The sequence below is a fragment of the Poecilia reticulata genome, chromosome 17 (genome assembly GCF_904066995.2).
Source record: "Poecilia reticulata chromosome 17, P_reticulata-male-v2, whole genome shotgun sequence".
NCBI lineage: Eukaryota > Metazoa > Chordata > Actinopteri > Cyprinodontiformes > Poeciliidae > Poecilia > Poecilia reticulata.
Genome location: NC_088846.1, coordinates 6,273,204 through 6,560,528, shown reverse-complemented (window position 1 = coordinate 6,560,528; position 287,325 = coordinate 6,273,204). Strand labels below are relative to the sequence as shown.

At 40.8% G+C, this 287,325-nt stretch overlaps 10 protein-coding genes and 3 long non-coding RNA genes across 38 annotated transcripts; 4 read left to right on the top strand and 9 right to left on the bottom strand.

Moving 5' to 3' along the window:
* Positions 1–29,190: 29,190 nt before the first annotated feature.
* LOC103479192 (transferrin receptor protein 1-like) lies at positions 29,191–43,913 on the bottom strand. 2 transcript variants are annotated; one of them, XM_081598354.1, is made up of 18 exons: positions 43,761–43,913; positions 38,642–38,691; positions 36,984–37,218; positions 35,824–36,007; positions 35,512–35,737; positions 35,313–35,435; positions 35,114–35,209; positions 33,534–33,673; positions 33,299–33,450; positions 33,089–33,208; positions 32,917–33,002; positions 32,738–32,801; positions 32,559–32,626; positions 32,402–32,463; positions 32,195–32,288; positions 31,874–32,095; positions 31,627–31,785; positions 29,191–31,285 (listed from the first exon to the last, which is right to left on the bottom strand). In XM_081598354.1, exons 2-18 carry the CDS (start codon positions 38,672–38,674, stop codon positions 31,043–31,045), a joined length of 2,307 nt encoding a protein of 768 aa, XP_081454480.1. In that variant the 5' UTR covers positions 38,675–38,691; positions 43,761–43,913; the 3' UTR covers positions 29,191–31,042. The 2 variants fall into 2 exon arrangements, with proteins under 2 accessions (XP_081454480.1, XP_081454481.1); XM_081598355.1 differs by lacking the exon at positions 43,761–43,913 and adding an exon at positions 38,773–38,797.
* An 8,857-nt stretch (positions 43,914–52,770) lies between these two features.
* ints15 (integrator complex subunit 15) lies at positions 52,771–67,248 on the bottom strand. Of its 5 annotated transcripts, none has more exons than XM_017310065.2 (8): positions 67,115–67,248; positions 57,015–57,215; positions 56,703–56,924; positions 56,079–56,244; positions 55,712–55,986; positions 54,679–54,916; positions 53,619–53,658; positions 52,771–53,125 (listed from the first exon to the last, which is right to left on the bottom strand). In XM_017310065.2, exons 2-8 carry the CDS (start codon positions 57,207–57,209, stop codon positions 52,909–52,911), a joined length of 1,353 nt encoding a protein of 450 aa, XP_017165554.1. In that variant the 5' UTR covers positions 57,210–57,215; positions 67,115–67,248; the 3' UTR covers positions 52,771–52,908. The 5 variants fall into 5 exon arrangements, with proteins under 5 accessions (XP_017165554.1, XP_081454127.1, XP_008431364.1 ...); XM_081598001.1 differs by lacking the exon at positions 67,115–67,248 and adding an exon at positions 62,787–62,902; XM_008433142.3 differs by lacking the exon at positions 67,115–67,248 and adding an exon at positions 58,543–58,700.
* On the top strand, positions 59,276–77,914 carry rgs11 (regulator of G protein signaling 11). Of its 5 annotated transcripts, XM_081597998.1 has the most exons (19): positions 59,276–59,451; positions 59,722–59,818; positions 59,954–60,004; positions 62,328–62,434; positions 62,671–62,722; positions 62,827–62,885; positions 63,028–63,104; positions 63,184–63,265; positions 65,030–65,098; positions 65,324–65,347; positions 65,432–65,493; positions 65,806–65,919; positions 67,161–67,276; positions 67,825–67,912; positions 68,760–68,898; positions 68,991–69,073; positions 69,664–69,752; positions 70,386–70,482; positions 77,828–77,914. In XM_081597998.1, the coding sequence occupies exons 1-18, from the start codon at positions 59,389–59,391 to the stop codon at positions 70,403–70,405; spliced, it is 1,392 nt and encodes a 463-aa protein (XP_081454124.1). In that variant the 5' UTR covers positions 59,276–59,388; the 3' UTR covers positions 70,406–70,482; positions 77,828–77,914. The 5 variants fall into 5 exon arrangements, with proteins under 5 accessions (XP_081454124.1, XP_017165551.1, XP_008431366.1 ...); XM_008433144.3 differs by lacking the exons at positions 70,386–70,482; positions 77,828–77,914 and having other exon boundaries at positions 59,279–59,451; positions 69,664–70,166; XM_017310062.2 differs by lacking the exons at positions 65,806–65,919; positions 70,386–70,482; positions 77,828–77,914 and having other exon boundaries at positions 59,278–59,451; positions 69,664–70,166.
* On the bottom strand, positions 72,123–87,592 carry pgap6 (post-glycosylphosphatidylinositol attachment to proteins 6). Of its 12 annotated transcripts, none has more exons than XR_014084182.1 (15): positions 87,274–87,589; positions 85,870–86,053; positions 85,576–85,777; positions 83,392–83,519; positions 83,044–83,309; positions 82,066–82,373; positions 81,889–81,982; positions 80,695–80,809; positions 80,452–80,594; positions 79,139–79,317; positions 78,588–78,734; positions 78,356–78,472; positions 77,845–78,117; positions 76,584–76,658; positions 72,123–73,884 (listed from the first exon to the last, which is right to left on the bottom strand). XR_014084182.1 is itself a non-coding variant. In XM_008433149.3 (15 exons), exons 1-14 carry the CDS (start codon positions 87,335–87,337, stop codon positions 73,840–73,842), a joined length of 2,265 nt encoding a protein of 754 aa, XP_008431371.2. In that variant the 5' UTR covers positions 87,338–87,589; the 3' UTR covers positions 72,123–73,680; positions 73,818–73,839. The 12 variants fall into 12 exon arrangements, 6 of the variants coding, with proteins under 6 accessions (XP_008431371.2, XP_008431372.2, XP_081454122.1 ...); XR_014084180.1 differs by having other exon boundaries at positions 72,123–73,680; positions 73,818–73,884; positions 76,584–78,117; positions 87,274–87,587; XR_014084181.1 differs by having other exon boundaries at positions 72,123–73,680; positions 73,822–73,884; positions 76,584–78,117; positions 87,274–87,587.
* On the top strand, positions 78,398–83,217 carry LOC108167099 (uncharacterized). Its single transcript, XR_001777496.2, has 4 exons — positions 78,398–78,513; positions 78,609–78,756; positions 80,706–80,857; positions 83,114–83,217. It is a non-coding gene; the product is annotated as an uncharacterized LOC108167099 (long non-coding RNA).
* A 433-nt stretch (positions 87,593–88,025) lies between the features above and the next one.
* LOC103478975 (uncharacterized) lies at positions 88,026–94,726 on the bottom strand. 3 transcript variants are annotated; one of them, XM_081598003.1, is made up of 5 exons: positions 94,316–94,431; positions 92,720–92,771; positions 92,412–92,640; positions 89,374–89,558; positions 88,026–88,965 (listed from the first exon to the last, which is right to left on the bottom strand). In XM_081598003.1, exons 3-5 carry the CDS (start codon positions 92,613–92,615, stop codon positions 88,491–88,493), a joined length of 864 nt encoding a protein of 287 aa, XP_081454129.1. In that variant the 5' UTR covers positions 92,616–92,640; positions 92,720–92,771; positions 94,316–94,431; the 3' UTR covers positions 88,026–88,490. The 3 variants fall into 3 exon arrangements, with proteins under 3 accessions (XP_081454129.1, XP_081454128.1, XP_081454130.1); XM_081598002.1 differs by lacking the exon at positions 94,316–94,431 and having other exon boundaries at positions 92,720–93,258; XM_081598004.1 differs by lacking the exons at positions 92,412–92,640; positions 92,720–92,771 and having other exon boundaries at positions 94,316–94,726.
* Positions 94,727–114,154: 19,428 nt separating this feature from the next.
* Positions 114,155–130,951, bottom strand: LOC103478976 (phospholipid phosphatase 3-like). The gene is made up of 6 exons (XM_081598299.1): positions 130,690–130,951; positions 124,405–124,559; positions 118,619–118,899; positions 118,460–118,517; positions 118,195–118,371; positions 114,155–116,816 (listed from the first exon to the last, which is right to left on the bottom strand). Exons 1-6 carry the CDS (start codon positions 130,808–130,810, stop codon positions 116,688–116,690), a joined length of 921 nt encoding a protein of 306 aa, XP_081454425.1. The 5' UTR covers positions 130,811–130,951; the 3' UTR covers positions 114,155–116,687.
* Positions 130,952–133,872: 2,921 nt separating this feature from the next.
* Positions 133,873–142,800, bottom strand: LOC145548047 (uncharacterized). Its single transcript, XR_014084334.1, has 3 exons — positions 142,433–142,800; positions 136,150–136,304; positions 133,873–133,888 (listed from the first exon to the last, which is right to left on the bottom strand). It is a non-coding gene; the product is annotated as an uncharacterized LOC145548047 (long non-coding RNA).
* A 433-nt stretch (positions 142,801–143,233) lies between these two features.
* Positions 143,234–152,551, bottom strand: LOC103478977 (uncharacterized). Its single transcript, XM_081598223.1, has 18 exons — positions 152,184–152,551; positions 150,396–151,332; positions 150,107–150,298; positions 149,501–150,020; positions 149,303–149,415; positions 149,195–149,220; positions 148,501–148,541; positions 148,229–148,358; positions 147,979–148,138; positions 147,711–147,851; positions 147,542–147,616; positions 147,299–147,362; positions 147,153–147,187; positions 145,317–145,380; positions 144,098–144,178; positions 143,986–143,999; positions 143,651–143,684; positions 143,234–143,496 (listed from the first exon to the last, which is right to left on the bottom strand). The coding sequence occupies exons 1-18, from the start codon at positions 152,190–152,192 to the stop codon at positions 143,427–143,429; spliced, it is 2,706 nt and encodes a 901-aa protein (XP_081454349.1). The 5' UTR covers positions 152,193–152,551; the 3' UTR covers positions 143,234–143,426.
* A 394-nt stretch (positions 152,552–152,945) lies between these two features.
* On the top strand, positions 152,946–161,590 carry c8a (complement component 8, alpha polypeptide). The gene is made up of 11 exons (XM_008433156.3): positions 152,946–153,553; positions 153,633–153,726; positions 155,934–156,081; positions 156,171–156,318; positions 156,402–156,591; positions 156,677–156,859; positions 157,970–158,210; positions 158,295–158,426; positions 158,763–158,920; positions 158,998–159,223; positions 161,339–161,590. Exons 1-11 carry the CDS (start codon positions 153,450–153,452, stop codon positions 161,488–161,490), a joined length of 1,776 nt encoding a protein of 591 aa, XP_008431378.1. The 5' UTR covers positions 152,946–153,449; the 3' UTR covers positions 161,491–161,590.
* Positions 161,591–161,837: 247 nt separating this feature from the next.
* Positions 161,838–169,942, bottom strand: c8b (complement component 8, beta polypeptide). The gene is made up of 12 exons (XM_008433157.3): positions 168,362–169,942; positions 167,432–167,579; positions 166,305–166,452; positions 165,272–165,413; positions 165,026–165,158; positions 164,462–164,659; positions 164,110–164,350; positions 163,871–163,999; positions 163,628–163,791; positions 163,062–163,215; positions 162,146–162,217; positions 161,838–162,044 (listed from the first exon to the last, which is right to left on the bottom strand). Exons 1-12 carry the CDS (start codon positions 168,442–168,444, stop codon positions 161,890–161,892), a joined length of 1,767 nt encoding a protein of 588 aa, XP_008431379.2. The 5' UTR covers positions 168,445–169,942; the 3' UTR covers positions 161,838–161,889.
* Positions 169,943–170,046: 104 nt separating this feature from the next.
* dab1b (DAB adaptor protein 1b) lies at positions 170,047–234,487 on the bottom strand. Of its 4 annotated transcripts, none has more exons than XM_008433161.3 (15): positions 233,976–234,487; positions 210,153–210,781; positions 196,476–196,615; positions 190,757–190,855; positions 186,628–186,759; positions 186,061–186,180; positions 185,722–185,760; positions 183,559–183,624; positions 181,093–181,152; positions 177,170–177,217; positions 176,856–176,964; positions 175,109–175,735; positions 173,521–173,648; positions 173,120–173,224; positions 170,047–172,764 (listed from the first exon to the last, which is right to left on the bottom strand). In XM_008433161.3, the coding sequence occupies exons 2-14, from the start codon at positions 210,220–210,222 to the stop codon at positions 173,144–173,146; spliced, it is 1,719 nt and encodes a 572-aa protein (XP_008431383.1). In that variant the 5' UTR covers positions 210,223–210,781; positions 233,976–234,487; the 3' UTR covers positions 170,047–172,764; positions 173,120–173,143. The 4 variants fall into 4 exon arrangements, with proteins under 4 accessions (XP_008431383.1, XP_008431380.2, XP_017165582.1 ...); XM_008433158.3 differs by lacking the exon at positions 233,976–234,487 and adding an exon at positions 233,129–233,922; XM_081597971.1 differs by lacking the exon at positions 170,047–172,764 and having other exon boundaries at positions 172,808–173,224.
* On the top strand, positions 186,768–190,532 carry LOC145547906 (uncharacterized). Its single transcript, XR_014084176.1, has 2 exons — positions 186,768–189,257; positions 189,716–190,532. It is a non-coding gene; the product is annotated as an uncharacterized LOC145547906 (long non-coding RNA).
* Positions 234,488–287,325: the final 52,838 nt, after the last annotated feature.

The following is a 287,325-nucleotide window of genomic DNA, read 5'->3' as shown; positions in this document are numbered from 1 at the left end:
CAGGAGTCCCTCAGTTGTACAAATTGAACACAATAGAGTTGCTTATGGCTAAATTAGGGTTAGAGTGCCGGTTTTGATGTCTTCCATCTTTTTAATGTTTTTAATTTCTTCTTCTTTCTTTTCGACGTTTTAATGATATGTTTTTTGTTTTTTTGTTTTTATTTATTTATTTTTTTATTTTATTTGATTTTTTAATCTCTCTCTTTCTCACTGATTATTTCTGTTTTTATTTTAATTATGTAAAGCACTTTGAAATGCCTTGCTGCTGAAATGTGCTATACAAATAAAATTTGATTGATTGATTGAATAAAAGTGAATTAATGTTATAAATCTCAAACTATAACTCTGTAGATCATAAAAGTAGAAGCTTCTCCCCTAAAAGATTCTACCAAAGTAAAAGAGCTGTACGGAGTCTACCTTTTTTGCAACACGCAATCCCATTGAGCTCGTCTCCGTAACGTGATGCTCATTGTAGTTGGTTTGAGGCATGAAAAGGCATGCACTTCCAGGGAGCCACCGTGACGTACGGTGTTGGGAGCTAAGCCACCTTGGAGTTTATCTTGGAATCTTTTGGCAGCAAAATGAGTTTTGTGGTTTAGTTCGCAGGTGCCAAAAAGCTGCCAGAGCTGAGTGATGGCAGTAATAATCCCTCTTACAACCGTGCAAGCAAAACAACTACACACCCTCACACACAGGATTTCACTGCATGCACAGACAGACTGATATGCGTCACTGCTGACCTCACAGATAGTACGCACATCTGACAAGGCCTGGCTTTCCCTTCGCCATCCCCCGACGGTTCGTCGTCCGTAGCGCGAAAACACGAGGAGGCATGATGTTTGGGTAGTTCTGGGAAGGATAGGAGCTCTGCATATGAACAGGCCCCTATGGAATATATGTCTACCCAAAGATTGTTTTGATGGCCACACGTAATAACCATAAATCCCAACCACAATAACAACCCTCCCAATGATGTCCCCCTAATCCTGCAAATGCACCCCAATCCTCAACTATTCTTTGTTTGATCCCAGTAAAGCTGGTTTAGAGGGTGGAGGAGGGCGCTGGTGCAAAACGCCATAGAAGAGTCACGACTGAGGTGCAAACTGTGCAGCACGAAGCAAAAACTCAAAAATACGTCTTCCTTCCTGTACCTAAAAACACATCAGAGACTTAAAATCTCCCTGGCTTAAACACGGTTGCGATCTGGGGGAATCGCCTGTTTGTTTTGCTTTAAGCCGTTCTTGACAAAAACATCAAAGACTCACTGAGAAAATGGCTGCTGACCTGAATCGGACAATGCTTCGTCTTCAGCCCTGAGCTCCGATTTACAATAGGCAAATCCAGCATGCACAATTTCCACCAGGTTAAACTGACAACACAACGTAAATGAGAAGGTGGATATCAATATGGACTTGATCATTTGTGAAAATAACGATAAAAAGTAATTAATAATTTTTAGATAACTGCATGTCTGTGACTGTGTGGGACAGCATTTGTCTTAAAAAAACAGTACACAATAACTGCATTTAATCATATTTTTGAATTTACTAATATTTATTGATGTTCTTGTGGAACAAATAGGAGAAAATGGGAAAAAATATAATTTCTGATCATTCTGTCATGTCTGTTTTTTTATTTACCATACCATCACTAACTGAAATTTAACATGACAATGATAAATCAAAGTTCTTATAAGAAACAACAAATGTTAAATGATATGATAAATGCCCACCACTAGGAGAAAGAATTTTAAACAAAATATGTTGAGATATTTCTGCAGGTTACTTTAGAGTATGAGACTTCAGCAGTTTATAAAAAGGCTGAAGAGCAAATGTGCAGGATGCTTTTTTTGTTATTTTTGAATCTTTCATTAAATTTGCGTACTGGCATACACAGCATGTTTTGCTGTATGCGTGAACTCTCCAATTTCCTCAGTCCACAAACATTAACTTTAGCTTTCCAGTTTCTCAACATTTTCCCATACTTGTGAGTTTGTTAAAGTAGTTTTTACTCTTTGCATTACTTAAAATAAAATAAGGTAGCAAAATTATTAAGGTTAATGTTTAGAAATGACCAAGCAATGTGCAGTGCATATTAAATAGCAAATAGCTGGACTCATTAACTGATATATTGTTGTACTTTGATTTGTAAGATGGCAAAGACACATTTTATTAAACATTATACGTCTTGAAAACAACAAAATCTAGCTTGTGTTTAATTTTGCTTAAATCTCCATGTAAAAATTCAAAATGATATTAAATAAACATACTAAACATATCTCAGGACCAGTCAGAATAATTGCTGCCTTCCCATTTTAAATTAAAGCATTTCCACCATGTTGGGCTTGTTAAAACCGTTTTTGTATAAATACTGAGACCACATGAAAGCGTTCCTATCTTATACCGGTCCACGCCTGCATGCAAGTCCCTTTTATTCAGCATGTAGCTGCTGCAGCTGCAGAAGGCGATCCGATTGAGCCCACAGCGACGAGGACAGCTGCAGCGTAGAGCGGCTCAAGTCCACTGAAGTGGAGCACAGATCCTCGGCACACAGGGAACATTCAGCTCATTTACACTCATCCAGAAAACGACATGTTCAGCTCCGTTTCTGTGCTCCTTTGTTCGGAGCGGGGATTGAGTTAAAGGCAGAGGAGTAGTCAAAAAGGGGCAGTGTGTGCTTGGAAACTAATAGAAAACCAATAGGATCAATATCATTCTATTCAATGAGAAAAAAAATTAAACGACACTGTAGCTCAAATTATAGTAGTTGCTGATGCCATTTATTCATCCACACACAAATGTGTCGTTTATCATTCATCGTGATCAATTTCTTATGAGAATTTTTGATTTATCGTTGTCATAATAAGCTCCAATTTCTTTAAAAAAAAAACAAAAAAAAAACTAAATCTATTTGTATTGCTGGGATTGTTAGTTTTACCGTTTTCTCCAGTGTTTGTTCAATGAGATCACCAATAAGTTTGTTTTTCAAGAGCAGCATTTGTGTTTTGTTAAGCTGTGAGTGCAGTCACAGCCAGCTACCTAAAAAGTAGTAATACTTCTTATTACTTTGTCATCATTAAAAGTTTCATCAAAATACTTTGATGAAACTTTTAAAGTCTGTATCGCCCACCCTTAAAACACGCACTCACAAATTCCCCAGAGTTCTTGGGTCATTTTGGTCCATTTTATAAATATAACAGTGAGCAACAAATGTATAAAATACATCTATGGTCTAGTCAGAGTTTAAGAAAGGAAGGAAGGAATTATGGTTTTACAGATGAATGAACAAAAACATGGACCTGAAAGAATGAAAAACCGATGTAGTCGATGGGCTGACTGATGGATGGTCGGTCAAACAGAAGAACTATTCTGCCCAGGGTCTCCAACTCCAGTCCTCAAGAGCCAACATCCTCCAGCTTTTAAAAGCTTCAACACACTTGAATGACTTGTTAAAATGTCTCTGCATGACCGAAGTACTGAGGCCATTTGATTCAGGTGTGAATGCATCTGCAGGACATGAGTCGGAGACTCCTGTACTAAACAATGTGAAAGAAAATACACCTTGAAAAAAAAAAGCTTCATATTCCATGAAGCGCAAGAAACGCACAAACTTCAAAAGCATATTTACAGAATATGTGGGAAGGTATAAAACGTCACTATTTCACCTTTTCACTAAGTTCATTCTGCAGAACATCATCAATGAGCTCATGCTCCCACTTTCAACAGCTCAGCGGTCAGTACTCACTGGGCCCAGCCCTGGGTGGGGTTGTGGAGTGCACACCAGTGGACTAAAGATGACAATGACAACCAGTGTAATGAAAACATCAATTTGTTACTCATGAATCTACAAGTTGTAATCAATTATTGCAGCGTGAAAAAGATCCAGGAGTTTACACTAACAACGGCTGCCCTAGTCAGCTGTGACGAAGGGAGGGGTGATGCTACTGGATTACTAAAAAAAGAAACACCTCATTTACAAAAGGAACCAAGTGTAGACGCTAGAATCACATGAAACTCCCTCATCATGAACTAACACCAAAATAGCACAAATGCCTGTTCTCACTGCTGCCGAGGTGGATTTCCAAAAACAACAAAGTCAACTCTATATAACTTCAGGTCAAATTTCACCAAAAACATGTTTAAAACTTATTGGAATTTTTATTTGTCACCGTCACAGATGAGGCAGACGTTTAAAGGTTTACCTCTTCATCATCACTGGGCAAGCTCTGGTAGTCTGACTCTGCCGTCTCCTGCAGCCTCTGGTACTCTGCCGTCTCTCCCATCGCTGGGACCGCGAGTCCTCAAAGACCTCAAATAGCAACTGCTCCAGTCAGCAAGCAACCCACGCATTCGGCCCAGTCAGTCGGCTTGCATCGAGATCCATGCTGTCACTGCTGTCATTGGGAAGGACAAGCAGAGCACAGCGTACACAGCATTATTCCAGATCGTTTGGCACAATCGCAGTATGACTTCTATCTGAACTACGCTCGCTGCTAAATCCCGGCCGCTTGCGATGCCAACGTGATTCCCTCTGACATTTGGGCTGACTCAGAGCTTGTCGTGGAAAAAAAAAAAAAAAAAAAGGGCTGGACAATGAAAACCTCAGTTTCAGACGTTTGCAACAGGGTGTCCTTCGCTGACCGACCCAGCAGAGTGGAGAGTGCAGGTGCAGATTGCTGAAGGAATGTGTTCCTCTGGGAAATGGTGGCAATGTTCCACGCAAGATGACTAAAGTGTCAGTTTCTTGCAGAATTCAAGAAGGCACTCAAGAACGAATCCTTTTTGCATTCTGTAGCTTTTAAGAATTCACAGGAAATTCCTCTTCAGGAATTGAAAAAGTCCTTTTTTGTTGCAGCTTTTCCCGATGCAGTCAAGGTGTGGCATAGAGTCCAGCGGATTTCTACTCTCATCCGACCAGTCAGACCTTCAAAACGTCTTTACGGTGCCCAGCTCTTCTGACACCGTCTCTCTCCACATCTAATGCATTCTGCCGTCATGCTGACGCATGCTCTTTAGATCCAGCGGTACTCCCACTGTCTCTCTCTCTCTCTCTCTCTCTGCCACGCTATTATTCCCTGCCACAGGCAATCGCCACGGTCAGCTTCCCGCCTTTCTCTCATCGACTGCACAAATCTCACGTCGACGATCCGGGACCATCTCCCTCCAAAAGCTGCTTTTAGAATCTCACACCTGTGTTTTCTTTGTACATCTCTGAGCATGACAGGATTCTGATCTGGCAGCTGAGCTCTGAAGATGACAACCGGAGGTCTGGTGGGGATTTCTGACACAGCTTTGCCCTAAATGGACCAACTAATTGCACAATCGATGGCTAATCCCTCACCATTGTTGTTGTTGTTGTTATTTTCCCCTCCTTTCCTCTGTTCATTCCCCCAGCTTCTAACCTGCTTTCTGCACCAGTCCACTTTTTTTTTTTCCATTTCAGCTTTAGCTCAATGATTTGGTGAGTGGCCGCCTCCTCTATTACTGTGGCAACATCAACCAATCCCTGCCACCTCCCCGCTCTGGTGTCCTGCGGTCACAGTGGTTCAGTCGGCGGTGGTCCTCACAGAGGGAGCCAATGAGGGTGAGGCATGGTAGAGGACAGGAGGGGAGGAGAGAGAGATGCAAGTGTGTGTGTACGTGTGTGGGAAAGGGGGTCCTAATGAGGAGAGTTAATCTTCCCTCAGAGGGAGAAAAACATGGCCATGCGGCTTTGTGTGTGTACTTGAGTGCACACAAGTACACACACAGAGAGGGTATCCAGGCCATCTGGATCCTCACTAAGCGGACATCTGGATGGCGGAGAAAACAGCATGAAAGAACAATGTGCACGTGTAACCCCGTCTGCTGGTCTTCACAGAGATGTGTCATTGAGTTGCACTGCTGCAGTAAGGAAAACCCTTAGCGTATACAGGTAAATTTATTGAGAGAGAAGATCTACAGAGTTGGTGCAAAGGAAATAAGCAAACACTCCTCTGTGTGCTCCAACCTTATGCAATGCTTTAGTGAAATAATAAAAATAGAAGACAATCTCCTTTATTCCTTCATAAATTGACTTAAATTAAAAAGTAAGAATTCTCTTAAAATGTTTATTGGAACCTATTATTGGGATCTACATAAAAGGTGAAAATTTCAAGTCATGGATATTTCCCCTCTCAGCCCAAGTTTTCCTTTATCCTTTCTCAATTCCTGTTCCAAACAATGTTTGTTTGTTTCCCTTCTTCCTCAATTTTTCTCTCCTCCAAGACTAAACAATACTCAAGTTTTCCCCTTCTTCCTCATATACTAAGTGTTACAGCAGAATCTGCTCTTCTGAGGCTAGACGTCAGAAAAATAAATTTACTGTCAGACATAGATATTCACACCTATAAACAGGATTACTTTTTTTTTACTTTTAAACGGTGCAGTCATAAATGCACACTTAAAGTGTGTATTTAATCAGACACACTTGATTAATCATCAGTGTAAATACTTCTATGAAAAGCGGAAGTATTTGTAGTTTGTTGCTCTGGAGAATGCAATGTCAACCATATAAGAGGAATTGCTGCTTCCCATCATTTTCAGAAAGGTTATAAAAATATTTCCAAGTAACTTAAAAGTCATCATTCTGCAGTCAAGAAAAAATTTCGTCAGGAAAAAAAAGGGTAACATTTTATTTGAAGGGGTGTGCATAAGACTGACAGGACACTGTCATAAACATGACATAAAACTTTCATGAACCTAAAGAAGTCTTTATGAATGTTTATGACAGTTGTCATGAAGTGTCATTCGGTAAATAATGACACTTTTAATGCAAAGTTGCTCTGAAAGTTGCATTGAAAGTCCATTAAAAGTGCCAACTACATTAAATTATAATTTACAAAATCATGCAAAGTTGCCACTTTTAATGGACTTAATGCAACTTTTAGCAACTTTGAATTAAAAGTGTCATTATTTACCAAATGACACTTCATGACAACCGTCATAAACATTCATAAAGACTTCTTTAGGTTCATGACAGGTTTTATGTCATGTTTTTGACAGTGTCATGTCAGTCTGATGCACACCCCTTCAAATAAAGTGTTATCAAAAAGAGTGTAGGTGGAGTGGACTTCTGAGTAAATTTTCCCAATTAAGACAGTGAGACGTTTAGACATTCGAGACCTCGATCACAAACTCTCAGCACATTAAGTATATATATTTTTTTTCCATTAAAAGCTTTTCTAATCTAAATTTGTCTCCATCAAATGAATGTAATCATTTCTAAAATCACGTTTTTCAAATTCTGCTTCAGAAACCTGGAAAACCACTTGGAAAAAAAAAACACTAAATCTGGGACCTCCTCTAGCTCTCAACCTTTGACCCTACCAGATCAAACTTTTGCCAGGGGAGGCTGAAAGCAAGACTGTTAAAACATGTAAACGCCTTCTCTCGCTCCATGATGAAGCACTGCGAGAAGCCCACCAGACAGGCTGTGGGTGTAATAACACACCGTTACCAGCCCAAATATCACAAGATGTCCAAATCCCCACCAATAAATGGCCGCTCAGAGTCCCAGAAGCACCGAGTCCTGGGTCCTTCCTGCCTCTTTATGGATGTAAGTGGGTAGACCTCAAGCTCCGGGGGCAGCAGTAAGCTGTTATCCAGAAGCTGGGGGGAGGCAGAGGGCTGTCTGCTGATGTGAACTTTGTAAGGTGGAAATTCAATCAGGGTTATAAATTAAGTTGAGTAAGATAACATTTTGCATCAAATAGAAATACACAAAAGACTATTTAGCTTTCATGAGAAAATATATGTACATAATGCCCCTTTAAAAAGGTTTTCAAAATCCTCGTTATGAAGAGATGGTCCTTCTGAGATCCCTCAACTACAAAATGTAGATCGGCTTTTGATAAAACTAACAATGACAGGAAAACTGAAATTTAAACCTGTCAAATAATTATTGTTTTGCTGTAAAAAAAAAAAAAAGAAAAGGTTTGCCACAAACTATAACTCATATAACTCATAGCTACCTTGGCAATTAAAGACCCTTAAAGACTCATGGAGAAATTGACTGGTGACTAATCATGAATGTACGATCGTTTAGGAAAAACAAAATTTTTTTCTGATTAGTGAATGCCCCAACAACTAAGCTCCAAGAAGTTAATTTGGCAAGACTCAGTGTGGACGCCAACTTGCATCCACTTTAGCTACTTTTAGTATCAATGAGCTGTTCAAAAAAAGTCCCAAAAGGTAAGATTCTAAAATAAAATAACCCCTTCTACTTCACAGGCATGGCACTCATGGTCCTTTAAGGCAGTGTTTCCCAACCCTGATGCTCAAGGCACACTGCCCTGCATGTTTTAGAAATTTCCATGCTTTAATGCACCTCATTCAGATGATTGCAGTTCAGTAAAGACCTCCTAATTGAAATCACCTGTGCTGAAGCAAGGAAACGCCTAAAACATGCAGGGCAGTGTGCCTTGAAGACCAGGGTTGGGAAACACTACTTTCAGACCTTTAAGTGGTGAGATTTCAGTGAAAAACAGGAAGTTGAATAAGAATTTCTCAACGGTAGAAGAGTTGATGGCACCATTGCCTTGCAAAAATAAGATATTGGTTTTGAATCCCGGCCTTGGTTTTTTTCTGTATGAGCCATCCGAGTGTGTCGGGGTTTTAGGGAGGGCTTCTCAGTGGGTAGTACAGCTTCCTCCCACAGTCTAAAAACATGAGTTAATGGCTTAATGGGAGTGTGTGTACATTGTAATTTCTCTGTGTGTTTCCCTGAGATGAAACAGCAACCTGTACAGGGTGTACTGCGTCTCTAGACTGACAACCGCTGCAGATGGGCACCAATTTTTCACCAGGATCTTGTCCTGATGATGGTAGAATCCAACCACTGTGCAAAGTCTAGACTTGAGACGACTCTCAGATCATAGGACTGGCCACCTTGGCTTGTACAGCAGACACTAGGCATGATGGGTTCATCACTTCATCTGCAACACTTTTTACCCCGATGTGCTCTTCATACCGGAAGAAGGTAAATCTGGATTCAGACCACCTGACTTTCTATAATTGCTCCAGCGTCAAATCTTTATGTTGCCTTGCAATTTCTAGCCTTTTTCTCCAGTTACCCTCACTGATTAGAGGTTTTCTTGTGTCTACACAGCTGTTCAGTCCCAAGCCCTCCAGTTTCCTGTGCATTGTGTGCATGGAAATGCTCTTATTTTTACTATTGAACACAGCCAGGAGTTCAACTGTTGTTTTTCTTCAACTTGATGTCAAACGTTTAAGTGTTTGCAGATTGTTACGGACTTTCCTTCCGGTTTTCAATAATCAGCTGGACAATCAAATGTTTTCTCCGTCTGAGGTTTAAGAAGCGTCAAATGACCAACATCTCTAACATATTTCCGCAAACGTGGGACTTTGTTGTTTAAAAAATAAGAAGTTAATCATTGCACTCGTTAGGGTTAAACAACTTGTTGCCCGCTGAACAGTAATCAATCGCCTAACAGTAATTATCCAATAGGATGCTTGCAGATATCAGTTTAATAAATGTAGTACTATGCCAAAATATGTTGCCATACAGATTAAGCTAAATATCACTTAAGATGGAAATGCTTACATACCTGTTTCTGCACAGAGATCAGACAAAGCTTCGGCATGATCTGCTCTGGCTTCAGGCTCTAAAGCATTGCACCAACACAGAGGCAAGGCTTCTTATAGACATGGTAGTAACACCCTCCCACAGTTCCACAACTATTCCCAGATGTTACATGGCAACATGTTCCTACGAAGCAGTCGATGTGAACCATAGGCGCGCTACAGTTGTACTGAGGTCAGTGTTTCTGGGAAACTACTGACATAGCAGTGACGTTATATCCCACTAAGGAAGCTGCGTCAGGCAAGATTTGGGTCATTGTGGATTGTCGAGTGGTAGCGCTTCATCCCCAGATTTCATTCCCAGCTGTACTGGATCGGTCCATATGGATCAATTAAATCCATATTTTCTAAATCATCTGTATAAAGGCAATCATTAAAGAGTTTCATATGAAGTTGCTGCCACATCCGCAAAAGTTATGCATAGATATTTCTGGAGTATTTGGGAATTATTACAGGAAGATTCTGTTAAACTGTGAGGACAGATGAGAACAGGTGTTCACATCTGGTTGAGACTCAGAACCAGAACTGTGGGATCAACATACCAGTTATGGGAGTAATGTAAAGCAGACTGTCACAATGAAGTGTATACCAACTCCAACAAACTAACTGTGTTACACATTTGAAACAAGGAAAAATATGATGGAAAATAAAAGAGACCTGCCTAAGTCAAGGTCTCCTCTTGGCTACGAGGTGCAATAAACGTCTCCTCAGACCGCACCACATTAAATTGTTATCCTCATTAAAGCTGAGGTCACCAGACAGACAAACAAAAAAGGATCTATTCTAATCCTGAATTAAGCCCTGGAAAAAAATGTGAACCTGAGGTGTTCACTACAAAGGTACTGCAATTTCTGTGTAGACATAGTATGACTGTCACGGCAACAGTTCCAGTTTCAACATTTTCACAGCCTCTTATGATTAATGTTAACTGTCTTCGTGTTTCTGCTATTTATAGGGTACCACAAGTCTAACATGCTGATATCGACTTTATTTGGTCGGGCCATCTGCTGTGGTAGCCAGTCAGCAGCCAGTTGGTTTCCACGCCAGGACTGGTCATATTTTTCCTGACCAGAAATATTTCTCTATTTTTTTGCAAGAGAGGGAAAAGAGTAATCATTTGATAATGTCAAGTATGCCAACAGTGCTACTCAGTAACATGTGGTGCTTCAGGCTGTTTACAATGTCTGATCATTGTTTTTTTTTTAAGTAGTGGTAAAACTAATTCAACTTTTAATAAAATATATATATATATATATTGAATCACTGGCCACATGAATTGTTAAACAGAGTATGCAGACTCAAAAAGGAGTAAATTGCAGAAAGAACATACCTATTAATTAAGCTAAAGTCGTGCAAAACTATAATTGCATTGAAGTAAAAAAAATAAAAAATTCTAACAGTTTTGTCGATTATTAATCAGTTAATCAAAAAACAAACAGGTTAGCACTACAGCGTTTTGATGTTAAGTTAAGCAGAATAGAAGAATAGCTTGATGTGTGCTTTGCTACAAATGAAAAAGCAAAGCAGTGTTATTGCGATTTAGGCTATGTTTACATTCTTTTTTTCCAAAGTAATGGAATTATTTGTTTATTTGTCAGCTTTCACTGTATTTCTAATATTGTATAAAACAGGCTTAAATGAAATTTCTGCAGAATGTGCCAGTTTTATTTGTTTTTAGATCAGATTAATTGATTGTCAGAAATGATCACCTAAAAACCTCAGATCGGTGCATCTCTATTCTCTACATTTCTCATATGGAGCAGCATTCTGTGTCTTTAATAAAGCCTGAATTAAGTTGAATCCAACATCAAGGGGGGTTAAGGTTTAGTGAAAAGTTTGAAACCATAAAAAAAGAAATATGGCATCAGCAAGCTCGGACACATTTTTTTCTAAAAATAATTCCATCATAACCACTAGGCTGACCTTCAGAGATGATTTTAACTTAATGCCAGCCAGGGGTCAGGGTTGGGGTCAGACAGTGGTAGGCACAGAGTCAGACCTGCTAATAACTCCCCATATACTCTGTGTATCAAACCAACTTAGAAACTATTATCCACCACAAATCCTCTCTCATTTCCTTTCACAGAAAGATTTCCACATAAGCCAAATGAGGGAGGTGCAGGCACGCTTTGCAAATCCTCTGTGGACAGAGGTGAGGGCCAGAAACTAAAGGACAACACGTCAGAGAATGTGTGTGTTTGTGTGTATGTAAAAGGGTGAAGGAGACAAGTACACATTCACACCATCTAATCCTAGTCTCATGTTGACTTTCTAGGAAACATGGAAGGGGCACATGATCGCACATGGCGCTTGCACACTCCGAACCCCGCAGGCTAAACAGGTGGGGTTTAAGAAAAACCCATACAGGGTGTAGGAACATTCACAGGATTAAAGGGGAAATTAAACTGGACAAGGACCCCTCTCTGCCCCCCTGTCACAGCCCTGTTTCTTAATCTGTGTTTTTGTGACCAGCACACACAAAGACTGTGAGGATGCATGCAAGTGATCCAAAGTTAAAGTCGGCGGTTTTGGATGAGTGCGTGCAGTGACATTGGAGGGACGACAACCATAAACTACTCCACATTTTACACCTTCAGCCATAGGCGTAGGCAGCGAGAGAACCACATTCGTCCCCCCCAATAATTTCACCGCAGTTGCGAAGAATTTTAAAATCTTCCACTCGCATGCTTTTATTCTGAAGGCGCACAACAGCGCATACAGCAGAGCGCTTCCTCCCCCTCCCCATCCCCCCTCTGAACGGCTCAGAGTAAAGGCAGCAGCAGACGGAGTCAGAGAAGCTCCATTTGAATGAGGTAAACTGTCTGTCAGGAATGTTGCCATGAATATCGCTCGTTTATAACATCTCGTCAGTTTACTTTCATATATAGAACTAAATATTTTTGGTTAAGCCATTTTAATTCTGGAATAGTCACATGTCCAAAATTTTACTGCTAACTTTGTTTAAAAGTTAGCTAGTCTAGTCACAATGAGTATTATTATCCTCTCTTGGTTTATTGCTATGTCCACTTTAGTTCCTTTCTTGTTGCTAGATTTATCATTTATCCATTATAAGACGAATAATATAAGACGAATAATTTTCACTCATCACCTACTGCGCCGACTAATCGTCATGTGTTTCACATCATATGTTGATTTTTTTCCACTGTTCAGTGTCGGATTCTCTGTTTTTATGCCATAATTCACATCTAGTTCGTCGCTCCGTTTTATGTCCCGCTTCTCCTGTTTCAAAGTTTTGCGCAATGTGCGCGACTTTTTTTTTTTTTTTAACCCCTAAGGTGCAGGGCGATCGGGAAGCGTATCGATGGGGAAAAGGCAGACTGACATAAACCTTTTAAAACAACGGAAACAATTTCTGCATTCTGATTATTGAAATTTAAAAGTGCTGTGTTGTTCTATCACCCCCGTTTCATACCGGACCACTTACAGCACCGTGTTAACGCTATAAAATGAACGCTCTCTATCGTGGTATCACCCATGGAGGGATTTCTTTATTTAAATTGGTTCATTTTTCAGAGGGATACACAGTGAGGGTATTGTCATTTTAGCTACCAGTTGCAGGAGAACGGAGCTGCGCCAAGAAGCTAACAGAAGCTAACAAACACTGAATAGAAGAAGAGCTGCCATCGATACAGTTGCAGCCAAGCATGGTTTAATGTTACACAATACACACAACACAAGTTTTACCAAGTTGCTCAAAGTCTAAACTGGCATTGTTGTGCATTTAAGGTGTAAAGTTTACCTTCGACTAAACGCCCCCCAAAGGCATCCCAGCGCCCCCCTTTAGTAAAAATGTCCGCCAGCGCCCCCTGGGGGGCGGTACCGCCCACGTTGAGAACCGCTAATTTAGAATGAGACTGTAACAGCAGCAAAATTAGCCTTTTGATTATTTAAACTGAACACCTGATCATGCTCGACCACTTAACATGTATTTATATTATATTATTATTTAGATATTTAGGAGAACAGCAGTGCTAGAATGATCTTGAAGAAAGGTGATGAAGCTCTGGTGAGGTCTTCATTGAGTTTATTGAAATGTGTCTTAACTTTTTAATTTTTAAATAAACTAAACTATTTTATTATGAGAGGAGCAGGTCAGGGAAGACATAGGAGAGCCAGGTGGAGTGTGAAGATATAAAAATTATATTAATGTCAATAAAATCAGAAAGGAGAACAGGTGCAGACTGATGTCAGGTTGATTTCTTTCAACGTTTCAATATTTCTTTCATTATTTCCACACTATAAGGGTAATGGTCAGGAGACAATAAGAAAAGTGCTTGAGAAGAAGTTTAAAAATAAATTAGTGACAATTTTTGCTACACAGTAAATAGAGTTGAGATGTATAATAATGTATACATCTGAAAATTAAGTTGTTTAAATTCTCATTCTGTGTGATAAAAACATACTTTTTATATTTAGTTCACACTGTACATTACTGTAGTGTCTGTTGTAAATACATGAATCCGTGCAGGAACATCAGGCTGCAGAGAGTCAGAGGGAGGCAGAGACAGACACACATATCCGTAGATATTTTAGTTAAATGTTTGCGGCTGAAAATGACAGTAGAAAAAAAACATTTAGGCTTTTTGCTTCAGTGTTTTTTATGGCCCATGTTTGGTAAGTTACTGAATGCAGAACTGGAAAGTGAGACTGAGTTAACAGTGAGGAGCCAAGGTGTCTGTTAGACGTGAAAAGTATCATTTTTATTTATTTTGTAGATAAACTGTTGGACTGATGTAGAGAGTTGTTCAAGAAGAACAAAACGTGTTTTTTAGATTTTATTTTTGTTGGTCAAACTGCTGTATCAAGTTTAAAACTGCCAAGTCCCATTTTATGAGACGTTTTCTACTTTGGTTTTAGAAAGAGGGAGAACCAGTCAATTTATATCAATGCATTTTGACCAATAAAATATATCAGAATCTGTTAGCCTGTCTGTGCTACCAGAGTATTTATCTTGCTAGTTGTGAGGCAAATGCTAAAGTGAGTGTTCATCCTGGAATGACGGTCATTATACTATGCACAACTTTAATCTGATTATTGGATTGTAAATAGTAACATGTTAGAATACTTGTTACTGAAACAAGGGTCAGATTAGAGTAACGCATTAATGTGTTGATGGCATAATTGTTTGATATTTCTGCTCAAGCTATTTACTGATCTGTCAGGTTTCCGATATGCGTCCCCCCCAATGACAGACTCGTTTCTACGCCCTTTCCTTCAGCACACACCAGACACCTGACCCTGCTGTCTGGAAACCAGGTCATGACACAAGTCCGGCCTTCAGTTTGTGCACCATGTAATGTAATAAACATGTTATATGAAAATAAAAATATATGCTTTGTTATTAGTACAGGGATACTAGTTTAAAAAAATGAGATAAGGCAAACAGTCAGAAAATTGGTCCAGAACATTTTGTTTAAGAAACGCAAAGTCAGAGTCTGACCATAGCGGGGAAGATGATTGAAAAACTCTTCCTGGGAAGTAGCTGCGCTTACATTACAAATGTGAGCAAAACTTTGTCGATATTCCGCTAATGTTGGAAAAAAAAAAACTTTCACAATTGCCGTGTTTCCATTAAATAAGAAACGCAATAAAAATCACATGTGAATAATTTGCTAAAAAAAAATATGAGGAGTCAAGATCCTCCTACCAATTTCTGTCGTCGTCTTTGACGTTTCCGCCAGGAGTAACATGCGGCTATCAATCAAGTGACTTGTGATTCGAAAAAAAGCACTTCCGTTGCAGTTTTGCAAAAATAATTTTGAGACAACCTAAAATCTCCCTCATCATAACGCAAAAACCTTTTATCAAAAAACATCCCTTATTATTATAATTTTTTTAATTAATGCATTCCCATTAGGAGAATGAAAACACAGCACTCTTGAATTCAAATTTGCGCAATTTTATGGTGAATGGAAATGCAGCTATTGACCCAATATGAAAGTTTCAGCCTCTATAAAAATGCTTTGTGGAGAAGCAACATGCGAGCTGACCAGAGCGCTTGCAAAAATGAATGGAAATAAATACAGGGCAACACAGGAAGATCACCTGGTGAAAGGTAGATGACCAAAAACATACAGCTGGAGCTTCAATGGATTAGTTTGGTTTAAAAAAATTTCAAAGAAAAAAAACAGAATTTTCTATTGTAAATGTGCAAAAATTGTGAAGACATTCTTAAAAAAATAAATAAATAAACATACACCTGTAATGGTAACTTTGTACTGCATCAACTTAATTGGATGGAATTAAAATGCATCCCTGCCAGCATGCCTAGGTGGGCCCCATATGGGGGAAAGGAGGGCAGACCAGATGGGTCCCATATGGGTTTGTCCGCGGGTTCCATGGTGGTGGGCCCACATGGGTTTGCCCATGTAGGGCCCATGTAGGCTGTGGCCCTACATGGGCAAACCCATGTGGGGCCACCGTGGAACCTGCGGACAAACCCATATGAGACCCATATGTCTGCTCTCCTTTCCCCCATATGGGGCCCACCTAGGCATGCTGGCAGGGCATGCCACCCATTTCAGAAATGTTTGTGCAACAAACTTTGAAAGCCATTTTTATTTCACTTCACAATAATGCACAACTTGTTTTTTGGTGTCTGAAAAGCCTTTGTTTGAAGAGTATGATGACTTTAGCTGCAGCTTAGGCCAAAGCAGTCCATCTGGCAGCTGGGATGGAAAACGAGAGCTTGTTGGAAGATAAAATAAGCTCATGATATAAAGTAGCACCATCTTGATGAACATGCAAACTTCATACAAATGAATTTAACTGAAATAATGCTTCCTTTCCTGGTTTAATTACTTTTTCCAGCCACACGGGGGCAGTCTAAGAGCACGAAGGAGAAGGACAATTTGAAGCCTTCAAAAGCAGGTGTAAATAAAATCATTTACATTTGCATCTGAAATGCATGATTGCATTCCAGACGCAATCATGCATCTGAAATGTGTTATTTATGAAACAAACTGAAAAAAACTATAAGAAAAACAGGAAGAAGAGAACAAAAATAGTTCATTTCAAAGGACACTATTGAAGACAAATTAGAAACTCATAAAACTATTTTTTGTAGAACTTAAGAAATTTAGCTGAGAGGGAAAGAACTGCAGATAATTTCCCAAAAGAAAAACAAGTTAGGTGTTAATAATCATCTTATCTTGCACTGATGTCAAGTCTATTTTCAGAAAAGGCCCTTTGAGGACCAACGGCAGTGTGCCATTTCAAACAATTTTCCAATAATTATTTTTTTTTAATCCAGTAGCTAGAATCTCTAAGCATATGTGCAATTTTAACCTCTTAACACTTTCTTATCCCAAAAATTATTAGAGTTTCTGTTTTACTGGAGCTGCATGAAGTGAACACAAGGCAGTCAGCTTGCTGTCAGTGTGTGCCGACCCGCCAAAATAATTGCGTCATCACTCTCTTCTCTGTGTGTGTGAGTGTGTGTCTGTGTAGTCAATGTGTAAACTGCTCTTCCGGTCCAAGAGAGTGAAGATGAGATAAAAGCAATAATACAGGTTACGTCCTGAGGCGCCAACTGCATGTAGTAGAGATGCTGAACACAGTGTTGGAAACAAAATGGCGGTATTAAATTGTGCAATACTGCAAACGCAAAGGGCTGCATTTGGAAATGTTGCATTATAATCTTACAGTATATTATTATTACTACTGTTGGTTTTGTTCATCTTATTTTTCATACATTTTTGGAACATTTTTGCATAAACCTACATATCAGGAAAATAAAGGTCATTTCTGTTCTATTTCTATTTAGTCATTTTTGTCTTTACGGGAGTAAAATCTTGTTCCTTCTGCCTTTATTCTGAAGGGCTGTGGTACATCCTGGAATATCCTATAAAAGGATAACTAAAATATAAAAAACTGTTTCTTTACAGAATGTTTTCTCTTAAAGCTGCAGCATGCAACTTTTATTCAAAAAAATGTTTTCTTGCTGTTGCTGTCTGAAGAAATGCACCGCTCATGGTCAAAAACAGCCTATCAGAGCCAGGAGGAGGGTCTTACGGCTGTCAATCAACCTCGTGAAAGCGCCATGCCATCATGACAGTTTCAATAAGTATGTAAAAAAATAAATAAATACATTTTTATAAAAGTTACACACAGCAGCTTTAAAGCACAGACACTTCCCCAAACACTCTGCTTACAACAGTCAGGAAACGCCAACTTTCTCAATACCCGGTTGCTATGGAGACTCACTTGAAGTTCCCCTTTCATGCGGTTTTACAATCTCCTGTTCGTTTTTACTCAGGATTTACATACATAACATATAAATATCTACTCATTAACAGCACTGAAATATAATCTTACCGTTAGTTCTTTCAATTACGGGGGAGATTTATCGAATCTCAGTTATTTCGACAACATATACTCAGTGTGCGTCCCAGACATTACCTTATTTTGTGGCTTATTTTTACACAGAGACACAGTGTTGAAATGAAATCCATGGAATCGTTCCCTCCTTCAGCCAGGGGGCTCTAGAATGCCGATGTCACAAGGTGATCTATTACAGGGAGACTCAATGAGGAAATTCGATGCATTTAACGGCGCAGCTAGCACACAATGCACCGGAAGCCAACACACAGCTCACTGCACCGCAGGGGGCGACTCAAACACAATGCCTGTCTATCTGCTGGGAGAACCAGAAAAATGACGGGATAACGACAAAAACAAAAAGAAAAAAAAAAACAGAAAATCCATCAGCGAAAATGAAAGGAGAAGGACAGACGGCAGGTTTGTTGGAAACCCTGGCAGTGGGTTGGCAGAGGGAGGAAAGCGGGGTTATGGTGTGAAGCTCATGGTTAAAATAACACTATGTTCTCTCTCTCCCACTCTCTCTCGCCCGCTGAGAGGCCGGCTCTCCCCGGCGTTCTCCTCTGTCTGGGCGCCTGAGGCCACAAAAAGCACGCTCACTGATCACCGCTGCTATTCTGGGAGATCCGCCTGAGCTCCGGCTTCCGTTCACTCAACAATCCTGCAACTTTCAATCTGCTGTCCGAATCATTTCACTTCACCAGGGCTGCAACTAGCAGTTGTTCTAGTCATCGATTGTTTGACAATTTATCAATTAATTGGATAAGCGTGCTGCAGATTTTTCATTTGAGCCTGTTTTATACAACATTAGAAATGCATTAAAAGATGCAACTAAACAATACAATTTATTTTAAAATAAGAAAATAAATATCTTGTTGCCTAAAATGAAATAACATGGCATTCCTTTAGTGTACGCTTGATCATTTGTTGCAAAGGCTGAATCTGCAGCCGAAAAACAAACTTCTACCAACACGTGGAAAGTTTTTCTGCTTGGACTTATCAACAGGTGTTTAATCTGAGATTTTTTTTTCTTCTTCTTACAGAGTTTTGAATGAAGCTAAACCTCAAGTTCTGAGTAAAACATTTACAGAGAATGTTTTCTTTTAATCTTTTTTCTATCTAAAATGTATATACTTTTGTACAGGTTTGGCTTAACCCTTCTGGGTGTGGATTTTTTTTTTCCCTTTCAGAAAATTGCTGTTTTTTGAGTCTATATCCAGTTAACGAATAAATTAGTTGACATTTACTACAATAATTGATTCATTACGATGTATTAATCTTTTTTTAATGATTAATCTTTTCAGCCGTATTTACAACTATGTGCTACTTTGTGCTGGTCTGTCTATGAGCACCTTTACAAGCCACTGCACACATAACCGAGGCAGATTTATAGCCGCCAATTAAACCTGTTTGGACTGTGGGTGTCAGCAGTGCTAACTGCTAGCAACATGCAGTCCTGTTTCGAGCCCAGCAGTAATAATGAGATAAGTCATGCGCTCATACAGCAGTGTCATACTTTAGTAGAAGTTAGACAGCTTCCCCAGTGTGTTGCAGCTGGGATTAACCATCATTTTTTATTTTTTTTGTAGCGCTGCATACAGAATAAATGTCACTTTGGCACAATACTTAGAAGGCCAATAAAATTCAAGCGCCATGGATTAATGCTGTCCATCCCAGTAATACATTGTTCAATTGGATGGACTCCAATTGCCTTAAACTCCACCATAAAATGGATTAAATTAAAAGTAATAAACATCAATTATTTTTAAGGCTGAAACAATTAAGCAGATTAATCATCATTAATTGATTATTGGTCTGATGTCTATGCTTTTCTTTGTATGCCCTAAAAAAATATCTTTAAAAAAAAGGGATTCCTAGATTCTTGAAATAATTGCCAACTAACTGATTAATCAATCAATCGTTAACTGGAGTGTTCACTGAAAATGGGTCATTTTGCTGAGAAAATAAAAATCCCTCAGAGCAGCAATTCAGCCAAAACCGCACAAAAATGCACATACATTTTGCATTCAAGATAAAAGCACCTTTGTCTGGAAATATGGTTTACCCAAAACTCTCCAGTTGGCACAGTTTTAACTTCCCCCGGTTATTGCATTCTAGGCAAAATATTTTGATTTTCTTATTAAAAAAGAAAGAAAGAAAAGAAAACCAAAATGAATTACGTGGTTTGGAGGGGGAGTGAAAAAAAGGATAAAGTGATGAAATGAAAAATCTGTGGAATGTGTTTTCTAAATTTGATTGTCAGAAAGTCGACAGATTAATTAATTACTAAAACAATCGTAAGATTCAGCCCCAATTATTTTCCACTGATTCCAAGATAAAAAATTCTAACAGTAAGATTCATGCAGTTCTCAATTCATATTGAGTGTTTCGGTCACTATAGTTTCTACAGTCACATTATGCCCTTCTCGCCTTCCCTGATTATACATTAGCTTTCTTTTTTCGCACGCACACACACACACACACACACACAGTGGACAGCAAACAGAAGGCAAGACATCACGTTTCACATACACAAAGACAAGAGCCTGTCTCCGTACCGTGTGACATAAACGCAGCATGCAGTCACACCTGACTCCACTGAACAATCACAGCTGCAGATAGCCGTCTGGTTGGTTGAATACATGATCATATTTTAATGTGTACACATGCACTTGAGCTTCATACCTGGAATATTTGAGCCTCAGAAATCTTGTGTTCTTTCAGCATCTGCTCTGACTGGCAGCAGGTCGGCCGTATCGAGACGAAGCTCCCAGTCCGCCGAGGCGACCTGAACTGGTGTTCATGGTGCCTGAAGGTCGGTGGGCAGCCGCGTCGTTTCTTCTGAATCCATCGACGAACAGAAATCCAGGAGTTTTTAATTGTTAGAATTGCCTTGGGGGGGAAAAAAAACAAAAACAAAAAAAAACAAAAGAACAGAAAATGAGTTTCTCCTGCTGGTTTCTGACTCGGCGTGGAGCTAAAGGGTCACTTGAACTTCACTATTATTTTGGGGCATTTGGACAAACCTTACACCATTTTAGAATCAGCTTGTGTTTTTTTGTTGTTCAAAAAATGTCCATTCAAATTTTTATATTATTTAGATAATGTAATAATACTTAAACATAAACAACATCCCTTTTCTTTCTTTCCTTCTTTATGTTTAATGACTGTTCTCAATTGCCTAAAGTTTTGTAGTTGATTGTTCTTAAATATCTCATCAATGACCCAGTTATTCATTGGTCACCATTTTTTAAATCATAAAATGTGATCTATTTTTCAATCATTATTCTAAACTATATTAAAATTATTTCTTGAAATGTTATATATATATATATATAGCAGGGATAATTAAAGTCAACAGACATGAGGAAGCACTTATGCTAAACAAATGTAATAATTATTGAGAAGAGAGAATAAAAGCAAGAAAAATCATTCTAATAGTTGAAGTTTCTTTACATATGTTTGTAGCGTTGTCTGTTGGTTTGCAAAGTGAATAACCGACCAGAAGCTATCATGGCATGGAAAAGTTTTGGAAGCTCTGATTTAATCCCAAAACTACTACAACTATATTTATTATAAAAATGATGCAAATAGCAAACAACTGTATTTTTATATTCTGTGTGGAAAAATACAAGTGTAAGAGTGAGACCAATACACCACCCTGAATAACCTCACATCTTGAGAGAGTCATTACGAACACCAAATCCTGAAAACACGACCGAGAACATCAAGTTCCGCCCGGCTGAATGACAGGCTGCGGCAGCGGCGGGACCGGAAGCAACTCCCAGCCCTGTGAAGTGACTTTGACATTATTCCGACTTAGGTCTGGGGGCTGGGTCCGGAATGCATGAGGGGCCCTGCGCAGGAAAGCACAGAGTGAATGAAACAAATCGGTCTCGCTCAGACACACGAGGACGCGGCCCACCCACCAGCACCGAGCAATGTAGCTGACTGGAACCCTCAGTATCAGAGGAGAAGCCCACAACAAGGAGAAACACCAGGCTATTCTTCCCCTCCACCCCCCACAGGCTAGACAATTGAACCCTTTGTCTCCTTTGTTTGGGACAAAATGGACCAGCGAGGACCGCAAGAGGACAGCGGGACGCACCAATCACACAAATACAAAACTTTACAGCAGGGGAGCTTTTAAGTGATGACCAGCTGCTTTGCTGTCAATTACTTATCGACGAACCCATAAAACGTATTGTTCTACCGAAAACGATTGATGCCAGCGGGTCTCGGATTTTAGTTATGCAACTGTCAGAGGGAGGTTGACGCTTCATCCCTTCCCTGGCACAGGAAACCCTGTCCACTTAGAGAGTGAGACAGGCTAAAAATAACACGCACACACACATGCACACGCACACACACACAATGGGCCTCTTTAAAAGACTCCATATGTTTCATAGTGAGTAAATATGTGCCGCTTTCTTAGGTTTATTGGCAACAGTTATTTTATAGCCGAGCGATATGGACTTACAATTTTATCACGATATTTTGTGGCATTATTTTGTGTTTTCTTTTTAACATGACATGTAATTTATTGCAACAACAATAAATCAAAATTCTTATAAGAAACTGATCGCAATAAATGATAAACAATAAAACAGTGGGAAAAAGTTTGAAATGAACAATTCCGACAATGGGATTTTTTTCAGCATTACTTACTTGGAATTAACCGTGACAATAATTTATCATAGCTTATAAATTTTGAAATGTGTCATGGTAAATGATAAAATAAGTGTTTTAAAAAGCTGTATACTAAAGTTTGTGACTTACGTAAGGAATGCCACTCAAGTTTAAAGCTACACGAAGGCAGAGTAGTAAGTACTTCTGACAAATATTGCTATAAATTATTATAAAAACGCTTCATATATCAAACGTAAAGTAAAAGAAATTTGACTTGGCAATTTCACACTTTCAAATTGGACCTCCGTCTCTTTAAGATGCTCCTACTTTTTCCAACACTCTACCTTTAGCACTTTCTAACAACGCTCCATTATCTCGTTTGCAACATTAGAAGAGTTGAACAGAGAGGTTTGTATGATGAGCTCAGCAGATTCACAGTTCCACCAGGTGTTTGCCAACTGCTGCTGCTAGTCTGGAGGGGCTCAGGTGTCATTGTTTAATCCCCATCATTTGACTTAGATGTGTTGTGCTGTTTTGCAGCTTTGCTTTTGTTACATAATACAATCTGCCTTTAGTTTATTGATGCTCACAGCCATCACCATCTACAATAACTCTTTTGAATTAATGAGTTACAACAACATTAGATTTCTCTTTGGGATTTTGAATTTGAATTAAAGCCCTCTAGTTCAGCTCTGATCTGAGAGAAGCTGCTGAATAATCAAACTGCCCCGTTCTCCTTCACCGCCTTCTGGAAAAACCTCCGGCTCCAGTATCAGACCTGGAGTTGCCTCATAGACCGTTTGTGTTGCTCCGAGTCATCAAGTGTTTGTGCAGGAAGGTGGCCCAACACCCCTCCAGATTCGCTTCCTGTTGGGAAATTGCCCACTGAACAAATCTGGCACGGCTCCAGCTCCGCTAACCGCATGTTGGACGCTGAGCCACTACCAGCAGAGCGTCTCCTCTCAAACGCATTCAACGTCTTCCAAATCAGCCGTAATCACGGCATGTTTTGGAACATGTTGAGGAGACGTTGCCGGCTCTTTCACTTCCCCCTCGGGGGGAGGGAGCCATCATAATAATTACACCACTGGAGTCATTAGTGCTCTGTTTACAGCTTACCAAGTGATAGTAATATGAAGTAATCAGTGATAATTCTTGTTCTCCTCATCTTCCTGGGGAGAAAGTTGCTCGAACCCCAACAATCAGCGAGCCTCAGGGTGCGCAACCAGAATTGCAGCTTGACGAAATGCAACCCTGTCTATTTGCCAACATCCTGCACGAGCAAGTTTAAGTAAAACTGTTTCACTATCAAGACATCAGCACATGTAGGTATACTAATCCACCAAACAAAACTCATCTAATCAGTCTTTGTGTGAAAAAAGCCAGCAGTATTTGCTCTCTAAAACTCTCAACACTCGCCTTAAGGATATTTTATTATAGCCATAAAAATGATCCACTGCCCGTCTGCCCTGAGGGGGAGCAGCATGACTGACTTTTTGTCTCCAAATGTGTTCTATTGCATTTACGTCTCATGACTGTCAGCCTCGTCCCACAAGTTCAGTAATTAAAGAAACATCCGGCTCATAATGAAATTAGAGTCATCTTCTGACTTCAGACGGCGAATCGACTCGGATTCTGCCCGGCCCGGCTCGGCTACAGTCCAGCACTGCGAATGTACTTTATATTGAAAGAATTTTTCCACCCGCCCCCTCTTTTTGACCTAGACGTGCGAGCTGTAATACCTGAATGGTATGACTCACATCTACCTCCACGCAGCCCAATTATCTTAGGCTCTCCTTGAGATAAAGTAAAATAGCTGTGACCCCCACCTCCAGGCTAGCTGGTTGGGATGAATTATTCGCTCCACGGTTAGAGCAAAAAAAAATTATTTTAAATTTTATATTCCTACAATATGTGCAGTGATCGATGGCAGAGCAATGAGGTGCTAAAGACTTAATCCAGTGTTGGCAACACTTAACTTTCCATCCAGTCTGACACTGAATTGAGTTACTTTTAAACACAAAATGGCAAAAAAAAAAAAATAATAATAATAATGTTAAGATGTACAAAGCTAGTAGAGACCCTGCAAATTTCATCAAAGGATGATTTTGCAAAAACCATCTTTCAAGAAACCAGGGTTTCTGCAGGTTTCAATAACTCAAATTTAAGACCTTTCAAGACCATTATGAACGTAATTTAAGGAATGGTAAGACCAGTAGTGCTTGACCTCCATGTTTAAAATCCGCTAAACCTCCGACTTCAGAGTTTGTGTCGCACCAAATACTGCTTTGAGACCAGTAGCAGCGGCGGCGATCGTTTACTGAGGAGCTTTAGCTGCGCCACATCAAAACGAACGTCTTTGCTACTAGGCAGCCAACTGCTGATAAATTTCCTCTCACCCACGACAGATGCAAAAACCTGGCTATTTAGCTAGCAAGGGTATATTAGCAGCTAGTTAGCAGTAGCTTCTACCGCCTCGAGTCACAGAACGCCATGAAGATGCACTGCAAGACTTTCGCACAACGGAGAAGTCCAGTGAGAAAAATCCCCAACATATAATAAATTAGATTAAGTAGTTCTGCGATGACAAAATTTAGGATTTGTAATTAATATATTTAGGGCCAACTTACATTTTTCTATATATTTAAGATGTTTTTAAGACCTTAATTTTAGATGCATGAATTTATAACATTTCAAGGATGTACACTCTGAAAACTCTTCTGTAGAATTAAGGCACCTTTTAGCTGCCTCCATGTATTTTGTGGATCAGGTCTAAGCTGGCTTTGCCGTGTCAATTGAATAATGATGTATGGTTTGTGCGAGCACCCCCATTTAAAAGCAAGCAGATCAGAACGGGATGTCACGCAACTAAACTTCACAAGACGAGATAAAAATATTGAGTTCATGAGAACAAGATTTTACCATTATGTTCAAGAAAACTTTAAATCTATGCTGGAAAAAGTAATTTCTTCTGGATTTTGCCACAAATTCAATGTTAATCTCGTTGGACCTTAAGGCAGTGCTTCAATGATCCATGGTCCGCAGTACAGCATTTCTCATTTGCTATTGATATGGTGCGCTGGGATTGTGGTGTGGCTCAACGTACCCCTAGACGTCCAGCCATCAGTTGTTATGGCAATAGTTTCTATTTCTTTTAGTGTCTGAACAACTAGCACTGCCTACATATTGTTCATATTTCAATTTTTCACTCTCTTGTCACTTATACCTACTGGGAACCCAGCATGTTGCCAAAAAGATGGTTTAAGAGTAGCTGGGGCAACTTCTGTTACAACTTCATCAGGCGACGTCTGGCAAGACAGTATTCACTTCAATGAGAAGTATTGTGACGTTTCAATGTCACAAAAGTTGAAATACTTTTGCAAAGCACTGTACATGTTGGCTGCCTTTCCTTTGACTTAAACGTTTTTCACACCATTTACTCCAGGTTTACTTCCGACCACATCACAAAGGCGAACCACTGCAGCAGGCCAGACGGTAGAAGCAGCGCTGCCTCTTTAACCACATCACAGTCACTACGTGAGATGAACACAGCCTAACTTCAGCTATCATCATGCGACACAACTTTGAACCAACAAGAAGAAAACGAGTTCTTTTTTCAACACCAATGACCACATTAACGTCACGGAGAAAACAAATCCCAAAGCGACTTCATTAACCACCTGGAGCAGAGAGACCTGGCCTGAAAGATAGTGGGTCAGCTTGGTCTCGTTTAAAAACAAACTGCACCAATAAAAAGATTGTTATGCTCAAATGGCTTTCATAGTACTGAAAATAAAGCTATAAAAGACTGCTTACAGATCTGGAGATAAGGGGAGCGGTGAAGTGGACATGTATTTGTGGTAAGAGCAGAGAGACGTGGATAAGGAGCAACATGTCTGGCAGGCATGATGTTAGAAATTGAATTTGCTGAATTAAAACCCTAAGAGTCCGCTCGACTGTGGTGACAATCTTTCTAGACTCGTCTTGAATTATATCTGTGACATACGCATGCCGAAGTGGCAGGATTTAGTGACCCAACCTTGAAGAAGAAGAAAAAAATGTGGCCATTTTTGAAACCTATTGAAAAAAAATTTTTTAAATCACATAGCAAAATCTTTTCTATTAGTTACAGTGGCCAAAGATCCCCTACTCTAGCATCTCTCTGCCCAGCTTGTATTTAGAGCCAGATGGGTTTAAAAAGAAGCAGCAAAACACAAATTAAGTGGATTTATTTATGTTTTTTTTAAATAATCTGTTTATTTCATTCATTTACAGTTTAAAATTAACATTTCACATGTTTACAAAAACAAAAGTTTTGAATGAATGTGTTTTTCCTTTTAACAAAAGCATTAATGAAAAAGCAATGTCACTTTTACAATGCAACTTCAATTAAATAAACAAAACAATTAACACCTTTAATAAAAATTTAGGCCTCTAATCATTTTAGGTTAAATGATGCGTTTAAGATAAAATGCATCTAATAAAACTGGATCTACAACTTTGTCACTCTATACTGCTGTATAATAGACACTACAGCTTTTATTTATTTTATTTTTTTAAGCAAGTAACCTCAATTAAACTCCCTCCAACCTGAGGGCTATTTTTGATGACGTTTTATAGCTAAGAATTGCTTAATTTTGCTTAATTTCACCTTTAGGCGCCTCAGTTTGCGGGTCAACTCGTGTTGTCATGGATACTTGGGCACCTGTGCACCTTTACAATTAGGTGAAACCATAATAAGTTCATTAGGTTAAAGTTGGCTTTAGTTGTGTAACAGTGGGGGTTCACCTGACCCACAGGTGACAGCAGCTTTCACCTGCTGCCTCCAACAGTCGCTATCATGTTATCAAAACTCGCACTGATGTCATTTGTCCGTGTTAGCTTTCAACAGAAAAGCATTAGTTTCATATGTTAAAAAAGAAGAGGGTTTTCTGAGTTTTAGACTTGTTCTTGAATGATTCCTACCTGTCAATTTCGGCTGCAGACGCTTGCTGTCACTTTCCGGTTCTCCACTCTGCTTTACCACTCCAAACAAACCACTCGCTACGGACTGACAAGTCCTGACAGCCCGCTAAAAGCTTTAGCTTCCCGGTCAGAGGCGCTAATGAAGCTCGGTAAAGGTTTGTGCTGCGTTTAATGCTGCCCTCGCTCACCAGCGCGAGTTTGAATACTCTGCCTGCTGGCGTTGCTTCTATTAAGGCTTTGTACGGCACAGAGATCGTCTATTAACAAGAAGATGCGTGACTCCATCCATCCATCCATTTTCTTGCACCCTTGTCCCTTAGTGGGGTCGGGAGGGTTGCTGGTGCCTATCTCCAGCTAACGTTCCGGGCGAGAGGCGGGGTCACCCTGGACAGGTCGCCAGTCTGTCGCAGAAGATGCGTGACTCCAAAAATCAAAACTGAACCTGCTCTTGTATTTATTTCTTTAAATTTAGGGTTGGCCTGAGGTTGAATAAAACCATAAGAAGAAATTAATCTGGAAATCCAATCCATTTTAATAATTTAAATTTTAATTCAACAGTTGTTAGAGTTGGGAGTTATTTGCAAACTGATTTGACAAGCTTTTCTTGGGTGGAGTTCAACTCAAACTTTCACTTAAAAATGTGGCACCACCTAAGGAGGCATAAACAGGTGGTTAAACAATATGATAAATTGCCATGAAGAATTGTTTTGAAAGAAAAATATATGCAACACAAATGTCCTTGCTTTTTGTGACAGGCTCCTGCTGGCCTTAAGCTACAGCTTTGTTTGCTTATGCTGGCACAGTTCGTTATTAGCAGTTTCATGTAATTGCTTTCCTGATACAATTTTTTTTAATCACATTGTTGTGTATAAATACTGTGCAAACATTTTTTTAGGAATCCTCACCAACATTAAAAGTAAAGTGAGAGCTCTGTATTATATATATATATATATATATATATATATATATATATATATATATATATATATCTTGGCCAGTCATAAAGGAGCATGTCAAAGATTAAATAAATTACAAATATGACAAAAAATAAAAAGCTCGATTCAGTTTCTGTAAACAATTTTCAGGTTTCACTGTTTTCAAATACATAAACTCACACCATTTTTACAGAGAGCAATTGGATTAGACTATTTTTTAGGAACAAAACACTAAAAGAAAACCCCCTTAAAACGTTTGCAGTCTATGGGAGCAAAGCTCCTTCTGATCCAGTTGAGGGAATCCGTCAAACTCAAAAAGGTTTACTTTGTCTCCAACAAATCTTGCCACTACAATTTGTTAGTAGATTCTCCGTCAGAATGGGAGATGAAGTCAAAAATAACATAAGTTAATGATTTTAGGTATGAAATGATCAGGTAACCCACCAACATTAACAACAAAATTATGTTTTAGTGATTAATCTAGGGCTGAAATGATTAGTCGGATTAATTGTGATTGTTGAAATAATCAACTAATTCAGTAGTTGATAGTTAAGAAGCATATGGACTCAAAACATGGCCGTTTGCTGAAAGAACAGTAAATAATACAAAACTGTACAAAGAATCTTCATATTTTACATTGTGGATAAAAAACAAATTATTTGCTTGTAAAAAAAGAAAAAAAACAAAAACAAAGCGAAGACGACATGTAAAGTGAGTTTTATTGCAATAAAAATGCCCAGCAAAGCCTGCTTACACACAGTCAGAAGAAAGAAAACAAGGTTAAGCAATTTCCAGACAAATTCATTGATTGAAGAAATTTTCTAGAATTTGTGAAGGTTTTGTTTCCAGGCTTGGATTTGCAGCCTCAATCAGGGCCATTATCAACTTTTAAAAATCAATTTATGTCAGTTTTGGTTTAGTGGAGAGGCATCTTTGCTTTCTTATTATAAAACAATGTGTTGTTTTTTCCCCCACAACAATCATCTTAAATGTAAGATTTAATTCCAGGATGTTGTAACAGCTGCTTACAACAGTAACTTTAGATTCTGGCAAGAAGAAATTAAAAAAAAGAAGAAACCTAAACAAGAAAAGCCTTTTACCTTCTAAAATTACATTCAATTTTTATAGTGAAGTTATAAAACTTAAAAAGGCACAAAAAGAAAACGGCAAAGAATTTTCAAATTGAATGAATCAGCAATAAAAATCATAATAAACCACAGGAAGACCAGACCAGTGATGTAACCACGCGGGTCCCAAGTGTTTGTGACAGACTTCTGCATAAATCACAATATTTCCTGTATCAGCTCGAAAATATATATAAAAAAAGACGAGTCGGCCAAGAAATTGATTTGATTAACACAACACACACACAGAGAGAGAGGATACAGGAGAGTAAGCGACATGTATGCATAGCTATCAACTGTACTTACACATTATGGGAAACACTGTTCCCGATAATTACAAAAAGAAAAAAAAAAATCATCCACCCCTACAGTGAAATATGGAGGGCACTGCCTCCGATACGGACACACGCGCTGGTAGACAAAAACTACCTTCTTCTTCTGTTTTTTTTCCCACATTATGGAAAACGCTGCTCCCGATAATGCTGTGAGGACGAGAAGAGCGCATGAACCCGAGGGAGCGGCGGAGAGAACGGATCGTTTTTGGTTTTTGGTCCGGTTCCGCCCCGTCGGTCCACGCTTACGCTTCTCTGTTTTAGCAGATGCTGCTTTTGTCATTTCGACAGTATAACTGTCATAATTATGGGAGGCACTGCTCCCGATAATTATACAAAATAATTAAAAAGAAAAGGCAATAAAAACCTATTTATAGTGAACCCTGCCACTGATAAATAAATAACAATAAATAAAAACATACGGTTTGTGGTTCAGTGCCATGTGTTTTTAGGAACCTTCCACCTTCCTTTTTTTTTTTGGGAAGGTTCGCATGTTTTAGCTCTGAGATGCCTGAAGGGTTCAGGACCTGATTTATTTTTTTGTTTTTTAGTCACATGAGCTTTGAGGCAGATGACGGCTGCACTCTGTGCACCATGGAAACTGTTGTTCCAATTTTTTTAATTTTCATTTTATGCAATTGATTTCAGCACCTTCTGAAACTGATGAGTTTCACTGATGTTTTTAGAAAACTGTAGCTGCCAACGTAAACCAGCTCAGGTTTGAACATTTGGCTTCAGCAGCATTGTAATCATTTTTAGTAAACAGATAAAAAGTTATTAGTTTATCATACTGACCTTTGGTGATGTAATTCTCTGAGTCATAGGAGTGATTATGACCTATTAGGATGTTGGGAAATGCTCTACGTTCAGCTCATTCGCAGGAAAACACAATTAGCTACTACTGCCATGTAAAACTGGGATGTTCTAGTAGTCATTAGTAGCACCAAAGCATCAAAAATTTGGTTTTTCAAGTGTTACATGTGGATAAAAAGTAAGCTCTAATTAATATAAAAGGGGGGATCATGTTATTTTCTCCAAATGTTAAAACTTATTTATTTTTTTTATTTTTTTTAGAGGTTGTGCAACTGTTGGTCGGTTTAGATTTCATTATCCAGAGACCAGATGTCCCCTGCTAAGGAGTTGGCGCAGCCCTGGATGGTCCAGGTTGCCAGAGCGAACTCATTGAGGAAAAGCTCGGCGTTTGCCTCAGGGTTGTTCGTCTTCAGGGCGTCCAGGTGTTTGGTGAGAGCTTTGAGAGTGTGGGGGCCCGAGCCGACCAGGATGTGGCGGAATGGGCTCTGCCTGGGGGAGACGTACTGGGACAGGAAGTTTCTTTCCACCTGCAGAGAGGGCGCAGGAGGGAAAGCTCAGACTCAAATTTGCCAATAACCTGTGAAAGTTCAAGGGTTGTTCTAAAAGTGGCTGTGCTGATTAGGAAAACTAAGATAAGGGATGTTCTGAAGTGGTTTGTAAAAACAGATTGGGTGCACATCTGGGTCGTTTTGAAATTACTGAACTGAGGCTGGAACGATTAATTGTGATTAATCGATTGTTGAAATAATCGTCAACTAATTTAGTCGTTGATTAATCGTTATCTGGATTGCACAGACTCAAAAAAGGCAGTTTGGTCAAACAACTGATGGGCCTACAGACATGCGGAACAGAGCTGTGAAGGCCTTACCGCCATGATGCGGTCGTTGATGAAGCGGCACATCTCGATGTCCTCAAGGTCGCTGTTCTGGATGTCGTTCTGTAGGCTCTGGGCGGCCCGGCTGTACGAACCCATGGCGGAGATCAACCACTGCACCGTCAGGGATTTGGGCAACAGCTGGGGTTGCATCTGGTACAACGAACGGATGCAGCATAATTAAAAGAATAAAACAAAAAGTAATGAAATGAGAACAAAAGTTAAACGTAACCCAACTCACCCGCAGAACATCCTTGACTCTTCCATTGATCTTGTACACGTAAGAACGAACGACCTTGTAGTATTTCATCACGTCCATCTGCAGCAGATGGTCGTGGACCAGCCTCAGAGCTATGAGGCCGGCGAAGCGGCCCGCTGTCTCCGCTAGCAGGGGAACCTGGCTGGACGTGGCAGCGTTCAGGTTTGTGATGGTGTCCTCCATTGTGCCAAAGTGCTTGTAGTTCTGAGAGGGGAAAAACGAGAGGAGAAACGAGGCATGAGGCTACGCCATCAGCAGCTGTCGAGTTTTACGAAGGATCTACGGCGAACGAGAACGACTCACCAAGTTGTCAGGGGAGAATCTGAATGACATGGAGGGGATTCCGGAGAAGGCGAGGAAAGGATACGCAGAGCTATCCATCCGCATCGGCTCCAGACTGTACAACAAAAATGGCAAGAATGATTAGAGCAAATTAAAAATACCACTAATGTTAAACAAACATTCAGGAAGTTGAGTTTGATGTCATCGGTTGACATTTATGACACTTACATATTTGATTCAAAGTTGTCCTTTGCAAATTGCTTATAAAGAGAGCTATCTCGGATTTTTACCTATTAGGGTAAAAAAACAAAAATATGTGCATATAAAAACCAATACATAAAAAAAAAACAATTTATCATAAAAGCAAAATCTGATGGATGTTTACCTCTTTTAGGGTGTTTTCAATCAAGGTGTGCATTAGAGGACTGGCTGCTACTTTAAATCCATTCAGACCTAAAAATAAGAAATGAAACTTATTTAAATATAAAACTTTATACAGCACCACAATGTGCTTGTAAAATATATTGGGCACTAAATATATTGAATATGAAACCGAGTCAGTACCTGTTACAATGCCATCCAGGTTGATGTAAGAGAAGGCTTTCATGCTCAGAGACGACAAATACCCCTACAGGTGAGATTAAACAACTGTTAGGGTAGATATAACACTCGAATATTTTATTAAAAGTTATACGAGTAAAAAAAAAAAAGTTCAGGGAAAAAAAATGTCTTGCAGTCCTCACTTCCAACCACTCGGTGGCGCCAATGCTTCCGTATTCTCCAGCACTCCAGCTAGCAAACACAATGCTCCTCCTCGGCTTGAATCCGCCTGTAAAAACAGGTTTGTATTTGTTCGTTTGTGAAGTTTTCCAGCCACACATCTTAGAAAACAGCCGAGTGTGTTCCGATGCTCACCCTTCTTCACCATGTCAGAGATGGCGCGGGCCAGCTCCACCAGGACGCTGGTGCCGACGGTTGACGCTGCATAGCCCGGGCCCCACGCGTCCCTCTGGGCGCCGATAACCACATAGCGGTCTGGACAAAGTCAGAGGAGTTCCTGACGATCACTTCCTCCAAACACACACACACAGACTCTTCTCTCCTTGAATTCCAGTTTCATTTTACCTGGGTCGACAAAACCTTTGATGACCCCAAACACGTTATGGATCTTCTTCTCTGTGAGAACGTTGTTGACCTCCATAGCGATGATGTCAGTCTCGTCTCCTAATTTGCTGTAACCTTCCCACCTTTCGGGCCTCTTTGGACCACCTAGCTGGCTGTGGGAGCCGCAGAGGAACATGTTACAGAGCTCAGTGGTATCGATGTGAAAAACTAAACGAATCAAAGATATGAGCTTTACTTAAGGATTTTCTTTGCCACGCTCAACGTGATGGTCTGTGCCAGGATCTTGGGCAGGCCTGAAGACTCCGCAGGAGGGAACTGGGTGTGGTTGAAGGAGGGGAAGCCGGGGGTGTAAGGATCACCTGAGCCCATGTGGACCTGCAGGAGAAGATTACGAGAGTTACGATTATGTTTGATTGACATCCACCGTTTGATCTTCTGTTTTCACCCAATTAAGCCACAGGACAAGAGGCGTATACAACACTGATATTTCCTATGAGCGTAGAGCTAAAGTCCTGTGCTGAATTCAGACCAAATGTGATCTGAGCGTCTGAAAGTGATCCTCATCAGCGCGAACGTGAAAAAGCTTACAACACCTCTGAATTATCTGGTGAAATCCAGACGACGACATTGTCTTCTTCTCAGTAAATACAGCCAAGACACCTTCGATATTTCATCCACCATTGTACAAAAAAAAGAAAAAAAAAACAGAAGAGAAAAAAAAAAAAAGAACAAGAAGTTCCTCCCAAAGCACAGCTGTAGTGACTTCAATCATCTGGCTTCAAAGTGCACAAGCATCCAACTAAAAGCACTGGACACGTTTCTGACCCGCAAAGTGTGTTTGATTTGAACGCAGCGCTAAACTACAAGAAGAACAGATGGAAGCACATATCCACCAGAGGGCGCTCTAGTATCAACCAAACCGCTGCGGCCCCTTGATGGCTTCATAAACTTCCTCCATGGAGAAAAAAAATCAAGCTATCTTGATTAAATTTTTTTTATATACATTTAATATAAATAAATGAAATAAAATAATTGCCCAATGTAGAAATTATTTAAGCCATTCAAGACAAAACACCAAAAAAGGACTCAACTAAATAAACAGCATCAGAAACGCAAAGTAAAACTCAAAATGGATTAAATGGGCATAATTGCATACTCTATTCTAATTCTGCTAATTTTGATTATGTCGTCTCACAACTAAAAGAATCTCAAATTCTGTTACTTATAAACAATTTATTATTGGTTTTATGTACATGAATGTTAGGTGTTTGGCCTATGAAGTAATAGGATGCCTTTACAGAACGCTCTGCACAAGGGGGCTGAGCCAAAAACAGCTGGCTGCTCACAAACGTCTGTATTCAAGTGCATTCATGGAAAGTTGAGTGGAAGGAAAAGTTGTGGCTGCAAGTGAGGCTTGTGAAGCAAAGTTTCTTCAAGATTTTCAAAGAGATTCACAAAGTGTGACCTGTGCTCGAATTGGTCTTTCTAGGGGTTTTTTTCTCTTCTGGGCTAAAGAAAAATAACTTATTTAGTGATGAAAAGAAATCGAGGTTCCAGATTCAGGATGAAGATTATTTGTGGAGTCAACGAAGCCGTCTACCAGAAAGCTTTAGAGCCTTCATGCTGCCTTCTGCTGATAAGCCTTAAAGAGATGCTGATGTCATTTCCCAGCAGGACGTGGCTGCTGGGAAAATATCAACTTAGTGATCTCTGTGCATGACTGAGCAGCAGGTTTAAAGAGACCCATATGATGGTTTTGCATTGTTCTGAGATTTCATCTAAATGGACTGATTTAGCATCAGGTGCGTCACTCACATGTCCGTAGAGCTCGGTGTCCTCTTTGATGTTGTAATCACTCGGGTCTGCGTAGATCAGAACAGCAGAGGCGTTCATTCTGGCGGCGTTGGCCACCTGGAATCACAAAGAAACCAGGATCTAAAATGTGTTTGACTCAAAAACAACCAAAATAATTACGTAACAGATGAGGAAGTAGCTGTCGTTTTAAACCGGTCACCTTCTCGGCGAAGCTGATCTTTCCGGCTCTGATCAGCATAACTCTGCCGTTCATGTTGACGCTTTTGTCCTGCAGCGCCCGGAAATCGTCGTTGTCGCCGTAATGAGCGTACAGCACCGCGCCCTAGAAGCGCAGCAGCGTTCTGGTTACCCGCAAGTGTTGGGCATTTTCAGGGTTTTCTCTCCGTTTTGTTGCCTACCTGTACTGATCCGACAGAGCTGTAGGACAGGAATCCCCTGGGACGGTCCTCTGACCCGTTCTTGAAGACGATCTTGTTGAAGCCGGCTGCCGGCGGGTCTTGGACCTTGATGAAGTGCTCGTCCGTCCAGGTCTTCATGCTGTTGTCCTTGAACCTCTGGAGAACTCGGTTTGCCAGGGATTCGTCCTGAGGAGTGCCGGCCCGGTGGCTGCTTTGGGCAAACTCACTACAAGAGGACAGAAACACAGTTACACACCTGGGATGCAATGAAAACAACAGTTCAAGTTTTTTTGTTTTTTTTTTTCTGATCACCTCAAAACTTTTTCTAGTTTGGTGCCAGAGAATTTTTCAGTCAGGAGTTTTTTGACATCGTCCCAGTCCATGAGGGGCGCGGCGCCCGTCTCGTGGGGAATGTCGTTATCGTCGATGCTGATGGAGGACGAGCAGACGGGAGCCTGTTCCTTCTTCTTATTAGTCATGTAGCCGATCAAGAACCCTGGAAGAAGCCAGTGGATTCGGGTTTAAAGAAAATGCATAAAGAAAACTAAAATGGCATAAGAAATGTAACAATGATTCCACGTTTTCCACTTTCAATACCAATATCTGAGGTTTAGTATCGATACAGGAAGAAATTGATGAACTGACTAAAAACTAGGGCCGGACGACGAGGCTGAAAACTGTATCACAATACCAGACTTTCAAATAAGTCAATATTATACTGATCAGTTTTTCGTTTTTTTTTTATATCTGAAATACTAAAACAGATGGCGTGACGATTCCCGTTTCAGCCATTTTTCACAACATGCCGTTTCTATTTTTAAGCAGGTTTGAGGCACGGTGGCAAAACCTTGAACTGCTGCTGCGCCAGTTGTTTAACAGGTTGTTGCTAGGTTACCAGAGCGAATTAGCTGATGCCACCTACCTTTCCCATCTAGCTGATTTATAGCCAGAATGAGGTTCTAAATCTGACTTCAGTGAAATCATTAAAATGTCTACTAATATTTTCTATCACGATTGCATATTGTTATTGATTTATTATCCATCCCTACTGGAAATGTTTCGTTTCTTTTCCTAAACAGACATAAATGTGCTGAATTAAATACACCAATAGCTTCACAATCTTGATCAAACATGTAAAAACAACAAAACTTTAATTTGTTCAATCAGTGGAATTAGAAGCCAAACAGCAAATTAAAAATAATAAACTGGCAATAACAGGTTGACAAATGTAAATATTGAACTACAACAAACGGTTTAGCAAATACAATTAGAAATTCTAAATATAACGTAAAATAAATAAAGTACATCACTCAGAGCACATACCATAGAATTAGACTGAATAGATTTGCTCTTATAGACCGAGCACATTGTCGCGATACCTGATCTAGAATTTTCATCAATATCAGGACCAATACAGATACTAAAACCGGATCGGTGCGTCTAACATTCCTGCTTTAGTGCCTCAAGTTTACCGATGATGAAGATGAGGAGGATGCCACACGCCATGTAGCACAAGTTCTTGGGCGTGCGCTGCATCTTTTGAACCGTGTAGGGTCTGCCGTTGGTGCCGTGATGATGACGATGGTCTCCCACGCCGTTCTCCACAGCCTCCTCGTCCGTCGACAGCTTCATCTCCACCTGGCTGGTGTCGCCCTCCATGTTCTGGGTCAGGTTGAAGCGGGTATAGGTGTGAGGCTCACCGTTAAACTGGTTAACGACAAGAAAAGGCGGGAACAAAAGGGATTAGGGTTAGCTTGTGTTACACCAGCTGGAAAACCCTCAGAGGAAGCCTGGAGCCCTGCCGACCCTCGTTCGTCTTAAACTCAGACATCGTCTGTTTTTTTGTCCGACAAACGTACAATCTGGGTAGAATTGAAGTACAGCACACTTCAGCTGCACAAATCAGCTTGTTTCAACTTCATCATCATCATCATAATAATAAAGCATTGTATGGGTTAGAAAAGGTCAGTGTCATGTTCTTTTTTTTTCAGGGTGTCCACAGGTTTCACCAACTCAAATTAAAGACTTTTTAAAAACAATTATAAATAAAATTTAAGACCTGTAATGCAACAGAAATGTACAAAATCCGATACATGGGTGACGTTTTCAGTTACTCATGATGGATGTGGAAAAAATAGCTAGCAAGGGTATATTAGCAGCTAGGTAGCAGTAGTCTGCTTTGCCTCGATGTAGATATCTGCAGGTGACTCAAACTTTACACAGACAGAAACGTCCCGTTTGGAAAACCCCCCAAAAAACTACATTTATGAGATTAAGTAGTCCTGCCACATCAACAGACCTGTAATTAACCAAGTTAACTTTATTTAATAATTCAAATACATTTTTAAGGCCTTAATTTTAGAGGCATGAATTTAAGACTTTTAAAGACCACCATGACTGAAATTTAAGACCCGTATCACAACAAAAATTCTACATCTGCACTTACCCACGATGGGGTAAGTGCAGATAAGTAGCTAGCAACGTTAGCTGTGGCCTCAAGTGCCTCGAGTCACAGAATGAAGGTGTCAGAGTGTGAATCGGTCTTTCACATGACGGAAAAAGTCCCATGTGAAAAAATGTATTAAACTGCATTCAATGTCAAAATTTAAGATCAGTTATTAATGTATTTAAGGTCAACTTAAAATTTTTATTTAATAAACTTTAGACATTTTAAGGTCTTATTTTCTGACACATGAATGTAAAACTTTTTAAAGGTGTGAGGATGCCCTGTTCTTAGTGTTTTTCCCAAACCTTGTGGATTAGGGTTTTGCCTTGGCTGACGGAATGTTTTAGTTTCTATTCTGGTCTGACAAACTATTGTGAATGCGCAGCAGGATCCCGAGAGATGTTGAATAACCTGCAATTCCCCAGAAAAGGAAACTTGGAAAATCTGCACAGTAAAATTAATTTGTGATTCATTTCTATCTGGCTTTCCGTCTGGTTTTTCTATTAATACATTCATGTATGAAAAAAATATCAAACCAAACTAGAGTTGAGAAAAACAGCTAATTTCTCCAGATTCATCACTTTCCCAGCTTAGGCGTGTTGCAGTTTTCTCAGAGGTAGCAACAATATGAATATGAAATCTGATCAAATGTCGACAAGTTAGTAGTTCAGATACAATACTTACAATTTTGGATATTGTTGACCTTGCTTGTTCCATTGCTGCTTCTCAGGACTCTAAACCAAAAAACACAGAGTAAGACTTTTAGATTCCCAGACTCTGAAAACAATAGAGTTACGTTGTATCACTGTCAAAACCTGCTTAATTCTGCAGAACAGTCGACGAGCCGCTTCTGCTGCGTCTAGATTTTCACTTATCTTTTAGCACTTTCAGTTCACTTTCCTGTTAAAACTCAGGGAACAGTTCTGTTTCCAAAGAAGGTGTCCCCACCTCTTGTTAAAACATCCCTGGGGTTTTCCTGTGAGGCCAGCTTGGAAGAAAGCCCCCGCTTTTGAACACAAAAGAGCAGTGTGCTGCTCAGGTTAGCGCGGACCCGGCGCTACGATGTGAACTCAGTCACCGGCAGAGTCCAGAAACGGACCGGAGAAATCATCAGCCGGTTCAAGCAGAGGATCAGTTTTATTTATGAAATATCAATACGAGGAGGAATAAGAGCCCGGCAGATCATTCTCCTCTGAGCCGATCGAAAAACTGAAAAATAAGTAAATAAATAAATAAATATGGGTGTGATATAGAGTTTCTGAGCACTCAGGGATTCGCTGCAATCAGACACCGCTCGGCTTCTTCATGACCTTCCACCGCCATTTTTTTTTCCTTTTCCTATGAGGACAGGGGAGGTCAGAAAGACAAAACACGACCAGATTATCACATTTAAAAACATCCTTGTTTTGGGAACATGAAGCGCTGCAATCAAACCAGGAACACAGATGTGTCCGTCGTATTTAGCTAAAAAAAAATGTTTTTAAAAAAAATCTGCATTCTGTCGGAGCAGACATTAAAATTCTTTTGCAATATTTACACAAAAAAAAAATTATTTTATTTACTTTGAGAGTTGGTGGTTTTATGCTAAGCTGTTTAGAAAACAAACAGACAAAATGCTTCCCTATGTCATCTTCCCTAATTGAGCATTTATCATCATCCTACTACATCTACTCAACAACAAGCAGCCACATTTATGTCTCATTCTAAACAAACAGGTGATCAAATCCTTCAGGGGAGAAAAAAGGGCTGTTGGAATCAAAAGCAAACAAAACTGGCTTAAACAACAATCTTTGTTCAAAGGCCGTGACCTCTGACCCTCTGGCTCACCCTGAAGAGCAAACAAACAGTAAAATCTCTAGAACGCCACGTGTTTTTCAAAGTCTCGGTAAGGTCACTGAAGCGGTTTCAACCCTTCGCCGTACGTGTGAAAACATAACTGAAGGTTACGCGTCTGCAGCGATGAGTAAACAATAGGATTCAGCAGCAGCAGCACACTTCCAACGTTGATTAAAACCAATCAGTTTGGCTTTTTAAAGGGGGATAATTAGTCAAATACAATTACTGAGTTACTGCCATGTAGGGTAAACGGAATAAAAGTTATTTAAAATGGTTTAATGGCCACAAAATGTTCTTTGTCTGCAGTAAAAGATGCAAGTTTTCTTTTTTACAGAGAACATAAGAATCCAGATGTTGCTCCACACTGCCAGTCAGCTGGCTGAAAGACGTCCCCTTGCTTACATATGGCCGTTTGTGTGGAAACTAAATAAGTGTTGATGTCTTTCTTTAATTGAACGGTTTTACAGCCGCAGTTTAAGGTCAAGCAGCAGAGTTTCTGCAGGTTACACCAACTCAGATTTAAGGCTGGACTTAAGATGGAGCTAGCAGGAGCCTCAACCACTTCAAGTCACAGAACAGGATGATGTTTGTGTGCATTTCAAATGTTTATGCGACAGAGAAGTCCAGCACAAATACATATACTGCCCAGAATATGCAAGATTAAATAGTTCTGCCACTACAAAATTTAAGACCTGTGATTAACATTCTTAAGGCCAATTTACTCTTTTAAAAATGGAGTCAAGACATTTTAAGGCCTTAATTTTTGACATACGAGTTTAAGACCAACTGTAAAGTTATTCTAGAAGGTGAATCGCAGCAATAAGTTATCAAACTCCATGCAAAACACACTGAAAACAAAATGTAGCATAATTTCATGGTTCACAAAGTGAACATAAATACTTGTGGAAGCATTATTAAACCAGATTAAGCTATACTAAGGATTATTATAGATATTATGGCAGCAGTAGGTATAACTAAAGCTTTCCTGTTTTAAATAAGAGAATTTGAGTCATGTTTTACATTTTCTATTAAAGTATTTTCACTCATGTTTATCACACTGCGCCAATAGGTTGCTCCATATTCAAACTTTGTATGAGGAACTTTGAGGTTGAATCAATGGCTAGCAGAAGCAGACGGCGATACTACGGCAGAACCATAACACCCAACGTTTCCTCTTCCAAAAGAAGAACGGATAAAAATACTCAACGTCCACCGACGAGTCCGTTGCATGGCTGGATCAAAAAGGGAAGCGCCTCACTCTGGAAACACTTTGTTATTGTAGGTATTGTGAAGCACAGCTAACTTTAGAGTCTGGCTCGGCAGGGAGGGCAACCTTGACCTTCTTTCTGACCTGCATGGTTGCCATGGAGATGACCTCTCCTCTCTCATAAGCAACTAGAAATTAGTTGTATAGATCACCAAGGAAAAGACTGGATTCTTCGTCAAGACGGTGGCTGAAAAAGTGGTAGCAGGTATGGATGAGACGAACCGGAAATCTGGATTTACCCTCCAAGGTGGGCAAAGCCCCTCTCTAATCTCACATACCAAACATACCGGACTTTTCGGGGCTAATTCGTTAATCAGATTGGCAAATTAAACTGCTCTTTTTCAGACGCTGAAACCTATGGATAACAAAAACTGGAAAAAAAGATCTCATTGTGCATTCAAACGTATGCAAACATGAAGCGTCTGTTTGTGCTTCACCAGAAAGCTTAAACCCTTGCAGCTTGTTTTTTTTTTTTTTTTTTAATTGGTAGCCGATTTCAAGAGCTTTCGGACACGTGTGTGTGCGTGCCAGATAGCGGGATAAAAATCGAGTCCCACCCTTGGCGGAGCGCAGCGCTCCTCCGAGCTTTGGCAGGAAATTAGCATGTAGTCAAGGTTTTTAAAATGGAAACACAAAAAGGCAAACAGCTGTTCATTTCTTCTACTGAGACTTTACAGGTTACGTTTTAGAATTTTTTTTCTTTCCTCTCTTGAAGTGAACAGATACGGGGAGCGCCGCGCTGAGCGGGATCAGATGGGATTAAAAAGTAGCTAAACTGCTTTGGTTTTAGTAAGCGACCAAAAAAACGGTTGCAACAGAGTTTGGTCATAATATTATGAAAGGATAAGAATTAAAAGTGAAATTAAAGATTATTTGTCACAACTAAACCCATTACATGTTCAACTATTAATAGAAAAGCACCAGTCAGAAAAGAGATGTGGATTTTTTCTCATGGTGCTCATCAGCTTTGTTACTAAAAACTATCATTTTCACTCATTAATGCATCGATATGTACTTAAATGAGTGCCTTTTATAAACACTGCTCGTCCTAATACTTCTCCGTTAAAGTGCATTTTTCTCATTTTTCTTGTATTTGTTTTTAGCAACAAAAATCTGAGTTGATCAAAATTAGCAGGTCAAAAAAATTAAAAAGATGCACCTTCAATTAATGATTTCTGCAGCAATAAATCAAGTCTATTAAATACATAAATGTTTATTTATCTTTCCTTTCGTGAAATTTTGCGACACACAGCACTTCTTCCCATCAGGAACAGGCTTCAAGTACTTGCTTACTGGAAGAAATATAAAAAATAAAAAAAAAATCATTGTCTTACTAGTTGTGTAAAGGCATGAGGAAACGCTACACCCATGAATTCCCTGAAGATGTAACAGAGGCAGCTGAATATTTGTCTCGACACAATGTCCTGTGTTCTCCTTTAAAAAAAAGTTTGACATGTATGAAGCAATACATGAAGGTAAAAAAAAACAACAATAAATGTAATGATCCACTTATTTGTTCCACATAAATCATAATAAATCACACATGCAGATTCAATATCTTTGCTGGGAAAACATAAAATCTTAATTACTGCGTGTTAATGTTCCAGAGATGAGATTGAACAAATGCTAATCAAATGTTGAACAAACGAGGTGCTCAATTTTTGCTCAGTAGAAGACGAAAGAGGAAATATCAGGAAAGGTGGTGAAGAGGGGGGGAGATGACTGTGTTCGATATAAAAAAGAAACGGAGGGTGAGGGGTGCATAGCAGTCATTGTGTGGTGGTAAATCATGTGAGAGTCACACTGGAGGAAAGCTCCAAGTAAACCCTGAGGAAAAAAAAAAAGTCAGAACCAGGAGACTGGGGCGATCAAATCCCAAACTGCAGGGCTGCATAAAATGTAGCAACAAATTGATAGTTTTGTTGCAAGTTTTTTTTATATCTGATGATTGAGCAATTTTACTTCATTCCAGCTGAATGCAATGTTACATTGTTAGAATAATGTTAAAGGTCGTTTTAGACTGAAATTACACATTTTACAGCTTTTTTTCCCACAATGAACGAAAAAAACAAACAAAAAAACCCAGAAAACTCCTACTACACTGGCTTCATTACATTTACCTGGCTGCCTTAAGATACAAGTAGATGCATTACTGCTCTACATTTAAAAAAAGTTAAATTTGAAAAAGAGAGCGTGGTCGTGAGGTTCCAGCAGTGGACACTAGGCACTTCCGGGACAGCGCTGCCCATCTGTGTCAAGTCTGTGAAGGAAGCTGAAGCCGACTTTAGTTGCGCTATATCAGTACAATATCAAGTTGGCATGGGAGAGGATGGGGGCTGTTGAACGTGACTATCTGCTTCCTCAGTTATGGCGTCCCACACGCTGGCACCACGACAACCTGAAGGCTGATAGTGCGCACTCGGAAGCAGGAAGGCAGCGAGTATGTTAGAGCGAGCAGCCACCTTCATATTCACTGTACAATGAATGAATGCTATGCATGGCATTATGAACTTCCTCATTTAACATGCTATTTTAAAACAGCTAGGCAATTATTATTATTATTGTTATAATTTACTACTTTAACTGATTCATAAAAAAGTGGGGGTTTGACTTTTCCAAGCGCCAACATTTGAACCTGTGTCGACTCCAGCACAAGGCTTTAACAGCTGGTGTTTATTAACTGGTAATAAAGACACCCACCTTCACTTCGGCGCAGAACTACAGTGACAGTCCCGGACACGAGGAAACCTGTGCGGTCCGTTATCGAATTGCTTCTGTCTCTCGCGCGCCGGTCCGGATGCCCTTGAGTGCGCACCACGCGGCTTCGAGTTTTATCTCATAGACGTCACACGTCACGTATCGCGAGATTGTATGGCCGGCCGTTGCGACATAAAATCGGTTTACCTACACATCCGTTCCAGAAATCTTGAGACTGTTTTTTTTTTTTACTATACCCGTATTAGTAAATTAAAAATAGATTACCTATTTGAGATATCTTTAATTACATTATGACTAGTAGAAATTATGTCAGATTTACCATTAATCTGTATGGAAGCCTTAAATTAACACATATCTGCAATTAATCACTGACAGTCTGTAACACTTATTTCAGATATCAACAATTGTGACTTGTCAAACTAATTTTAAGATATGGCACTATTTGTTCTGACTAGTCATAATTCCAATTAAAGACATCGTGAGTGACATTATAACTAACAATATATTAACTGCATTTTTAGATATATAAATTAAACTAGCACAAATGAAATTGCAGAAAACCTGAAAGCAAAAAATATCACGAAACTAACAGAGATTAACTGTTATTATGACACAAGTCAAAATTCCAGAATGGAAAATGGCATATTCCTTACTGCCGAGCTCTTTCCACATTATGGCAATTTTGTGCAGGAAACCCAAAACTTTTCAGGCAACTGTTTGGACAGCTATGTGGCAGTTTAGCTGTGTCTAGTCAAAAACCCATTTTTATTTGTCTGGAATGTAAATACAGATGCTCAGACGAAACCAATTTTATGTCCAAATAGCCTGCCATACCAGCACCTGTTTGCTTGAGGACATGTGCTTTTCCCACAGTGTGGCAAACTTAAAAGCCGGTGGGTTACGGGAAAATAAATCAGCTTGAGCAGATTTATCTTAATGAAGTAATCTAGTTTTAGTTCATTGCAGAATAGAAAAGTTAAACGCCTTCTTTGTCCAACCTATGGGCCAAAGCAAAGAGCATTAGAGGTGAAACGAGGTCACCTTCACAGGTCCGAAAAAAAAAGTGTTCTACTTTTATTAAATAATAAACAGTTTCGACTCAGCACTTTCAACAAGACAAACGGATCCAATTCACACCCAGAAATAAGATTTCTCTCGCTTTCATCTCGGTGTTAATGCTCTGCTCATTGGGTAGATGTTTTGTACTTCCATTTTATTAATAAAATGTAACCTGGTGAATATAATGTACATGTAAAATGGATACAATTCATCTAGTTGAGTAATCATTAGCAATTGGCTACAATGTAGACATGCTTAATTTGTACTCTGGGTTATCAATTAAAAGAAAAATAAATGTCCAACTTTGTTGTCAAAGTTCAAATCTAGCACTTTGTTTAATCAGAAAACAGATTCAACTCACTTTTTTTTCTTTTTTTTTTTACCCAAGCATAACAAAGCAGTTCCAGTTACTGAAATGGCTGTTGAGTCTTTAATGCATGTCAGAGCCAGTGGTAACCTAGCATTGACAGAGACTCTAACGCATCATAATTAGTACTTTCCCTCGCTTTAAATGCATTAAAACCTGTTTGTTGACAAGACTCACTTTAAATAGATGTAAACCTAAAATTAAGGACTTTGTGACCTGTTGTTTTTTTTCTTTTTCTTTGCTTTAATTATGTTTTCTCCCCTTAAAAAACAAAATAATACTTCCACATTGGGCTTCAGAGGTCGGTCAATCTGAACTCAGTTGGAAAAAAAAAAGTTTGCCAGCAGGTCGCAGACAGATTGGCGTCTTCCACTGTCTGCTCACCTTGAGGTGAAGGCAAACACATTACTATCTGCCAGGGACCTTATTTTGCTTCGTCAGACCCAATGTTCCAGTAATAATCTTGTTTTTTTTTCTTACAGCAGCTGTGAAAATGTTAGCAAGTGGTAAGGGGGGGAGAAAAAAAAAAGTCTTGTCACCTGGTAGCTGACTCAGCCACACTGATTTTTTTTTTCTTTTTTGTATTTTTTCCAGTTACGTTGTCCGAGACCTTCTCTTTTAACGCACAGGGTTAATATAGAACGGCTCTAGCTAAAGCTTAAAGTTCAAACTCTAACCCTGCACCTGCTAACCATTTGCCCTCTATTGCTGAATCTGAACCTTGTAAATAAAAGGAGGGTATTTTGTTCAGACTTTATGAAGCAAAAAATAATGTAAATAAAGCACACAAATCATGACTCAGCAGCAAGAACAAATTGATCATTTGATGTCCGCGCAGACATGTGTTGACAAATCAACAGCCTGTGTGATTGGGCATCGTTGGTGAATCAGTCACCACTGGTGGTGAATTATTAGTAAAACCTTAAACAGAAATTAGAGTGTTTTTTTTTAAACAGTTTGTACTTATGTTTATTTGCCCTTATGTTTTAATCATTGATGATGACTGAGCGAAAACAGCCTCGGAGGAGATTACGTGACTGCACCTCTAATCTCTCCTTTTGTGTGACTTCAATAATGACATGTTTATGCTTGGCTCCTCTTCCTAACGTGCAATTTGTGAGAATTAGAGAGAACAGTTAGTACCATCTCTGGTTGGCTTCAGATTCCCATGTGGCGGTTCTGCATTACCCAACTTTGTGAATATAAAAAAAAAAAAGAATGAAAATCTGAATATTTTTGAAATGTTAATTTTCAGACAAAGTCAAACGGTGCACCAATAACGGGAAGAACTGTAGAATGGGAATGGAGGTTCTCCTTTCTGGGAGAGAACGGCCATGAACAGAGAGCTGCAGAGGAACGGTCACATGTGTCAAACTCAAGGCCCGGGGGCCAAATCTGGCCCATAGTGGCTTTTTTTATTGTGGCCCTCTAGACTCCAAATTACATCAATAAATTCACACAAAATCAACAAATCTACACTTTTTTTTTCTCAAAATTGGTCTAAAACGTTGAGTTTAAGTGAATGCTGCCTCAGCCTCACTTGATGTCAAGTGACAGTCCGTAGATGGATACGGCGAGTAATTAAAAAGACACATTTAGCATCATACATTAGCACAACTATCGTAAAGATTTCTTACAAATATTTGTAAATTTTTGTGACAAAATCTGCAAATTAAAAAAAAAAAACACTAAAACAATCACAAAATCCTGGAGGAGCAGCTATTTATTGATACCTTAACAGTTTAATTGGCTTTATCAATATATTCTGGCACAACCAGCCCTTTAAATAAACAGTCAGATTTTGGATACGCCCCAAAATGAAAATTGAGTTCGACACTCCTGGTTTAGATCACAGCGTTTGTCATGAGATCGAACGGCCCAGTCAAAGTCTAGCTTATATCCAAAACGTAAAAGTTTTTCATCCAGTGTGACTGAATTCAAGCCATTTTGTAAAGAAGTACAGTCAAAGGTTTTAGTGTCAAGATGGTTGATGCATTTTCTAAAAGGTAAGGTGTTCTAAAAAGTATGGCCTAAGATGGGATGAGAATAATTATCCGACACACTTTTAAGATTTTTTGTTGTTGTTGTTTTGCTTAACAAATAAAATGAATGATTTATTATGTGTAACATGACAGGCACACAACCCTAAAAAGTAGCTAAGTGAATAAGTGAAGTGTGGATCTTCTTCTAGAACACAATCCAGTGGATGTTTGAATGAATGTGTGTTGTCTTTATCAGACTAAGACATCTGGAAAACCACATTTTCTGTAACTTCACAATTATGTGTTGCTGTGTTTTGGTTTGTCTCCTGTAAATATTAAAGTTTGTGGTTGTGATTGGACAAAATGCGAGGAAATTTTAGGAAACTTCCTCACATTTTAGGAGTACAAATACAGTGAAGGTGTGAAGAATCTAATCATTTCTTTTTAGAAGATGTACAGTTGCACTCAACTGCCTAAAATCCCCTACTGTGCAGACTTTGTTCCCCCCACAGTCAAGCATTTAGAGCCCTTAAAAGTTCAGCACATATTTTATTCTAAGTGGTTGATATGGTTGCGCGCATGTTTAAGGTCAAGAATGTGACGTTGCCGCGGAGGAGAGACGAGCGTCCGAGTGAAATGTAACCGTCTCGTTTTTTTTTTCCCTCCGCCCCTCGGTTTGATCACGGTAATGTGGTCTCACTATCGTCAGGTCACAGGTAACGTCGTTCAGACCGATCCAAACGTTTCCACTGTTTTTGCAGCCGACACTCACACCGCTGCAACAAAGTTCCGACTGTGCGAAAGGAGTGAGGCAACTGCTTTCTCAGAAAAGCGAAACCGCAAGCTGCTTGGCTCTAACTGGACCTTTTGAAAATGTTCTGTATTTTCAGGGTGAAAAAAAGTGGGGCAAGAAATTCTGAAATTGTTACAAAACACAACATCTTTTTTTTTCGTTTTGGCCCCACTTTAGAAAAACATCCTCCTTTGAGAAAATGTTTTACTTGATGGAACCATTTAGTTCTGCTATTTTGTATAAAGCAGTATGAATTATTTTATTGTGCAAATTTCTTTTCCAGAAAGATGTGACTTCATACAGTGACTTTTTAAATGGTTAATATTACATTTAACAGTTAAAAAAAACTTTTCTTAGATGATTTTAGCCTTGCCATTGCCTTTCTATGCGTAATTCTGGTTGATTCTCATCTCCCTCCAGTGCTCCATCTGGGCTTCCTCCCATTGACCTGAATTACTCCGGTAGAATTTTAGAAGTTGTTTACAGAGCAGGCAATTAAATCTTACTCTCAATTAATAGACCATTCCTCCAGTAGTACATTGAAAGTTGAAAATTGAGTTTTAACTGTAGAGCAAGTTAAATCTGCACCGCAGGCGTCAATCAAGATCACAGGCCTTTGAAAACAAAAACGGCTTCTTTAAAGAGAAACTGTTAAAAAAAAAAGCTACTAGTCCTCAGACTCATGAAAGCTCAGTTAGAACAAAACAGGTTTAAACATAGAGTTCAGCATGCTTTATTTGTACAAGGGTGAGCTTGTTAGATACATTTGCTGCTAATCTACTGCTAGCACGGCTAAAGAGATAAGCTACAACAGCATACAGATTATTCCAAATTATATCAGAACAGTGAGCATACCTAAACACAAGAAGCTCATCACAGATGGCCTCACTCGGCTCGAAGAAACAGATTTCAAGAGGAGTTATGAGAAAGGAAGAACTTGTGTTTCCCACAATGCCACAAATCCCTCTGAAAACCATGTTGTGTCAACACTCAGGAGCCGCCTTTGAGGTAAAGACAGTTAAGCTCAGGATTCTCAGGCTGCAACCTTGGCAGGGATCTCGTCCTTAAAGGAAACTAATGAGGGTGGTCTCGCAGAAACCGCAGTGCTTGTGCTCTTTAATTCCAAAATGTCTCGGGTAAATAGGAAATAACTGGACAGGCCTTCATTATGGTGCCTGACAGTAAATTTGCTCCCAGTTTCCTGTTCATTGCAGGTCAGATAAGCCTGCTGAAAGAGCAGAATTCTTTCAGGTGGTTTTCAGGTTGCTATTGTAGTCAAGATGGAGGAACTGTCTGTAACACCTGCATCATTTTCAGCAAAAACATTGCTAGGGGAAAAGAAGCTGAAACCTGTTTTGAGAGCTTTATTGCGTTCTACTACAAAAGTTTTTCTTTTCTTTTCTTTTTTTACATCCTCCTACTTGGAGAGCTACCATTACAATGAAATCAATTCCACAAAGCGTGATTTGAAAAAATAGGAATGTACATTTTGAAGTGTCACAAGAACAAACTTCAAATACATTTCGTTGGAATTTTATGTTTCTGCAGATTTCACCAACTGAAATGTAAGAATGAATGGGATTTAAAGCCAACCAGAAATGTATGAACTTCGTCCAGCCAACTTGCGATAAATATGAACTTACTTAAATCTGATAAACGGAGGAATGTTAGCAAGCTAGCAAAGGTATTAGCAGTAAACTAGCAGTAGCCTGGACCACAGCGGAGTCCCATGAGATGTCTGGGTGTGAGTCAAACTTTTACCTGACAGATAAGTCCTGCAAAATTAAAATATTACATACATAATGTATTCTTGTTAAGACATGCGATTAATGTATTAAAGGTCGACTTACTTTATAAAATTAATTTAAGGCATTTAAAGATCTTAATTTTGGCTACATGAATTTAAGACTTTTTAAAGACTTCTGGGTCCCTTTGTGTTGTTTCATCAGATTACATAGTAGCACACTCCCATATTTGTGGTTGTAACGTAACAAAAATGTAAATAAACTTAAGGAGTGTGTTTTTAGACGGTACATGTCAGATTCAGTGTAGTACAATTGCAACTGCACCTACGACATGCCCTCATCTGATCCCAATAATGGGTGTGGATTAACAGGTTAAACAGCTTTAAAAAAAAAAAAAAAAAAGCATTTTCATTGCAGCTTGAGCTTTCAGTGGAAATGCACTTTAGTTAATGACTGACATGGTTCAGTTGTGTCTTACTCAGAGTGAGGTTCTCACATCTGCTGCAAAGTTAGCTTGGAAGGACCCAGTGAATCTGATTTCAGGTTTGGCCTTGGGGTTGTGGGTCACGTATTTTCTGCAGCTGCAGCGTTTTCAGGCAGACACACACCTGCAAGACTAAGTCGGGCCAACACCAAACCACAATTTCCCCCGAAACCATGGAAACTCTGCCTCATGTAACTACTCTATGTGCAGAGAACAGGTGAGGTTTGTTTTGGTTTCCTGCTGTGAAAATAGAGAAAGTCCACATTCAGTGAAAAACTGCAGATACTGCAATAAAGAAATATTTGGCTAACTTTTTTTTTTTTTTAATTTAAAAAACGGTTTATAAATAAATTTTGCCACCTAAGTGGTCTGTACACTGAGAGTTAAGAAGTGTTTGCCCCTATACAGAGTTGCATTGGAATTTTTTTTTGTCACAAGTAAACGTTTCACTCAACCACATTTTAATATCAAAGATAACCTGAGTATATAGAAAAAAACAATTTCATTTCTCAAGAAAGAGAGAAAAAAAGCTTTCCAAGCCAACTTGGTCCTACAGTATGTGAACAATTCATCTAGGAAGTAAGAAAGGAACCCAGAAAAACATCTACAGAACAGACGGCATCACATAAGATCAAGATTAGTGTTTCAAAAGTACAACTTTGGTAAAAGTAACATTTTCAAAGGGTCAGTATAATGTGTTTTCTAGCCACGAGGTGCCATTTTGTAGCACAATCAAGTGTTAACTTCAATTGCTATAAAAATGCAAGATATTTTAAATTTTACTTCCTAATTTAACGCCTTGAAATTGGGCCTGTCTCTTTAAAAACTCCTGCTCTTAATGAAACTCTGCCTTTAGGAAATCATCACAGCATTGCTCCTCTATTAACCCTTTAACAACCACTTTACCAGTACTGAGAAGTAGCTAGCATAATGAGTTTAGCAGATGTGCAGCTCCAGCAGGTGTTTGCTAATTGCTGCTGGCTAGTCTGAAGGGGCTGAGTGGGGGAGTCGCTGCTCTGTGAGCCGGAAGCTCAGAAACTGTATCTCTGAGGTGGAGCTTCACAATTGAAGGCACAGCTAGGTCCACCCAGGCGTTTTGCACAGCTTAATGGTTGCCATGGAAATTAAAGAATTTCTCAAACATGCATGAATGAATCAAGGCAACATTCCAAGTACGTTTGTGATGAGGGAGTAATACTATAACATGATGTAAAGCTCAAAAACATGTTGATTTGCATAATATTGTCCCTCTCAGTAATAGCAAAATGAAGGGTTTTGAGAGGCCTAGTCAATGTACAGACTGTTTAAGGTTAAACAGTCTGGAAAATCCTTCAGTGATGCTGAATCAAAACAAAGCTATGAAAAAGACTTAATTTATTGATAACATTGCAAAGTAATTACTGCAGGCTTTGGAGGTTTCACTTTTTCACATGGGGCTACTTTTAATAGCTTTTTCCAAACGACGACAGAAACACAATCCAAAGAAATCTGTAAGTAAGCAAACAGTTTCTTCTCTTCATCGCGACCACAGAAGTCACTCTGGCACCCCCTCGCCACGATCCCGCCTTTTCACTCGAATTGCGTCTTTATCAGGCACCTCAACCGCCCCGACAGCTGCGCATCTCTTTCCAAGAAAAGGATATTCTTATCACCGCCCCACCCACTCTGCAGGGAGGAAACCCAGCAGGTGGCCCAATCTCCCCAACATCGCAGCAAAACCGCAGCTGGATTTGCTTTGAGGTGGGACCTCGTCGAGGTGAAACGCAGAGGATCGGTGTTTGCATAGACGATCCGGGATGCGCTTAAGTAATTATTACTGGACGGTTGCCCAGGCAGTCCATCTGTGAAAAGGAAGAGCAAACGTCCTAATCATGGCTAAAGTATTTCATGTTTATAGTTCCTCTTTTTCCACTTAAAGGAAGTGAAGACAAAGGAAAATTGTGAGAGTTAGTCCACATCAACAGGTCGAAATTCCCCTAAATCTTTGAATTGTATTGAAATGAGAAAGTGGAAAGCAGCTGCGATGGGGAGATGATGCAATTTTCATCTTAAATGAGAGCAGTGAGGGTGAAGGTGGGGGGCTAAGGGGGGAGGGGGGGGTGCTAAGGCTGTTGGATGATATCCTATCTGTATGAAAACAGGGCTCAACTCCTGCATGCTAGAAGATAGTGACACCTCATAGTTACGCAATGAAACCCCGCTGAGTGTGGGAAAGAGCTGAACAGTCCACCTTCAGATGTTTCTTAACGTTCTGTGTGTAGTAAATATTCTAAACCATACAAGTCACATCATGACAGAATTTCCTCATTATTGCCCCACTTGCTTTTCCTGAGTAAATTTCTCAAGAATACTGTTGTCAGTTGAGTTTACACAACACTTTTTTTTGGCAAATGTTTTAATGCCATACAGCTTTAGAAATCCCGAACAGAAAGAGTAATTAAAAGCCATGTCGGTTTAACTAACTTGTAAAGATTAGAAATTTAAGCCTCATTTCTTTGACCACGTGCGTTTGTAGCTGCAACAGCGACCACAAGTGGTAGAAGTCAAGAACTACTCCACATGTAAAGTAAAAAAAAATTTATTCAATGCGGATACACTGTAAAACATTCACAAGCGCTCATAAATTCAAACAGTCCTTCAAACACTCGTCATATCCCTCACGTCTGCAGTCACGGAGCGGCAGTCTGTGTTTTCTTTTGCTTAGTGGCCGGGTCGGAAGGGGAACGGCATCCCCGTCATGAAGGGCTGAGCGGGGTACTGGGCGTGAGGGGCCGGGTGGGCGGCCAGAGGCGTGTGGGGTGCGTGAGGCGGCAGCGTGGGGATGGGAGAGTGAGCGGCATGGGGGCTGTAGGTCAGCGGAGGGGTGTGGATGTTGTTGTAGTACATCACCGGGCCGGACAGAACCAACTGGAGCAGACTGGAGAGGGGAAAGACAGAGGGGGGAAAAAAAACGGACACGTCTTGGTTCAAGCAGGTTTTAAGATTAGAGATAACCAAGTCATATTTAACACCATTATGAAGCAACACCTGCATCTCCGCAGAAATGTAGAAACTTCGTTCAGCCAACTGGCGATAAGATTTTCTCTTACCCATGATAGACCCAAAAAAAGCTAACTCACTAGCTAGCTAGCAAGGGTATAAAATAGGGGTGCATTGAAAGCAGTTTTCTGGCCAACAGCTAATCTTCAAAAAATCTTACCAGCTGATTCTGATTTTGACCAATGTCAATTTACTTTGGTAAACATAAACAAAAAAAACAACAACTAAAAACTTTAAACTGGGGCGGAGATTCAGGACAATGTAACAGAGTCAGAGTTGCCATGAAAACATATGAAAGCGTTAAAATGGCCTAGTTCAAATCAAGATCTAAATCTAATTTTGCATTAAAAAACAGAGAGAAAATGCCTTACTTGTTGTGAGGGAGCCGTGAACAGATGGCTCTCAGGTCCTCTGTGAAGACAAAAACGCATCTCTTAAAAACTTACCATCATTTGATGTAAACACCAAAGTCTCAGATGAACAAAAAGATTTAATTCAATGACTCCAAACTTGAATTCTGTATACCAAAAAACAGAAATTCTTAGAAAATGTATTGCATTGGTTCTGACTGCTGTCTGGATCACCTCACTATAATCTCCACTTTAACATTTTTGTCAGGTTATGGACTTCATTTTACGGCGAGAAAGTTTTCTTTCATTGTTGGACATTGTGTTTAGACCCCGTACTACTAAAGATGTAGTTCTACTTCAGTAATACTTCTTTGGGCTGGTTTGAACCCTAGTTAGAAAAGTACAACAAAGTAGGCCATGTTGCGAAAAATTAAATTATGAAAATAAACTTGAACATGAATAAAGTCACAATATTACAACAATAAAGTCAAAGAATTAAATAAAGTCGTAATATTATGAAAACAAAGCCATAAAATTACAAGAATAAATTAGAAATAATATGAGAATTATCTGGTAGTATTACCAGAATACAATTATAATATAAAAATAATGTCATAGTAGTACAAGAAAAAAGTCATAATAAGATGAGAATAAAGTCAATATTACAAGAATAAAGTCGTGATATTGAGAATAAAATGGAAAAATTATGATAATAAAGTCAATAACATGAGAACAAAGTCATATTTCGAGAATAGTCAATATTACGACAATAAAGTCGCATTAAGAATTTATTCTCATTAATCTTGTGCGACTTTATTCTCTTAAAATTATGACTTTTTTCTAGTATAAGTTTATTTTCGTAATTTTACCTTTTTTATTTTTTTAGTGTTTCCCCAAAAGAAAAGTTACTAGTTCGGTCGTACCTAAGGTAGCAACTTCAGGTACAGCTGAATGTTATTGGCTATTTCACCTGAATGGTGAATCAAAGACAGTTTTTGAATGTATTTTATAGACAAAACATTAAGATTATCCATTGATTTGACCTAAAGCAGTAGTGGCTTCCCCAGACTCCATCTCGTACCTCTGGAGCAGAGCAGCGCTCCGCTGGCCATCGCCACCTGCAGAGCCTGGGCCAGCCGGTCCAGGGCCAGCTGGGACGCAGCGTGTGTGTCGCTGGTGGCTGCGTGTGTGTGTTTGTCGGCCTGGTCCAGGAGGCGAGAGAGATCGGAAGCCAGGGCGGCCACCGACTCCATCTGAAGCAGCGCTAGGCGACCGAAGAGCCCCTTCTCGTTGAGTATGTTGGGTAAAAGCATGAACACCTACATTAGGGAGAAAATGGAGAGAAAAAAAACTGTTTGGTGGTCGTCACTGTTTGGACTGAATGTATAGATGCAGAAATTTCGCACATGTGCACAACTCTGAAGGGCAAAGGGAAAAATAATACAAAAAAATCATTGAAGAACAACTCAAAACCACTCGTATCGGCTACACTATACAACGATTCATTGCCGTAGCAACCAACTGACAACAGCTCCATGAGCATATCAGGATCTAACACCATAAAACACGCAAACATTTCTTACACAAAGAACAGAACATTTGGTCCGTTACAGTTTTATGTCTTCAAGTTTGATGTTTATTTTACAATAATTAATAAACAATCGTCTGAGCTCTGAACACAGTGGTGGTTGATTATCTAATTTAAACACCTGCTCCGCTGACAACCTGTCAGAGTTGATGTGTGGGTCGCCTTTTTATTTTAACTCAACCGAAACACCCCAAATTCTGCAGCACACCGACATGTTAAGGTTGTCAAAGTCAAGCTAGTATAGGTGACTTACTTCCTTCTCCTTTGTTTTTTTTATTAAAACTTTTCACTGACCTGTGAGATGTGATACCCTTGGATCTTGTTATCTGGCTGTCATAGTGTTGACTTTTAAGATTCAGCACATTGTGTTGACGACTTGACAGCTAAGACCAGTGGAAGTTATCGTCAGCTAGTGGTTTTGTTGCCCTACTGCAGGCAGCCGGCAGGAGGGATCTTGTGCGTGTGACGTCATGTTGCAACATATATTTAATGTTTAACTAGCACATGCACACACACGCACACACACCTGAAGAACACTTAGATGTAGAGCAGAGAAGAGGCGCGCCGCGTCCGGCTCGCCGTCAGAGCTCCCGTTGTTCGTCTGCTTCTTGTCCCGCCTGTATGCCAGCGGCGCTTTGATGCACCAGCGTATCAACCCCCCAAGCGGCGTCACGTCCAGAGAGCTGATTGGCTGGCTGCCGGACAGGGGCGAGTTCAGGAAGGTGATCAGGACCAGCCGGGGGTCGTCTTGGATCCACGACACGATCATCTGGAGGAGCTCCATCGGAGGCGTGAGCTCGTCTGGAAAAATGAAAAAACAAGACGTGTTGCCGAGGTTGCTAGGTGTTCCGCTGGAACGCGGAGGATTTGATTTCTGCGTGATCCTGACGTACCTGAGGTAAGGTCGTACAGAGTGGTGACGGCTGTGATGAACTGGCAGCAGAAGCGAGGGCTGGCGCTGTGGATGTTGTGAAGGGTGGGTCCAGATCCCGGTACCATGCTGCAGTAGTCATCCACCAGCACCTGCGCCAGGCGGACGCAGTACACACGATGGGTCCTCTGTGGGCACAACCACAGGCAGGCAGAACATGAACAGTTTCACACTCCACGTGACAGAGTCTTAAGAGTTTTATTCAGGGGCAACAGATTAGAGGGGGCCAGAAATAAAAGCATACCACTCTATTCTGATTTTTATTTGTAAAAATAAGCAACAATGTAAATTACTTTGCTTCTTTGTCACAATACTGCTGAAACGATTAATCGGATTAATCGATTATTGAAGTAGTCGTCAACTATTTTACTAATCAATTAATCATTAGCATTTAAGGGCTCAACAAAGGCAATTAGATGAAAGAACAACTTATTGAGAGCAGTAATTAAGGCAATGCTGTACGAAAAATATATACGTTTTGTATTTAAGATAATAAGTAAGTAAGTAAATCTGTTCTACCTAAATCTCCTCGAGACTCATCACGATCGATCCGATTAATCACTCCAGTCCGACGTGGACTCCTCACCTGTAGCCAGGTGGCAGCACATTCCAGAATGGGAACCCTGCCCACAGCGACTGCCATGGAGACCAGTTTGCTCAGCAGCGCCATCCGACTCTCGTCCGCCTGGTTTCCTTGGAGATTGAAGAGGGCGGAGAACATGAGCTGGCGCACCGTGTCCCGACTCTGTTCCTGGAAACAGCTGCACATGATCTCCAGGAGCTGCAGCTCCTGCAGAGCACTCATCCTCTGTTGGAAAAAGAAAAAAAAAAATTGGTGTTTACAATTTGATGCTGTTGAGTATTTACTCTACAGGACCTTTTGGGGGGAAGGGCTTACCCTGACAGGTGCGTTTCTGTCCTTGGGCGTGTGCAGGATGAACTCCTCGATCAGATCCAGGGTTTTGGAGTCGACCTGAGGGGGCTGCCTGCCCGACTGCACCATGTTGCAGATGTAGATGTCCAGGTGGTAGAGCAGCTCCTTGGCGGCGCTCAGCACGTCCCGAGGCAGCAATGACTGACGGATGTCACCCATCGCAACCTGACAGTGGAACACACACACACGTTTAATGTCTGAATATTTCTTTAGTCTTTACTGTGCAGATGTGGAGAATAAACAGTTAGCCCCCTAGGGAATGACGCGCCAACAGCTTTAAAGTAAATTTCTTCTGGAGAAATGGATCTACAGTCACTTTAGGTAAATTATTTGTGTTCCAATGAGGCTCGTTTGTTAGATTAAAGTGCCTATTATACCCATTTTTATTTCTTTATATTAAAAAAATTAATGCAAAATAAATGCAATAATGTATAATATGCTTAAGGCAGTATTAAACATATTTGTTATTAAACTCAATTTTCTGGATCTTTTTTTTTTTACTGGTTTTATGTAAAATTATGAGTTTTAAAACAACATAAGTCTTATTAATCCCACAGTGGGGAGATTCACTTGGTACAGCAGTACAGTAACAAAATTTACACCACTGAATATAAAATTCATTTTACTCCACATTTACTCCATATAATATGGAGTAAAAGCAATTTTAAACAACTGTACATTCATAAAGTATCTACAGATAAAATAAAATGTAAATTAAATACAAACCTGAAAACCAGTTCTTTTGTTCAAGGTCATATATGAAAAGCATGATCAGACTTACTGTTTATATAAATATCCCACTGAATGGACATATGATTGCACTGATTTTTGGCAACTAAAGTAATTAGTAACCAATGACTTCCTGGTCCCTGGGGGTATAAATATGATGCAAGTCAAATATGATGTAAATCAAAGGCTAATTTATTTTGGCTATTTAGAACCAGGCTGGATGATAGTTAACGTCCCACAGTGGAAGTGAGCAGAATGATAAGGGAGGTAGAAACACTGCAGCTAAAAATGGCATCTTGGGGTCAACAAGTCTCCATAACAACCATTAGATGCTGTCCACGTGCGGACTGTGTTCCTTGTTAAATATACCTGGTTAGTTTGAAATTCTGCACGAGACGCAATGATAATGCAAAGTTCACTTTGCTAAGTCAGTCAAAAGTAAAAGCAACATAGATTAGTAATACAACAATGCGATAAGCTTTTTTTTGTAAAGAAATGGACAAATTACGACGCAAACAACAGAAACTAAATAGATGAAAACAAAGTACTCATTTTAATGTCGGGTTTTAGAGTGACCAATGCCCACTGAAAGTCCACAGAGTCAGGATTTTACGTATATCTGCAACTCATCCCGGTCCCTGTCCATTCTGCTATGCTAACTGTTAGCAAGGCAACCACTAGCGGCTATTTTTCAGCTTCGCGACCGAAACTCACACACGCTAGCTTTTCCTAGAAGACAAATAGACACGTTGCAAGCTTTTACCTCTTCGAAGACTCTAAATTCAGCAGAAAAATGCTAAGTGGAGTAAAAATAAATAAAAGAATAAATTAAAAATAGACCTCACTAATGGAGAGAATGAACCACTTCCTCCTCCTACGGAAGCCTGCTTGGTATAAAAATTACCAGTATTGTCAGAGCAAATATGATATAATATTAAAATATATTGATGAATATAATACAATATAATGAAAAATAACATTAGTTAATTAAGAATTATAAATAAACAACTTAAAATAAATTTTAATATTGTTAGTGTTAAAATATAAAATGAAAAACTACACAAAACATAAACAAAGAAATAAAATCTTTATTTTCCACAATAACTTTAAGTTGAATTTTTAAGAGTCTTTCAATTGTTTTTAACGCAAAGTTTCACCAATTTGACTTTTAAATTATCCTGCACAATATGCATTTTATTTATGTTTAGCTTTAAACATTTCATCAAAATAAAATCAAAATAATAAAAAATCGAAAAATAAATCAGATGTGACTAGTTTATTCGTTTAGATAGGAAAAACACGGAGTAATTACTGCATTTTTTTTAAAACCCAAAATAAACTTTTAACATGGTAATTTGCTTTATTGTGTGCTACACAAAAAATACAACATAAAAAAAACGTTTTTATTGCACTAAGTAACAGAATATATACACGAATTCAACGACAAATCTTTGGTTTTTCATTATATATACACGAGCGCGCCCACGGTATTCACGGAAACGCGCCTGCAGGAGAAAAAAGGGTGCACAGTCGCTGCCGCGCGCTCCCGACAGCACTTTGGTGTTTTGTACTTCACCGTCCCGCCGGGTGATCTCTAGCATCCCGCAAGATGACAATTAACACCTTGGCTAAAGGAGGGCTGCAGCCGGAGCAAATGTCATGCTTTCGGAAGGTAACGCTTTTCAAATCCGCTAGCTGTTGTTTTTATATATGTATATATATATTTATAGATAAAATATTCTACTGTACAACAGGAGCGAACCGAGATAACCCAACATGCCTTCTATTGTGAGGTATTTTCTATTGCCTCACAATAGAAAATGAATATATCAAAACATGACTGAGCGTGGTTGTGTTTTGTTTCTGAACTTCTAACTTATTGATGAGCGCGTTTAATGCGAGTCTTTTCTGCGTTTCGTGCGCGCGTGCCCCCATTCGATAGATGGAGAAAGTGCTCGTGGCCATGCAGGACCCTGACATGGGCATGAAGATGAGAAATCAGAGACTCCTCATCACTGTCATCCCACACGCCATGACAGGTGTGTTGTGAAAACACACTTTTATTGTCTGCCAACAACCAAAATATGACAACAAAAAAAAAAGGGATTTCAGACCTTCTAGGATATCAGAAATTACACTCTTTAAATTACATTTTCATGTTTTTAATTTTACAGGCCACGATATAATTACCTGGCTGATTCAGAAATACCACATCTGTGAGGAGGGTGAGTGCTCTGGGTAATAAAAGGTGTGTGACTATAGCTTGTTGTGTGTCATAGGAGAGTTGCCAGGATATGGTGTTTGCTCTCAAGATGAGACGAGGTAGATGTGATTCGTGTGCGTGTGTGATCCAGAATCCAGGGGTGGCAGTTTCCAGTAAACAAGAATAGAGTGAGCCCGGCTGGGCCGGAGTTTGATTAAGTCGCTTGATGATGTGCGTTTGATTAGTGTTCTCTCGTGGTGGAGGTCCTCAGGGGATATTACCATGCCTGAACTAATTTGAAGGTTGGAAAAAAAAGGTGTACACTGTTCCTTTTTCACCCTGTATGGACTTAAGAGTGTGAATGAAGGTAATAAAGTGTCACTCAAAAAAATAGGTCCCTAAAACTTGAATTTGGCTCAATTTAGTTTATTAATATAGTGCCAATTCATAACTACTATCTTCTAAACACCAAACCGATCCAATTTTTACACAGAACCAGTGACTGTTTCTGATATGGGTGACATGGGCAATCACCCAGGGTGGCATCTTATATAGGGGGCAGAATGAAAGTACTCAAAGATTTTTGTTTTTCAATGCAAAATTCCTCTTTCAGATCAATTAAATCACATAGTCTGATTTAAATGGATTTAATCGAATTCTCATTTGATATTATTTGTATAATTCAGTGCAGTCGAATTCAGTACATGATTTGAATTCAATTCAAAATTCACAAATAGATTATTGATCCCAAAGGGAAATTTAAATGTTGTTGTGGCTCGTTCAATTAAACAATTAAATTAAATATAACACCAGTTTTAAAGTCCCTACACTGGCTCCCTGTAGCTCAGAGAATAGACTTTAAAATACTGTTGCTAGTGTATAAATCACTGAACGGTTTAGCACCACAATACCTTAAAGATCTGTTATTGTTGTACCAACCGTCTAGACCCCTCAGATCTTCTGGTTCTGGTCTGCTCTGCATCCCCAGAACCAAACGAGGAGAAGCAGCATTCAGTTTCTATGCATCACAGATTTGGAACAAACTTCCAGAAAACTGTAAAACAGCTGAAACACTGGGTGCCTTTAAATCTCAACTTAAAACCCACTTGTTTAGAGTTGCTTTTGGCTAAATTAGGGTTAGAGTGCAGGTTTTGATGTCTTCCATGTTTTTATGTCTTTAATGTTTTTAATTTCTTTTTATTTCTTTTCTACGTTTTAATGATGTAAAGCCCCCCGGAAAACGTCCCAGTTAAACGACGTTTAACTAAAGTTCTACTGGGTTTAGAGTCCCAGTTGACGGCGTTTCAACTAAAAACCTAGAGGTTGGAGTCCTTGTCAAACGGTGTTTTTGACTAAAGGCCCTGAGGGTTAGAATCCCAGTTAAAAGACGTTTAACTGAAGTCCTAAAGGGGTGCGGGTTTTAATGTTTTTTTTATTTTTTTAAATCTCTTTCTCACTGTTTATTTAATGTCACATGCCGTTTTTATTTTAATTATGTAAAGCACTTTGAAATGCCTTGCTGCTGAAATGTGCTATACAAATAAAATTTGATTGATTGATTAAACAGTAGTTATAGATGGCGATGTCTGTGGGAAGGATACATCTCCTGTAGCAGTCTATGTTACAACAAATTTGAGGAAGCCTCTGACTGAAGACAATCTGTTTTTCAGTCAGAGGTTCATAAAGAGGACGGCCATTACTTTCCACCAACCTATTATAGCCTTCTTCTGAACAAGCAAGTGGTGATAGTGGAAATTAAGTACTCCAGTTTAATCTGGTAGAAAACTAACAGCATATTACCTGATATACACCAACCTTGTGGTGAAACATGGTGGTGGCAGCATCATGCTATAAGGATGTTGAAAAAGAGGCATACAACGTTTGCTAACAATGTGTTCCGGTCAGATGAGACTACAGAAAACTGTGGTCTCAGAAAACTGATATCATCCTTAACACACCATCGCCATGGTGATTTCTTTTTCAGCAGAGACAGGAAGCTGCTAATAACAGGGCAATTCTGAAAATAAGACCTGAGAGCAGGGCGGAGGTTTGCTTCCAGGAGGACAGTGAGCCTAAATATACTGCTGGGATGGCAACTGAATGATTTAGATCACAGCAATATGGTCTAGTCAAAGTCCAGATCTAAACTTTTTACCAGCCCGGTCTGGAAACTCCTATGAAAAATTTTCTGGGGAGGCGCCATTGTCAGTGGGACTAAATACAAGTGAATGAAATGCTATTCAGATTGTCTTTGTAGAAAAACTGCCAAAAATCATGAATATGTTTTCTTAATATTACACTTCCTAATGCATATTCTCGTCTTCTTCTTTTTCTTTGTTAATCAGAGGCCCTGCATCTTGGCGAGATGCTGGTCAAATACGGATACATCTACCCTCTCAAAGAGCCCCGCTGCCTGGTGTTACGACCCGACGAGTCGCCCTACCGCTTCCAGGTCAGACCATCAGCTGCATGTTTGTATCCACAGCAAGAAAAGAAAAATGTCTTCCTTACGCCTAACTTTAGCTACACTGCCACTTTAACTCTGATAGTATCTTATCTCCGATTTTCACTCTCTCTCCATCAGTCAAGTTCCTAAAGTAATCCCTCATCCATCCGTTTCTCTTTCTTTATTGTCAGTGTGAAGAACGATATCAGTTTAAAAAAAAAAATTGCTGTGTGTTTTCCCAGACTCCTTATTTCTGGACAAGTACCCGCTGGCCCGCCTCAGAGCTGGACTACGGTAGGAAAATCTGTAAAATGTTTTTAAACGTCTGAAGGAAGAAAAAGACAGAATTGGCACTAACCTTCTCTCTTTTATATTTCTCTTTGCTTTTACGTCCACAGCAATCTACTTGGCTAAAAAGAACATCAGAAAACAAGGAGAACTGGTGGAATATGAAAAGGTAGGCAGGTCTGGCCGTGTGCGTGTGTATCCTAGAGAAGCAGAGAATGAGTGTGTGTGATGAATTATGTAGGAATGACTTTGCTTGTGTCATCACTCCTTTTCCGTCCGTTTCCCCCCACCCAACCCTCATGCCTTTTTAGGAGAGGTACAGTCTGTTGCACAAGCGGATCAACCACACCTGGGACTTTGTGGTGATGCAAGCCAGAGAGCAACTGAGGTACACTTACACGCAGCCGCGCCGCTCCCACGCGCCATTAAACATGCATACCAACTTCTGCTGTGATTTCTGTTTATAGGGCCTCCAAACAGAGGAGGAAGGCCGACCGAATTGTCCTGGAATGTCAGGAGCAGGCGTACTGGCTCATCAACAGGCCGCCGGTAGTCTCACCATTACACCAATAATTCCCTTCTATTCTATACTAATAAAATATGTTTAAAGCAGTAAAATTTATAGTTCCCTTTAGAAATAGACATCATGATTAACCCATGAAGCTTCATACAAACCTGCTCTGGGAAGCTTGACCGATTTATGATGACAGAGACAAGAGTTGATTTCTGTATTTAGGTTTTTGGAACAAAGAAAAAAATATTGTACTTTTCAGAAAGAGACAGAGAGGTTTCTGGAATGGAGCATTCCGTACTTGTGGGAAGAAAATGGGCAAGTGCGTGATTTGTAGCCTAATGGATTCTTTGTGCTATTTTTTTTGCTGTAGAAATATCCGTGTAGATCTTTAAAGAAAAAACATTGAAAACATGCTGAAATTAGCTCCGTTCCAGGCTGCAGAGCCCTTTAATTTCTGTGCTATGTCACACTGTGCTATATTACACTGTGCTATGCTATGTCTTGATATGCTATATTATATTACATCATGCTATGCTACATTATCCCATGCCATGTTATGCCATGATATGCTATGCTATATTACAGCAAGCTATGCTCTATAATAACCATTCTATGCTATGTCATGAAATGCTATGCTATATTATACCATGCAAAGCTATATTATTATGATTTGTGTTTTTAAAATCCAATTATTCTGCAGTAACTATCTGATTCACTAATGTTTTTTTGTTTTTTTTTAAGCTACAACAGTAGCTATTGAAAAACTGCTAACGACCGCACAATCAGAGGTCGCACTAATGCTCATCCACAGTTCCCAGCGTGCGTCTCACCGCATGCAATATTCAGACTGCCTGTTAAAAGCCAGAGCTGACAAAAGCACAGACACAGTGTTGCGGGGTGGAAGGAAATAAGAAAATCTCGAGCCCACTTCTTCAGCACATAAACCTTCCTTTATCCTCACACAAACACATGCAGAAGAAGGGGAAAAAAAAAAAAAACAGTGGAGGAAAGACACGAAGGAGACAGCTGTGAGGTGCAGCAGGGTTTGCATGGGGACTCCATGTTGGTAGACCTTATGAATTAAGGAAGAGGGCTCAGGGAAGAGAAAAAAAACTTTGGAATTGAAGAAAGAGTTGGTGGCGTGGAAAACAACAGAAAGGTTCAAACTTGTCCTATCAGCGCAACACATATCTGTACAAACACACAGCCGACCCAAAATGCTTTATTATATGTCTAATTGTACACATTTAAAGCAGCATTATGTAACTTTTATAAAAAAATTTTTTTTACATATTTGTTGAAACTGCTGCTATGTTGCGACAGTATGGCATCATACTGAGGGGGGCATACTATGCTGCTGCTAGCATGGCCTGTTGTGAATGCTACGGCTAGTTAGCATGGCAGCAGATAAGCATTTTTTTTCCTGTACTGGCAATATGCTTCTCCACCATTCGCACACTGAGCGGAGTACACGAGCATGACTGACAGTGCCAAGACCCGCCTCCTGGCTCTGATTGGTTGTCTTTGGTGGGTGCATTTCTTCAGACTGCAGTAGTGGCTGAAGAAAGAGGAAAGCAGAGGAGATCAATCTTTTCACAGATTATCTCATACCATACTGTCACGACGGTTTCAGCAAATACGTAAAAATATATACACTGCTCAAAAAAATAAAGGGAACACTTAAACACTTAAGTGAACACTTAAGTGTTCCCTTTATTTTTTTGAGCAGTATATATACATTTATTCGTTATAAAGGTTTAATCCTTAGTTATAATGTTTTTTGTTATTATTTTTCTTAGCCCGGGGTGCAGAACATGTTGGACTGGGGTCTGGAGCGACCAAACAACTTCAGCACACGAGTCCCTCTGGTCGGAAACCTCATCTTCTCCCCCATTTCAATCAGTTTATTGCATTAGCATTGCCCTCTCTCTCTAACTCTGTCGCTGCTTTCCTTTTTTGTTGTTGTTTTTCTTGCTGCTCGGGTTACGTCAAAGTAAGTGCTTGAATCATTGACAGCTGTTACATCTACCTGCAAATCAAGTCAGTGCACAGCCATAAGTTGACGATGCCGTCTCACTGTCTTCCAGAATTAGAACAGCGACTACTACAAAAGCGAGGTAAATAACGTGTCGCTGCAGCTCAGACGTGTCTGTCTGTTTGTCTGTGTTTGCGTTTATCACGTCTCTCTTCATCCTCAACAGATTGAAACGTCCAGACGAGCTCTCGGAAGAAACCGAGTAAAGTCCTCCATCTGCCTCGAAGGGTACGTGTCGGTTCGATGAAGGTCTCCACGCACGTTCTCATGTGTCCATTAGATCTTATGTGCATAAGGCGCACACGTTCACATGTGTGCCTTATGCACATAAGATCTAATGGACACGCTATTGCTTGAACCAAATTCCTCCACCCACTAAGCTTACTGCTCCCTCTGTAAGAGCAGTTAATGGAGCCTTCCTGGGGCAAGTTGGAATTAGTGGCCATTAACTGCTGCGTTCTGCTGCACTAATACAATAAATCTGTGTGTGTGTGTACGTGTGCTTTTGTGTGTGTGTGGCATGCCTTTGCATCTGTGCAGCTTTGTCAAGTACAGCGAGCAGTACCAGAACCACGATCCCATAATGCAGGGCTGCCTTCCCAGTAACCCCTGGATCTCTGATGACATTGCATATTGGACGATGAACTCAGAAATGTAAGACGAGACGCGATCATACCGGTGGAGTTCACCGCTTTTACGAGAAAGACGCAGCCAAGCTAGCTTTTGTTGAACTTTGGTGACGGTTAAGCTAATTGCAGAACAAAAGAATCTAAAATGTTTCGGTTCTTCATGTCACCACAACTGTCCGGTTGGTCCTATAATTAATAAGCTTTTCTGCACCTCTCCTGTGGGATAGTCACAACTCCTCCTGCTGTTCCCCCTCCTCTTCCTCCCCCTCCCCCTCCTCCTGAAAGGGTTGGAAGGTTTCCATGCAGTCACTCCAATCTTTAGTTTCCATCACAGATTTCTCAGCTGGCTGAATTTCTCCAAAACATTGTCAGAGAAACTCTTATATATGTAGACATATACCTACTAACCCCTGAAATAAATTCAACTTTGATTAATTGCACAAGCTTTTTTTTTTAATTTTGTGAATTTTGAGGTTTCTAACCAACTGGTATTGATACATCTACAGCGATGACAAAGAATGACCAGAGCGTAGAAATTATTCAGTGTACTAACCAACTGATGGACTAAATAACCAATATTGATGCAGGCAACTACAGAGAGTGATTATAGAAAGTGATACATCTACAATCAGGGGTGTCAAACTCCAGTCCTGAAGGGCCGCTGTCCTGCAGTTTTTAGATGTGCCACAGGTACAAAACACCTGAATCAAATGGCTTAATTACCTCCTCAGTTCTCCAGAGCCTTGCTAATGACTTAATTATTCTATTCAGGTGTGGTGCAGCAGAGGCACTTCTAAAAGTTGCAGGACACCGGCCCTCGAGGACTGGAGTTTGACACCCCTGATCTACATTCTAACATTCTTGCCAATTCTTATTTATAAAATTGCTCAAGTTTTAATGGAGAGGCTTCGCAGGAGTCGGACTGAGGCCTGGAGGTCGACCGAGTCATTCAGACACGTTGAATATGCTGCGATCCAAAAACCACTCAACTAATTAGTTTATGTGTTATAGTGGAATGTTCCACAGTTACACGAATATTTAAAACAAATATCGAAGGGTAGGAAGCTTTTGAGTGACAAAAGTCACTTTTACAAACAGTTTGATCGTCTCATGATCTTACTTCTCCGACCTGCAGTCGGACCGTCTTTTGCTGTGTGTTTGCCTGATGTTCTGTCAGAAGGCGACAACAATGGGGGGAGAAAAAAAACTGTTGTACTGACCAAACAGGAACCGTCTGATGACGTGACCCGTGTGTGTTTGCTGCAGAGTGCCCGTTCCCACTCGTCTTCGCGTGGAGCGCTGGAGCTTCAGCTTCATGGAGCTGCTGTCCGACGCCATGGGGAGGCGGGAGTTCATGACGTACCTGGAGAAAGAGTTCAGCGGTGAGAATCGGTAGCTGAAACGCTGGTGAAGCTCTGCAAACCCGGGACAGTCTGATGAAAATTTCATTTAAGTACTACTTATACTGATTCTTATAGAAGTTAATGTGTCAAATCCTCTACATGTTACTTTAAGTTTGATCTATATTCATAATAGCAGTCAGTTTCCTCCTGAAAGATATTGCTATCAGAGGAAGAAAATAGGTATAACTTCAACACCCAGTTAACTGAAAGGATGACAAATTTAAAAAAAAAATCAATAGGTAAAAAAAAAGAATTGTGATGAAAAACATCCGTAGAAGAAAAATCCTGAATAGAAAGAATACGAATGGAAACTGGAGGGGAAAACTACTTAAAGGATTTGCTCATCCATGCAGACACGGCGTATAAAATATTGCCAGAGGCTAGCATTTTCCTCAGAGACCTTCTTATGCTATAAATATATGTTCTTTCCTTCATCATTGTTTCTGCTCCTCAATGTGTATGTGTGTGTGTGTGTGTGTGTGTGTGTGTGTGTGTGTGTGTGCGTGCGCTTGTGTGGTTACTCTCAGCGGAGAACCTGCACTTCTGGCAGGAGTGTGAGGAAATTAGACACGGAGAAAGTTCCAAGATCATAGAGAAAGTGGAGGATGTTTACAAGTGAGTGTGCGCGCACGCACACACACACACACACACACACACACACACACACACACACACACACACACACACACACACACACACACACACACACAAACCTGTTGAATGTTTACAGTGTCTTAAATACAAATGTATTTAGTAGTAAAGTAAAAATATTTCAGTTTGTGGAAACAAGCAGAAAAACTTGCATGCTCACTCCTCAGGTTGTATTCTTTTCAAATTCCCCAGTAGCCACGTGAATTTCAGAACATCAGACTTTTTTCTTTGTTTTTTTTAAGATGGCCGCCGACTCTATAACTTTGAAGTGATGAGACAAAATCAGGCACCAAAACTGAAACTAAGGACTTTGCTTTTTGTGAGGGTTACATCAGTCATCGACTGGGAGGAGATGAAGATGATGCGACACAGACTGAGATAGTCGTCTTAGCTTCTGCTAATTTTTTTAATGTGTTTAGCGCTTCGGTGTTAGCGGACCTGAGATTTTTGTTTAGCGAATTAATCGGACTTGTTGGTTCGCAGTGTCCACCACTGGCAATGACTACTACAGATTTTGGTACAAACATATATTCTCCATCACAACCATGACGGCCGTTTTGAAAAATGTCCACAAGAAAAAGGGCACAGGGTTAAAAAATATTGGTATTTCTAATCATATACACATATATATTAATTATAATGCTCCAAACACTTTCATCTAATTGATTATAATGGTGCAAAGATTCACTTTTCATGACGGTGGCCATTTTGAACAATCAAAACAAAATGTTGATCAGTACACATGATTCTTAACTCTATCCAGGAGCATGACTTTTATTTATTTGACTTTTTTTTTTTTGTTGTCATCTAGAAACTTCCTGGCCCCTGGAGCGGCCCGTTGGGTCAACATCGACAGCAAGACGATGGACAAAACCTTAGAGGGGATCAAACGGCCGCATCGCTTCGTCATGGACGACGCACAGATGCACATCTACTTCCTCATGAAGAAGGTTTTTAGCAGTTTTCACCTATCAAATCATTTGGAAAAGATGATTATTGATTAAGTATTTTGTGTTCCCATTCTTTAACAACGTGTGTCTAGGACTCTTACCCCAGGTATCTGAAATCCGACCTGTACAAAAACATGCTGGCTAAAGCCGTCGTCCCCCAGGAGACCAAGAAAAGGTAACGTCTCATTTCTGCAACGGCATATTAGGGGCCATGTAGACAGAAAAAAAAAGAGGGGGCACATTTTCCACCAGAAAAATCAGAAATTTTGAAATTAAGCTCAGGAAGTGTATACAAAAAAAGGTACATTTCTCAGTTTGAAAAGTCAAAAAATTCTGGAATAAAAAACGATGTCTTTTTGAGATTAATCTAAGATATTTTCTAGAAAATACTTTAAAAAATTTGAGTTTTAAAAGATTAAATTTGCCTAAAAAATGAAATTTTGAAGTTAACTTCAGAAAATTAGCAAGAAAAGAACTCAGAAACGTTTAGATTAATCTCAGATATTTTCTAGAAAATACTGGGAGATTTGCTAGAGAAAACAGAAAATTTGACATTAATATCTAAAAAAAAGACAGAAATTTTGCAATTTGAAAAGATGAAAAATTTCTAGAAAAACTACATTTTTTATTGTTTGGCGGAAATGTAACCCTATTTTTTCCCCATCTACAATGGCTCTAACATGCCGTCGTACATTTCTTCTCGGTTTCTGAGTGAGTGCGCGCGCCTGTCTGTGAGTCAAACCGTCCTCCTCTCGCCTCCCGTAGCGTGTTCCCCTTCATGAGGCGCCAGCGGCACTCCAGCCCCTCCCCGGCTCAGGCCGGCGCCCCGGCGGCGGAGGAAGACGGCCGAGCAGGTACCAACTCCGCAGCGGGCTCCCACTTCTGATCCGGGGTTTCCCCCCAGAACATTACTCCAGCCTCCATCGTCTCCATCGTTCACCACGGCAACCAACCATGGATTAAATTCTCTTCATGCAAGAGGCAGAGCTACTGCAACAGAAACATCTGCGCATGCGCAGTTCACAGCAACTTTTGTGCATCCTTTCTAAACTCAAACAGCGCTGTGCCCATTTGCTTTAGATATTGTCCTTCATTCCAGCTGTTCCGTTTCTCCCTCCGACATATGTAGACATATCTTTGTTAGCCTTTTCGGTGATATTTTCCTTCCGTCTGTCTGTCCAGTCCATCCCATGCTGGAGCCGCTCCATTGTGATTGCTGTAACTCTTGCTCGAGCACGTTTTCATCCCAATAAAAAGTCACGAGAGCAGTCGGCGTTGTGTTTGCCATCAGTTCTGCATGCGGTTAGAATGTCCATTCGTGAGTTATTCGTCTTTTCTCTTGCTTTGTTATATTTTCTGTTATCTCCGTGTAATGGCGGTACGTTGAATATGCGTACACTCTCACGTGCTCAGTCACCTGGGAACCCAAACCGACCTTTGAAGGTCCACAGTTCCTTTCCGATTTCTGATTTGCTACGACGTCACAGAAAGAAGCAACGCGTCATGAAGACGTGCGCCTCCATTCAATTCACCTGGTTTACCCTATCAGAAGCCTGCAAAACGATGACATCGCCATCTGTTTACGTAAGCTTTTGAATTTGAAACGAGTCTATCTGATTATTTTGGAATTAAACAGACATAAATAATGCTGGTAATCATAGTTAACCTACGGCTTAATGAATGCTAGGCTAGTTAGCACAGTTAGCGATGACGGTGGATAAACTGTTTTCCTGTTTCTCAGTCTTTAGCACATTTAGCAGCCTCACAAGGATGATTGACAGCACCAACACCCGCCTCCTGGCTCTGATTGGTTGTTTTGAGTCAGGAGCGGTGGGTTTGTTTGGTAGCTCTGGCAGGAGGTGTAGGAAACAGATTTTTTCAGCTTATCTGTCCAATGGCAAACCCTCGCGACATGGTGACAGTTTGAACAAATATGTGAAAAAAAAACCAAAAAGCATTCTTTAGAAAATGGGCCGTCTTTTAAACGGTGCATTTGAGCATCTGATTTTAACTGTAAACGACAAATAATCAAATTAAAATGAAACCTGTTTTCTGTCAAGTCTCGAGTTGATGATACATCAGTTTAGTGTTATGAGACTTTACCGCCTGGGTTGAGCCATAGGTCAGAGGTCAGAGGCCTAAACAATGTAAGGTCAGGTACTAGACTGAAAACGAGCAGAAAAGAAGTTTAGAAAACTGTTAAGCTGGAGAACTATTTATGAAAACACACGCCAGAGAGCTTGGGAAAAATTATGAATTTTTAAAATTTAGTTTTGAATTGTGTTGTAGATTACAAAACTACATTATCAAAAAACCACAAGCTTCTTGGTGTTAAACTCATACAATGCGCCTGTGATCCGTAGTTTATTCTGTCTGCCTGGCTCCCTCTACTGGCTGCGTCTGGCAGCTCAGCTATTCAAAATGATAAATCTTTCATTAAGATTTACCATTTATCATTTATTACAGCCTGATTACAGCGACCTGTGTACATGGAGAAAAAGTGTGTCAATTTACACCTGACAATCTCATACGTTTCCTAGAAATTACAAGGAAATTAGTTTGAAAAGTTGCAAATTTGCTAGAAAAAAAATGGAATAAAAACATGAAAATTTCAGATTTTCAAAAGTCAAACATGTTGAACTTTTGAAGTTTATTTTCTTCATATTTCTGAGATTCATCTCAAAATTTCAGGTTTTTCTTCTGATATTTTGACCTATTTTGACAGCAGATATTTCCAAGTTGTTTTCTAGAAAATTTCTGAAATTTTTGGTGGAAATTTACTTTTTGTTCCCCCTCATCTACAATGGGCCTAATACGCCATCATAGGAACTAACATGAAAAAAGACAAAATAAAAAGCATGCAACCATTACCCCCCACCTTCCAAAACTCCTAATTCACTCACTCAACACATACAAGCTTCCAACTAGTTAACACACGTGTTAGCCTTCTCATATCCAGCTACAGAAAAGCTGCCAGTTTGATCTGTAAAACCTTTCAAGGCCATTGCAATTTCCTAATGGAGGTAAGCTGTATATAGGAACACAACACACAGCTATGAGCATTTCAACAGAACTGCTTTCTACATTTCTGAGGATTATGATAATCGGCTTCCCTCTTTTCACCGGCCTCTCACTGCTGAAAATCTGGATTTTCCTCCATGTGTGTATGTATGTGTGTGTGGCAGAAAAAAAATGACTAAAATCACAATTGTAAAAACACAAAGTTAATCTTTTCTTCTTGCACAGTAAATTTATTTCTCCAATGCTCGATTCCATTTTGACAAGAAACAGAATCACATTTTCTATCCTTTGATGAGAAAAACAAAAAAACGCGGTAAATCACAGTGGTCAGTTATTTTTTTTCCCCTCATATTCCAACGTCTTAGTGACAAACTTACATTTTATGAACAAACAACCTAAGCAATAAAAGGAAGGCTGTGCAGGTCTTGAACAATCAGGGAAATGTGTGCAAAGTCACAACAGAGAAATGGAAGCCTTTAAGAGAAAACTAGATCAAAGTAACACATGAGACGATTAGAGTTTTGGATTAAATATAGCAGGATATCAGTAGCTTTACTGGTACAAGAGACTAAGCCCCGCCCCCTCTGCCCACAGAGCTCCTATGACCTATACCGTACATAAAGTGCAATAAAATTAAATAAAAAAGACAAAAGGAAGAGGCACTGGCCAGTAATTTTAGCATACATTCACTTGAGAGCTGATTTATACATATGAGTGATTTACGTCACACCAAAACTGTGGAAAAGAAACATCTCATTAACTTAAAGAATTGTAATTTCTTGGGCTGCAGATGAACAGAAAACATTTTCTTCAATTTACCTCCACAAACAGGCTTCATTCAAAGCAGAATATTCCAACCAGGTCATGTTCCACTAAGACACACATGACAACAAAAACAAAGCTGGGTGATAAAAAACAGAATTCCATATGATGTAGCTCGCTGGTCTGATTTAGCAAGCTAGAAGACTTTGCTCGTAAAAAAACAAATCTTTTTACCAGCTAAAAAGATTGTTAGTAAAAAGTAGCAATCTGTTTTTACTAGCTAAGGAGATTTAGCTAAGCTAAATCTTTTTACTAGCTAGAAAGATTTAGTTAGTAAAAGCTAGCTAAATCTAGTTAGCTAGCGAGCAAGCTTTGCATCTAGCTAGCTATGTAGCTTGATGCATAGCTACAGGCACACAGCTGAGTTGGACTCCAACTGGATTAAAAACGAGTGAATTTTTTTTAAAGGAAAAAACTGATTGGATGTCTTTTGTGATGTCACCAGAGACATGTGCTTCTACAAGGGCAGGCATTTTCTTCTTCACAAAAAAACAGTTTACAGTAAAAAGGCATAACAAACATAACATTTGACCTCGATGGGTTTTGTTACCTACTACAATTAAAATGTGAATGGTCATCGAATGGAAGTTGTTGAAAAGTCTGGCTTACAGCTTTAAAAGAAATCTGGGGCACATACAATGTTGTAACAACGTGTCATGGCTGCCTCCAGAATCTTTTTCAAAATTCATGAGTTATTTTACTGAAGATACACGAGTTCAGATAAGAGCCCTCTGTTACCTTAAGTCTACAATAACAAAAAAAGACGCCACATTTACCGCATAAACTGCCTTTTCCGGAAGGTTCACAAAGACTCCACCTTACCCAAATAACAGATTCAGTAAATCTGATTTCTTCGTACATTTTCTTCAGTGTTTTCCTCATCCAGGTTGTTCTGATCTGCAGCCATGAGACCGAGATGTGATTGTCAGAATTCTGACGCTGTGTGGAGACAATAAGTGATTGTGATGAGCAGCAGCAGTTTCCTGAAGCTAGGTGGATTTGTGAGGTGTGATTGGATACATCATTTTTCAAGGAATGCGATAGAATACAGTACAAATTCGACAGTATTATAGTACCTGCCTGGCAGTAAATTATTGTTCAAATTTCATCTGGGGTTTTAAACTCTTCCAATTGAACCCAGACCTACAGGGGGAAAACAAAAACGCATCATTCATAAATACAACATCTTTGTGGAGATTTAAGATTAAGATTAAGCAATATCATTTATAAATATATTTTGACAAGCATGTCTAGCAAATTGCATAAATACAACAAAACAATAATCTCTACAATCAGAGATGCACCAGATGATTTTTAGTTTGATTGGTCCCGGTGGGTAACTTACTGAGCCTTAAATTAATAATTCTAATCAGTGACTGCACTAAGACTAAACTACCAGTATTCCTATTAATAAGCTGTTTAAAACGAATTAAGAGAATGCTGCGCAAATCTTAAAAAGAAAATTGTTTTCTATGAGTTGAGACATGTCTCTGGTTTGTTCAGGGTGCGAGAGAGAGAGAGAGCGCAAGACTTTAAACAGACAATATGAAGGATGAATGGAGTACAGCATTAATCTTTACAACATGCTGAATTTGGAAACGTTAGCCTTTTGGAAACTGAAGCTGACTGCTTCAAGTTAAAAATGCTAAATTTTGAATAATTGAGGGTGCTTTTTTCACTTTTTACTAAATCAAGGAAAATATTTTGAATATTGTTCCTGAAGTATCTTTTTTAAAATTGGAACCGGTATGTCAAATATTTCTATTAAACTAACCAAATACATCTGATCAGTGCTGCTAAACAACAAGAGTGACATTCTTTGTGGTAACTAGCTTGATGGAAGCAAAAAAAAACATAAATCAAAGTCCATCTAGCTAGCTACAGCTAGACTGCGATTGCTTCTAGCTAGCTACAGCTAGACTGCGATTGCTTCTAGCTAGCTACAGCTAGACTGCGATTGCTTCTAGCTATAGCCAGACTTACTGTTTCCAGCTAGCTACAATGTTTCTACCTAGCTATTGGCAGACTGTTTCTAGCTAGCTTTAGCTAGACCAGTGTTTCTCAACCTTTTTCGGGCCAGCGCCCCCCTAGCCCTAATCCAGGTCCCTCACCGCCCCCCACCAAAGAATTTGTAGGCTACTTTGCACCGACAATTATTTTATTATTAATGTTACTATCATTATTGTAGATGTTTTGAATCGGCGCACCGATCATGTTTTCCCGTACGCTCCTTCACCTCGCGCACATAACGGGGTAAATGTAGCGAGTTTTGCCCTAAATGTATCGGCGTCTGGAGGAGGGGTTTTGGGGAGGGGTTGGGGGGAGGCGAGCGTATGTTTCTACGCTCCTTCGTGGGGGGGGACGATTTATGTTTTCGCATCCGCCTGAATAATGTGTAGTTGCGCCCCTGCCCATGACACTTCAACAATATTATTTTACCTTTTATCTGGAAATAGTGTCTGTTTATTCTTAGCATACAGTCTCTGTATTAATTATTGCTCTAAAGGTCTTGCCATACCAGTTTATTCCTCCGTATTTACTTTAGTTTCTTAGTTTATTCTTGCATTTTGTTCTTCATTCATTTCCATTTAGTTTCCTTTGATTAGTATTATCCTCTCTTGGTTTATTGCTATGTCCACTTTAGTTTCTTTCCTGTTGCTAAATTTATTTGATCGTTTATTGACCATCAGTAATTTTCACTCATTACGTGCTGCGCCTCCTAATCATCATGTGTTTCACATCATGTGTTCATCCTTTTTCACTATTCAGCGTCGGATTCTCTGTTTTTATGCCATAATTCACATCTAGTTCGTCACTCCGTTTTATGTCCCGCTTCTCCTGTTTCAGAGTTTAGCGCAATGTGCGCGGCGGGTTTTTTTGTTTGTTTTTTTAACTCCCTAAGCTGCAGGGCGGTCGGGAAGCGTATCGATGGGGAAAAAGGCAGACTGACATAAACCTTTTAAAACAACGGAAACAATTTCTGCATTCTGATTATTGAAATTTAAAAGTGCTGTGTTGTTCTATCACCCCCGTTTCATACCGGACCACTTACAGCACCGTGTTAACGCTATAAAATGAACGCTCTCTATCGTGGTATCACCCATGGAAGGATTTCTTTATTTAAATGGGTTCATTTTTCAGAGGGATACACAGTGAGGGTATCGTGATTTTAGTAATTACATGTTTATAAGAGCGATTTTCTGTTGTCCTTCATGAAAGCGGGCAGCTTTCAAACGGAAATAAAACACTTTTTAATATAAGTTGCTGCTTTGACATGATCACAGAACTGCCAAAACATATGTACAGAAATACCAGACAAAGTGAATCACAGCAGCGTCATCAGCCGGTGTAACGCTGAACTGATGCGGAGCGGAGCCATGAAGCTACAGACACTGAATAGAAGAAGAGCATGATTTACTGTTACACAATACAGTTTTACCAAGTTGCTCAAAATCTAAACTGGTATTGTTGTGGATTTAAGGTGTAAAGTTTACCTTCGACAAAACGCCCCTCAAAGGCATCCCAGCGCCCCCCTTTTGGAAAAATGTCTGCCAGCGCCCCCTGCCGTCCTCTGAACCCCCCCTGGGGGGCGGTACCGCCCACGTTGAGAACCACTAAGCTAGAAACAGTTTGATTTAGCTAGCTTGTCTGATTTAAATTACCTGGGTGGCCAGAAGATTTAGCTAGTGAAAAGCACCTAGCTGGCTGGCTAGCTAGATGCTTTTGATTGGTATTTTGATCAGAAACTGTCTATATGAAACTTGTCTGATGCCAGCTACAGCTTATCTAATGTTACTATGGTGACCAGCTAATATCCACCTCTTCAAATGTGAAACTCTTACTTCAAATTCAACAACCCTGTTTAGGCATTAATCCAGCTGTACTGGTCTGCTACCTCAGGGTACCGGCGGTCACATCTAAGAAGAAACAACAGAGACATTGGATTTTTTAAATAAGCTGCTGACTGAAATTGAATCATTTCCTTTTAGTTCAGCTCTGACCAACGACAAGCAATAATACATGGGCAGAAACTAAAAAGTTTTTTTTTTTTTGTTGCCAGTGAATACACCTAAATGCTAACAGGCTGTGCTGAATCAGCACTTTTTAGTGAGAAGTTGTTAATATGGGAGATGAGTCAAAGTTTGCCATTACATGAAGCATCAGTACGGAAGCACAAAAACCGCATTTTCTACTGAGGCATGCTGACTGTTAATTCAGCCTGCCATAACAGAGCTATTCATTCATTGGTTTGTTTGTCAGGAACGATGTAATCTGGACATCTTAGCAGGTTAGTCGAACATACAACTGATGCGCTGGAGACATGATTTCTATCCAGTGGCCCGTTACGGCCAGCGGGAGCTGATCATTTCACTTATTTGCATTTTTGTACATTTTGTAACCCGACTTTATCAAAAAAAGAAAAGTAGCGGTCTCTTACAGAATATCAATTCGTGACCACGTCCTTTTTTTTAATTTTTTTTTTTAGAATTAGCAAGGTACACTCTGCCATGACCAGACTGACTGTGCTGGTGGAAGATATTAAATACGGTTTAACATTTCAACTCAAATCATTTCGTCTTTGTTCTTAACTAATAAGAAACCCTGTTTTATATCAACTCCTGTATTACACAAACACACACAGTGTGACATCTCATCTGCTCCCTATATAAACTTGATACCGCCTACGAGTGGAAATCTGTAAAATAAAATAAAAATAATATATATATATATGATTGACATTTTGTAAGTAAAGTCCTTCAAGAAGAATTGCAATCACATTAAATCTGTATAACAGGCCAGAAATCGGCTATAAAAATCTAATTGGTGCATCTCTATAGAGATTCCAGCAGACTGGATGTGGGTTAAAAAGGGCATATATGTTCCTATTTCTCAATCTAAATCTAAGACCCCTCTTCCACTTGTAGCACATGAATATGAAATATATGTGGACTTATGTGAATATACAGCTTTACACAGAAAAACGCCTCGTCCAGGTAAAGAGTCAGACTGTGAATAAACGCCGGCCCCGCTTTGTCTCGCTCTCTGCTATGTGACCGTGTACAGTTCGTCTTTGCTGCTCTCGCAGAGCGTGTATCCACAAACCCGCGGCCTCCAGCTCCACCTCCAGCTCCAGCTGAAGCCCCGGCTCCAGCCCAGCGCCTTCCGGTCCTTCTCCTCGGGCGGCAGCAGGAACACCACGCAGCCGGCCACCAGGATGTGCCACAGTGAGTGCGTGTAGTAGTAGTTGCTCTCCGTCTCGGCGAAGACGTACAGACACACTCCGATGAGGGCGCACAGCGCTCCGGGCAGGAGGAAGAAGACCCAGCGGCGCCAGGAGGGCGGGTAGCAGTGTCGCCGGCGGACGCACCTGTACACCTGTTGGTCGTTGGGGACGAAGAACAAGAGAAGCCATCACGTAAAAAGTGGGTGTTATTTTTCCCCTCCTTCTGCTTATACAGCTATCGGTTTTAGTTCAAAGTAGAATCTGATTCATGCAATTTTTTTATTACAAAAATTTCAACCCCTTCCACTCTCCAGGTGGCATAAATAAAACTAAACAAATACACAAATTAACCTAAAAAAAAAAAAAAAAAAAAGCAGACGTGGCTCTTACCCAGGAAGTGACCATGAGAAGTATGGCACAGAGGATGGGGCCCAGCAGGTTCCACAGGCCCTTGCGGTCCAGCTGCATTGACATGGCTATCAGCAAGGCCCCGAGCAGAAACAGAGTCTGCACACCAACAAGGAAGGAAGGAAGGAAAGAGGGAGCAGGTGAGGACGCTGAAGTTGTCGTTACCCTGTAAAGTGAGCTGATTATAGAAGGAAAAAGGCCAGAGGCCTCTTACGTATTTGGCTGCGTCTCCCAGGCGAGCCATGCAGAGGATGGTGACCCAGATGGAGCAGATGGAGCCGAGGAAGTCGCAGTACTGCAGGGCGTCGTAGTCCATGATGCACAGGACGGCCGCGCCGGGCTGGTCGCAGGCGTGGTAGAACTACAGGGAGGGGAGGAGAAAGGTGAGGATGTACTGAAGACTTCCTGTGCTCCACATGGACCCACATTCTGGATGCATTCAGCCTCTAAATACTGATACAAACACTGAACATCACCCTGGACACGGATCAGTGAAACATGGACTCTGTCCTACATTCAGCACCTCTAAAACAAATGAGGCTTCTTAATCATCAGAGTAATCGATTACTGAAATAGTCGATAGCCGCAGCAATTCTTAAAAACTGGCGTCAACAGGTCCAAAGTCGGTTCAGTACCTGAGGACCAGATGACTTCGTAGTGGTTAGTGTAATGTCTCCATGTGTCTTAAGAGAAGATTCCCAGAAGCTCTGGAATTTCAGCCTGAAGAGGTTTGTTCTCACACATTTGATCGGCAGCAGTGCTCACCGTAGAGAAGAACATGGTGAAGAGGTAGACGAAGGCCTCTGTGATGTAGGAGCGTCTGGTGGCGACCACGATGGCGGGCAGGAAGAACAGGTTGCTGAGCGTCAGCAACATGGTTGCCGTCAGCTGGCGGGCGTACGACTGGGCGGTGGAGCCGTCGGTGCAGCCCCAACCTTTCCACCCTGCAGATGTGGAAAAAGATGATGGACGCATCCTGTGTTGGTGTTTCACATTTCTGCTTCCACCAACACATTCACAGCGAAAGGGCAGCAACTAACGATTACTTTAGTAATAGAGAACTCTATTAATCAAAAAATAATAATAAAATAGCAAAGCCTGCAGATTTTATTTAACCATTCAAGGGTATTCTTTGAATACCCAAAGAATACCCTTTGAAATACTCAAATATTTCAAATATTTGAGTATTTCAAATATTTGAGTATTTCAAATATTCATAGAATATTTGAATATATATATATATATATATATATATATATATATATATATACACAAATATTCATAGAATATTTGAATATAAAAAAATGCAAACAAATGATTCAACTCATTTTTAAAATAAGAAAATAAACATCTTATTGCCTAAAATGCATTAACATCATTCCTTTAGTGTTCACTTGATTTGTAGCACAGGATGAATCTGCAACATGTGAAAAGCTCAGTACCTTCTGTTGGACTTATTAATACAGCATAGCGCATTTTTAAAAAACTTTTTTATGAAATATTTAATAAGTGGGTATCAAAAGATGCTTAATAGTAAAGTTTTTTGCTTTTACAGAATTTGATCTGGGTAAAGTTAAAACTCTGCCACTTGAGTTCTAGATAGAACATATTTGTAGGCAAAGTTGTTTTTTTTTCCTTAAATGCAAAATGTACAGATTTATTTCTGTAGTTTTGGATTAGTTAATCTTCTGAAAGTGTCGTTCATTCAGCAAATGTCTTTTTTAGGAGTCTTTATACCAGACTCCAAAATGTAACGATTAATCGATTACTAGATTAGTTGACAATTATTTCAATAATCGATTAATCGTTTCAACTCTACTTCAGAGTCTCAATTGAATTTAGGTCTGGACATTAACTAGGCCATTCAAAAACAGAGATCTCAACCATTCTGCTTCTGATTATTTCAATTATCGATTAATCACAATTAATCTGATTAATCGTTTCTGCCCTAAACGACATGCGAGTAGAAAACACACACACTGACTCCATGTAACATTATGACCTCTCAACTTCACATGAAGATGCCAACACAGGTGAAAGTGTGTGTGTGTGTGTGTGTGTGCGTGTGTGTGTGTTACCTGCAGAGCAGACACAGGCAGAGTACAGGTATGTGTAGGATCTCAGCAGCCTACATTCACCGTACGGCCCGCAGTCGTCCACGCAGGCGCTGACAGACACTTCTGGGACCACAGACACCACCGAGGCGTTACTGCAATCACTGCTGCAGAAAACACACAGGAACAGCTTAAGCATGAATACTTTCTCAGACTGTCACACTGAAGTAAGTCATGATGCTGCAGCGGCCTGCGTGTGTGTTCTACCTGTTACATAGGAGCTGCAGGGTGAGGTACCACGTTGTGGACTGAGGGAAAGGCAGCCTGACCACGGCTTTAGGGACGCTGACGTTGATCCCGATGGCGTATCCCATAAACAAACCTGGAGAGAATCAACAAGATGACGTCCGTTATCCCCATATGTCTGAAGGTACCGATAATTACAGCATGCAACAAAAAACAAGACATTTTTTGACACTTTGTGTCCGTATTTGATGCAGACAAATAAAACATTAAGTTAACAACAACTTCATAATGGTCCAGAATTTAAACCCTGTCACACATTTACTGTCATATAAAGTGGTTATGATTATCGTTTGCATTCAACTTGTGTTCTTTGCGTGTGAAATGTTTAATAAAAGTCAAAGAAAGAATAAAAGTAAGTTATCATAAAGCCTTACAGGTAAATTTAAAAAGGTAAACATGAATGCTTACTTCTATACTGAATTGAAAATTTGTTCCCTGATTTTTGTCATACAGAAAACACAAACAGGTGGAACTTTTTTTATTGAAAAAAAAGTAACCATATATTGATGAGATTAGATTGAACATGGTTTTTGTATTTTAAAGTATAAAGTTGTAGTTTGTGTTGAATTTCGATAATAAAGTGCAGAAGGTCCATCAGATGCACAAACATCATACTTAATACTAAATTGTTTTAATGTTCTTCTGAATCACTAATTGTAGGTTTTGATAGAAATGTTGACCTCAGAATAGAAGGCTAGAATGATTTTTTGCAGGTTACTCATATTGAACCTAAGCCTGTCACAATAAGGAATAAATCAAATAATCGCATGATAAATTAACAAACTCAATAATGTCCATTTCCATAATATATTGTTTTTCTCTTTTCTGTCTTTATACCATAAACCGAATGATAAAAGTATTAATTTTGGTGCTTTTGTCTCAACTAGAACCTTTTTTTAAGTTCAATGTTGTTTTCAGAATTCATTGTATTTGTTATTTCTGTTGTTTCGTTTATTTATTTTGCTTATTTAAAATGTCTCCCAGTTCCAGTGTTTAAAAATTTATAAGAATTTAAAGTTTGTTCATCTTTGAGAATGTGTTCCTGCATTATTATGTCATTACCATTATATTACTTGAAAATGGTCTCGAAGGAACAATATTATCGTTTATCGCAAAAACTTCTGGTATAGTTTATTGTGCCAGGTCTACCTGTACCTGTTCTGCAGGGTTCAGAGTGGTTGAGTTGGAGGACTGGAGCCCAGGCAGAGAAACAGGCCACGATGCTGTTATTCCCCAAAGTCGCATTAGTCTATATTAAAAAAAACAAACAAATAAAGAAATCTCACCTGTGTGTCTTACACACGCGTCAGTGGTTCAGTCAGCGCTACTCACAGAATTAAGCGTGAGCTGCAGGTTGAGCGTTCCCCCGGTGGCCTGCGGGGGCAGCGGGTAGGTGAGCAGCGTGGGGTGCGTTTCCGTGACGCTGACGTTGGAGCCGTTGACGGGGGTGTACCGCAGCGACAGAAGGTCCAGCTCCTCGTAGAGCACGGGGACGCTCCATACGCACGCAGACGCCGGCAGTGGCGGGGGAGCCGACGCCGAGCCTGTCCCCGTCGCCGTGGCGTTGGAGACGCTCTTGTCAAGTAGCTTTGTGATGTCATCGTCCGCTGTGAGGCCTACGCTCTTTGGCTTACATCCCACTGAGCGAGACAGAAACAGAAAATAACCCTAGACCCAGAAAAAGTTGCATCAATCATAGAATTCACATTTTTTACTTCGCAAAATCTGTCGATTAAGAATTGACTCTAAATATAGGAATTACAAAAATCAAGTTTGCAACTGATTCACTACGAAAGTGTTATATTACTGATATATCAGTAATATTTTTGATCCTTTTGTCTTATTAGGTTGACTCAGAGGAATAAGCATCTATAAATTGGTGGTTCTTTAAGAAATGTTTTAGGTCTTGTTTAGAGTATTATGTATTACCGGCAGTCAGTTATTATTGGTTATCGGTATGAAAACAAAAAAAGCTATTTTGCATCCCTAATATTAATTTTTATTTATTTTAGATTGACTGGTCTACTGTTGGTGTATTTAAGTGTGCTGAGGTGCAGAGTTATTAAAAAATTATAATTCAGTATATATATATATATATATATATATATATATCTGTGTTTACAAAAGAAAAGATATGTTTCAAATCAATTCAGCTCCATCTTTCTGGATCAGATCGGTATTGGTCGATACTAAACCTCAGATATCGGTATCAGAAGTTTAAAAAAAGTGAATCAGCACATCCCTAGTTGTAACATGCTAAAATGTGCAAAAAAAAGTGAAGAATAAATTGCAAAAGAGCTCAGTGCTCACCTGTGTAGTTGGATCCAATCCTGAAGGTTACAGTTTGGTTGACTTGGCTGCTCTCCACAACAACCCGCAGCCACGAGTCCCACGGAGGGTTAGAGAGGGACACGGAGCAGTTGACCCCAGAGCAGTTCAGCTCCGTCTGGCTGTGCTGCAGCGACGCCGAGCCCAGCCTGAGGAGCAGCGAGCAGTCGGCGCTCTCCGACGCCTCGCCAGACGAGCACCCGGCCACGGAGACCGAGAGAGACGAGGTAAACTCCGGCACAAACAACCTGCCATGATTTAGCACATCTGAATTAATGAGACACGTTTTTTTTTTTAAAAAAAACGTGGACACCGTGTCGCGGTAGTTACTTGAGTCGTGCGGGTCTGTCGGGGGCTGCGGTCTGAGTCAGGACGGTTCCCGGCTGCAGGACGGGCGTGTCCGCCGCTCTCCTGACCGACAGCTGGGGCTGGAAGTAATAGGAGCAGGACGGGAAACCCTGAAACGTGAAAAAATTAATAAATCATGTCAGTTCACTTATATAGAAGAACATAAACAGCAACAAAATCAACCTCAGACTGAAAGGGGGAAAAAATTGTTGCTTCCAATCAAGACATTGTTTATCAAACCAACCTGCTGACTAATGGAAGGAATGTTGCTCAGCTGCACAGCAAACAGCCACCGCTCCAGTTCAGCAGGTTGGAGGTAGAAACGAGGAATTTTTACAGAAACATAACCATGGCAACGTACACAACGTCACCGTGATGGCTTTACAGACTTACAGGCTTTCACAGGAGGCAAACTGGACTTTACATTCATATCCTGCTGCACATATTACAGTTCAGATTAAAGAAAGCAGCCAGGCTCACGTTACACTGCGATGATTACATCCAATTAAAGGCTCCGTCACACCCAGATCGCTTACACTGGAAGACGACGGCTTGGTTCCACTTTTGTCCGAAAAGTAAGTCACAGATAAGTGCTGGGAGCCGGTGGCGCCAGAAATGTGAAGGAAATTGTCCAACAGAACCTTTAACCTTTGTTCATTTTAATAAAAACATATAGAATTTTAGAGTTACACAAAAACAAAAAGCTCCAACTTAGAATAAAATGAAATTAAATGATTTGCTTGACATGTATACAGTTCTACTTTTCCAGTGTCAGTAGAAAACATTGGCTGAAGTTTGTGAATGACCTTAGCAAATAAATTAATAACTGTGGTCTATAAACCTGCATGAAAATCCAAGTTAATAAGCTGTAGCTGTGAATTTTTTCTCCATGTCTGAGCCAAAGGAATGATTGCAGCTGCAATATGGTTGCATATTTTGACTTCCCTTTCAATCACTACGTTGGTTAACATTAGCTTTAAGTGATTAGCATTAGCTTGAAGTGATTTGTTTTACTGTGCAAAGTTAGAAAACTAACTGTACATTAACCAAAATTGCTTAGGTGGTGTGAAAGTTTGCTGCATTAATGTAGAGCAGTAAACCCACGAGAAGAAAAGTTAGATTTTCTCCTGCTTCCATTCACTACTGAGATGTTTCATACAATTACTGCATGGTTCACCAACATACAGCAAGAGGGTGACAACAATGATCTTCAAAAATAGATTAGAAATTACAACATCTACAGGAAAGCTGCCAGAGTTCAAGTAAAAAAAAAAAAGTTTTTGCCACTAAGTGTGATTATCAACTCTGGTGGTTTACAGGTGGAGTGATCGCGTGCTGACCTACACCAACCAGTCAGGCTAATGTTACGCTGCGATTGTGATGTTTGCATCACAATCACAAACATCTCTTTCATTTGATGACCGTGGTTAACAGAGAGGCGTTAACTTAAATTTCTACTTCTTACTGAAAAAATGAAACTTTGTTTTCGCTTTTTTTTTTTTCTTTTTCCTCACTTCTTGGGAGGCTATTGTTGTGGACTGATTCTCCGAAACCATTGTTCCACAACTAACATCATCCCTCATGGGATGAAATATAATCCATTATCTATTATTAGCCCTAAACAAGACAAAGAGTTTCTAATATGCTAGTACATAAAACCCGAATGGAATTGAAATTCATGGAGCAATTCTGCCAAAAATGTAATTATCTAGAGGATCAGAAAATGCTTTTTAGATGGCAAAGACTTATTAAAATCTTAGTGACGTTATTATCAGAGTTCTGTGGTGCACAAAGACATGGACAGGGATTGATTTGACCGCTTTTTCATAGGAATAAAAACACAATCATACCACCAGCAACATCGATACCAGTAGGGTAGAGTTTCCCCCAGTGCATTACAAGCCTGGCGGCCCGCCATGCTTTACTAGACCCCCGCCAGGCTAAGCGTTGCTTGATTTTATTTTTTAGAAAAATTAACAATTGAGGTGGGAGGGGAAAAAAAACCCAAAAAAAACTTGCAAGCGTCTCTGGTCTTCTGAGAGTTTCACTTGCAGAGCAGATTTATTTCTAAAAGATTTATAGGTTTATAGTTTATGCATAAACAGTAACAGTAACAGTAAAGTCAAATTTTATTTCATTTTTAGAAAACAAAATCCCAGAACAAACCTTCTGCTCTATGCGCCCGTCGTCCTCCGGTAAGTGCGCAGCGACGAACCAATCTCCCGGAGCCGGATCAGAGAGGTTAAAGGTCGTGTAGCTCTGGGAGGTTACCGGTAGAATCAGGGACAAGGAGGGGTCCCACAGGGTCGCATTTGGAAACACAGTTTCTGTTGGGTTTATGACGGGAGGGGCGCCCCATCGGAGGTGGCTGGGGAAAAAAAAGAAAGTTGAATTTGGTTCAAATAAAAATCAGCCAGTAACGACAGATTTATTGTTCCGTAGCAGCGTCTGGTGGCTTACATGCTGACGTTGTGCTGCCCACAGTTGAAGCTGTGGCCCTTTTTGACTGAGAAGAGCCAGTGAGCGATGGCGGTCTGCTCCGGTATGTGGAACCTCTGCAGCCTGACGCTGGCGTACCAGCCATACTTTGACAACTTCTGAGCGGGTTTGGACGACAGCTCGGACTCAAAAGTCACTTGTCCGTCTGCAGGGAAGAAGGGGTTTGTTTAAAAGGCCAAAACATTCGCCACACAGTCGAAAAGAAGCGTTAGTTACTCATTAGTATAGAAAGTATGTTGGAAAAAACCCCAAACCAAACCAAAAAAAGATCAGTAGTTTAACATTCTTGACTTTGGAAACAAGGTTGAAAAGCTTTCAAAAGAGGAAATTTGCCACTTGATATTAATCCAGTCTCAGATAAATGATTTAAATAAGTGTTTCTGACTCAGAATTGTCTTTTATTGCCGTTGCACAGAAGCACAAATAAAATGTGTTTCAGTACAGCTCATCTAAAGAACAAAGAAAGAACAACGAACAACATAAGACATGGGTAGACGAGTGCCTGAGGCTGCAGGTATCATGGGAGGTGCTGCCTTTTGGTTAGATGAGATGAAGAAAAAAAAAGCAACACCCTCTTATTTACCAGTTTATTTTTTATCTTTCCTAAAGTAATCATAGAGTTACTTGTTCCCCCCCCCTTTTCTGGACTTCATGTTTGGAGTTTTTCAACTGATATTCATGGTAAAGAGTTACACTTTTCAGTGATATGACTGCCATCTACTATTCTGTAAATGTAGAACTTTAAAAAAGTGGCCAACAAAGCGTCATATTTCACAAATAGCACGTCAAAAACAACAATGCTTGTTTTTTTCCTATTGATTAGATATACAGCAAAAACTGTAGATCTAATCTACAGTTTTAGATCTACAGTTCTAAACTGTTTTAATCTAGAACTACAGTTCTAGATTAAAACATGGGAGTTTTAATCTATTTTAAAACTAGATTAAGGGAAAAACTGAAAATGAAGGGAAATGTACGTTAATTCTTCCATTTATTGTTAAATTATAAACTACTAACTATCAAACATCCTGAAGAACATCGGTTTGCTCTTTTCTGTGTTACAGAATAAAGAAAACAAGTTGGACCTTAAAAAAAACAAAAAAAACAAGAAATCTGCATCGGACAGGAACAGTCTGACCAGTGCATTTCTGTTATATAGAAAACAGCTGTAGCTCATTAAAGTAAAAACTGACATTCATTCATAATAGCGATAAAAGGAAAAACCACATGCACATGGAGACTATTTTCTAAATTCGTAGGTTTTACGACATGTTTCTTCGTCGTTCCCGTCGTAACTTAAAACCAAAAATCAACATTCGTTAGCAGCCATGCTAATATTTGCCCTTCTCTTGATAAAACTCTTACCGTCTCCTAACGTCCAGGATGTCAGCGCGACGAAAAGCAACCAACGCAGAAAGCAGGCCTCCATCTTTTCTCTCCGACAAACCAACTCGTCACATCTTCCCGATTCCACCTGTGTTACCACACATACCTTCAACTAAAAAACAGACAACAAAAAAACATACCTAGTTAGCACTTCCGGGTTTCTGTGCAACTACGTGGTGCGTCACGAGCGTGTCTGCAGGGGGCGTTTGAGTGCTGTAGGAAAAATTAGCTTGAAGCGTCCAAACCCCGCTTGGTTGTATTTGTTGGACATGAGTTACTGATGGCAAGTTACGATTTTTATGACAAAACAAATGGAAACGGAAAAAAGCGTAAAAATTGTTAATTAATTTTGAGTGCCTTAAAACAACTAAGCTATCAAAAAATAAGTTTAAAAGTAACATAAAAATAGTAACTTTGTATTAATGTCATTTTTGTGGCACTTTTAACTACAGTAAAACAAAATATGACTTCCAAAATTTTAAGTTATATAACTTTTAAAAAATCTATTTCTGGACTAGTTTCTGGTAGTTATAAATGAATAACAACGGTACTATTCTCCAATCATAAAAACTGTTAATTGGACGATTCATTAATTAAATGGCCATTTCATTTACTGGCAGATGAAAGCATATTTGATAGAATTATGTCTAGATACAGCTGCACACCACTAAGATATTTGGGAGAGATTTAAGGGCAATGTATAACTGTGAAGAGGAAGAAAAAGGAGTGCATGGTTTTGAATTGTTTTATTTATTTTGTACAAATAACCTGAAAAGTGTGAGGTGTATTTATATTCAGGCCCAAAGTCAATATTTTCTGGAAACACCTTTAGTCATCATTATATTGCATTGTTAACTTTCTATCCCACAAACTGTTTTGCATGAAGTTCAAAAAGTTAATTTTGGTCTCATCTGATAATATCACCTTCTCCCACTTGTCTATGTATGTTAGGTTATTTCATTTTCCTTTGGGATCAATAAAGTATTTTTGAACTGAGTTTGAACTGAACATTTGCCGTGTCATCCTGGCTTGTGGAGAACTCCAAACAGGACTTCCTGAGTTGGTCCGAAGCATAAATCAATATTAAATACGTTCAAGTTTCACTTGGTGTCAAAGTTCATTTTAAGTTCCACTTTTTCTCCAGAAGCTTACAGTTTAAAAGGCAAAGCTTCAACTTAAAATGTCCGCATGGAAGATCATAAAAATGTGACATCATCCTTGGACTCCACCCAGGACCACTGAGCATCATAACCCAGTAAGTCTTTCTCCCCACCAGCTGAGGTCTCCTCCTCATCCTTCTTCACCTCCTGTCTCTTGAAGACAGATAAACTCTGCTGAGTTGGATGTTCAGTGTTTTTCTCTCCTGCGCCCTGACTGGCAGCTTTCAGTTGCTTTCTTCTGCTGGACCTGAGCAGAGCTCTCTTGATGGTCTCGGCGCCGTTTCTGATGTGAAACCGCGTCGAACCCGAATCCGGGGCTTCCGATTTGGGCGCGTCAGCGCTGACCAAAGTGTTGGCGCCGGGAAGCGGAGCCTGAGCGCAACTTTCAACTTGGATTGATTCGGAGGGAGACGGGAGTTCAGACGTCTCGGCGCGTTGTGGGTTTTGATCTGCTGGTTTTGTATTGGCTGTTAGCCTTATATCCTGAGGGAAGGCAGGAGTTGGGTCTTCTCTGTGGAAAAAACGGAGGCAACAGAAAGTTACACTTTGAATAATCTGAAAGGAAAGACCTAACATGGCGTGCTCACTTTGCTAATCTGTAAAAGATGTTCAGGGAAGGTTTTCTAGGTTTGCGCGAATCTAGAAATCTTTGTTAGATGTGAACAAAATTCAGGAAATTCACTCAAAATCAAAAATTTTAGGATTAATGGACTGATGTCTCAACCAGATCTAGAGACGCTCATCCTTAGTCGCAGTGATTGCAACAGTGTCTCATCCCTGCTGCTGGCGTTCTCACTAAAACCAAGACGATAGCGCTCATCTAAAGTCCTTCCACTGGCTCCATGTATAGCTCAGAGAATAGACTTTAAAATACTTCTGTTAGTCTCTGAAGCTGATTCTTCGCGGTCTCTCAACACACCTGCAGGGAGACGTTGAGGGAACATGCTCCTCGATGGTCACCAAGCTGCTCAGGCTGCCCGATAAGCTGCTGCACCGGCTGGCCTGCAGGCCCCTCTCCTCCATCAGCCAGCGCATGGCCTCGATGCCTTCGTGCACGGCCACCAGCTGCCGGAGGATCCTCACGTCGGCACAGCGGAGCCACCGCTGCAGGGACAGAGCAGATGCTTTTACATGTGTGAAATGTTACTGAACCGTTGCCTTTTTCATTCAGGGTTGTCGCCAACATATGTGTTGAAGGTTTACACAATGAATCACTTCCTAAAACCAGCAGGTTTTAAAATGTATCTACTATATTACACCTAATTCAGCTAAATATAGTTAGCATTATGTTATCTATTGGTGCTAATAAAAAGAAAAAAATGATCCATTCATTTAAGTCAAGTGAGCGGCAGTGGTTAAATACCTAAACCATGCCAGGCAATTATTAAACCAGTTGTTGATACTTTTTGAAATCATCATACTTCTTTTGTTTTCATTTACCGTGGAAACGTTTTGCAAATTCCAAAAGACAAAGAATTGTTGGGATTGTTGTGTATGAAAATATGTTTTCCCTGGAATTCCTAGAAGAGCAGTAAAAAATAAAATATAAATTAAAAAATTCTTAATATTATAATTAAATGTAGTTTGGAAAAACAAGTAATTAAATAACTACAATTTTTTAAAGATTTAGACTTATTTATGTTCTGAAAGCTTTAGAAAAATGCTACTTAACATGTTTTATTGTCGTCGTAATAAATCAATTAAATATCGCTATATCGTGCATTCCTATCCTGAGGAGCAGAGATCAGGATCAGTAGACTGAAGAGTCACTTTGTATGCTGACACCTACTGGCCTATAGGTGAAACTGCACTAAATAATAATAATAATAATAATAATAATAATAATACTCAGCCAGCAATCAACCAGAAACGTCAAACTTGGAAACATCTTGCCTGTGCTTCGATAATATGAGACGAGTAATATTAATTAAGAACTAAGCATGATGCATAGTAAATAGTAATTACAAATCAAACATTTATTTTTCATTAGGAAAATATTAAAATTAATCACCTGTCAAAGTGAAAGTAATAATTGGCTATGTGTTTTCACTAATATTGGAATTCATTGTTCCTAAAAAAAAAAAAAGTTTGTTTCTCTTCCTGCAAACTTATTTTATCATACTGAACTTAGCTTTTCTTCTTCTTTTTTTGTTGCTGTTGCAAAGACAGTATTTTACCAAATCAAAATTCTGAAATTAAACTTTTAAAATACAAAAATAAATAATTTTTTTTTCATTTTTTAAACTGAAAACTGAGAAGTGGTTAAATGTGTCACGCAGCCTGGGGAGCGTTAGATGTTTATTTTAAATGGCATGAAATCTTAACGCTGAAAATGAGGAATGAGGAGAGACCAGCGGGAGGAATGTGCAGGTGAGGAGACAGATGTGGGGTGTGGTGAGGGGACAGGTGAGGAGACAGATCGGGGGTGTGGTGAGGGGACAGGTGAGGGGACAGGTGAGGAGACAGATGGGGGATGTGGTGAGGGGACAGGTGAGGGAACAGGTGAGGAGACAGATGGGGGGTGTGGTGAGGGGACAGGTAAGGGGACAGATGGGGGGTGTGGTGAGGGGACAGGTGAGGAGACAGATCGGGGGTGTGGTGAGGGGACAGGTGAGGGGACAGGTGAGGAGACAGATGGGGGATGTGGTGAGGGGACAGGTGAGGGAACAGGTGAGGAGACAGATGGGGGGTGTGGTGAGGGGACAGGTGAGGAGACAGATGGGGGGTGTGGTGAGGAGACAGATGGGGGGTGTGGTGAGGGGACAGGTGAGGAGACAGATGGGGGGTGTGGTGAGGGGAGAGGTGAGGAGACAGATGGGGGGTGTGGTGAGGGACAGGTGAGGAGAGATGGGTGTGGTGAGGAGACAGATGGGGGTGTGGTGAGGGGACAGGTGAGGAGACAGATGGGGGGTGTGGAGAGGGGATAGGTGAGGAGACAGAGGGGGGGTGTGGTGAGGGGATAGGTGAGGAGACAGATGGGGGTGTGGTGAGGGGACAGGTGAGGAGACAGATGGGTGTGGTGAGGAGACAGATGGGGGGTGTGGTGAGGGGGCAGGTGAGGAGACAGATGGGGGGTGTGGAGAGGGGATAGGTGAGGAGACAGATGGGGGGTGTGGTGAGGAGACAGATGGGGGGTGTGGTGAGGGGACAGGTGAGGAGACAGATGGGGGGTGTGGTGAGGAGACAGATGGGGGGTGTGGTGAGGAGACAGATGGGGGGTGTGGTGAGGGGACAGGTGAGGAGACAGATGGGGGGTGTGGTGAGGGGATAGGTGAGGAGACAGATGGGGGGTGTGGTGAGGGGACAGGTGAGGAGACAGATGGGGGGTGTGGTGAGGGGATAGGTGAGGAGACAGATGGGGGGTGTGGTGAGGGGACAGGTGAGGAGACAGATGGGGGGAGTGGTGAGGGGACAGGTGAGGAGACAGATGGGGGGTGTGGTGAGGGACGGTGAGGAGACAGATGGGGGTGTGGTGAGGGGATAGGTGAGGAGACATATGGGGGGTGTGGTGAGGGGACAGGTGAGGAGACAGATGGGGGTGTGGTGAGGGATAGGTGAGGAGACATATGGGGGTGTGGTGAGGGGACAGGTGAGGAGACAGATGGGGGGTGTGGTGAGGGGACAGGTGAGGAGACATATGGGGGGTGTGGTGAGGGGACAGGTGAGGAGACAGATGGGGGGTGTGGTGAGGGGACAGGTGAGGAGACAGATGGGGGGTGTGGTGAGGGGACAGGTGAGGAGACAGATGGGGGGTGTGTTGAGGGGACAGGTGAGGGGACAGGTGAGGAGACAGATGGGGGGTGTGGTGAGGGGACAGGTGAGGGGACAGGTGACAGCCGCAACAGTCACGAAAACAAACGAGCAGGTAAAGTGAAAGAGAGCGAAACTCTTCCGAGGAACCGATCAAAGGCCGCGCCAACGAGTTAGACGAGTTTTCACGCATCGGCAGAAGTTTACCATCTCTTGTTTCAAGGTGTTGATCTTATCAGATAAACCATCCGAGGTGTGATCCGAGCGGCACGACGGGTCAGCCGTCCATCCCTCGCAGTCCGCAGCAGCGTCCTTCATCCAAACCAGGAGACTTTCCGGCGTTTTCCTCCCGACCTTACTCTCCAGCTCGTTAAAATCCGGGTAGAAATCGTTGAGGATTTCCTCCGCCATCTCTCCCGCAGGTTAATCTCTGAAGCTGGAAGATCTTGCGCGTGAACTCTCTCTGACCTCCTTCCTTAAAGTCCCAGAAAATCATCACACCCACGTTTAATTACCATCGACTCGCAGCAGCTCTGGCCCGGCCGGTGTGCGCTTCCGAATACTCCACTGTAAGGATGATAATGAGCGAGAAAACTTCGTGACACACACACAACACACACACAACACACACACAACACACACACACCACCAGAACGTCCAGTGAAAGCGCTGGAAGTGTGGAAGAAGCAGCTCGTGCGTATAACCCGCCGTCCTGTCCCCATTCACCGAGCGCGTGGGTCTCTGGTACCAACCCGAAGCGTGATGCTGAAGCTGAAGCTGAAGCGCTCTTTGTGAAGACTTCAAACAATGAGGGACTGAGGGGGCGGGGGGGAAGTCACGTGGGAAACTTTTCGGAAGCACCTGTGAGCATCTAGCAGCCGGTGATGATGCAAAGGACGTGACTCATGCTAAATATATGATATCACGTGACCACCATTGTAGTCTTTCAACTTTTTTTTTTTTTTTTCATTCCGGACAACGTGAAGGATTTTGTTTTAGTTTCCCGTCTGATTTCAAAGCTCACATTTAGCCAGAGTTGGATAGTAACTACAGCTCCATTTACTCAAGTAAAGGGGGGGAGAGGGTGTTGCTGGGGGTGGGGGGTACTTTTAGGAGTATTTTACTACTCCTAAAAAAGTTGCCGTGTTTAACTTTTTCTTATTATTTTAATCAATCAAATTGTATCTGTGTAGCACATTTCGGCAGCAAGGCATTTCAAAGAGCTTTACATCATAACAAACACAAAGTCATGCAACAGAATCAACAATCAAAACATGACATTAAGTCAAGTGCCACATTGTTAAATTCGTAATTGATTTCGGTTCAAATACATCTCTAAACAGGTGGGTTTTCAATTGAGATTTAAAGGAAGTCAGTGTTTCAGCTGTTTTACAGTTTTCTGGATTTGTGTTCCAGATTTGTGGTGCATAGAAGCTGAATGCTGCTTCTCCCCGTTTGATTCTGATGCAGAGCAGAACCAGAACCAGAAGAGCAGAGGTCTGGAAGGTTGATACGACAGCCTTATTATGAAGAACCGCTACTCTTACTTTCCGGGTTCTCGACCCCTCGAGTAAAAAAACAAACATGTTTTAACCACAAAATTCATCAGACACAGACACACAAACACCCGCAGTTTTTGTTAAAATTTAATAAGTTATTTTTTTTATTGGAAGAAACTGATTCAGAAAAATATTATTTTGTCTGATTTTGCTGTATGAATTAGTGTCATTTTTGTCTTTAAAATACCAACATTTTCACATAACTTAATATTTTGGTTCGTCTAATTATGTCATTTTTAAATGTGAAATGATTGTTTCGATAAGTTGCTCAGTACTTGAGTAAACCTTGTACCAAATACTTTACTCTTACTTGAGTAATTTCTTGGACGGCTACTTTTTACTTTTACTTAAGTAAAAATATGTAGAAGTAGAGCTACCCTTACTTGAGTACAGTTCATGGGTACTCTGCTCACTTCTGCATTTAGCAGTGAATGAATTAGTACACATACGTACTGGAAACACAGCTTCTGATGGAATCATTTCAGCTGGACTTCATACAGTTTTAACAGACCTATAACTCCACAACTTAAAAAAACTTGAATGTACTCGCACCTTTTCTTGGTGGTAAAAATCTGAATTAAGTTGCGCTAGGATTTCCCCAAAAAGCAGAGCACATTGTGAAGCAGGCCCGCAGTGACGCTCGCGGCCCACTTTCACAGCGTCGGAGCGGAAAAGCATGTGAGGACTCCAGCATCTGCCGCCGACTAAAATAGATGACATGTTTTTCATGGTGGCCCATATTAATGGAGGTCAGAATTAGAGCAACAGTCGGGAAATTCCCGCTCCTGCCCAGCTGAGGTCACGACTTCACCGTTATGCGGTGAGGGGGTTATTTATATCAGAGTATTAAGCAGTGGACACAACAAGTCTGCAGACTCCTATTAGGACAAGATTAATAAACTTTTGTGAATCCTGTTGAATTTAAATAATGTAATTTAAGGAGAAACAGAAGATATTTCTTTGCAGCGGGTCTCCTCAGGTGTTCCAATTTAACTTTTGTATGATGTAATTCTGGATTTTGGTTTGGCTGTTATAAAATTGTCCTCTGGTGAAAACATTTTGTTAGTTGCTTTGGTTTGATCTTTGAATTCAGTGATGCTGAAAAATATCTTCAGTTTTTGAGTAGACACCTTAAGATTATGAGTCAAAACTGAATTGTTTATGATTTCATCCGGATCAATTCAAATATATTGGTAATATCGATACCGAGCCAGCATCAGTTCCGGACCGATAAGAACCGATGCTTTGGTTTGAGATTCCCTCTTTAAATTCTTATTGTATTTCTGTATCGTGGTTTTGTTTTGATTTTCTCTCAAATTATAATTTTCTTTTTTACTCCGCTTCAGAAAAATGCACACAATAACAAAAACATGCATGCATTTTGCATAAACTTTGTCCAAACTCACAAGTTTGAACAAAAATAAAAGGAGGGGAAAAAAACATCCAAAGGTCAGACGTTTGATGATACACTTGAGATTAAATAATAATTTTAAAAAACACTTTAAAAATGCAGATATCTTACTGCATTAGTTTGGATTTTTCAGTTGAGTAATACAGAAAGTATGTCACAGAAAAGGTGACATCGCAAAATACTAGCATTTTAACCAGAGTGTGTCGATTTTCTAACTTTATCCAGAAGTGGAACAATTTGTGTGTGAAAGGAATCATTTTCAGAAAGGATTATTGAAAGACTGTCTGATGCCTCATAAAGCCCTGCAGGCAGAGAAAAATGCCCCAAAGTAGAAAACAAAATTAGTACCAGAATGAATTATGCAATAATGTGTCTTCTCAGCCACGAGGAAGGGGGAGGAGATTGTATCATGCTGTCAAACTGAGTTGAAAATATCACTTTCAAGCCAAAAAGAGTTGTTGCCATCTGCTCCGAGAGTTCTAAAACAGACATCCCTCCCAGATAACCTCCAGTTTCAAGACGCGTCTTCTCCGCCCAAACCTCAAGCGCTGCTACCGAGCCAGGGCGTTTCATCACTTCGACAGAACAGATGAAGCACTCGAGCCGCAGCGTCACTGCTGGAGAGCTGACAGAGTACACAGCTGGACGTTTTAGACGGAGCCGTCTACTCATTTCGAAGCAGTTTTTTTTTCTCTTGCTTTTTAGGGGTCTGATCACAGCTTCTTTACCTTTTCTTTCTAGCTGGTTTAAAATATCTGTTACGGTCCACACACTTTGTCCACGAATATAAGTGTCTGGTATCAAAAGTGAATCTAAAGATAAAAAAATGTTTCACAGTAACATCTTTATTGACATTTTTCCTTTCAATTTCAGAAAGGTAATGATTTCAGTTGGCTTTATTTTCACCACAATAAACGTGTGATTCTTTTTCAGCAATGAAAATGATTTATGATGTTCATTTCAAAAGATTTGGTCAGTGAATTTTGCTTGGCAGACAGACTACGTTGTAAAAACTGCTGGGTTAAAAATCAAGGGACAGGATGGATAGTGGAGGTTCTTGCTTGAATGATACGGTGGGCTAACATCTTCTCACAATCTAAAGCGATCCTGTTTTCACAAATGGTGTTTCGAAGACTGAATGCACTGCAGAAAATTCTGGTTCAGGTTTGACTGATCAAAGGATTTGAACTAGAGTTCAAAGGTAGTCCACATTGGTAGTCCAAAGGTAGTCCACATGCTATTTTTATATTTTACACTTTTACAGGACTGTAAGTGGATCATCCACTTCTAGATCATAAAGAAGAAGAAAGAACACTTGCCAAGTGCTATCAAAAACCGTGACTCACTTCATCACATAAAGGAACACGAAGTACCCAAAGGCAAGGAAGCAATATGCTAATAACATAAAATTAAAATAAAATTATTATGCTAAATAAAATTATTTAGCATAACTTTATCTCATAACATTTCTTATTTCATTCTGCAAAAGAGGTTCAGCAAAGTCTGATGAGGTTTTTCTATAGTTCAAAATGGCGGACAGACCGCTAATGACACTCCTTACCTCCCATCTTCTTGACTGGGTCACAGTATCTGACCCCATTGTTGGTTCAAACCACTCATTTTAACCCTTGTGCCTGCGAGGACTGAGGCAAAGGTAGAGGAGTATGGCAAATGATACAAGTTTTACGTGTGTGGGGTCGGTTGTACCCCATTTCTACATACAAGGGTCAAAAAAAGAAAAATAAATATTCAGAAAAGCCAGCAGATGGCGCCATTTACCAACCATTTCATAGCGATCTTGTCTGTTCAGATTTCTCGTCATCCCCCCAGTCAAAGTGATCTTCTCTGCTCGTTGGACATATTTTGATTTATGTGCTCAGTTTGGCTCATGTTTCGCCTGGAGGCAGGCTCACCTCCCCAGTGCAGGAACCTGAGTCGAAGTCAACACACCGAGGCTGAGTCACGTAGTCAAGAGTCGTGGGGAAAGATGTTGTTTTGGTCATTTCATTGCTAGGTCTGGGCTATTAAAGAGATCAAGTCACTGGACAAACATGCTGGACGGCTGTTAACGGTTTCTGTAGTTTCATCACCCAATTGGTAATAAATGACACAGCATTCTTGCAATATCTTGGAATGTGGGAAAACAATGGGTCAGAGCAGGACTGTATAAAATGGGCTTAGATGGGGGCAAGGAGTGAAATATCACCCTGTGTTTTAGGAAATGGGAGCATGATCCTGGAATCTGCATCACACGGAGCGGGGGACGGCCATAAAAATGTTACACAATGAAAGAATTATGGCTTTAATGAGTGAGGGGCCACCGGCTTCCAGATTTTTGGGAAAATCATAAACTTAGACAAACATAAAAAAGTGATAAAAATGTTGATGCCTCTGAAAGGCCACCATTATGAGCTGATAAGATTTTACTGCTGCCATCAGTGCAATTAAATGGGATTTACAGTGGATCATAAAGAGGATGTGGAGTTTATTAGCAGAGTTACTTCCTATAGCTGGCCTGCCTGGTTTTACTTTACGTGAGTTCACGTGAGTCATGTGAAATATTTCTAAAGGACCAAAAATCACGAACACGTCATGCAGTCCTGGCAAAACTATTTAGGCCATTCATCTTTTCCCAGATTTGATCAAATCTCTGTGTGTTTCACTTGGATTTTATAGACCTTGCTACCAATATTTTGAGGTATGTTTCCACCAGCTTTATTTTTTTTTTAATGATTTGTCTTCACAAAATAGCTCAAACTCAATCAGATCTGATGGAGTACTTGAATGTACTGAACTCCAGACTTTGATTGGGCCATTTTAATGCTTAAAATGTCAAGATGTCACGGAGTGAAGGTTTGTTGATGAGGATGAATGTGGTCTGACCCAGAGTAAAGCGGAAAAAGGATTTTAATGTTGACAGACAACACAGCAGAACAGCAGGTGAGTCGAACAGGTAACAAGGTAACAAGACAGCACAGATGAGACTAAAGACATTGGATAACAAGAGATGGCTGGAAATAATCAAGGAGCATGACATGACAACACAGGGACTAAATTAACCAAAATACAAAAACACAGAAACCCACATCCTCACATAAATATGCTTTCATCAAAAACCAGGGGTCTGCTACTCTAGTCAGCTTCTGGCAGGACCCGAAACAAAAGACATGCTAAGAAAAAGAGAACGTCAGAGGAACTGGAGGTTGAGGAAACAGGAAAGACACTAAGAGACAACGAAGAATTGACAGACATGGCCTACAAAGAAAAGTCAAACCATCGCTGGCTGTACTTGTTACATTGAGTTCATATTCATAATAAAAGCATTTTCTGGATTTTTTTTTTGTGGACAGTTATAAAAAGGGTGTTTTGCTGGGAACCACCCGGTGTATTCCATTATGTTAAGCTTTTTAAATGAGTGCATGATACGCAGAGGCAAGTTTTTTATGAACTTGTGATATTTTTTTGGGAATGTCAAAGTAATTGTTCTTTTTTGCATATTACATATATTCTGAATACAGGGTACAACTCTCTGTTTATGAGTTGCTGCTGCACTGTAAATAAATTAACTAACTGAAAAACACTGAAATATATATGTTGAGAGTAATGCATGATATTTGTACACTTATCAAATTAATAATTACAAACAACAGCATATCGTTAGGAAAGCTGTCACAAATGGCTATCTGTTAGGAATTAAAACATTGCTTGTACTTGTAACAAGCAATGTTACATATAATCAACAGTTTTCCTGAGCAAGTACGGAAAAGAAAATGGAGAACCTGAAAACGTTGACACTATTAAGTGCTGTTTTGAACAAGAAGCTACTATTTTTGCAATTATAATGCAATTATAAATTACCAGAGGAATCCAAGTCAATGAGAGGAAACCCAGCCAACTCACTGAAGGGAGATTAGAATCACGCAGAATGGTGCAGGACGACAATGGCCAGGCTAACTTTGTGTTGGTCCAGCACATAAAATCCAGAAGGAACACAGTGAAATTTGTTGGTGAATTGTAACAAAATGTGATAAAAGTTCAGGAGGCGCTGTACTCTACTCAATGAAAAAAGACAAGATGTTCTAACCGCCCCGTTTTACAATCTCAGTCCAGCGGGAAGGAGTCTGAGGATCAAGTGCGTGTGTGCGTGTGTCGCGGGGGGGGGGGGGTACGGAGTCCTGGGTCAGAAAAACAGCATTAAAAATGAGGCCACTTGGCCAGGAAATCCTCTAAGTTCATATGGCCTGTGAAAATCAGTGCCATGCAAACCAAGTCAATCATGCGGGGTGGAGACCTCTGGGGTTTTTACGACGCTGTTATGGCAGAAATCAGTCAGTCATTCGCTTCCCACGTTTCCCACAAAAAATAAACTCCCAGGTGTGGAAACGATCTAATGTGAATCGGAGCAAAGGTATGAAATGTGAGTAGACAAAATGAAGGGAAAACAGGTGTTTTTTTTTCCTCTTTGTGCTTTAGATATATAGTCTCATTTCTTTGTTATAAAAAAAAATCACATTTTGACCCAATTGTGCACCATGACACTGCTTGGTCTCCAGGAGTTTTATTACCCTTATTATACTGTCCCACATTTTGAATTTTTAATTTATTTCTGAACCTCAAAATAATAATTCACTTTTTGCGTTTTGGTGTCTGTATTTTGTTTGAACAGCTTTTACAGTTCTGGAATATGCTTGCAGAGTCAAAAAATTGCAGCATTACCCTTTTGCCATTATTTTCTCAGGTGCATATGCAGTTTTCTTTGCAATTATTTTGACTGTTGCTAAAAATGTAGATGCAGCAGTCTGTTTTACAGACATGTTTTCACCATTCATCATAGTCCAATTTGCAATTTGCATGAAGAAAGTAAGAACATTTTGAGGAACTTAAAGCCACGTTGTGTCCATGGGAATGTTACTTGTGCTGTAATGTCACAGTCATATTGTATTGTATTTATTAGAGTTTTGAGTCCCGTATAGTGAGGTTATCCTTCAGCATTAGAAAATTGTCAATCAACTGTCAATCAAACGAGGTTATGTAGTCGTCAGTTTGACAGGTGAGCACACAGAGGTTAGTCAATCTTCACTGGTGCAGACAGAGTTTGCGCATAGCGTAGCATGAGATTAATTTCACATTATTATTGTTGGAACACTGCTGCATAACCTGATGAGCACATATTTTACATTCATATGTGCTGGTCAGTAAAATATGGTTTCAGGAGTGTTGAGCATTAAAATCAGAACCAGCTCCTGAGTGGAGCTCACCTTTTTGAGAACTTTGAACTGAAAGAAAAGCCCTGATGAAGTAACAGCTTTTAATCTTCACAAGTTTCCATTGCTGTCATGTGATGTTGACATTAAAAATTACTAGTAAAAGTGGATTTTTTAGGCTGCAATACCATTATATTTTGAAAATGTAGAGTACAAAAGTATGTTTTTCTCCTTAGAGATTCAAGCCATGACCCATACATAACAGAAGGATGAGTTTTACCAAACTTGCCAGAATAAAATTCATCCATCCATTTTCTTTACACCCTTGACCCTTAGTGGGGTCAGGAGGGTTGCTGGTGCCCATCTCCAGCTAACGTTCCAGGCGAGAGGCGGGGTACACCCTGGATAGGTCGCCAGTCTGTTGCAGGGCAACACAGAGACACACAGGACAAACAACCATCCACACACACACTCACAGCTAGGGGTAATTTGGAGAGGCAAATTAACCTGACAGTCAAGTTTTTGGACTGTGGGAGGAAACCGGAGTACCTGGAGAAAACCCACGCACTCACAGGGAGAACATGCAAACTCCATGCAGAAAGACCGGGGCCAGGAATTGAACCCAGAACCTTCTTGCTGCAAGGCAACAGCTCTACCAACTGCGCCACTGTGCAGCCGAGAATTAAATCATACTTTTAAAACACAAAAAAATCAGTTGACATTTTTTTCTGAAAGGTGAACATGGTACTCTTTTCATATGTTTGCATTTGGGCACCAACTGGGAGACCCCCCCCCCTGAATCTAGGCAAGGTAATTGGGCTCATGCATACGGCGAGGGCCCATTAAACATCCCACATGTGTATGTTTATCCAAACCATGACATAAAGCACCAAACTGAGATGAAAGACGAAACATAAAATACTGTTTACAGTGCGAGAGTCGCACCCACTGGCAAACAAATTCAAAGCGAAGGACCTCTAAACATTGGAAACGCAACATTCTCTGAAGTGCGTATTCCAAGCCGAAGAGGCCCAACCCGGGGGGAGACGTGCGAATGTTTCGCTGCTGGTCGTTGCGCCACGCTGTCCGACTGCGAGCACCGCCGGTGGACTCCTGCAGCATCAATCTGTGTTGTTTAAACAGATGGTGGCGGCACCGCGGAGCCTGATCGAATGTGTGATGGGGAAACCCGGAGGAGCCCGTGTCAGAGGCCATGGGGCCGCTGGGTTCTAAGCACATTAACATTCCTGAATAAATAACCCCAGGGAATGTTATTGTGGAGACGTTAAACAGGATTTTCCTTGGAGAGCCCAGGAGAAAGGCCAGGCATCACTCCTGCATCTCTGTTGCCTCGGGTTGGAGGAGCCAATTGAAGAGATTTAGAAAGCTCTTACTTCCTATTTCTACTTAGAAAGAAGAAGAAGAAAAAAACCCGCTTGAATCTGTGGAAAAACCGCTGGTGGCAACACATGAAAGACTTGTGTTTATTTAGGCTCTGCTAAAGATGTGGTGTTCATCTGTTTATAGAAAATACATCAAATTGTGATGTTTTTTAATGCATTATATGAGCACAACAACATCCTCTAAATGTAAAAAGAAACAGCTAACCGTGTCTTAAAACTACATTTTTGCATATTGCAAATCAAATCGTTAAGACATATTTTTCATGACTTTAATTTCACAAACAGAACCACAAATGAGCAGACCGACTGCCGTCCTAAATCTTTTCCACTTGTTGAGAATCCATCTCACAGTAAAATGATTGTTTGCATCGCGGCCTTGAAACATTTCTCACATTGACAGGCAACAATTGCTTCTCCAAGAAGGAGGTCTGTGGATCCTGTGGTTTATTAAACAGAACCTGGTGGCAAAATTCAGTCCCACGACCTTCAAAGGCAGGAAGAGCGAACTCCATGTTTGTCTAAATTTAATTAAAAATAGATACGAATCGGACTAGCATGTTGTAAGTGTACACATTGGCACATTTCAAAGTATTTATCTACTCAATAGTTGGTCTGTTTCAGCTCTGCAGTTATCAATGACTGCCCACTCCACCAAAATGATCCAAAGCAGATGTTACGCAATGAGAATGTCTGCAACGCAGTTGCTTCATTCGTGTTTCTTTTGTCTGTTTTTGCCAAATTCCGATCAATATCGTCTCCGCTCACGATCCCCGTGCGCATAATCTGGTTGTCACAGATGACTTGCGAGGAGGCGTGGATTTGGAGCTCACTTGATAGGAGCAGTCCATCCTTTCCTCCCCCAGGTGATTCAGAAATTCCTGATGGCGGAGGTCAACAATTTAGAAGTCTCCAAAAATGAAAAAGATGCACTTTGTGCAGAAATTGCTCAAAAATGCACGACAGCGCACGAAAATTATTTTTCAAACAGAACCATCATGGTGTAAACCTTTCACATATGTGACATTTAGAGAAAGCTGTGTACAATTAAGACGATTTCCACCTTGTAAAGCCCGCGGCGACGCTCTGCAAGTGATACTCCTCCAGAGACACGCATTCGCCGCCTGATGAGGTCGCCGCTCGCAGAGTGACAAGGAATGAAAAAGCACAAAGCCAAACGCCTCAGGCCGGCTGCCAGTGGAAACCTGCGCTGCAGAGGGAGTATGAGTTGGGACACCTGAGATTCAAACTCCATCACATGGAAAATGTTACCCACGCTTCCTCGCTCCTGGTTTTCTTTTCCCGACTTTCTGCTGCTACGTCAATTACTGGAAACACAAGACGCCTTTGGAGGGTCTTTGGGATCTTTACGTCCATCATATCCTTACATGTACAAACATTACCCTTCCACCAGGGAAGTTGGTAACTTATATCTTTCAAAGGCCTGTTTGTTGCCTCCTCACCTTGTTGCATAAGGGAAATTAAGTGAGGATCTCCTTATGCAACATGGCGACGCAAACAGCTGCCAGGGCCAGGTGAGCATCTGGCGGCCATCGGAGCACGCTTGTGATGCTTGATGAAGTCAGTGTTTGGGCTCCGTCAGCACAGCATTCGGCTTGGCCTCTTTCCCATGGGGTTCCTCGAGATGCATGTGGAGGCAATTTGTTGAAATTCTTCTGCAAAGAGGAAAAAAACAAAACGACGGGCGACAATGGCCTTGGGATTGTAGAGTTGGAAATCAATTTGAAAGGTTGAGACTGGTTGGGGGTATCGGCTTTTGGAAGTGTTTGAAACTTTGCTTAACATGAGGAATGACTTCACTTTGTCTGACGTGAACTCTTTAAACGGACGTGTATGCGTTATTGCTGTTGCTCCCGAATTGTTTAATCTGCTCATTGGACCGTCCGCAATGGCTCTCAGTAAAGTGAAAAAGAACCAGTTAATGCTTTTAAATTCTGATACAGTAGCAAATGCAGGGTTTTTCACCATTTTTTCCAAATTTTTTTCCAGCATTACTTGCAATAAACTTTCACAAAGAATGACACAAAAAAGTACCAGAAAATTTTTTTTTCAGATTTGTTTTCCTTGCCATTTAGGTTGTAATTTATGTGTTTAAAAACAAAAACATATCAATCCACTTTTATGTTTGAATTCTAAATACAGAAATAAAATGCTGGTTCTTTAAAAATGACAAGAAATTTCCTACATTTCTTGGAAATTTAGAAACACGCACGCACGCACGCACGCACACTATTTGTAATCCATAGGGGGGACCCAGAAAATGTTTGGAAACCGCTGGGAGAAGAAGTTTAGGAACCACTGTCCTAAAGTACTTAAAAAAAAAAAACCTGTTTGATTTGGTTGTCCTGAGAGCAAAATGACGATTTAGGTTGTGAAGATTGTAAATCCCTGGTTTAATGTTTCGTTTTTTGTTTTGGTCAAAGTCATTATTTCCTGTGTCTTAAAACAATATCATATTCTTTGACCTTTAAGACATTTTGTCATTTAATAACAATTTCAATGTATTTCACTGGAATATATATAAAGGATCCGGACACTGCTCTTCTAGACTAAATTTAATTCCGGTACCCCTAAATAAAATCAAGAGCAACAAATTGTGTTCAGGAAGTCAACTTATTAATAAACTGACGGTAATTTGACTTCAGTATCAATCCAGTTGGTCTGTGAAGGCCTCTGAGGTTTGCTACAGAAAATTAGTGAACAAATAAGAGTTTTCACATCTGATGATCCAGTAGATGGTTCAGTTGATGTGGTTCACTTTCACACTAGTGAACCAAACCTTTTGAAAAGCCTGTTTACCCCTTTGCCTATGGTGGCACTGCACCAAATACTACTGAAGGAAAGGACTCAAAATCCTCTGAAGAAGACACTGAGCTCAACTTCCTTCTGGAGTGGCATCATACGTTAGCAGTTGAAGGGTTTCTCTTTTGTCTTTGGTAAAAGACAACAAGTCATTTCTCTCACTAGGGCTAGACTCGCACATTAGCTTTGGTTCGTTTACCCAGAATGCACTGCACTGTAGTCCGCTTCCTTGCTTATCTTAGCTTATTTAATCAGAAACTGTAGAGAACTCACTATTTAGAAATGGAATTAGATACTTAGCAACCCTAAACAGGAGCATTTAGTTTACATACTTTAGAACAATATTAGATTAGTTTTCTGTCCTCTTTTTTCTTTCCTTTGGTTTGTTATTTTGTTTGTATTTCCTTTTAACTCATATGAAGCACTTTGAATTGCCTTGTTGCTGAAAATGTGCCATATAAATAAAATGACCTTACCTTTTGGAGCGGTTGTCCACAGACGAATTCAAACCAAACTTTGCTTTAAAGTTCATGTAAGAGTCAGGAAAACAAACCGACATCTAAGTTCACATCAACAACTTTACAACGCAGCCAGAGCGACATGAATGTGTTGTTCGGTACTGGAGCCGTTTTATCTTTCTTTCCCTTTCAGGCTCTCTTCTGTTGGCGGACGTGTAACTGAGAGACATGCTGAAGTGATTCCTGCTTTATGTGAACTTGGAGAGTTTATTATTATCACTTGGATTGTCTTGAGGGGAAGTTTGGAAGAAATAAACCAATGATGCCTCAGGATTCAGGGTCACATTAGTCACAAAGATGTTTAGAAGGAAATATGTAATCAGAATGTAAGTGGGTGGGGCTTTGGAGGTACCCCCCACAAGAAACATTATTAATTAAACATTGTTCTCTTTCTAATGGACCACTCTTAGCTGGAATATTTTTTGCTGACTTGTCAACAGGCTAACTTTCCAAGCCCATTTCTCGCACTAGAATCCAGTTTATCTCGCAGTGTTTATTAGACTCCATATCTGCTGAAAGAGAAGTCTGGCTCGCCTCCTTAGTGTTTACGTTGTCCAGACAGACAGGAGGACAGACAGAGACAGCAGGAAACATAGATGCAGACTCAGAAAGACTTACAGCTGGAACACACACACACACCAAAATCACTCCCAGGAGTCAGGGCCTCTGGATAGGGAGGCTGGATAGGGTTAACCTCAGGGCCTAGAGTAGTTTTAAGGGCGGACATTAGCATTCATAGAATGAGGATGACCTAGAGACTGATAAGAGCGAGTTACGCAACATGCAAAAGGCCTTCTGTGGTCAACGAAAGGCGTTCCTGTTTTGGGTCAGCTCAAAAAACAAACATTTAATGACCATAAATTAAACATGTAGTGCATGGCTGTATCATCGGCCCCTTTGCTGGAAGTTCTGGAAACCAACTGTACGCCATGAGCCAAGAATCCCCCTCCTCCCCTAAACTTGCCAGAGCTCAGAGACCAAAGTCCCCCATGGGAGCCAGCCGTCAACATGCCGTTGCCTGAATAAGAAGAGCATGCCCAGCAGAGCTGTAATGAGGTCACTTATCAGCCAGGGCATTTCAGAGGGTGTGCCCCGCTTCCTCTCAGGGTCCCTCCATCTGTCAACGTGGGGACCCATGACCTCTGCCACTAATGCCAGTCGAGTTATGTGGCGTCATGAGGCTCTGCGACCGGCTCCAATCTGACTCAAGGAGGAGGCAAAGTGCTTCTTGTGTCTAAAGAGGAACTCAACAAAGCCCGACTCTTATTTGTCTTTAGACAGGTTTTTGTGCTGGTTAACAATCTGAAACAGAAACTAATCCAAAGAAAACTGTAAATTCAAGTTAGAATTAATGTATGGTCAGTTCATTGTGTAATAAACAGCACAAAGATAAAGTAGACATTTGTTTGAGATCACTAACACTCAAAACAACTCTTAGTTGTTGAAGCAGTCAGTCTCCTGGATCCATAAAAATGTGTTTGTGGTATCTGGCATCAAGATGTTAGCAGCTTGATTTTTGTTTAGTACACAAAACAGATGCTCAGCTGGCTTGAGATCTGGGGAGTCTGAAGATCTAATCAACACACTCAACTTGTTGCTAAGCTCCTCAAACCATTTATGAACCGTTTTTGTTACCTTGCAGGCAGTGATGTGCGGTGAGGTTCATAGCTGGTGAGGCACCGACTTAATTACAATCGGATTTACAAATCTAGACCCCCTGCATGTTATTGTTTACATAAAGAAATTTTGCGCATGCATACAATGCTGGAGGGTAAAACGACTATTCTTTAACATGTGATGCTGCTGCCGCTGCAGAATAATTCCGTTATCTCAATCAAACTTAGACATGTAGATATTAATTTCATGCTGTGTTTAACAGCAAAGGGAGAAACCGTTAAAGTACAACTCAAAACCACGTCTTTCTCGCTCTCTGTATCAGCGCAGCTACTGTATGGCTAGATCGCTGTAACCGTCTCTTATTCTGCAGTTGTGGAGTCACAATGTCTGGGTTCATGAGCGCCCCCTGCCAGGAGGCACGAGAACTGCCTGCCTCACCTCGAATCTGTTCTCTGCCATTTATGATCACTCCTTAGCACACAAAACACATTACACACACAGTTGGTGACAATAAAAACACAGTACATTAAATACATAAGCTAAATTATGGAAAATCAGTTCATTCATTAAATGTTTTTAACCATTTTATTGGCGACGTACAGACAGGAGGAGCATGCTCTCATAGAATGGCAACGGGTGCAGTTAGCGAGAGGTTGCGCAATCCCAGGTGAGGCTCAGCTCGCTGCTGCCTCTCTGGCTTTGCTTCTAAGCATTATAATGGGAAAATGAGAAAATTCAGCGATTTTGAAGAGAAAAAAAATCACCAGATTTGGTTAAATTAAATGAAAAAATAGGTACTTTATAGTACAAACCACAGGGTGAAAATATCTTTATAAATGATTATATTATTTTTCCATGATGGCAGGTGAGGCTCGGCCTTACCTGCCTCCCCTGACCGCACGTCACTGCTTGTAGGGTCCGTAATCCTGCTGAAAGTGGACATGGCCATCAGAGAATATTGTTTCCACCCTGACTAGTCTGCAGCTATCTGCCTTTCTATGAAACCCAAAATTTCTCAATTTGAGCTACAGTTGCTCGTACGTTGGGCCAGACCACATGAGTTAGTCTACGTTATCTATACGCGTCAGTCAGCTTGTTCATCACTGTACTTTGGATCTGTGATGGACAGTGATCACCAGGGGTGAAAGTAAGGGGGTACGGCAGGGTACTGCGTACCCCTAAAAGATTTAGCGGGGGTACGCAGCACCTGCAAGAGAGGGGAGCGGCTGCTGTACGAACATCAATGGGTTCACTGTGCACCCACTAATCAGCCGTGACTGATTAGTTTTTCAAGAACAATCTAAAACACGACTTAATCAGTTAATAAATAGCTTTTTTCTCATTTCATATTGTTTCTGAACGGTTCGTGCTTTGCTAGAGCAGCGGTGCTATATGTCGATCGCGGAAGGTTTTGAGTCGATCTCAGCATGAGGTGACAAACTGAACGTCGCCAGGACGCTGAGAGCAGCACGACGTCCTCTGACTGGCTTATCAAAACGTTAATAACTTTATTAAAGAACAACAACAACAAAAATCAACAAAACGTGTTCAAATTAATGACCCAACGACAATAATAATCTCAGTGATTATTGTTTCAACAAGGTGTTGCGCAATTCTGTGCGTTTCGGTTCCATTACCAAAATAACCAACAGAGCAGGAGTTTAAAATTAACTAATCAACCAGGGGAGGCTTATTAATGATCGCAAAGTAACGGACTGAATGTTATGTTTTTCACGTAATCTCTGGTCGGCTTGTGGAGCGCAGGAGGTTGCCATGGCAACGGGTGTGCTTAAATGACAGAGAGAGACGGAGAGTAAAAAGATGCGACTGGTTTAGAGTTGATCACCTGTTCAGGTTGTTTTACCTTTCTTTACGTTTGCCTTGGCGCATCACAGCCGCTGTAGTTTCTGAACGTTCAATAAAAGACAAACTTTTACTAATTTCCTCGTTCTTTGTGAGTATAAGTCATTTACAACAAACATCAAACACGGTAAATACATTTCATTAAGTATTTAACAAACAAATGGCTTATACCGCGATAATTATGTGAAATTAAATTAATTATCTAATATAAAAAATAGTTTGGTGCTGTTGGGCTCAGAGTCTGAGAGGCTTTTCCTCTAACATTTTTTTGCCTCTTATTTAGTAGAAATTTTGATGTTGATGAGATTTTCTCCAAAATAATAACCTTTTCCAACCTTTATAGCGCCACTGTTGAAAATGAGGCTCTAACATTCACAAATGACATTGAAATAAAATCCAGTCCAACATCTGGTTTGAGGTGATTCTCTGGAACCTGTTGGAGGGAAAATATCCCAACTTCAGAAGATGAGCTTTAACCTAACAGAGCTCTGTGGTTCCTCCTGTCAGTATGAGAGTCAGGGTGAGGAGGCACCATGTTAGGAAGAGAAGTGGAAGCTGCAGGATCTTCAGAACAAACAGGTCATGATGCTGGGCTACTGATTATCCCTCTGTCTGGACACAGGATCAATAGAACCAGTTTAAAAGCTAAAATGAATGGTTATATGGTAGACATGGAAAAATGGGATGCATCCATGCCATGATGTTCAGGATTTAGGTCTCATGGCATCTCAAGGTGTCAACATTGCAGCCAGTGGGCTGAGAGAAATACAGCTTTATTTTGTAGCAATTCAAGAGCTACCAGCTTTTATCGCTTCACAAAAAAATTCATCAGCACAAAAACTCAAAAGCACACAAAGAAGCTATATATATATATATATATATATATATATATATATATATATATATATATATATATATATATATATATATATATATATATATATATATATATATATATATATATATATAAATACTTTTTTTTTGTCATAGTACCCCCAAGAATTTAAAACTACTTTCAGCCCTGGTGATCACTAACTATCACCCGAACCATTACCGTCTTCCATTTTTCCTTCCCTAGTGGCAGAAAGCTGTGGATCTGTTCGGTGGTTTTGTTTCTGATCAAATTGCCAAAATGGCATCGTAGAACAAAAATTAGTGAAGGCTTTGAGCAGTCTCCAACACTTTCAGTTCTTAGGACCCGTGATGGTCCTCAGACTTAGATACTCTTTGGAAGGAGGCCTAGCAGACTGTACCTACTGCGGCAACTCAAGAAGTACAACCTTCAGTAGTTGCTGGTCACGCTACATTGCTTTATTTAATTTCTCTTATGCATTTGCACAAACAGCCTATGTACTCTCTTCAAGCTAAGATCACCTGCACTACCGTAACCAGCCTCTTTTCTAAAAACATGTCTGTATGTAGACATGCATGTGCATACTGTTCCTTTTATCCTGTTTCCTCTAAAGCTTCCATATTTATACTTAAGATCTGTTCTGCTATCACTGCTTGAGCCAAAGACAGATTACCTTGTTTGTACACCCGATCTTTGCTTGTACTTATATGTGTCATCTAGTCCCGAGGATCCAAAAGCTCTTCACCTGAGATTTAGTCATTCACTCAATCACATGCTGATTGTAGTAAGCTACTGGATAGTAGCCACAGCTGCCCCTGGGCAATCTGTCAGAAGCGAGTCTGCCATGTACCAGCGCCACCAGGGCCCTCCGACCACCACCAGCAGCCCCACCACCCAACGACACAACACAGCGGGGATCGAATCAGCAACCCACTAATTACCAGATTAACTCTTACCACAATCACCACCATCGTCCCCATTTTGACCAATAAAACAAACTCTGACGACTCCTGCAGATGGCAGCGAAACTATAGGAACCTTCTGCTTATTGTCCGCTACACGTCTTTCTTGTCGGCCAAGTCGTAGCAGCAGTACTGCACTGACTTCCAGCATGTTGTGAGGAGGCTTGTTTCAGTTTGCTGGGTTTTACTTTGACCAGGTGAAGTAGTCAGATATCTGCACTTTCAGGAACTTCGTAACATCCCCACTCACTACGCTAGTCCAAAGTGACTGCATTAGGAGAAGACTTACCAGTAAAGTTATTTAACGGCTAACAGATGTGACAAACTGCGATCTCAGTGGGAGTCCTGATGATGCTTTAAGTGTATTTGTGAGTAAAGAGGGGCAAACAAGAAAGAGAGATTACTTCAGAGCAACCACAGCAGCATATCTAGAGTCCCTGTGAAGGAACTGTAAACGGCACTGGGTAATTGCTTCACAAATAACAGCACTTAAACTGTGGCAGGAAAACACAACAACACTTTTTTGTCTTCTTTTTTTCCCCAGCAAGACCACATGAAAAGGATTCCAGCATGTGAATGTTGAAAGCTGCTGATCAAGAAAAGCCTCTTTGAGTCTCATTCAGAAAAATGTCTCCAGATGAATTTAAGAGGGGGAAAAAACAGATTGTTGGGCCGCAGTGTGCCAGTGTGTTGTTTTCAATTAGAAGAAATGAAGACGTCTTTGAGTGAAAATGCTCCACGGATGTTGTTGTGGAGGAAGAAGGGTGTGATGGACTTGGTTTGCAGGCCGAGATTTGCCAAGTGTTTGACAGGGAACAGAACGATTCCAGTCAGCGCAGTGTTTAGCAGAAGAGAGTGTTTACACCTTTTATGGCGACTCTGATGAAGACATGTTCTACAATTTGTTACCAAGAAAGGACGGGAAAGCTAACCGTTATATTTTTTTTTATATGAAAGTAAATATACTTTGATTTTACACAGCCATCGATCATAAGTGGCACATGTTTCTTATTTCTCATCCAGATTCCTTTTCTCTGACCACGGCTACACACAGCGTTACTTAAGACGTTGAAGTATACACATTGGTTGAAGTATAGACTAACATAAAAAAAAAAAAAGAAGAGAACTCAAAACCCCCCAGATATTTACATAATAAACCAGTGGTCCTCAAACTTTTTCCTGTGAGGGCCACATAACTTTTCCCTTCTCTGGTGGGGACCGGAGTCAGTTTGTAACAGAAAAAGGGTAACATGTTTATCACCTGCGCCGCCGGAAATTGTTAAGGGATGTGCGCGCGCGTGTTTCTCAATTGATTTACAATTTACAATTGGCGTTCATGATTCGACAATAAGAAGCAGCCTGAAAAAAAAGAGAGAAAAAAAGTTCATCTCCAACATCTTTAGGAAACAGCTTGAAAAAACTGAAGGAGACTAGCCACTAGAACTGCGCAAATTAAAATTCCGAAAAGAAATTCGCATACAAAGTTTAAAAAAAATTAAAACAACTAAAATTTTTCGATTAAAAAAAACGTTGCGCTGGGATGAGGTGGTTTTTCAGCCGTAAAGATATAGACGTATAGTATTTCGCACGAGTCACGAACATGAACAGCCGGATGTTACTACTGGCGAAAACCACAAAGAATAATAATAATTATAATAAGAATAAGAAGGAGGAGGCGGCGGCAAGTAGTCTTCTTCGTGGTTTGTAGTTTGTTGCTCTCACGACGTCAAAGTTGTGTGTCGTTCAAATGTGCTGACTACAATTTCCCCAAAACGCCTCATACGTAGCCGCTCACAAGTACAAGAGGCTTAGTACAGCTCCAAAGTCTGAACATGGTCAGTTCAGAATAACCTGGAACAATCGATCAAACAACTCAATACTAACTTTGAAAAGCCATGATGTCAATGAAACAAAAGTATCCAGGCAGTCAGAGGGAAACTGTCACGTCACCGCATGAGCCTGGATGTAACTTCTGAAGATTTTAATACTCACCACAGCCACCAGAAATGTAAGCTGAAAGACGAGGCAGTATATCTGTTTCACAATAAATGCTGCCAAGTTTTTGTTAGTGGCTCATATGAAGAGAGTTCATACACGTGTTCTCTGGTTAGACTGGAAAAAAACACACAAAAAAACAATATTGGGTTCTGGGGTTAAATCATCATTCAGACTTTTGTCTGATGGATAGATCAAAGAATGCCACTGTCTTTTTTTCAGAACACCGGCCAAGCCTTTTTTGGGCTCTACATATTTTAAAGTTAAACCATTAGATAAATATGAATGTTTCATTTGTTCCAATTTACATTTCTGGTAACTTACTTGCTTGTTTCTTTTGTTCTCACCACTGTTTGGCCCCAGCAGGTGATTGGCCGGCCCAGCACTTCCTGTTAAATATGTATATGACGTCACTGGCTACATCACTTGGTACAACCAAATGGAGGTTTTCTTTTTTCTATTGTATTGTTTGTTTTTCTTGAAGTAACCTTTTGCCGTTTCCCTGTATTAAATGTTTTATTTCGCAGACCATTTAGTTCTGTAGATGAGTTTGTGAGTTACAATCTCGTTCCTGCTTCTCTGTTTAGATTTTGTTGTGCAGTTTGACCTGTTTTCTCCTGGTATTGTCTAATGAAGTGCAGGTGTGTTGTGACAAGTACAGAAAAGCCTTAATAAATTCAACCTTATGCACCTTTATTTTATCCTATTAAAATACAGTGGATCCCCGGGTAATTTGCAAGGGTTAGGGACCACAGCTACCTGTGAATAGCTAAAATCCTCAAATACTTGACACCCCTTTTAAAATCGCTTTAATGATTTTATTTTAATAGTTGACACACCAAATATACTTTAATGTTCATTAATATGCCCAGTGGAAACCGTTTTAGCACTACAGCAGAAGATAATGTCTACGGTTTTCCTTATCCTCACTCTTCAGGATGTGACCAATGAAACGCCAAAGACAATGAATGGCGCTCCTGGATTGGCTGCCTTGTAAACACCAGCCAATAGCATGTCAAGTAGCACCGTACCTACATATGTCAGCTTCCTAAATTGTATTTTTTCTGTTGTATATTTTAGATATGTTGTACAAACAAAATACGCAAATGTTCACAAAAAAATCTGCGAATACTTCACCGTCATTAGGCAGGAGTCAACTCTGTTACTCAGGTGGCGTGTTTGTAGTTCAACTCTCTTGTTAAAAGATTATGTCTGTCATGTCAGAGATGGATGTATTAAAGGCTCTGGACAGATCTGTAGGCAAAACACACTCCAGCTAAAACAAAAGTTTTCCACCTAAAACACACTTTCACATTTTATTAAGCTAATCAGCTCTATTGTTAGCTATTTGCCTGAGTTTCTAACAACAGTTAGCTTAAGATAGTGTACGTGTGTGTGCGTGTACACTCTGAGCAGTATGATTCAACCTATGGATATTCTGTTCTACGTTTTATGGACACAAGGAGGTCTAAATGGATAATCCAGGGCCTTAAACACAATTGTACAGCTTCTAAGCATGTCCACATGTTAGCATAGCCTGGCACAGTGGAATAGGTTCTGTGTGGACTTTATATTATTCCAGAGGGGCGATGCAGAGCAGGGTTAAAACCTGGAATGTTCACTATTTCCCCACAGGAAGAGGCTCGTGGAAGTCTACCGCTGCCCCACGCCCAAAATCTCCTCATCACACGCAAAGTTGGCTGCCTGCTTAAATATAACACAAAAACCACAAAGAAACCTTCAACTTCATTTTCCTTTTGTATTTTTATTAAAGACATCCTTTCTTTAATACAGTTTTATGGTATAAAATTTCACATTACAAAAATATTAAAAGGCTTTTTTTTTTTTTCGTTTTTTTTTTATGACAAAACAGAAAAAAAAAAAAAAAACAACCGAAGGAGCCTGGTTTTGACCCACTTCGTTCTCATTTTTAATACAAGTTAATATTCACTTCACTGGACGCTGTTTGCCTCACACAGAAGCACGTTCTACATTTACACAGGTCTCAACACAGAGTCATAGTGGGCGTTTCTGCAGGACACAAACAGGACACACTTTGCAGCAATTTACAACACGTAGTGGTACAGTGAACTTTCTGAGGCAGTCTTAGTTATTTATAAGCGAGTCTGGATATTTTAAGGCACTGGCTTCCTATATATGTTTCACAATGGAGTCATGCAAGCAAACTGCAGGTATTACATCAGGTTTATGTCATCTAGAGATTCGCAGATCAGAGTTCTGTTGTCAATCTAACATTTTGTAGATTGTATCTATGGTTCTAAAATATATTAGTTAAAAACGGCTAAAATGTGCAGTTCCTATGGTTAAAAGTTATAATAGCAGCCTATATCTAGTAATATCAGTTTAAGTTGATTCTGATTTGTCACTTAAACTGTTTTTAATAAAGAATTCCTGCTGTCAGGTTCATTTAATTATTTTTAAATGAACCATTTTACTTGGATTGGAGGCGACGTCACTCTGTGTGAGAAAGGGGTCACAGTAAAACAGGAAGAAAATAATAGAGTTAATACTGAGTTGTTCTTGGCATCATAGATATTACACTGGTTAGTATGATTAGAGTAGTTGGTATACTTGAAAAAGTCCAGAAGTATTAATGCCAAAAGGAGTCCAGAGCAGCTAGCATCCCTCCACAGTAAATACAGCTAACCTTTAAATAGCTTCTTAAGCTTTGGTTCTTCTTCTGACTCGAGGTTAAAACATGTCACTGATACCAAACACCGCTAGATCCATATAACAATGTCCATGTTGAAGCTTGTCCCAGGCTAACTGTATAACCTGTTAGCCTTCATTACAGTGCGATGCCTGACTTTTTGAGTCTCCAGCTGGTCAGTCACAGGTCAGCCCATCTCTACTGACATCTCAATTATGTGATTTTACAACATAAGCTACTATAAGTATTATGCTTTTTATAACCGTATTGCAGAGATTACCATAAAATTACAATGGTTAGCATGATTAGAGTAGTTAGCATACTTGGAAAAACTCGCATATGTTCAGAAGTGTTGGGAGTCCAGCCTGAATGAGCAGCTAGCATCCCTCCATTGCAAATACAGCTAACCTTAGCTTCTTGAACTTTTGGTTCTTCTCTCGGCTTGTTTTAAAACATTTCACTGATACTGAACAGGGCTAGCTTTGAATAACGTCGATATCAAAGATTCACATGCTAAACATGGTATTAGCCTCTGTTATGGTGCATTCACTGGTTGGAAAGGACTAGATTTCTGAGTTTCCAACTGGCCAGTCACTGGTCAGTGCATCTGTACTGGCAACACATTCATACATAGCTACGTAGCCATAAGTGTTTTAGGAAACCAATGATAAGTATCGGGTAAATGTAATCAAATTGTATCATTCATTCAGGTGCCTCTTCTCTGCCACACTTTTAGGCGATGAATACTGAAATATATGACCCAACATTAAAACACTAAGCCATCTTAAGACACACACACATACGCGCGCACACACACACTCTGACCCAACACGTGAACACTCGTCTGGCACATATATGTCATTTCATTAAACGGCTCAGTGGGGGCCCATCCATGCCAGCAGAATGAGGCCCACATCTAAAGCCCACCCACATCGTCACTGTATTTTCCACATAACTGTAACGTCTGAGGGAACACTGAACTACACACAGAGTGAAGCTTTCCAAAAGCTTCTCAAAAACGTCGTTCAAAGAGGTGACGAACAATACCAAAGGAAAATAGTGCTTTAAAAGTCACGCATGCAATGTCTTGTAATAAACTAAAACAATATCCTTCCTGAAATAGAGGAATTTGTTGTTGTTTTTTTTTTATTCTGTCCAAATATGAGTCACACAGTGAGGAGCAGGGCTATGAGTGGAGCTCCCATGCCAGAGAAACAAAACGCAGAAAAGCCGCACACAGCTTTGTTAGCAGCTGCCATTCGTAGGTTTTTGCTTGGTTTCCGGACTTTTGATCAGAAAAAACCCCAAAAAGTTCTTCATAACAGAAAAGAAGGTCAAATACTCCTTGTGTAACATAAAAAAAACAAAAAGCTCATCTCACCTCCCTACACATTCACATGTCTTGTGAGATTTTGGGAAAAACTTAAAAAAAAAAAAAAAAAGTTATTCAGAAAGCAAAACTTTCTTTAACCGTTTTTTGTGGTTCACTTCTGCACTTTCCAGAGTGTCCATTTTATTCAGTAAGAACAAGTGGCTGAAGAAATATAATAATAAAAAAGGCAAAGTTCTGCTAATTTCTTGCTTGCAGTCGGTTTTAAGCCTCGTTTCTACACCATGGTGAGAGGGTTGCCCTGCTCCCGGATGTCTGCTGGAGGAAGGCAATCTTTCTTCACCGGCATTTGGGTCACAGAGCACAATCTTCTTTTGTCCCGAAGCAAATTGGACGCATAGAAAACCTGCCAGGCAGAAAGAGAGGGAATTCTTTTAAAGGTTTGCAGTTGGTCAGAAAAAAAATAAAGACTTTCTACTCTTTGTCTTGGCCTAAAAATATAAATATAACTTCCTGCCTAGCCACATTTATTTATGTGGCTAAGCACATAAATAAATGTGCCTTTTAAATAAATATTTTTTTAAAAATATTTATTTAAAAAAATAAATATTTTTATTTATTTAAGTAAATAAAAATAAAATTTTTATTTACTTAAAAATTTTATAATGGCACTTTTAATGATTGTGACTAGTTATTCACTCCTAATACCTTATCTGTAATCCTGTTTGGTTTACAATTTGATGTGGATGTCTTGGACAATTTAGAACACACACACACACACACGCACACGCACACACACACACACACACACACACACACACACACACACAAATGTTGTTCATGATTTTCGATATTCAGTTTTGATCTTGTTAAAACCTTTGCTAACTTTTGTACATCTACCAATAGACATACGACAAAAAAAACCTAACAAATATCCTCAGCATTGGTGATGTTTAAACTAGCGCTTCAAACACGCAATACTTGCTGCAGTCCTCCTCCTAAACAGTAGGTGTCTCTACTGAGAAAACAGTGCTACTACTCAGCACATGTGGTCTCAGAAAAAGTACTACAGGAAGTCAATTCTGAATTTCCAAATTTAGCTACGTACTTTTAACGTCTTCATCCTTTTGAGCTGGTTTTTGAAGTCAAAAACAAAAGATGCGAGGCTTAAAGGATCGTTTTGTAACAGCACTCAAAGTCTTTAGCTAACTGTAGCTACGTCTTGATACGACTTTACTGTTTGTTGCTACCCTCTAAAAGTCCTAGAAAATAATTATAATAACTATTTTTGGTTATTTACATATACAGGTAACAAAAATGACACAGTGCTGAAAAAAACCCACACCTTGTGCAGAAGTAAACAATATTTAAATTCCTGTCAATGGCACAAACGCAAAGTGTAAACCGAAAAGTGTAGGCAGAAGCACAAACTTATTATACCTTCACTTTTGTATACATAAAACATCAGCAAAATCATAGCAGCAAAATCTTTCCTGTATATTTTTCTAAAACACAACTCCAGGGAATTTCAGATAAGTCTGTAGACCTATAAAAGAAAACATAATCAAACCTTATTTTATTTAAACTGTTTTTATACGTTTTTTTTTTTTTTAGGTCAATTTGTTTCTTTAATTTCTAACCACTTCTTTATGCTGTTCTGAACTGTACAGAAATAAAAAAAATCTTAAGGTTTGCAATGTAAGAAATATTTCATTAGATAAAAATGAAATATTTTATCTGCTGTTATAATTTGGATATCTTTATAGAAAAGTGTGACGACTTACAATGAAGATGGCCACCAGGGCGCCCTGAAAGAACCCGGCCAGGATGTCGGTGGGGTGGTGCTTGTGGTCGGACACCCGGGTCAGGCCAGTGTAGAAGGACATCATGACGAGGGTAAACTGGATCAATGGGCGCAGCAGGCGGGCTCCTTTCCAAGTTAAGCGAGACTGCAGGTAAAACTGTAGACCAAAGGAAGTTTTTTTAAATTTTTTAATTTAAGTTATTAAAGAACAGAACGAGTAAAAGGACAAACATCTAGAAACTCACCACTAGGTAGAGCATGGTGTACATGGAGAACGAAGCGTGTCCAGAGAAGAATGACTTCCTGAGGAGAACGTTCATCAGTTAGCATCGTAGCGCTTAACAAATGTCCAAACCAATGGCATTTGCTTGTGGGTGACTGAGCCATGGGTTAGCACACCATACCTAGCCTCTCGGACGTCGCTCTCTGGCCCTTGACACTTATACTCCGTGATGTAGCCCAGGGAGCAGTTGATGGTGGAGAAGTCAGGCTTGCACACGTCAATAAAGTTTGGCCGCAGGCGGCCTATCGACACCTTGGCGATGTCGGTGAAGAACAGGTTGATGCCACACCCAAAGCCGAACATCCCGATCTGTTTGTAGAAAGCAGCCAAGTAGGGGTTCCTGACAAACGACTTGGTTCCCTCGCTCAGAAAGAAGATCCTGAAGCTTTCACCTATTATCATCTGAGAGGAGAGAGAGGAAGCGGATGTCGGTGAAACGGCCTTTTTGAAGTTATCGCGAGCTACTGAAGAACGAAGGACATTCCACTCTTTGCTTTTTTGCCTCTTTGTTGTTTCATAGCTTTGTTGGTTTCCTACTAGACTTTTTTGGGGTTCAAAATGGAGAACATTTTAAACCAACTCTGCATTAACTCAGACCTGGCAGGTGTATGTTTCATACCTGCTTTGTTAACAATTTAAAGTCATTTTGTATAATCTGCTCAAAGGGTATTGTAAAGAAATCTGGACATATTGGTACTAATTTGTCATATATCATCAGATTGAACCAGCCTAAACATTAATTAGAACCTAAACTAATTACTGACTGGTAATTGAGACAAGCCTTGGGGTTTGCTTGAGTATCAATTATCTATTTTAATTTGTCAGCACTTTATGTAGGTCTTTGATAGACTGCAACGAAGTACTGAGCTTTCTATACATTAGGGCTGCCAATTTGCTGATTGTCTTTACTCCGTTATACTCTTCCTCTGAGCGAAAACAATGAAAGAACCCCCATTGAACATTGACCATTGCAGGGAACAATCAAGAGGAGATGAATATTCATGACTCTAAGCAGCTGTCCGAGCTCAAAAGTGCCTTTCCTGCCCCCTAACCTCATCTTCCTCTGTTGTCTTCAAGCTGTTTACAATTGAAGCTGTGGAGGAGTGAGAGACAGATGGGGGTGGTGGGAGGTCAGAAGGTACAGAATGACAAGAAGGGAGGATGGAATGGCAAAGAAGATATGCTAATACGATTGAAGGAACAATAAGTGTTGCAAGTAAGGGAGGAGAGGCAGAAAAGTGAGAAAAGGAATGAGGAGGAGAGTAGGGTTGGGGGGAGTCACTGCTGGTTCTAATCAAGGAAATGCTGAGCTAGGCGACGTGTCTGATTGGCGGCGGCCAGATTCCACCAGGCGCATGTTTGTTTTTCCCCCCGCACAGGCGGTCTTTCTGAAAAAGCGGACGTCTAGCTGTTTTCACGTTAGCATCTCGAATTTATCGCGCATTCTTCCGAGGAGGGGCTGGGGGGGAGGGGGGTCAGTGAGCCTCGCTCTGGAAAACACTGGAGATTTAACAAGCAGATAAAAAAGAAAAAGTGTTGTTTCCACCACACAGGCCTTTAGAGCCAGATGCAGCTACCCCAGCTGGAGGAAAGACAACACATCTGGTTCCTCTTGTGCAGAAGGTTTTCACTGAGCGAACAGATGAATCGAGTTGCTTGGTAATGAACACGCAGCGCCTCGAGAAAGCCGTCACGCACCTTGAACTTCTTTCCACATTTGGTCACACGAAATTTGTTGGGTTTTATTGGGAGTTTAAGTCTACTTGGGAGGAAATGGGAGTCTAATTGTGTCTAATTTAAATCAGTATAAATCCGGTCGTTCTGCAAAGGTCTAAAGAACACCGGCGGACAGGGATATGGCTGTGATGTTTAAAACAGAGATAGGTTATAAAAGACAATATTTTAGTGGGTAACTCTGGAGGAGCGGCAAAGATCCACAGAATATTCAGGAGACTGTTGACTGGACAACTGTTATTTGCCCACTTCCTGTACGGATGAGTGGCTTTCCTTCCAAAAGGAAACAGAAGCTGGTCAGAGTTGACGGAGAGATGGTTTGAGAGAGAAGGCCATTTGGCGTCTGCAACATGGCGACGATGTGAAAATCTTACCGTAACAGAGAGGAAAAAAAAAAAGAAGCTGATTTGCTCTTTGGATAAAGTTTCAAAAGTGACAGCATATTGTTTCTACTTTCACCCTGACAGAGGCCAGCATAAATTACATGAACTACAAAAAGGTCACGACCTCTCGGTTTCCCCCCAGCTCTCCGTCTCTGAGCAATGAAGCACTAAATAAGTTTGTTTTTTCTTCTGCTTCATAAAACACAAATGTTGGCCAGAGCTCTCTAGGGGGGGGGCGGGGGGGGTGTTGGAGATGGATCCAAAAGTCATGTATTGCTGGGGGAAAATGAAATATATAGCCATTTTTGTTTTTCCTCACCACAATTCCACCCCAGCAATTATGGTATTTAACCAAACAACCATTGCGTCAACCGTAATTACACAGCCTGCCGGCTCCTTCTCACCCATGTGGCTTTAGGTCTGTGCAGTTCTCTGCTCCTGGGGGGGCAGTAGGAGGTGAAGGGCAGGGTACACAACACGTGCACCTTCACAGTGTCGCTCGGCCGAGGTGAAAACTGGACATATTATGTGAGGTATAACATTTAAGTTTTTAAACGGGCCTTATGTTTTGGGGCTGGGAGCTGCGGGAATCTGTTTGCACACAAACCACCCATCTGTGGTTGTGAATGTATTACTCTGTGGCTACCGAGGTGTTGGGGGAGGAGGGGGGAGTAGTGTTTTGTAAGCACTAACTACACGCTTGGGGAGGCTCCGTCTACTCGGCGCGGTCGCTGCTGAGTTCTTACAAAAGCTGGAGTTTAATTTCGGTTTCCATGGAGCGGCTGAGTCCTGAAGTACGAGTTGTTGTCTTTAGACGGAAAAAAAAAACTTGTCTTGTAATTTTCTTCTTTATTGCTGTATCTGTCAAAAGCAGCCTGGTGAGAGACGCTTGAACAAAACTGCACGAGTTCCAACAGTAATGAGTTTAATTACCAGACTCTGGGTTGAAGATGCTCAGCTTTCTCTCAGTAGAGTCCTCCAAACTACTCCAAACTTCACTTTACTGTGAAAGTCCTAATCACTTTAGTCATCTTGCTTCCTCTAGGGAAAACTCGGGTGAGAGTGTTGTCGGTTCGTTCTCATCTGGAATGCTCTGGAGGCAGCGGCTCTGGCTGATGGCCCAGGTGTGGAGAAGAGTCGCATCATTCAGGATAATCTGAGTTTGTTCCCTCGAAGCCCCGAAACGGGAGATAAAAGTTCCAAAACGTTGTTTGAAGCAAGCATGTTTATGCCTGTGTTATTAGCAGCCCTTCATCTAGAAGTGTTCAAAAACTTGCATAAATGGTACTTTTCTTTTGTTTTAAAAAGTATTTGTTTGTAATAATCCCCAAATCATTGGATAGTTTTAGCAAGTGCTTCTATCCATTCGCTGATTTTATGAAGATCAACAAAAGTGTCTTACCAACAGCTTGTTCTCTTGTCCTTCTCATTTTCAAGGATAGCCAAGGGAAGCCTATTCCCATCATCTTTATGTATTGGAGTATCAATACATCATTGATTACTCATTAAAATATCTTTGACACTTTAAAACCTAAAGAGAAGGACACAAATTGAAATGTTTTACAGTTTAATTGGTGCCAATAATTGTGGAACCGGTAATATCTGGTAAAATAAAAATAAATTTGATGCTTTTACATTTGTTGGAATATTTTATTTTCATTGTGATAAAAAAATTGCTTTTACTACGTTCCTGAAAAAACTATGGATTGAGCTGCAGGTACGCTTTGAGGCAAACATGAGCAGCTGTAGCTGATTGGACAGATTGCATATATGTTTAAATCATTGTTGTAGACAGAAAACATGAAATAGCATAAACCGCAAACAGGAATAATAATAAAAAGATTAGCATGAGAATTCACACGGCTACCACAGGTGCTGCTAGTACTTGTGAGCGGCGCTGAAACCCGAGGAGTGAAGATGACATTAGTGATGAGAGTGAGGTGACTTACAGAGAGGATGCTGATTAGAATGCCTGTCGCGCTAAGCAGAGTGTCGCTAACGATCTCTCTGCTTTTGGCCGGGTACCTGATGGATTCATCGTCGCAGTAAAACCCTCTACGGTACGGCTGAACAGCCGTACCCTTTCTTGGTACGGAAAGGCCTGCCTTTCCGTACCAAGAAAGGCAGGCCGGCTAGCGTGTAGAGGGCCAGTGAGTGGCACAGAGATGACGGAGAGGAGGTAGGGACGGGATGGGAATGGAGTGGAAGAGAAGGGAAGGGAAGCAAATGGGGAAGACGGAAGAGGTGGATGGGTGGGTGGTGGGTGAGAGAGAGCGAGATGGAGGTGCTAGGTTAATGACACGCAAATCACAGAGGCAGTGGTGGCAAGCAGGGATGACAAGAGAACAGCCGGAGCTGGCTCAGTTCGTTCTGTGGCTGTTATCTGTGACTAATAAAGTAATGACTGCTAATTGGCCAGTTGTTTACCGAAGGATCCGACTCGGGGTCATGATTCAGCCTGTCAACTGAAGATCGAGGATGCTTTACCTTACAGCTGTTTTTGTTTTCTGCAAGGAATCGTTCTGTTGAGCCGAATGTTTCTGAGAAGCTCTCATTTTATAAGGGACATTTGACAAATAAGCTGCAAATTTGAGCGTGTGGTTTTGCCTCGGGACTGAATTTGAACGTCTGTTACTCTAATTATAATAAGCAGCAAGTTGTCCAAGTTGGGCTCAGAAATTGCCTCATAAAAGTAAAAAAATAACCCCTAATGGTATGGATGAGTTTGAATCAGTGGGAATCCATCTGCTTAGTAAAAACATTTAGTGAAATTGCTTTAAGATGCACATATCCTTATTTAATTGTAGAAAATTAAATTGCATGGAGAAAATTCCATTATCGTAGGATCCAAAGTTGTGCAATTTAAGCTTGACAGCTTGTTTTAGCTGTTTTAGACCCTTATAGCAAGAAGGGAAGTGGCTCTAGAGTTAAAAACTTAAGGAGTCACATCATGAACACTTTACTGACTCAGCATTTTGAGTAGGCAGAAAAAAAAGAATGGGAAGTGCTATTAAACATTTGTTAGCAAGGCCGGAATACCCAAGTGGCTAACGGTTAGCTGCTAACAACACTAGTTGGTGTTGGCTTCTCTGGTTCAAAACCTTAGTCCTACACAAAATTCTTTAAAACACAATTTGAGATTTATAAAAATGTTTTTTTGGAATTAGCCACATTCTAAAGAATTAGCTAAAATTTCTGTAGTAAATTAGCCAAATTCTAAAAAAGGAATTGGCTAACCATAACGGACTCAAATACAACGGTACAGTAGATTATTCTGCACTGATTAGACTCTTTGAAACACATTTTGTTGGCCGTCAAACCTTCACTCTGTTGGTAAAAATAAAAATACTTTGTCTCATTTCATGACCCTAATATGAGGATTTATCATTTCTCTCATTTTTTAACAAATTCTCTTCATGTAGGACTGTAATTTGAATGTCTTAGATATAAAAAATATTGGTAGGGAAAGCAAAAAAAAAATTATTTCAATTTGGGACAATTCATATTTTTAGATATTTTTCTTCATGAATAAACAGCCGATTTTGTATGCGTTTGGTAAAATGAATGTACACTGAAGACCAGGATTTGAATCAAACAGTGGAAACTGGTGGACAAGTAATGTGCTGCATACATGATTTGCAGTCAATGGGACATAACCACCGCGTGTGACTCAGAGCCTGTGGAAGCCATCAAATGAGTGCGTGATGTGAAAAATCCAGCCACTGGCGAACTGAGCGCGCTCCGACAGGCTTCCCCCTCACCCTCCTGCTTTTACCACACCAGGACTTACAGAGAACAGGGGCAGACAGATGCTCGTAGCTATCAGAATAGAAGTGGGCACCGTGCTGTTCTTATAGGGAAATCTGATGCTCTCGTCGTCACAGAAGAACCCCCTCCGGTAAGGCGGCCAGAAAGACTTTTCCAAAAGTATGCCCACAAGAATCACTGCATAGTTGGACAGATACATGAGTGCAAGGTGAGGCAGGTTTTTTCAGAACATATTTATAATATATATATTTATATAAACGCTTAACTTGGGAGAGAAAATACAAACCGCTTTCAGGAGCTCCGAGGACAGCATCTTCATAAGTTTAACTGAACACCATTGCAATTAAAATAAGAAAATTCCACAGAATATTAAGATCAAAACTATTTATTTTGTCCTATTCCATTCATTTCAATGAGAGCGCAGTGAAAATGCTGAAGTACCAGTTTTTCCAAAACTCTGTGGAGGAAAGCAGTAGAAAAGATTTTCCTTCAAGCATAGTATTGGACAAATTGAAATTATGAAAAGTTTGTGATTAATGGAAACGAATCAAAAAAAAAAAAAATTAATCCTGAGCTAGGATGAGGTGGATCAAAATCTATTCAACCCGAGTCGTTGAATAGATTCAACGACTCGGGTTGAATCTACATCAGCCAGACTACAACTGGCTGATGTAGTAACATCAGCCAGATGTTACTACTGGCAAAAACGAAGAGGACAGGAAGTAGTAGGAGGATGATACTGTTTTGGGGGTCAATTTGCAATGCTCCTTTGTAAAGCCACCAAATGCAATTTCCCCAAAATGTCACTTACATAGCCATTCCTAAATATAAGATACTAATGTTTGCTCTGACGGTTGATCAATGTAACCATTTACATTCGTCGCTGCCATGGTTTTTAAATGACTTACTGCATTAAAAACCTTTTAAATTTCTTATTTTATGGAAACACCACATTTGTAAATTAGTTTTTTTATATTAGCAGAATACAGAAACATTTAAAATAATTACTAAAGGTAACCTGTTAATTCCACATTTTTGCTTAAATACACGCATGGTTATGAATTAGTGAAACTGTGCAATTTTAACCCATGGCAGTTATCATTCCAGTTTCTAACACCGAACTATGTCAAGTGTTTGCTAAACCGGAAAAGAAAAAAAAACAATCAAAACACCTTGAGTGGCGCTATATTTCCGGTCGCGGCTTTGAGGTAGACCTTAAAAGGGTCTTTTGAAGACGCCTTGTGGGTGTTTGTGTCTGATCGATTTAGTGTCTTTCACCACTTGAAGTAGCGAAAAGATCTGTTCTTATCTGCTGACAACAAACAGACTGGATGTAACTTAGCCAAGAGCCAATATGGACAGCTTATTTCCTCGATCTCAAGAGGCAGCGATGGAGGACTTTGATATCCCGGGGTAACTGAGGTACCCAGGAGAGGCCCTCAAATCTCAAGACAGAACAGGGAAAATATGCTTCCACTGCACTTCAAAGTGACGCTGGGCTTTCAAGTCGACTGCGATCTGCAGATATAAAGAAAAACAAGCAGACTGGCGGTGTTGGGGAGGGTGGCGGGGGCCATTTCTTAGACTGAATGTCAACACATGCTTGACTTGCTGAGCCCCTCAACCTGATATACCCAACCAATTACACACACACACACACACAGCCATACATACACAGAACTGCTAAGTTGTGGTTTTCAAGGTCCAGCTGGGCCGAGTTCAGGTTACAGAGTTCTGGCGCTCTGGGAAATCCAGAATGCCGCTCGGCCTTCCACGTTCAGCAGGGTTCACGTTATTAACTTTCAGCCACTCTTCAAACAAATACCTACACCGGAGCGACATTCCGCTCTGAAGCTGTACCGGAGGAAAAAAAAAAGAAATCGGGCGGGACGTCTTAATGGGCCTGTAGCTGTCAAAACATACCGCGTTTTACAGTGCGCTTACTCCTGAATGTCAAATCCCCCAACGGTTTGGTTTATCCGTCTCTGAAGAGAACAACACAGGAGGCTCTCCAGACTGCTGATATGACGGAGAAAAGACCTCTGCAACCCCTTTAAACCCATTCACTCAGACTCAGACTAACCACAAGCCCAGAGGCGTTCGGAGGGCAGAGATTCAAAGAGAAGAAAGGTCTGGCAAACGCATTGATGAATTCACGAGTCCGTGGCTTTTAAATGAACCTTAAAATGACCAAGCACAGTAGACGACTTCTTGGAAACAGGGTGAAGGGAGGAAGAATGACAAGAAACAGAAGGTCGCAGTCAGATCCTGGGTTACAGGCATTCGGCTGTTTTTGCTTCTCCCTCCTGACTCGGGTGCCATGACCCCTGGCATCCGCCTGACACTGCAGCATCAGCAATGAGCACGGCGTCCTGGGATTTTCCCCTCCTGCCCGCTTCAGTCGAGCCCGCATGAAACATCAGAGGGCGGTGGTGAGAGCCGGTCGCGCCAACGTCAACACCTGTCAGCAGGTGTGGGCAGGTTTTCCGGCATTAGCTCGACGTCTAAGACAACACTAGCAAGACAAAATGCTGAGAAGGTGGATTTAAAACGGCAAAGAAAAAGTTGAGTCCTTCATATCAGCATGGGTTGTTCTCTGACAAGTTTGGTTCGTTCAACCAGGAGCCCGACTTAGTCATGGTTCAACAACCAGATCAACGTACAAATAATTACAAATTCAGCTGTGTAGAAAAAAATTTTATTTCAGAAAACGGAGCATTTTCAAGGATGTGCCTATCTGACTTTTTGTGGCTTACACAGATTTCCAATTTGTCTTGAGCTCAGACTCGCCAATTCTGATTTTGACCAATTTAGACTACTACTTTGTAATGTTAGTGGTAGTTTTGAAACCGAGTAAAAATAAATGAATTCATGAATCCAAACAATGGAAAATTTGGAGAGCGTTTTATTTGTTTAGATGCATTTAATGAGTAGAGAATTAAAAGATGGCAACTCACTGTGATTTTTAAAGGTAACCATTTAAAATTACAATTGGAAAGTTAGCATGTCTGCTGAGCCCCACTAATTAACAAGTAAATACAAGCTTGTCTGAGTTGGGTTCCTCTATAACCCCCATTCAGATTATCCTTTTGTTCAGAGATCTACATGTTTTTGGCATCAACTAAAATGTCCAGATAAAACGTGACGGTTTGAAGAAGACCAACCAATAATTTATACGCCACAGTATAGTCATTAACCCGGAGCCACTGTGACCTGAAAGCAATTTGTTTTTGTTTAAAGGACTGGATGCATTTAGGTAGCTGGGGGTGAGTATTGTGATGCAAAGTTCAGAGCTGTCTTATGCTGATGAATGCTACGATTAGTAAGCCACGCCCCTTTTGTTCTGCAACCGCAGCTTCATGCTATGAAAGTCCTCAAAGCCTGACATCTCAGAAATTCTTTATCATACCCAGCTATAATTAATATTCTACATTTTAAGCATCAGCAGGTGTAACTGTTGGTTTTCTGCAAGTTAAATAAAAAAAAGCAAGTTAATCATGTTAAACATTTCTATTTTGTCTTCAGGTATGTTTCTCTTGGCCCAAACCTAGTCTCAACATAAAACAATCAAATGATGAGGGGTGTTGATGGGTTCTTCAGTGCCTCACAAGGTTCTTATGTCGTCTGTGGAAAATGCTCAACATGTGCTGGAGGCATTCAGCGAAACACCAAGATGTGACTGTAAAAACAAACATTTTCCACTTGATTGCTTGCAGTCTGCGGTGGAGTGCGTGAACATGTCTGAGCCCTACGTGCGCGCACACACACGCACACAAACGTATACATACACACAATGATGTGGCTGTTTTGAAACTTTCAGCTGTGCCTTCAAATAACCAGTTGTACCACAGCTGAGTCTGAGGTAAAACTTCGCTCATGTTTCCACAGCGTTACGGGGAAACAAGACGAGCCAAACGAGCTTGATGGATAGAAATCACATAGATAGAAAGGTCACCTGCTGGTGACATTTTTCCAACGTACAAGTTGAACAAATTTTGTTTGTTCAGGTGTACAATGAGAGACGTTTTAGTCAGCTACATGGTGTGTTCCTCAAGTGACGGTTCTGAGTTGTCTGGTTAGAACCAGACTGTGTAAAAAAAAAATTGAATTTGCAAACTAACCTTTCAAGATCTTTCTCAAATGACAAACTTCATAAATGTTTAATGGTATGAGTATCTTTGCTTGCATGTTTGGCTTATGGGCCATCCACTTGAACGCCATTAGAAGATTAATTGGGAAACACTATATCCACCTTCCGCAGTCTAATGTAAACAGAAATGTTTTCACGTCAGATCCGAGTCAGGATGACATTTTCCCATCAGAAAACTTTCATCTTTACTGATCTACACAGAGGCGGGGAGCTGGAACGCCATAAAACAACCAAATAACGTCCTTGGAGGCAGGAGTAACTGCGCCGTGAGCGGACCAAGGAGATTGCTAGTTGTGGCCCACAGTTTCCTACTTGCGGTCAGACTCTTTAACCCGACATCTTTAGACAGAAACACACTGCTGGTTTGTTGACAAGTTTCTCTCTGTGATGTTTATGGAACAAATGATGGAGATTTACCCTCCACAGAGATAAAAACTAGCCTGACTCTAAACATAGCACATGACAAAAAATTAAAAAATGTATTTAAAATTTTTCTACAGGATTGTAAAACAGTCAGTGGATTTGCCAGGAAGATGGAACAGCGTTATTTTTAACATCTGGCTTGCAACTGTGGCTTCACTCTGACATTTCAACACATTATGGACATATGGTTACATCAAGCATCAATTAGTATGAAGGACGAGGTAAATCATTTTAGTTTCTAAAATATTTCAGCATCAAAAACTAAATCTACCAGCAGCTGTTGTGAGATTTTTAACACCCACATTGGTCTGGTAAATAACCACTTAAGCCAGACGCACAGCGTAAAGTTCAGCAGATGTTCACATCTGAAGCATTCCTGTTGCTGTGAGGAATTTGAGCCATTCTGGGAAAAAAAAAATTTAAGTAAAAAATAAAAAACAGAGGTTCGTATGGTTACAGGTGTGGGTGGAGAGGGACGAAATGCTGGAACAGTTCATTAGTGGGTTTCCTCTAAGCCAACCCATTTTCTGGGACCAAGGAGAAACAGAACACAAGGAATTCATGTAATATTTGGAAAAGATAAAAACATTATTTTGTGGGTTAAAATGGAGCTTCCGAGTCTGACTGGAGTTTGGTTTTAATTTGTAGCTGCTTCAAGACCCACAATTATGCACCAATCATAACTCTTATTGGAGTTTACAATTGGAACTTAAAATCAGCCATTACAATATATTAAAGTAAAATACTTAAAAGTCAAACATGTGATGGCTGAATCACATGTATTTCCCATTATTTATATACTATCGCTTGTAAACGTGTTCTTTTAAAATAAAATTATCCAGGATGGTCAATTAAATCCCTGTTGTTGGAAAAGATTTAAGAAGTTTCTCTTTACTTCTGAGGTTGAGAAAGGCAGAGAAATAAAAACTCAGCTGAACAATTCAACAATATTGGACTCCATTACCCAGTCTGTTGTATGACTTGTCAAATAATGTGCGCTTAATTAAGCGGGTTTGACTGGGGGACATTAAGCCGTCATATTTCATTAGGGTCGACTGACCAAAATGGGAACCAGAAGTGAAGTAAATTGAAATGAAGCCTGTAATCTTCATAAAATTTGATTGAACCGAATGAGATTCTAGCTCTGTAAACACTAAGTTTGAAAACTGTAAACAGCTGCCAAGTAGGGCGAGGCAATAAATCAAATATATGTGATGGTAGACATGTGATAAATATCAACATAATATGCGTTACATATATTCAGTAATTTCACTGAACTCTGAATTAGAACTGAACAGCATTCTGGGAATCTATACAGCAGCTAAACAAGGTTGGCGAGGTCAACTAACTGTGTCTTTGGTTACCTAGCAACAACCTGTTGAATAGCAGCAACGGTTTCAGGTAACTCCTTAAAAATAGAAATTAAAAAAATACAGAGTGAAAGAAGAAAATGAGTACAACAGCTGGAAATTAAATCGGAAACGTCATCTCACCAATTTGGCAGCATTAAAATAAAACGTTAATTACCGATATCGACTGATAAGAAGCACTTGTTCTCGTGAGACATTTTTCAGCCATAATCAGCCAATAAGTTTGCTTGAATCGACATTCAATAGTTGATGTTAAAATCATAACACGTAGTGCTTTTAAACTTTCATTATATTACACGGTCACATGACACTTCGTAATATCACACGTTGTATATAAACAGTAGTATATGCGAGCTGTGGTTACCTATGGAGAAGCAGAAGAGATCCACAGCGACCAGCAGCTTTCTCCGGCCGCGGTTGGTGCAGATATTGCTGCCCAGTGAACTCTTCGTGTCGGCTGCCATGATCTTCACACAGCGTTGCATTTAAAACCCTTTATCTATGCGATTCTATTCGAAAGGAGGAATCCGGTTGTTGCTTTTCAAAGATCGTCTCTAGCCGTTCGGCATGAGTCAGTTGGGCTCGCGCGCTGGGTTCTCCTCTCACTTTTCAGTACTTTTCCCCCCCGCCCGACTTTCTACGACTACAGTTCGGCGCTTTCTTCTGTTCTCACCATCCTTTCTTCTCTTCCTTTTGGCTGTTTCAAGTCTGACAGACTCCCACTTAAACCACGCCCCTATTCAACTCTTCCCCCACGCCCCGTTTTCACCAATTAATACCATATGGATATTTTCCTCCGCGCGGACTTTCCCCCCCTCCCCCCACACACCCGACTTGCTTAAGGATGCAGGAGTCAACACAGCAGCATCCAGAGGGGATTTCACAGAGCGCAGTCAGTCAAAAGATGGATTTCGCTTTCGTTTGTCCAGATTTCAATAAAGTGGAGGGCTTGGTATTTGTTTAGGCCAGTGATGTTGCAGTTTTCCCCCACACTTTTGAATAAGTCTTGAATGGGATTCCCCCCCCTTCTAAAATCCCGGTCAGTTAAGTTGTTTCAAAATGAGTCAGCTAAACGGGAAATGTAAGGAGTGCAATTGAGAAGAATCAATGGGATTTATTTTATGCAACATGGAAAAAAATTGAGAACAATCTCATAACCACTGTCAGAACGTTAAGCAATCACAAATAACCTTTTATTTCTGCCCAAATCCAGTGCAATCATCAACCGTGTGCGTCAGCATCAACTTTTTAGAGTGCATTTAAAGAAAATAAGTGTTCAAACCATTGTGAAATTATAATCCTAGTAAAGATAAATCAAACAAATTGTTTTTCCCAATTAGTACACACTACGGCCTCCATCTTGATCAGAGGGTATCGGCATATAGAGGAGGAGGGGGAAGCAGCTCCATCTCTGTGAAGTCAATCTCCTGTTCCCTGTCACAATAAATTAAAAACAAAGAAAGATGCTTTAAGTACAGTTTAGGGAAGATTCTTTATGGGGAATGAAAAATCCTGAGTGCTTCACTACTATAAACAATGTTCAAAGAGATTCCAGTTTCTCCCTCTGACTAGACGGAACCAACACTTACGGATACGGAGGCTCCTCAACCACGCACAAGAAACCTAGATAAAAACAAGAATGATACGCAAGTCACATCAACTTTGAACTGCCGGTCTGTAAAACATGCAACACCCTCTCGTCTACAAGTCACGGGAGATAAAACGCTCCCCGCCGAACTGTTTTCCATCACACGTTAAAAAAAAAAAAAAAAAAAAAGTCTCCAAGTTGTGTTTAGACTGCAGAGGACCCTAGGTGATGTGTGTGTGAGTGCCCTCGTTTTAGCTTCACCGTTATCAGTGTAAGGGAGAGAGTACCGGTGACGTCAACGGAGAAACGATATTAAACTGTCGACTCACTTGACGTGTCAGCACTGTGAACGAGACAAACAGGATAAGCAAGAAGTTATTAGCAGAACGAGGCGGGGACAGTGGGAAGTGTTGGCAGAGATGCGTCAGCAGAAAACTGTACTTGGTAGGAGTCGCTCCTCCGTCGCCGTCTTTGCTGTGTTGGACCAAGAGGGCTAGCTTCTGCAGAGCCTCGTGTATGGTTCTGTAAAGCAGGGACATTTCTGAGTCACATTTTACTGACCGACAGGGCAGTGGTGGTTCTTGCCGGAATGGGGTCCTGGGCAGGTTCCTTCTTCTGCCTCCCCACCAACCAATTAAAACTCAAGTAATTATGAGAGTTTTTTTTCCAGCAGAAAGCAGGCCAACTAATCCCTCACTACTCACCAATAAAAACAGGAAACTCACTTCACTGTTAACTTGTTCAAGGCACACCAGACAAATAAGATACAGATATTTTCTTTTACTTCTTGGGTGTCCTGCCTCCCATTCTAATGCTGCCCTGGGCAACTGCCCATACAGCTAATTTCAAGAACTGCCACTGCTACAGGAGTAGGAGAGATATTTGAACTCGATACAGCTACGATTGAAACGACTAATTGGCTTAATCAGGATGAATCAATTATTTAAAATAATTGTCAACTAATTTAGTGATCGATTAATCATTAACTCAAGACTCAAAACAGGCCATTTGCTGAAATAAAATACTCAGAGCAGTAAATAAGCCAAAACTATAGCGGTGTGGAAGGCATTTTCATAGATGCAGATGCATCCTCTGCTACAAATGATCAAGCATTCACTAAAGGCCAATACTGTGTTCATTTATCTTATTTGAAAGAGGAACTGAATTACTTGTTTGTTTGCATCTCTTAATGTATTTCTAATATTGTATAAAAATAACTAAGGGGTTAAATGAAAAATCTGCAGAATGTGCCAATTTTTTTGTCTTGTAACTTGTCTTGTAATTTTCTTCTTTATTGCTGTATCTGTCAAAAGCAGCCTGGTGAGAGACGCTTGAACAAAACTGCACGAGTTCCAACAGTATTGAGTTTAATTACCAGACTCTGGGTTGAAGATGCTCAGCTTTCTCTCAGTAGAGTCCTCCAAACTACTCCAAACTTCACTTTACTGTGAAAGTCCTAATCACTTTAGTCATCTTGCTTCCTCTAGGGAAAACTCGGGTGAGAGTGTTGTCGGTTCGTTCTCATCTGGAATGCTCTGGAGGCAGCGGCTCTGGCTGATGGCCCAGGTGTGGAGAAGAGTCGCATCATTCAGGATAATCTGAGTTTGTTCCCTCGAAGCCCCGAAACGGGAGATAAAAGTTCCAAAACGTTGTTTGAAGCAAGCATGTTTATGCCTGTGTTATTAGCAGCCCTTCATCTAGAAGTGTTCAAAAACTTGCATAAATGGTACTTTTCTTTTGTTTTAAAAAGTATTTGTTTGTAATAATCCCCAAATCATTGGATAGTTTTAGCAAGTGCTTCTATCCATTCGCTGATTTTATGAAGATCAACAAAAGTGTCTTACTTTAACAGCTTGTTCTCTTGTCCTTCTCATTTTCAAGGATAGCCAAGGGAAGCCTATTCCCATCATCTTTATGTATTGGAGTATCAATACATCATTGATTACTCATTAAAATATCTTTGACACTTTAAAACCTAAAGAGAAGGACACAAATTGAAATGTTTTACAGTTTAATTGGTGCCAATAATTGTGGAACCGGTAATATCTGGTAAAATAAAAATAAATTTGATGCTTTTACATTTGTTGGAATATTTTATTTTCATTGTGATAAAAAAATTGCTTTTACTACGTTCCTGAAAAAACTATGGATTGAGCTGCAGGTACGCTTTGAGGCAAACATGAGCAGCTGTAGCTGATTGGACAGATTGCATATATGTTTAAATCATTGTTGTAGACAGAAAACATGAAATAGCATAAACCGCAAACAGGAATAATAATAAAAAGATTAGCATGAGAATTCACACGGCTACCACAGGTGCTGCTAGTACTTGTGAGCGGCGCTGAAACCCGAGGAGTGAAGATGACATTAGTGATGAGAGTGAGGTGACTTACAGAGAGGATGCTGATTAGAATGCCTGTCGCGCTAAGCAGAGTGTCGCTAACGATCTCTCTGCTTTTGGCCGGGTACCTGATGGATTCATCGTCGCAGTAAAACCCTCTACGGTACGGCTGAACAGCCGTACCCTTTCTTGGTACGGAAAGGCCTGCCTTTCCGTACCAAGAAAGGCAGGCCGGCTAGCGTGTAGAGGGCCAGTGAGTGGCACAGAGATGACGGAGAGGAGGTAGGGACGGGATGGGAATGGAGTGGAAGAGAAGGGAAGGGAAGCAAATGGGGAAGACGGAAGAGGTGGATGGGTGGGTGGGTGGGTGAGAGAGAGCGAGATGGAGGTGCTAGGTTAATGACACGCAAATCACAGAGGCAGTGGTGGCAAGCAGGGGATGACAAGAGAACAGCCGGAGCTGGCTCAGTTCGTTCTGTGGCTGTTATCTGTGACTAATAAAGTAATGACTGCTAATTGGCCAGTTGTTTACCGAAGGATCCGACTCGGGGTCATGATTCAGCCTGTCAACTGAAGATCGAGGATGCTTTACCTTACAGCTGTTTTTGTTTTCTGCAAGGAATCGTTCTGTTGAGCCGAATGTTTCTGAGAAGCTCTCATTTTATAAGGGGTATTTGACAAATAAGCTGCAAATTTGAGCGTGTGGTTTTGCCTCGGGACTGAATTTGAACGTCTGTTACTCTAATTATAATAAGCAGCAAGTTGCCCAAGTTGGGCTCAGAAATTGCCTCATAAAAGTAAAAAAATAACCCCTAATGGTATGGATGAGTTTGAATCAGTGGGAATCCATCTGCTTAGTAAAAACATTTAGTGAAATTGCTTTAAGATGCACATATCCTTATTTAATTGTAGAAAATTAAATTGCATGGAGAAAATTCCATTATCGTAGGATCCAAAGTTGTGCAATTTAAGCTTGACAGCTTGTTTTAGCTGTTTTAGACCCTTATAGCAAGAAGGGAAGTGGCTCTAGAGTTAAAAACTTAAGGAGTCACATCATGAACACTTTACTGACTCAGCATTTTGAGTAGGCAGAAAAAAAAGAATGGGAAGTGCTATTAAACATTTGTTAGCAAGGCCGGAATACCCAAGTGGCTAACGGTTAGCTGCTAACAACACTAGTTGGTGTTGGCTTCTCTGGTTCAAAACCTTAGTCCTACACAAAATTCTTTAAAACACAATTTGAGATTTATAAAAATGTTTTTTTGGAATTAGCCACATTCTAAAGAATTAGCTAAAATTTCTGTAGTAAATTAGCCAAATTCTAAAAAAGGAATTGGCTAACCATAACGGACTCAAATACAACGGTACAGTAGATTATTCTGCACTGATTAGACTCTTTGAAACACATTTTGTTGGCCGTCAAACCTTCACTCTGTTGGTAAAAATAAAAATACTTTGTCTCATTTCATGACCCTAATATGAGGATTTATCATTTCTCTCATTTTTTAACAAATTCTCTTCATGTAGGACTGTAATTTGAATGTCTTAGATATAAAAAATATTGGTAGGGAAAGCAAAAAAAAAATTATTTCAATTTGGGACAATTCATATTTTTAGATATTTTTCTTCATGAATAAACAGCCGATTTTGTATGCGTTTGGTAAAATGAATGTACACTGAAGACCAGGATTTGAATCAAACAGTGGAAACTGGTGGACAAGTAATGTGCTGCATACATGATTTGCAGTCAATGGGACATAACCACCGCGTGTGACTCAGAGCCTGTGGAAGCCATCAAATGAGTGCGTGATGTGAAAAATCCAGCCACTGGCGAACTGAGCGCGCTCCGACAGGCTTCCCCCTCACCCTCCTGCTTTTACCACACCAGGACTTACAGAGAACAGGGGCAGACAGATGCTCGTAGCTATCAGAATAGAAGTGGGCACCGTGCTGTTCTTATAGGGAAATCTGATGCTCTCGTCGTCACAGAAGAACCCCCTCCGGTAAGGCGGCCAGAAAGACTTTTCCAAAAGTATGCCCACAAGAATCACTGCATAGTTGGACAGATACATGAGTGCAAGGTGAGGCAGGTTTTTTCAGAACATATTTATAATATATATATTTATATAAACGCTTAACTTGGGAGAGAAATACAAACCGCTTTCAGGAGCTCTGAGGACAGCATCTTCATAAGTTTAACTGAACACCATTGCAATTAAAATAAGAAAATTCCACAGAATATTAAGATCAAAACTATTTATTTTGTCCTATTCCATTCATTTCAATGAGAGCGCAGTGAAAATGCTGAAGTACCAGTTTTTCCAAAACTCTGTGGAGGAAAGCAGTAGAAAAGATTTTCCTTCAAGCATAGTATTGGACAAATTGAAATTATGAAAAGTTTGTGATTAATGGAAACGAATCAAAAAAAAAAATTAATCCTGAGCTAGGATGAGGTGGATCAAAATCTATTCAACCCGAGTCGTTGAATAGATTCAACGACTCGGGTTGAATCTACATCAGCCAGACTACAACTGGCTGATGTAGTAACATCAGCCAGATGTTACTACTGGCAAAAACGAAGAGGACAGGAAGTAGTAGGAGGATGATACTGTTTTGGGGGTCAATTTGCAATGCTCCTTTGTAAAGCCACCAAATGCAATTTCCCCAAAATGTCACTTACATAGCCATTCCTAAATATAAGATACTAATGTTTGCTCTGACGGTTGATCAATGTAACCATTTACATTCATCGCTGCCATGGTTTTTAAATGACTTACTGCATTAAAAACCTTTTAAATTTCTTATTTTATGGAAACACCACATTTGTAAATTAGTTTTTTTATATTAGCAGAATACAGAAACATTTAAAATAATTACTAAAGGTAACCTGTTAATTCCACATTTTTGCTTAAATACACGCATGGTTATGAATTAGTGAAACTGTGCAATTTTAACCCATGGCAGTTATCATTCCAGTTTCTAACACCGAACTATGTCAAGTGTTTGCTAAACCGGAAAAGAAAAAAAAACAATCAAAACACCTTGAGTGGCGCTATATTTCCGGTCGCGGCTTTGAGGTAGACCTTAAAAGGGTCTTTTGAAGACGCCTTGTGGGTGTTTGTGTCTGATCGATTTAGTGTCTTTCACCACTTGAAGTAGCGAAAAGATCTGTTCTTATCTGCTGACAACAAACAGACCGGATGTAACTTAGCCAAGAGCCAATATGGACAGCTTATTTCCTCGATCTCAAGAGGCAGCGATGGAGGACTTTGATATCCCGGGGTAACTGAGGTACCCAGGAGAGGCCCTCAAATCTCAAGACAGAACAGGGAAAATATGCTTCCACTGCACTTCAAAGTGACGCTGGGCTTTCAAGTCGACTGCGATCTGCAGATATAAAGAAAAACAAGCAGACTGGCGGTGTTGGGGAGGGTGGCGGGGGCCATTTCTTAGACTGAATGTCAACACATGCTTGACTTGCTGAGCCCCTCAACCTGATATACCCAACCAATTACACACACACACACACACAGCCATACATACACAGAACTGCTAAGTTGTGGTTTTCAAGGTCCAGCTGGGCCGAGTTCAGGTTACAGAGTTCTGGCGCTCTGGGAAATCCAGAATGCCGCTCGGCCTTCCACGTTCAGCAGGGTTCACGTTATTAACTTTCAGCCACTCTTCAAACAAATACCTACACCGGAGCGACATTCCGCTCTGAAGCTGTACCGGAGGAAAAAAAAAAGAAATCGGGCGGGACGTCTTAATGGGCCTGTAGCTGTCAAAACATACCGCGTTTTACAGTGCGCTTACTCCTGAATGTCAAATCCCCCTACAGTTTGGTTTATCCGTCTCTGAAGAGAACAACACAGGAGGCTCTCCAGACTGCTGATATGACGGAGAAAAGACCTCTGCAACCCCTTTAAACCCATTCACTCAGACTCAGACTAACCACAAGCCCAGAGGCGTTCGGAGGGCAGAGATTCAAAGAGAAGAAAGGTCTGGCAAACGCATTGATGAATTCACGAGTCCGTGGCTTTTAAATGAACCTTAAAATGACCAAGCACAGTAGACGACTTCTTGGAAACAGGGTGAAGGGAGGAAGAATGACAAGAAACAGAAGGTCGCAGTCAGATCCTGGGTTACAGGCATTCGGCTGTTTTTGCTTCTCCCTCCTGACTCGGGTGCCATGACCCCTGGCATCCGCCTGACACTGCAGCATCAGCAATGAGCACGGCGTCCTGGGATTTTCCCCTCCTGCCCGCTTCAGTCGAGCCCGCATGAAACATCAGAGGGCGGTGGTGAGAGCCGGTCGCGCCAACGTCAACACCTGTCAGCAGGTGTGGGCAGGTTTTCCGGCATTAGCTCGACGTCTAAGACAACACTAGCAAGACAAAATGCTGAGAAGGTGGATTTAAAACGGCAAAGAAAAAGTTGAGTCCTTCATATCAGCATGGGTTGTTCTCTGACAAGTTTGGTTCGTTCAACCAGGAGCCCGACTTAGTCATGGTTCAACAACCAGATCAACGTACAAATAATTACAAATTCAGCTGTGTAGAAAAAAATTTTATTTCAGAAAACGGAGCATTTTCAAGGATGTGCCTATCTGACTTTTTGTGGCTTACACAGATTTCCAATTTGTCTTGAGCTCAGACTCGCCAATTCTGATTTTGACCAATTTAGACTACTACTTTGTAATGTTAGTGGTAGTTTTGAAACCGAGTAAAAATAAATGAATTCATGAATCCAAACAATGGAAAATTTGGAGAGCGTTTTATTTGTTTAGATGCATTTAATGAGTAGAGAATTAAAAGATGGCAACTCACTGTGATTTTTAAAGGTAACCATTTAAAATTACAATTGGAAAGTTAGCATGTCTGCTGAGCCCCACTAATTAACAAGTAAATACAAGCTTGTCTGAGTTGGGTTCCTCTATAACCCCCATTCAGATTATCCTTTTGTTCAGAGATCTACATGTTTTTGGCATCAACTAAAATGTCCAGATAAAACGTGACGGTTTGAAGAAGACCAACCAATAATTTATACGCCACAGTATAGTCATTAACCCGGAGCCACTGTGACCTGAAAGCAATTTGTTTTTGTTTAAAGGACTGGATGCATTTAGGTAGCTGGGGGTGAGTATTGTGATGCAAAGTTCAGAGCTGTCTTATGCTGATGAATGCTACGATTAGTAAGCCACGCCCCTTTTGTTCTGCAACCGCAGCTTCATGCTATGAAAGTCCTCAAAGCCTGACATCTCAGAAATACTTTATCATACCCAGCTATAATTAATATTCTACATCTTAAGCATCAGCAGGTGTAACTGTTGGTTTTCTGCAAGTTAAATTAAAAAAAGCAAGTTAATCATGTTAAACATTTCTATTTTTGTCTTCAGGTATGTTTTCTCTTGGCCCAAACCTAGTCTCAACATAAAACAATCAAATGATGAGGGGTGTTGATGGGTTCTTCAGTGCCTCACAAGGTTCTTATGTCGTCTGTGGAAAATGCTCAACATGTGCTGGAGGCATTCAGCGAAACACCAAGATGTGACTGTAAAAACAAACATTTTCCACTTGATTGCTTGCAGTCTGCGGTGGAGTGCGTGAACATGTCTGAGCCCTACGTGCGCGCGCACACACGCACACGCAAACAAACGTATACATACACACAATGATGTGGCTGTTTTGAAACTTTCAGCTGTGCCTTCAAATAACCAGTTGTACCACAGCTGAGTCCGAGGTAAAACTTCGCTCATGTTTCCACAGCGTTACGGGGAAACAAGACGAGCCAAACGAGCTTGATGGATAGAAATCACATAGATAGAAAGGTCACCTGCTGGTGACATTTTTCCAACGTACAAGTTGAACAATTTTGTTTGTTCAGGTGTACAATGAGAGACGTTTTAGTCAGCTACATGGTGTGTTCCTCAAGTGACGGTTCTGAGTTGTCTGGTTAGAACCAGACTGTGTAAAAAAAATTTGAATTTGCAAACTAACCTTTCAAGATCTTTCTCAAATGACAAACTTCATAAATGTTTAATGGTATGAGTATCTTTGCTTGCATGTTTGGCTTATGGGCCATCCACTTGAACGCCATTAGAAGATTAATTGGGAAACACTATATCCACCTTCCGCAGTCTAATGTAAACAGAAATGTTTTCCCGTCAGATCCGAGTCAGGATGACATTTTCCCATCAGAAAACTTTCATCTTTACTGATCTACACAGAGGCGGGGAGCTGGAACGCCATAAAACAACCAAATAACGTCCTTGGAGGCAGGAGTAACTGCGCCGTGAGCGGACCAAGGAGATTGCTAGTTGTGGCCCACAGTTTCCTACTTGCGGTCAGACTCTTTAACCCGACATCTTTAGACAGAAACACACTGCTGGTTTGTTGACAAGTTTCTCTCTGTGATGTTTATGGAACAAATGATGGAGATTTACCCTCCACAGAGATAAAAACTAGCCTGACTCTAAACATAGCACATGACAAAAAATTAAAAAATGTATTTAAAATTTTTCTACAGGATTGTAAAACAGTCAGTGGATTTGCCAGGAAGATGGAACAGCGTTATTTTTAACATCTGGCTTGCAACTGTGGCTTCACTCTGACATTTCAACACATTATGGACATATGGTTACATCAAGCATCAATTAGTATGAAGGACGAGGTAAATCATTTTAGTTTCTAAAATATTTCAGCATCAAAAACTAAATCTACCAGCAGCTGTTGTGAGATTTTTAACACCCACATTGGTCTGGTAAATAACCACTTAAGCCAGACGCACAGCGTAAAGTTCAGGAGATGTTCACATCTGAAGCATTCCTGTTGCTGTGAGGAATTTTAGCCATTCTGGGAAAAAAGAAAAAAAAATAAAAGTAAAAAAAACAGAGGTTCGTATGGTTACAGGTGTGGGTGGAGAGGGACGAAATCCTGGAACAGTTCATTAGTGGGTTTCCTCTAAGCCAACCCATTTTCTGGGACCAAGGAGAAACAGAACACAAGGAATTCATGTAATATTTGGAAAAGATAAAAACATTATTTTGTGGGTTAAAATGGAGCTTCCGAGTCTGACTGGAGTTTGGTTTTAATTTGTAGCTGCTTCAAGACCCACAATTATGCACCAATCATAACTCTTATTGGAGTTTACAATTGGAACTTAAAATCAGCAATTACATTAAAGTAAAATACTTTAAAGTCAAACATGTGATGGCTGAATCACATGTATTTCCCATTATTTATATACTATCGCTTGTAAACGTGTTCTTTTAAAATAAAATTATCCAGGATGGTCAATTAAATCCCTGTTGTTGGAAAAGATTTAAGAAGTTTCTCTTTACTTCTGAGGTTGAGAAAGGCAGAGAAATAAAAACTCAGCTGAACAATTCAACAATATTGGACTCCATTACCCAGTCTGTTGTATGACTTGTCAAATAATGTGCGCTTAATTAAGCGGGTTTGACTGGGGGACATTAAGCCGTCATATTTCATTAGGGTCGACTGACCAAAATGGGAACCAGAAGTGAAGTAAATTGAAATGAAGCCTGCCATCTTCATAAAATTTGATTGAACCGAATGAGATTCTAGCTCTGTAAACACTAAGTTTGAAAACTGTAAACAGCTGCCAAGTAGGGCGAGGCAATAAATCAAATATATGTGATGGTAGACATGTGATAAATATCAACATAATATGCGTTACATATATTCAGTAATTTCACTGAACTCTGAATTAGAACTGAACAGCATTCTGGGAATCTATACAGCAGCTAAACAAGGTTGGCGAGGTCAACTAACTGTGTCTTTGGTTACCTAGCAACAACCTGTTGAATAGCAGCAACGGTTTCAGGTAACTCCTTAAAAATAGAAATTAAAAAAATACAGAGTGAAAGAAGAAAATGAGTACAACAGCTGGAAATTAAATCGGAAACGTCATCTCACCAATTTGGCAGCATTAAAATAAAACGTTAATTACCGATATCGACTGATAAGAAGCACTTGTTCTCGTGAGACATTTTTCAGCCATAATCAGCCAATAAGTTTGCTTGAATCGACATTCAATAGTTGATGTTAAAATCATAACACGTAGTGCTTTTAAACTTTCATTATATTACACGGTCACATGACACTTCGTAATATCACACGTTGTATATAAACAGTAGTATATGCGAGCTGTGGTTACCTATGGAGAAGCAGAAGAGATCCACAGCGACCAGCAGCTTTCTCCGGCCGCGGTTGGTGCAGATATTGCTGCCCAGTGAACTCTTCGTGTCGGCTGCCATGATCTTCACACAGCGTTGCATTTAAAACCCTTTATCTATGCGATTCTATTCGAAAGGAGGAATCCGGTTGTTGCTTTTCAAAGATCGTCTCTAGCCGTTCGGCATGAGTCAGTTGGGCTCGCGCGCTGGGTTCTCCTCTCACTTTTCAGTACTTTTTACCCCCCGCCCGACTTTCTACGACTACAGTTCGGCGCTTTCTTCTGTTCTCACCATCCTTTCTTCTCTTCCTTTTGGCTGTTTCAAGTCTGACAGACTCCCACTTAAACCACGCCCCTATTCAACTCTTCCCCCACGCCCCGTTTTCACCAATTAATACCATATGGATATTTTCCTCCGCGCGGACTTTCCCCCCCTCCCCCCACACACCGACTTGCTTAAGGATGCAGGAGTCAACACAGCAGCATCCAGAGGGGATTTCACAGAGCGCAGTCAGTCAAAAGATGGATTTCGCTTTCGTTTGTCCAGATTTCAATAAAGTGGAGGGCTTGGTATTTGTTTAGGCCAGTGATGTTGCAGTTTTCCCCCACACTTTGAATAAGTCTTGAATGGGATTCCCCTTCTAAAATCCCGGTCAGTTAAGTTGTTTCAAAATGAGTCAGCTAAACGGGAAATGTAAGGAGTGCAATTGAGAAGAATCAATGGGATTTATTTTATGCAACATGGAAAAAATTGAGAACAATCTCATAACCACTGTCAGAACGTTAAGCAATCACAAATAACCTTTTATTTCTGCCCAAATCCAGTGCAATCATCAACCGTGTGCGTCAGCATCAACTTTTTAGAGTGCATTTAAAGAAAATAAGTGTTCAAACCATTGTGAAATTATAATCCTAGTAAAGATAAATCAAACAAATTGTTTTTCCCAATTAGTACACACTACGGCCTCCATCTTGATCAGAGGGTATCGGCATATAGAGGAGGAGGGGGAAGCAGCTCCATCTCTGTGAAGTCAATCTCCTGTTCCCTGTCACAATAAATTAAAACAAAGAAAGATGCTTTAAGTACAGTTTAGAGAAGATTCTTTATGGGGAATGAAAAATCCTGAGTGCTTCACTACTATAAACAATGTACAAAGAGATTCCAGTTTCTCCCTCTGATTAGACGGAACCAACACTTACGGATACGGAGGCTCCTCAACCACGCACAAGAAACCTAGATAAAAACAAGAATGATACGCAAGTCACATCAACTTTGAACTGCCGGTCTGTAAAACATGCAACACCCTCTCGTCTACAAGTCACGGGAGATAAAACGCTCCCCGCCGAACTGTTTTCCATCACATGTTAAAAAAAAAAAAAAAAAAAAAAAAAAAAGTCTCCAAGTTGTGTTTAGACTGCAGAGGACCCTAGGTGATGTGTGTGTGAGTGCCCTCGTTTTAGCTTCACCGTTATCAGTGTAAGGGAGAGAGTACCGGTGACGTCAACGGAGAAACGATATTAAACTGTCGACTCACTTGACGTGTCGGCACTGTGAACGAGACAAACAGGATAAGCAAGAAGTTATTAGCAGAACGAGGCGGGGACAGTGGGAAGTGTTGGCAGAGATGCGTCAGCAGAAAACTGTACTTGGTAGGAGTCGCTCCTCCGTCGCCGTCTTTGCTGTGTTGGACCAAGAGGGCTAGCTTCTGCAGAGCCTCGTGTATGGTTCTGTAAAGCAGGGACATTTCTGAGTCACATTTTACTGACCGACAGGGCAGTGGTGGTTCTTGCCGGAATGGGGTCCTGGGCAGGTTCCTTCTTCTGCCTCCCCACCAACCAATTAAAACTCAAGTAATTATGAGAGTTTTTTTTCCAGCAGAAAGCAGGCCAACTAATCCCTCACTACTCACCAATAAAAACAGGAAACTCACTTCACTGTTAACTTGTTCAAGGCACACCAGACAAATAAGATACAGATATTTTCTTTTACTTCTTGGGTGTCCTGCCTCCCATTCTAATGCTGCCCTGGGCAACTGCCCATACAGCTAATTTCAAGAACTGCCACTGCTACAGGAGTAGGAGAGATATTTGAACTCGATACAGCTACGATTGAAACGACTAATTGGCTTAATCAGGATGAATCAATTATTTAAAATAATTGTCAACTAATTTAGTGATCGATTAATCATTAACTCAAGACTCAAAACAGGCCATTTGCTGAAATAAAATACTCAGAGCAGTAAATAAGCCAAAACTATAGCGGTGTGGAAGGCATTTTCATAGATGCAGATGCATCCTCTGCTACAAATGATCAAGCATTCACTAAAGGCCAATACTGTGTTCATTTATCTTATTTGAAAAAGGAACTGAATTACTTGTTTGTTTGCATCTCTTAATGTATTTCTAATATTGTATAAAAATAACTAAGGGGTTAAATGAAAAATCTGCAGAATGTGCCAATTTTTTTAAATCTGATTAATTGATCACTAAAATAATCGATAGTTGCAGCCATAGATACAATCAAATGTAATGATCCTTAGGACTAATTTTATCCAGCAGGTGCAAATTTCTTTGTTCAAGCTTTTCAAATTACAGAGTCGAAACATTGAGTTAATCTTTCTATTAGAAGACTTCTGTAACCCACCTCGACATACTGAACCAAATTCATGTGTTTTTTGCAAATAGTTTTTCTTGATCTTACTTCACAATTACTTCTTAGTCTATGACATTAAAACACACTCAAGTGTTGCCTATGAACACTTTTAAAGGCATTGCATTAGCTCCTCACCACTAACCCACAACTGTTAACTCTCAAGTTGACGTAAAACTGTCTTCTCTGCTGTGACTGTGTGTGTTTGGGACTTACTGTGTGTGTTGGTCTTCCAGGTTTCCATCACCGAGTGCACACTGGGCATCCACATCAACGCCAGCTGACAAAGTGAGCACATGAAGGACAGAGGTATGAAGAGGAGCTGAGAGGAGTTAGCTTAGCAGTACAAAAACACCAGCAGTGGCAGACACACAGTGTGGTGAAACGGCACATGTCTAGCTGTGTTTCCACGGACAATAAAAATGTAAGATTGGAATTAAGAAGAGAAATTTGCTTAATGAAAACACGGCAATTTTGAACAAACTCCCCTTTTTGGATAAAAACATTTTTGCACTAGGATGAGGTGGTTTTCCGGCCGTATCAAAGTTAGCATATTTCACAAAACAACAATAGAAACACTTGTCTGCATGATATGAGTCACATGATCAACAACCAGATGTTGCTACTGGAAGAAAAGAAAGAAAGCAGGAAGTGGTAGGAGGATGAGGGAGCGGCATGTTTTTTTTAAGGACTTATGTGAACAAATGTATTCAAGTGTGATTTTTAATTGTGTTCCTTATTTAAATTGCAAAAATTTGGTTTTTTGACATTAGCGGAATATCAACAAAGTTTTGCGCATTGTCATGGAAAAGTAGCTAGTGCGGTAAAACAGCGCAGTAAAAGGCATGTCACAGTCTGCTATACGTCCACACGCAACACCAACCATCTTTCACATTTCTGAATGTGAAAGAAACACATATGTATTTTCTATTACACGTTTGGATCATTTCTCTTTTATTCTTGGCTTTAGCCTGTGAACCAGGACGTCTCAGAAGTCATTGGAATTCTCCCAGTGTGACCAGCAGACTGAAGCCTGTGACCAGTGTTCCCAGTATAACGAATAAATGTTTTATTCTTTCACTTTTTGTGTCTTTTTAAATATCTCAATCTGAAGTATTAGTGTAATGTAGATTTTGTAATGAAAAACATAATTTACTCCGTTAGAATTATTTTCACTCGTTGCTGTCAATAGCAGAGTTGACTTACTGTAATAAATATTGATTCTCTGGAAAAAAGTAAGAAAAATATGTAGTTTTATTTTTGACAATGATTGATTTATAAATCAAGTCATTTCTCAATAACGTATAAAAAATACAGGAAAATTATTTGTTTCTTGTCTTGAAATGTTAAATGTACATAAAATTATGAAATTGTGTAAATATATTCTTTAACACTGTAAATGTATGTATGGTCATCAATTTCAATATAAAAATTATCAGAATCATTTCTATCAAATAAAACATTGTGCTCTTTATTCAGAAATGCCCCAAAACAATTAAATAATCACATCAAAAGTTTGAAACGCTGTCTTTAGTGATTTCTTTGATTGCCAAATATATTAATGTGTGTGAGACAATGTGTCAATGGCAGGTATCAACTTAAAATACTTTGTAGAACGGCACTTTATAAAGTTCGGTCCGTTCACTTGCATTAGCTTACTGGCACATATTCCTCATTCAATATGGCGGACGCTGTTACGTATCGCGGCAATGGGCCGGCCCGCTCCATGAGGCGTCTACGTATTAATGTCTATGGTTTTTACCAAATTCTATAGTCTAAATCAGCTCCTTAGTCGCATCTTTTCGGGTTTGCTATTGCCTCTAGTGGTGTGGGGGTGGTAACACAACTAATATAATTACATTACTAAATCAGAATACCGCAAAGTATTCTGTGTCGGGGGTGAGGGGGCTGGGGGTGAGAAGGGTTCGGTGAATGCGCATATGAAACTGGGTGGTTCGGTACCTCATAAAAGGTTAAGAACCACTGCTTTAAAGTGACACGCTGGAGTTTTGGTTGGGTTTTTCCCAGCACTTACATACTTCATATACTTACACATTTCTGGTTCTGAAACAGTCTGCTGACCAAAGCTGCGGCACAAAAACAGAGAGAGAGGAATGAACAATAAAATACTTTCAAACTGCTAGAATATTGCATCATCAGGGCACTTTGAGCCCTGATGAGGACAATGATCATCATACTGGCTTTCATAGGATGGTGAAAGAGTTTCATCCTCCCAGGCCCATTCGTCGCTGTCATCTGTGACTGTGGAAAAACAAACTGCTGTGATTAAGGCCAGCATGCATGCTGATGAGAGACGTTCAGCAGCCTCACCCCCAGTTAAAATAAATAAAAAATAAAATAACACAGCTTTGAAGCAGATGGCGAACACGGCGACCTGACGTGGTGCTTCGTCAATCAACGAGCGCAAACATTTTCTGTACCGTTCAGCGCGTCCTGACACAATGAGTGATTGAAATGTAAGCAACAGGCCGGAGGGCTGTGGATACTTACAGGATCTGGAAAAAGACAGGAGGGAGAGAGGGGAGAAATGTGTCAGGATTTATCATTGCAGGCGTGGAGTTTTGATCTTATCAAACTAAAGAAATCCACTTGTCTTTTTCAAGTACCGGCTCCCAATGCTGATGGTGTCCGGCTCGACGCAGGCTCCACGTCCACCTGCTTGAGCCTTTTTGCCAAGTTCCAGCATGTCCTTGATGTTTAACTCGACATTCATCACTGAGATGTAACCGTCTACGACAGAGAGGGGGACAACAGAGACAGAGAACAATGGAAGTCACACTAAGAGAAAGAAAAAAAAACGACCAAAAAATAAAATAAATAAAATAAAATCTTAGTTATTTGTTCCAATTGAACCTACATTTGTGGTTGGTGTCCCTGGCCAGCCATTTGCCTTTGGGGCAGTTGGTGGTTCGGATGATGCTGACCGTGTCGCCGTTCCTCACAGGCAGGTCGTTCTTGCGGACCTTGCTGGCCACCGTGACCTTGGCGTGGTACATCGGCTCTTCCTCCCCGGTCACCTGCAGAGTCAGCACAGGAGGTCAATCGCTGATTTTCAAACAAATTTTCAAACAAGCAAAACAAAGTTCAGCGTTGTCTGAATTGCTTACTTTGAACTTTTTTTTCATTTCATTTTCCTTCTTCTCCCTCTCCTTCTGCTCTTTTCTCTCCTTTTCAAGTCGCTGCTTCTCTCTCTTCTTCTGTTCTTTGTGGTCAGCGGTGTAGGGGCTTGTGCACTGCCTAAAGATAGATTAGACTGTTCAACTTACTACAAACAAAATGGAGGGCACTTAAAACAAGACATCTTTCCAAAGTTAAATGTGAAATGTCAAAGATACAAAAAGGAAGCAAATGGACTATGTTTATGTTTGGGAACACATACCATGGATGCCGTGGTCGCTTGTGAAGACCCGCCTCCCCCTTCTAGAAATGAGCACATGGTTTAGCACACATGCAACCTTTTCACGTGTTCAATGAATTTCATCGAGTTTCATACAACAGAACATCACAAGTAAAAAGAATGAAAAATGACCCAAATAAAAATCTGACAAGTTGTGCCTGCACATGCATTTATACTCTTTTAATCAGACACTAATGTTTGCCTATTTTCTTCTTTTCTCTCCTTTGACAAGGTCATTTGTGTCTGATGTGACCATCTGCTGTCAAGAGACCGTTCAACCGGCTAAACATCACATAAGCATGAAAAATGCAAGTTCATTACAATTGGAATATATCAATAAACAATTATTGGACCCTCAATACTCCTTTGGGATTTGAATATTGTATATTTTTGCAATATATTTACAGCTCAGGGTAATTTTGGGATAAAACCCAGTAGAGTCTACAAAAGCATTCAAACAGAGATGGGGCTTGTTACCTTTAAGTATGACAATAATCCTGAACAACCCCATGAACACCACCACAGATTAGTATTGTTGAAAAGATTTTTTTGGGGAAAAAATATTTTTTCCATCAATTTTTCACAAGACATTTAATATATAAATGATATTTATTCAATTGCATTTGTACATAGAAATATTTTATCCTGCACATAATAAAATATTAAATGCACTTACCCTTAACTTACTGTCTGCATATGGATCTGGAGGAAATACGAATGTTAAATTAAGATTAACATTTGCAAAGATTCTCATTTAAACGAGAAAGCAAATATCAAATTGTACTTTTTAATCTGTTTTTTTGCTTGGTTATCATCTGGCTTGACAGGTGTTTGCTGATCTCAACATCTTCATAAACATTTTCGCAGGTTTCGTAGTAGCAGCTCTGATGATGTTCTCTAGAAAACAGAAATAATCCAGATTCAGGAGTAGAAATCTAACAGCTGAATAGACACATTAGCCAACTGTTGCCACCAAACCCACCCTGGTTGCGTTTGAGTCTTGTGGTTTGGCGTTGGCTGGCCCAAAAACACGGTTTCCTCTGGGGCAGACAGTTTCTCAGTAGCCCCCACATCGGTATCATCAGAGCGAGAATTGAGAAAAGCATCTACAGCTGTGTCTTCATAGCAGGACCGCTGCTCTGGTAGCAGCAGCTCTGGGAACTCAAACAGGTTTATTGGTTCAGGAAAGCTTGCTGGATCGAGGGGTATTATGTGTGAGGTGCCAAGGTTTAGATCTTGGACTACATGGATCCTATTTGACTCTGCAGGTTCACAAACTGCCAAGGCAGAATCCGTACCCCTGTAATCGTTGGCCTCCAATACGGCTGGTGTTGCAGGATCACCAACAACTATGTCTAAAGCTTCCATTTCTAATGTGGCAATGTCAACAGGTTCAGCCTCTGCTGCTTCCAACTCTGAAGTCTCAAAGTCTGGAAAATCTGGAGCATCAAGGACAGAAACCGCCTCCTTTTTGGGTGTTTTGCACGAACCAGGTAATGTTTCTACAAAAAGGAAAAGAAAAGGAACATTAGTGGAAAGACAACTCCTGTAATCTCTACTGAATATTTAGTCAAAGCTGCTGTTTTACCTTTAGCTAGGACTGCATGGTAAGAGCTAAGATCAACTGTTGAAGGTCTAGGGGGCTTTACTGGAGCTGGTCCAAGAGCCCACAGCTCAGGCAGCAGCTTCTTTAAGGGACTCCGGGGTGAATAAGGTTCACTGGTCCTCACTGGTAGTTGGCTGGCTTTTTCCAACATAAGGTGCTTATCAAAACCTGGCTCTTTGGTAAAAAATAAAAAAAGGAAACAATTGTTATCCAAATGACTAAATCTATTAAAAATTACTAGAAAAGGTTATATTTGATGTAGGTAACCTACTGCGTGCAGAGTTGTTGGCTTTGCAGAAAGGCCGAGCAGAAATACAGGCCAAGTGTGGAAGGCTTGAGAGTAGAGGTACGAGGAGATCTGAACCAATGCGGTCAGGGTTCTTTGGAGACAAAGTGAAGGTCTTCTCTGTGTAGCTGCAGTCAGGTGAACGCAATCCTTTGGATTTAGGTGAAATTACAATCTGTCGACGTGAGAGTTTCTTCTTGGCCTTCTCCAAGGTGCTCAGAATCCTGTTGTCAGAGTCTGGACACGTTTCTGGTGAAGGAGGGGAGACTACGAATTCAGGACTGGAGACGGCGTACTCCGAGGTCGACTGGTCACTCTGAAGGGAAGGTCGTTCCTCTGTGCCTCGTTTGTCCATTGAAGAGAAATCACTGGGAGCGTTACCAGGCCTATTGGGTAAATCACTGTATGCGAGCTCCTCGCCATTATCAGCAAAGCTTTTTGATGCTTTGACTGATTTGAAAGGAAGCAACAATCCCTTCTTCTTTATCTTGGTGTGTGAGAAGACTTCTTTTCTGGTTTCTGCCTCCAGTTTTTGCTCCTTTCCAGTTGGTGCATCTACCTTAAGGTCTTTCACAGGGGGCACAGGGAGCACCAAAGGCATGTGCCAGTCTTTGAGGGGATGTTTTGCTGAGCCATCTCCATTTGCAAGCTGAGAGTCACTCTGCTTGGAGTGAGGGGGAAAGGAAATCGGGCGCTTGCTTTCAGACGACCGAAGCCCATCTCTGAAGAAGACACGGGGAATTTCAGGGGTGTGGTTTTCCACAGCCGTGGCAATACCACTGACCACCGAGCTGCAGTGTCCTAGAAAAGGTTGAAGGAGTTTGGGTTTTTCAGCAACAGCTGGTCGACTGTTTTTTGAATGAGTCAGGAGACCCTCCTCCTGAAATTTAGCTCTCAGAGCTTTGAAGTTAATTGAGCCTTCCTAAAAACAAACAATAATAAAATAATTTAACAAAAATATTTGAGAAAGAATACAATTATTTTGAATTTACTTCAGTTTGTTTCATTCTTTAATGAATAAAATATTAGCTTTCCGGGTTGTTGGCTTACTATCAAAAGGTCTTAAAATGTGAATGATTTGTCTCTGCCAAAAGTCAGCTTCCCCAATAGCTGATTTAAAATTACAACAGTTGTATTTTCCGCAAAAATAGTATTCTGTTAAAAGTGTTTCAGCTGAAAATATTCATATAAAATAATAATCATGCTTTAGCAGTTTAACCCTGTGAAATCAAGTATTTTTCAATTTTTTTGTATTGGAAAAAAAATACATAGATGTCAATGTCTGACAGAAACGTTGATTGACATTCATTATAATTACTTTCTGCCATATTAAGATAAAATAAAAATAAAAATGAATTAAATCAGACTGAGATTCAATTAGTTTCTTAAAATCAGCTGTAAAGATTTTTAATACTCCAAGTCAATATTTTTATTAAGCCTTAAGATGCATTCCTGCTTTTTTAAATGTCCTCTTATTAAAAGAAAAATCTTACATTTAAAGCAAAAAAGTCAGCATCTTAAAAAGCGGTTTAAAACGGGGCCTTCAGCAACGGTGCCGTAAATACCGTATATAATTACACATTGATTATTTGAATCTTTTGAAGAGCCGAATTTTTACAAAGCTACATTATTTTATAATGTTGAAAAAAAATCTATAAAAGACGTCACACATACATCAATAAAAAGACAAGTGTACGCATCTACAGGACGCTGTACTTTCCATTTTACAGAGCGGAAACAGATTAACATTTTTCTGACAGCTTTCGGTTTTACCTCCTCCATTGTCGCAAGTTTTATTCATCACCGTCCTGCTTTGGAAAGCCTTTGAAAACTCCTCGTAACATCAACGCAGCAAACAGCTTCAAGGCGTTGAAACAAACCACTTCAAACAACCGCCGCCGACACACCTGCGTAGAGCGCGTGCTTTCCGTGCGTCACCGAATGAGCCAATCAGAAGCGTCATAACCAAAAGCATCTTCTTCTTTTGTTTTGTTGGCGGTTAGCAAAAACGCTAACCAAAAGCATCTGTTTGTTAGTATCTTTTTAATCGGCGTTCATTTAAATGGCATTGAATATAAGTTTTCAGACGACATAAAGTGAATAGAAAACGTAAAAAGATATTTACTCTGCGTACACCTTGAGAGGTAAAAAAAAACAACTAAAGACGACGTCATAAAACATTACCTTTATAAACAGGACAAAGAAAACGTAACATATTGTGTAAATGCTAATAAGAATTAAACAAATTCTAATTAAATTTAGACAGAGAACTAAACATGGAGAAAAAAATTATTTTTGGTTGATCCTTTGCACATTGTATTTAAATATTATTGAAACATTACTTTAACATATCTTGAATTGCAGCATTGTACTAAATGTATATAGAAACCTATGTATGTCAAACAGTATTTGCAATTGAGCATTCATTATAGCAAATTGTGTACTTAAGTTTAAGTAAGTTAAACTTACTTAAACTGTGTACTTAAGTAAGTTTTCATGTTGATCAGAGCAATAGTACTGGAAAAATATCACAGAAGAAAACACAGTCGCTGTCTTTACAGAAACATTGTAAAAGTCCCTGCCACAAATTGAGGGGAAACTATTATATTTTACATTTTAATATTAGTTAATAAAAACTCCTCAAATTTAAATCTATTAAATGCACACAAAAAAAACTGAATGAAGACTCCCATAACAGTCAAACTTAATCTATAAACGTAAAATGAGTTAGCAGTAATGTACATGTCAATGAGCTCGTTAAACTAAACTGAAGAAGCTAAATGAGAAAAGACATAAATAGGTGCTTGCCCTTTGTTTGAGGGCAGAGCATTTGTGATGTATCTTTTGCAGTGACCAGAACAAGATATAGGGGTCATGGGTCATTAAAAAATACTTTCCCCGTTTTTGTAAGAGCTACTGTTTACTCTTGATCAATCATTCACTTTTTGTTGGTGCAGACAGCGACGGTAGAAGTCCTCCTAGGACCACAACCTCCACTTTGTGATGTGATTTGTTTAAGCTTCCCTGATCATTTTCAAAATGGGGACGTTTAATCATGTGGTTGTGGCTTTATGTGCTTTGTATCTGTTTATTAACCCAACTGTGAACGCGACCAGGAAGCCATGGACAACTTGTCAGACCAGGTGCAGTATTTTTCACTTCATCAGTTCAAACAATCAGTTGAGTAAATGTGATAAAAAATGTTTATGTTATGATGCTTAGGAGGATTAGAGCTGCAAACAGTCCAGCGCCCATCGACTGTAGAGTGGAGAGGTGGTCTTCTTGGACACGGTGTGACTCCTGCACAGATAAAACGGTGAAGATGTTTTTCTCTGTAAAACAAACTCAAACCTCCATTTATTTTTTCTCAAAACGTCAATGCACTATTGCTCTGATAAAATTATCAGATCATCTAGTTAAGTACTAGAGGGGTCACTGAAGGAAGGATTGGGTCAACTATGCACCTTTTAACTCACCACTTAAGGTAGTTGGGTTCTGTATTGAGTATATCTGCTTATGAAAAAGGCTAATTTTGAGTGGTTTTTACCAGGTTTATAATACAGACGAGTTCAGATATGCCGGTGAAGATTTAATATCATCTTTTATAGCCTCTCACCTTCATTTTCAGGTTACTTCTTTTGTGGGAAATTACATTATTTGTAAAAACCTATTGTTTTAAGTCACTGATATTGTAATAATTTCCCTGAAATCAATGTAACCAAAGCATTATTTCCTTGGTTGATCATTTAACTTTCTTAAATGTTCTAATTAGTAACCCACGACATTCTGTGTCTTTGAGGTATAATAGGATAAAACACAGAAGCCCATTTTTTGAGTCCCTGACCACTCTGCTAAATGAAGCCTGATATTTTTGCCAGGGAAGATAACCCTCTAAACTTCACTATTGGAGAACTACAGCATCTTGGGGTGGCCAAGTCTCTATAGCAACCATTAGTTACCATCCACATCCCAACTGATTGGGTAAGATGTGAGGAAAAAAACTTTTTGTTCTGTAATTGTAAATGTGTAGTTTGCTATATTAGTACAGTGAGACTAAGTAACAACAGAAATCCTAAGTTGGTGTGAAATGAGTATGGTGGGGGAGCTGTGATGCTGTGGGACTGTCTCTCTTTCACTGTCTCTCTTTCAAAGTTTCTGGGGAGGTCCTAAAAGACTAAAGACTCTTCCATAAAACTGAAAACTGGTCTCTAGGGGTCCAAAAATATGGCTAAATTGACACAGAAATAGTTTAGATAAAAGCTGCACAGTTAGCAGCTCTGCTGAAGGCAACAGAGCTGAGTGCTTCCAAGGGCATTCCTCGATAAACAACACTTCTATCGGACTTTGCCAGGAGCCTCAGCAACCTAGTTTCATGGCCCTTTGACGTCATCGCCTTCACTCATGTCTTTGTTTTGCCCACTGTTTTGTCTGAATGTTGCCATTTGCCCTAATGTGTCCTTTCCTCTTTTTTGTTTTAGTTTGTTAGAAACGGCGGAGTACTCCCTATTTAACCCAGAAAAGGATTATTTTAGTTTATTAGTAATATTAGAAATTGTGGCGTACGCACTATTTAGATCAATATTATACAGCCCAGAAAAAGAATCAGAATTAGAATTAGAATAACTACAAACTTGAATCCAGAAATACTTAACAGGAACATCACTGCTTAGTTTATATTACTTTTAACCCAGAAAAGGATTTAGCTCTTTCTTCTTTTCGTCTTTCCTATGGTTTGTTATTTTGTTTGTATATCCTTTTAATTAATGTAAAGCACTTTGAATTGCCTTGTTGCTGAAAATGTGCTATATAAATAAAATTACCTTACCTTACCTGAAAGAAGGTCAAGGGTTTGATTAATGCCCTGGGATTTTTCTGCATGAAGTTTGCCTATCTTCCCTGTGTATGCGTGAATTCCTTCTTGGTATGGCAGCTTTCTCCAACAGACCAGGAACATGAGAACTGGGTCAATTGGTCTCTCTAAGATTTCCTTAGGTGTGACCCTGGAAGGGCAGTTGGATAGTTTGGATGACACAAAATCTCACTTCCACCTTGGTCATTTAAGTTCTCCAAGGAAAACTGTGTGGAGAGCTGAAGAGGAGAGAGGCTAATGGAGGAATTATGGTTAAGGGATTTACAGGGAATAAGGAATAGGCAATTGGAAAAATTGTCTCTGCTAGAAATATTGGGCAAAGGGATTGTACAAAGTATTGCCAGCAGCGGTTCTAATTCAATCGTAAAACTTTTGACTTCTATAACTCCCGGCTGTAATGTAACGGAATATATTTGTGCTATATGGATATATATAACATTTAGTCTTAAAGTCGACCTTACTAGCCTTTATTTGATAGTTCTCAGACAGGAAAGTGGGTTATGATAGAGGGGAAAGACATGCGTCAAAGGTCATTAGGCTTGGACTCAAACCTCTGATGGCCACGTCGAGGACTAAGGCCTTCATCTTTGGGTCACTCACTTTACCTCTGTGTCATTGCCACACCCTTAACAAGCTTCTTAACTTCGTCTTAGTTACGTTTTCGACACTTGGAGAAACCTGCACAGTTTGGTGGGACAGACTGTGTTGGGACGTTGTGGGACCGGCTGGCGTGTCCAACAGCGACCACCCAGTGCATGGTCAAGGATTACTGTGGGGAGAGTTTCACCTGCAAAGAAACAGGCAAGTCCTGCCAAAAGGTCTTTTAGGGTGACATGCCTTTTTAAAGTCAAGGGAGGTTTGTGTGTTTCTGAACTCTTTCATCTTTCCAGGACGCTGCATAAGCCAATCCCTTCGCTGTAATGGGGAACCAGACTGCGACGATTTCTCTGACGAAGACGAATGCGATCGCATCAACCAGAGAGAAGACAAGTGTTCAACCTTGATCCCAATTCCTGGTGCTGAACGTGGCACGCAGGGGTAAGTACTGGATGCTTTTCACAGTTGATATGAACTTACGTTACTCTTCTGAAAACAAAATACTTCTGCTTTCTTTTTTAAAGCTACAACCTCCTAACTGGAGACTTTATGGATCAAGTGCTTGACCCTAAGTACTTTGGAGGAAAGTGTGAATATGTCTACAATGGAGAATGGAGTAAATTAATGTATGATGCATTTTGTGAGAGCCTACAGTACAATGAAGACGAAAAGAACTACCGGAAGCCTTACAATTACCATACCTACAGTTTTGTGGTAGGTGCGGTGGCTCTTTATGTAAAGTAGAGATCGGTGATTTCCAGAAAGACCATCGATTTAACTGAAGGCGAACCCGTTACAGGCAGAAGCCACCTCAAAGGGTTCCGATGAATATTTTGAAGATATGCAAAGGCTGCTGGAAGCGAGGCAGTCCATGTCGTCCTCCAATTTTGGTGTCTCTGTTGGGATCGCTTTTGTGAACATTGGAGTGAATGGAAATGCAGAATCAGAGTTTCTCAACAACATCACAAAATATCAAAGCCAGGTACGTTCTAGAAAACAATCAGCAAAAAGACTATGCTGACTGCTTCAATCAGCATAATTTTTTTTAAAAAAAGCACTCCTGTGTGAAACCAAATATTGTGTTGTATTTTTAAATCAAATGGAAGAAAAGGAATATATCTGTAAATTACGCCTTGCTTTTTAAACCTATGCAGTTAGCAACATTTAAGCACCCAAATAATTTAACTAGTGTAAACCATGATTAGCTGTAACAAAGTAGTTTGTAGAGGATACAGCGCTTTCCAAAAGTATTTACAATCCCTTGGATTTTTCCACATTTTGTCACATCACAACCACATAATCTCCTGTATCTTCTTCTTGGTATTAATGTGGCAGGAAGGAAAATTAGAGTGGATCCCGGCTATTAGAAGGAGACTGTAGTTCCTACCCATGAATAAAGATGACTAAGGACTACAACCCCCAGCGAATAGCTAAAGTACTTGAGACCCACCCTAAAACTCCCTATTTTAATAATACAAACACCTAACGTGCCTTAATATGCCTTAAAATGCACAGTGGAAAACAAATTAGCACTGCTGTATAAGCTAACATCTCCAATAATGTGTTCAAGTAGCGTTGTGCAAAGATTTTTCAGCATACCAAACTACATTTTTTTTTGAATATTTTAGAGAAAAACCTGTGAATAATTTGGAGTATCGTTCCACACACACGCACGCACGCACGCACACACACACACACACACACACACACACACACACACACACACACACACACACACACACACACACACACACACACACACACACACACACACACACACACACACAGGGACGCGCCGCCATGTGAGTTATGGGATGGGACAGCCTGAACTATTAACACCTGTAACTGATTTTAAGCCTGACTTGGTCCCAGAATGACCACATACACATAAAGACACACACACACACACACACACACACACACACACACACACACACACACACACACACACACACACGCACACACACACACACACACACAAATCTGCAAACTGCTTGTAGTGTTCAGTACTTGCTTTGTTTGGCTCAGAAAACAATATACCACTTTACGCCTCATGAAGAGTTGAGGTCAGGCTTTTCTGCTTTGTGTTCAGGACTTTGGCTTCATTAGGGTTTGGTCCAAAGTGCAAACCGCCCACTTCAAAATGCGAAGCAACCAGCTGATGCTTCACGAAGATTTCTACATCGCCCTCATGGAGCTTCCCGAACAGTACGACTTTGGCGTGTACTCCCGCTTCCTGAACACCTTCGGTACCCACTATGTCACAGAGGGAACCATGGGGGGATCTCTGGAATACGTCGCCGTCCTAAACAAAACGGCTATGGCCAAGTCAAGTAATCAAACTTTGGTTGGTTTAAATTAGGAGCTCTTATGGAAATTCAAGTAAAATGTTTCATCTTCTTTCCTGACTCTTCCAGACATTGACGCAAAAAGATTCCAGTCATGCTTCGGGGCCTCTCTCGGCATAAGTTATTCATTCAGTGAAACCGCAGCTTTAGGTATTGATGTTAAAACAAGTAGCTGTGAAAAAAACAAGGAGGATTTTAAAGGTGAGAAATCGTATTTCAGGTATTTATGCTCTTTTCTATCTTCAATTCACGTATCAGACCCAACTTTAACTGTTAATTCACTTTTAACATTTAACTTGGCAAAAACTAGTACCCTTATAAAAAATACTAAGGAATAATTGTCTTAAAACAAATTCCTATATCGTGCCGAAAATGAACTTTTCAGTTAGTTTTGTCTTAATTCAAGTGTTCTAAGATATTTGCACCAGAAACCAGACCAAAAATACTTGGTAAGACGTGTTGCTGCAGTGTAACTGTTTTATATAAAGGGCTGCTTGTTTGTCATAGTCTCAAATCACTGTGCTCTGTTCTTTGCAGCAAGCTCCTCTGAGTCCGCTGTGGTTGAGGACATCATCAAACTGGTAAAAGGCGGAATCACAGAGACCGGCTCAGGACTGCTGGTCATCAGGGACCAGGACACATACAGGAAGTGGGGGGCTTCTCTCAAATATAACCCAGCTCTGACTGATTTTGAGGTAACATGACATGCAGAAGAGGGTGACGTTACATTCCCCGCCAAAAATTTCACACCGACTTCTATTACTGACTGCAGATTTTGCCGATCTTTGAGGCTGTGCGCCTCAGCACGGCAGCTGACCACGCAGGGGCCAGAATAGACAACCTGGAGAGGGCCATAGAGGAGTATCTGCGGGAGTTTGACACTTGTCGGTGCGCCCCCTGCAGGCACAATGGGATTCCTTTCCTGTCAGGCACCTCATGTAGCTGTATCTGTAGGCCCGGCTTCCGGGGCGTGGCCTGCGAGGAGACTCTCAGGAGAGGTGAGTCTGCGATGTGAAACCGAAACGTACAAACATTTTCAACTATTCACTGAACAGTAAATATTCTTCATATTTGGTTTGAAGGTTTAATTGATTTATATTTCTTGAAAGTGTTTACCTATGGCAAACCAAGTTTCCACTAAATTAATCCCCTTAAAAATAAAAAGTTCACGCTTTAGGTAAAATGTGCTTCATTGTTATTAGCTGCATTCCAATCACAAAAATGTAGTGAAAAAATTTTGAATTATGATTTTTAAAAAAAAAATCACAATTGTAACATTTCCATTAAATACAAAATGCGATTAAAATGGGACGTGAATACATTTAACGTCACAATCCTCCGTCTTTTCTGTCAGTAGTAACAACCAATCACAAAAAAGGGGGCTTTTCGATTGTAGTTTTGGAGTATTTCGCACAACTACAATTTTTATGGTCAATAAAAAAGCAGCTGCAGCGAGTAGATGCGTTTTTATTGACCATAAAATTGCAAATATTGGAATTACAAATTACAAAAATACATTTGCTTAATGGAATTACCCAAGTTACAAAAACACTCAGGGTTTTCAATAAAAAGGATTTTTTTAGTGGCAGAATTTGGGACCAAACTTACCCGACGTTTCAAATTTTCGATGACACTTGTAGCTGTCAGTTTAAGAAAAAACCAACAAAAAAAAAACATTGAGAGCAACCTGTTGTGCTTTTGCAACTTGTATCTGAAATAATTTCTTCAAAGAAAGATAGGGAGTTATGCCTCATTCTGCTTTGGGATGCAAAGGAAACAGCAAGGGGCCCATCATGTGTTCCTGAGGGACACCAAACAAGCTCAGGGACTTGGTTCTCGATTGGTTCTTGATGTCTTTGTTGGAATAAAGTCAGTTATAGCTGACAGGAATAACAGGATGTTAAGACACAGAATGGGTTTCACTAGAATTTGGATTCCAACCTTTAGTCAGAGAAATAACAGAAATATTTCTCAGATATTCAGAGGCTTTCTGTACTTTAATCCTACTCAGTCTTCCTTAGCATTCCTGCTTGCTGATGTAGATTACAGTTAATTACAAAGGGTCTCAGTTTGATCAGCAAAGCTTACTGGTCACTTATTAAAAGTCAAGTTATTCCTTCTTCTCACCATTTTTACTATTTGTTCATTTGAGCCTTTTAACTTCCTGTTTTGCTAAATGAACAAGTAAACCTTTAGCTTTGTTGTTGTTGGCAGCACACTGGCCTGTTACAGGAAACCTTGACAAACATTGCTGACGGTTGTAAAGGCCCTAATTTCATCCCAAATAAACAATCGGTCAATTACCAGAGAACTTCACAGATCATTTTATTCCACGGAGTTTCCTAGAATTCTGCTGAAAAAGTTTCTCAAAGAAAAAAAAAATCTAATTTCCAGAGAAGATTAAAAATCATTTTCTGTTTACTTTGAACCAAGTCATCCCTGGCTTTGGTTGCTTTAAGTGGTCTTGAGCAAATATTCTTTCTGAATATATTTTAAATTTGAAATTATTTTAAAGATTTCTTTAAACTTTGGCTGCTTTTTATACATTTCCAGTCCAGTGATGGACACAGAAGATTTTACTTGACCCACTTTGGAACATGACCATTTCCAGAATCATTCCTTTTGTTTGAATCAATAACTTACATTTATTTGTTAGACTTTTTTCCCCATATTATTAGCCTCTTAGTAGTGAAAAAAACACACTCTTTTTACAAACTACACCCTTATTTCATTTGAATCAGGAAGAAAAAGAAACAAAAATTGCAACGTTCCGATAAAAACGTAAAATTACTTTAAAAAACATGGAAAATGACAATTATTCAAAAGCTGAAGACTTTTGAATAATTCAAATTAAGTGCCGCAGATATTTCCTTTGGTAATTTATGAGTTTTAAATAGAAACCTCATCAAAATGCCAGAATATTTTTCTTTTCCAAGCGTTATGAGCACGGTTCCTCCTGTTTGTGTTGAGATCTTTCAGTCTTGACCAAAGAGGTGCACAGACTTTGCTGAGCATTCTTTGCTCATTAACAACGATTCGTCTTACTGATATTATAAAATACACCACAGTTGTTTAAGTAAAGCTAAATGAAATAATTTCCTTTTATCTGACAGATGCCAGGACAGACGGCTCGTGGTCCTGCTGGGGCTCATGGTCTCCCTGCTCATCAGGGACGAAAAGCAGGACAAGAGTCTGCAACAATCCTTCACCCGAAGGGGGCGGGGCACCCTGCCTGGGCTCAGCCAATCAGAATCGTCGATGCTAAAACGAACATTTTTCCACCCCCTCCACATAGAAACAGACAGCGAGCGATAATGAGTCGTCATTATTGTGTTCTAAAAAATAAATGAGCTTTGGAGACTTTGCCTACCTTTGAGCCTCTGTTCATTTCAAGAATGCCGGTTTTATTGCGTGCAACAGTAAGGAAGTTGTTTTTTGCTTATATGAAGGATAAATCTGGGTAACAGCAGCTGAATGTAGGTCAGTGCCTGAGGCAGGCCTAGTTAAGTACCGCAATGAAAGAAAAACAGAAGCTATCGCTCTCATGGTTTAACATCCTCAATTAAATACTTTCTCACAGGACGAATCATTCGAATGAAACACCAGGTTGCATACGTGTTTGGTAGATACTTTATTCACTTTCTCTTCTTTAACATCTGCAACTTTAAAAGCAGCCTGTGGACTCCTGCCGCAGCCCTCTGCATGGGAGGCCGCCGCTGCTTGGTGCCGGGTTGCTACACTGTCGACTCCGGGTCATTTGACCGCCGCTGCAGGGTGACCACGTTCCCCAACAGCTCCAGCCACCATCGATGCCCAACTCTACAATGAAACAAGCACGCCTTTTGTCACGTCTCTGTGCGTTGATGGATGAAACGTGTGGTGCATCAGAAAAAATACTTCTAGCGTTCGGCTTCATCGACCTTTTAGCCTGGAGGTGATTTCGCAGCTCCGTCCGGTGTAGCCGGTGGGACACACGCACTCGCATCTCGTGCCTGTCGAGCAAGCAGACGATGTTACTTTTGCCGCGGTTGAAATAAAATTCTGAAGTCATGTTAAACAAGTTCTAATTGTGTAACCACAAGTTTTAACATTTATATTTGTGGTTGGCAGAAGGTACACCATCAATGTAGATTTTGACAAGTCAGGACACGATCTGAAATTCTGTACAGTTGCAAACAGAAGTGCCGTTCCCAAGAGTGGACTGTGATCACCTCTGGACCCAGAGGTCCAAAGGTGATCCCGAGAGAAGCCTCCACCTCCTGGGATTCTGGTCTTACAAACCACACAGATAAGTTCTTCAATCAAGGTGTGTCTTGATTGAACTTGACTGGCCAGTCTATACTTTCTTGGGTTTTAACTTCTTGATTAATGTCTATTGAAATATCTGAGTCTTTGCATCCCACCACAAGATGACAATCAGACTTTCTTCCGTTGTTTTTGGAGCCATTATTCCAAAAACAACGGAGCCATTACTCCGTGGTCTTTCTGCCAATGTCAGTACAGAACTTGATTAAGTAAATGACCATTAACTACCAGCTTCCTCACATGCTGATGACCTTGTTTAGCAGCAGGACCTGAGCCCCTTGCAGTCACTGAGATAACTCTTTAGGCCACAATGTTCAGCAGTGAAATATGAGTTCATGTGTCTTGATGGTTAAAATCTGGTCAGAATAGGGTCATCGAAAGAGCAGAGCCATATTATATGAAAAAGAGTGAACCAAAAGTCCTTAGAAAGACTGAAAAAGCAACAATTTCACCTGAAGAAAACAGCTTCTTCAAGTTAAGGTTCGCGTCACAATGAGAAAGGACTTAATGAAACAATCCAAAGTCTCGTACCTTTTAGAACAGCCACTCCATTGTTGTGACAGGGAGCACAGCGACAGGCGCTGGTCTCAGCCAGGTACTCGGACAGAGCTCTCTTCAAGTTCCTCTTCAGACTGTCGGCCTGGACGAAGTCCCTGGAAGTCACCAGCTCGTACAGCGGCTTGGTCTGATGATACACATAGTGATGTTCTATCATATCACACGCTTCTCGTTTTACAGCTCAAATAATCTGAAAATCAGACATTTTTTCACTGAGCCAGCAGAAACCTGCCTCGAACAGCAAAAAATAAATAAAAATAAATCAGCCAATTTCTCTCTGGCACACTAACTGGCTTAGTGTTTGCTCCCTAAATTGCCATTGATCAGTTCTGTTGTACTGTAACTCTTTGTAACCGTGCCAACGCTGGCCGTGCATCAAGCTGTCTGATCTGATTCATTGTCCTCAGCTTAATTAGCACCTCAGATAATGGAGGAGCGAAACACACCGAAACATCTATTGACCTGGTTGATGTCGGAGGCGAGCATCACACATAAAAAAATAAGTAAGCATAAATCTTTTATGTGCAGTTTGAGCTCACCGTCATGCGGATGAAGTCCGGGTTGTAACGGACGCCTTCACCCCAGAGCCTCATCAGCTGCTCACTGGGAAGCTTCTGAGACAACAACGCAGTGATGGATTCACTGTTTCCACCCCGAACAACAGCAACAAAGTCCTCCACCATCGCCCCGTTCTTTGTGTCCTCTGAATGCAAGCAGAGAAACGTCTTGCAGGGTACAACTCGTGCATAAGGTGTAAGAAATTCACAGAGATGTTTTCCCACCTCCCATTTCATTCAGAAGTCCAGCACAGGATCCACCGCCAGCGCCCAAGGATACAGGAACTCCATAAATGGTCACCCCAATCTTGAGGCCTACCTGCAGGCAAGATTTGTACTGGTCCAAATTATAATCTAGGACGACAAACCAGAGTGCGATTACTTCTCAACTGCTTGGATAACAGATCCAAACCATTCTTGCCAGGCTACGCATTTTGAATCCCGGTGCCATAATCACTCCAGACCTGACTTCTCCAGCTTCTCTTTGTTCAGGATGGTCGTGTGCTCGAAGTCTCCTCCGAGGGTGGCCTCGGTGATGTAGTGGGTGCCGTAGTCCTTGTAGATCTGCCTGTACTCTCCGTAAACGTATGCCTGCGGCAGAGAGCGAAGGCGCTGCAGGAACTCCGGGTGAAGCACCAAGCCGTCGGACTTCAGGATGTACTGGGCCAGCTCCAGCTCCGCTTTGGCTCGAATGAAGCTGTTCGTCTAGAGATCAGAGAGCAAGTCGCCAAGACCATGAGGGAATGTGACGTTTCTCAGAACACGACGCTGCAGGTTAGTTGGTCATTTAGAGATTTGCCAGAGGGACAAACGTACGACTCCGGAGGCACGTCGAATCTTGCTGACAGATTTCCTGTATTTGGAGGAGTCGTAATTGAACCCAAAGCTGAAGACCCCCGGAATGCCGAAGCCAATGGAGAAAGAGGTTTGTGTCATCCGCTCCCTGAGAGTGTAATCCATGTAGTCAGAGTACGACTCGAACGACTGCAGGGTGAAATCGTACGAGCCTCTCGTCTGTAGGAAGAAGAATATTATGGGATGACGGACAGATGTTGCTGTCATTTTAAGCAGTTCAAACGGTATTGAGGATTAATGGCTCGTGTAGTTTTCAAAATCTGTGTAAATCACTCTAGAGGTGAGTGTTGAGTTTCCTTTTAAAAGAAAAAAAAGCAAGGAAAACAAAAATAATATGGCTATTAAAAGACAAAAAAAAACTTTGTGTTGTACCCAACAACATTTTCCATTTTAAGAAAATGTAAAAATTTAAGTAAAACCGGAGGGACAAATTTGCTGATCTTTGCTCTCCAATTGCATAAAACACATTCATGTGTCTCATGTTCCATTTTTGACACGACTTTGACCGAAGTCGGCCGTTTTGACCTGCAACGTGTACTGCTGCAAGTTGAAGGGCTTCCTGAACGGGACATCCTGGATGTAGTGAGGCAGGCAGCCGCCTCCATAGTATCTGTTATCGAGCACCACGCCTTCCAGGTGGCTGTTCAGGACGTTTATTCTGAAAGAAAAAGTATTATTGTTGATACGGAGAACGGTGGGAGAGTTTGAAACAGCAGCAAGAGGAAAAAGAAACCCGGCATGTTTTGGAAATTGACTCTTCAAGTGACACACCCTTTGGCCAGATTTTCTATCCCCCAGTACTCTTCTGCCTCCACCCTGCAGGGCTTGGACGTCTTGGTGCAGCCGACCTCGTCGGACATGTCCCCACAGTCGTCCTCTCCGTTACACTGCAGGGTTCTGTGGACACAGCGACCTGAGGGACGTAAAGGAAATGCTCTCATACAGTTTCCCTGCTTCTGGCTCATATTTTATATTCTTTTCTTAGTGTACATGGTTGACAACTTTTTTTGACAAATTAAACAGTGGTGAATCTTTAGAAGTGCTGGTCCATTTTTAAAGTCAGTCAGTGCTGGGCCTTCTTTCAGTAATCTGCTAATACACCAATTTTCTGCTTAGCGAAGTAGCATTTCTGCTAACTATAAAAACATCAAGCTTCCGCAAAATTTATTTTTCTGAATAAATTATCATTTAGTTAAACTCTCTCTGTTGAAAAAGTTTGACATCTGTATTGAAGATTCTTTAAGTAGTTTGATATTTATAATTTCAGCTTTAGGCTCTATTGGCCATGATAAAACTAAGATTTCACTTTGGGTTCCTGTCAGAGGTTAAAATTAGGCCAACTGAAGCTCAGATAATAATGAAAATAAGTGTTTCATATGTTATTAATGTAAAACATGAAGAAAGAATGATCATTAGCATGCTAGCAAATGGAAATATCAAATTAGCCTTCCAGAAGAAACTGTTAAACTTTCTTGTAAAAGTCTAATTTTGTCATGTTCTAGACATCAATTTTAATATATTTTATGGGTGTTTTGCCAGTCAAAGTGCATAATAACAGAACTGGAAGAAAAATAACACAAAAAATATGTTTTTATTCATTCCCTTTCATGAATAATTAAAAAACAAAAAAACACTGCAGTTCCTTTACTTTACAGAATACAGGTAGAGTCCATTTAATTAGAAATAATTTAATAAAAAATTATTGTAAAAAAATTGCTGAACTGTAAAGGCATTTATTAATTCCACTGGATTTTAGGTAGCGGTACTAGAGTGAACCAGAAATGGAGACAGAGGTGCAGCGTACCCGTTTGTGTGCAGAGGAATCCCTCACACAGAGGTACGTTATCGCAGGTGTAGCGAGCTGGAACCTCGCAGCGTTCCTCCTGGGTGCCATGAAGGTAGCATGGCTCTCCTCCAAACTGAGATGGTTGCTCCAGTTTAGCATAGCGGTACTGGTTGTAGTTGTAGGGAGACAAACACGCCGCGTGTCAGCACACACCATGACAGAGTCTTGCCAACATCCTCTAACATCCTGTGGCTCCGGAGCTCCTCCTGAGAGCCATAATGGCTGAAATCACATTAGCGGGCTGTTCTCACTTTGTCATGTCAGCTTTATTAATCCCCTCTCTTGTAAAGTGGGTGAGATGGAGGACTGGAGTGGATCAGCTCTGACCTTTGTCAGCGGCGGAGCTCTTTACAGTCCACACAGAGCTCCACTCTGATCAAACGCAGCTTGACTGGCTCTTAAATATTTAAATGTCAAAAGCCCCAAAAAATTGTCTGTCGACCGTTTCTGTGCCACGAAGTTACCCATCTCTAATCTGACTCCAGGTGGACGGCGCGTCTTTATGAAAACTAATTAGCTGCTCTTAGCAGAATCAGTTCAGCTTTTATTATCTGGACTTACCTGAACATATATTTACTTTACTTTTGCTAGTTTTTGGCTGATTTCATGCTGAACATGAACTGGTTTTAGTTTGCTAAAAAAAAAAGAAAAACAGAAACAAAAACAGCCATAATGGGCAACAACTGACAAACTCTCACCCTTGACATTAGTGCTAAAAATATTTTCATGACCATTTCAAGCTGCTTATTTTCCAGATTATCAGAGGTCTAAAATGCCTGGCAGCCATATTGGATTTTGGGATCAGGGTTGAAACAGATGAGAAACTCCCAACTTTCCCCTGTGGAGTTCCAGCTTCAGGAAACCTTTACGTCAGTAACTTCAACTAGGACTTTGTGCATTTTAACTTTGATGATTTCTGAAAATATTAAATGACAGCAGCACAAATTAAAATTTTTGCAACACAAACACCAATTTTGTTCAATCTGAAGAAGGCAGGGGGATGAAACTTTGCTCAGATCCTATTTACTGTCCGACATTCGTTCCAACACAATTGTGTGCATTTGCCTCCTCATCATCGTACTTACTTTCTTCTTTGTGCAGGTGTCACAGCGGGACCAACGGCTCCACTCCGATAAAACACAGTCCACCGGCTGAACTACCACCCGGTTACCCACTGAACGGGTCTCACGAACACTGGAGTTCTCATCGCTTGCTGTTGTTCGGGGAAACTCACTGTGATGTGTTCATAGGACGAGAAATCAAAACTAACAAAAATGCAGCCTGGTAGCAAATGTGTTTATCTAAAAGGGCAGCATTACGTATTTCACAGGCACATAGAGCCATTTTACAGCACAGCCAAGTAACTGTTACCTTCAGCTGAATAGATAAAACATGACTTAAAAGAAATGCCACTTTGTAATTTAACGCCTTGAAATTAGGCCACTGTCTCTTTAAGAAGTTCCTGCTCTTTCTAAAACTCCGCCTTCAGGAAGTCATCACAACATGGCTCCTTTATTCACCATTTAACAGCGTTTTACCAGCGTTGCTATTGATGAGCTCAGTTCCACCAGGTGTTTGCCAATTGCTGCTGGCTAGTCTGAAGGAGCTGTGTGTGTGTGTGTGTGGGGGGGGGGGGGGGGGGGGTGCGTGTGTGTGTGGGAGAGGATGGGGGTTGCACTCTGTGAGGCAGAAGCTTGAAAACTCCCGCCCTGAGAAGAAGCTTCATCATTAAGGTGGTGCTCGGTCCCCACCAAGCTGTTTGCACAGCTGAATGGTTGCCATGGAGATTAAAGGATTTCTCAAACATTCATGAAAGAATCAAAGCAACCATTTGACGTGTGTTTTTTGACGAGGGAATAACATTATAACGCGATACAAAGCTCACAAAAGTCGATCTTACATAACGCTGCCCCTTTAAATCGATTTGTGCTCAGATGACAAATCTGAAATTTTTTTTTTATAACAGCAAATCGTCAGGGGAAGCTATAGTTGAGCAGAAATAATAAATCTCCTACCTTAGCAGCACCAAGCTGAGCGTCAGAGCGAGCAGGCAGCTGTAGGAACCGAGTCTGCTCGACTGTATCATCACAGAAAACATGACTGTGTGTTATGAGCTGCTGTGACTGAGGGGAAAGCTCTGCTCAGCTCGCTGTGTAAACACGCGCTGATCAATACTGGCCTCAAGATGAACCCACTGCCACCATTAGAGTCAGCCACCAAGCTGGATGCACAACCCCACAGGCCACTAGAGCCGCACTGCCAGGTGTGTGTGTGTAAGTGTGTGTTTCCCGCAGGTTCGACACAGTCTGATTAAAACGCCGTTGGATTCGCTGGCGAGTTCAGCGGACGGGCCCGCGATGTCTTTGTCATTTGCATAAACTTCATTACGTGTGACAAGTAATATCTGCTCCTGACACGCGCAGGAAATGTGTTTATGACGATACGACGGCGGTGAAAAATGAGCGCCGCGCAATTAAGTACGGGAAGGGTGCCACCATCATTTGCAGTCGAGCTGCAGCGCTGCAACCTTTAACCTTTGTTCAGCTTCGCCACACTGTGGGCTTTACAAAGTGGCGCAATCACAGGAATTTGCCAAAGTTTGTTTATTCCAGGGTGGCGCAATACGGTAGTTATGGGATTTTGACTGCTTTTTTTTTTTTAATATATATAGAAATACATTTTTAAGAAGGTTTGAAGAAATGACAACTAACAGCGGCTGAGTCCAAACGTTTTGACACGTGGGACAAAATCGTAAAGTCAAAATTACGCGCAGGCCAAGAGAATAACAACAATAAACTAAAGTCAAAGAAATTGTATTGATATTTTCTGACAGCAGCTCGTCTCAAGATTTATCCATCACCCAAGTGGGAAGGCAGAGAGTCTGAACCGACTCTGATGGGATCCGATGGAGAAGCAGCCAGATGTCGGACCATGTAAGGTATAATTCTTTATCCTGCCGAAGTGGTGGTCTGCTGCTGGAACTTCACAGAATCCAATGTGAGATGGAGAGCCGAACGTTCCCAACTTTCCCTTCCAGTTTAAAGTCAAAATGATAAAATATTTCCTTTGGGATTCTAAGAAGCCTGAGTGATTTATTAAAAACTTCCCCTCTATCAGTAATCAGAGATTAAGTTTAGTGTCGTTATTTAGTTTTTTCGGTTTCATTTCTTAAGTGGGTCATTGGCAAATGCATTAGTTCTGATCCAAAAGAAAAATTTGGATGTTTGTTTTAGTAAGGAGCTATCAATAATCCTTTATTTTTTTAATGAAAATATTAATCAGCCTAACCTAAAGACTTAACTCCAAAGAAAACAGCAGAATTTCACTGGAGCACTTAAGCAAAAATAAAAACATCCTTTAGTGAAAAGAAAACCAAATAAACCATAAATCCTGAGAAACATATAGAAATGTTCCTCCACTCATCTTCCATTATGTAGCATAGAGCGCCCCCTGGAAAGGAACTGATCATTTTCTTCATCCATCCAGATTTTTCTTTATCTAACTAATTGGAAAAACGTCATTAATAAAACTTAAAAGCAAATATTCATTAGAAAAAAAAAAAGAAAAAAAAGAGCTAACATTTTCCCCAAAACTAAGATCTATACAAGAAGCCACATTAAGATCATTTGTTGACGCATTGCAGCCCCTGTTGGCTGTTCCCATCACTGTCACCTACCGCAGTAAGACAGAGGAGCAGCAGTAACCTTGGGAATCACGTGGTCATTTATTTGTGACAGAACAGTGTCATGGATACAGCATATGGAGGGGGCAGGGGGGGAGTCATAGACGTACAAAAATCCCTTTTTGTGTTTTCAGCACAGTTCTTAATTCCATAAATAAACTTTACAAAATATTCTGGGACACTTTTTTGTCTTGTTTGTCGGTTAACCGTTCGTGACCGGTATCGTCTAGCAGGAAGTGTTTGGACTGGTCAGGTGGAGACGACGTACGCTAAGTGCTTCGTTACAACAACGCGATGGACTGACGGGAGCAGCGACTGGACAACGGAAACCAAACCCAGAGGAGACGCGATGTCCTGTCGCCGTTGAGCTTTCTGTTACTAAACCATCCACAGTGTATTGAGTGTTTGCCGTTTTGCCACATTTCAACCACAAACTAGGATTTATTTTATAGTGATTATATCTGATAGACCAACACAAGGTAGTTCACCATTGTAATGCAAATGTTTGTTTTTTAATCACAGAAGTGTTTGATGTGAACTTTACACATCTGAAGTTTGAGTAAAAAATGCTAAATCTTACCAAGAGTTTTTTTTTGTCTAATTTCTAGTGCAAATATCTTAAAATGAGACAAAACTAACTCAAAAGTAACTCTTCATCAAGATGTAAGAGCTTATTTTAGGTCAATAATTCTTGAATATTTATCAAAAAAAAGAAGTACTAGTTCCACTGGCTGATTTTCTTCACTTATGGGAAAAATGACTTGTAATAAAAGGAAAAACATCCGCCAATGGAAGTAGTACGTTTTGATCAATATTAAAGAATTACTGATTTAAGAGGAGCTCCGAAAAGTTACTTGTCTTATTTCAAGTGTTAAAAATCAGGGCTTCTGCTGGTTTTACCAACTCAAATTTAACACTTTTTAAAACCTTTTTTAAAGACCATAAAAAACAAGATTTAGGACCTGGAACATGAGTTGGTACTTCTTGTGAGATCTTGTCACATTCTTACATTAGTTGAAGACATGAAATACTGTTTGTTTTACTCTCTTTCCTATTTGTCAGCAGAGCTGCGTCTGTGGCTCCATTCTCGTTTGGTTCCATGCTCGACTTATTTTCCCTCCATAGCAACAACTTTGTTGAAGTAAAATACTTCATTAGGTCAGACTAGTGCTTGTCCGTCACCAATCTTCAGACTTTAGAGATTGCTGCTCTTAGATCAGTGCTAGTAGCAGCAGCAGCAAACATTACCAGGCAAAGCTTTAGCTATCCTAGCTAGCAAGGATGTTTTATTAGCTTGTTAGCGGTAGCCTCAACCTCCCTGAGTAACAGAACTTTGAGACTTTCAATCGCCATTCAATCAGATTGAATCTATGGTATTTTGCAGAGAAGAACAGCTAAACTAAATCAGAGCAAAGCTGGTAAATACACCCCGAAAGACCTGATTTTGATATTTTTTGCTGAAAAAAAGTGCAACAATTAAGCTCTACTTTGTGTTGGTCTACCTAAAAAAAGAAAAAAAAAAAGAAAACAGAAAGTCTAAAAATGCACATAAGTTTGTGGTTCTAATGTGACTTAAAGGTAAAAAATTTGCCAGTAATAGGAAAACGTCTTTCATCCCAATGTATTACTAAGTTTTTTCCCCCCTATTGTTTCTTCAAGAAACCAGACAGACAGAGGCAAATTGTAAACAACGTGACCTTGGTTGAAAATGACGTGTATCTAAAAAGCTAAGAAAATCTGCCACTAGACGTCGGTAAAAAGGTAACACCTCTAGCTCCGCCCACTTCGCTCTTTTTGTCGAGTTTGTAATCAGAGAATCATCAGACTTTATTCTGCCTGAACAGGCAACACATATTCACAGTTCATTCCCTCCCCTCCCCGAAACCTTAAAAATAAAAAAGACAATACATCTTTAGAAATTAGAAGTAAAAAAAAAAAAAAAAACATGGCTCCAAGAAAGAAACAAAAAAATTAAATTAATTTCCAGATGGTTAGACTGGAGATGCTGGTGGAGCGTTGCTTCAGACAAACACACGTAGTTGGCATCCGAGAGGCAGAGTGCTATCTTATGGCACGGAGGCTCGGGGTTTTAGGAGGGCATGGGGGAAAGATTCTTATTTACAAAATAGACGTTTGGCAATTTTTCATTTCTACACCGTCACGTAGACGTCTGCATTGACTCCGGCGTCAGCGGCTGGGAATTCACAGCTTATAAAAGATGAAGAATCAGAGTTGTTGACTTCATTTCTCAGGCCCTCGGCCAAGTTCGTCCAACTCTCACCAGCCGTGTCTGTTCATGCAAACCGGTGAAACGGTGGAGTGAGATGACGGGAAACTTGCTGCATACTGCGGCCAACGCACGGAGGGATGCTGCTCCTCTTTGACGTTTGTCAAGAAAAAAAAAAGTAGTTTGCATCATCAACGTCGTTTTTTTTTTAAAAACTCTTTCAGTTCGAAACGGAAGGATGCGCGCACCTCCCGCTCAAGGAGTCCGATATCAAAGGTCACTTCCTGGTTGAAGAGTTATTTGATTGGACATGCTGAGGAAAGCAATACAGTGTGTGGCCTCTCGAGAAAAAATAAAGCAGTTCCTCTGATAGCCAGAAATATCCTTTAAATGTTATTTAAAAAACAACAACAAAAAAACCCAAAACAGCTAGCCTGTGTAATCACAGTCACTTGTATGTCTTGTTTTTCCCAGAAGCTCCAGTTTCAGGATGGAAAGCTTCCATATCCCTAAAGGGAAGACGAAGAAAAAAAAAACAAAAAAAACTCTTTTAGTGTAGTTATAAATCTCACCACCAGATGTCACTGTGGTGCCTTCCCAGCTTCAGACTGATTTACATGAAGGCTGCGGTTGGCAGCAAAGCTTCCATTCACAGTAAAAACTGGGAGGCAAGCTGACAGATGGAAATATGAAGCCAATAAAGGACAGAAAGATGGGTTTATGGGGGGAAAGGATGAGACGAGAGAAATCGCTTGGCATTGAGAAGAAAAAGAGATGGGGAGTGGAGACACAAATGTCACGCGGTGAAGAGGGCTGATTAATAACTGTGGGAAATGAGGGAGAACAGGCTGATGAAACGCTTACCGCCTTCCCACCGCCTGCGTCCCTCTAGCTGTCTTTCTGCGGACCCGTCTGATCCGTCGGCTCGGCAGCTTCGCTTGGCACCGGAGAGTCCGACCTCGCCGAACCCTGGGTCGGAGAGATATCAGTTCTTCTTCACTCTGATTTCCCACCAAAATTGGGAAGTGCAATCATTCTAAAAGATTTCACCTCATTGCGCCATTTAATCAACGCACTTAATTGATGTTCGACCTTTCATGTGTAATTGATGACTTTTTTTTTTCTTTTTTTTGCTAGACGTAAATAACTTCAGTCCGGTGATAATCACACGAGACATTATATATCATCCCCGCTGCAATAAGAGTCTGTTGGTAAGTGGCATCCATGAATGCCACTTACCATGCTGTGGAGAGACAAGCACTTACTGATTGATCCTCCCTGGCGTTGCTGGGGGGTCCCTCCGGGTCAACTGGGGAGTGATCCGTCAGAGGGTCACTGCCCTGGGAGGGGGGGCAGTCTGAAGACGAGCTCTGCTGAGGGGCGGGTGTGGATGCTGCCAACAGAAAGTTGAGGGAATGCGATGAGATGAAAGATGGGAATCTAGATCATGACCTTTAAGCACGTCTGCCTTCGACGACGTTAGCTTTCAGATGAGGCTCGTTCTGACAGGCGGTTTAGCCGCCTCCCTTCTTTTCAAGAGGGACAAAACAAGACCAAGAAGGTGTGAGAGAAGGCAGACGGGCTAATTGTTTTGCAAGAAAGCCGACGCAAACACAAATGTCTAACAATTAGCGGTAAGTGAAAGGCAAAGGCTGTAACGTCAGTTTCCCCGCAAAACTGGAGACAGCGGAAAAGTAAAGATGACAGTTCAAAGCGGCTAGCAAGACATTTGTAAAGGCAGTAATGAATGTGAGAAGAGAAGCACCGTTATGCAGAGGGTGTTTGGGTATTTCCTTTGAGTGAAGGTTACCAGGGAAACAAAGATCACTATCTCAAAAGTCCTTCCAGTCAATGGTTTCTAGAGATTGATTGAAATCAGATTGTTTTCAGCTCACTTCGCCCAAACGATGACCAATCGGCTGGATCGACTTGACCGTTTTCCAATCAGTGAACACATCGTAGCTCGGTCATGGTGATGAAACCCTCTGGAGGAAGCCGTTTTACAATGTTTTCACACCTGATAGACTCAATTTGACTTGGCACTAAAATTGCAACATTTGTTACATTTTCAGCTGCTGCAGTTCACTTTCACCTTGCACTGTCAAATGATCCAAAACCTGTTCCCCCTCCTCGCCTGTGGTAGTACTGCACCAAGAACCACTGAAGGAAACGGCACAAAAATCTTAGAAGACGCTGAACAAAACATCCTTCTTCACAAAACGTATACAAAATGGAGTCATATTTTAGCAGTTGTAGGATTTCTCTTTCGTCTCTGGTAAAAGAGCACAAGCCATTTCTCCCACTACTATTTGACTTGTGTGTTTGTTTTGGTTATATTTACCCAGAATGCCCTGCACTGTAGTTTGCTTAATGCTTTACTGATGGAAGCAAATCAAGCCGAGCCTACCGGACTATCAGGTTTGAAAACACCCCATCCTGTTTACCAAAGTGCCAGTGAACATGGCGGCTCAGTCTATGTTAAATACAGATATCTTGAGGTACCTTAAGATATTCAAACATGTACAAAAATCAAGCTATTCAGATAAACTGTACCAGAACCAAACAGCATTCAGTTTCTATGCAAACTTCCAGAAAAGTACAAAGCAGCTGAAACAATCAATTCCTTTAAAACAAGGTTGAAGATCAACTTGTTTAGAGCTTCATGACGTGCATTGATAAAAAGTAGTGTATGTCACTGGTTTCTCAATTGGTGATTTTATGCCGGTTTATTTTTTATGTTTTTATGATGCAAAGCACTCTGAACTGCCTTGTTGCTGAAATATTCTGTACAAATAAACATGTTTGATTGATTGATAGAAATTGCTTGAATAAAGTGCACTCAAACACACTTACGTGATTCAGTTGAAGGCGAGGTGGATGTTCCTGGGCTCAAAGTCATCCTGGACAGATCAAGGTCGCTACAGCTACCTTCTTCCTCCTGATTGGCTGCTGCCTGTGGAGGCAGCAGCTGACTGCAGACCAGCGTGTCAGGCACACTCATGAGGCCAGGGGTTCCGCACCTGCTTGCCCCTCCGGACACCACGCCGGGTCCCGCTGTGGACGGGCCCTCTCCCGCGTCCAAGTCCACGCCCAGTCCTTCCTTCCCCAGGCTGAGCTGCCTCTGGAGCAGGGCGGGGTCGGCCATGTGCTGGGGGCTGGTGATGGCCGAGGAGGGCGCCGACAGGTCGCACGCTTGGGGGCACATGGTGGTAATGGGGACCAGGCCTTGGAGCATGGCAGCTGGTATGGCGTGGCCCCCAACTCCCACCGTCTGGGCCGGCATATACGCTGCCATGGCCGCCCACTGCTGCTGGGTGGTGGGGAAAATGTTGGCCTGGCTCAGGATGATGGGCTGACCGCCGGGGAGGACCTGAGCCACCTGGAGGGGTCCCTGAACGGGGAAGGCCAAAGTCTGAGCCTGGCCGGGAAACGGCTGCTGGGCCCACTGAGCCGCTTGGACCGGCCCCATGGTCATATAACCTGGAGGAGGCAAACGTCGTCGAGCTTTTAGCATCTGAAGGAGGAGTTCAACCAATCAACAGCTCAATGGCGAGAGAAGGACACTGAGAAACAGTCAAGAGGACCAGCCTAAGACTAGAGGAGCTGAGAGAATCTCATCATGGAACAACTATTAGTCAAGGATTCTAAAATTCTAAAATAGACATTTTGAAAAGCTGTAAGAAGTCAAGCAGAGGAAACGGCAAACATGGAAGTAAACCAAAAGGTAAATTTTAAAGCAGTGGACAGTATTTACAAGGAGCTTGTGCTCAACAAGGAAAACAAAATTATGACTGAATTTCACCTGGACGACTGTCTGCCTCTTACTAAAAACAGATAAAAGTTCCTATTGGTTTCACAAGTTTTTAAGCTACTACAGATACACTTCATATATATCTGATATGTATCTGAAGGAATGCCTAGTTGGCCTGTATGTTATTTTGTGTCTGAGATACGCCTGTATTGATATTCTACCACAAATCAATTTTGAAATAAGGACAAGTTATCTATCCAACCAACTATCTATACATAAAATGGGCCACACAATCCTCACTCTGGTGCCAGCATCATGGTGGTTACACAAACACCAAGAAGCGAAACAAAATTGCAAAACTGTACAGAAAATACAGAATTTGCATTTAAGATGCCCTGTAAGTATGTTCAGACTCCTCAAAAGGCAAAGCTTCAGCTTCACTCGGTTCAAACTATACAACACAAAATCTCTTATTAAACACCTTTTGCTGTCTAGTTATTAATCAGTGCATAATTGTTAGAATTAATCAGCGAATCTATAAATTATCAAGCATGCACCAGAGGAATGCTCTGTTGTTTCATTTTAGTCAATAACATATTTATTTTCCCTACCTAGTTCATAAAAACTCAATAAAACACATTTGTGGTTTAGCCATTTCAAAGTGATGTGGAAGAGTTGAATATCATGCATGCTTTTGTTAATATCAAATGTGCCTACAGGTAATTTTCTTTGACTTTTTGATTAAATTTGTCAAATGCTCCTTCCACTCAAAGGAGAGTGATAGAAATGATAGAGCTCATCGTGTTCCCAACTTGAATCGGAAGTGAGACAGGAAGCGTGGTCGTCTACCTGACGGCACGGAGGTCGGGCTGAAGGGGGCGTACAGCTCGGCGGGGGTGTGCTGCTGCTGGCGGCTGCTCCGGTTCGGGTCCAGCGTGTTGGCAGGTGACGGGGGCATCTGGAAGGACACGCATGTCACCTCTATCAAAGTCACCTAAAAGTCACACCGAGCTCCATCTGTGAGCGTTTCTGCCGTCAGATCAGAGCGATTCCGATCGCCACCAGCGCCCTGACAGAACTCGTATCGGCTCCACTGACATGAAAGCGTGATTTTTTTAACCTTTTTTTTAACTTTTTTTTTTTTTTTTGCTGGAGGTACTCACCGAGGGAGGGGTGGACATGTCGCCGAAAAGATCAAAGTGGTTGATGTTCTACGAGTCGGGCCGTACGACGAGGCAGGGAGGGGGGAGGAAAAAAGAAAAAAGAGGGAAAAGTCTGGTGATACATCAGCACCTGAAAAACTCCAGAGTCATGACCGTTTTATTTCTCACATGGGCCGCCGGTGGTTGCATGGTTGGGTAGGAGTGGGCAGTAAAAATCTATTCATAAAGACGCTTTGTGCTGCGGATGGCAAGAAACAACTATCCCCCTCATTTCATTATCAGTTAATGGATCTAAAATGAATCTTTCATGCTTCGCTATAATTGAGTTGATAAAAGGCTATTGGGTTCCATAAAACAGACTCTGATTAGATATTCTTATGTCTGCCAATCATGAGAGGCCCCGGTGAGAGCCCGGGCTGCTTTATCATGCTGATTTTTGCTCCAGGAGGAGATACACACACACACACACACACACACACACGAGAGGGGGCGGGTTTTAATTCAACCAATAATGGGAGACGCTCCTGAAACCACCAGACCGAGACCATGGAACCACCTTGCCCTGTACGCAGACTGAAGCCCCCTGCTCTACTCCCCCTCTGAGGTCTACTCACACTACTGCCAGCGCTGTGGAAAAGTCTTCACCCCCTGCACAGATTTCTTCCGTTTTGTCTTTTTGTCACACTTAAAAAGTTTTTTTTATCTCATCAGAGATTACCTGAGTAAACATAAAACAATATTTTCAAATGTTGATATCATTTGTCTTGGAAAAATGCCTCTCCAAACCAGGTCTGAAAACCACCAGATCAATAAATCCCTCCAATAGAATCAATCTGACGACACGAAGGAGGTGAAAAATGTACAGATTTAACAACATGAGAAATAAAACCAGTGCAATCCATCAGTTTAGAAACCATTACAAGAGTTCCCCTCTCCTATTTTCACAAAAAGACCAGTGGTGGTAATGTTTAAGTCTGAGCTGTTTTACCATTTCAGGACTTAATTCATAAAACCACAAACTCTGCTTCACCAGGAAATCTTCAAGGCCCAATTGTCCAGCCAACGTTTAAACTCAAGCAGACTTGGTTTATGTAGCACAACAGCGAGACCATCTCTAAATAACAAAAAAAAAATTAGAGTATAACAAAAGATCAGTCTAGACTTAAATTTGTTCAAGACGCTGTCAGAATCGTCATTTCTTGCAGCGACGTAAAAGCGATGACGATACTTGTCAACGAACCAGGGTTAACAGGTTTGCGTAGCTTTTCCCTTTACTATCAACATTTGACAACTTTGGTATTTACTCAGGTCATCTTTCTTAGATACAGTGAACTCCCGCCTGTTTGTGGTCCAGTGTTCACTCAATTTTTGTTGGTAGAATGCAATCCCAATTCCATAGAGTAAATCTAACAATCGAAAGAAAATGCAGCTTTGGAAGGTACAATACTTGGGTGCAATGGTACTTGCTATGTAATTGGCTAGCATCTGTAAAGCCGCCAACCCAGGAGCACCGTTTATTTTCCTTAGTGCTGATTGGTTGAACTCCCAAGAGCAGAAATATGGAAGACTAGATTAGCTTCTGTGACAATGATTAGGTGGTTTCTACTGTGCATATGAACACATATTAAGTTATATTTGTTTGAACTATTAAATAGTAAGTCATAAGTGTTCTTAAAGGGGGTCAATGGCTGTGGTCCTTAAAATCGAACAAGTCTCGGGCGTCCACCGTCTTACTATTTTACGATCTGAAAGATTTAAATGTGACAAAAGTAAAAACAGAAGAATTCATAGGGGAGCAAAATCATTTTCACAACCCTTTAGGTGAAACATTGTAAACATGGAGTGGAAAAAGTTGCATGGAATGGTTGCAGCCATGCCCAAGCAGACAGTGATTGAAAGCGTGGAAATCCACACAAAACGCACAGACTTGCATGCTGCAGCTAAACTCACAGGGTCAAACCAAAAGGAACGAACAAACGAAAACGGGGGCGGCGGCGGCCGGTGAGCCCGCTGCCAACGTGGCGTTTATGTCCTCCTCCCACAGGCTGCGGACATAAAGGGGTGACAGTTTGCATGGCACGCCGATAACCATCAAGGGGCACAGAATGAGTCAGAATTTGGAAGAGGAAGGAGAAAAAAAAAGAAAAAAGAAAGAAGCAAACATTGTACACAGAGGTCTTTCCCCCCCGAGGGAGCTGACACACATCGGAGGAGCTCGAGGCTCTCAAAAAGCTCCAACTGAATGAACAGACAAGCAGTAACACTTAGAGATATGGAAGCGCTGCTGCCTAAACCGGCATGGGCTGTTTAGGTGAGATAGCAACTGGGCTGAGACAGTTTATCTGTCCGATACGCTGGGCTACAAAACACACAAATGACAGGAGGTTTTTTTTTTTTTGGTGAATGTTGGGTAAAAGTGGGAGTTGAATAAATGTTTCTTTTTAGAGATGAAACAGGATTATCATTGCATGGCAGAGACTTGAGCTGAACCCGGCTTCGGTTTGATTAAAAGCAGGGGGAGAAATCTCAAGTTTTCTATCGTCACACAAATTCTCTGAATAAGGAGCAGTTTTTTTTTTGTTTAGTTTTGTTCTTTACAGGTGCCTTGATTGTAAATGTAAATGTAACAACACAACATGCAACTCAACTCAATACTCCCCCCAACCCCCGCTCTCCACCGCCTACAAACCTCTCATTTCCACCCTCTGAGGAAGACAAACGCAGCCATTCCACGGCGCGGAACCGGCCCGGCGTTCCAGTCCAACGGGACCGGCAAACTGATCTGTTTTTTTTTTTATATCTCTAGCATCTGGTTATGACACGCATCTAATTCTGCACAAGATTGGATTTTGTACACAAAGCTGGCCGGTCTAATGTTCTGTGTAATTACAGATGACTTCGGTCGACCAATTTGCTGCTTTCGAGTCTTCAAGATTCTGCGGTACCACCAGTCTCATTATCATGACAAAAAGAAAAGAGAACATTGTTTTTCTGTTGTCTTTTTGAGCCAATTCCCTGCTTTACCACACTGCAGCAGTACCACACTCCAAGAACCTTTTCAGGTGTCACATTGCAGACATAAACCTCCCTGTATTTATATGCCTTTTACATGATGGGCCAATAAAAAGTAGTGCCAAATGACAAGTTTGTGTGGCGTTCTACACAGATGACGTCACGATTATTCAAACCGGGTGAAGTCAGTTTTCAAGTCACAGAAGTTTGGACTATGACTAGGACATTAAAACATGTAAATATGGTTTGATCTAAAGCAGAGTTCGGCAACCTTTAAAGAACATTTTTGACCAACTTTTACCAATAAAATATAGTTACTATTCAAATAAATGATTACAGCCTATTGAACTTCTGAAACAAAATGGGTTCAAAACAGAAAACTATTAAAACCAGTCATTCTTTTGCATCTATATTTTAAAAACAACTGGTTTCTTCATCGGTTGTGCTAATAGTTTATAGCCACCACTGTGAAAGGACCTTTGAGCAAGACCACTGCATTGTAACTTTGGCTGGACGTTTAGGGACGATGTTCTGCTAAAAGGAGAATCTCTCAAGTTTTTAGCAATTTCTAAAAAATTTTCATTCTGGATTGTGTGATGTTTAGCTCCAATTGTCTTCAGCTCTGACCAGCTTCCTGCTACTTTCCCTCCCATTCACCATTATGCACTACTTCATGTCAGCCCAGCGTATTAATTCCCAGTAAAATGCATTGAGGTTTTTAGCCGTTATGTGACAAAATGTGACATAGTTCGAGGGGTGTGAATACTTTTGCAACCTTTGATGAAGTTGAGCAAAATGGGCCAGTTGTGGCTTAAGAAACTCCTTTCGCGGGGTCTTAAAGAGAGGTTTGTAAGCAGTAAAGTAAGAAAAAAAAACCAAAAAAAGTAAATAATAAGAATGAAAACACCTACAGTCATGAAATGGCGTTTGGGAACGTCATAGATCCCTTCCTTCTGCTGACTGGTTGGGACCTGCGTTAGATCGGATGTCGATTGATATGGTTGTCAACAGATCAACAACTTTTACTTTTTCTTCGCTAGCCAAGTATTTCAACACAGGAGTGTGCAAAAAAAAAAAAAAGAAAAAAGAAAAGAAAAAAAGAAAACATGTCTATTAAAGTAGAAAAAAGTTAACTCAATCAATTTCCATCCAGGTTAATAATTTAGATGCACTTATCTTTTAGCAGCGCAGGATTATGCAAATTGTACAGTTGCGCCGCCGGATCAATTCTGCTTAAATCGATATTGATTGCAAACAAAGCTTGAAGGAGGTTCAGTGTGTATTAAGAAAGCCTATTGTTATTCGACAGCCGTCTGCGCTGTCTCATTTGATGATATGAAAATACCTTGGCTCTGGCGTTTCTCTTTTTTTTTTCCTCACAGCTATCCAAGATATCTGCTGGTTCTTAACCCCGCTGCTCGCCTCTTCATCTGCTACCTCAACTGGTTAGCTTTCAGTTATGTTCCCCCGAAGTCTATTGATCTTGTTTCACTCTGAGATCAAATGGCATGGCAAGTGATTAATCTCTCTCTTTCTCCATCTGCAACTTTCATCTTTGGAGAGGCAGAAACAGGAGGAGGAAAATGGAGACCGGGGTACAGGGTGGGTGGAGGCTGGTGTTAAGCCGCTCCACGCGTCCCTGGAGTTCTATCTGGTCCTTCAAGTGGTCCAAAATCAAAAGGTCATGGTGTTGGCTGTTGAAGAAGACCTTGGTGTACGTAGGCAGTGGGTGAATTCAAGTTGAACAGCTCACCTCCACATTTTGTAAACTGCTTTAGGTGCAATTTGGCATAGAGCGCGCATTTGCCCCAAAGCAAGTTTCTTTCATTTTTGCCTTTTTTTGTTTTTTTGTCACAGTTAAAAATGTTTTGATTAGCACATTTAAGTATCAGACAACATTAACATAAATACAAAAATGTGGAGTTTTCATTGAATATGGGAAAAAGTTTTCCAAACCAGCATGGCCATTTGGGAAAAGTGTTTGCACCCTTAACGTAATTACTTGACATTTTATTAACCAGGAAGGAGTCTTTAAGGCCACTGTGGAGGAGCTGGACCCACGTATCTTTGGAGATTTTCTTTTAATTCAGCCACATTTGTGGGTTTTTGTACAATGGAGTATTAGGGCTGCATTAATCAAATTACAAGAATTAACTCATATGAGAATAAAGTCATAATATTACGTCTTAATGCTACAAATTTATTCTCGCATTATTTCTACTTTATTTACGCACAGCTTTATTCTCTTGTTATGACTTTATTCTTGTCATTTGTTACTTGTTTTAGTTTTATTTTCTTAGCATGGCCCAAATAGTAACATGTGTTATTTGTGAACCTGAACAGCGTTTTCAAAGTCACGTCAAAACATTTCAATAGAACTCGAATTCAAATTTGACTGGACTTTTTTTTTTGTCATTCAGTAGTGGACTCGGTGGTGTGATGTGGATCACTGTCCTTCTGCAGGAGGTCGTAGTTCAGGTCTTTAACAACCATAATAGCTTCAGACCATCACACTGCCACCAGCTTGTTGATAAGTAAGGTGAGTTTTTTTCTGAAAAGCGTCAGATGTAGCGGAACGGGCATTTTTCAGAAAGTCTTGTTGTTAAGGTAAAAGTCATCTGAGAGCTCAGAGGAAGTTTCTCTACTGCTTCATGTTTTCTCAGCATGTGGTTGTTGGCGCTTTCTATGATTCAGTGGAGATTCAAAAGCCATACAAATGGCTTTATAAGCCTCTCCAGTAATTTCAATGAAATTTGAAATGACAGATGTCAACAAATGTGCTTCTTATCTCTGTTGCTTTTTGAGGTCTACTCAAACTTCCTACTTCATGTTGTCAATCTGGTTCAATTAAAGTCATTTCTTTATCCTACAGGTCTGGCACTGATGAGTATCCAGGGTGGTTTGGATAACGTTTTTCCCCCTTAATAAATTTATTCAGCATTTGAAAACTGCCTTTTGTGTTTAGGTTATCTGTGTCTGATTTACATTTTTTCTGGATGATTTGAAATGACAAAAAAAAAGCAAAAACAGACGAGATCTCCAAAGAGGAAGCTGAGCTGCCTTTTTTATGGGACTAAAAGCTTTTAAGTATTTCATCTTACTTAAACTTTCTGTCTTACTCAATCTTGTGAAATCATGAGATCTAAGGGGGTCCCCTTTCTAAGTGTCACTGGAGTCTACTGCTCAATTTTTATCTTTAAAAAAAAAAAAAAATTCATATAAAACAAAAACAAACCAAAAAAAAAACCTTTCTCCAAAAACAGTCAACACATTGGAGCTTCCTTCAGGTCAGAGCCATACCATAAATACTGCTATCTTTTTATTTATAAGGAATGAAGAAGGAGGAAAAAAAAGTGGGGCAAAACTTGTCTTTGTACCTGATAAACGCTCTCCTCTGACTGGGGGCCACGGAGGGGTTCGTGTCCAGCCTCAAACACTATGTACTACAGAACAGAATCAGTGGGCAAGGCATAGAGATGCAGAAAATAATGAAAGGGAAGGACAGAGACAGAGAGAGAGAGAGAGAGAAAAGGAGGAGAAGATGGCATATAAAACAGAGAGATAGAGGTGTGGAGACATGAGCAGAATAAGTGAAAGCACAAGGGAGCGGGGATGGAGTTGAGTGGAGGAGGGTGGGGGAACGAGATCAGGGGAAGGAAGAGTGTGAAAAATGGGGCATGGGAAAGAAGAAGGGAGAAAAGAAAAGAAAAAAAAGAGTGAGGTGGGAAGAGGAAAGAGCACAAGTATAACAGGTCAGGCAGTAGTTCAAGGCAATGTGGAGGTCTTAGCTGAAGGTTAGCCTTCCACCTCAGCAGTGTCAAACTCCACTTTCAGTGTAGAAATTGCTTCAGATATTTTTGTCTAAAAATATGTCACAGCTGTAAATCCACTGAAATTGATGCAAAAATGAAATGAAAAGAAGAAATTTGTTTGACATTTTGGGAGATATTGGTGACAGATGGATGAAACCACCGTAAGCTATGTGTGTAGAAGCGATTTGGGAAAGATGGGATGAACTACTTTTTTTTCTAATTATTGATTATTTTTTCTTAGAACTACCATCTTAAATTTATTCCTCAAAAAAGAAGAATGTATTCCTTTTCAAATACTGTAGCTGAAACATGTAGGGATAGCTTTACCTCACGAAAGAGCTAGCATCTTTGCACTAAAAGGTTGCTAATCTGTTTGCCTCAGAAGATTGAATTTGGGTAGCGCTTTAGCCAAGATATGAGAAGCCACATTTTTTATAAATATTGATTTTTATGCAATTACTATGTCCAATTTATTTCTCTAAAAAAGTTGAAATTATTTTTTCAAGTACTGTAGATGAAACGAGCTGCAAGGACATGTTTACCTCAAAAAACGAGATAGCATCTTTGCGCTAACATGTGGCTAACCTACTGTAATGTTCTGTTTGTTGGGAATTTCTAATTTTGTTTTTTTAAATGGTCCAACCAAAGACTGGGTTTGCAAATTAGCATGTGGCTAGTAAAAACCTTCGTACAAAACAACGGTTGATAGTTTTTGTCATGTAACATTGTTTACTGTGCTGTCCTTGATTAAATAAACAAAAATGTAATTTAATTAAATGAAGAAAACGTAAAATTGCATTTTTATGATTCAAACATTACAATCGCACATTCAGAAGCTGATGGTGTACAATAATATGTCCTAAAATAATTTACCAAAATGCAAAAATGTAATATTGTCAGTAGTTATTGCTATATTTTACGCACACGGCAGCCATATTTAATTTTGGGATAGCGATTTGGGAGAGGCCATCAAATCTTTCCAAAATACAATCAGAAAATTCCAGCTTCTGAGTAATAATTTAATGCAGCATTCATCCAGCTCCAGATTTCCTACTGGAATGGACTTAATCCACTTAAGAAAATCTTTAACAAAACATATATCCCAAAATGCCAAAGGTTCTGTCCACAGTCAGGCGTTTTGTCAACCAGCATCAACAAAAATCGAAAGCTACAAATGGGAATGACATCATGTAAAAACACACATCAAGAGCAAAGACCAGAGGTGCTCTGGGGGGGAGGTGGGGCGTTTGGACGAACCACTGAACATAGCATTCAGAGTAAGAGTTAGTGTTGTCTGTATTCAGTGTGAGCAAACACAGAGAAAAAAAAATAGAAACAAAAAAAAAGAAAGAAGTTATGTTGAGCCAAATAAATACAGGGCAAAAATAGTGGGGGGCGGGATAACATCCAGTCGGGGGAAGTGAAGAGGGGGCATGTCTTGGAGGAAAATCCGAACACTGACACAGATTCACTCGGAAAATATGGTTGTACAACACTGCACTGGCAAAATGGGAGTTGGATGGTTGAAGATAACTGTTCACTAGGATGGTCTACTGTGTATTACTGAATGGTGCAATATTATGAAATATTAATCCAAGCAGATAAGTGGCTGGAGAAAGAAGCAATATATTAAAGTTTTTTTGTTTTTTTTCCCCCCGTTCAGTGTGTTTTATTCCAGTGAAGCTAGAAAAGCAGTCCAGTGCTCTGGGTCTGCTCCCGCTCACCTACCTGGTACACCGGGTCATCCACTTCGTCCTCGAGGATGGTCTGCAGTTGAGGAAGAGGGCAGATGACACATTTTGTTTTTCAGTTTCATAAAAAAAAAAAATTAAAAAAAAAAGGGCTAAAAAAAAACCCAGAAACAATCCAAGTCTATCAGTAAGCAAACATAGTTACACAATGACACAGGGTTGCTGTGATTTACTTAAATCACAGGCATCAACACTCGTATGATTAAAGTGAGAATAAATTTAATCAGTTCAGTTGATTATATGTAGATTTTTTGTGTATTATATGGATAATGCGTAGAAACATGATGTGGAGGAAAAGTGGAAATTGGAGCCTTACCTGGTAGACGGCCTGCTCACAGTGTTTGTCCTTCTGAGCCTTCTTCTCCATCTCCTCCCGCTGTTTGATGTCATAAATAAGCGTGAAGAGGTCGCGCAGGTCAAAAATCAGAGGTTCCGCCTGAAAGCATGGAATTTTTAAGATGGGTTTGTGAAAACATCCTAAAAGCTGAGAAACTCGTCTTGAAAGAATACAGTAAGTAAAACCTAAAACCTAAATAAAATACAAACGTTTCCCTTTTGCCTTGTTAAATGCACCAATGTTACGAATTACTCAAGTTTTCTTGTTTTATTCAGGACCATTCAAAAAGCGTATTTCTACTGATGATCCAATGATCCTCCAACTGAAGGTCTTTATTTGTAAAAAAAAAACAAAACAAAAAAACATTGAAAACCACGTCTTCCTCCGCTTTACAATCACGCACCACCGTGAGTTGGTTTGCGAGATCCTGATATAACACGTACACGTTTGTGGCGTAATCCGTAAAAAGCTGCATATTTTCACCCACGCTTTATTTTATACAAACTACACAAACTTTCACTTTTCGGTTTTGGCACCAGAACTTACAGACTGCGCCGTCTTGATGGCCACAAACCGGTGGTGGCCCTCCTTCCCGCAGACGTACCCAAAGGCCCGGTGGTCCCTGGTGTCCTTGGCGATGTAGCTGATCTCATGGACTGAGTGGTGATGCAGAAGCACCTGAACGACAGGAAGGCGGGGCGATCAACGCGGGTGACATCTTCTCCTGTTAAGAGGTTTGTATTCTGTCTTTTTAAAGCGTGACACAGAGCTGCGCTCTTTGTTGCCATCCAAAGTAGGTTAGACCCACTTTAAAACGTCTTTGCATGCTGTTGTACAGCCGAACAATTTGGCAGGGAAGAAACTTCCAAGTCTGTACTGCTACGGTGTTTGTGATATTGTAGCTTCCGCGGCATGGAACAGAGTTGCATAACCTGGTTGCGTAATGTTTGTGCTGCCGTGAAACATCAAATGCAAAATAGGTAAATGAGGGAGCAGAGGATATACTGAAAAGATAAAAAAAGAAAGAGAGAACACCTTCATACACAAAGGATAGTAATTCAGCTGCCACTAAGGCACACCCATCTGCTGCTGCTGCTGTTAGACGGGATGAGCTTAAGCACCGGGAGGAGCTTTCATTTCAACGTTTACCCGGGTTTTTCTTTTTTTGTGGGGGCCTGCTGCCAGTAATGCTCCAGATTAATGTTAAATACAAAACTAATACGACAAGTGCGCTTCCATACGCCACAGAATCATGTCGGCTTTACTGAAAGCATTTCCCTCTAAATGCTCGCTGACTGTACACCGTAGTGATCCCCCTCTCCCCGTTTCCACCTAAATAACCCACAGAGGCGTATTAAGCGCAGGGTTACTTAGCGCCGTGTAATCGGTAAATACAACGCGGCGCATTAGGGGGGGCCACGGCTTCTGAAACAACAGATGAGGCTGTCGGAACAGGGTGAGCTCTTGGGTCATGGCGGGAAGCTAAACACTCTTTTTTCATTTCGGGAGAAACAAAAAGTCAGACTGGAAAGAAGGAACAATTCGAGGCGAGGGCTTTTTTTCTTGGGGTGGTCGGGTGGGAGCCGGCAGCCGCAAGACAATCACTGTTGCTCAATTATCATTTTAGCACTAAAGACAGCTGAGGTGGAGCTATGTTGTAATTAGCATTAACAGCAATGATCATTAAGGGGTGGAACTGAGAGCTAATTAGCGGTTAGCGCTGATGAGCCAAGTGGGCCCATCTAGCCGGCACTGCGCCGCGGGACGGAGGGGAAAAACCTGAGTCCCTGGATCATCCTGTAATGAAACGGCGATCCTCCAAATCCACCTGGAGATGAGTGGACGTATTGTGAGGGATCTGCAAGGGGGTCCTGCAGCAGAAGCTAACCACACGAAGATGCAATACGAGGCTTACATGGTCCAAAATTTCATATTATTTTGGCCTTTCGGTGACGTATTTGAACCATGTCTTTTCCAAAGGGCAGTCCATAACACAACATAGCAGTTTAATGGTTTATAAAAGCAAAAATAAGGTGCAATAGGTTGAATTTGTTGGGTGGAAATAATGACAGGGTGTCTACCCAACCTTAAAAAGTCTGAAATTCATGTATTTAAAGCAATGTAGTTTCCCTTTGGGATCATAATAGTGTTCATGAATTTTAACTTGAAGGTCTTAAAATGTCTTAAATTAATTTAAATGCATGCAAGTTGGCCTAAAATACATTAATCACAGGTCTTACATCTTGTCATGGCAGAAATATATATATACCCTACTTTAATATTATGTAATATATACTAGTATAATATTTTCTGACAGGCTTAAGTTTGAGTCGCCCCCACATATGTTCTGTGTATTGAGATGAGTGAGGCCATCAGTAAGTAGCTGGTAAGCAAGCTAGCTTTTTAAAGTCCGTCATAGGTGCAAATTTATCGCCAATTTATCGTCTTTTGTACATAAAGGTCTCAAGACTGCTATGTCATCGCGATCTTAAAAAGTCTTAAATTTGAGTTGGTGAAGCCTGCAGAAACCCTGTGTGTTCAAATATACACTCTCACCAATACTAAGATAAATATTTTAGCAGAAATGAAAAACATCCTTGTACAATTATGGCTGAACGACTCCACTTCTGGGCAGGGATAGCAGAGCTCATCTAAATGTGTTGCTTCTGGCATGAACCTGCCTTTTAAACATCTTCAAAAAGGGTTTAAGTCTGGAGAAGGTCAATTAAAGTTTGTCTGGGCCATCCATTCAATAACCAACTTAAATGTGCATTTGGTGTCCAAGTCCTGTGAAAACACCCAACTGCATCAAAGTCTCACCTACGTTGTCAAGCTGAGAGAAACTGGTCACCATGTGTAATAAAAACCACTAACAACCAGAACAACCTGTACAATTCCAGTAGTCTGCCATCTACTGGAATACCAATCTAAATATCACATCTACATAGACGAGCCAACTCTCTTACGGAAAAATTTAATGGCTAAGCAAGTGTAACCCAAGTGAAATGTTGAGTTCCATTTTCTGGTTCGCTACTATTGCCCTCCAAAATCTCGCGATAGTTTGATTATATAACTGCAATTCTCGCGAGATTTACTAAGCAGCTAATTTGCTGGGTATATTAGCTGGAGTGAAAAGCATGGAGGATTAGAACGGGTTTGGGAGAGCAGAGCTGCAGGTCGGTTGAGTGTAACATTCTGTTTTTGTTTAATCTTGTATGATGCTGATAAAATTGTACCAACTTTAGGAATCTCCGGTTGTGAGCTGAGGGATAAGGGAAACAAAACCGATTGTATGCCTTATGAACTGCGGAATTGGTGAGTCATTTTATGAAGACTTAGCGTTCTCAATCCAGATGCTATATTGTGACTCTGAACAAACAAATTGGAGAACAATGAGATGCCATAAATATTAAAGTATTTGCCTAGCTTGATGTTTTTTTATATTGTTTGTTTTTTGTATGGAGCATAATTATTGACTTTTTATGAATAAGATGTATTTGGAAATGCATTGATTAGTAAACGATCATTAGGATTATTCATATTGCAATGAGTGCCGATCGTATTTTTTATTTGTGTGCACACTGGAATGTTTTGATTATATTTGAGACTGGTCCTGCTTTATTGTACAGGCCAGGTTCGATGGCGAGCTGAAGAATCAGGTTCAAGAGCCTAAAAGGATTTCACCTGTGGTGTGTTGAGATTTGGTTTCCCCACCAGGCTGGTGGGAGACATCCTGCAGCCCATGAACAAAACTGTTCCCACTCTGATCTGACTTTTGTCAGTATATGAACTACAGCAAGCCGTCTAAACAACTCACCTGATCCTGTTGAACCGCCCCAGTTCAGGGGGGGGGGGTTGTATGAACTGAATAGTGTGGCTTGTTGCTAGAACTGTGGAGCTGATTTGTTTTCTTTTGATTTGTTAATTTAATATTTCATTCTTTGTGTATTTCCTTTTTTTTAATATGGCCATTTGAATGTTTCTTTTCCTTTATTGTAATGTAAATAATTAATCACTGTGAATACAAGGCACTCACATCTGCAACTTCTAGTCTGTCTACTCCTTCCCGAGTCGTATCTAGACTTCTGAGAACTAGTCCATTGACCTTGTTGATCATAATCCATTTTTTTATTTAGAAATATAGTATACTGTTTGCACAGATGCTACACAAGATAAAGGTTGAGTTGTTTGGCCAAAGTGAGGCTTTCAAGCCTAAGAAGTTTGTGCCAGATGTTGACGGTCGTGTCATGCTGAGAGTCTAAATCAGTGACGCACCGACGCACCGTACTACGGGGATGGAATAAAAAGAGGAGGATTGGCTAAATGGACTTTCCGACTGCAAGACGATGTCTTTTTCCATTGAGCCACAGTCATCCTCAACTTCCTCTCCACGATAAACACCAACTTGTCATCAAGATCCTTAATGTTTAATAAACCAAATGTCAAACTGCCTTCTGAGTAACTTGAGAGTGCTTGATTTGAACTGTTATTGGGAGAATATTTAACGTTTTGGTCAATGCGCAGACCGAGACGTAACGGCGTTTCGGCCCGTCAGTCATCTAAGATGGCAGCCCAGGGAGGCAGCTGTTGTGAAGTGAGCCGTGCCCTCTGGACATCCTCACGCTGGCGGCAGCTGGCCGCATGCTCGCAGCCTCCGCGTTGATGCGCTACTCACCCCTGATCTTTCGCAGTAAATCTTGATCCCGCCGAATGAGACGGTCAAGAAGACCCTCTGCTTGTGCTCCCCCTTGGAACGCGCTGACGAAGCCATTCCCTGCAAGGAGCAGAAGGAAAAGCAGTGAAGGGAGAGGCAGCTAGCCTTGTTCAAAAGTGAGAGTGGGGCGACTTGTGACTGTGGGAGGTTCTCAAAAGATGGGATTCATGTGATGTGAAGGATTGGGGTTGGGTTGGCAGGAGATACGAAAGGGTGCGATAGGACAGGATGTTCTTTTATCTGCCTTTTTTATGAAGGTTCTCTCTCAGAGGGAATCTGACTTCAACTTGAGTGACGAATCACATTACCCCAACCTCTTGAAGTCGGTCTTCTGCGCTTTGACGTGATAAAAACACACAAGCACCATCTACTGACAATGAGGTTAGATTTGCTGACTGAATGGATAGCGCTGCTGCCCGAGCGGCTTGCCCCAGCAACTTCACACATTGTGCTGACTGAACAACCACTGCAGCCTTTGAAGTATGATTTTCCCATGGATCTGCAGCCGCACTCTCTATACCCCCTCCCCCCCCCTTTCTCCTACACTCTCGCGCCCCGATAAAGAAAACAATTAAAATTTCCACCGTGTTCCGTTTGATGCAACCTGTGAGCTTGACATGCCTTTCATTGAACAACGCCTGAGAGAAAAACGGTCGGGAGAAGAAAGGAAAAGCGGGGAGATGATAAGAGAAGAAAGACTTTGCCTTATGTGCAGAGGCTATGGCTGACAAAGCAGCAGGTTCGGTTTAGGGGTGAAAAATAAAAAAAGCTTGACCTTCTCTGTGCAGCAGAGCATTTCTACTTCCAAATTCCTCTTTGAAAGCTTTTCGAGTATTGTGGAAAATAAAAAATTGGAGGTTTTGACATTTGGATGAGTTGTGCTCCCAAATTTAACCAAATCCATAACAATTTTATTTATAAAGTACGTTTAAGAAGAACCTGTTGCTTAACATGCGGCTACAGATCACCAAGGTTTGGAGGAGTGTTCGCCTCCGTTTTCTTTTCAATAAAGCTCGGAAAATGCATGGCCACCCAAGCTTTGATGAGTCGAGGCACTTTAGGGAGAGATAAATGGCAAATGGGTTTTATATGGAGATACATCAAACAGTAATTTGTATAACAGTGGAAATAATGCAAGGATTTTTCTAGAATGAAGAAGATACAATGAAAAAAGGAGAGGAATGAGAACTGAGCCTTGAGGAACTCCACAGGATCGAGGCGCTCAGATGGCCTCAACGTTTTGTGACTGACTGACACAATGTGTGTGAACTGGAAGGACAATGATTAATAATTGTCAACACTTTTTACAAATAAAACCTAAAATACGTGATGTGCATTTGTATCCTTTTGTCTTTTGAGCTGATATCCCTAAATAAAACCCCGAAAAATAATTGAGTCTGAGCAGATAAAACTCAACACGCTCATTTCACAGAAGATTTAAATCAAAGCTGATGTATGTGTACCTGTTAGAACCTTAACCCAATGAAAGCCTGGACTAAAAATAATTTAGTCTCTAGATGTCCAGACTTGGTAGAGACAAACCGCAAAATTAAAAGAGGGCATTTATCGCATTGTTTATCATTTATCTTGATAAGTTTCTTATAAGAACTTTGATTTATCGTTGGCACAATAAATTCCAATTAATGATGTTTGAGACCCTCCAAAACCGTCCGTAATGTCAGCATTGTTATTTTGTTATTATTTTCCTCTACTTTGTTCAATGAGAGTATCACTAAACTTTTTTTTGTGTCTGGTCTCCTGAAGAAGTGTGTTATAAATGGGAATGTTTTTGAGAGCAATATTTGTGTTTTCGGGGCTGGAATTGCTCCAATCACAGCTCTACAGTTCCCAAAGAAATAATCAATAGTCACTTTTTGCTGTTATCACAATAGTACCACAAAATATTGTGATAAAACTTGGAGTCCGTGTCGCCCAACCCAACTCAAAAGGCAGCAAAAAGTGGTTCTGCAAACTACTGAATCCGGGTTGCTCAACATAAAAGCGCACCACACTTTTTAGATGTTTAATAGTAAAACCTTATAAACTCTATTTAAATTTTTTTAAATTCATTTCAGAAGGAATGAACGCTCTTGAACGCTCTTCTTTTGGGAAACTGGCGAGCTGGGGCGATATGATGCAGCAAGACAAACATAAAAACAAAAAAAAGAAGGAAGGATGGATGAATGGAGAGAGAAAGAGGTAGGTGGGCACAAGAGCTGAGGGGTGTTGTCAGTCAGCCATCGGCTTTTCCATTCTGTGTTTTAGTCCCAGTGGCACCGAGAGGCAGCTCAATACAGACCTGTTCCCTCCTCTATCCCCTGTCCAGATAATAGCAGGTCTGTATCGACCGCTCCATTGACTGTAACTGGCTTCTGGCTTGTGACTGCCGGAGTTATATGGAGGGCACTGCTGAAATGTCAGATCAAGGCAGCAAAAAGTTGTTTAATTGGACATATCCCCCGGGATGGGGTGTGGGTGAAGGTTTGTCTTCTGGCTGTGCTGCCTCTCCTTTGGGGCTTCCCACACATTTAAGCTCTAGAAAAGCCAATGGAGGGGGTACATAAAGAAGCCACGCATAAGAGCAAGAGCAATTTATCCAACCAGTCTCCTACAAAGAGGCTCATGTGCGGCTTTCCATAAATCCCTCCCCGCCTTCCTCCTTTAAGTAGTTTCAGTTTTTTTCCAATGAGAAATCATATTTTATTAATCAAGTCTCCTGCACGAATTAATTTAAGACCAAACTCAGAGCGGAGCTCAAATAAACAGACATTAAGAGATTAGTCTTTAGAGTCCAGCTCCAGCCCAAAGTTCTTTGAAATAATGCAGGTTTTATTGGAGGAGCTCAGCAGGATTCAATCAGGAGGTGAAAACAGGTGGTATTTAACATGTTTATTAGGTTTTTATGGTCAGTCAGCGTGAGGCCAGGACAACAGCACACCTATGGTGAACTTGACCACAGACTGTAAATCTCTGAGATGTTGGTGTCATTACTGCACTCAGTTACTTACATTGTCTAAGCTTATTTAAAATGAAGAAATGCATCCATCCCATAAATATCTGTTTCAAAAGTAAAACACTAGCTGCGTTTCCGTTAGCCATGAAATTGTACAAATTGAAATTACAAAAATAAATTTACTTAACAAGCCAATTTAAAAAAAATAAATAAATAAAACAACCTTGTGTTTTTTGATGAGTCTTTTTGCTAGGACGAGGTTGTTTTTCAATCATATCAAATTAGATTTATTTCGCAAAACTGCATTAGAAATTTTTATTTTATTTTTTTTTATATTAGCAGAACATAAATATTTTCGCAAATTTGTAATAGAAACGCAGCCAGCGAAACATTCCAGCAATATAAGCGAAGGCCAAAGTAATCCTTTTTCAAATTTTGCATTTTTTCCCCTCCTGTCAGAAAAGATTCTACAAAATTACATATCAAAGTTAAGATACTGACAGCTCATAACTGCACTCTTATTTATTTATTTTATGAACTATAGTTTTAACATTTTTTTATACAGGAGATGCTTTGTGTGTAATCTCAGTACTGTATTGTATTTTCTCGCCGGCCCTGGAGGCCGGTACCACCCGGTCCGTTCTGTATTGATTATTCCCAGATGAATGATGATATGATCACAGATGGCATCACCTCTGCAGGAGTGATCGACTCTACTTTAATATGCCATTCAACATATTTTAATCTGAGATTTTTATTTTTCGTTTTCATAAGCTTGTCAGTTATTACAGTATTTATATGCGTTCACAATCTGACTTTGACATCAGATCAGAGATTCTCCTTGCTTGTTTTATACCCAGTAATTAAATTTTTCTCAAACCAAAAGAAAATTGTTCGTCGGTTAATGGAGCCACCCTGCTGCCACGCAGAAAATATAAACATTCATGAGTGTAATTTTCAGACGCACAAAGAAATTGGTCGCTGACTGGAACTGGATGATTTTACACATGATCAGAGATCGGCCGGATGAAAGCTAAAAGCGCCGTCTTTTTCTAATCAGTAGACGCAAAACACACCTAGAGTCTAACAGACTGTGCTCTAACTGAGTCACTCTGTGTGGAAGTTGCTACCGAGGGAAGAGGGCTCGGTATGAACAAAGTGTTTAAGACGAATGCAGAAACACCACAAATGGTGTAAGAAACTTCTCGAAAGAAAACTGTATTCTGTATGGACATTCATTCTCCATTTGGTGACTCCAGTTTTATCCATCAACCAATGCTAACTTCATAAACTGTGATAATCCTGCTAATTATGCTCAACTCCAATATAAGGCACTAAAGAGAGTTTCACTGTCCTCTCATTTTGTCTACATTTTTGAAAATTGTGTTTCACAGCGGAGCTGTGTTCCACCACCTACTCTGTCTAGAAAAACGTGGCGTCGCCTTCTTGCGATATTTCTACAATGAGGCGTGAATAAATAATTCAGTAATTATGTCTTTCATTAGAGTGGTGCAATGACATTTTGCTCAATTTGTACATTTTTAAGTGCAGTTGAATGACAATATACTCAAAGTCTAAGTTAAAGTCAAACAACAATTTAACCCAACAGTAAATTTGAACTTTGTCCTGCTATCGTTCATTTTTTACATCTTAAAGTGTGCACAAAAGAGAGAACAGACAAGAAACTGGCCATAAAATCAACAATAAGTGCATATATAATTATTTCTATATCAATATTTATGTAACAAACAAGATACAAAATGCTATAGAACCATCTGGAACATGTCTTTGGTACTTTGTAGTGTATTTTCTTGAACCTGTTATTAGTTAGGTCAAGATGCTCCAAGTGAGTCACATGGTTAAAATCTGGCACAATCTCCTATAATAACTTTGAATTCATTTTCGGTGTGGCTTAGAAAAAGAAAAAAAAATGAATTATTTACACTGATAAACATGCGCTTCTTATATGTTTAAAGCAAATGCACAACCACTTGCACTGCTTCTTACCGTGGGGCTGGATTTGACCTGATTCACTTTGCAACAATCTGCAAAGAACACTAGCCTGCTATAACGTTATCTGGGTCATGTTATCGCAGTTCGCACATGTGCCACAAGTGGAGCAGCACGGACTTTGTTGTAAAAATAGCAGTCAGTGAGTGACACGAGAAAACACGGAGGAGACAGACTAATTGGGGGTAAGTTGGGGGGAGCTGGGGCTTCGGGGGTTACAGGGGGGGTGTGGGGGATTTTTCTACTTAAGTCATACACAGCTCAAAGCGTCTCAGGATGCAGAGCCAGTTTGCCTCGGAGGTCACAAAAAAATATTTGCGCGAATTAATGCGAAGGGCTTTGAGCTACGCTAAACTTAAAACAGCTAACTAGATGAGGACTGAAGTGGAGGAACGACACAGTTCGGTGCCAAGAGAACCTCAGTAGCTGTTTGTTTTTTGTTTTTTTATACTTCAAAGAAAACGAAGAATTGATATAGTTGGACCTTCCTGTGTTCCAGCAGGTCAGTCATACAGATTCAATGAGTCACACAGGAGAGGACAGCTCCCATGACTCACTCAAAAGACAATACAGTCATGCTCGAGCAAACCTTTTCCAAATCAGACCGAGATGATGAGAACCTCAATGACACACACGCACACACATAGATGAAAAGAGAGAGAGAGAGAGAGAGAGAGAGAGAGAGAGAGAGAGATAAACCCATGGAGAAGTTTTCACCTTCAGCTTCATCATGGAGTCCTGGCACAGCTTGTCCCCGCGCGCGGCTGTCACCTCATCAATCCCAATCAGCTTGGCCTTGTAGCGTACGCCATCTCCACGGAAACGCTTAATAAGCCCCGCCTCCGTGCGGTCCTGACCTGCAGTGAGAAGAAAAAAGAGGAAGAAAATCCCCAAGACAAAGATAAGAAAATGAAACTGAGGGGTGAATACTGGAAATTAGGATGTGTGAACTCACTTCAATTTTGACGACGTTTAGCATCACGCCACGTTGGCACAAGCATACGGTGTATATGGATGTGTGTGTGTGTGTGTGTGTGTGTGTGTGTATGTGTGCGTGTTCATTTGTATAAATATTTATGGAATAGGAAATGCAGAGTGAATAGCAAATTAAACGCGACGAGAGAAAAGACGAAGAGAAGATTGAAGCTGAAATTGGAATGAAGTTGGGCAAAGTGGGTGGACGAAATGGGAAAATGCCGGGAAACGCTGACAACACTATCGCGAGCTTTTATATCATTCAGTTAGGCATTCAAAAACAAACAAATAAAAAAAAAAACGCAGGCCGAGGGGGATTATGCTGGGGGTGTACTCACTCCTTTCTTGCACCCATGTCCCGTGGTTCCCATGGGTGCTATTGCTGGTGACAAACCAACCTGACTGGTTCCTATTGAGAGGAATTATCTCGGTCCAGCGCTCACCCACAATCCGCCGTAGCCCTCCCCACGAGACGGATGCCGGGTGGCGGCGGTAGGAAGGGGAGGGCTGTCACGAGTGTGTGGCTGGATGGCCTCAGGCTTTCCACTAACATCCTCTCCACCTCAGCGCTGAATATTCCGTCTCCGCAGCCGTCCTGACATCTCCTTGACACCGACACCTTTTTTCTCATTTTGTCACCGCGCAGTCTGCCGACGCGCCGTTTTGATTACATGTGGAGGCGAGCCTTGGGCGCTATCTCGCACGTCAAAAATGTATACCAACCCCTCATAGCCTTGTTCGGGAGAAGTGGGGTAAAAAAAAACAGGGAGACGGCAGAATTTCAAATCAAGGATACCAGCAGCACCTCAGAGAATTTTAACAGTTTAGGGCCTCTTCCTCTCTCAAAATCTAGGTCACGAGATCATCCTGTACATCAGTTAGCAGCACCCTTAAAGAGGTTTGCTAATCCATGCACATGAAGTTGACAAGGTAGAACATCCTCAGCAGCAACTCTCGGGCTCCGCTCCAAGACTGCGATACAGCAAAATGAGCTTATTCCACCCAAAACTGACTTTATTATCAATTATGTCGCATCAAACCGTTGGGAATTTCTTCTTCCAAGCCACACATTTTAAAAAAGGAAAATCAGAAAATAGCACGGAACAAATTAAAGGACTCTCGTGTAAAATGGAGGAAGAAAAAAAAAAAAGTTCAAATGCAAGTGCACGTCGTGGATATGCAATCCTCTCACTTATTCATGAGACCACAATCCTCAACAGATGGGGGAGGGTTTGATGATGGCTCAGTCATTACGGTCTCTTAAGTGAACGTCGAATCTGGGTCTGATTCAGAGTCACTCCTCTGTTCCGTACTCATCCAGCGGATCAATGCTGACTGCTGCTGTTTGTCCTTTCTTCCACCTCATAAAAAATAAAAAAACCTCTCTGTCTTATCTGAGCGAAAGTTCTCAGCTCAGAGCTGTTTCTGTGCCAAAATTATCTTCTGGAATTCTGACCCAAAGGTTTTAGCTTGGCTATTTTGAAACAGGAACACGAATAAGGTCTTGGTAAGGAAGGCCTGTATGTTTTCTTTGGGAGAAGATGCATCTGTCTTGGACTTCTAGTGTAGACGTGCTGGGAATACAGAGAGTCGAGATCACATCTGGAACACAATTAGTACTTTTTTCAAATTACCTTCACTCTTACTGTCAAGAGTCTTGGAAGATTTCCATATGGTGGTTTCATCAATTTTGTAAAGTAACATCCATCTTTTGCCTGTTTGGTACAGAAATCAGTGCATTATAAGCCTGGCGGGCCACCAGGCTTTACTTGCCCACCACCAGGCTAAGCATAGTTTACTTTAAATATACCAGTTTAAAAAAACAACTTTTTATACTCCAGTAGCAGTGACAGCATTGATGGAGGTCTACAGTTGATGTGATGGACTGGGCGTAAGGTGGTGTGCACCAATTGCGTCATCCTTCCTACCCGTTGACCTCACACGCTATTATTTCCAAATTCGGATCCTTGCTCATACACCTACAAATTTTGGTAACTTTTAACTTTTCTTTTTTTTAACACAAACACAGAGGGCTCCCACAGAGGAGTGGCTTAGCATCCCTAGCACTGGACCTAGCAACTTTTCTATGGGATATCGTGAGGAATATTTTGTTCGCATCTCCTGACTGATACCTTTTAATGGTTACATTATCGTTATCTTTTGTAACCGCTCTGGAAACTATGGCATTAGGTAGTAGAGGATGCAAATTTCAAGCAATACTGAACCAAATGTCCAAAGTTTATCTCTGGTTCAACAAATTCACCAGAAATGGTGACAGGTGTAAACTTAATAAACCCGAATGCTGGAGTTCAATCTAAAGGCCTTTCAAGAAAGTATTATTTACAGAGTGTCCACACTTGCAGCGTCGCTACAGCAGCTTTTTTTTTATTATTCTTTGACTTTTTCTCCCTGTACAGATTTTTTTCCCCCCAGTTGAATTGTACTGGTCATGTGTTGCATCAATCATGGGAGAGGTTTGGAAATTATTTATCAAGATCTCAAATCCTGGAATTTTAACAATTTTGAGACTGGCGGTACGTCGAGCCTCCATCGTACACGGAGCAGCCCTAGTCAGACGCCAACGTTCAGGATCCATCGACAGACTGATTAAGAAGAAGAGCAGGAGGTGCCCGGGAGACGTTTCTTCTGAAAGGATCGCTGTTGTTCAAACCAACCCTCCTGCTGTATCTACAGTCTATTCACATGGCGTTGTGCGCTCTCTCGCCTGATCTTCCTGACTCACTCGCTCTGTAATGTAATGCAAAATGCATGCTGCTCCACTTGCATTTTAAACACAATCGGCCCAATTCAGCGCCACTCTCTCAAGATGAGCTCCAACCAGATGCTCCGTGCCATTTTGTTTCTTTACATGCAAGCGTGCCTTTTATTCATTCCACCCTCCATCCGCCAAATGATACTTCTGGAGAGATTTTGAGGTTAACGCACAGATAGATGCTCATAAAAAAAAAAAAAAAAAAAAAGCATGGATTGCACAGGGAACGAGCGTCTCAAGTCGGCGCATGGCGTAACTCGTGTGCTACGTGCTCCGGGTTCAGATCGAGAGGAGCGAGCGTGCTGTATTTTGAAAACTAAAGAGCTGAGGGGCATGCTGTTTCATGTTGTTGCACTCTGTCAGATCGAAGAGGTGAGGAGAAGGTGTGTGTTTGTGTGTGAGCGCTCGTGAAGGGAGGTGACACACACACACACACACATATATATATATATATATTCTTCGGGCTTTCTGGAAGGCCAGAGCTGAATGGCCCTCACAATGATTTTGCTCGTGACGAAAGAGACTGGAGATTTGTCTGACAAAGAGTGGCCTGCTGCATGCAACGCCGCACACCGGCGGTCAGAGTCCTGCTGTTCTGATGTGCATGCACAGGGCAAAAGTATTCATACCCCATCTTTTCTCGGTTTCTTTTTTTTTTTTTACATCCATACCAATGCAAACCGAAACGTCAGTGCATTTTATTGGGATTCTGTGTGACACACCACAAAAGAGGATTTTTAAAAGTGTGAGGTGAATTTTTTTGTCACTTTATTTGTTTTTCTATGTTGAGGAACGTCTCTCCCGGTTTGGGATTTCTAGGCACCGACATCTTCGCCCGTTGTTTTTACAATATGTTATAAACTCAGTGAAACTGGAAGGAAAACATCTCTGAACAGCAAATTTTTAAGTCATATCTCAGATTTTCAATTCAGTCCAAGATCTGAACTTTGACTGGGCCATTCTAACACATGAATAAGATTTAATTAAAGCTCTGGCTGTATGATCAGGGTCCTGCTCTGCCTTAGTGACAGGAAGTCCGGCTCTTTTCAGAGAAGAACAAGAAATAGTTATCCTTAGTATTTCATGGCTAATTTGTGATTTCACATCTATTTTATATTGTCACGTCAATGCATTTGGTTCAGTAATACAATATTGAAGGCAAAAGTATATTTTGTATTCTACGTTCTCTACATTGTGTCCTATGTCATACTTCAGATAAACAAATATCCAGACCCCCAGATTCAAAGATTGAGGTCAAAACTAATTAGTCTTTACATAAAATCTATGTGTAATATGTATAGACTTTGCACTTATGTTTTCATGACATTGTAGGCCGTAGCATTCATTGCAATAGACATTATAAAAAATATAAAAACACGAGTTTGGAAAAAAAATAACTTTTTCCCTTCAAAGAAGAGTAAAAATTAGTTTAGTCAATAATTTATTTTTTTTGGCTCACTAAAAATCAGGTTTGAAGTAAAATGACAGATGTGCAGCAACATTTAGTTAGTTAGCTCAGATGTGCCATGTACTCATGGACATTAATTATTGAGGTTGTCCTGTTGCAAAACAGTTGGTGGCAATGTTGCCTTTCAGCAAGGTCCTGGGTTCAAATTCCAGCCTGCATGTAGTTTGAATGTTCTCCTGGTGGATGTGTGGGCTCGCTCTGGCTTCCTCAGTTTAAAAATATGACTGTCAGGTCAGCTAATCTCTCCAACTTGCATATGCCCTGCTTTTGGCCAGTGACCATTGGACAAAAGGCACCAGCCAACCAGCAATCCTTTAAGGATAAGACTGTACAGACGATGGATGGATGGTTAGTTCTGACATCCAATTCTCCCACCTGAAGTCTGTAGAGTTACCATGGTATTCTTTGGTCTTTGTGATGCTTTTTGTTTCACTAAAGTTCTCTAACAAGCCTCTGATATCTTAGATATAGTTGGATTTACACAGGAGGACGATATTCTGAATAGTTGAGTCCTGAAGGTTTGTTTAGATTTCATCTGTTGGTATCAGAACGCCAAAAGCTAAGTACGAACTATTTTAGATTGGTATTCATGAAAAAGATTTGAAAGACGACACATCATAATCCATTTGTTACATAATCGCACGCTATATTTTGTTGGATTCCAACAAACAAATCCCAATGAAAAACATTGACGTTTGTAGTTGTCAGGTGGGGGAAAAAAGCCCCAATCCCAACTCTTGCTTAGCTGAAGTTCCTCTTGCCCTCATGTCTTAAGACGATGACAGAAACTGGAACATGATGAACTAAAGTTTTCAAAAATGCAGCTCAAGACAACAGGATGTCAGAGGGTTTCAAATGAAACATTGTCATCCCCTACCTGACACCGAAGCTGCGCTCCAGGACCACAGAGGGAACATTTACTGTTCGCCATGCTCCGTACCGTTTCAGAGCCAGTCTCTGAATGGGTTTCCTTGTCACAGTAGAACGGGGACAGCGAAGGCACAGATGGTAACAGATGGAGAGTCAGAAGTGCCCCTCCAGATATAAGGACTTGGCAACAGGGACGTTTTTGTTGGGGATGCAAGCATCGAGGCAGGTTAACCTCGGAACCTTTCTGAGAGCGTCTCATGGTGTACGCGCCGCCCCCTCCCTCCCCTCCCATCTGGCAGGACGCACCGCACACCATCCTGTTTTAATTCATCACCACGAAAGCTGCGACGGTTACAATTATTTCCCGTATCTCAGCACAGAAGATTTCATGTTTTATGAAAGAAGAAGGAAAAAAAAACAGAGAAAAGCAACACAAGGTAAGCCCTATCGGAGCAGATGCCTATAAGACGCGGTAAAGAAAACGAATATCCGAGAATAGAAAATCTGTCCCCACCATCTGCCTCCTCCATGTGCACAGCATAACTCTCGTAGGCCTCAGCAAACACACGCAAACGCATTTGCTGACACTAACAGCAGCTGATGTTCCCTCATTCAACCGCGCCGACGACGTTAAAAATGAAGCACAGTATCGAAGTTCTTGTGTACCCAGAGGTGGTGGAAGAAGTTCTGGGTTTCTAAAGGTGAGAACAACAAGTAAATTCTCTTCGGAGTCGATAGGTCACCGACTGCCAGCTGAGTACCGTGCTCTGTGCTGACGGGTGTTGGTCGAGAGCGGGCTTTGGATAAGAGCGCCACAAGGCTGTTATTTTACCTGAATAAATGGCACGTAGTGAAGGAAATAGCTGTTATGGATGTTTTGTTCATGTGTGGGGAAACTGGTGCTCCGTGTCTGTTACAGCCGTGACCTTTCCACTTGAAACGCCTACAGGAAGGAACATCTTACCTACATTCAGGCAAGCTCTGATAGAAAAGTAAAGCTGCTCAGAAATCAATAACAAAGCGTTCACATCAGCTTCTGTGACTTTTGGAGCAGGTCAGGCGTTTCACTTTGCTCCAGGTGTTACAGTTGAAAAGGTTTCAAGGTTAAAATTTAAATAAATATCAATACATATTTAAATACTAAAGGCACAGTGAAGTAAAGATAAAGAAAAAAACATTTTCATTCTTGAAGAGAACATGCAAAGTTTTTATGGAAAGGCACTAAACTCAGTTAAATCCAGCCATATTTTTTGTTTCAGTTTTCAATTTCCCTGCCGTTATAGAACACCAGGTTTGGTCTCATTTTTACAGTATTTGTCTGTTTTTATACAGTCTTGTTGTGAATAGGGCACATGTACTGGGATCAAGGACGTGGAATTACCAATGTCCTGCTGCATTTGACGTCACCGTCTCATTTTATTTATTTAATTATTCCAGTTTAGATGTCAGTTTTGTTCACGATTTATCCCCAGGTGAATGATTCTGTTGCTGTGGAGCTCATGGAGGAAAATATTTCAACAGCCACAAAAATAATCCATCACCACCTGGCTTATCTGGTGACCAAATTATGGATGCAAGAGTTGACGAGGCGTTTCATTTTCTTGTTTCACAAGAAAATGTAACAGAAAGTCATGAGAGAGGTGAAAAACTCAGAGGCTGCAGTGCTATCATATCAAACCCTATCTAACATGCAGGACGCCGTAAGACGAGAAGCTGCAGCATCCTCCAGCAGTTAGTTGTCTGAAAAACAACATGCCCTGAGCATCTCCTTCTGCCAAAGTTTGCACTTTTCAAAAGCAACACATATAAAGTTACTAATTCCAACTTGGACAGATTGCCATCGTAAATCTTTGAGCAAAAGTACCGCGTTGGTAATTTAGACATTACACTGACACATTCGTTGTCACTGGACTGACAGAGGAGAGCAAAGCAGGTGTGAACGGCGCTTTTATTGCACGATAAATGACTAGTGAATTAATCTGCCCTCTCCTTTTTGCGGTCTCAGCAATCAGAAATGCACCTACAAAGTCCAGGAGAAGTCGACGGGGCGTGATCAAAGCGTGGATGGCACAAGCCCGTCCTTACACAGCAGATCGGCTTGAAAATGACCATCATTCCTGAGGTCCATCTGGATTTTCATCGCATTCTACCTCTGTACCAAAAAGAGATGGTTCATGATGCGGTGCTGCTGAAAGTTTGGAAGCAGTTCACATCTGAGCAAAGTAAATAGGAGTCTGAGGCAAATGGCTATTGCTTCAGAGAGGACAAATCAGCTCCATCATGTTGACACCGGCTTGTCTACCGCATGTAACCCATGACCTGCTAACAACCTTTTAAAAGAATCCCACTTTATAAGTTCTGAACGCTTGCTTTAAGAGCAGAGCAGCAGAACACGAAGAAGGCGGACAATCCCAACTTCAGCAGACAACGTTAAAAAAAAAACACAGGCTTTCATCTGACATGCTGCCTCAGTGTCTGGTCAGCTTGTTATCTCCGTCTTCCTCTGGTTTGTTCTTTTTTTTTTTTTTTGAAACATTTCTTGTGCACAGATTACAGTCGGAGAGCAACAGTTGCTATGGTGATAGTAAAGTCACACATGAAAGGAAGTTCTACGGACGTGCGGACCGACGCTTTAGCTTTTACAGAGCAGACGTGGCCGCCGTGCGTCCCCGCTGCGAGAGAGCGTGTCCAGCATCGCGTTAATGTTCCGCGCTCATCTCAGGCCCATTAGAATTGCATGAGAAGTAAAGAGAGGGAGGCGGAGGTGGGGGGGGGGGGGGGGGTAAAGCAGCACATGATGCATTAGAGGATCCGGCTGGAATCTATATTTAGCCATTAGCTGGAAACGCTATGAACAACAAAGCTAACGTTAAATCCATCAGCTATCAGGACTGGGTAATTACTCACTGCTGAGAAGTATGCTACTCTGTCCTAGCCTCTTTAAGGACGCTTTGTCATGGACGGCTAAGCAAGGATTTTCTATTTCTTGGTGGGATGCCACTGTTATTATTTGTGTTGGATGGAAACTGAATAACATTTACACCCCACAGCTGGGTTATTTTTCCTTCCCCTAATCTCTACATCATGTCTGTCACTGATGATTTCAGTAGAGATGCACCAATCCAATATTAATGTCTGTGTCGGACCGATGTTGGAAAAAAAAAATTTGGATTTCTGACCTACGTATTGAAAGTATTGATAACTGGTTTCGAGCATAAAGAAAATCCAGTTGTCAACTGGATTTGATAACTGAATTTGCAGTTATCAAATCCAGTTATCAAATCTGGATCTGATTTGATAACTGGATCAGTATTGATACTGAATACTGATTTCAATATCAATCAGTATTCGGATTGATACTGAAACATGGTGTCCATGTTTCAGTATCAATCTGCAGGTTTGTTGCTGTCCCTGGTCAAGATGTGTTAATAGTCATTGGTTTTACTACAATAGCAACACACACTAAAAACAGAGCGCATTGTTTCGTGGTAAAAAAATAAATCACATGTTCTCAAAATTATTGCTATGCTTAAAAGTACCTTTAAAACAAATTTGACAACAAGTTTTTTTTTAGTTAAATTTGACATTTTAATTAGTAGGGTTAGGGTTTCACTAGATTGGCTAGAAATGTGACATAAACTTTTACCAAGACGTTTACCTGCTTGCTTCTTGTCCATAATCCATATCTCATATGATAAGAAGCTTAAAAAGTAAAGTTTACTGCTGCAGAAAAAAAGACAAACCTTGGGGTTACCACAGCAACCATTTAAAGCCAATAAAACTCTACGTCGCAGTAAACTTTGCTAAACCATCCTGGGAGGATTCAATCAGATACGATTAGTATTGATGTTTTAAACAGCTAACCCTTCAGATTATGTGGAAACCTCCTCATGCCCAAGCACGGTGGAGGATCTGTGATGCTTTGGGATTGTTTCACATTTCAACACCCTGTGATTCTTGTTAAAGTCTATGGCATCAGCGGTATCATGTCACAGCAACTAATTTTTGCTGGACGATAAATCGTCCCAGTAATTATCGCGATAAATGATAATATTGATGTTTTGAGACCATTTTCAAGTAATAGATTGGTGTAGAGTGATTTAAAACCTTTGGCCAAATCAATAATAGCATATGTTACCATAATTGACACTCTTCTATATCCATCACAGCCTCCAGACCTAAACAGTGTATAAAAGCTGTGGCTCTAGCTGAAGACCATGGATCAAAAGAGTTATCGGGTCTCCAGTCCAGAGAGAAGGTACAAAAAGGTCAAGGGTGAAACTCTCTATATGTTCCAACCTGTTCACATGAAACGGTAGAAAAATGCTGCCTTAAAAGGCTGGAGGAGCTCTACAAGACATCTCCATAAAGGGAACCAATTATTGTGCAACCATCTGAATTTGTTAAAATAGTAATTTTTTTTTTTTACATATCTTCATTGCGAAATTGTTCACATTTTTGTAAGTTTACAGAATTTTACGTCTTTCGCCTGCTGCATTTGGGGCCAAATTTCGTCACAACATGACAAATATATTACTTGAAAATGGTCTCAAAACATCAACATTATCGTTTATTGCGATAATTCCATGGGACAATTTATCATCCAGCAAAATTTGTTATTGTGACGGGATTATTGCTGTTAATGGTAAAAAAAAAAGATAACACTTTTCTGTGGCTTTTACACATTTAGACAATAGATGAGTCTAAATGTCACAATCTTTACTTTCTGTCTTTTGAACAGAAGAACAACAGGGCCCAACAACACTGAAGCTTCTATAATTCCTATAATATTTTACATGAAGAAAACAAAAGCTTGCTTCCCAATGACTCAGCATGTACAGAAAGAGAACAAGTCACACACTCTGAGACAAACCTGCAGACAAAGCCACACAGCAAACTGGGACATGAGTTGTTAAAGACATTACTACCTTTCTATGGCTTTCCAACAACTCTCAACCACTTAGCAATTTTCTTCTGTCAGCAGTTCAACGTTTTGAAGTTTTGGGAGTATACTCTCACAATTTTATTTTATTTTTTTAGATTGCTGCCTTTATTTGAAGAGACTAGCCTTGAGAGTTGTCATGAGGACGGGGAAGTCAGAAAGCATTAAGATGCACATTTACCTCAGGTTGGTTTTGGCTTCGTTCTCGACACATTTAGACAAGAGCAGAAACGAAACTTAGTACATCACAGCAGTCTGCAGTTTTCAGTGATGACTTCATATTAAAGGGGAAAAGCTATCCAAACCAATCTGACCGTAACTGAACAAGTAATTGCCCCCTAAGCCCGATAGCTGATTGTTTCATCCCTGACAGCTGCCACCAACCGTTTGTGATTAACTAGCCACGGATTTTGTCCACTTGTTTTCACAGATGTGTTTTAATTCAGCCACACTGGTGGGTTTTAAAGCATTTTAAAGCGTTTAAGGTCACGCCGCAGCATCTCCGTCCGATTCAATCAGAGGTAAGGTTACTGGAGTCCTTTGCGCCGCTGCATGACCTCATTTGCACTCAAGGTCAAGGTCAAAAACTAACATCCAGACATTTTTCATCTGGCTTTTCTGGTACAGCACAAAACCCACGAGCACAGCGAGCGGTCCGAACCAGGAAAAGCTGCAGTCTGGTTCTGTTTAAGTGTCTCCTTGATTCTGCACATGGCAGTAATCAGGCCTGGGTGTTATAAATGAAACTGATTAATTACGGTTTATTCATTACTAAACAAGAAGGGTGGTGTATTTTTAAACAGATAGATTTCCCGCCACTTGGTTTAAACATACGTTCGATGTAGTAGAGGGACTCGATTAAATTTTTTTTAATAGAGCTAATAATTGCAGGGTCTGTAATTAATCACATTTTAATCAAAAACTACGTATCAACATAATAAGAAACATTTTCAATTCAAACACCCATTTTACTGCTAAATTATCTAATAATAATAAAGAAATAATAAATAATAAATTATCTAATAAATATAGGAGTTTCTTGTTTTTAATCCATTATTTAGGTTATTCAACTATCAGATTGATGCAAAGTGCTATTCTACAGATTTCAAGTGATTATTCATGGAACCTCTTTTAAAAAATCCTTTAGAAATGTGAACTTAGGACGCTAACGTTAGCGTCGGGGGCATCCGCAACAAGTTTAGCATTGAAATCCTTTTCTGGGCCTGAACTTGTTGTTTTAGCACAGATTGAAAACAACAATAGTTTGTTCCAGGGTCCCATCAGGTTGTTTTTAGCTGACCAAGAGAAATGTCGTCCATCGCTCGTGCGTCAGATTTACAGAAACGAGAGTATACAAATTGTCTGGCTGGAATCTTTTTATGTAAAAAAAAAATCAATCAATTTTTCAAATTCTAATGAGTTAAAATCTATGCAAGCAACCAAAACTGACATGTTAACATCCTGGCTGTAGAAAAGTGAAAAAAAGACAAAACGATATAAGAGGCAAACACTTTTTCACACCACTGTACGTTCCATATGCCAGATTTCATAGCGTCCTTCACCTAAAAGACATCTGGAATCACCAAGCGGCTGAACCCACATATCCATCTGCATACATATATTCTGCATGCAGACTCAATTCTACTTCATATAGATCTAAATCACCTCTTCAGTGCTTGTGACAGTTCCTGGAGCGCGCGATTAACATGTTAAAGCCAGAGGCTGATACTCTGTGCAGAAAGTCTCCGTTTCCTGAGCCGTCTGGCGGACGCTCCCCCTCGCCCCCCTTCACCCCTCCCCACCTCTCCACTTAACTCAAATCGATGGGCCCTCCTCCAGCCGAGCCATTTATCAGAGCGATCCGACAGAACTTGTGAAACAGCCACCGAGGACTTGGCCCCCGCGACCTTGTTACTGCAAACTCACAGTAGCCGAAACCCACTGAACTACTAGCTGCAGCGGCTTTGTTTCGTGGATGGAGAGGCGAGGGGGAAAGACTGCAGGATGAAGAAGTGGAAGGCAAACGCTGAAGCTCCTGCTGGTTCAGTCGACCTCAAAGACGATCCCGCTCTCTGTAGCGCTCTGCATCTTCCTACTCAAAGCCAATCCAATCCCGGTTCAAGCTTTCAGCGCACGGAGGATGCCTCTTCCAATCAGATCACTTATGCCGTTCGCCGCGGCGACATGGTGTGAATTACCCTGTCCGTGACACCTGAATCACTGTGCCGCCGAACCCTGGGGCTACGTGGGGATGGCTGTTACTACATCTGGATCCCCGAGATGAGACACGAAGGCTCTCAGTGGACCTGGCTGAGTGGCGGCTTCTTTTCCTCCATGTCTGATGTTATTTAGCTCCATCCGTAACAAGGTGCAGGGTTATCTTCACTGTCTGCCAGGCTAGCAAAAACAGCCAGTTTATTGCCGACCTGTTTCTATTCCTAATCGTTTTACACCCGTCCGAAAAGAACTGCCAAGCTGAATATTTTTTATGCATTTACAGTCCAGACATTGTTAATTGATGAGATGGGACAGGTGGAGGAAAAACAAAAAGAGAAAAACTACATATCTCTTCAAAGACTGGGTGTATGTTTTAAACCACATTTTCACAACATATACAGAAAGTATTAGATATGTTTCCATCCAATTGTCATACAAGTTAGTCGCAACGTTTCAAATATTGTATAACAATCGAATGGAAACATAAGTTGCTCTTCCATTGACTGTAAAATGGTGCAATTTTACATTTAAAAAATAAACTTGCTTAAAGGAAACACATCCATTTTGAAAAAGCTTGTTTTTTTGATAAAAAGTTTTGGTGCTAGGAAAAATTTATGTACTCAACAACTGGGTGTTGCCACTGGTGCAAACCACAAAGAATAAGACAACAGGAAGTGGTAGGAGGATGATGGAGGAGGATGGAGGATGATGGCGGATGATAGCGCATAGCATTTTTAAATGACTTCAACATGCGTTTTTAATTTTGTTTCTTATTTAACGGAAACACTTCAATTGCGAATTGTTGTTTTCCTGACATTGGTGAAATACTAAAACTTTTGTAATGGAAATGTAGCTGTAGTTACTGATTGGAAAAACATCAGAATCTTGAGTTTCAGTCACAGGTCAGGAACAGTCATTGAAAAAAAGTTGCTTGTTTCCGGTCATAAGTCAATTTCTTGGTTCACCTCCTGTCATAACCGTGTGTGGGAGGTAAAAACGTAGCCAAGACCTTTCCTTAATGCCTCACCCATTCAGGGCCTCTAATAATGCCTCGGTCCGTTTATCCATCTCATGCTTCATCATGTACTACTAAACAGACACCAGCCTGTCAACGAAACTTAAAAATTGTTCTGTTAGAACTGAACGTACCTCTGATCCTCCTGGACTCCTTTCGCTGGCTGGTTTTGACACCCGACTGGACCTCGGCCTCTGCTGACATCCTCCACCGCTGAGTCCCTTGTCCTGCTCACAGCAGATCCACCATGAGTTTAGCAGAGCACTCGCTGACCCCCCTCGAGCTCCCGGTGTTCGATTCGCCCTCCGTCGGCTCTCCGTGTTTCTCACAGCCGCTCTTTGGTATGGATAATCTCAGTCAAATCCATGGCGACGTGTCTGCTACTCCTCAACAAATGAAGATCCGGCGTCAACAGATGCGCCCCGTCACTGCTGGTCCGCGGCGTTTGAGCGACGCCGGGCAAAACATCGAAGAGCCGATTGAATTATGAGCCGAACGATCCTCTGGAGGGACGGCTTCAGATCAGATCTGACATCCTCCGGAGAGCACCCGAGTTCTCTCAGTGAAGGTCAAGTATCACATGGTCTCCAGTGTTTCTTCACGAAGGTTCACCTATTGCTCAGGAGCGATCCCCCTGGGGGAGACTTGCAACGCTGATTGAATCAAATATTGTTCTTCAGAGCAGGTCAGAAGTGGATATTATTCTTTGTTGGAGCACTTCAGATGCGGGTTGGCAGCCCATCACAGTCCGTAGCTCTCAGCACTGCAAGGCAAGGAGACGGAGATGACAAATGTTAAGCTAGAGGTGGTTAAAAATTAAAATGACACATGCCCCCTTGTTCACTCATTACAGTGCTAACGCATGAAATGGCGGGCAGCAATTTAACAAATCAACAAAGATGTTATTATCTCTTCTGGATCATCAATCCTTAATGAGTGTGCAGCTAATGCTCGCTGCTGTAGCGGCCACCCATGAAGAAGACCTCTGGTGAAATATTTAACACTCTCACTTTATGTACTGCTCATGAGTAAATACAGAACAGCAAACCATGACCGGCGCTGCTGTTGCACGCAAAGCAAATTTTCGGAGGATGGACTGCTAATGGGTCCAACAGCAGGAGAGGATGGGAGAGGCTGTTTCAAAGCAAACAGTGGCGGTGCCACTCCTGGCACCGTGAACTGGAAACCCCCGCATTGTGTTTTAATGCCCTTGAATCATCTGCCGCTAACACGGGCCAAGCCGTGCCAAGCTGGCACCGCGGCTTCGGTTGGCGAGTTGAGGTGCTATTGTCGGGGAAAGAGAGGACAGAAAAGAAGCTGGGCACTGGGAGTAGCAGGGAGTTCATTGTCATGTCTGACATTGTGTGACATTGTGTGACATTGTGATGGCGACAATGTTGGAAGTTTGTTTCCAAGACCCTCGTCAGTTTCTCCCCCGGAAAGACTTCTGGAAATGGCCACGACAGGAAGGACAGATACCGGGAAAACTGGAGGCACCAAAGAGCGGTGTATCGGAAGACCTTTCATTCAGTCATGGACAAAAGATTATAAAAGTCATCACTTCTAATGTCAAACTAGTCTGAAAGTAAAATTCAAGTGAAAAACAAGAACTTACTGCAAAAAACACAAAGTTTTTTTGGTCCAGTTTCTAGTGCAAATATAAGTATATACATTTACATTAGCAGCTTATTTCACTTATAACATGGGAAAAAGATTTGTTATAAGTGAAATAATCTGTCAATGGAACAAGTACTTCTATCAATAACTAGGAATTATTGACTTAAAACAAGCTGCTATATCTTGCTGAAACGTTACCCGAGTTAGTGTTGTGTTATTTCAAGGGTACTGTTCTTTTTTAAATCAGAACTGATAAAAAAAGGACAGTGAGGGAAGTGAAACAAATTTTCAATGAGAGCTGGATGTGTTTTACATGCAACAACAATTTCCTGTATTCCTTTTATGTCTGAACAATGAACTCAGGCAAAATGACATATCTATAAACATCCTGGCCTAGCTAAAATCTCCAATAATCATCCTGTTATCTAATGAACTCTGAACTGGCGATGAACTTTTGGGCTGCAATTCTAATTCTAGCATCATATTTACAAATGATGACACTACCACAACCACAACCCTTTAAAATATCAACAAAGTTTTTGCGCACATTTGTAATGGCCGACTCAGGTCAACAAGGGTTGGAGACAAAGTTTGAGAAACGAGGTTGACATAATTTGCACATGTGAAGAGGAAGGATAGTGAACATATTGCACAAAATGAAGAGAGCTCTAAGATGATGTGAAAAAGAACATGTGGTGGTGAGACAAAGAGGGACGCTCGATGAAACCCGTCGAGTCGACCTACAAAGCGAACGGCTGAACAACGAAGAAAAGAAGTGAACTGTTTTGCTCAGACATGTTCCATTTCCTCCACCAACAGCTGGTAACCGAGGACGACTCATCACCGCGAGTTCTGGTTCGCATTCGTCCGACTATGGTGTCACAGTCCGTGTCCGCTCAGAAGTCTGATAATGTCACCCAGGTCCAGCGGCGAAGGAGCAGTCTACCCCGAGAGTCCGTCCCAACAGACGAGGCATCGGCGTGTCGGCGGACGGAGAGGTATTTATTCTCCGTGTCACAAAGAACCTTATCAGAATGTCATTTTCATTACCAATGAGAGAGATATGCCTGATTGTATTAGAGCGAAGAGCGACTTAATGTGATGTATGGCTGCTTTTCAGAGCCAATGCTATCTAGGTCACCCAGACTCCCGAGTCTGCTCCGTGTTTTAACAGCTCCCACTGTCGAGCAGGATTTGGGTCAGAGTTAACGAGCATCACTCATTTTTCCAGCTTACTCTCAACTGTTAGGGGATGTCAAAAGAACCCCCCCTATCCCCCAACCCTGCTGCAAAAGTGGCCATTTATTTATTTATTAATTTCCTCTCACTTTGGCACCTCCCCTGTGAAGTGCAAAGGAAGCCCTCCTCGAGCAAAGTCGGCTTCGCTTCGCCTGGATATCCTCCGCTTCCTGCCGTCAGCCTGTTTCTGTTTTCATCTCCGTCTGCCAGAGTGTCTGAGACGATACTCGGGAGTTGTTTGCTTTCTGCTTCACTTAGAGCTCCTTCCCCTGCACACAGTTTACCGAACAAAAACAGGCATTTTGTATCTTGAACCTGACGCACGTCTTCCCAACCGTTGAGCGCATCAATCACTCTTGAGCACAAAGAGAGGGAACTTTTTTTTTTTTTTTTTTTCCACCAGCCCCGATTGTTCGGCGAGGGAGTGATTATGTCATTAACGTACACGCCGTTCAATCAGGAATTTGCTTGACACGATGATTTCTGTTTGCGATTAAATAAAAAGTAAGATATTTTTCCCCCCCTCCCCGCTTTGATTTACGTTGCCCGAGAAACAAAAGCGGATAATTAATGTCAATTATCTCCCTCCGGATGTCTCTGTGGATAGAGATAACTCATTAAGTGTGATCAGTTTTTCAATCATGTTTTTACTGCCTTCGCGATATAATGGGCAATCAACTGAGCGCAAGTTGATTCTTTTTTCTTTTCTTTTTTTTTTTTCCTTTTCTTTCTTCAAATCAGATCACTCCGGAGTTTCTCCTTTCAAGCTGTGGCGTCGCGGCACAGTGACATCTCCTCCAGAGGCTGATTTTTAATAGACCCCACAATCAGCCTCATATTGTGAAACAAGCAAGCCTCGGTGCATCCTGCCACTGATGAGTAACAAAAGGTTGAACAGCCATCCATCACTGGATATGGCCAATTAAACCTCCGTTCGCCGTGGTCCCGGCGGACACTTCAGGCCCGCGGATCACACGCGCGCGCGCGCTCTCGTGTAGGAGAATAAAGGAGGCCCGCGCTCTCCCAAGGATCTTTTCTTTTCTGCCTTCTGCTCCAAGGCCGGCGTGGAGCCCCGGAAGCCGCTGGAGCGTTTTTGCTCGACCGACAGACCGGCTCTGGCACCTCGCGCTGATCATCTTCGTTACAAAATGCCTCCCAGCTCATGGACTGGGACAATCCTGTCACAACCTGGCCCGGCAGAGCCCCGTCTAGCCGGCCGTGTTCCCTAGACTCACCCGGCGGTGGCAGTCAGCTGCATCCGTCAATGGAAGCAGCTTTTAATCTACGCTGTTGTGAAATAATTAATTTGGACCCTTATATTCTACCCTGCATCAGCTTTTATCAGCCTCATAATCAAGAATAAGTTCAAGTCACTTGTAAGCGGCCTTACATGCGTCTAATTGCCATTAAATCCATGATAAGGTTAATGTGCCTTTGTTGAGCTAATTAGATTCCTGACTAGAGAGCGGTTGACTGGCATGAAGCTCTTTGTGCTAATACGTCATTCGGTTATAATGAGAATCTACACTGCTTTCGGCATTCGGCCCTCATTTTACTGATACCCTTAAATAAAATCAAGTGCAACCAATTGCCCTAGAAGTCAAGACGCCAAGACATGAAAAAGGTTTATAATCTGGAGAAGCTACTGGTAGAATATACTGATTATGTTGTTTGCTGCTGTGGTTTCTTGGTTTTGTTTCTTTCTCTTTCTGCAGGTTTAGAGGCAGACTTGGTTTGTGCTCCCTCTATGCTTCTCTCGCCATCTTCTTCTTCTTTCTCCCCACCTTTCTTCCTTTCATTTCTGTTGCTCAGATTTTCTGAACGTAAATCTAGGACTTTGCCGCTACCACGTTTTACCGTCGTAAAACACAATAAAGTAGCATAATAGTGTGGGGGCATTTTTCACCAGCTGGCACAGAGAAGCTGGTGGAGACTTAAAACTCAGGGGACTGTTCACAATCCAGCAGGACAACCTCCTCAAACATACCAACAACATATAAAGGATTGTATTTGTGTGCTAGGATGGTCCAGTCAAAGTCCAGGCCTAAATCATATGGAATATATGGAGGCAGAGTTTAAAAAGATGTTGACAGATGTTCTCTGTACCTTAGCCTCAGTCAGATTGGACAGCTACATGCCACACTTTTAAGCCGTTACACGTAGAAAGGTTTGAAAATCAAGCATTATTTTTTCCTTCCACATCCTGATTATGTGCTATTTTGTGTAAAGTTTGTGGCTGCATCCGAACAAAAAGTGGAATAAGTTTACGGGGTATATCTTGCAATTCTTTCTAAATTTTACATCAAACCTTTGATTTCTGGATCAATGCTGATGCTGAAATGTTGTAGTAGCAACCTCTCCTTCTCCTGGTATTCCTATGAGAACTGCTGAGGTCGTTCATGCGCGCCCCGTTAGGTCCGCCTCAATCTGACAAGATGGAGGACCTTTGACGGTGGAACAGTCAAGTGTACAATCATGAAAGGTGGAGAGAAAGGGAAACAAAAAAAAACCATACAGTAAAACTGAACTGTATGCGCTGGAAGCACTCATTTGAGTCGAAAACAGCGCCTCTCGTTGCTTCAGGTTCACTGGGTGCAGCTGGGAAACTAAATAAGCAACGCCACGCAGTTGCTTTGCTGCGCTGATTTATGTCAGCACAGGCCTGGGAGCTGTGCAACCGGTTAGGATCGTCTTTAACATGGCAGCCCCTCACTGCCCTCTGAAGTGCTGCTGCGGCAGCGCTTACCCAGATCAGCTGCAGGATAATCAGCACCTATTCACGCTGAAGCAAAAATCGGGGATAAATAAGGGTTTTTTCCTCGGCTATATGACAGATATGAAGAGCTACGTTCCCTTTAGAGGCCTGGAGACACAAATAATGCAACTTGTGTTGGAAGTTTGCATTAGACAGACTATAACAGACGTATTCAGGCTAATCTAGTGTCACCAGCTCCCTGTGGTAGGAGCGCACAGCAGCGTGACAACAGGACCGGGCTTACAGCAGCGTTTCTAAGGGCTTCGACTCAAATTTAAAACGGTTAAAGATCATCATGAACAAAATTTAAGACCTGCTAAGACTAGTGATTGACCTCTGTGTTTAAAATCCACTCGACCCCTGACTTCAGAGTGTGTATCGCACCAAATGCTGCTTTGAGACCAGCGCTAGTGGAAACGGCAGCGACCGTTGTCTGGTGAGCTTTGGCGTCACCACATGAAAACTTTGACATCTCAGTTGTTTGTTTGTGTCTCGTCAGCAGCTTTGTGCTTCCCAGATTTTTCGAGTAAAAAGCACTGTTAGCAACAGGAGTGAGCCAGTGAGGAAGACGAACGTTTTCCAGCCAACTGGTGATAAATTTTAAGTTTCCTTAGCCATTAAAAATTTACTAAAAAAGTTTGCTAGCTAAAAAAAAAGAAAAAATTTACAATGATTTCACATTTTAGCTATCTAGTTGTTTACATCTGACACCAACTAACTAGTTGCTAATAAAACCTTGCTAGCTACTGCTACCCTAGCTAGATATATTGCTATCTAGGGTAAGCAGTCTACTCTTGCTACTCTAGATAGTAGTTTATCTGCAGCTAGTTACTTGTAGCCTCAACTGACTCAAATCACAGACGGCATCTGAACATGACTCAGACTTCTGCGTGACAGAATAGTCCCACGAGTAGACAAGTAAGCTTTTGTCCATAAAATGCACGTGAGCCAGTGGCAATAAATTTTACAAATAAATTTTTTTATCCCATGACGAATATAAACAACCTAGCTAGCTAAACAAATGAAATGTCTTGAGATAAAAACAGATAAAAATAGACGTTGACTCAATATGTAAGATATAAGTAAGACTGAATAGCCAAGCCATGACAAAATGTATTTTTTTTTATGAATTTGACATGTTGATGCCTTAATTTTAGAAGAATTTTACCAGAATTTAAGACGTTTTTAATGACACCCTGTACAATCTGTCGTTTTATTCATCTAATAACAACCATCGTGTGCTGGAGGTCCGGAGAACCGGCTCCTGGACCCGTCTTACAACACTTAATTGGCGTGGCCTGGCTTTCCAGAACACCTCTGGCGATACGCTGCTGCTTCCCCCCGAGGAGTCTTTAATTTGCTTCTGATTTGGTTTGTTGTTGTGCCGCGTCTCGGTGTCTGAACAGTGTGTTAAACAGCCTATTCACCGCGCTGGGATGGTGGGAGAGAGAGAACTGGGTGGGCTCCAGCAGGCCTGGCAAACACTTCACGGCCAAATCTTTTTCCGTCTCTGCTGCTCTCTTTTTGATTCGCACTAAACGAATCGGTCCTAATGCTGCATTTTTTTTCTTTTGTTTTTACCATTTTTTTCTCTCTCACTCCTCCTGCCTTTTGTTCTTATCTGCCCTGTTTTTCCTTTTTTTCTCTCCCTCTCTTCTAGCATAATGCTGTGATTAAAAAAAAGGTTGAAGCATGTTTTCTTTTGCTGCCATTCCACCTCTGCCTTCATTATTGAGCAACAAAGAACTGCGATCACAAGGGCTCGGTCATTATTTCATGCGAAGAGTAATTAATGAGACAATTAGGGCTTTTTTCTCCCTTCTCTCTCTGTTCTCGCACAACTAAATAAATAGCCAAAAGGTGTCCTCTTTAATCGCACGCGAGTCATGGACAAAATAAAGACACACAAGCAGCTTCCTTCATCAAACTCGACAGCAAACAGCTGTTTTTAATGTTGCTTTGACTTTTTATGCCACCCAAAAAAAAAGAAAAAAACCCTCACAAATTTGATTCAGGAACGCTGCAGACAGGGAACGTGACTACAAAGACTTTGTGTGTTGTCGAGATAAAAGTCAGCGTGATCAAAACTGGTGAGCACAAAAACATTACCTGAAGTCTGCAAAGCTGCAGTAACGAAGCAGAGGGGTAGCACCGCCACGGAAACTTTTTGTTTATCTACCTTTTCCGTCACACTGCGACGCCGAAACGCATCAAACGCGCATAGCTGAAGGACAGTTTCACTTAATGAGCGTGCTTACAATAGAGTGCTGTGCTCTGGGTTTTGAAGCTTCTTCGTTTGGCACAAAAAATAAAAACACATCTTTGTCTAAAATGAGATGCGTCCTTGCTGGGTTTCCGTTTTATCAGCTGCCTAGTATGTGGGAATGGAGGAGAGACTCAAAAGATTTGGTATAAGCTACGGAAGCTTCTAAAGCATCAGTGATAATTTTGTCGAAGAAGAACTTGGCCGATACAGCAATATTATTATCAAATATCGATATCGCTCAAAATGATCATATTGGCACATCCCAATTTAGAAACCGCAAAATTTAAATGCAAAAGTGGATAAACTAAGGAAAAAAATGCCAATGAATTCCTGCATATGTCATGCTACCACAGGTCACTTTGAAGAAAGCAAATCTCAAAGCAAGAAAAGTTCATGCATCGGATTTTTTTTTTTTAAAGAAGTGCTTTGACACGTGACTCATTAACAGAATAATCATTTTTAAATTGTACCAATGAAACTGTCATCTTTTTTGTATGAATTTAATCAAACTTTGAAAACGTTTGGCCTGCAGTACGAACATCCAGACGGTCGGTCAACGGGAGCCGTTTACTCAAATCGGTTTCTGTGACGGCCACATCCTTCTTCTTCTGATTGCGAGAGGCTAAAGTCTCTCCATAAAGCATAAACACCAAAACCTTCTGCAGCTGCCCAAAAGGTTTTGCCCAGTCGGCTTGTTTTAATGAAAACACCATAATCTGCTCTAACCAACCCCGATTAGTTTAGCACTTTTCATTACTGTAGAATCACAACGCAGGTTTGTATTCCTGCTGCAGCCTTTGTCTGGAACAAGAGATGTTTGGAGAGATCTATCTGTGGCAACAGCTGCGTCTCGTTCGCATTTTGCATTGACGACGGTGGTGTTTACCGTCCAATCAGGAGCCAAACGCATTTCAACACACCTGAACTAAAGGATGAAGCTTAATGAAAGACTCTGTTCAACACAAAGAGCATATGCTAGACATTTAGCTGAACAGGTAGACGAATACATGCCTATTATTCCATAAATTTTCTTACACTTTGTGATGTTTCAACTAAGTAGTGCATTATTGAGAAGTAGAAGGAAAGTTAGTTTTGCTATTCATGTGAAAACATTTTTAAAAATCAGTGTTGAAAGACGGCCTTTTAAAAGTTTGCTCCGTTGACTCGCAACTGGGCCGGAAATTCACCTGATATCTTCCAAATGACCTGAAACATACAGCCAGAGTTAAAATGAAATGGTTTAGATTGGGAAAAAAATTAGAATGGCCTAGTCTAAGTTCAGAACTACGTGAAGTTGGTGAATTTATGGCAACAAATTGTGTTTACAGACCAAGCACTTTATCAAGACGCTGTAGCTTTAACAAACAACTTGACATTAGAGGTGGTGGATCGGTCAGAAAGATCGATAATATCGATACCAAGTCGATATCGGATCAATACTAGTGTGGTAAGATCAATACTTTAATTTCATATCGACTCTCTTAACATTTTTGTTGTGTTACTCTTGTTACTGAATCAGCTGCTACTTTGGATGTGTTTCCTGCATGCGCAATTACACGCGCGCAAGCTCGTAAAATGGGGGAAATCATAGATTTGTCTGGGTCATTTATGGCTACACTTGATGAAAATGGTTTTGATGCGAATGCCTCTGTAAAAGTGTCAAAATGTGACGTTTCTGAACTTATTCCTGCAGACATAACTCTGAGTTTAAATATTACTAAGGAGATATTGATCAAAGCGCAGCAGAATGATCCGTCATTGATTTCTTGCTTTTCTGTTGTAGATAAGAGTGGATCTAAATCCCGGACAAGCCCCCAATTTATGTTACGACCAGTTTAGGGGTGGCCAGGTCACAACATGAAGGATCCATCCTCCTCTGATCTCAACAACTGACACACAAAGTTGAACAGTTGATAATTATTATTTATTTTAAAAAGATGTATTTTTGATAAAGATGTTACAAATGGAGTATTTGGCTTCAGAGTGAGCTATCGCCGAAAACAAAAAACAAAAGGAAACTACCTAATTAGTAACAGAAACTTACCTAATCAAAAGTAAATAAACCAAAGGACAAACACTTACCTTCCTAACTAAGAAAAACATGAGAAAACTGAGGAAACATAAACGGCAGCTCACTCCTACATTCCAGAACTCTAACACAGGTGAACAAAGAAAAGGGGTGTGGCGGCGGAGATGAGTCGAGGATAGAACACAGGAAGTCTGCTTCAACAGCTTTTATGTCTGTCACCTCCGGAAAGCAGCCGGGCACCTGCACACTCATTATTTATAATTAACTTTACGCCGTCAGTCGTAACAGTTGGTTTTTGTTGTTGTTTTTTTTGCGTCGTAGTTTGTCGACTTCCTTAAGAAAACATTTTTTGATTTGCACTCAAATAATATTTTGCACTTTATTTTGAAAAAATGCACACAAATTATGTTAATATGTCTTAAGTATTTTGTGCAAACCTAGAAACTTTGAGGTTTGAACAGAAGAAAAAGCACAAATTACCTTAAGGTCAGAAGTCTGAATGTCTCAAACTTCAATAAAAAGCATCGTATCAGCGATATAGGCCGGATATTTACTTGGCATCGGGTCGAAAGCAGTTTTTCCATAATTGGGGTCTGAAGGCAATAAAACAACTTTATATTTTTCTACTAAAAGAATAAGTTGCTAGGATTTGGATTTGGAAAACCTTCCCTTGTTTATTTTCTTTTCTGCGATAGAAATCCTGATTTATTTAAGGTGTCCAAACAGAACGCCTGACAAAAAAAAAAAAGTGAGCAACATTGCTCAAAGAAAAACTTGTCGAACACATTTTTCTGCGGAGCTGCTTATGTGTTTTCATGACTGCATTGTTTTCTTTTTTGTTCTTTTCGCAGGCGGCTCAGCGCACAGGAAGAAATGAAATAATTTACACCGGCGCTTTTGTTACCTTTCCGTTCAGCGGCATTTTGAGTTGATTTGATTTTGTTTTCGCCGCGCCATTATTCCCACAAAGTGCCTTTTTTTTCTTCCTCGCACATTTTCTCCTGAGAGAAGCTTTGATGTTGCTCATTTTCTTCTGCTGGAAACCATCAGGTTTTTTTTTTTTGTTGTTGTTGTTTTGTTTTTTTAAAACAAAAACTGACTTTAAAACACGCTTAGAGGTACACACACACACACACAAAGCACACGCTAACCGTCTGCTCCCCTGGTGACAATCCAGTGTGTGAGCTTGTAATTAGTGAGCGTCCCACCACACCTCAACTTCTCTCATTAATCTCACATGAGTGATTAGGCTGCTGCGACGTATGGAACCGCGGGAGGTGTGAATCTGGGTGTGAAACTGTTGTCATCTCATATGTTATCGCACTCCTGGGATTGTCGCGGAGCGGAGGGTTCAAACCGCGGCAGGCACAGCCCATTGGCACCTAATCATGCCGCTAATGATAAGTGATACACTCGCCTCCTTCTCATTACAATGGCGTCGCAAGGTCAGGGTCTGGCGCAGCTCGCGCCGCCTCGCCGTGACGCCGCTCCCTCTGTTTTCACTTGTTTTTGTATAAACCCAGAATGGAGGCTGGATGAAAGCCCCCACCCCCTGAGTGAGGCCCTCTGAATATGACACTTGACGGCTGATTAAAGCAAAGCATCGGGGGCAGCCTCCGACTGCGACGCTCTGATGAAAAGTGATCTGAAGGGTCTCGTCAGAAGACGTCATGCTGACCGCTTGCCGCCGCTGTGCCAGATGCTTGTTGTTCGTCGCGGCTCCGCATCAAAAATACAGCGGCTCTTCCCTGCTGGTGCCGCGCGGCGAAGACACAAACCGGGGTAATTAGAAAGCGAGCAAAGGCCCGAACCGGAACAGATACAAGAGCTTTAGGCCTGTTAAGCCACATTGGGAGCAACCGCAAACTTCAGGATATGTTATTGAAACTTTATGTAACAGACATAACCCCTACAAAAAGAGACAAAAGGTGAAATTTTAGACTCCGGAGCTCTTTGTTTCACATGTTTGCTGTGTTGCAAACTGCGCATAGAAGTTTTTATGGCTTTGTTTTAGCAATAGCTTTAATTCATCCTAGTCTTACATGAAGATGTGATGTATGACTAACAGTTGGTTGTCCTGCTGACTCATTCGCCTACCTAAATGGTCAATGTCTTGTACTTGTCCAGCCTTTTATCTAATCCAGAAGACCCCAAGGCGCTTCACACTGCATTCAGCCATTCACCCATTCACACACCAATGGTGTGTGAATGCTACTGGACTGTAGCCACAGCTGCCCTGGGGCAATCTGACAAAAGTGAGTCTGCCACGCACCACTACTCGTCAAGGCAGTGACTTGTCTTGCCCAAAGACACAACGACAGAGATGGACAGAGTGGGGTTCAAACCTCAACCCACCGGTTACAACACAAACTCCTACCACCACTGCCACCAAAGTAGGATCTCTGCAGTTCCTCCAGAGTTACCATGTTGGCCGGTGCTTTGATTTATCATCTCCTAGCTTGACTTGATGAACTGAACTGAGGAGATGGTGGTGGGAATTCATCCCCTAATCGGTGGGTTGCTGGTTTGAATCCCGCTCCGTCTGTCTCCACTGTTGTGTCCTTGGTCAAGACACTTCACCTGCTTTGCCTGACCTATGACCTGTCGTCACCGGGTCATGGGTCGCAGTAGCTTGCCGCCATCAGTGCGTGAATGTGTTCATGACGAAGTGTAGTGTGAAGTGCTTTGGAGTCCTCTGGACTTAAAGTGCTATACAGGTACGAGTCATTTACCATAACTGTGTCCCATGAGACGTTCACAGCTTCACGTTATTCCAGTACTTTTGCCTTCTTTGAACTTCTTCATACCTGACCCCGGTGTGCTGGGGGTCAACGTGAAGCTGTTTGTTTTCCATCAAACTTCCAAGCTCTTTGCAGAATACACTTTATATGCTCTGTTTCCAATCACATGAAATCCCGATAGAATGAATCACATCTAGTTGAATTTGAAAAAAATCAAAAACTAGTTTAGCTAGTTTTTTAAAAATAAAAATTAGATAAATTCAAAACATAAATCCGAACCAAATCATTTCCTTCATGGTTAAATCTTAAGATGGGCTCCCTTTGGAACGGCGTGTTATTGATGAACAAAGCTGGCTTGTGAAAGAAGGCCCCAGGGCCCCATCCTTTGGCAGAGCGAGAGGGAGAAATCTTTGCCCCCGGGGTATCAGAGCAAGATAATCCACCCTTTGCCCAGTGACTACTTTTCCTTCCATTCGATTTATGATCTGCGCATGTGCCGTGTCTCAACTTGATGCGCTGCTTCCAAGCAAACATTCTGGTGCCGTTCCTGCAAACGGATCAGTAAATAAATGGACCAGGACATCAGGAAGCCCGGTTCTGTGGATGTGATTAAAGCCAAGTTAAAGTTTGCTATAAATTTTTTTTTAATAAAAATGAGGTACATTCAAAACATAAATCCAAACCAAATCATTTCCTTCATGGTTAAATCTTAAGATGGGTTCCCTTTGGAACGGCATGTTATTGATGAATAATAACAAGCCGTTCAATGGATGTTTGATATAATTTAATAATCTTGATTATAAAAATGCATAAAAGTGAGTGGAAACATATTGCTTCTGTTAAAAAAGGGGAAGGAAAAAAAAAACACTTTCTGTTTTATTGCCTTCTTGGTGTTTTAACCTTTTCTGATCTTCACCGTTTAATTTTGTCTTTTATCTTTTTGTAACTGTTCGGCGCTTTTTCTGTAAGCGCTTTATAAATAAAGTCACTACTATTGTTTTGAATAACTCTTTTACCAATGGATGTTTGTTATAATCTAATAATCATGATTATAAAAATGCATAAAAGAGAGTGGAAACATATTGCTTCTGTTAAAAAAGGACGGCGATAGCTCCACAAGCTGAACTGAACATCTCAATTACCTCGAGGGTACTGAAGAAGCTCTGCAGCAGGCAGATGTGGCAGATACAATATTTAAATTGACTGTCAGCGGAAGAAAAATGCTGCCAAGCTCATATTTGATTACATATTTCATAAAACATAACCACAAATGGGTCCTCGAACGCATCCCTGCCTCTCTCACCCCGAGCCGCAGATGGAGCTCCCTCCCGCCCTTCCCGTCCGCGGAGGTTCGGCTCGCGGAGCAGGCCGACAGGATGGAAGCGAAGGACCTCGCCGCTCAGAGGTGATGAATACTCCGCCGCTCGCCGAGTCTCCTGCCGCGCATCTGTGATAGCAGATGAATGAGGAGGAGAGGCTGCAAATTGGGTCACGCGAACGGAGCGTTTCTGGGTAATGCGGTGAAAACGCTGGAGGAGCGCAGTCGGGTCGGCGCACATGTCTACAACTGGGGCAGAGCGACTCTCGGCTTAAGTTGATTTTCTTTTCTCGTGACGGGGCTCGCCGGCTGCTGGCAGCTCGGAGAGGTTCTGCTTTAATTTGAGAAGACGTGAGAAGATGTTTCGCGGCACACAGAAGTCGTCGTTTTGAAAGCCTCGGCCTCGAACAAATACGTTTTACCCCGAAAGTTCTAGAAGGGGGGAGCGCTCAATGCTGCGTGGGAAAACAAAAACGGTGGAAGGCAAATTAGCAATTATGCTGATTTATGTGAGTTATTTTAGCAAAAAATAACACTGATTGACAGCAAATATGCTTCTCTGTGCACTTATTTGAGTGTCTAAAGTCAAACTGAGCTTCATAAAGGACAAACACAAACCTGTCACTCTTTTAGATGCAAGTTTAAAAACAGCTTATACAAAACAAACTCATCTACATTTTTGAAGGAAAGCACAAATTTCCACTTCAGTTTGGAGGAAACCATGCCTCCAACTCTAACCTGAAATCAAGCTGGGTTGAGCAGGAATTTTTTATTTTTTTTTTGCTTTGCCATAGTCCAATGTTAGATTGTAGTTTAATTTATCTCTCAAAATCAAACAAAAAAAAGTTAATCATGTTCTTTTTATCAAATAAATTAAATACGTTTTAATGTTTCAGGGTCAGGTTATAAAAAACATTGTGCCAATTCAATTTTTTTTTTCTTACCTAATGGTAGAAGTAGAAAAATGAACACAGGTTTACCAGGTGTTTGCTATTTGCTGCTGCCACTAGTCTGGAGGAGCTGTGTGGGTTTCTCTGTGGGAGGAGCTTCAGGTATGAGAATATTAGGGAATAAGCGGCACAAGCGTTTAGGCAGCCATGAATGGTGGCCATTCCTCAAACATACAAGAGTCAAAGTAAGAATTCAAGCATGTTTCTATTGAGGGAAGAGAATTATAACATAATGTAGCATTCATATTATAACACCCTTTAAAGAATGAGTGTTTGAGCTACTTTAATGCAGCTCTCCAGTAAAACAAAAGCTGTGCCGGGATATCAGAGAATGGAAAGTCTAGGAAACTCCAGCAGCCAATACAGTTTCTCTTTTCACTCTCCTAATCATTATAAAAGGTGAAACATTTTCAGATTGATCAGGGAAACTGATTTGTCCCACTATCTTGCAGTTTTACAAGCTGTGTGCATGGAAGCAGGTCGGCAGCGCTACAGCTTGCTGGCAACGCATGAGATGTAAAATCACAAACAGCTGAGGACACAAGTATCACAAGTTGATTTCAGTCAAGGACTTTGATTCCATTCATTTGAATCAGCCACGATCCAGATCCAGTTCAAGTATCTCTGTAAATCTAAAAGGGGTGATGTGTTTTATTCCTTAATGAAACCCCCCGAAAAATACAAGACATGCCATTTTCACTGCCTGTTACCTGGAAATACTGCATAAAAGGTTTTCATATTATATTCCAATGGCTCTGATTTACTCTCTAATGCAGAGTTCAACTGTTTAGTTTAATTAATCATAAATTTTTAAATCCATAAAACCTCATTGCCTATGTATTGTGTGATATTTATGGCTGTGATTTCATTTCGTAATGAGCTCAGAGGTTAAACTCTTCAAACTGGGTGGGTGAGGTGAGGTGGACAGCCCGCCGCTTTTACCTTTCAAGACAGGTAATGTAAAACGCTGTCCGTAAATATACGCAACGTTTCCCTGAAAGCGTCAATCATCAACGTAACCCTGTGACATGAGAGCTCAAACCCGTCGGCAGAAATAATATGACTGCGTGTGTGCACATGCCACATCATCTCATATTGTATCACATATCTGGGCTGGAGCTCATTGTGTCAGTCAGCCTAAGGGCGGCTTTCCACTCTGGTCTAATTTCATTAATATAGGCACGTGGGGGCCCTTTTTTTTTTTGGTGGTGGGCGCTCACATTAGGATTTGTGTGTGTGTGTGTGTGTGTGTGTGTTTGGGGGTGGGGATCCTTTACCTTGGCACAGATAAGAGGAGAAATTAGATTTGAGGGCGGATAGATCTTGTCGGCAGCCCAAGGCGCCTCTTGGCAAAGGAAGCAAAGTCAATACAGAGCGGAGCCTTTCTTTACTTCTTAAGATTTACAGTATCTGCAGCTCCACAGTCTCTTACTTCACTAGATGAATGAGTATTTCATTCGGTGCCAACTGGCGCACCACGAGTTGAGCTGAAGGTCATTGTGACTCATTTCCAGCTCAAAAACCGCACGGTCGGGCACGGGAAAGCGCTGAAATCTCAACCGCCAAACTGTTTCAAGAGACGTTCGCGTAGACGACTACGACCGTCTTGCGTCAACAGTGGCGCCAAAGACGGTTGAGGGCGCAGCTGAACGTGGAGGGGAGGGTGGAGGGGGTGCAGACAGTTGTCGAACCTTCAGGCATATGGCGGGTCGCCCCGTGCCTGCCAGCTAATTGAGTCCTAATGAATCATTGGTTTGGCGTGCTACATGCCCCTTGTGATGGCTGGTGTCATTGATGCATTGAAGATGCCCGCTTCGCTGGAAGTGAGGCGATGGGGAACGGGGGCGAGGGGCAGTGGTTGACTAGGACGAGGACGGGGCGGACACCCCTGGCTTCATGCCGAACACTTCGCTCCCTCTCCAGATGTTACACACCACCGCACAGGGCTCACTACACAGTGGAGGCAATTGTGCAATGGGCTGGCAATTCATTGCCCCATTTGACTCCAATAACACAACGTATGGTGTCGGGGTCGAGGCGCATTCATCGACTCAACGGGGTCACTGAAATAAGTAACGCAGAGGTGCAAAAACAGTCGAGCTCACCGAGCCGTTTGCATATTTTAAAGATATTTTTATGTTGACCTGATTACATCCAACTAAAATGTGACAAGAAAAAAAAAGACACTGATTATAAGCAATTACTGGCAAATTTCTTTGATTATTCAGGCGATATCAACTCCATTATTGTTATTTCAATGGGTAGTGCAGAATAACTGCGATAAAGGTGAAGGACTGCAAACCTCATATTAGTTGCGTGATTGGATACCGGAGAGGCATTGTGTAAATTTGTATTTAATACGACACAAAACACAAATGGAGTTGCAATTTACAGCCTCATTATGAACACGGGGAAGACAGTCTGGGTAATATCCTGTATTCTGTGGGAGAAGTAAATAGTCAACCTTTCTCCAATTTTATTCTGAAATTATGTTTCTAATGGGATGTTTTTGTTTTGGAAAAAGAACTGTTTATTTAACCATGTTCCAATATTAAGTTTGATACCTTGCATTCCTGCTTGTTAGTTTGAGTCGAATGCAGTTTAAAAAGGGTACATGGAAAAAGTCATGAGGTACTCTGTCACCTGTGTTAGTCTAAACTGTAATTCTATGAATATGAAGGTGAGTGTTTTACGGTAGACATGCTGTATGTATGTTTGAGACTCTTATTTTGAAATTTAACAGTTGGCAAAGCTAGTTTATGAAATCATTTATCTGGCAGATGAACCCAGACGAAATGATAAAAATGACAAGATGTGAATGATATGCCAGCACTGGTAATTTGACAGCCACTAGCATTACAAAATTTGTCACAGCACTACACAAACTTAAAGGCTATTTTAGTGATTGTTTATAGGTCTGGGATTATTGATTTATTAAACATTTATATTTAAAACAGAAGGTTTAAGGAGCATTTTCAAATTATAACCACGTTAGTTTGAGAAACGGCTACAGATATTTCACTCAAACCTTGACTGAATGATTCTTGCCTCATTTACCTACAGTTTTCATATCAATTTGATTCTTATGTGTTCTTTAACAACGTTCTTTTTGTGAACCCGATCATATTTTCTTGTCTTTATTAGTAAAATTAAATTTTGCAGTGAGATTGAAGAAACGCAGAGAAATTCTCAATATTGGATGGCTAACAGCTAACACAGTAGGAGCGTGGGTGTTTTTTTTTAGCTAACTTTAGCTATTTAAGAAAAAAGCTAAGCAAAATGTTCTTATTTTTGTAACATAGCACTATTTGAATGCTAAATATCCACAAGAGACTTGCTTTTTTGCTTGCTAAATGTAGAACAGGCTGATGAAATCATAGCTAATGCTAGAGCTGGCAGCCTTAATTATTGTAATTTTTGACTATTAGCAGATGCCATTGGGCTAATACCCAAAAGCGTTGTATCCAATAGATATGAGCATTTAAGTTTCTGTTGTTTGAATGAGCTAAAATTAGGAGGTCCAATATTAAGTTTGACATTTAAGTCGGGGATTTATTGTCTACTCATGAAAATGTGTAAGAATCATTAGAAAATCCAGAAGATCTTTTTATTTAGGCATGAAATGAGGTATAAATTTCATGCTTAAATAGTTTTCACTAAGGTAAGAATACATCAACTCCTGCTAACTTCTGGCGTTTGGTAGGTGGCTGCAGGTATTTATAGCTATGACTCCAATCAGCGCAGAACACAACATCTTGAGTGGGAAAAGTTCACTTTCAATCAGGTTGCTGCTTCAATCAGCGCAAGGCCGACCACAGGTTACTTTCAAACATAAACAGGGTCTAAAACAGAAGCAAAGTGAAAATTGAATGCCCCTTATATAATTCCAACATCTCATCTTGTAGAGACCATCTCATTTAGTCGTCATGACCCCATAAAGGTCATTCACCCCCTTTATGTATCTCTACCTGAGCAATTCCCCATTGCAGCCTCTGACCTTCATCCACCAAGGGTCACATATTACTAACAACTGGCAAAATAATAACCAAGAACTCATTAGGTATGTACTGGTGACCTGTCCAGGTTGTACCCCGCCTCTTGCCCAATGACCACTGGAGACCCGCCATGACCCTTCAGACAATGGATGACAAATGATGTTGCCCGTCCATTAAAACTGCTTGCACAGTCCTGGCAAAAATAAGCTAACCATTTGAATCTAAGCATGTGTACATGAGAGTTTTATGAATACTTTCTAGTCTTTTCCAAAGCAAAAAGCACATTTTCAAAATTGAACCTAATCTCAAGTGACACATGCCAAAAATTGTAAACGGAGTGCAACTTTCCCGCTGCAGGAGCCAGGTGGTGATTACCAAAGCTCAGAATAATGTGATAATCAGTAGGCGTGACAACCTCCATAACAACCAGCTCTTGGGATAGTTTGTGGCTCCACAGAGTACAGGTGCCTGTTAAACACCACGACAAGGTGGAGAAAACACCAACGACCTTAGAGTAGGAAGGTTTTCTGCTGAAAATAAATTGGCGAAAGGTCAAAAGGTCACACTTAAAAATAATCAACAGCCAATCATTCAGCTGTGACAAAGATTATTCACCTCTGGGAACATTTAAGGCAGTTGTCAGTCTTTCCAGGATCTGATTTCCTTTAAATTTACCCAAAGGTCAGATTACGCTATGCTTTCAGATGCTGTAAAAAAACCTTTTTAAATGACATGGAAGGAAATTTCCACTGACCAAGGTGGAAATACAATACAATATAAATTTGTATACAAATACAAATATTTGCTTAATGGAAAAAAAACAACCCTAAAAATTCTGAAAGGTTTTTAGGCGCGAGGATGAGGTGTATTTACGGCACTATTGAAATTGTATTGTAAATTGCACATTGAAAAATGTATTTCACAAAACTGCAATCGAAACACTTTTTTCACACGACACGAGTCACATGATCAACAACCGGATGTTACTACTGCCAGAAAAGACCAAGAAGATGACAGGAAGTGGTAGGAAGGTGATGATGCAACTTATCACGTGAAGAAATGTATTCACGTGTGATTTTAATCACGTTTCTTATTTAATGGAAACACCTCGACCACGAAATTTTAATTTTTTTTTCAACAAATAGCTGCACACTTGTAATGGACATGCATCTATTTACCAAAATTACCTCTATTTTTCTTTTGCTTTTCCATCACCAGGAACTTCCTGCCACTTTCCATGAGTTTAATCATTTTATGTGATCCCAGGACTGGAAAGAAAATCCATTCAGTAGGCTAAGTATTACTCCATGCAGAGCTTTTTTTTTCCAAATATAGTAGCTCACCAAATACTGCATCCAACCAGTCTTCTGCAATTGACATTGCAAACATTTTCGTTGCAATAATGCACTGCAAAGTGACATATTTAGTAAAAACAACTTCATATCGTTATGGTCTTACACATAAAATCAAAGGTATGTAGTATTTAGGCAACTCCCACAAAATCCATTTCCATCCCAGCCAATCTTGAGTAAACTTGAGGGAGTTTGTGCAGATATAAACTTGTCTGATGTGAGAGAGAGAGAAAGAAAAAAGCATACGGTGATAGAAGACCAGGCCTCCAGCTATTTCAAAGTCAAGAGACAATGTCATGTCGAATTGAAAATATCGTTACAGAATATGCTCAGATATGAAAAAAAAGGGAAAAACCACTTTTAGTAATTCACAGCAACTGCAAACGGGGCGGAAAAAAAAAAGACAATCCTAATTGGATAAGATATATTTCCCCTGAGTTGCATTTGCTGCCATGAGCTAAATTAAGTGTCTTGATTCCAGAGGGAGGCCCAACCAAAAGCTCTTACTGGAGAAGTTAATGCTCTCTAGTGTTTTGTTGAGCTCCATCTTAAGCCCTGCCTCTCACACTGGCCTGTGAAGAACTGTCTTGGGATGACAACTGAAAATTGCGCGATGTGTGTAGATTGGAGTGTGAGTGTGTGTATCCATACATCTTAGAACTGAGCCGGCGAGCGCAGATTAGGATCCATTGCAAAACACCCTAAGTAATGAGATTATATGAGATGGGGGTGGGGAGTTCGGCTGACCGGCTAAAGCGGCCGCGAACTTTGGCATGCCAACCTTTGCTCCCTTCCAACTAATCTACAACATCGTTTCAGCATGACTTCATTTCAACGAATCCTGCATACATTACACAGCAGCATTACTGGACCACATCCTGGCTCCAAGGCTGCAAGCTGTTACTACGCTTAGCACTTTCACTATACTGTTACTACACTGACGCGGCCCAGACTATCTTATGTGGGCCTGCTGTTACGCAGGCACTCGAGCATAAAATACGGGCATCATGGGAGACATATGGCTCGGTAATGAACTTTGCAGTTGAACTGGTAATGTTGGCTCTTGATCGCATGCTGGTTGGGATTTCCAGACAAAGTTACAAATGAGAAGAAACAGAGAAGATAGATGCTAAAACATTCAATCTGTAAGTAGAGTCATTTCGATAGTTTTTTTGTAACTAGTTTCTGTTCTGTTTTTTTATATAAAAGAGAAGTATGGTCATCAACATCCTTGCATCAAACCATCTGTCCCTAACTTTTATCATATTTGTAGTAAACCAAGTTCATTAAAGTACATGCTGTTGGTTGACAAGTTTCTAGGCCAAAATGGTGGAAATTCTTAGTTTTAGGACTTTTTTTTTTATATTTGACTTGCTAATCTGCAAACAGAGGAGATCAAGAAAAGACTGGCCAAATCTGATCTCCAACTGACTGATTGGTGAATGTTTAATCTTGAGAGGGTGGAGATCCAATGAGATCCCAAAGTTTACTTAAGGCCTGATAAAAATAATAATAAAAAAATGTATTATGGTGAAATTCATCTAAAAAGGAAGAAACTCTCAGAAATGCCAAGTCTATATGATTACCTTCCTAAAATAATGGCCTAAGTCATTTTTAGCCAAAACTATATTTTCTAGGGATGCACTGATTTATCAGTGCCAATTTCCTTAAATTTGAGAGATCGGTGATTGACCGATTTTTACAGGGGAACCCGATCTCATCCACCGATTTTATCTACCTCAGCAAAGGTTTAAAAATCAACCGCTGCCCTTTTCTGCGCTCCCTTCAGAGAGGTCTGACTGACAGACCGGCCCACCAGGTCATAACCTGCACATTTACAGATATGACCCCACTGATGCCAATTCAGCAACTTTCTTACTTTATTGAGCAACATTTCAGACAAAATAAATTGGTATCGGCCAAAATCGGAATCAACGGGTCAGGTATTTTCAAAGATTGATGATCGGCCAGAAAACAACAATCTCTGCTGCCCTAATATTTTGGCAATACAAAAGTGAGCGATCTTTTTTTTTTTTTTTTTTTACTTAGGCCATTATTTTAGGAAGGTGACAATGTGCATATTGTGTTGCAAAAATATTGGAGAATATTAAATATTCCAAATTATACAATTATTATGACAATCAAAACATTTTATTGCTGGCAAACACAGTTGTTTGGTTCAGCAAGCTAATTTCCTGTGTGTCACGGACAGACATTAGTGATTGGGTAAAATCAGATCATTTTGTTTGTTTCTCCATTGCCGAAGCCCAGCTCCTCTGTACGGAGTAAATAGCGCTGAACAAGTGGCTGGTTTTTACCAGGCTAACATTCATGCAACCATTTATACATTTCTATCCATTGGTGTGCAATTTGCATGAGCTAAGAAAATTTTTTGGGGAAGAGAATGAAAACTAGCATTAGCCCCATCGCCCACATCCTTCTAATCCCGCCGTTGGGTACAACAAGCTAGCTATAGCTAACACACAGCATCCAGATTCCCAAAGCCACAGTAGGTATGTCTACTACTAACTACAACATATGTCTATTAATTGATTCAGTTGTCAAATGTAAATGTGTAGATTAAAAAACTTTGCATAATGTATCACATATATTAATTAATTAAATACAAAACTGCTCATTAGAATTTTTTAAAAATTTGTAGTTGTAACCCATCAACTCTTGCCCATTCTCTCTCTCTCTCTCTCTCTCTCTCTCTTTAATTCACGAACACAAATATTGAGCGTATAAATCTGTCTGCCTAAAGGGGGCAACAAATTTAACGGGGTGGCCACTGCCCACCCCTGGGCCCTCCTTGGTGGGTTGTCAGCTGTACAGGATGAATCTTTACCTCCACACTCCGTCCGAAACTTTTCAGAAGCGCTCGCGGGAGTCGGAGAGAGACTCGTGCACCACCGGCTTTAACAGATGCGCAATTCCTGCCTTTCTGCGTCGGTGAACAGACGCGCTCCCCGTCCACAGGTCCTCACAGCGCCCCCCTTCCGCGCCCCCCGCCGTCCTCAACCCTCTTCTGCACTGAAATCAATGCATCTCCCAAGGTTCTGCGTCATCGTTCAGCCGTTCACCTATAGCGTCAGAGCGCGTGAACATGCAGTGCCTTTGAAGATGACTTCCTGCTGTTGCAGCAGAATATCTCCTCATTTGAATATTTGTGGAGCAGAGGGGTGTGTAGGTGTGTGTGTATGGAGGAGATGGAGGGGGCTAACCCTTTTTTTTTCTTATACTTGTCTGATTAGAAGAAATCTTGTCGCCTGGAGCAATGAAGCAACAGGGCCGCGCGCGCTGTTCGGCTCATGTACGTCAATCATACCAACAGGGGGAAAAAATGTCAGCCCCTGATGTTTGCGCAGTCCAATACGGGACAGCAGGTTGTTTGACAGGCGCTTCACAGGACTCCACATACAGCCCCAGCGCAATCACGCATCGGGCTTCCACCTGCATCTCTGAGCGCAAATGTCTCATTTCTCCTCCGCATGCGTCTCAGTCAGCCACAGCGGACCGGTCCGCAGCCCCTCTCTCCCCCCGCACCACCACCAGCAGCAACAGCAGGAGCCCCGCTCAGCGGCATCCAGCAGCGCATACATCCCGACGTGTCGGCTCAGCATCCTCACCCAGCTCTCCACAGCTTTTCAGACTCGCCGGCGACGGAGAAAGTCACAAACGAAGGCGCCACTTACCTTTTTTTCTCCCCCCCCTCTCTCTCTCTCTCTCAGCGGATGCTCCTCACTGAAGAGTCCCATGTATGCGTTTTAATCCACATCTGTGTCCCCCCACCACACACACACACTTCATTTGTGCGCTCTATTTTCTCCCCCCACGGTGAAGGAGGAAGAGAGAGAGAGAGAGAGAGCGAGAAAGAGAGTCAGAGAGTGTGGGGGGGAAATAGAGGGAGAGATCGAGCCTAAGAAAATCCATGTCTTAGTTCCGTTTTACAGGACGCACAAGGTGAAATCACAATGACTTTCTCTCTATACATGCTCAGAATTTCTCCCCGTCTCTCTGAAATCCTCTATCTTGTCCTGCTTTTTCCCCCCTTGCCTTCTTCTTCTGCTTCTTCTGCTTCTTCTGCTTCTTCTTCTTCTCTCCAGCTCTGAAGTTGCCTGGTTACCCCTGTTTCTCATTCAAGGAGGCAGAAGCGCAGCATACAGCGGCCAATCATAGCTGCAGCCCGAGAGATTAACTATTTCTTGGCTCCGCTTTTCCACTTTCAGGCTAAAAAAAAAAAGAAAAAAAAAAGGAGAGTAGGCGGGGAGAACTGGGCCCCCGGTGACGGGAAAAAATTAAAATGCACAGAGAATAATATACAGAGAGAGAAAGGGATGGGGGGGGGGGGGCATTCGTTGGATGGGGGATGGGGGCGTAGGGGATTAAAGATTTCAGAAAAATAAAAGGATTCTGGAGAGGAGGAGGGACCGGTTGCCACTTATCAGCACAACAAAGAAGTAAAGTGAATAATATTCCAGTTTCACAGGCTGTTCCGCAAACTTCAGAGACGCTGTCCTTCAGAGGACAATCTGTTTTTAAGGAGCAGAGATCCATCTCATTTCTGAAGACCCTCCCAAAAAGCAATCCATCAGGGTCATTGATCATCCCTCCTTTAACCAGCCATCCATCACGTAGGAGACCCCCACCACTACATCTCCTCCTCCTACCTCCCCCCTCTCACCCCTGTCCCAGTCCAGTCACCTCATCATACGCTGTATTGATTTCAATTCCATCCCTCCCTTTACCAGGGTTAAAGGTGCAGAGGGGAGCATGCCAGGTTCAATCACTGCTACACTGCACACATGGTGGGGTTGTGGGGGGACCTTAATGATCACCTACCTTGACGGTCCGCTCAATGAACGGGGGTCTTCTACATCCAGGTCGGGCCCTCTGACACTACAGCGTAGAAATATCTGAGACAAGCGCACACCGCTGGCTGCAGACTGGCCTCTGCGGGGTGCCGGACAGAGCTGCCGGTGCATTATGGGGGAACAGCAGGGGGTCCTGACAGCGAGACGGTCAGCTTCTAGAAGAGACGGAGAACTGCTGTGGTGGGATGAGGAGGAACTGCCGCCTTGGGAGCACACGCTCACAGCTGGGAGCATTCCTATACAGATATCTCATGCAGCGATTCGTATCTTTACGCAGACTTTTAGGTCTTTAATGCAAGCAATGTTGTCCCAGCGTTACGGCTGCGCTCCAAACACACACCTTGGCATGTTTTACTTTGATTTTATAGGCTGACGAAAAGTAGGCCACAGTTGTGAAAAGCGGAGAGAACTGAAAGTATTGTTTTCAACGTCTCTATACAAATAGAAATCTGGAAAGTGTTGGTATTTTCTCATTGGTATTTTGCCTCTTTTCCTCTAATGGTCCTAGATAAATCCTTTGCAATTATTACCCTGCAGATGTCACCTGATCTATAAATGCAACTCACCTGTTCATCCATCCATTGTTGCGAGAACATTAGTGAACAACTATCATACAGACTATGGAATAAAGTTTAATGTAGCATTAAGTTATAAAACAATAGAGCATTGTTCATCCATTTTAAATTGGAAGAAGTGTTGCAACACTATCAAAAATTTAAAATAAGGGTTCCTGCAACTTTTGAATGTGTGTCTGTCAACACATCTGAAGCACATAATTAGGTCACTAGCAGGACTCAGTGGATCCTGAGTGCATGAGAAGGGAATTTAGTCCTTTGATTTGGGAGTGTTGGACTCGAGACACGTCAAAGATTGTGAGAGACACCCCTAAGGACTGGAGTTTGAGCATTAATCAGATACAGTGAGACGGTCCGGTCTGAAGGCGCTTCAGAAATCAATGGTCAACGTAAGAATCTGTCAACAGGTCAACTATTGACTATGAACTTCGCAAATCTGAACATTTTGAAAAGTTCAGATTTAAACTCTAAATAACCTACTCAGTTAAATATTCTGATCCAGAATGGTGCAAATAGGGACACATATATTATAAAAAGCTCAGGATATACTGAAGTTTTCGATCTACCTCCAGGATTTTTCCCAGTGGGATGTGCCCATCGTGATGAGATGCTTGAATTTCCTCAGCTGGCTTCTTTCAGCGTGGTGGAGTAGCAGCTCTACTTCAAGGTTCCCCATAATGTTATCTCTAATCACCAACAAAGGAAAGTCATTTCACCTGCCAGTACCTTTAATGTCGTCTTTTCAATCATGATCCATTAGTCATGAGCACGTAGTAGGGGAGGTATGAAATTAACCCTTGTGTTTACAAATGGGGTCCAACCGACCCCACATCCGTAAAATTTGTATCATTTGCCACAGTCCTTCACATTTGCCTTAGTCCTTGCACGCACAAGGGTTAAGAGTTTGCTTTTTGCCTTAGTTTTTTCTTTACCACTATAGACTCACTGGTAGAATTGGCCCTCCACCCCAGAGGAAGCAATCCACCTTTGTCCAGTTAAGAACCATGACTTCAGACTTTGAGAAACTTACTCCCATCCATGCCACTTCACACTCTGTGGCAAACTGAAGTCCACCACGAACATCATGAATGTTTGACACCAGTAGCTCTGTATTAACTATAGCGTTGTCTTATGGACGTTCAACTGAAAGGGCACAAGGAATAGTGTGGTACAGCTTGGTTGTATGGGCCACTTTGGGATAGAGTTGTGAAACCCACCGGTCCATGCCTAACGAGGTGTTAGTTTCTCAAACCAGACGGACCACTCTCCACAAACTCCACAAAGAGAGCCAAAGACAAAGGGCAACCCTGGCAAAGTTCAACGCAGACAGAGCACATCCTAACTTGAACTAGTCCCTTTGCTAGTTTTGTGGTTGATGCTGACTGAATAGTTCTAAATCTCTCTGCAGAAACTGAGACAAAATAATGAATATCCTTTGGGTATTTTGTATGCGATGACGTAAACTTTGAAGAAGATACAACTTCAAAGACGTTACTTTATTGTAGGCAAGATAACCCTATGGCATTCCACATTTTGAATTTTACTTGGGAGCAGCTTTAAATTCTCACACTTAAAATGGCAGTGAAAAAAATAATGCTACTCATGCAAGTCTGGGCCCTAAAGTTTTCCTCTGCTTTTTTTTTTTTTTTACATTTTATTTGTCCATTTGTTTGCCTGCTAAGCTGTGTGGGCGTCGTATTGCAGCGGTCACTCAGCGGATTACAAATAAAAACAACAGTGTTGGGGTTCTGACCGCCCAATGGAAGCCGTGTGTGTGTGTGTGTGCGTGTGTGTGTGCGTGTGTGTGTTTGGGTGCATAAGTGTGGAAGTAGCACACCAACAACATTTAGCGGGCTGATTGACGTGCAGCTCTTGGCTTGAGCGCAGCTTAATCCTGCTGCTTTCACAGATGGACTCAGTCTTCCTCTTTTTGTCTGGGTGTCACCAGCAGTGGCAGGGGCATGTATAGTTACACACACACTCACACACACACTGTACAGAGCCATGTACTTTTGTTTACCAGGGATTGATGCTGCTGTGTGGGTTCTAATCCCCTCCCTCCCTTCCTCTTTTTTGTGACCTCCCCGGTGTTCCCGTAAACACACACACATTCACGCGCAGATGCACGCCAACATCTACATGTTGGTCATTAGAAAAACAAAGGAGGTCAGTGTCAGGCAGCGAAATCAGGCAGCTGGGCCCTGTGAAGCGAGAGTTAATCCTCGTTTTCAAGGCCCAGAGACAAAAAGAAGCCTTGCAGATGAAATACGTCATGAGTTGCACATGAGCACGTCTCTGTCGTGCCACCTTGTCCGTTCAACTGTCTGCAATCTTCTCAACAACACAGGTTTTTTTTGCTGCTCTATATCAGCTCTACTAAGTTCACTGTGTTGGAGGAGTAACAAGATCACAAGGTGAAAGGTTAGACTTTTCTGCTCTTCCCCTCGCTAATCATATTCCGCTTCTGCAAAAGCTTTGATTTCCATGTAGATGGAGCAGTGTTGATAACAGCGGGGAGTTGCCCCCTGGAGAAATGAGGCAGAGTGATAAGATAAGGCAGGCAGATCCCCATCCAAACACACGCACAAAAGACAAAAAAGGGAAGCCATCTCCCCACATGGTGGTTAATCTCTATTCAATCCACAGATTAGCAAAGTCAAATTTCTCATCCTCAGAACCCAGAAAACGATTAGTCATTTCCCAGAGGGGAATCGCTTAACCGGGGTCCCAGCCGAAAACTCTTGGAATGAGACAAGATCAATAACCGACTCCTGGTGACAACGACGAGGAAACAGCTCTGTGATGGCGATGGGTTTCCCAAAATGAAGGCAGATGCTTTTAGCCCACAAACTCATGCCGATTTGTCAGGGGTTCTTGTTCCTCAACAGCCAGCATGGTTTGCAAAAGATTGGATCACTAATTCTCCTTCCATCGAACAAGAGTACACCCACAGCCAGAGCGTGGTCTTGTGGAAAAGGGGCTCCTTTCTCTGTATTGTGCACAGCTCACACTGACATCTATGCTAATGGACTGTTTTAATCAAGTCTAATCGCATTGTCCAAACAGCGTGTGAGTGATTAGCATTCAGTCAGGGCCGTGTGGCAAAGCCCGACATCGATACGTGACATGTAACCTGTGACCCCTGACTGTTCCAGCTGCAGAAAAGTTTATCTCTCTCCAGGTCTGTTAATTTCCTGCAGCAAGAGTAATCAGAAAGTACACAGACAGCATGGTGGGGTGAAGGGCACTGTGGCAACCCAATGGGTGAAGAAAACGGAGTAAGACAGCTGCTTTGCTTTCCGGACATGACATTAGCACACAGCAACTTAAGAAACAAGACTGTACCCAAGGCCCCATTGAGTTGGCAACATCCAACTGCTGGTCATGGTAATCTATATCCAGTAAGCCCTCACATTGTGCCATGACAGGGCTGGATGTAGGACAGAAAAGCTAGAACAGTTCCTGTGAGCTGGGATCGACAGAGGCGCCCCTGTTGGTGGAGAAGCAACAGAATCCCTGGAGGCTATTGGGAACCAGTCGTGGTGCGACTCCACCATGGTGTAGTGGCAAAGTCAGTAGCTAGTTGATCCAAATCCAACTGGGCTGGATTGATGTAGTCAACAGAAATCTTCTGAGGCCTCCTCCAGTGTTCAGAACAATACCCCAAGTTCCAGTACCCTCAACGGAGTCTGAGAAGGACGGCACAACTGGCTTTGATGTTGGATATAGATGGGCCTGGTGTCTCCAGGAGACGAGTGTGTTCTGGAGGACACCAGAGTGTGAGAGTCTATGATCGGATGTTAAGACCAAGACAAGAACCTCAGCTTTCTCCAGTAGAAACTATTAAAAACAGCAGATGATGTCACTCCCTCACCATTAATTTCTTACGGAACTTGTGCGATGAGGCGACAGTTTCCCTCCTCCACCCAAGTGAAATTCATGCATGTGAAACTTTGAGCTTTTGCACATTGACGTGCTCACACAGGCTAACAAGAAAGTTGAAAATTGTTACAATTTGGCGTTGTCGTTGCTACTGCATCCTGTGTTATTTTCACACTGAGTGGCGGAAAACCTTCGCCTTTGGATGTCATTTGTCAGTACCATGTGTAAAGCCCATAAGGAACTACATGTTTTCTAAATGAAACGTCAAGGGGTCTAGATGGCTGACATTGCAATAAAGGTTTTTTTTTATTTTTTATTTTTATTTGGGAGTAGCTCATCAACTCAGCCGCTGTCCTGAAAACTGTCAAGATGCCTTTCTGCGAACAAAATAATTTTTGTCACATCAATGTCAATAAGAATTCATTTTGGCACTTCCGGATGAAGTATGCATCAATGGGTTACTGTAGTGTAAAGTGCTTTGGAGTCCCCTGGACTAGATAAAGCACTATACAAGTACAGGCTTGGTAAAAAAAAAAAAAAAAAGGTTTCTATCCAAGGAGACCCAGCCAAATGCATCAAATGACTAAGTTTGCAGCAATCCCTCCAGCTGAACGAACATGTGGATAGTTTCTTGCATCCGAACTTCAGTCTGTCACGTTGTTGTTCCAGATCAGTTTTTTTTTTATTCTGTCTTTATCCATTCTGTTTTTTCGTGTTACGTCCTTATCACCATTTTAGAAGTCAGAAGATAAACTGTTCCATTTTGAATACGCAGACGTCTAAATGCAGAAGCCAAGAACTCGCCTTCATAGACTTTGATAAATAAGATGAAAGTGGCTCGGTGCAAAAGTAAATAATGGATTTGGTATTTCCAGAGAACAGTTGACGCTTCTTGAATGCAATTAAAGCGGAGAGATCACCCGTGGTAGTCATTTTCATACGAATGTAACGCTAAATTGTTGTGTGTGCTTTAAAATGGCAGCTGCTCCATCACATGTCTGACGTGTAAACTCTTTACACCAGGACAGAATGTGTGAAGAGTTTGCTACACTTCTTCATCATTCGCTGCTGTGTTGATGCTCAGCAGTGGTTTGAAATGTGTCAGCCTCGTGTCACACCGTCAGGCTAGTTGAGACTCACCACAGCAGCAGCTTTAGTCAAATCTCAGTGTTGTCACAAAAAATTCAGCACATTATCATTCTGTGTTCGCGTGTTATTTTTCCATATGCCATAAAAATGTCTTTTTGTTTTCCAACCAATGTCAGAACTCTAAAGTCTCCCTAATCACATCAAGTATAGATTGATATCTTTTCAAACCAAAAAACATCCCTGAAAGGACCCGACACAGCAGGTTGCATGAAGATAACACTTGGTCAGTGCTCAGAATCAAGGTGGGAGGGTTTATTAGCTGCTGATAAGAAATAACAAGAACAGGAAACAGAGCAGATGGGCAAGAGAAGGTGCCAGTTTGGTTTTTGGGAGGGGCTAAAGGGGGCTTTACGCCCATCTGCTGAGGCTGCTTTCTTAATTAAAAGCTTTTAACGTAAAGCCCATACATAGTGTCTGAACGCTGTTTGGATACAGAAGAAGAAGGTACAGAGATTTTTGTTCAGTTTTTTAGGGTTGCTTAAAATAAGTTGAGTTTCACGTTATATGCCTTTAAATTCTGTCATCCAGCCATGTTATGTTAGGGTAGGGTAGGGTTAGGGTTGCCAAAACATGGAGTTACAAAAATGTTGAAATTGGTGCACATAACCTTCCCCAAAAAAGGAATGATTTTAACTTGGTTAATATTTAAAGTGAAAATAACATTTTCAAGTACCTCATTGAATTAGCACCCTTAATAGGGTGTTAACTTAATAGGGTGCTAATTCACCCTGATTTTAATAGAAATAAAATTATGTCTTGAAGAGTCAAAGTGCAAAGAAAGAAATCCATATTGGTCATTCAAGTTAACATGAGCTGTATACACAGCATAAGCTGTTCTCTATAATCATAGAGAACATCTGACATAATTTTTACCAAAAAAAAAAGAAAGAAAGAAAAGGCAAATGTTACTGGTTTTATCAAACAGGTTTGACTTTCAAGAGACGACGTGAAACAGGAAGTTAAATTAGAACAGGACTAAGGTGGTTAGTCAAAACTCAGATGAGCTGCAGTGATTGGTCAGAAAGGAAATACAGAAAACATTGAGGTGATTGGTCAGATTTACGCCTGCGCAAAATTTGTGAAGGAGGAGTAAATTTGCATTAATACTTTGAGATCGCAACATTGCAACTTCCTGGACGGCCAGGACAATGATCCAGAAAACACAAACAAGTCCATTTATGACTGCCCTAGTCAAAGTCTGCACTGTGTTGCAATGTGGCTGAATTAAAGACTTTTACTAATTTCTCCAAAAAGTTCTGAAAGATTCATTGCCATCTTTAAAAAAAAAACACTTCATCACAGTTTTTAGCAGTCAGTTTCACAGACGGGGCAGTATTAATGTATATTTTCTTCTTTATTTAAATAAAATAATCATTTTAAATAGTAGTTTGTAAAATTGGAATCATTCAAATTTGTTGATCTGAATACAAACTCTGTAAGAGTGCAAAAGATCTTTTTCCCAGCAGTGCAGCAGCTTGGACATGGTTCAAACACAAACTCGTCTGTATCCCGTTTGTTAAAGGACGCTTTATACTTCACAGTTAGGTGGCTATTTAAAAATCCCATCACACATTCACACACGCACACACACACACGCACGCACATTTTCACCCACGCATCTCCGTGATCAACTTGTCAAACGGGCCCGATGACAGAGGCTGCGCGACAGGGTGTCATTTACCATGTCAGGAAAAAGCACAAAAAGAGGGTAATTGAGGGGTATGCGGAGGAAACAAAGTTTGCAGGTGTCAGCATAACTTTGTCTGCCTCCTCAAGTCTGTGATGAATTTATTCATGGGTGGGTGAGACTGCCAAGTCAAGGACAAACTCCATATAATTACCCCATAAATTTAGGAAGCGATTAATTCCAAATTCCATCATTTCATTAACATGCAAATAGACAGCCATTGTCTCACCAAGGGACGCAACTTAGAAGAGTGACAAAGTTTCACTGGCGCTCCTCCGAAGGCGAGGCGCCTAAAAGCAGCGTCCGCAAATGCACGACTGTCTTCGTTACACGTTTGCGCCGTCTCTGCGCACTGCCGGTTTTCTGAGAACGGTTAGGGTCCCAGAGTGGTGACTCCAGCGAGCCGACTCCTTCAGAGCAAAAGAAGCGCAATCACAGCTATAATTGGATTTCATTTCAACCATGTGAGAGAAGAAAAAACTAGAAAAAAAAAAAAGACTTGTCATCCTCCACCTTTGAGAAAATGGAGCCAAAACACAATCTTTGTATTTACTGCACTGAGTAGAGAGGCTGCGCTTGTGCTCGGGTGTGAGGTTCACACTAAGCACCTCTCTCTCTGCACGTGCGAATCTGTTCTTTTCCAGCGAGTCAGTGTGGGTGTGTATTGCACGAGCCCCTAAAATCCCAAGAGGCAGTCACAAGTGTCAAATGAGTCCAAATCGAGCAAAAGGAGAAAAAAATAGAGAGAGATAGAGATAGAGAAGAGGGTTTCCCTGATGCTTTTTAAAGCAGCTGCTTTTGAAAAAGAACAAACCGCGGGCAGCTAATAAGGACGGGAGGGAAGCGCAGCTTCAAATCAAACCTTTTCGGTCTGGAAAACACAACCTCTGCTGTGCGTATCACAACATTTTGGAAAGCAAGTCCACTTTGTTAAGACTTTAGTTTTACAGAGCACCAAAACTAACAAGACGCTAAAAAGAAACAGCTTGGTGGTACACTTCAGAAACGGTGACTAACAGGGTTCTGTTTTTTTAAAGAACAGTTGAAGCAATGTGAGGAATGACATTTCACAGAGGTGTGAGATGTGGAAGCTAACAGCTAGTCAGATCACCCCTTCTGTTTTGACTGACTTCAGTGGACTTGTAAAAGAAATATTTCAAAAGAGCAATTTCATAGGAGACTGTTCGGTGCCGTTTTGCGTGGAGAACGTCTGTACACTGGTTTAGTCTATCTGCTACATCACATCCCCCAGATCAGCTGAGACTCGTAGCTCTAGCTCTGCCAAGAACAGAGTAAAGCCGCAGATTTTCCATCACACTCCAAGTCGTGCAGAAGCATCAAACATGATAAGTTCCTAGTTTTCCAGGTCTTTTAATAGCTTGGAAATGACCACAGAGGACTTACAAACCATACTAGCTAATGGTTAGCCGTTAGCTTCAACACTAATTCATTTTCTAACAAGATCGAGGAGGTATAACATCTTCCTACAACAGTAAAGGAGGTCACTACGATAGCTTCAGACCTTTGCTTACAAAAAGAATCCAATCTAACTCGCTAAGATTGGTGCTATCAGTGATTTTTACCACCATTTCTTCATGCATATCTGACAAATTACCGCCAGCAAGTCATTAGGATAGAAAGCTGTCATTTAACCCTTGTGCGTGCGAGGACTGAGGCAAATGATACAAGTGATATGGGTGTGGGGTCGGTTGGACCCCATTTGTAAACACAAGGGTTAAAATGGAATTAAAAGGAACTACATTTTGTCTGATAAACTTCTTGAGCAGTTTAGGAAATGTTTCAAGAACATTAAATAACAGAAGTAGTCCAAGCATTTCCTTTGGGGCAATATTTTCACACCTGATAGTCCATAGACCTAAAATGCAACATTTGCTACATCTTCAGCTGGTGCAGTTCACTATCACACTTCACTGTGTCAAACAACGCTGTTTGACACAGTGCTGAAGGAAACGACACAAAAACCTCTGAAGAAGACACAAGCTCAACTTACTTCTTCACAAAATGTTAACAAAAATGAAGTGGTGTCAGATTTTAGCAGTTGTAGGATTTCTCATCTTTGGCAAAAGACTACAAGTCATTTATCATGCTAAAGCTACACTACATTTACGTATTTGCTTTGGTTGTATTTACCCAGAATGCCCTGCGCTATAGTCCGCTTCCTGCTTGTGGAGCAATCACCTGTCCAGCATCCGCGTACACATTCAAATCTCACCAGAGTTCACTTTAATCGAACAAAAACTTGGGTTTGTAGGCAGACCAGAGTTCAGTTTTTTGGTCTGCATCAGAGTTTGATTGCCCAAACCAACCGGACATTCTAGAAAAACAAAAGAGAGTTCAATTAAAGTGGAATAATTAAGGCTGGTGTGAATGCACCCTTAACTCCGAATTCGACTGTAAGCCCCACAACACACTGTAACAGCATTGTTGAAACCAAGTTGCTATAAAAGGAAGACTATAAATGGAATATTTTAAAAATGATTTCTTCACATCTTCTTGTTATAAAAAGAAAGAATCCCCAAAAATCGCTCTAGCATATTTTTTTTTTTGACCCAATCCTACATCATTTTGGAGCTAAAGTGGGTGTTAGACTGCGGCACTGCGCCCAAATGATGAAAATACCTTTAAGGAAAATAACCTCAGTCAAGACGATATGGGGGAGTTTTTTTTTTTTTTTTTTCCATAAAGAGCATCTACATGCTTCAGACCTTCAATTATAAGCGCTAACAGGAACACCTACACATCATCACACGCCCGCGCACACAGTCTGATATGTGCAGCTGCTGCCCACCTACCTGCGTTCATCTGACACATATATTTAACCACTCACATGTGCCTAACACGACACGCGTACACACACACACACACACACAGACACACACACACATAAAATGCAAATCCAGACACACAGCCAGGTTTTCCAGCCTTATTTCCACATGTGCCGAGCAGCCCTGGGGTATCCACCGGGGGCGATGTTGGGAGTTTAAAGTGGCGCAGGGACCTACATTTGAAGACTTTGATCGTAATGCAGGAGTCAGTTCAGCAAGATGTTCCCTATGTGTTATTTAAGAGGCAGGAGTCGATTTGGACAAACACACACGTTGAACAGAGGCTCCTTCACCGACATCTGGAGTCGGAACATTCTCTCTCTCTCTCTTTCTGTCTCTACTCCCACTGCGTGCTCGTCTTCATCCTAAATATGCCAGCCTATTGTTTAGAGAGTTCCTATCTGGCAGAATATAAAGCTTGACAATACACAGAAATGATAATAAGGCTCTCCTCTTGTGATATTTTGAAGCTCTGACCCAGTTTTGATTTGTTCTACTGTGGGGCGAGAGGAGGGGGGCTTGTTACTGCAATACAAAGCTTGAGAGAGCAGCTCAGAACCCTGAAAAACAGGCTTTCTGCTAAATATTTACACCTGAAATCTTCCTCGGACGAAATAGCGGTGTTTGATAAATGATTGCTTGCGGTCATGTTGGTCCAGCTGCGGCACTGAGAAGTTCTGTTGATTTGAATGTTGTTGTTTTAGCTCAGTGAAAATCTATGACGTGTTAAATGCTTAAAATAAATTTGGGAATGGAAACACGGCAATTTCGAAAAAAACAAACAAAAAAAAAACATGTTTTTCCATAAAAAAAAGCGGGAGTACTGAGTTCAATTTTTTCACAGATGATCTGTTTTATGCTAAGCTGTCATGACAAGATGACAGTTTTAATAATTATGTAAAAAATAAATAAAAAATGTACATACTTTTTTTTAAAGTCGCATAGTGTAGCTTTCAGAGCCAAACTCTGCTTAGAAATTATATCATTTGCACAGCCCTTGTCCTAAGCTATATAGCTAACTTCCAGGTCACAGCTTTTTTGAGTACTTCATATGTTTTTGTTGAGAAATATTGTCTGATATAGCCAAATAAAACAAACAAAAAATGTAATAAAAAAAAAAGCTTGTATATTATGATACAGAAATTCAGTCTGACCAGGCCTAAGCCAAAGAAACCTGAGCTTTTACCTTCCATAATGTGCCATCCATGACCTCTACCAGGTTGCTATGGAACACTCTTTAGTGTGGAAATGATTACTGAGGAAAGAAGACCCAAAATTTGCTATTCTCGGTATCGGTGAGCTGTTTAAAACCAAAATCAAGCAAAAAAAAAAAAAAAAGTGTACAAGTGGAAACTGTTTTCAATGGAGATGCATTACTAGTTCATTCAGGCTGCTACAACATAAAGAATGGCTGAAGCCGAGCCACACGTTGGGCAAACATACCATACAGACACCGATTTATTTATTTATTTATTTTTACTTAATTATGCTAAATCACCAATAAATAAAAGTTAATTACAGCAAAGAAAGGAAGCTATGTCGAAATAGTAGGTCAAAGGTTTGTGAAAGTTAAAAGATTGGAAGTTGGCCACAAGTATCAATATATCGGAGCATCGAAGCAATAAAGACATCCAAAAAAAAAACAGAACGATTATTTGAGAGCTCGAGAACAGTAATGGTAAGCCATGTACTTATAAGTTTGGATTTTCTGTGCCGCCACGGAAACACCTGTTCCATGAAGAAAGAGGCAGACGAGCCACGCTGGCGGAGCAAAAACTCAAAAGTCAAGGCGGTAACGGCGACCTGTTATATTAATCACTGTCAGGGGCCTCCTCAGGACTCCCGGCATCCTTGTGGAGGAGTGTCATATATATATCGCAGCAAAGAAAAATGTATATGTGTGTGTGTGTGTGTGCGCGCGCGTGTGTGTGTTGCAGTACCGCATGAAAAATGCCCTCCGTCTGCATTGACTCAGCCTGCGAATCCAAGGTAAAGAGGAATATGTTTGTCTACTTTCCTTCTCGGCGTTAGCGTCCGCGTCGCTGTCCACGCACGCGCGCTCAATCTCGGCAGGAGACAGAGAGGACATTATCAAGGCCCGCCTCCATTCATCAGCTGCTGTGTGCATACGATTTCAGTCATTATCCTCAAATGGACCTATGAATTCATGCAAGCTTGCTTGAACAATCACCACTGTCTTTCCTGTTCTGAATCAAACAGCAGCAGATGCCTCCCCAGCCCTGCTACCACCGTCTACCGGCTAATCTGTTAATTCTGCATTCCCTTGGTGAGGCAGACAATACGGACGACGAGCTTCAGCGGTAAAACCTCTGGCTATCGGATCTCTACGCGGACAAGCTGCACATTGTTACGGGGCTTTCTAATGTAAATTGACTGTGTAAACAACAATCACGACATGCTACTGTCCTAGATAGATGGTGCAAGGGCAACGCTGTTACGTACTACGGCGTATATTAGGGGGGGGGGGGGGGGAAGAATTAATGCTTTTAAAAAAATGAAAAAGATTTCAGACATTTCCGAGAAAAAAATAGTAAATTTCTGAATTTGAAAGACAAAAATAAAATTATTTGTCATGATACTGTTTATTATTGTGATACTAAATGATAAAACACGTTCATAGTACGTAAGTGTTATGTACTATGAATAGGGTTAGAAAAAAAACGGAACAAATATTTACTTTTTTTTTTTAATTCACGCAATTCCGAGAAAAAAATAGTAAATTTCTGAATTTGAAAAGAATTTGGTAGATGCTATGTACTTAAGATGGAATATATGCACGTATATTCATGACATGCTTTGATTAAAGTAATTTATCCTCGGTGCAATTCCAGTACCGAAAAATTTACTTTATACCAGGTGAGTCTCTCACCTGAGAATGTGAACCTACTAGGCATCAAATAATTTTAATGCTCCTGTAGAAGATTCATAACTTAAAAGTTCCTTATAAGGAACAGGTCTGAAAAAACAGTCTGTGTGCTACACTCAAAAGAGCGATTCCTTTGATGCATCAAAGAGTGATGTCATCACTGATTATGTCATTGTCACCATAGGAACCAGTGGCGCAACTACACATTATTCAGGTGGATGCGAAAACATAAATCGCCCCCCCACGCCCCCCGCCCCCTCCCCCAGATGGGGTTTTGACGCCCCCTCTGGTGCTGCGCCCCTATGCGTTGCATGTGCTGCATACCCACTTTTTGCGCCACTGATAGGAACTAAACATTCTAATGGTGCATTCACACCAAACACGTTTTGAGCGTCAAGCAAGTCTGCTTTATATTCCAAGTCTATGTGAAGTATTGGATGCGCTGGACGTGTCAAACGCTTCGAACGGTTCAAATGGCGCTCAAAGAGCGCCGCAACCACCCTCGACGCGCCTCCACATAGAGTTTGAATGTAAACCAGATGCGCCTGACGGTCAAAATGTGTTTGGTGTGAACGCACCATTATATGTCCAGTGTCATATTAGGTCCACCATATTAGGACCAAAGTCTTGTCCTAATATGATGGATTCATTACTTTGGGTCAGGGGTAATGTTTAGAGGTAAGATGTGAATTAAGGTTTAGTTAATGTTAGGAATAGACTAGTATTGGTTTGGGTTAGGGAAAATGTCTGAGTTAGGCAAAATCGCAGCTACTAAAATGAAAGGAAATCAATGCAAAGTTCTAATTTGGGTCGAAATAGTTTTGACCAGCCTGTATAGAATTTTGTTTTCTAAATCATTCTATAAATAATGATGATATAATGTTAGGTTGTTTTTCTGCCAATTGCATAGCTGCAGTACACTGGTAGTCTAATGTGTTGAATATGCTGAGACACATTCAACACATTAGAAACCAATCAGAACCAAAAGTTTGTCTTTTGGTTCTGATTGGTTGTTTCTGGACAGTAGCAGAGCCAAATTAATTTTCACAAATTCTGTTTCGTATTTTATTGTCAACTGTTTAACAAATATTAATCCATCATCTAATGTACATAAGTACGTTAGATGATGGACAAATAAGGAACTTCTTAAACAGTTAAAATGATGATGATGAATGTTAAACAGTTTGAGGCTTTGCCATATTTGTGCAAAGCCTCACATTTTCATAATGCAAAGTGTTAGCAAAACCTGGGCATGGATAATGACCTAGGTTAGTGCCACCTGGGTGTGGGTCGCTTTAAAGGCCGAGCCGGGCTTAGCTTCTTGGCCTTCCTGCCAACGCCAACATGAAGACCCTCCATGCAACCGGTGGAGGTTGATTGCATGGATGTCTGTCTTTCCTCGGACCTCCATGTTTGTGCGGAGGTTTGGCTTTCCGTGGACTCCTCTGTTTGCAACCTGAGTGTGGGTCGGTGCAAAGGCTGAGCCAGGTTATGCATGGAGATCCCTCGTTGATTCAAGGTCCATCTTTCTTCGGACCTCCCTGGTTGATTGGAGGTCCATCTTTCCTCGGACCATATTTCCTCAGACCTCCCTGGTTGATTGGAGGTCTGTCTTTCTTCGGACCTCCCTGGTTGCATGGAGGTCTGTCTATCCTTGGTCTCCTCTGTTTGTGGGGAGCCTTCTCTTTCCAGGGGGACCTCTGGTTGGGTGGAGACTCTAGGATGGTTGTTTTCTAGAGCAAGTTTTAACTCCACCTTCAGGTCCGCAACCTGACCCTGCAGAGCTTTCACCATTTCCTCCTGAGCCTTAAATTTGGAAGCTTGCTCTGAGTGACTTTTGAGCTGCTCCTCATATTTGAGTCTCACTCGGTATTCTTCCATCATTACTTCAATCAGACCTTTATTGTGGGAGGCGTATTTTACGGCCTCCCACTTGAAGTATTCCAGCTGTTGAAGAACTTTCTTGTCAGTTGTAACTTTGGTAGAGCAAGAAACTTGTTCACGTTTGACTTGCTGGTGACGTTCTTTTTCCAACATGTTTTGCAGTCTTTGAATCTCCTCCTGCTGGGATTTGACTTCAGCCTGACATGCAATCCTTCTGTCTCTTTCCTCGCGGAGTTCAGAATTCTTTTTCTGCAATTCTGTTTTAAGATCGTCTACCTGCTTTGTAAAAGCTTTGACGTGTTGGCTAGTCTCTGCCACGTCTTCCACTGAGGGGGTAATCTTGAAGCCAGCAGAGGGTGTTGTGTCCTGCTTGACTTCCAAAGATGTTGGACTATCAAAGTTGCCGGAAGGACTTGATTCCCCCTTGATCTCTGATTCAACTTCCAGCTCAATGGGGCTGTCATCTTCAACAGGGAAAATGACAGCGTCGTAGTCGACTTGGATGTTGAGGTCTACCATGTCGACCCATGAAAGCTTAGCTGGAAAAGCTTCATGTTCGCAAACAATCTGTTGTTGCTTCATATTTGTATTCTAGTAACTTCTTGCTTCTCTGAACGTCGAACGTGCTCTGAAGGGTGATCTGTCGCGATAGAACTGTGGAGCAGATCAGAGAAAATCCTGTCTGCCAGCTACATTCAAGAGATAAATTCCCTTGTGATTTCATAGAGTGATGACATCACTGCTGATGTCATTGCTACCATTGGAACTGAACATTCTATCCACCTTCATGAGAGGCTTACTGGGGAAACAATTATGGGTCTTACTTCTGGCGGCTAGTAAAAGTAGCAGTATTTCATTGTAATTTATAGGGTTTTTGGCTAATCTATATTCATGATAGAAGTTACATCTCTTTTGTTGGTTAATACACTGTGCAGCAAGGCAGTATATTAACATTAACACAAATATTAGCATTTCACTGCTCCCCATTAGCATTAGCCTTTTCCCTAAAAATAGCTTTTATCTATTTTTCTTATTTATTAGTCACACTTAGTATACTGAAAGGAGGAAGAAAATGTAAAACAACATGCTAGTGACAGCATTTAGGCTAATGTTAGCAATTTGGCTCATTTTAACTTGTAAACTAATTTTAACATACAGAATGGAGTAAGTCCATGTTACTGAACATGTTTGTGACTCTCCGCATGCTATTGAGTACATTGCAGCTTACTTTAGCATTGATGCTAATTTGTAGCATCAGACGGGCACACTTTGGCAGGCCCCATTTTAATTTCTTCAGAAATGTTCTAGTTTATGAGATTACAATTTCAAAATCTGGGGAATTTTACTATTTTTGTCCTATGTACAATAGGCAATAATTTTCTCAAATGCATTTATTTCAAAATGTGCACCATAATTATAAAACATATTACAACGTGGAATAATGTGCATGTTTCACATGTAACTTTCATTCACATATTGCTTTTTAAAAGGTCTAACATCTCAGCTGTGCAATACAAAATGCAGTATGCTTAATACATTTTTCTTCAATACAATATGCATGAAATTGTTCAAAGTACGAGGCGGAGAAAGTAAAGCCTGTATCAATGCAATGCAGTTCATATAATATTATAGAGTACATTTTCTTTTAACAGGTAGATTACTGGATATTACAGTACATAACAGACCAACCTGATATTCAGATTCATCATTTCTTATCCAGTTTCTGTTTCTGTTGATAAGAGACAGTTCCTCTCTGCACTCCACCAAAGAGATGTCCACTCACTAACAGATTGTCTTCAGGTTGTTGGGTTGTTTGTGACGTTTGGCCAAAACATCAACATGCTCCTCTACTGCATAGAGGAGTCTTGAGTTAACAGCCAATTGTTAATGTTTTTTCTCTACAGTCTTCAGTCTCTGAGTAGGACAGCCAGTGTCGGTCTCTGGATCATAACAAACAAAAACATAACAATGAGGAATGGAGCGAAGGAATACATTTTACTACAACCCTAACAGCAAGGCTCAATTACAGAAATGTAGAGTTTCAGAGATATTAACACTTACATGATCATTTTTGGAGCTTGAATCTTCCAAGAATCCATGGAGGGATCGGGAGGGAGAGGTTAGGCTGACGACTGGAGATTCATCCTCAACCAGACTGGTTCTAATATAGGCCTATACAAAAAATGCAATAAAATGATTAAAACATGCTGCAAAACGTATATAAGAGGACACAACAGCGGGATTAATTCTCTCAACGTGAAAAAGCCTTTCACGTTTTTTCAAAGGAAAAACAATGGATCAGAAAGGCTGATAAATCTGACCAATATGCATGTAAACGTTCAACATCATGAAAAAACACACACTCCAGATTATTACGGATCTGTTCAAGTTAGCCAATAATTTGATTAAATGTTCACCGGCTTGATATTTTTCCAACGCTTATACTCCGTTAACATTCGGCATGCTAAGCTAAAAATGCTAACGTGACGTCCATCATACAGGTTGAGCTCAACTCAAAATAATAGCTATAAACCATCTCAGAAAAAAATGACTTACCAAGCGTGGTAAACACCTCAGACAGGTGGAAAGTAAATAGTCCTGAACTGACTTGGCTTCTGTTGCTTCGCCTCTGTGGGAATCTGTGATTCTGGGGCGGAGTCAGTGAATTAACTCCTTCAGTGTTGGAGCCGCTGGTGAAGTTCAGAGTTATTGAATCTATGTTAACACCTCTAGATTTGATAAGGAAACACTTTGTTTTAACACTGGATTTTAACTACTAATAATATACACCCCAGACTTGCATAAACAGAATGTGACTCTATTAGAGTAAAATTAACTCTGCTTTTGCAGAAAGTCTAACACCAAAACATTTGACACTTTTGAATTTGCTGTGTAGACTGCATTAATGACAGCATGCGCACAATAAAAGAAAACCCCTCAAGTCCTCCATAGATCAAATTTATTCTCTTCCCGCCTGAATGACACCAACTTAAAACCGTCTGTTTCACGGGAAAATAAGACAAAACTTTTTTAGAGTCTGGCAAAACTCCACCGAGAAGACGTGACGGTAAATCCTTCCGAGAACCACTCTGATTTAACGAGCAGTGAAAGGAATCGTATCGCCGTTTGGGCATGTTTATTCACACAATTTATTGCCTTTGCATGAGCACGCGCCTTCGCAGTGATAAATCCGCTGAATTTTGCTTTGGTGTTTGACGCACCTGCATCTCCAGCGGCGGCGACTTGTTTGCTTCTTCCCAGTTAGCAGCGAGTTCCAGCAGGGAAGGGATTGAACTGATGCCTTTTCAAAGCTCATCACCGTGGCCTTCGTCCGTTTATCTGTTTGGCTTGGGGTACAGTTGCCGTCACGGTGTGTTTATTCACGCTGGTGTTTGTCTAATTTCGATTTGATCAAGTCATGGTCTGTTGTTTGCAGAAGGGATTTTTTTTTTATGTTGCCACTGACCATGCTTTTGCCACTTTCCAGGGATTATACAGACCTGACTACACACAAGCAGACAGAGAAAGACTGAGAAAAAAAAAAAAAAAACATTAAATACTTGAAGCTTCTCTGCATATCTGAAGTGTAGCACCGTGACACCCTGTGCTTAATTATTGTTATTCATTCCTACACCCATTTCTTATATTTTGACACTTTCTAAATCCATTTTATTACCCATTAGCATAAACAACTGAACATTAGTTTTACTATTTTATTGTTTCTATGCTTTACAGATGACAGTAAGGCATTTGGGGCCATGACCTGGAGAAGGAAACTCCTGCTTTAGGAAACTAATCCAAAGTGTTCCACAATGGAATACATTAACATTTTTCATTCACATTCTAGTACTAAACATAAACACACACACAGACACTCATATGTCCTTCTGTCTTCACAAGCACTTTTTATTGACAGCCATTAATTTATTCATGACCCTCCTTACCCTATACCTAACCAGTAAATCCCTAACTCTGGTATGGTAAAAAAAAAACAGCTCCTTGTTCTACACTTAACGTCGTACAGGACTCTCAGCTATTGAAAGACGGTTGCTTCCTGAAAGCGAAGACTGTTTAAGTCTTAAATTTTACCCGATCAGTAACATTTGTCCATGACGTATGTAATGCGCCAGTTTGACAATGTGAAGCCTTTCACATGTCCTGTAAACAACTGTCCGGAAACCGAAGAACCGTGCCAAACAAGGCGGCTGTTAATGTTAATTCAATATTTGGAGGCGTGGCCAACGAGGACCGGACGGCTTTGTTCACTTTCTCAGCTGCCATTGTTAAAACCGACATAATCATTCGCAACTTCTAAAGTTCACTTACTGGTCTGATAGAAAATCTACCAGAGGAATCAAAGTCAATGGGAGAAAGCCCGGACTGAGCTTTGAAAAGATTAGAATCAAGTATAATGGGATATGAAGTCAATGGCCAGGTTTTGTCTAACTCAAAACGAAACCTAAACTCAGTTCATACCTCAATCTTAACCTAAACCCTTAACCCAGAGACTGTAATTAGTCACACAGAGACAATGTATAACATTTCATTAACCTTTAAAAAGAGAGATGCATGGTACCAGGTTATAACAAAAAAATATACAAATTTCCACCTGCAGTCTCTGGACAGATTGATGTAATCATCAGAACGTATTCGCATGTGTTTTTATACACCAGGAGGAGCAGTGGATCCTCCCCATGTGGTATTTGTTGGTGAAATGGGCCTGACAAGGTCAAAAATACTAAACCACACACACTTACACAAAGCACGTTCAAACCTGGAGCGAGAGCAAAGCAGCTCCTCACTGGATCCTCACTCATCTGTGGTGTTATTGAATGCAGATGTGCTCTCTACCTCGTTAGCCTCGGCCAATGGGAGCCGCTCTGCCTCACCAGACCGTGGCGCTGTCTGTCTGTTGGTCTGTCTGTCTGGCACGAGGAACCCAAGTGGCACCAAGTCGGTATGTAACTACACGCCAGGACACACGATGTACACAAACACATGTGTGGGAGCCGGCTCACGCATGTCTGTTGTTGTTGTTTTTTTGTTTTTTTTTAAAGCTCAGTATGCTAGCACGTCTCAAGGGCAGTCACCTTGTTCAAGGCCAGGAGTAAATAGGTAATTTATTGACGGGGTTCATTCAATTACAGCTTCCAGGAGGCTTGCAGAAATTTATATCCACGCCTGTAACGTTTGCAGCGTCTTGCGGGGCTGAGACCATCGCAGCCGCTCCATTTACAGTAACCATAGCAACTACTTTGGACTGCCGGGGCTTTAAGGGTAGGGAGGTCAAGGGTTGAGTGCTGCTCAGTGGAGAAATCAAATCTGTTCTTTGCCAAGACAGCAGCTCCAAAGATTGATGTCCAGCAGGGGGGAGAGAATCTGTTTTGGGGGCTCGGGCCGCTCTGACCCGGGATAAAATCTGCTGCCTGCGCCATCTCTCTCTCTCTCTCTCCATCTCTCCCCCTCTCTTTCTGACTGATCCTGGAACTTTTGCCGTCTGCTGAGCGCAGATCTTTTCATCCGCTGACATGAATGTCTCGTAACATCACAGAGGCAAGAAACGTTGGATTGATTCCAGGGTACTCTCGGTCAATCAGTTTGCGGTCTGGTGATTTTGTCGCTTCCCCCCCCCACCCACACCTCCACCTCTCTATTTCTCTCTCTCTCTACATCAGAAGAGAGCCCACAGGTGGTCGCTTCCTTTACCGTAGCTATGGCAACTGCCCACGGAAAGCAATGAGTGTTTGTTAGACATGAAGGGAAAAAAAAGACCTTTCACTTACCTTTAGAGGAGAAGCTCCTTGGAAAAATGTGGGTGTTTTTTTTTTTTTTTGCAAATTGTGATTTGATCAACCTTTGACTGAATCTATGCTCGGATAAGGCAGAGGAAAATGGACACTGTTGCGCTGGAGGGGGGTGGAGGGTCACTTTCATTTCCCCCAAGGCCAACTCACAGATGGGTTGAGCCAAGAGCAGGATGAGTTATGAGGCCGGAGGAGAGTGAGCGCCGTCCTGGCACACAGGACCTGGGCCATCTGTCTGTTAGGTCCGCTTCGTCTCAGACCCCCCGCTCTGGCCATGGCTCCGGCTCCGGCTCTGGCTCTGCAGCGTTTCCACCACGGTTGGACCGCCCTCGGAAAGGTGTTAGTTATGGCTGCGCCGCATCAAAGTGACACTGGGAGGGCCATGCAAGTCTGATTAGAATTAAAGGAGATGCATTAGAAGAACCAAACACTCTCTGGGCTCCAGAGCGTTTCATTAGGGTGGACTGAGTGGGAACCATACTATAAAGATCACTCATCCTTGGTGTAGTTTGCCGCCTTTAATGCGTCTTTTAATTCTTTCTGTTGAAATTAATAAATGGATGAAATCTACTGTTTCAACTATATGGACTTAAAGTTTTATCATATTTTGTGAGAACTATCACTTTCTTTTTTTTAGCCATAGCACAACAAATATCGCTCTTGAAAACCATGCGTTTTTACTATGCTTCTCCAGGACGCTAGTCACATCAAGAAGTTCACTAAAATGCACACAGTTGCAGCTATTTTTACATTTACTGGATTTATTTTATGGGTTCAAACGCCAAAATATTTTCCATTTAAATAATTATGTCCTAACTTTTTTTTATCGTAATTTGGAACTCTTCGTGCTCCGTAGTTCAGTCAAAACCTCGGGTTAGTGAACCTGTAAAGAACGGGCAAACACAGGGACAGCCAAGTGAAGAAAGAGGCGAGAAGAGGCAGAACATGGAGGAATTGAGTGTTTGAACACTCTTAAGGGGTCACAGTGCAGGGATTTGCCGGGCACTGATATTTGCAGTTAAGTGAAGGCAGTGTGGATACACAGATGTTAAATGTTACAACCCACAACCTTTCATTCGACAAGCAGTGCGCCCACACAGACCCACGTCTCGGTTCTGCCTTATGCTCTTAAACCCTTTTCCTCCTTCATCTCCCGCCTTAAACTTCCGGCGCCGATCCGTGTCGTGCCAAAATTTGTCCACCTGAGCTGAACTTCCCTCCCTTCGCCTCCGTCACATCATTTCTGGTTGACCTTCGTTGCTTCTCTCTTCTTCCCCACGTCAACGCTAGTGCTGCGGGCTAATCCACGGAGAAGCAGCGCGGCGTTTCTGGAAGTGGATTTGTAAGAGAAACACCAGTAAGCCTCTCTCTGCCCCGGTCTTAATGGCAGATTAGAGCCCGGCTACAGCATCAAGTCGACAAACACACAGAGGTGATGCGGGGACCGGCAGGCGGGAAGGCGGGTGGGCAGGTACAGGAGGAAGGAGGAGCACCGCTGGGAGAGACGAGGCATTTTCCTTACAAAAAAAAGAAGGGTGCTAATCATAAACTAAACATAATCTGCTTAATGTACCACCTGCTAATTTAATTATTGTCAGGAGAAATCACATGTGTGTTGAAAAGGACACACAAAACCCCTTAAAGACCTTTCCACATTCTGAACACTGACATTCAGAGAGCTTTTGCACAACGTTGACGTTCATCGCTCCACATGATTGTTGCCATGTGCAGCAAGTATACACCAAAAAGGATTCTATGACTGAATAATAAGCTATGCTAAAAGCTTCCGAGAGTAATATTTGGTCATCATCCTGAGGTGATGTGCTTCATTCAACATGTGAGTTACGAGCAAAACATGTGCATAAATTGAACTGAATGGGAGAAAATGTTCAACAGGAAATGTCCGTCATGGGGTAACCCATGTAATGCTGCGTTTCAACACACGTACTAGGAAGTCAGAAATTCTGACTTCCCAATCGGAAAAAACCAAATGGAACGCCGTCCCAAGTCCACTGGAAAACTCGACGCCCTGTAGTTATGACTTATAAATGGCCGAATTTGCATTTCAATATGGCCGCTCCTCACATCAACAGCAGTAATGTGACGTAGAAACATGTGTTTTACAATACACTCATACTTTGGGTCCGACTTCAAACCCAGCTCAGAGGTCCAGCAGGGTTACAAGACTGTCCTGGTTAGCTTGGGTCGATCCGTAAGGTGGAGATTTGCTGGTTAATTGATTTTAATAGGAAAAATGTCCAGATATTAAGTGTTGCTTCCATCTTACCTTCATGTGTCCCATAGGTCTGTCAAACCTGAGCAGATTGTGATTGTGGGATGTTCCATGCAGAGGGGTGTTTGTGTTTGTCACACCATTTTTACGAAGCCAACAAAAGCAGGTGTGTGCAACCAGAAAACTCATGTCACGGTTTTGAAAACAGATTTGGGTACCGGTAAATATTATGTGTAGTTTCTAACTACTTGTGACTGGATACCAAGGTGGGTTTTTCCTGTCGGAGGAGCTTCTTGTTTAAAGCCTGGAGTAGAAACTTCCCGGTTGGAGGGGTCTGGGTGCTTTTCGCTACATCAGGTACCAAACACTAAAATGCCATTGTGGACTAAATGTGACCTTCTATATTTTGACTTAAGTTCAGTTTTATTTCATGGCAAGTTATTATTCCACAGATTTGGGGGTTTTGTCATATTTTCTCTGCATTGCACTCTTATTTGTTGGGGAAATAAATATAAAAAATCACACCACCAGCTGAATCCTGAAGTCTTCCTTTAAAGGTTTTGGCCAAATTCTACAGTCTGCATTTTTATTTTATTTTATTTCATTTCCCATTTTTCTTAACTTTTTCTTTTCAGAGTGATACATCAGAAGAATGATGCCACTGCACTTTCCAACCTCCTGGTGGGATCTCCAGAGTTATAGTAGAGTTATTCTTCAGGTTGTGTCTGGAACACTGAAGCGCATGTGGAAATGGATTTACCTCCTTTCAGATCTCCCATGTTTTGGCTCTTCTTTGTTTTTTGGTCACACATTATTGTTTCTAGTCATCAAACACTTAAATATCAAACATCAATAACCTGAGAAAATACAAAAAGACACCCGATCAGTTCATTCAGAGGAAATAATACAGTTTCGCCTCTAAAACAACACAAATCAAATCGACACAACATCTTGAAACTCTCTGACCTCACTTCCTGTGTGACAGCCGATCCCAGGAACATCACCATCACTTTCAGATAAAGCTTTGAAACGGCTCTTAAGTCTTTCACATCTCTCACATGTATATTTAAGCTATAGCGCTACAGAAAGACAAACACGCAAATCTTTTTTTGAAGAACACCAATAAACACTTCTGATGATTTTCTGACACTGGTTAACAAGAGGGAGATTCTCAGACAACATTTTGTGGATTGCACTCCTGTACCAAATTGGTGTTAAATTCAAATTTAAGCTGATGATTTGTCACACTTTCGCAACAGGTTTTATATATTTATTTCATTCGAAACATCTGCCATTTTCTGGCATCATTTTCAGGCGTGATTTAACAGATTTTAGGTAAATAAAGTTAAATGAAACTAAAACAAAAAAAAGAAATCATGGGTTCATGCTGTCGAGTGAAAACAAGCCAAGGAACAAATGAAAAAGGTTCTTTACAGCATTTTATTCTTTATTTTTTCCTGCTTTTTTCACTTTGAGAAGCAGCTGTGACAGGACGACTGATCCCAGCAATGATGGGACAGCTGGATGCCTTCTCGCTGCTCCGGCTGCTGTGTGACAGTCAGATGGCGTAACCTCACCCCGGTGCCAGGTGACGTGAGCCGACGGCAAACGGGGCAGAGGGCTTACTGCTGGGTCATCGCTGTGGATCGGGACCAAGGCTCACACATCTGACCTACATTACACTCTACGCTCCCGGCAGGAGCTGCACGTTAGCGAGTACAGGTCAGCTAACTCAGATTAGCTAAAATACAGCGCTTTGGTCCAGATAATGGCTGATTGTTTTATGTTCTGATTCACTCTATCACTGCTAAAAACAACAGTGTTCACGTTTTAACCACATAAACAGACATACTGTATAACATCCTGTGCTGGAAGGTTTTCACCAAGTTAGGTAATCAAGCCAGCTTTCATTGCTTTGCTAGCATGATCAGAAAACACCAAGACAACCATTACTGGAGAACCTGCTTCCTTTTGGTTGGAGAACCTGCTTCCAACCATTACTGGAGAACCTGCTTCCTTTTGGTTGGAGAACCTGCTTCCAACCATTACTGGAGAACCTGCTTCCTTTTTTGGGTGTGTGACTATATTTTAGTCAATGAAGCAACCATATAAATGTTGATTAACTTATATGGTTTCAATAAAACAACCATGTAAATTCCTAAAATTTATTCTCCAACTGTGATTACGGTGTTATTTAGCAGCAGAGTTGGGTAGTAACCAGCTACATTTACTCGGTTAGGTTTACTTGAGTAACCTTTTGGCAAAATTGTACTTTCAGAAGTTTTACTATACTGTACTTTTGACTTTTACTCCAGTAGTTATACTATATATACTAATCTTGTGTAAAATTTCTAAATACTCTACCCACTGATTAGCTTCACTGAAGCTTGTTTTAACCAAAACTTCATCAGACACCTACCTTTACAGCATGTTTGTTTTTGTTTAAGTTTCATAAGGTACTAGCGGATTGGCCTGGAAATTAAGATCGGTGCATCTCTGTGACTTTTAATAAGCCAAACGAATGGTGCAAAGAAGCACCGTTACACTGTCGAATCAAAAATCTAAAGGAATTACAAGATGAATCGTGACTGTTAAACCGCACGTATCCAACTCTACAGCGAGTTTTGAAAGATCTGAATTATCTTTTTTTAATTTAAATGGTCAGGTCCAGATCTTTGTCTTATATTTGGTCCCGTTTTTGTCTCCTTAAATATAAAATCCTCTCTCATCTTCTCAAAGGCAGCTATCCAAAAGAATTTGGCACTTCTGCAGAATTACATGCGAGCGGTGTGATTTATTCATGGAGCAAAGATCAGTGTCTCAAGTCGTGCCGTAGTCGAGCGCGATATTCTGTTTGATCCCACAGCAGACGTGTTTATTTTGGTTGTAATATGCAGGCTACAAAAGAGGAGCAGGGGGATACCAGGCATGGCGAAATTACAGGGAATTTGAGTTTAAAGGAAGAGATGAGGATGGGTTTTAAGTAGGCCGTTTTCCGCCTTTGCAGTTGTAATTCTGTTAGAGCCGATTTGTTTGATATTGGGATACGTATGTGGGAAAAATGGGAACATAATAAAGCAGACTATGTGTTTGAAATACCTTTGATATAAAAACTACTATCCAGATTTAGTTCCAATAAAAACATAAGAGTAGTAAAAACACAGCTCTGGTAAGGAAGTGTAGATTTCCACTGCAGGGTTTCACAGAAATAAATATTAAGTTTAGAGAAAAACTCTAATTCTTCTTCAGCTCCATTTAATGATGTGTTTAAATCAGTTCGGACAGCAAGAGCCGACCAGACAGTTTGACGGTAAAAACCGACAGTCAGACAGGATTTCTCTGAGAGCAGCTGTCCTACCAAAATCCTGCCAAGTACTTTTGGTTTAGTTTCTATCACAAATATTTCAGTACACTTGAAATGAGACAAGACTCACTTACAAGTAACTTTTCAGGAAGATATAGGAATTTGCTCTTAAGTAAACAATTTCTTGATATTGATGAAGAAGAACTGGCTCCACTGGCAGATAATTTCACTTATAACAACAGTTTTTTTTCTCCATGTTCTAAGTGAAATAATCTTCCAGCGGAACTATTATTATTTTTTGCATTAATATTAAAGAAATGGGCGAATGGGCCATCAAACTCTGATGTAGACGGAAAAAAACCCCAAACTTTTTTGTTTTTTTGGTCTGGTTCAAGAACGATGTTGAACCGAACCCAGGTCTCGGTTCAGTTGAAGTGAACTCCAGTGCGGCTTGAGTGCGTATATGAATGCCAATCGTACCGGAGGCCGCTCCAAAAGCAGGAAGTGGACTACAGCACTATATTATCAGTGAGTATTGAAGTATTTCTCTTGAGATGCCTGTTTATTCTGCAGTAAGTGATTGTAAGGGCGGTTCCGCTGCGGTCAAAGACATTCTGATACATTAAAGACAGGGTCAGGTGGGCAAAGTGTCATTACCTGCATCCATTATTTCGGTTAAGAAGACTCAGACTGTTTTACTGCGTACTTAACAGCACTCTGAACGGCTGCGTTAATGGCTTGTGCATTAAGGTGAGGAGGGGTTAGCATACCGCTAGCTGTGGAGGAGTTTGTGTTGTTCCCAGCAGGTTTATTACAGCATGTCCTCCGGTCCACATAATCCTACATTCTGCTGTGCAGATTGCTCGCCCCGCGCCCATAATTACCAGACATGCGAAGAGTAAACACACGGACGCAGGGAACCGATGTGGACCTTCTCGCAGCGTGAGGACAGCCGATAAAGTGGGACAGAAAGTGTGTTTTCATTCAAAAGAGATCTGCGGATTTACACAAAGGCGCCCCCAATTTAGACATCCCGAACAAAGCTGGGCCTCGTCCTCCCTCTCCTTTCCGCCTCGCTCTCCGTTGCACATGCATTCACACATTTGCATGCTCTTTGAGGAAGTGGCGGTTCTCATCCAAAAGCTCAAGCTGTGACCAAAAAAAAAAAGAAAAAGAGGATTGTGGAGGCTAGCGACCGAGGAGAGACAGAGGTGGTGGAACGCCGAGAGGAATGGAGGTGTGTACGGGTGAATAAAGGTTTCCCCCGGAGAAGCTTTAGGTCTGCGCTATTCTGAAACGCTTTGATCTCCCTGGGAAGTCGCTCACCCAGGAGTTAAAACTGCATCTCTATTAGGGACACGCACTTCGCTTTCTCTGCTCTCAGCTCTGTCAACATTTTTTATATAAAATGGAATAAAGTATATATATCTGTACATGTGTATTTTGTCATTTTGCAGAGCTGTATTAGCAATTCAAATGAGGGCTATTTGGTTGTGTCCGCCCGGCTTTCCTCCTCTCGGCTTTCCAGGCAGTTTGACAATATTTTTGTGAAGACCCAATTTCCCCCTAATGCAGCTGTAGCGACGGGGGAGAGACGGAGAGGACAGAGTCGGGACACGGAGGAGAGAGAGAGAGAGAATATGTAAGGACTGCTGGTGTGGTTTAGGAAGGTCAAAGAAGAGACGAAGCGGCCCCTGCCATTTGGTGTGCTCTCTCTGCTGAGCTAATCTGAGGGATAATGTCGGTTATTGGAGTAATATGGTTCCGTTTAGAGCTAAAAGGTTTAAAATCATTCAGGGATTATAAATGAGCGCCACCCTGCCTGTAGATAACGGGCCGCTTCTACTTCCTGTTGCTGTTGCTGAAGGATGGGATGCCCTGACGAACTCCCAACAAGCTAATGGGCCAAAACACACCGGCCGCAGGGGCAAAAACGCAGTTTATCAAAGTAGTATGATATTTGAACTTTGACCCATTTTGTCACGTTAAAACCACTTGAATTTATGTTATTAGAAATCGAATGTGATGAAACACCACTAAGCAATTTTTATAAATAAATAAAAGAGAAATGTCCTGTATTATCTCACAGTAGGCAAATGGAGGTGCAACAGCAGGATCGAGGTATTTGGGTTCACACAAAAATCAAAAAGTGTTCAAATATGTACATAAAAAGTGTGTTCTGTGACTCGAGGCGGCTGAGGCTAGCTAGCCGCTAATGTACCCTTGATAGCTAGCTTCTCTGTGTCTATCATAGGTGATGGGCTCAACTTAAATACATTAATCACAGCATGGGTTATATTTCATCATGAAAGAGCTATTTGTAGTTGATTTTTTTTTTTTGCTTTATATACAGTAGATTTTGTTTGTATATGAACGGTGGACCTTGAACACAACATGTTAAGTGAGAACAGCAGAGGGCCCAGGATGCATCCTTGGGGAACTCCACAAGTAAGTCGACCTGCATAGGAACTCCTGCATAAAGAAACATAATTTCATATTTTTACCACTTAGAATCTTTACTTCCGATCAAATCATAAGAGAATGTTTTGATGTACCCCAGGTATCTCAAACTTGTGTACTGCAACTCCCAGAGGGAACCCTGGTCATATTTTAAGTTTTGCAGTTTGTGTGATCTTTCATCATTATCATGTTTTATTTACGTTCTATTGGTTTTGACATGTTCAGCTCATTCCTCCGTGCTCATTATTGTTAGACGTTAGCCTTTATACACACACCATCATACTCAAGCAGGCATACAGAACTCTGTGACGCTGAAACAAACTTCTGCAGACCATGGAAAAAGGAGCACACACACACACACACACAGTCATCGTCTCACTCTCGCCAGCATCTTTTTGAGGACACAGGGGTGAAATTATATAATTGTTTTCCCTACCTCTCTGCGTGTGATGTGGGGAAATATGATAAGAACAGCTAATGAGGCAAATGATTTGCTGCTTCTCCCTTTTGTGTGGGCCTCTATCCCCCCCAGCTCAGCCACGGGAGCCAAAAAGCGTGTCTTGGCTGACACTGTCGACTCCGTTTTACTTGATCAGTTGGTGCGCTACAATCCAAAAAACAAGGGGGCGGTCTGGGGAATGTGACAGTTAAATGCTAATTCGGCGTGTTTGTATTGTCAATCAGGTCCAAGTGATTAGCACCACCTTTTCATCTCAAATGTAAACGTTTCGAGACCCTTTTTGCCAAAAATATAATGCCATCTTTTCATGCGCGACTCCGGCGCGCTGTGCTAAGTCAGCGCCCTAGTTAATAAGTCCTTTTCATTAAACAAGCATTCATTAAACATTCATTCACTCACTCATCCTCATTTGCATTTTTCTCATCACGAAAAACATTCATGAAACATTCAGTTGTTCACTTGCTCTCGTTTCCACGCTTTCGGGCTCGCTCTTCAAGGAGCGAGTGGGGCCAAACGAGGCATGGAGGAAGAGAGGATAGTTATTAGTCTATTTCAACAATCTGTCCAGCAAATAAAAGAAGAAATTAGATTACACTTCCTCATTATTATGGAAAGGCATTTGCTATGCAATGGTTGTGAGGGGGGGAATAAATGAAAAATGTGCTGCACAGGACAGGGCCATGACATTAAAACATGTAATCTCTAATACAGTGTGTCTGCGGGTTTCAGCAAATCAAATTTAAGATGTTTAAGACTATAATGCCATCTTGAATGAAATTTAAGATATAAAAAACTGTAAACATAAGGAGCAGTTGGGGGAACTTGCATAACAAGCATCACAAAAATTGTAAACTCGCCTTTCTGCCGATGATAGAGGCAAAAAAAGCTAGCTACCTAGCTAGCAAGGTTACATTAGCGTAGCTAGCTGTAGCCTCAACAATCTCGAGTCATAGAATGATGCCTGCATGAGACTAAAACGTTTAACTGACATAAAAGTCCTGTGAGAAAACTATAATGAAATCCTGCCATGACAAAATTTAAGACCTGTGATTAATGGATTTGAGGCCACTTGACATTTTTTGTAATAGATTTAAGACAATTTAAGTTGTTAATTTTAGGCACAAAGGATAGGACCTTTTAACACAAAGCCAAATTCAATAAAGATGCCTCAAACTTTTGCCTGATAAAAACGTCACACGAGAAGAAAAAAATGTACATCAAGCAGTCCCGCCATGACAAAATTTAAGGATTAATTTATTTAAGGCCAACTGATATTTTATCAAATTAATTTAAGAGGTTCTAAGACCTTAATTTTAGACATGCAAATTTAAGACTTTTTAAGTAATATGAAAGCATGAATGTCGTAGAAATTCATTCTAGGTCACGGTTCAATAAAGTCATGGCAAAAATATGCAGCGTCCCATTCGGAAGGTGATGTGACTAGCTAATAATGTTGCCGTTTCATGTAGCTTCCAACATCAGCATCCATCCATCCATTTTCTTTACATCCTTGTCCCTCAGTGGGGTCAGGAGGGTTGCTGGTGCCTATCTCCAGCTAACGTTCTGGGTGAGAGGCGGGGGCCACCCTGGACAGGTCGCCAGTCTGTCGCAGGGCAACACAGAAACACACAGGACAAACAACCATGCACACACACACACTCACACCTAGGGGCAATTTAGACAGACCAATTAGACTAACAGTCACGTTTTTGGACTGTGGGAAGAAACCAGAGTACCCGGAGAAACCCACGCATGAACAGGGAGAACATGCAAACTCCATGCAGAAAGACCAGGGCCGGGAATCGAACCCAGGACCTTCTTGCTGCAAGGCAACAGCTCTACCAACTGCGCCACTGTGCAGCCTCCAATATCAGCATATGTTAAATATGTCGCAGCGATTTCGATCAGGAGACATAAAAAATCTCCTCTGGGCCCCACTCCTGACGCATTGTTTGTGTATATGTGTGAACGTCAAAGCGATGAATCGAATACCAATGATGCAGCAGCAAGAGATCCTCATCTTCATCCTCCGTCCTCGCTCCCCCTCTTCATTACCTTCCCCTCCTTTCCTTTTAAGTCGCGCCGTCAGGGGAGAGATCAATCTGAGTGACGGCCTGTGCGATCTTTCCCCCGGGCTCGGTGGGAGAAGGAGCCCTGTCAACATAAATATCCTTCCTGGTTTCACGGCCGCCGTGAACCATCCAAGGCCGCGGTGAGTCGCCGAATCACCTCTGCTCCACTTCTGCTGTGTCCATTAGGGGACGGGAGGTGGGTAATTACGGGAATAACAATAAAAGTGATGAGGGATACAGTTTAAAAATGTCTATGGGTTAATGTATCGTAATTGCTAATCACTACTCTGCAGTCAGTGCTTTTGTTTTATTTGAGGACATTTGTTTTCTACTGACATTTGTTCTCTCATGTCTCCAAGGAGATGACCTATATCTAAACACAAGGGAACATAATTGATCACAAGAAGATTTTTATTCCTATTTTGATTGGATCAAAGGAGTTAAGGTAACATTAGCTGTGTTTCCATTACTTTGTCAATATTCCGTTGAAGTCAAAAGGAAAATACAATTTCGCAATTGCAGGTTTCCATTAACCCTTTCATGCATAGTGGTCACTACAGTGGACAGCTGTCTAAAAGCCATTTTCTTGTGCTTCTTGTGGATGATTATTTTATCAATGCACACAGACCACTGAAGTGGACACTAATGCATCATAAAATACACTATCAACTACTGGCCATCAGCTGCAAATGCAAGAAATTATTTTTGTTAAATCCAATATGGCCGACAGACAAAAAAGTATGCCAACCGTACAGGTCCTTCCTTCTACTGTAGCAGGTTAAAAAAGTATTGTGACATCAGATAACCCCTAAAGAACAATACTACTGATGTATTTTTAAAATAACAACTTTGTATTTGGAGAATATTACAATTGATTACCTAAAAGAAATAAAATTGAAAAAGATTTTTCTTTTACAAAATTTTTTTCCTATCTTTTATAATGCCTTAAGAAAATAAAAATAAAAAATTTGAAAAACAATCCTGACACAAAGGATCATAATTAATGCATGAAAGTGTTAAATCAGAAACTCAAAATTATGTGGATAAGTTTGTTCAAGCGATAAGTCATTAAAAAAAACATCGTCCACCAACCACTTCCTGTCGTCGTCTTCTTTGTGGTTTGTGTCAGTGGCCACATCCAGTTGATGATCATGTGTCTCGTTTGATGCAATAAAAGTGTTTCAATTACAGAAATGTAAAAAAAATTTTTAAAGTAATTAAAAAAACACCTCATCATAGTGCCAAAACTTTTAATAAAAAAAAAACAATTTTTTTTTTTTTTATTAAATTGGAACATTTCCATAAAGCAAATTGACTTTTGAAATGTCAAATTGCACAACTATATGATCAAAGGAAACATAGTATGAATGCTGGTTGCATTTTTTATCAAAACCCAGACAAAACAAACAAAAAACAATACAATGGTGTTGTATGTTGTTTTGTAAACATTCCACTTTATATAAAACTCATCTGCCCAAATCATGGGCGTTTTATTATTTTAGGATTTTTATGAACGGAAGCAACATTCAGGAATTTAAAAATGTTAAAGATATAGTCAATTCCTTTGGGAACAACATATTTATTATTACAATGCATGTGTTTATACCTGCTAATTTATAGGACTACCTATTAATTTATCGGAATTTGCATTAATTAAGGAATTTCCATTTGTGAATAAGGGCACCAAAGCTGGCTCCAGCCCCGACTCGGAGTGTTTGAGTTTACCAATTTAAACTCAAACGGTTTGTCTGTGGAATACAATGTTATATTATCAACGCTGATAATTCACAACTGTGTTGCTATGCAACATAGCACTTGCGATTGCTGGTATTAATCCGCCTGAGTAGCTGGATCAGCTGAATTAGTGCATCATCTGTTGATCAGGATCATTTTGAAGGCCAGTTGGCACTGATTAAATGTCAGCTGGCAATTAGTTGTTAATTACATTTATTAGATTCCGGCCTCGAAAAATTATATTGCCGACAGCTTTCCATAGATGACAGCCTCAACCAAAAAGTCTGCTGCTGCTTTCTTAGCAGCAACAGACTGAACAGTGGCCTCCTGGAAAAGTCTCGACACCAGATATCCTCAGTATCATGTAAAATCCACTTGGAGCGTTACATCATGCTGTAATGTTATTCCCTCATCAAAAACACACCTGGAGAGTTGCTTTGAATCTTCCATAGAAGTCTGAGAAATTCTTTAATCTCCCTTGGCAACCATTCAACTGTGCCCGGGTGGGCCAAGCTCCGCCTTCGAGGATAAAGCTCCTCCTCGTAGCTGCAGTTTCCAAACTTCCGAGCTTCCCCTACCCTGCGGTTCCACATATCAGCTCCTTCAGTCTAGCGAGCAGCAATTAGCAGAACTACACATCTGCTGAGCTCATCATAGGAGCTACTTCTCAGTGAAATGCTGGTAAAAACCTTGTTAAAGGGTTAATAGAGGAGCGTTTTGATGACTTCCTGAAAGTGGAAAGAGACAGAGGCCCAATTTCAAGGCGTTAAACTGCAAAGTAAAATTTATTTCAAGCCACACAACAACTGAAGGTAGCAGATACTCAACTGTGCTATAAAATAACCTGGAAAATACATACTGTCTGTTTAATGGTTAGCTTAAAGGTAAAAGTTTAAGAAGACAGAAAAGTTTTAATCTGTAGGAAAAAATGTAAACCCAGTTGCGCTTGTGCTATTTTTCTAAAAATCACTTTGTCTGAAGCATTCACATTATCTTCACAGGGGTTTGCATCAATATCCAACCTGACCCTTAACAGTTAACAAAACGCGCATGAAAATAACAAAACACTTTTTTTTTTACCTGCCTAAACCTGATAAAAATGAACAAATCAGCCCAAATCTAACCAAGCTGAGACTAAACAACACACACGTTGAAACAGAAAAGACGCGATACGTGGCGTTTTAAGAAAAAGTTGCATTTGATTGCTCATGTTTCTCAGTTCCTTGCACTTCAAACCACCTTCCTGAGAATCTATCCGTTCTCCTCTTGCTCGCAACAGAAGCGCTCCAGAGCTATGCCCTCGGATGAGCACAAGCTGGAAATCCTTCTCGCTGTGTTGCATTAGGGCCGAGGGGATCTGCAGTGTTAGAAGACGAGTCTCTGTGGATTAACCCTGAAAGGCAACAGTTTTTCACAATGCATGTCGAGAGTTAAACCAAAGTAAATCTAAAAAACGCTGCCTGTCGAAGCTTCAGAGGTTTTCAGAATTCTGTCTGCTTTATGAAAATATTAAGATAAGTTCTTACGTAACGTGGTTATTTTATTTTCAGGGTGGGATAGTCCAAGTCTAGAAAATTGAATCCGAAACCTAGTTTTAAGCAGCTCCTGCTTTCCTATGATAAATAAAATTCTTAAAAGTAATTTTTTTTTTGTATTAACTCAGGCTATTTCTGCCTGCTCCGGAGATTTATATAATAAACAGAAACTGTGAGGTGTGACAAAACAAGCAAAAACAAAGAAATCCATCACGTAGTGAATACTTCCAGCACCGCGTTTGAAGGGAATTACAAGTGTAAGCCGACTTTGACTGGTCCAAACTATACAATAAACCTACGCAGGCAAGTTTGGCTTCACCTTCTGCCCTGACATCAAATTACCATTCCTGTGGCATCCCTAATTTATATTTAGTCATTTTTCAATTATCCACCCAGATGCACATTCTGACATAAACTCTGCAGCTCAGTGGGGAGTGAAAAAAAACCTTGAAGCCTCATTTGTTAAAGAAACTTTGGCACAAACGTTGCTCCTGCCAGCAAAGTCAGAAAGTTAGTTTTTAAAACAAAAAAGAATACAACATGGTAATTATACGTGACCATAACAGAAATCGTTTAATGTCTAATGAAGCTTTCAAGTAAACCTGTGACACTTGGGAAACTTTGCCTTTAAACGCCACACTGACCTTCACACAGTGCTAACGTTTACGTGAAGGTTAAAGGATGCAACTCAAGGCCACGTCTGTTTTTCCTTTCCCTCCGTCCGCCTTCGCTCAGGCAGAGCCAGCAGCTTATTGCTCCGCCTCAGACCATATTAAAGATTACAAAAGATAATCAGGGTGGTTGTATCAGGGTCAGGCTGGACAATATCGTCACACTGTGGAGAGCTTTTGGGGGATAGTGGGCAGCTTGGACTCGTTTCATCTGTCCGTTAGCAAAGCACCGGCTAAAAGACGACTCGCGTGCTTTATCCGCAGCAGCATTAGGACGCTAATGATCCGCGTTAATAGAGACCTCGAACTCATCACTCCTGATTGTACATCGAGGTTTGACTCATTAACTCGGTTGATTCAGGCACAAACTAAATCAACCGAACCTACAGGCTTGTTTTTTTTTTTTGTTTTTTTGTTTGGCTGGAAACACCTTCTGTGTTTATTTCACAGCACGTGTTTCATACAGGAAGACTATTGAGGACGGACCGGGATTTATTTTCTATTTAAAAATAATCTTTAATTTACATTTGTAAATAACACCCAATGAAATCATGATGATTGTTCATAAAGTAGTTCTTAGAGTGGGTTAGTAACTATGGAGAATGATGATGTTGGTTTTATGCGCTGTTTTAGAGTTGTAACCTGCCAGTAGTTTCAGTAATGGCAGCGGAGGAAGTGAACGACGCTGTTCAGTCCACACTGGCCACGCTTCCACATATTGTAAAATTAAGGCTCGTTCAGCTTCGCATTTCTCTCTTTCCGCAGTGGAGCACGGTTGTTTACAGTGCAGAAATTTTCCGGTAAGCTTCATAGCGTCCAACTGACATATAATATACAAAATGCTAAATGTTAGCGATTGGGTAAAATTTAAAACCTCAAAAAGTATTTCTTTGAAGAATAGCTCTTCAAAGAAATTGAGTTGATAAGTTAGAACAGCCTTTAATTTCCCTTTGGGGTGAATAAAGTATTTTCAAATTTAATTAACAATCGTTTTCTCAACAGCCGACGGATCAGGGGGCTGCAATTCTGCCTTCACCTTCAGGCGTACTTCTTTATTCCCCCCCTCCAAGCTTTGGTAAATGCCTTCTCCTCTTAACTTGGTGGCTAAATTTAGCTCAGATTTACAGCTAAACATTTCTGCATTCCGGCGCTATAAATATTGACTCCGTGTCTCAATACAGCGCACATCTAAGAGGGCTCCAAGTTTATGTTCCCCGCATTTCAATGACCATCCATAGCGGCAGAGCGGCCATAAAGATGCCACCGTCGTCAATGGAAAAAACACAGAATCTGGCCATCACGGAGCCCGCGCGAGCCAGCGTATCAGTGGGCTATCATTGTCTGTGGCGCGGCCGCGGACACCTGCTCTGCGGAGTCACACACAGGCAGCGGAGGAAGCCACCTGAATACAAATCAGACCGGGCTCCAGGAGGGGCTGGGGATGATGGAGCGGGAGAGGCAGGGACTGCAGGCTCCGGTCGGGGAAATAAAAGCTGTTAATTAGCAAGGGTGCTCATAATGCGATCTTATGCTAATTCATTTTCGAACCCCTGAAAACAGCCTCCTCGGTGGCTGCGGAGCCTGAAAAGAATGTTTTTTTTGTTTTTTAATCCACTGTGATGGAGTTACACGACAAGATTCGTATTAACACAGTCGCTTCTTCTCTTCTTTGACACTTTATTGCTTTTACGTTATTGATGAATATGTGGAATGGAATTATAGTACTGATAAATAGTCCTAATTATGCCAAAAAAATTATTATTAAAAAAGAAAAAGAAACTAGGACCTTCACAGAAAGAAGATTTGGGTGAATTTTTTTAACCCAGCCAAGCCGTTCAGCTTGCTAATGTTGCATAAGGGCTACAGCTGACTCATAAACACAGCAACGTCTAATTAATATGTAGTCCAGTGCCCAAAGCAAGGTCATTATCGCAACTCTTCAGCCGTAATCAGGGCTGCTCAGCTTTGACGCTGGAAAGGCAGAGGATGAGATATAAATATTGTGTTCTTCGTGGTGAAGGCTGTTTTGAGCTTTAACTACAGCCTGAGGTAGAATAATAACAGACTGTGGCAAAAAAAAGGGGGTGCGGGGAAACCTGCTTATGACCTATTTTCCTTTGTAATTCATCTCCAAGTGTGGCTTACCATTTTTATTCTGTATTGAAACACAATATGCTGAAAGCCCGTCTCATTAGTTAATCAGGTTGCGCTATCATCATTATCAAGAAATCCTCCACTGACCAGAATTTGAAAGTCAGGTTTTGCTTTTGCTGCTAATGATCAGTACGAGAACCTCTAGAGTAATCTGACATTAATCAACATTCACAAATCAGCACTCATGTTTCATAGCTTAGATGTGGGTCCATGATGTGAGGAGCTATGGAACACATTTCACATTGATCAAGCCAAATAGTTGTCATCTATAGTAATATAGTGAACTCACGACTATTCACGGTTCAGTTTTCATGGACTCGGATATTTGTGACTTTTTCTGTGTTGGAGTTGCGTCTTAAGAGATGTTGGACATCACAAGTTTCTCACCATGTGCACAGTTTGGGCGTGATTACGCATTTTTTTTTGTGTGTGATTTTGGAAACCGGCGCTCTGAAGGGACAACCCCCTCTTTTCCACTGTCCAACTGTGACATTTGTCATATTCTTCTTGAGCGTCGCGCGAAGACCAGAGGAGGGATAAGCACATCTAAATTTAGCTTTGAAAGACCGCAGGTGCGGATTCAAACACTGAACCTTCTTGCTGGAAGGCAACAGTAGCTCAGTTTCCACTAACCAAAAAATTGCTCAAAACTTAAATTAGGAAAATAAATGTGCTTAATGAGAAGATGCCAATTTAAAAAAAACCCCAACAAAAATCATGTTTTTCAATCATTTTTGTGCTAAGACAGGATGGGTTTTCAGCAGTATCGAAATAGATGTATTTCATAAAAGTATAATAAAAACACTTTTTTCGCCTCACTAGAGTCACATGATCTACACCCGGATGTTACTACTGAAGAAAAAACCAAAGACGACAATAAGAAGTGGCAGGAGGACCCTTTTTTTTGGTACATTACATTTATAGGCTAACAACAATAATTTCTTTTCCTAACCCTATAGGTCCATGCCTATGAGCAGCAAGAAAAAGTGCACAAATCAGTATAGAGTTAACATAAAACTCAATCTTTTAAAGGCTGTCGTTTACCTCAGGAAAGTTTTTTAGAAGGCATTTGGATCAGAAGGACCTCAGAGTAGAACAGATTCACGAGCTTGTGCTATAGACGCCACATCCGTTCACAAAGCCGCAGATGATTCTGTAATAGTTAAAGTCAGAATTGCTTCCAGGCAGCATCTCATCCTTGTGCTTGGAAAGTTAATGACAATAGCTTTCCCGAAAGTGCAGACAAATCAGCAGAGTATTGTCAGCTGAGAATAAGGTTCGGTGGTAAGGTTCGGTATCCTGTCAGCTGAATTAGAGAATCAGCCATTAGAAGTGTGCAGGGAGACTGGTTAGATGGAGGAGCAGCAGATGTTTGTATTGAGGGATTTTCCATGATTTCACTGTTGACTGAAGTGTCCTCTGATCCCATGAAACCATGGCAAAAAAAAAAAAAAAAATCAGAATGCAATTTGAGTTCCATTATTCAATAAAAGCTAGTTAAAGCTAGAAAAGTTGTGAACTGTTGGTCTGCCAACACTTGCAGTGAGTTTAAAATAATGCCATGAAGTACTTCTTCGTCTAAAGTGATGTTCAAACACTATACGAACCGCCTTGTGAGACGCGCTTTGTTATACCTGTGTCTAATGGGTTGTGGGAGTAACCGGGACTTCATTTATCACTGTCACGGAAATAAACGTAACAAGGTCGGGATTACCGTAGAGATTAATTCATTTATCCAAATACAAGTAATGCAATGCACACAACGCAGCTTGATGTTTTCCCCGTTCTTTCTAACAGTATTAGTTGGTTCAGGCGCACCATGACCACCAACCTTAATCTGCACCAATTTTCCAGAACAAACACAATGTCACCTACCGCCAATGCAAATCCTCCCTCTATCATCACATCTGAAAAATTCATTAAAACCCCCTCCTGGCCTTTCCCCCATATGTCTCTCACTAATGGCATGTCACATGCATAATATATGAGTGTAATCTAAAATCATAGATTTTTTGTAATGCAAATCCACATGCGTTACAAAATCCAGTTAGGTGCTATTTTTTTTTTTTAAAACAGTTTCTGGCGTGAATTTCAATTGCAAAGTGGATACAAGTGCGCGGAGTCACCTGATCAAAGATGTCAAACCGAGCCATGCATCGGTAACCTGGGAGCCAGGGGGGTCCCGTGGGGAAATGGACTTCCCTTCTCGTCACTTCACCCACCACGCTGATTTGATGTGAACTCAGACCATCTGTCCCATGCTAATTGCAAGTGTGCTGCAATGTAGCCTCAACTACAGACAGACCCCGTAGTTAAGAAGTGCCTTATGGCCGTCTTTACAGGTGAGTGTGAACGCTCCGTTTAGTCCCTAAACACAGTTGTTCGTCCGACAAGCCCGGAATGAAATTCGGCGCCGCTTTCTGTTGCAGCTGTGCAGAAGTAAATCCATACGCCTAATCAATCAGCACGGCCCGGACGTTTACTCAATCACAACCCGCGGTCTCTATAGGCATTGTTTGTTGAGTGTGGAAAAATGTGCCTGTCACATTGTAGATGCAGTTTTAGAGCACCCGCACAATGGGGTTTGGACTTTCTGCATAGTAATAAGTTGCTTTAGGGGGGATGTAGTCAAAGTGTATTTCTCTTTTCTAGCCTTCAGTGGATGGCATTACTCCTTGATTTGCACTCTGCTACTATTAAAGAGAAAATTAACTGAAATAAGACTAGAGGAGAAATGCTCAATAATCCACAGTAACCCTTTAGATTATTTAGTCTTCCTTCAGCAAGAAAACAATAAGAGCCACCCTGATGGATCAGGTAAACCGGAAAACAAGACCAATCCAACAGAGTTTGTGATGCGGATCCTATGCAGCAACGTTCACTTTTGCCTTCTAATAGTTTACCCACTTTTGACTTTTGGACGTCTGAACTTGAATCCATTTGCAAACAGCTAAAAGCACCGTCCAGTTAAAAACTAAGGATTTTTAAATGTATGGCTGGATTTCCTTAGATAAATACTTTGAATGAATAATTGAGCATGCTGTAGGATCAATTAGAATGTATGCATGATTGAATGGAAATGATTTCTTTTTAATATTGCATTTGTTGGGAATCAGCGCGACATAAATAAACTGAGTTGAATTGAGTACAATGTGTACGCTTGGTTTCTACATGAATGAAATACTGATAAACGGGACTAATAATCCTATAGTGTACGTCCTTTGAAAGACGGTGTGTATCTCCCATAACAGGAGGAGCAACAATTAACACTAAACTTCAGCTGAGCGTTGATGAGCTTATGTAAAACAGACAGGGGGGGATGGGAGAAGGGAGCTCCAATTCCCACAAAATATTATGCTCTTATATAAGCAGGCACTAAATGACAGAAAATCTTGTTCTTTCATGTTTCTTCCCGCTGCTACCCTCACATCACATTAAAACTCCAGGCAAAAAAGAGAGAGAGAAAGAAAGAAATCATCGCTATTGGAGGATCTTCAGTCAGTTGTTTTCACACAAATCACAGATATAAAATGAAACCGTTTAATTCGACAGACGAATTTTCGACTTTGTAAAGCTCAAATGACTTTGTTGGAATGAATTAGATCCATTTTTTTCCCCGGTTTTGTAGAAGGAAGGAATTTAATTTTGTCATTTGCATTTCAAAAAACAAACATCCACTCCAGTCCCTTTTTATGTAATGAGTCTATAGTTAGAAGCGAATGTTTTCAGACCCTGACCCCAGGTAGACTATTGTCGCAAATTCACCTCAAACAGCTTCCAGGCTCAATGCAGCCAAGGGAGGAGCATACATTGCCTTGAAAGAATTTATTTTTTTTTTCTGCTTTTGCTTGTTCAGATTAAACATAATTTCACTCAATCTACAGAGAAACGCTATCTAAAACAAACCTTCTGTGAAGAATCAGCCAGTCTTACAGCTGGTTATGACATCCTTGTTGACAACGACTATCATAATATTAAATCTTGACCCTCTTTTTTTTGCAGAATTTCTTCAGTTAAGACACATTCGTGGGTTCTCTTTCAACATTTGTTTCGGTACCTCCAGCGCCTGTCCCATAGTGAATTACCTCACTCATGTTTCAGAGAACCGGGGTCAATTCCTTAACCTAAAGTTTTTGAACATGAATGTCATGTTTCAGGTCATATCACAACATTTTATTTTGATTGAAATCCAGATCCTGTCTGGTTTTGTCTCTCTAAAACTTTCGTTTTTGTTGGGTTTATATCAGGCATACTTGCCAGACTGGTTTTGATCACGGTCCTGCTGTGCAAGCCATGATGTCCTTCTGTTTACTGATTGAAATTTCTACTGGAGAAATTTAGCTCAATGGGGGAAATCCCAGATGAAGCACTGAAGGGAGATGAGAATCGAATGGAATTGCATAGGCTAGCTTACTTCCTGTTTTCAGAAAAGTTCTGAATTATTGATACAACAGATGTAGCAGTAAATTGTGGATTTATATCCGCAATTAGTTGGAAAGCTGAACTGAACTCAGCTTTCCAACTAATTTGGTCAATCAAGGTTACTTCATGATTTCTAATGAAGATGGGGTTTTTTTTTTATTTAGGTAGGTTGGTTTGGATACCTTATTTTTCCTCTGTAAGTAAATAAAATTATCATTTGGCATCAGGTACGTGTTAATGTCTCATACTAAAGTTAGTTCAAGCATCGGAAACACTTAATGTGACAACAAAGTAAAAAAAGAAATCTTCATGGGAGCAAACACTAATGCTGATCGATGCATATTCTACACATACCTAGGACTGTACAGTGGTTGATCCAGACTGTGAGTCAGAGCTAGTAAACCCAGCAGTGCTAATCATGCTAATGGCTAATATGTCTAAGATATGAACGCTGTAAATTTAAAAATGAACTTTATATAAAAAGGGATAACGTACAGCTCGAGCATAAATGTCACCATTTGATGAACTGTACCAATTTGTAGCATAAGCTAATTTTTGTATGACAGGATATAAAAATGGATGTAAAATAATAAAAGGTTAAGTATAACTCAACAAGTTGCTTTCTAGTTACACTACACAAGCAAACAGACTTAATCAATGCCACACACACACACACACACACACACGCACACGCACACACACACACACACACACACACACACACACAGAGTTAATGATCACATATTTGAGAAAAACAAATATTTTCTATCTGTTTTGACATGTTAGTAAAAGCTTTTTTGTTAGGTGACTGCTCTCTCACACATATGGTGTGACATTGTGATGCTCCTAATGTAGATAATTAATGGCAACTGACAGCAACATAAAAAGATAAAGTATTTTCAGTTCTTCTGTTTTTGTATCTTTCTATATAATATTGTTTAAAGAGAAACAAAGCTAAGCTAATATCAGTACTAGCAGCTCAAAGTTTAATGTGAACAGCCTGTAAAGGACTGACCACAAAATTCAGTTTTAGTACCTGATTCCACATTGCTTTCCGTTCCAGGAAGAGCCACGGCATAGCACAAAATATTGTGTGTTGAAAGCTAGAACAGTTAACTGCTTCAGTTTTGTATTATTTCTGTAATTATTTTTTAGATTTCATTTTGAGTCATATTTAGACAATATGATAATGTTTCTGTTGTCTCCTGCCTCTTGATTTTATTGTTTGGTTTATTTATTATTTTTTTGTTTTTATTTGTAGTTGGGATCAATTAACGGGCCAACTAAACAGGCTGATGGTTTGCCATATACTCCCCTAACTTCATTGTGTCACAACCTGAAAACCTCACATAGACTAAAACACATCATGCCCTTCTGCTCTACGAAAGCCTTAAAGCCACTGGATCTTGGAATGATTAGAAAGAAGGATAGAAAATAAAATGTGTATATAAGAATATTTTCCATCTGCTTTATCATTTTTTCCCCCACACTTCCCTTTTATTTCAACCCAGGAAACCTGAAAGTAACCATAAATGACAATGATCTGCAACTACAGAAAGCTTGACTTTAACAGCAGAAAATGAAACACTTGGTGGAAGTAAAACGAACAGGAAGACGTCCTGATAAGACCCAGTCTGGCCTCTTAATGAGGAGCCCAGAGGGGACCTGGTGGCACAAGCAGCAGTCACCTTTAATTTAAAGGTGGGATTAAGAAAATGAGGAGAGGCTGGCTCACACACAAGCCCCCTAAACACAGACTTTATCCTCTCAAGAGTGGAAAACATCAGAACTAGTTTGCAAAAAACACTCAGTTTTTAAAGTTATTCTTTAGCTAAAACTTAAGAGCATTTTATCTGAACTGAAGCCCTTGCTAGACATGTTTACGAAAAACCCATTTCTATTTTCTACTCCATTTCATGTTTTCAACATCACTGTTGATCTTAACATATCATCATCACTTTGAGTGTAAACAGACGAAAGCAACAATATGCCTCCATATAATGTACAGATTCTTACAGTCTCAACGTTGACCCAGTTTTCACTCTAGAGAAATCTCTGAAAAGAAAAAAAACATTGTACACAAATACTTCATTTACAAAAATCATTTTTGATTCATAAATATAATTAAGCATCGCTCTTTCTTGCTACACTTAGAGGTCCACAAGTCCTTCTTCAGTCTCTACAGACGCAACTGAAGAATTTATACGGAACCAAAAATAGGCCAAAACTCAGAAAAACTTAGAGTAAATAAATAAAGTTTATATTAATGAAGACAATAGGCCTTGCGAAGCAAAATAAAGACTTTATGCGAGGCAAAGTGTTATGCTTAAATAAAAGTTTTAGAAAATAAACAGGATTGCAATTTTGTCCGAAGACTGGAAGACAAAAAATAATGACTGAAGTTATTGGCTGTTATGTAATTAAAAGAGAAAAAAATAGGATCAGGCTTTTCAGCATAAACAGATGCAAAAAAAGTGCCAATGTGAGGGGCAAGTTTGCGGAAAAAAAAAAGCAGCTCAACATGCTAAAAAAGTAGGACCTTGAAAAACGGTCCTACAGCACGCAGCTAATGTTAACCAGCTGGCTAATATTAACAGATACCTGCTTAAAATGCAACAATGAGTCCGCAAACAAACTTGAAAAATTATGTTACTAATGTAGCTCTGGACCATTGTTTATATAAGGTGTACAGGGCAGTAGTCCAGGGGTCCAAGTTTTTGGGCCCCTGGACGAAAAATTTATTGTTTTTATTTATATTTTTACAAATTAATATTTTGCAGACAAACTCATAGAACTATATCAAGTGAGGTGTTATAATATTGTTCGACTTAAGAATATAAGCAATAAAAGTAAATTAAATCAATAGAATTAGAATATTAGGACATTATAGTAAATTATTTATGTGTTGGTATAAATGACAGGTACTGTAATTTGCATGTGTAAAATACATTTTTGGCAAATAGGGCACCAAAACTGGCTCCAGCCCACGTGATTCCAAATCCGACCCTGATTTAGGAAAATTTAAATAAATTGGAAAATAATTGAAAACTCATTTCATAAGGACATTACACTAAATGTTGTGTGTTGGTAGCTGCAAAGAACCGCAAAACAATTTAGATCAGTGAAAACAACATAAGTAATGATAAGTGAATTGTAGTTAAAGATGGCAAAGATTGTGTGTTATTAAAGTGCAAAGATAAATGTGGCCATACTACATACATCAGGCTAAAATGCTTTAGTAAGAAGTTCTTATGCATTTATATTCAGTGTTTGTTTCTATGACAAAAGTTGAAACCTGAGAATCATTAAACGGAGCAACTTTATCGTAACACCTTCAACCTTCTTGTTATCTGCTAAACGTCTTCTCTCTTTAAGACACACAAAATAGAAAAATGATTTACTGTTAAATCTTTTTACAGATTTTGTGTTTCCTCTAACTTCAACCTCAGTGATGCTAAAAAAAATAGCAAACTCTCAGTCTTCTTCAAAGAAACTTCTACACTGAAGAGCGTTGTTAGTACAACTTGGTAGAGCTTCCAAACACTTTGAAATGTCAACTGATCACAAAGACATCGGAGGTGTGAGAACAAACCTGCATACATAAAGCACATTTAATTGAGCAAATTCACAAATATAAGCTAAGACCTGGTAACCTAATCTTTAAATTACTTTTTAAAAACTAATTTCAGACATTCTGGGAAACACTGTTAATTTCCCGGAGAGCAAGTCTCACTCAGTTTGTTTCACTGTAGGCGTTGAAGCACAATGCAGCATGGAACTATGCAGTAATTAATTACACTCAGATGTTACTTTTATAAACCACCCGCAGACCCTGAAAAACCCATTTAGCACCCTGTTAGCGCTGCACTCCACACTGTCTGTGTAGCGTAGAAAATCAGGAGAAGTAAACAGAGAAAAAAAAAGAGAAAGAAACACTGAGGCTTCTCTCCCATCATGTAATGAGGGTCATATTGCCCTCAAGCAACCCGAGTGTTCAGACAGGAAGAATAATTTCAGTCATGAAGGAGAAGGGAGTGTGCTTGGTAGTGTTTTCCATATCAAAGAAGGTTGGGGGGCATTTTGTTTGAGAGGCACATTGTCACACAGCACAAATGTATTATTCTCTTTTTGATTAAAAATTCCCAGCCTTTTGCCCTGCCTCTTTGCCTAAGTAGGGGGTTCCGGACGATGGCAGCGGATTCAGCTGCTTCAGGCAATTGCCGGAACATGTGGGAACAAACTGCGTAAAAGTGTTCAGACGGGGAGTCCCACATGCATAAAGGCCTTCCTCCTTCGGTACTTGAGTTGTCTTTCTCGTAGGCTGCGGCGTGTTCTCCCTCACTGCAGCAGACATCTATCAGATCACCCATATTAAGAAGCTAATCGTCCCTCTTGGGCCACGCTGTTCATTATCTGACCCAGCGCACCAGAGTAAATGAAGCAGGGACAGGAACGGCGACAGCAGCGAACTGACACACTAAAGCATGGTGACTTGTTCTGCGCTCCATGAACCGGCATTCACGCGGACAGCCAGTGGTCCTGCCAGGCCTCCACGCTTTGCGTGACAAGAAATCCCACTGTGAAAACGTCAACTACGGCTCTGCAATTACTGGTTCCAGTTTGGACTCCTAACCTCTTAGAAATCATACTCCGTAACTGGCTTGTGTATGTTATTTGAATTATGCGTTTTTCACGAGGCCTAAACAGGAGTAAAAAGCTCTTCTCCTCTCAGAAAATCCATGTTTGCTGCGTGGCATGTTCAGTGCTTTGCAAAAGGCCTCACATGCCGTGAAGTGTTTCACATTCTGTCACGTTACAACCACAAACTGCAATGTATTTTATTGTGATTTTATACATTAGACCATCACAAAAAAAAAACATGAAAACTTTGATACAAAAAACACAATTGAAACTAGAAACTACACATATTTAACCATATGAAGTTAAATCAGACCAAAGTTCTCTTGTTTTACATCATTATTACTGAAATGATTTCCACTTGCTGAGTACCATAATAATGAGAGAAAGAATTTGTCGGCCTCGGAGATTTATTTATCAATCAAGTCTACATGCATTCGTCAGTATTTGGTAGTATTGCCTTTGAACTGTATGATTTGGGTCAAACGTTTCATGTTCCCTTCCTCAATCTTCCCACAATAGTTTGTTGGAGTTCTGATCCGTTCCTCCTGAAAGAACCGAAACAACCGAGTCAGGTTTGTAGGCTGCCTCACCAATTCTCTACAGGACAGAGATCAGGACTTTCTGAAGACCGTGCCAGAATATTGACTTTGTTGTCTTTTGGTTATGCTGTTGGATTGTATGCTCATTGCCCTTTGGAAGATCTAGTTGCTTCAGTATTTCCACATAATGTTCTTTCTTCATGATGTCACTCATTTCATGAAGTGCACCAGTTCCTCCTTTAGCAAAACAGCAGCACAACATGTTCCCGGTGATGCTAAAACAAATTCACCGGGGACAACATATTCACAGTTTGAATGTTGTTCCCACGGTTACAAGTGTTTCCTCCACATGTAACAATAGTCATTATGACCCATTATTTCCAAGATGAACCAGACTTGTACATCTCCAAAGATTTTCTTAACACAAAAGCAGTGTGTAAAGATTGAAACATTTCTGTTCATAGTCCATCCGCTCTGAATGTGCAGTGCTGATGGAGACACACACCAGAGGACTTGTAGCCAGAGGTGACTCTACAAAACACTAACGCAGATAGTCTGTAAAAAAGTATAGGCCACATTTTTCATTAGAAGATTGTTTTCTCTTCCTCTTTGTGGTTGTAAAATAGAAAAGAACACCAAAAGCATCATTCAGTACTATTCAAGTCTTTAAAAACTGCAACTGTTTTGTCCAGGTCTGACTTGATTTCCTGATGCAGTGGAAAGCAGCAGCAGCAGCAGCTTTGTTGGACCTCCTCCAAGCAGAGCTGCGCTGGCAGGTGAACATTTAATACCATTCCCTGTTCCCCAGTGAATGCACAACAGACCCTGCCGCCCCTTTTTGAGCTCTGACAAAAAACTCTTCCCTTTACAGCCAACGTGCGTCTTTATTTCGATGCACAATTGAGTCATGACGGGATTACCCATTGTGTGTACAGCTGCAGTCATCGGATTAGAGATGATGGCAGAGAAAACACAGTTCCAACCACCTGCGCCGCCACAACGGGCAGCTTGGAAAACCATTCCAACACCTGAGATTATCCATTATCAACACACCGTAAAGGGAGGATGTTCTCTAAGAAGACCTTACTGTCGTAAATGATCCTGCAAGATCCACTCCCAAAACGTCTGAGTTGCCACAGAGGTTTGTGTCTTGCGCGAGAAGACAGCATGGTTTCCTCATCACAAGCCGTCAGCACTTCCCTCTCGGCTCGTCTTACCATGGTGACAACAATCACACGCCGGTGACTGCGGGTGGGTGGATGCCCGTGTGTGGGAGCGGAGGAGGCGAGCGCCCCGACTGTCAGGACTGACACGAGATGACTGGGTGTGCAAGACGTGCCATTATCGCGACTCTCACACCTCCGGGAAGAATCCGCGAAAAACAGTGTGCCGCACGTGCATGTTGCACCTTGAAAACAGTGACGTGCGGCAAGGTTCACGACATCGACTGCTCTGGAGTCAAGATGTACAAATCCAAATACAGTATAGCAGCTCGTGTTTTAGTTCTGACCTTACCTTAAATAGTTGCAAATTTTTATTATGCTTTAATCAAACCCAGACAATTCAAAATGTAAAACAATGTTGTATAAAACCAGTTTTGTTCCTGGTGCCATAAGATTACATTTTTTTATTTTGCATAGTATTAATATTGTTTTATCTGATTTTTTAATCTTGTCCTAGTGAGGGTTATGTATTTGAGTCTGTTTTATCATTATTATTATTATTTTTCTGTTTGTATAATTTTTAATGTTTTAAAGTATTGAGCACCAGGTGATTTTGAATCTTATTTGTATTTATTGTGTCGATGTATTTATTGTGTCGACTGGCAAGAAAACTGACTCACCTCACTGTAATCAAATCCACCTAATGGTATAAATAAAGTTTGATTGATTTATATGGTAACGAGAACAATAGAATATTTAATATAAGTTCACATTTGATTTCTTAAAATTTAATTTTTTTCTTTGGATGACCTTCCTCTATTCAGATTTAAATTACAAATCATATACAATCTTACCTTTCTTATATAAAGTAATATCCTTCTCCATAAATATCTTTGTCACTTTGTTGTAAAAAAAAGAAGAAAAAAATCCTTGTTTCTGTCTTATTTGTCTTTCATTTTTGAAAATCTAGGGAATGACCTCAAATTGTTGTGTTCCAAATGTATTTTTTTTCTATTTTTCAGATTGTTTTCTGTCTTTTCGATATGTAGAAGAAGAGCACCTATTGCATGTTGTGTCTATGGGCTCAGCACTGCCCTCTATCAGTGAGACACAGTACTTTCTGCTTCACCCTGCACACTTGTGTCCGATCAGAGCATCAGAGAAACTAAATAGGTCACACGCATTCATTACATATATTAGACAGAACGTGGAACGTCAGCATATGTAGAACATGTCGGATTACAAAAATATATTGGATATTAAGAGAACAGCAGTAAGCATGCGCCAATCGCCAGCTTCATTCACTATGTGTGACACAGCGCCACCAGAGGTGAGGATAGCACTGCACTGCCTAAATATTTAGGTTGCTAGCTAAATATTTAGCAAGCAAACTAAGTATTTAGCTCACAACTAAATATTTTGTTTTACTCTAAACGAAATATTTAGTTAGGAACTCTGACATTTATAATATGAATAACATGGTTAAAATATGACTTAAAAATTAATGCCCACATTTTTTTTCTTTTTTTCAGGCTAAATCAACTAAATTATTGCTTTTATTTGTTTATTTTTTTACTCTAACTTTACAAATGGCACCCCATACGGAGCTGTCCCGAGTTCGACTCCCGTCCCCGGCACCGTATCCGCATGTCTTTCCTCTTTACTGTTGAATTACTATCAAATAAAGGCCACTACTGCCTAAAAAAAAGTCTCCGCCAGCCTACACCAACCCATGCAGGCACAACCGTCACGGGAGCAGTGACGAGCCCCGCCGCTATTACACGTCCCCACAAAGTAGCAATTTACTGTAATTTTAGTCAGTGTCACAACAGAGCCGATGCGCATTTCCAGAGCTGTCATGTTTCTCGGCACGCTGAAGGGCTCGCTGCATTCACGTCTGACGAGACGCCGTGCATTCGCGCGAGGCGCCCCCAACGTCGGGCTCCACAACCCCCCGTGACCTTGAGTCACTATCAGAGGCGGAGATGTCAAGTCGCCTGTTGGTTATCAGCGGGGACAGCGTCCACACGTCCCGCAACAGCGCAAAAACAGGAATCAGTGTATTTCGGTCTGAGAATAACGTGGGGGTGGGGGTCTGTCAGGGGTGGGGGACGGCGCAGTGACTCACTCCGAGGGGGATTGAGAGCCACTCATGGTGACACATGTGCCCACATCGTCCCCTTCCATCGTTACGACCAATGCCACCCACGCCGCTAAGCGCGCGCGCGCTCGCGCACGCAACCACGGGCTGGCATATGAATAAAGTAGCGTCTACTTCAAGTGTGTCAAAGCAGCTTACTCACAATGACCGATACAGTGAATCAAGCACTTACCCTGAGCGGCAATCCTCTAAAAAGCAGCCCTCAGAGTGAGAGCAGACATTTACAGAAAGTGGTTAAAAGCTCGTAGAAATTATCATGTTTCAGTGTCTACTTTCTGATGACGGCTTTGTCTCGGTGACAGGTCCCGTCGTGCGCCGTTCTGCAGTCGAAGTTTCACATGCTGAACAGGAAAGCAGCTCATTTTTCACTCAATTCTCAGCGCGTGAGTGAGATTTAATGAGCGGGCTCGTGGAGTATTTAAGAGGAAAATCGGATAACTAAGCTAGTTTTTTGGAGTTTTTTTCCCAAACACCTAACCTGCCTGCAGCAGCAGCGGGTTTGATGCGGTTTATTCTGCACGCAGATAAAAAGCTTTGGCACGCAATTACTAAATTAGTGGAGAAATTAATTTCAACTCAGTGAGCTGACACAGAAGCGCACTGAACTGCTAATCTGGGAGCAGGGGGGGTTTAAAAAATCCTCTTGAATTTAAAGTTTAATGGATTAACGATGTCAAGGCTCTCAAGTGGATAGCCCTATAGTGCAGCGTAACTCTGAAGGATTTAACTTGCATATGGGGTATGTCAGCATGCAAGCCTGGGGTCTGTTAGTGTGAGGAAACTTTCCTCTCCCAACACTTCCAGTATGGAAAATATTATATCTAATATTTTACGTTTGGGGTAGAAAATAAAATGTGTATCTAGAAAAGTTTTTCCCAGACTGCTTAGGGTCACAAACTTAAAATTTTAGACATGTCCTGTGGTCGAATGAAAATATAACTGAAGTGTTTACAATATCCAACAAAACGCTTTTAAAAGAAAACAGGGGGAAGCTTGCAGGCCTGACAACCCCATTCCAATTCCTACAGTGAAGTACGGGGGTGGCGCCGTCATGCTATGGGTTCTTGTTGCTGGAGGGAGGAATGGACTCCACAAAACAGACATTATATGAAAAGTTTAATTTTGGGCCAAAAAAAAGGATAAAGATACAAAGTATCTTAAGGATAATAATGTCAATGTTTTGAAGGGATACCACAAAGTCCTAATCTTAGTCTCATGGGGAATTTGTGACTAAGCTGTCCCAAAAAAAAAAAAAGTTGTCCAGTTTAAAAGGCAATGGGACCAAAATGCTGAACATAGTTTATTTAGATTACTGAATTTGAAGACAGTAAAAAACAACAACTTTAAAATAATCATTTGTTATGCTGGAATTAGACAAATAGAAATAATTTTGTTAATCCTTGTTGAGAATTTGTTTTGGGTTTAACTAGAATTTGCTTAGGACTTATTATTTGGGATATTATAATTTAATATAAGTAACTATTTTAGTTGCAGTTGTTTCATAGAGTTAGTTGGCATTTCATAGTTAGTATCTAGTTAGAAAGCGGACTAATTGTGGACCTTTGGCAAAGCGGACTGCATATCCCATGATGCTCTGGAACTAGAAGTGGAGGAGCCTGGAGTTAGACGAGGAAGAAGAATTTTTGTCTCCCTCAGAAAAAGAGCTATGTTAGCATGTTAGCTGAGTTCCGACTCTGTCGTGTATTAGTACGTATGATTTGTTAATTCTTTTATTTACTAAACAGGATTTCCCTCAGTGTATTTTAGGCCTGGCGGCCCGCCATGCTTTACTAGCGCCACCGCCAGGCTAAGCCTTTCTTGTTTATTTATATTTTTTAGAAAAATAAAATTAAAAAATCGCCTTTTTTTAAAAGTCGGATTGCTCCTATGGATATTTACATCAACCCC

Bases quoted from the DNA above. Each gene is read 5' to 3' on its own strand.
- LOC103479192 (XM_081598354.1), bottom strand. From the start codon at position 38,674: ATGGAACAAGCAAGGTCAACAATATCCAAAATT. The intron at 36,008-36,983 runs GTAAACTTGAGG...GGCTTCTTCCAG, and splicing joins CCTCCTCATCTTCATCATCG to GGTTCTTGATCGGCTACATG. The intron at 31,286-31,626 runs GTAAGGCCTTCA...CCCTCTCTGCAG, and splicing joins TCAACGACCGCATCATGGCG to GTGGAAAGAAACTTCCTGTC.
- ints15 (XM_017310065.2), bottom strand. From the start codon at position 57,209: ATGGGTGACATCCGTCAGTCATTGCTGCCTCGGGACGTGCTGAGCGCC. The intron at 56,245-56,702 runs GTGAGGAGTCCA...TTGTGCCCACAG, and splicing joins GTGCTGCCACCTGGCTACAG to AGGACCCATCGTGTGTACTG. The intron at 55,987-56,078 runs GTACGTCAGGAT...TCATTTTTCCAG, and splicing joins TCTGTACGACCTTACCTCAG to ACGAGCTCACGCCTCCGATG.
- rgs11 (XM_008433144.3), top strand. From the start codon at position 59,389: ATGACAATTAACACCTTGGCTAAAGGAGGGCTGCAGCCGGAGCAAATG. The intron at 63,266-65,029 runs GTAGTCTCACCA...TATTTTTCTTAG, and splicing joins GGCTCATCAACAGGCCGCCG to CCCGGGGTGCAGAACATGTT. The intron at 67,913-68,759 runs GTGAGTGTGCGC...GTTGTCATCTAG, and splicing joins AAAGTGGAGGATGTTTACAA to AAACTTCCTGGCCCCTGGAG.
- pgap6 (XM_008433145.3), bottom strand. From the start codon at position 87,337: ATGGAGGCCTGCTTTCTGCGTTGGTTGCTTTTCGTCGCGCTGACATCC. The intron at 82,374-83,043 runs GTGAGCACTGAG...TGTCTCGCTCAG, and splicing joins GATTGGATCCAACTACACAG to TGGGATGTAAGCCAAAGAGC. The intron at 81,983-82,065 runs GTGAGTAGCGCT...TTTTTAATATAG, and splicing joins TGCAGCTCACGCTTAATTCT to ACTAATGCGACTTTGGGGAA.
- LOC103478975 (XM_081598003.1), bottom strand. From the start codon at position 92,615: ATGGCGGAGGAAATCCTCAACGATTTCTACCCGGATTTTAACGAGCTG. The intron at 89,559-92,411 runs GTAAACTTCTGC...CTGTCCCTGCAG, and splicing joins ACACCTTGAAACAAGAGATG to CGGTGGCTCCGCTGTGCCGA. The intron at 88,966-89,373 runs GTGTGTTGAGAG...TTTTTTCCACAG, and splicing joins CCCTCAACGTCTCCCTGCAG to AGAAGACCCAACTCCTGCCT.
- LOC103478976 (XM_081598299.1), bottom strand. From the start codon at position 130,810: ATGCAACGCTGTGTGAAGATCATGGCAGCCGACACGAAGAGTTCACTG. The intron at 124,560-130,689 runs GTAACCACAGCT...CCAACTATGCAG, and splicing joins TCTCTTCTGCTTCTCCATAG to TGATTCTTGTGGGCATACTT. The intron at 118,372-118,459 runs GTGAGTTTCTAG...TTTGGTCTACAG, and splicing joins ACACCATGCTCTACCTAGTG to TTTTACCTGCAGTCTCGCTT.
- LOC103478977 (XM_081598223.1), bottom strand. The intron at 149,221-149,302 runs GTACAATTTGAT...TATTTCCTCCAG, and splicing joins GCAAAAAAACAGATTAAAAA to ATCCATATGCAGACAGTAAG. The intron at 148,139-148,228 runs GTAAGCAATTCA...CTGACTCTGCAG, and splicing joins AAATGAAAAAAAAGTTCAAA to GTGACCGGGGAGGAAGAGCC.
- c8a (XM_008433156.3), top strand. From the start codon at position 153,450: ATGGGGACGTTTAATCATGTGGTTGTGGCTTTATGTGCTTTGTATCTG. The intron at 153,727-155,933 runs GTGAAGATGTTT...ACTTCGTCTTAG, and splicing joins ACTCCTGCACAGATAAAACG to TTACGTTTTCGACACTTGGA. The intron at 156,082-156,170 runs GCAAGTCCTGCC...TCATCTTTCCAG, and splicing joins TTTCACCTGCAAAGAAACAG to GACGCTGCATAAGCCAATCC.
- c8b (XM_008433157.3), bottom strand. From the start codon at position 168,444: ATGTTTTCTGTGATGATACAGTCGAGCAGACTCGGTTCCTACAGCTGC. The intron at 165,414-166,304 runs GTACGCTGCACC...TACGTCCCTCAG, and splicing joins ATTCCTCTGCACACAAACGG to GTCGCTGTGTCCACAGAACC. The intron at 165,159-165,271 runs GTGTGTCACTTG...TTTTTCTTTCAG, and splicing joins ATAGAAAATCTGGCCAAAGG to AATAAACGTCCTGAACAGCC.
- dab1b (XM_008433161.3), bottom strand. From the start codon at position 210,222: ATGTCAGCAGAGGCCGAGGTCCAGTCGGGTGTCAAAACCAGCCAGCGA. The intron at 181,153-183,558 runs GTACAAAGACAA...GATCTAACGCAG, and splicing joins CAGAGGAGAGCGTTTATCAG to GTCCCAACCAGTCAGCAGAA. The intron at 173,649-175,108 runs GTAAGTGTGTTT...TTCTGTTGGCAG, and splicing joins CTCGCCTTCAACTGAATCAC to CATCCACACCCGCCCCTCAG.